Raw genomic sequence first — 271772 nt, forward strand, 5'->3', positions numbered from 1 at the left:
TGTTTACATTTTAACCTTTTCCCTACTATACACGTATATATACGTGTGGACGTTTCCTGACCCGGGAGACGACGGGCGTATATTTACGTGTGAGATTTTCCTGGCCAGGACAATGAAAGCCGTATATATACGTTTTACAGCTCTCCCCCTTTTAGGACGGTCGCCGGTTTACGTCGTCTTTGTCTCGGGACCCAACCCTGCGGGGTTTAGGATTTACCCTCGGAATCTGGGAGCAGGTACCCGGACCCCTCGTCTTTTATAACCCCTCTTAGCGGTAAGGGACAGCGGTCGTACAATTGTTTATCCAGTCAGTTTTCGAAATAAATATTTATAAATAGTTCACTTCTCATAAAAAATAAACTAAGAATTGAATTATTTGTCTTTTTAGCTGCGTTTACAATTTTTAAACGAAATTCTACGATAAATATTAACTTATATCTCGAGTTATGTATAAAAATCAACATGGAAATCGTTGCTGCATTAAATGCGTTAATATTGACCTTAGAACTTCCTTTAAAATTTGACAATGCTCAGAAAAAAATGAGGAATTCAATTCAAAGTCTGCCATTTACGTGCAAGCAACAATTATCCATTTGCTAAATACATATAAGCAATACATAAGTTGACCGCGAACCAATGCCGCAGGTATGGTCGTAAACCCGGAAAGGAGGGAGCACAACTACTCTCCAAGTACGAGATAATGTGGAATCCCAGCGTGGAGGGGACGAAAAAGGTTCAGCGAGACCCTTCTTAACAAATGTCCTCCAAAAATGCTCTGCATCACGAGAAAGAAGAGTCTCTTGGGGCTCAGTACAGCAGTCATGCTAAGACGAAAACTCCGCCGTCTCGAAAGGGTTAATGGTTTTACAATGCTTTTTAAGTTCAAGCAAAATCTGAATGCCTTTATCTGTGATGAATATGAAAACAGGACTTCAGTTAAATAAAGATAAAACGGTCAGCTAGGCAGTGATATTTATTTCTTGAAAAAGGCAAAAAACATGGGCAGGGAACAAATACTGAAATAAATTAATTACAAGATATCCAAAAATATATGTGATCCAATTCCATAGCTAATACTGAAGCCTTAAGCTGTCAGAGCTCGTACTCCCAGGTGAGAAACTCAAGATGAAAATTGAGTTCAAGATAATGGAGTCTTTCACCTGATTCATGGATGTGGATAACAGTTTTTAGCATTCACTTCACACTTTAACACACATAATAGGAAAGAGTGAGTTTTAGCTGGCCTGTTCTCCCTCCTTTTCTGTCTTCCTGTCATAAATTGGTAATCTGGTCCATATGAAACACCCTTCTCCTCGACTGTTGACAGTTGGATAAGGGGAATTTTTCGCTTTGAAATACTCTGATGGTGCATGCATGATGAACTCCATGCAATTTAATTTCCTAGGAATATCTTCTTCAGGACCTGATAGGAAAAAAGGGAAGAATTAGATATATGTGCTATAAGTATAATACTATATTTAGCCACGATGATACAGTGCCACTTCATGAAAACCAAACCGCTTCCTAATTAAGATGACAGTAACATTCTGAAATCACGATTAGATTTGAAAGTGTTTAAATTACGTGCATTCATGGTAAGAAATGCTCCAAAAAATTTCTTTATAAAAATTTTACCCATTAATATAGACTGGCATAGGGAAATTCCAGAATAATGTTTCTTAACTATACATATTTTTAGACATCATAAGTTCATAGCTAGCTATGTATGTATTAATAATCGCAAAATTATGAAGAATAATAAAGATGGAAAATGACAGCAAACTTAGATGTTACTGGCTTTAGAAGGAGTTAATCCATAATAAACATCAGAGTGCTTCAATTCCACATAAAAACTATTACATATTTGTGGTAAAATATCCTTTGCCAACTCATATTTTTTTTGGATGGTTGATTTCCTTATTATTTCCTGGACTGCACTGGAGGACATCACTCAGTAAAAGTAAAATTGATTGATAGCGTTTACTTTTTGATTTGCACCCGCAGGTATTACACCCTTCAAATGATTTTTCTTGAAAGTAAAAATGTCATATGTCACTCACAATTTCTCATGTCTGAGAGAATTATGCAAGCAACAACTAAAATACAATTTAAAAATCAATTTATTCACAAGAAAATCTTCCCCTTTCATGACATGTAGAATACTTTGCTTTCCATTTGTTTGAGAAATTAATTACTTTTCTTCAACTGCCCTTCTCTCAATATTATCAATGTTTATCCGTTGTTTTCCATTATGCCTCCTTTAGCCTCCTTGAAATACACCTGTATGCTTAGAAGATGGCGGAGCACATGTTTGAGGAGGAAGAAGTAACTTCAAAAGGAGAAAGACAGGGAAATGTTGCCATGAAATTCCTGCCCCTGAATGGAAAATCCAGAGGGAATATGCCAGGTATGTCTGTTAGATAACCTTGGTCTCCTTAAATTTTAGTTTAAGACATATAGAGCTGGTTTTGCAATTGGTGGTTTGAGGCGTTACTTCATGGAATTCATTCGAATTGAATGAAAATTAAACTATGCTTTCCCACATAAAATATTTATTAGATCACTACCATGGTTTCAACGCACAGTGTCATCCTCAGGCACGTGTCATGCCAGAGGATGACAAAGTGCGTTGAAACCATGGTAGTGATCTAATAAATATTTTATACAGAAAAGTTTAATTTTCATTCAAAATGGTTTTACAGGTAAGGTTGGCACCAAATTTCAATTCCAATCACCAACTAAAATAAGAGTCATTTCCATTGTGTAAAATTTCTCTTCATCAAACGTGGACCACCTATCTTGGACTCATGGTGCATGGTACATCCACAAAATGCCCCTGCTACAAGGCCATATACGCCTTAATATCCTTACTGTTCTTCACCCATAAATATTTCACCTCTTCAGATCACTATCATACATGAACCCAAATAAAAGATCAAGTAAAGAAGGTCAAAAGCAAGTGCATCCACTAAAGTGGTAAAGAAAAAAATAGTCCTTGCAAATATTTTTAAAGTTAATTGAGTTTGGAGAAAAATATGGGCTTGTTGGGACATAAAATGGCTGTTTTCTTAAGGTCTGTTCACTTTATCTTTGCGGGTGAGCTGGTGTGGCTTAACCGAGTTAGGGTGAGAGGAGGGAAAGTTTATCTACACGTGACTTTCCCTCTTCCAATCAGCAGACAGTAGGCGTGGCCTAGCACTTCGGAATTTCAGTCGCTCTCAGACCTCCGTCGCGTCAACTTCGTGAATCTGCTAGCTGTGTTGCCAAATCTCGCGCGTTCTCTTGGTGCTCTTCGAGTCTTCCATTTAAATCCAACTTATAACTTACTGTTCCTTATTTTTCCACATCAATCCCCTCTAAATAAGTAGCTATACATTGTATGCATTGTTTCGCCGCCGGGCCCAAAATATCTGTGCCTAGGGCGCCTGTGTACATTTGGCAACGTTAAGGTCGCTCCTGCTCTCTCTCTCTCGGTACTACCCCTTCCCCTTCAGCGAGGCCCCTCCCCCTTCAGCGAGGCCCTCCGATAGTGTCCGGGATCTCACGAAAGCTGACCCGCAGAGATAAAATGAACAGATAATAGTACCCACTGCCACTAGTTACTCAAACTGTTGTAAAGAAAGGTACTCTTTTACCAATACCGCAAACCAAGAATTATGTGAAAACTTGAAGCTTGTATGTGGTGGAAGGGCTACATACAGTAAAACCTCTTTACATCGTAATGGAGGGGACCAAAATTTGGGCAATTTGATGAGTGGAGGTTCACTATAGAGAGGTTTTAGTGCTTTGCACCAATTTTTCATATCCTTTGGAAATGAAAGGCACTGCTTTCTTTTAAACCATTATATTTATGCATTTTAATAAACATGCATGCATTAGTGAGCATATATTTATTATTTAATGACATCACATCATGAAGGGCTACATGCAGTAAAACCTCTTTACATCGTAATGGAGGGGACCAAAATTTGGGCAATTTGATGCGTGGAGGTTCACTATAGAGAGGTTTTAGTGCTTTGCACCAATTTTTCATATCCTTTGGAAATGAAAGGCACTGCTTTCTTTTAAACCATTATATTTATGCATTTTAATAAACATGCATGCATTAGTGAGCATATATTCATTATTTAATGACATCACAAAGTGAGCGCTATAGTGTGATTTTTACCTTGATTCGAGAGAAAACACTCTCAATCTGATCTGATCCCTCTTAATTCAACAGCCACTGAAAATGATTAGGATAGTTGGATATCTTTTTTCTTATTTACTGTTAGGTATACTCTCATACGGAACAAAATGGCCATAACTAATGGTTAACGTGAAAATTGCAGCATATTAAAGGTGTAAAAGAAAAAAATAAGCGTGAAACCTTTATCGCTGAAAATGTCATTCCATGTACGTAATCGCGGCTGCATTAATGGTCTCTAGTTGTCTTGGTACAATTTGCAGAGGTGGTTAGTGGCAGTCTCGGGGGTGTCTCCTTGGTATGATAAGTGGAGGTTTTACAACATAGAGGTTCACTATGAAGAGGTTTGCCCATAAATTTACATGTAAATCTGAGGGGACCCTAGGGGTGGTATGAAGTATGGAGGTTTATGATGTAAAGAGGTTCACTGCATAGAGATTTTACTGTATTATGACCAGTTTTGGCTGTTACACCATCATCAAATACAGAAAATATTTAAAATATATCTGTATTCGATAATGGTGTAACCGCGGAAACTGGTCATAGAAAATTTTTATAAATAATTTGTGGAAGTAACAAAGTATCAGTTGTTGATAACCAAGAATTATGATTCGCAATTAAAAAGAGAATGATAAAGCTCCACAACTAATATTGATTTATGGTAGTCCTGTGTTACTGTATTTTAACTCAGAGGCTTATTTTTATACGGAGAATGTGTATTGAAGAAAGTAGGTTACTTGACACGATTAAGGTTCTCAATCACACTTACCAGGGTTCCCACTCTAACTAAATTATAAAATTCACGTTTTTTTTTCCAGGTTTTCACGGTCTAAATATCGTCAAATTCACAGTCTGTTGATAAACCATTTTAGGCAGAAATATTGATGACGTAACAATCACCGCCCGCACGTTAACTAAAAATTTATCAACCGCGACAGGCGCCGTGAATTCAAACGTAGCAATGAAAGTGCTACTTTTCAAGACGTCACCTATCGATATCAAAATTTAGGTGAAGCTTAAGGTTGTGAGTGGCAAAATGGAGGGAGCAGTGAGGTAGGGAAGTAAAGAAGTGTCTGATTTTTCCCCAGGGTTAATGAACACTTTGTGTGCCGGTCTTCCAATCACAGGCTCAAGATCAATGTGTCGTCATGGCACAAGGCACCAATAATTGCACTTCGAATATACCTGTGGAGATAAACGCGTGGACAGTGTCTATATGTAGCTCGGCCTTGAAACATGATTGAAATATCTTTTTTTTTCTTTTGATCTGACAATTTTAGTTCTTTTTCTGTAAGTTTGAGAGATTTTTAAGGTTTTATGATGAAATTTTTTTTTTTTTTAATATATAATATATAATTTATTCCATTTACAACCAAATATTACATTTTAGAACATACTTAAATATTTTGGAATATATAGGTACCCCTTTTAGTAGTTTTGGGGCTACCATCTTAAACTTTTTACATAGGTTTGGTGCTAGCACACATGAGAAGTAAAATTTCTTTGTATTCAGTTATTTGTTCTATTGCCGATTGCATTCATTATTACAAAACGTATTTCAAATATTTGGACAAGGATAACTATTTTTCTTATTTTTCTTATATAAACGCATAATTACATACATAGAATATACAATATACCTTTTATTGTAAACTTTTTAACCCACCTTTCTTAGTAGAAACTCTACTTCCTCACACATCATAAGCCATTTTTTAACTGCGGATTTAAATCCCCATCTTTTTTCCGAGTTTGCTACATTACTCGGCAACATGCTAAACAATTTAGGCCCTAAGTAATTGTATGACTGTCGATAAATTTCGGTCGTCGGCCTAGGTATATGGAAGTTTCTATTCACGGCTATTTCCAGGTTTTTCTCAAGGTAGACGAAATTCACTGCTTATTAACTGTTTTAAGGCTTTCACGGTTGAGCGGGAACCCTGCTTACACTTGCATGTAGCCCGCCTCAACAAAGAATTTTATCGTACTGTAAAACTACATTTTTTTTCATTTCTGACACAATCTGATCCAAAACTGATTCAAACTATATGCAACACCCAGTTTCTGATGAGAATGACTTGAAGTGTAAAGTAGCAGTTGATAACAGTGACATAACATTTGAGAAAAATTAGGAGTCATCCAGCCATCAATGAGCGAGTCTGAAAAATTTTTAGACAATCCATATTCATCACCATCAAGGCGGTACCATTATCATAAAGGCAACCTTGTTGTTAAAGATCATCTTAAACTTCTTTAAGGATAATCTCTGTCCAGGGGACAAAACTGGACAGAGTTAATTTTTATCAATCAGAATCGTCAACAGCATTTCACTGGACTTTACTGAATATCTACCTGGTTATAAGTAAGGTCATTTTGATAACTTCTGCTTTTGTTGGCTGGCAATGAAGAGTTGTGACATTAAGTGCTCACTTCAAAATGGATAGTTATTAATTTGCTACAATCCAAACTCAGCTACATTTGAAACTGTTTAGCATTTTTTTTAAAGTGAAGATATCACCAAATTAATAACAAGAAGGCAACCCATAATGTGAAAATGACTCAAAATTCCCACCTTTCTTTCATGTAATTTGAAAAAAAAAATATTTTATCAGAATGGGGAACTTTTGGATAACAAGCATAAAATTTTGCAAAACACCATTGTAAACAGCCTCCTTTACTTTTCCTTCAAGTTTAAATTAAAATTTCAATAGCATCATCACTAGAGCCACCAAATTTTGTGAAAAGCAGTTGAACTATGGCTGTTGATAATGTTTCTTCGGGTGTGCCTCACATACTTAATGGGTTTGTTGCAGTAGCGGATATGTACAGGAAACACTCAAGGAGGGGGGCGAATAAAGTAATTTGAGCTACCTATACTTTTATCGTAATGAAAAATTATCTAGTCAAATGCAAAGTTTAAGAAAGTATGATTTAAACTGATCATACACTAACACAACACAATGCCATCTCATGATATGAAAAAGTTACAATTGTGGTTCTGCAATGTTCGGCAATGAGGGCGGCCCCACCAGGGGGGGGGGGCACATCCCCAATACGTATCCACCACTGGTTTGTTGCCCAACATTTTGTGGCCATTCCTGGTCAATTTTTCTGAGGGAATTCCAACAGAAAACCCAATATGGTAATGGCAACAAACTCAAAAAGTACACGATACACACCCAAAGAAGCATCATCAACAGCTGTAATGACCAGCAAAAACTTCAGCAAAGAAAAGTTATAAGTACAGCTTATTTTGACAATTTTAATGTTCATAGTTGCATTAAAATGTACCACATATACCTTCATAGAATGCATAACATTTCCATGTAGCCTATATCACAATGCATAGCCTGTATCTTTATGTTGCTTACCTAGGATGTATGTAGAAGGATCAAATCCCTTTTCTGGGTGTGGGCTTACCCTCGTAGGAAGGAGCCATGTTACCACTGCACTTTTCTCACAATACTGATCCTGGAGTAGTCCTCGAATTTGTGCATAATAAATATCACCATCCTCATCTCTCATTGACACAATATCTCCCACTTGAATGTAACTTCCCTGAAAAAGAACATCAATTAGGCGAAAGACATGATAATTTCATGCCAAGTAAGAGTAGTTATTTCAACCTTGTAGTGGACGATATGAATTTATCTCACGTATATTAAATTGCACCTTTATCTTTTTAAGTTATTAAATTCCCAAAAAGACGTTTTGCAGGAAGTTATACTTCCAAGTGAATAATTTATTTACTGTTCATTCGTGTGTGTCTATTAATTCAAAAACATCAACAAAAAAACGATAATTGAACGATACGCAAGAGACAGCCAAACAGCAACGATAAAACTAGAAACATTCGGGAATCTTCCCAGCCGTATTGGTTCTACTGAGAGGTTATTTCTGAGAAAAATACACATATTGCTAGTAAATACAAAAATAATGCTTAAATCAGGGATATTAGAACAGACTGGTTTGGCCGAAGGAATTCATGAATAATCAGGTCAATAAGCAGATACCATTGGAAATCAAGGTATGGACCACAAACCTCAATACTATGTCAGTGGTAGCTTTAAACAACAAAATTAGACAATATCATGATTAAGGTCACAATGAGGCTTGAAGAAAACTGTCTCAATCCGTGCATACCTTATAAAAAACGTAATCAGAAGTCACTGTTGTCACAACTGCAGACGGTGCTTTTGTTGTCTGCAACATAAAACGACCATATTTATTCATTAAAATTCCAGAATATTTCATTTCATAACAATGAAAATTCTTAATTTTTCTAAAAAAATTAATCCTTACGCTTTTCTTGAATATAATTCTTCTTCCTTTTCCTTTGGGAGGTTTCGGTAAGGCATATGGATTTAGCCTAGTCTTGTAGTTTCTGGTGGTTCTCGTGCTTTTCCTTGTGGCCAATTTCGGTCCAGTGCTCGGCTCCGGGGGAGCAGGAGGTTTAGGAACACTTACAAGGGCCTCCTTTTCTTTAACAGCATCGGCAATCATACACTCATTACAAACTTCACCATTTTCTGATTTTGACCATATCGATGTCGTCTTTGACTTGCATTTAACACATTCAGGTTCTTTATCGTCAGCCATGCCGGAGATATTTTAATAAAATCTAACACACAGTTAGAAAGTATAATTTCTCAGATGTAAATAGTACATTTCTAAACACACAAAATGATAAACACTGAACACTGCGCTCCACCTGTCATTTTCGTTATTCTTTTGTTTTCTCCGAATCGAAGGACTTGAACCAGTAGAATTGTAAATTTTGTATGTCAACCTTCTATGAAATATAATATTTACCAATGGATTTTATTAATTAGTAAAAAAATTTTGAAGCTGGCGAAGTAATTACTTGTGCCAAAATTGTGGTTTCCATTTGATTTATGTTGAGGGAAATTATTTTTTTCTTTTATCGCAATATCCGATAAAATATAATTTTATGTGATAAAATATCGTTCAAAACGTCTGAAATCAATTTAGAGCTGGAGTAGTTGTTTGTAAAACTTTATTAGGGAAGAAAATAAGTACTACAGCTCAAAATCAACCCTGGTTGTTGTTATTGACCTGCGCAGAGCAGAAGGGCATGGAGTCAGCTGTATGCCGCTTCACCTTTAGTTCAGGTAGTGTATCATAGGTAGCGTATGTGGGTCAGTGGGATTACGCCAAAATCTGACAGTGATATCAAAGTGAATGTCTTCTTATCGTTCTGCAGTGCACAGTGCAGAACGAAACCTGTGTAGGACATGACAACCAAGGAATTGTACACAAAGGTATGTACCAACTCTCTTTTTTTCTACTTCCCTTTTTATTGACGCCAGTTGTAGTTGCTGCTTGTGTTCAAGATTTTTTGTGTGCATAGTTGAGGTAAATACAGCCGTTCAGTTTCGTGTCTTCGTCCGAAAAATTGCTCGTACACAGCGGGAAATTTATATGCCGATGACTTCGGCCCATTATCCTAGCTGTCATTTAACCGTCGGGAGATGGGAATGGTTTCTGTGTTCATCCCTTTGCTGCTGTGACACCAAAAATTTCAGTCGCTGATCTCCGTCTCGCTGTCCCAACCTACAGTTCTACAAGAGGTAGACTCATTGTTATGTTACCTACAAGACATGCAATGCAATGGTCCGTGAAAATGTCCAGTGCGGAATTCTGGGGTTTGATTATTGGCCGGAATAATTAGCTTACACCTTCAGCGGTCCATGCCCCGGCTCGGAATTACCTTCATTTTTTCCGTAGCTCTCGATCAGCAAGCAGGAATATCATTTTACCTAGTCAATTGTGACCTGACTTTGTTTTCAATCGAGAATTGATTCGTGTTCTGTTACAAGATAGACATCAAAAGGTGAAGTTTCTGCTGTGATCATCGGCAAACGTCGAGCTATTTTTTTTCACCCGTGGTTTTTATCCGTCGAACTGCTCTCGTCGTTTATTTACACGCGTAAAGATAACAGAAAATGCTGGTGAAGAATTTGGATCGATCCATTGGTGCCTTCATTTCAGGAAAAATGTCTGTTCTCTGTTCATTTTTCGTGTTGGTCTACCTGTCCAGTGATCTTTTCCACCCTTGATTTCTATCCTTCGAACCGCACACATCGGTCAAGTACTAGCTGAAGGAACACTCAAGTTTTTTTTAAAGATTTTGGATCAAAGAATTGGTGTCTTTATTCGAGGGAAAACGTTCATTTCATGTGTTGTGTTCGCGTACACCTGCGCGAGATGCTCTATTTTGTTGTGGTGCATTTGTGATCGAGATATCGTGGTCGTCATAGCTGCAGACACAAGTCTGGGGATTTTATACATGCCTATTGATTTTTTAAACCGAGTGTGTGTCATTCTCTTGCGTGATGTTCCACGTATTATTTCGTCGTGGCCCGACGCGATGCTGTTTTTGTGATACCCCGATTGCAAGCGTAAGCATTTCCCAGTTCGCAAGATCTCGGTTTAAGCATCTAACGGTACTCCGGGAGGAAACAGTGATGGGAATTCTCAGCGTTCTCATGTACCGTGGGAATCTGAGGGAGGGAGAGACGTTTTATCATCATTAATTTCAGTAATTCAGCTTCCTTCTGAGCAAAAATATGCTTCGCGTAGGTCTGAAACGGTGGTAAGACGTAGGTGGCATCGCGAGACATGTGCGCATGCCTGTCTCCATGTAACAGACGTGAGTCATCTCCACAACACAAGTTTTTTTTTTGCCTGCCTCTGCCTTCCCTACTCTCGTTTAGCGTGTACCGTGGCGCAATCTACGTTCTTTTGGGGGAATTCAGGGGTGTTGATGTTTCCCTACCCCCTTTTGACCTGATGTGCGAAATTGATTCCGCGTCAAGGAGACCAACCAGCGTTCGAAAATGTCAAGTTTGGCGGTCGCCCCGGGCAACCGAAATTCGCTTGGGGCATCTTTTTTTCCCATCCCTGGAATTCATATCCCTGCTTATTTTGCACTGCGCACAGTGCTATTCTCGCGTGGGCGTTGCTGAAGTTTATTTGATCCGTCGTTGACCTAATTTCCGTTCGGATTGAATTTTCACTCATAAGGGCAGTGTGGTCGATGCGGTGGCTATAGTTTGCTCGGTACCCCGGTTTGAGTCTCTGACATGACCGACAATTTTATATGAGTCTCCTATTGTGTTAAGTGTTATAGGATTGTTGTAGGATTGACCCCGTTGTAGGTTGACGTTTTGTTTTCAACGATTTGCAACCCGCTCAATTGAATCATCCCATTCATAATATTCTTGAACATAGGCATACCATAATGTTTCACGAACGTGCCAAATCTAGGAATCATTGGAGCTGCGTGTTTCAATTTTGAGGATTTATTTATAACCGTCGCCATCATTAACCGTATCATCATCACTGGTCAACAATCCTAGGATTGGTTTGACGCAGCTCTCCACTAAGTTCTCCTATCAGCTAACCTTTTCACACCTACGTATTTCTTCTCTTTCACTTCCTTCTTTACTTGTTCCACTAAATACTATTGCAAATCCAGCGTAAATAATTAGATTTCTCGCATTTCCGTATCCTTGGTAACCCTTCCTTCCACTCCTAACGCAAGTAACGGCAGATGTTGAGTTCCTTCCGTCAAAGATTAATGTCGTGATCTTTTGCAATTTCGTGGAGCGTCTTGGGCCTGCATATTATGTTATATTCATCCTTGTTAGAATCTTGACAATGGCCATGAGAGCACCCATGCCCTACTGTCATTGTTCTTAGTCAGTTCTTTTATGGCTGTGTAATGTAAGTCTATGTACAGTGTGTATACTACATAATTTATGATAAAGAAAGGGTAAAAAACCTCACTCCTGAAAAACACCCAAGAGGATGCTCCAAGGGTAACAACGTTGATGAAGGATACGCCCCTGCCCAATAATCCTTCCTTCCCTATGAGGGTTCTTGCTCTTGAAATACATCCCTTGAGTATACATGTATTGGTAGTTTCCTGAAAGGATGCTGGGAAAATGGCCCTGAAACCGACGTACTACGTCGTTTGGTAGGAACGCTTTTGACCCCTAAATATTTATTGGTGCACTGACGTGAATTTAAGTTCAGTGTTTAATTTTACTATAGTTTGTGCAGTTCTCATCCTACGCAGTGTATGGATGATGATTCTGGTTTGACGCATTCTATCAGAGAAATTCTCATTCAAAGAAGTGACTAATAAAGGAATAATACGTTCTCTTCGATTTTTGTCCCAAGAAAGTATTAGAATTGGCACTGGTTTCTTTAATGTGGTTCACTGAGTATAAAATGATACCAACCCGATATCCCGATGCTAACTCAGTGTTTGGCAGAGTGTGAGGTGTCACAACAATTCAATTTGCTATGCGCTACGTTTCTTTTTTAATATTATGCGTTAGTAAACATGATTATGTATTTGGGACGAGCTGTCATCAAGTTTATAAAGATGCATCTGTAAATAATGTATCACACCGAGATAAACTTATTTGGAAATAAATTCCTAAGCGCTCAACTAATTACCCCTGTTGTATGACCAAAACATATCTTAAATATCGACGTAGCTCAGATTTGTATGATGAAGTGGTAGGTTCGCAAACGCGCAATCCAAAACAAATTATTTTCCTGGACGTTTTGAGAAAAAATGGTGTCATCTTAGACTGCATCCATGGAAATTAAAAAGGGTAATAAGACTCCACAATTTTTTTACAGTTCAATTTATATATGTAAATTAATTCTCTTATCAGCTATCTGAGCCGGACGCGGCGCGAATATTATGTAACTAATATGATTAGTGTTGAATTACGCTATTTTTTTGCTAATAAATGAAAATGAAGTACGGCAAAGTGCCTACATTTTGTTTGTAAGGTGATTCTTATGCTTAAAGAACTTTATATGAGGTTTTTGTCAAAACTACCTTGTAAAGTGTTGTAGTACAATCAACATGTCACTGTGCTCAGGCAAATACTGCCTTAGAGTCTGTCTACAAATACGGATTTTCAGATAGAATTGTCATAAATATAGCACGGAAATGCGTTTTATGGCCGTTATTCAAATAAATAATTATATGTAGAAATATTAAAGCAAATGCTTGTTTATTTATCGCACCAGCCTCTTTCAGGTTGAAATAATCAATGTCAACCATGTGATGGGACTCATGGACGTCAAACGCAGGAAAATGAGCCTAAAAACACAAGCCTATATAGCATAAGACTAATTGTAACTCACTTTTAATTTGTTCACGTTTACTGTGTCCCTTTTGTATACCGTCATGAGATTCCTCTTCTCACGTTACTCTTTCGCAGGATGTATATTTATTGTGTTCCTTACGTTTGGCTTATCACTATTTGATCACAAATTCTATTGGAATTCTTTGAAGTTTTTTGCTTTTCTATTTTAATCAGGAATTCAGGCAAAATTTCTCTTGAAAAAAATCGGCATTTTGTTTCGCACTTCATAGTTCAAAAGTTTTTAAATGAAATTCTGATCGGATAACTTTTAATTGGGGAAGAGTCTCAATACTTCATCTTCAGCGCCTCAACTTTCAATCCATTCGGAACTTATGGTTAAATTTCAAATTCCCTTCATTTTATCATCAAAATCCAGTCCGAGGTGAGCTGAAATTGTTTCGAGTGGGTATGAACTCGCTGCCCGGCGTGAAGGTTCGTGGATATTTTGGAAGGAAGGGGATGCACGCTCTCGACTTTACTGAAAAATCGATGGAAACGTCTGGTGATCATAAGTTATGCAACGCTGGATGCAAATCTTCCCGGCCCCCTTTCACCAGCGGTCAAGAGTTAATTAGGAGGATACATTTCTGGCCTGAAATTCGTCTGGGATGAAATTTCATGGTTACTTCGGTTTTTTTTACGAGGGTTTCCCAGAATGTGGTGTATTACTTCAACCCTCCTATTTTCGAGTTTTTCTTTGAGTTGGGTGAACTGTTAACAATAATAATAATGTTTTAAAAGAGGTGAGTGTGCAGGGCCGTATTTTACTATAGGCTGTATTTCCTCAGAACATAATTCCTTCTTGAAAGGGAAAGGATACCATGTAAAGTGCCGGCAATTATTATGCTGTTCTTACTTCACGACACTTTTTTCCAATTTTTTCCACTTTTTAAATTCTGAATACCGAAAAAATCGAATGCCTCCTGCTGCTTAGGAAAAATATGCGCATTTCAGAGAAATATTAACGTACTTGATACTCATCAACGTCTACCACGTGTCATATTTATTGTGATGGATGAATTAATTGAGCAGTCATTGGCAGGTATTTTTGTCGAATAATTGATATTTTACCATGGTGACCATAGCGTGTTGAAATATGAAGTGTTTTTTGAAAATATAACAGAACTATTTTAAGACTCGTAAGATTGACATTAACGTGACTGATCAAGCTTAAAGGGAATGGGATACTCTACAGGGATGAAATCACGTTGAAGTGACTTTAAACATGGTTCAGTAGGATATTGTAGTTTTCCTTTGTGATTAATGCCTAGGGGGAGGTGGCGGAAACCCTTTCCGAGGTGACGCTTGATCGCACATCCTCGTGGGAGAATGAAGGGGGGAGAAAATTGATCATTTCCGCGGAAAATAATTATATCTTGGCGATGCATTCTTGATTAACCTTTCCGCTGCGGTAGTAAGATCGCTAGTCTTCCTCTTAATGCCGGCAATGCTTGGATGAGTTGATACCGTATGAGGGGAAAAAGCAGGTCTTTCTATAGTTTTATGCCTTTATACCTTTTTGTCCCCTCCAGGCTCTCCAGATGGGGATTAATTATTATTATTAATTATAACAGATTCAACTAAATATATGTGCCATCAATTGATCTGAACTTATGTTTGAAATATGCTTCTCTACGGGAGTGAGGCATGGACATGGCCGCGGAGAAATCAAGGATTGATGCCTTCGAAATGTGGTGCTACAGAAGTGTGATGAGATTCAAATGGATCTAGCGAGTTAGTAATGAGAAAGTCCTAAGAAGAGAAGGAGAGAAGGGAAGCCTCATGAGAACCTTGGCAAGAATGGTAAATGAAGAGCAAACTTAGTGCATGTCCACAGTAATTTTATTTGGTACGACGCGTTTCAGCGACCTTACTTCGCTATCATCAGGTACAAAATGCCATATTTTCGTCAAGAAGTCACATATATATACAATCATGCAAATGGGAGGGGTATATTTATGAGTCGGCGGAAGTGGGAGAGGGTTTGGGGAGGGTAAAGGATGGGGGAAGGGGGTGGGGAGGTGGTTGGGATACGTAAGGATTTGGGGTTCGGTTGAAGGTTTTGAGAGGGGGGAGGGCTAACAACGGGGAATGACTCAGGAACTCAATGTCATTCAAAAGATTTTCCTTGCGTTTTCTCCTCCTGGTAATTTCCCATTGCTCGAGTGCGTCGAGCCGATTTCCTTTTCCTTCGAAGGCCAGTATTTTAGGTTGGAAACTGCATGAATGGTTCTCGTTGATAAGGTGAGTAGCTAGCTGGGATTTGGTGTATTTCTTATCAAAACATCTTTTGTGCTCTGCTGTCCTTACTTTGAAATTCCGACCAGTTTGTCCTACATATGTTGAATCACATGAGTCGCAGCTGATTGCATAGATGCCGGATCTTAAAAGAGGGTCCAATTTATCTAATGATTTGTCAAATAATTTTTTAAGCGTCACTAGGGAATAAAAACAGAATTTAAATCGAAGGAAAAGGACGTCGGCTCGACGCACTCGAGCAATGGGAAATTACCAGGAGGAGAAAACGCAAGGAAAATCTTTTGAATGACATTGAGTTCCTGAGTCATTCCCCGTTGTTAGCCCTCCCCCCTCTCAAAACCTTCAGCCGAACCCCAAATCCTTACGTATCCCAACCACCTCCCCACCCCCTTCCCCCATCCTTTACCCTCCCCAAACCCTCTCCCACTTCCGCCGACTCATAAATATACCCCTCCCATTTGCATGATTGTATATATATGTGACTTCTTGACGAAAATATGGCATTTTGTACCTGATGATAGCGAAGTAAGGTCGCTGAAACGCGTCGTACCAAATAAAATTACTGTGGACATGCACTAAGTTTGCTCTTCATTTACCATTGTATCATTATGTTCCACAACATCTCGCCGAACACCGTTGAATACATCTTGGCAAGAAGACGGAATAACCTTATGGGCCATACCTTGAGACACGATGGCCCGATGAAGACAATCGTCGAGGGACATGTGGATTGTTGATGGCAAGAACGGGAAAGGAGAACCTCGAATAAAATACATAGAACAGGTAAAGAAGGATGTGAAAGAGGAGAATTATGTAGGTGTGAAAAGATTAGCTGATGGGAGAATTGAGTGGAGAGCGGCGTCAAACCAATCTTAGGATTGTTGACCAGTGATGATGATGATATTTACTGTCGGAAGTGAGGCTAGGTTTTTGATGACACATATTTCTGTTGTGGTTTGTTATCATTTTCTGGTTGGATTAGCTTTTTAAAAGGAATTCTTTTATGGGAAGTACGGTCATACATATTTATATGGTGTGGGTGGTTATTTCATTGAATGATTGAAACATTATAATAACTCATAGGTGTGTAGTACTCTACCTATATGCTTATTTCCAGCAGTGACTTGTCGAAAGCGTTTGATGTGATGTTCTTTCAACTAAGCTATCACACGCTTTCAATTCGTAAATTCTTGTCCTGTTAAGGCTGCTTAGGCTCACCCTGGGTTATGGATTAGGCGGCTCCTTCTATTGTAACGCATTCTGCCCCCATGCAATGTCTGGCATTCCATCGACCTTACCACATTAATGCACGCTTCGCTGTATTGCGAGGTGCTGAAATAGCTGCATTTCTTGACTCCGCAAAATAACTTCGCCAATATTGTGTCACTTCTCAAGTCCATCTAGGAGTGAATGCCGTAAAGCGTGATAAATGTATTTCTGCATCGTAAATTTTCCTTCGCAATAGGTTTTTACTGAACAATACTTTGCGATCTCTCATTCATATCCTGTGAAAGTTCTGTGATAATTTAATGTTACCTCTTGATAGTCCCTATTTGGTTTACTTTTCTATCATATTGATAAATTTTGTCTGGTTTTTGAAGCTTTTGTGGGTACTGAACGGGTTAATAAGTGTTTTTGGGCTATATACTGTACTGTAGTCACCTGATCTGAATCCTATTGAAAAATTATGGAACAGCGTTGAAAAGAAAGTTGACGGCTCTAAAAAAACTTGTCATCATCAAAATATAACTTTTAGCAGGTGCAGTTATTATATATCGAATCCAGACAAGATTTTCAAATAATTTTTTGATTTCTCTGAGGCTTTGGTGGGGGGATACATCCCCTCATCCCCCCCCCCACCCATAGTTACGCCACTGAGAAGAATTAAGACTGTTTTGAAAAATAAGGGTTTTCCTACAAAGTACTGAAGAATTATAAGAACTTTTTTGTTGATTTGTTTGAGTTTTTCAACCAATTTTTTGAGTGGCTCTATTCTTTCGACCGAGCGATGAGTGTTCAGTTTTCTCTTTGTTGATTTCATTTGCAAAGGATGACTTCTATTTTCTGGGCCACGCTGTGTGCTCATTGATAGATTTGTAGTGAAATTTACAATGCACTCATCAGGTAGAAAGAAACACTTGCAAACGCATAAATTTCATCTTTCTAAAGAATACCTCGGTGGCTCTATTTTTTTACCACCACTATGCGTTCACGAATATTACAAAAGAGGATCCTCAAGTACGCCTCCAAATGTGTTGTCACCCACCGCGCATTTTAATGGGTTCACAAAATTAGTGATCTATGGAATTCATGACCTTTCAATGCTATTCCTCGCTATTACAAATATTATACTGAAAAATATTGGAAAAAAAAGTGGATCGCATTGCACTCATTGCTTTTTTGAAAACCGATGCAAGTGCGACCGAAATGACAGCATTAGTCAGCCCCCTATGGGATGGAATTGGGCCTCCTCTATGCAGTCCCCTTGGTTACGTTGAACCGGGCGTTTCCTAACCGATACCGATCGCTTTTTCAAGGGAAAAGGCTGGTAATAGAGTGTTTGCATGGGTGAGGAATAAGCATGAAAGCCTTTCCATTTAGTGCATACATGTTTGAAGTTCTCATATGTTTAATGAAAATTCCATGTGTTTTGTTATTAATTTATTATTTAAGTTTTAATAACCTTTGTTTTAGCATCGAAATTCTGGAGGGTAAAACGACCTGTAATTGGCTATTCGTTACGTGACGTCATCTCCCATATTATAGTTGCAAGCAGACGGGAGCATTGACGAATAACTTATATTTCACGTATTTTACGCGATATTTCTTCATTTTTCTGCAAGTAAATTTGCAAAATGGAACCTGGTTTCGTTAAGGCTTCTTCAAATAACCTCGCAGACGTTGACTCCTTCGTGATCGGTGTATACCTAGGGCCTATCTTCGTTTTTGTAAGGTCTGTAACTTCATTTTCTCCCGAGTTGGGAGAAAATAGACTCGTGAAGCGTTTCATCCAACAATTAAGTCTCTAACTCGATTGCATATAGACGATGAAGTAAAGAGTGAAGTGAGTTGTGAATGTAACATCTTCGAGGAATTTATTTCTTCCATGCTGGTTCAACCAACCGTATGCATTTCGATCAAAGGTATCTGACTATTGCGAAGGGGATGTTTCATATTTGGACTAGTTGTGCTTTAGGGATACATCGAACGCGTATTAATTTGCATTCGTTTGTTCGCTTCTAAGTTCTGTTTGATTTTATTACGTATTAAACCTATTGCCAATTCATTTTGAGATTTAGTCAGTGTTTACATTTCACGCATATTCGTTGCGCTTTTGTTCGTTATTGTTTTGGTCATATTTTGGTTACGGTAGGAGTGATAGTGAAATTCTAAGTTTTTTGATGTTACAATAACGGGTTTAGTAGGTAATTTGTTTCAGACTATTCATTTAATTGTCTTCGCAATGTTAACGTGAAATAACGTAAACTGATTCTAAGTTGTTAGTGATGTGTGGGAAGTGAGATGTGAAGAATCGTTACGAATTTCAAGGAGTGCAAATTCTTTTAGTGTGGTGTGCAGAGTGATTGGAAAACCGATAATTATGCTTTATTAGTGTTACATAATAGTGTTTTTTATTTATTGTGAGCCAAGTTCTTCATTGAAACAGTTGATTCGGCGTATACTGATTATAAGTATTAAAAAGACAGCTCGTGAAATGTGTGCGTGGTAGTGCTATTTGTGATATGATGAGCAATAAATAAGTACAAGTAAGGGTAATTTTGCATAGTTTTTTATTCATTAACACCTCTAGTAAACTATTTTTCCCTATGTTTCCGCACTTTTATGCTGTCAATATTTGAAAATTTAAATGTAGGGAGGCAGGTTGTTGTGTTTCCTCAACTATAACATTTTAGGAGTAAAAATGTGTTACTAATTGCTCGCATGTAGGTATTTGCAATGCATCAAATTTGTACCATTTATACATTTACCGTAACGTTATTTTCTTTACGATTCTTTACTGCATTGTAAATTCTTTAAATTTTCCTTTTCCACTCCAACATTGTTTATATCTGCTTTTCGAGTATAAATGCTTAAAATACTGACGTTACCAATTATGTTTTTCCATAGTCATCAAGCATACATAATGAAAGTAAGCATCCGAAGTGAAAAAATATGCAATGTATATCATCAATGAATACACGGCCGTTTGTATACAAGAATAACTGCATCTCAAACATACATATGCTTCAGTATTACGCATTAGTCTCTCCTTTCTGAATGGAATAATAAACTCTTTTGTGTGTACTAATGGCATCGACTTAAGATCCCTCCGGGCTGCCAATAACCATTTCCGTCGTAGTTCAGGCTTATCGGGAACATCCACAAAAATCTTGTTCGGTGTAGAAACACGGGTGCTCCCACGTATCGGAACAAAACAATATTCATTCCGGAATTTTGTCCCACAAGCCATTAATCTATCTTCGCTCATGGCTGCGAACTTAAAGAATTGTTGTACGAAATATACCAATAATTTATAGTAGGACAGATGGTTTATTCCGTCAGATTCACCTCAGTGTTCGTAAACAACAATAAACAAGGTTTCCATCAATCGCATATGATCGGAGGAACTGCAGTCAGTTGAGTATGGGGATTGACGTCACAAGCCGTCTGGCATGGCGGCGTAGTGTTTTAAGCGCAACATTGATTTTGGAATGTTTATTTGTTAATAACAAATTCGCCCATGGTCGTACGACTGTAGGAGTTGGAATTTTGCTTAATTAAACCAAACTGATATTTTTAACAGGCCTCACCAAAAACGTGCAAATACTCTATTGCGTATCGAAAATTTATTGATTACCAGGTATGAATAAATTAGCTCACAAAGTTTTGAACTAATAAAGTATGAGATCTTTCTAGAAAATAATAGGTGATTTTGGACGTGGCGGTGAACGGGCCGATATTACGATTCGCACGCCACATAGTCGAAACTAAATAGGAGTTAAAAGTGGCTCTTATTTTGTGGCATGTTGGGTAACGCTTCCCATGCTGTTTACTTGATTCGCCGTAGTCCTTGAGGTATTATCATCGTATACATCTGAACAGTAGTCCTCTTTTTCGTGCTTAAAGGGCCAAATTTTATAAGGTCTCCTTAAAATTTTGCGTCGGGTGTAAACGGAAGTTGACGAGTTCTTCCATCGAAGCCTACCAGTCTAATTTATCCCAAATCTCTTGTAACATATCTTAATGTTGCAAACATTTTCTGGCATTCTCAATGTTAAAGCAGCTTCATGTTGCGGCTAACCAGATATGAAGAAACTTGCCCGGATAATTTTAAACTGGTATTGTATTAGGTCTTTCCAAAAAATTGTGATTTTGGACGTATCGGTGAAAGGTCCCATATAATGACACGCACGCCATACATCCGACGCTAAATCGGAATTAAAAGTGGCTCGGGTATTGAGCGAAGTTGAGACCTACCCAAAATTGTAGCGGCGATGTATACGGCAATGTTTGCATTACTATTTTTAAATTGTGGTTTAATTGAAAACCATATCACTTCAGATGAGTTGGAGATTATTATGGGAAAGTAGGTCAAATGTATCGTTTTGGAGTGAAGTACGGCGAATGTAAAATAATAATGGAGATGAGGTTATAATTTTTACCCTGCACAAAATTAACAAGCGGCTGCATATTTATTTTCTTTAATTTTAATGGGTAAAAATGCTGTTTTTTTTATTTGCTTCGCTCGCTCTACGGTTTCGTGTACTCTTAGTGCCTTTTGCGAATGTTAATACACTTTACTTTTGAAAGTACTTACCTTTGTGGCAAACCTGAAAGAAAAAACGTTTCAGTTGTTTCGAACACGGAAGGAAAATATGAGGTTTCCCTGCCTTATTTCTTTATTTTTCAAGATAAATTGTTGTTTTTCCCCTCTTCAGGTTCACGTCTGTATTTTCGAGTATGTTCATAATGAGGTTTGAAAATATCACCGTGCTAAAATATAGCTTTCTTTATTGAGGACGCAATTCAAAGCTAGTACTTGATTTCAACTTGATGTAGCTTTTTCTTAGATTTTCGCGGGACCTCTTTTTAGAATCTTGGATTTTTTTCTGTTTCATGGACTATTTCTCATTTGAAAGGGCGACAGTTTGATCTATCTCGTTTTTCCTGACGAGAAATTCTGTGTTAAAATGCTGCCCTTTTGAAATAAGTAATCGCCCAAAAACAAAATTCAATATTTTTTTAAATTTTTGTCAACATTTTCCACGTAAGGTTCATTTGTTATGATAGGCTGAATCGGACTTTATGTTTTTGGTATTAGTCAATTTGAATTCTGTTCAATTGTCATTGTATTCGAGATGTTTGTCCATATGTTGCAAATTAATTTGGTATCTTATATAGCCCTCTATGGTAGGATTAATATGTTAATAAATAAACCGGTAACTGGTTGAATTGTTAACGTTTATCTTGGTCGTCAAGCTTTATTCGTACGTTTGAAATTCATTCTGAAGTTTCATTAGCCCGTGGAGTAAATGAGTGCAGTATTGAGATCTTCCTGAGTGAAGAATCGAGTATGGAGTGAAGATTGAGTGAAATATCTAAGAATTACGTTAACTTTGAATCTATCGTGGGGAACACATGTAAGAAATGTCTATGGCAGAGCCCTGAAGAATCTAGGATTTGTTAAGCGTATTGTGGGAAGATTTTCGGGTGCAAAAGTTAAAGGAAGGTGCTCTTTCGCACTCGGCCGGCCTCACCTTGAGTATGCTGCGAGTATGAATGAATGAGATTTGAAAAAAAAGATAATCGGTGTACCTCCAATCCCTGGGGACTACATAGAGGAGGCACAATTCCATACCATAGAAGGGTGATTTCTGTTGCCACTTCGGTCGCATATTAATCGGCGTTCAAAAATGTCCCCGACAATGAGTGCAATGCGATCCACTTTTTTCCAATATTTTGCAATATGGTCTTTGCAATTGCGAAGAATAGTATTAAAGACAGTGGCGGATACAGTTGGGGGGCGCGGGGGGGACGCGCCCCTTCCTTGCGGGTCCGCTCGTATTGCCAAGCATGGCAGAACCACAACTGTGACTTTTTCATATCATAAGATGGCATTGTCTTTTATATGCGTAAAATCACTTTAGTTAAATTTTCTTTTACTCTGCCTGTTACTTGATGATTTTTTATTACGATAAAAGTAAAGGCAACTCAAGATATCTGAATACTGCCAAGTCCCGGGTTCTTCAGCCGCGTCTGTCGTTTGTAGTTGAACTATAGTCAAGTATGAACGACAGACGCGGCTGGAGAACCCGGAACTATGCAGTATTCATGTACAACGCCGCGGAAACCTACGCACGAATTTAACTCAAGATATCTTTTGAGCCCCCCTTGAGTGTTTTCTATATCCGCTACTGATTAAAGAGTTATAAAATTGACAAATCAAATCAACGTGTCTATAAATTTCAGTTAACACTCCTTGTTATATCTTAATTCCCCGTGGAACTTTGATCGATTTTTCCGTCGGCGACGCAAGTGGCGACTTTTGTAAACTCATTTAAATGGACGGTGGGTGATAACACGTTTAGAGGCCGACTTGAGGATCCTCTTGTAATATTCGTGCACCAATCGATGGCTGGTATGGTAGCAATGCGGGATTCGATGCTCTTCCTCCGTTCAAGTCTCTCCTCCGTGGTGGCACCGTTGCGTTGATGCTTGCTGAGGTGGCTCGGCCGAAGATGAGTTGGACCTTTCTCCTCTCCGCACGTGACCCAAAGGGGCGGCGCCCCACTGCCTAACCGTTATCCACCCGCCTACCTTACACTTCCGCCCCCCCCCCCAAGACTATTAACCTCTCACGAATAAAAATGGTTCACTTTCTCCCACCTCAAAGATACGGACCTTTCTCACGGGAGTGATTTCGTACGTCGTTGCATCACGCATTTTTTCAGCGAGCCCACCCGACCGTGGGGCTACACACATGAGTACCCCAAAGGCTTAGCTCCGAAGTGGCCTCTTCACTCAACAAGGTGGTTAGAGTAGTCAATTAGTTTTTATGCAATCAATTTTAGTTTTATTATGCAATATAAATTAGGGAAGTGAATCGTGGACCAGGAAGTTGATTTACCGCGCCTTGTTTAAATCAGCAAAGAGATCCTTTTATTATTTAGCAATTTTATTGAAATAAATTTCTCTTAGCAATCAATTTTAGTGGTATTATATCAAATAAATTTGAGAAGTGAATCATGGTCCAGGAATTTGCTTTATCGTGCCTTGTTTAAATTTAAATTTGTTAAGAAATCCTATTATTTTGCAATTCATCATCATCATCATCATCACTGGTCAACAATCCTAGGATTGGTTTGACGCAGCTCTCCACTCAGTTCTCCTATCAGCTAATCTTTTCACTCCTACGTATTTCTTCTCTTTCACATCTCTCTTTACTTGTTCCATATATTTTGTTCGAGGTCTTCCTTTTCCATTCTTGCCTTCCGTCTGTCCTTCGACGATTGTCTTCATCAGGCCATCATGTCTCAAGATGTGGCCTATAAGGTTGTTCCGTCTTCTTATTAAGGTTTTCATGAGGCTTCTCTTCTCTCCTACCCTTCTTAGGACTTCCTCGTTACTAACTCTGTCGATCCATTTGATTTTCATCATTCTTCTGTAGCACCACATTTCAAAGGCCTCTATCCTTAAAAGAATAAATTTATCTAATTCCTACAAATTGTCAGTGGCTGTATCCCGTTATGATAACTTTCTCAAGAGTATTACTGTGTTTTCTGTGTTGTGCTTTCTTAGGATATTTTCAGTCGTGCTTGCGATTGGAAGCAAAACCAACTAAATTTTTAAAGTGCCTGCGAAAACAGCTGAAATCATACGCAGTACCCATTGTGAAGCGGAGGTCTACTGTAATTGTCAACGTGTTTTTACTCTCCAAACCTGGAGATAATATCGTATTTTACCACGTTTTACCTAACTCGCTTTCTTGTTTGTTTGTGTGTTTGTCCTTCCTTAATCCTATTCATGCAAACTGTTACAACTCAAATTTTCGACCACATCCTTATTAGCTAGGTCGCTGATATTTTCAGGATAGTTCATAACAGGATGAAAATACAATTTTCTTACACTTTTGCATCCACATACATGGAATAGTATATCCAGTAATATTCAGAAATTAAAATTAAATATTAAAAAATGGGGAACAGTTCCAAAAATGCCCACCAAAATCCAATGGGAGCGCTGCTATCATTACGAATGCTGCATCATGAAAATCACTACGAACGCTGCATCATGAAGTCTCATCAAAACACTGGAGATTATAATCCCTTTCAATAAGAGACCAGGGTCATATCTACGGGCCAGCAAGTATTAATTTTATAATTTTACATGCGCACCACGTTTTTCGTTTTTGGTGTCTGAATTGTTCTTCTAAAACTTAATGCAACTTTCTCATCGTACATATTTAAAATTTTCAATAATTTAAGGGGCCTTAGGCCATTATTTTATTTTTAAAAAAAGTTTTTTTTTTATAAAAAATAATATTTTTTAATTTGTAATATTATTTTAAACTATTGATGCGTCTCGAAAAAAGACAAAATATGACCATTCGAAAGGGAATGTTGCGCCCGTAGAGAAATTTTTAGATGGAAAAAGTTTCATGCGAAATGGAACGTGCTTACAAAGCGTTGTGCATCACGTCCAGCGTGCTGCTTTGTGGAGACGGCGATAATTCTCGGAGAACTGTCTTTTTTCCTCGCTTCCTGTAGCGCTGGCGTGGCACGCACATATCGAAACTTCGAAGAATAAAAGCACATATTTAGCGACTCATTGCGGAGACGTCTCGCCTTAGAGATAAGATAAATGATGGAACGGTTGTTTCGCATGTGCTGAGAGGGGGACCTCCTCTTTTTAAGTGGAGGTAAACATCGTCGAAAGACAGTTGACAGGTCGGATCACTCCTGATCGACAGGGCGTTCATTCTTTTTAAAATTAAACCGTTTTAAAGTATTTAGTAAATGAAAAATTAATTTCCAACAAATGCATTAATTTTACTTTTCCACCAGTTTAAATAAATTTTGTATTACATTGAGGTTGTTTCGGGAATAAGCAGTGGCGTAGCCAGGAATTTTGTTCGGGGGTATCCAAAACCGGGAGGGAGGAAATTTTTTAAAAACAGGGTACTAAGTAGAGGGTTTTAAACTAATTTTACTTATACTTTTCACTATCGAAAAAACTTCATTTTTCAATACATGGTTTTCTTTAGTGATGCAAAGTAAGTTTGCTTTTATATTTCGGGGGGGGGGGGGGTCCGAAACCCCCGGACCTCCCCCTTGCTATGCCACTGGGAAGAAGTAACCTGAAGGTAATGCAAACTGAATGGATATTAAAGTAAAATAAAGTAATTGTGGAAAATTGCCAGTAGCATTTAATTTTTTAACATGCTAGAATTCCTCCAGATTAAGCCTGGAGTACCTCTCTTTATTCCTTTGTCTTGGAATTCTCAGAGTACTTACATCTATGACAGCATTTGCTTGTATCTCAAATTTGAATGATTCGCCTCTGTGTTGTAATCAAGTTATTGATTTAATATTTTTGAAAAGTACGAGTAAATTAACAAAAGACCTACTCTGTTCATCATGAACATAAAAATGTGATGGCATAAGCTTTAATGGAATTAATAAAGCTTATACTATCACAACAACAACAACAAAAAAGCAAAATGGGACTGGTTGACAGGGAGTACATTTACGTGTATCTCACATATTTGAAGTTTACCTCACTGAGGAATTATTTTCTTATTTTAGATGTAGGCAAGTATTAACTAGAGTGTACTTAGAATATTTGAATGAGAAGTTAAGTTTTTAACATATTATTGACCAGGAAATAGACAGGTTGAGCGGCAGTAATGGGTTCTCATGACAGCTTTTTGTCTTACTTAGCATTATTCATCTACCAATACATGCTACCCTGCAAGACGCCTAAAAGGCGTGTTAGAACACCAGTCGTTTACGAACAAAAAGGAAATACTCTAACAAAATTACGCTTAGCATTTATTGAAGTCTTTTACATTACGAGGGAAAACGAAGTCCCATACTTATCCGTTCGGCAAAATATCTCCAGTAATTTATCTGTCAGACCTGGAAATGTAGTGGGGTTTTAGTATGATGTTCTCCGTGTTTTACTTAAAAATATCCATTCTCAATTCCTTGTGCAATTAAACCATTTCGCGTTGCCTCCGAGTCTCTAGCGGCTCCCAACCGAATTCTTTTAACATCATTTTTAACTCTTCCTGTACGCCCGTAGGGGATTTTCACTAATCGCGCCGCTTTCCTTTGTATTTTATTCTTGCCATACGTACAGTATTTGTCGGATAAAATTTGATTTTCCGCGCCTATTTACTGTGGGCGATGGTCAGTACACGTGCAGGAATGATATCACTCCAATATCTGTGCGGAGATCATAAATCTTTCGTTCTCCCACTTAAATTATATCCCTCAGTGGCTTGTCATAACGAGGAATCTGGAACAAATACGTTTTAGTGCGTTCTTGCTACTAGTGGTTGAGCTTCCCGTTGAATTTTAGTGGGAGTGTATGTCATAAAATCAGAATAAACGATTTGAGTGCTTTCATCAGGCTAAAACTCAGGTGTGGTTGATGTATTTTTCGGTGGGGTAAAGTCCGCGCCCGGCAGTCCAGCGGTCGCGGGTTTGAGCCTCGACTGGGAAGGCTGCCCATATATGTAAGCTTGGATTTATTCATTTATACTCATCCCACCGAATACAGCACACATAGGCCATTTTACATCGATGTGTTCAACAAATTTATCAATACTATTACTTATTCGTACACGCGTTACTGATAAATTTGTTGAACACATCGATGTAAAATGGCTATGTGTGCTGTATTCGGTGGCATGAGTTTAAATGAATAAATCCAAGCTTACATTTTTTTTCATGGTCTGTGTAAGGATTGATCTTTAAATTAAGTATTTCAACTGTTTTGTAAAATTTTTATTCTGTAATTTTGTCTGAGATCTTTATTCGGCGAAAAGCTTCTTTAAATAGGATCAAGGATTAGTCTCTCTTCTGGTTCCTCACAAGTGTAGGCGACTATTTTTGCGAACGAAATTGTCGAGAGAAAAAAGCCATGATGTAGTTGTAGTGACCTTTATTGATGTGTCACGTGAGTGAGTTTTGATATTTCCAGCGGTGGACTGGAAAATATGAAGAATTTCCATGGTAATAAGGCAATTTTCTCCGTTCAAAATACTTCAAAAGTCAACTTCTACAAGAATAATTCCCTGATATTTTATTTAATGTTACGGTTGTACGAACACGAGTTTAATCTCATTTGTATGATAAGATTGTATTCATAACAATTACAATAGCCAATAATTTTGTGAATTCGCGAAATTTTCGGGGTATTCTCAAATATTATACTTGGACTTTTGCTATCACCATGCATGCTTTTGCATGTACACCACCGAGGTGGACGCTGCGTATAAACAGAGCAACGGGGACCAATGATGATTATGTTACTTGCTTTGCACTCACAGCAATTACCGGCTGAAACTATAGTTCCTCTTGCTGTTATCCGTTTTTTCCGTATTGAGTAGTTAATTTTGTTAGTTGCTTTAAGATATCTATAATTAAAATAAATTATTATTAAATTAAAATTGCTGGATAATATCTTTTCATCGTTCATTAAATGTAGGTTATTTTAATTGAAAAATTAAGTTTTTAATAATATTTAATATTTTATGCAAAGGAACTTGTTAGATTCATATTCATTTTTAAAGGCCTGTTTACACGGTACATTAACACGTACGGGTTAATGTCTAAATGTATGAACGCGAGAATGAACGCCAAAATGCACTGTGTAACCATCCAACTTGTACGAATGCATGCACAGAAAATAGAACCTGTTCTAATTTGGTTCATGCATTCGTACATGTTCCGTTCCGGTCCACAAAAATCATTCACGCAAACGTACATTAACTCGTACGTGTTAATTCATCGTGTAAATAGGCCTTAAGGCTGTTTATGACAACTTAGATAAGGCTTCAGACTTCCATTCCATATTCTGTATCATGATGTGGAACTGACAAAATAACTACAGAAACTGAGTCCTGTGGATAAATGGAAGTATTTTACAAATTTACTAGATCTTATTTTCTAACCACCCTGGTATTTGCATTTTTAATTTCACTGAAACTCTTTCGTCGGGGGATTTTCGTTATGGCTCGTTAAATCAGTCTGAATTATTGTGTTTATATCGATTGTTGATTCATCATGTCTTTAATCACGGTGAATTTCAAAATGTGTCGATTCAGCTATCCAATAGCTTTTGAATATCATCCAATAGCTTGGAATACTGGGAAACTCATCCAATATCTTTCTCTCTAATCTGTACTGACTCACCTGCGTGGAGAATTATAGAAGAGATAAGATTCTAATCTCTCTACGTGGTCATTCGACGATTCTTATGTGCTATCGTATTACTCTGCGAATCTTTTCCCTAAACGTTTGCAGTTTAAAGTTCGGGTAGACTAAAATGGACACTTGAGGTCTAATGAGATACCTCGGCAGGAATTACAAGTGAACTCGGAAGCAAGGTAACTTGAAGTTTGACACTTATGGAAATGGATATAGAGTCGATAGAGTTGAAAATTCAAAGGAAATTTAAAGCTGAAATACTTAGTAAAATAACGGGTGTTTAAAAACGAAGAGCGGGGTTTTTAACGATTCATAATATTCATTACATTAAAATTACAACCATGAATGAAATGTCAAATGAAAGGGTAACTCAAGCAGTTTTTTAAGGTTGGCAACAATGCACACGTGCAGCCAATTTTTCAGCCGCCATTCGTTGCATTGATGGCGACTAGTGAAGAGAAAGCTTTTTGTGTTTTACAGTTTGCAAGGACGGAATATGTAGTTTATTGTGTAACCGGGTTTCCGTATTGAGTTTGTTGTGATACTCCAAGTAATAGTACCATCCGTGCTTCCATTACCAGCGGACCTATCCGAATTAAGACACAGAATTGAAGCAAAAATTACTCGAGAGAGTTTTCCTGAAGGTTAGTGCTTGCTTGATTACAATAAATCATTCTTCGCCTCCAAGATTTCATAATCTTATGTTAATTCATCCTTGTCCGTTATTCTTATGTTCGATAACAAACCCATTGTTTGTAGCTCGTCAACGTATTACGAAGAATCCGTTTCTCGGGGAAGTTCCGCGGTACAGTCATCACTTAGAAGATAATTTAGCGCGTCTGAGTCGAGGAAATGAGGCATATTTATCTAATTTGTCATCAAAGATAGGTTTTTGGCGGAAAACTCCTTGGCGGAGGGGTGTTAGCTTAACTGATGAGCACTAGCATTTGAGGATAACCAGCCATAACGGTCAACAGACCGCAACGCGCACGCTGTTTTTGTGTGGGAATGAATTCAAAACGCGTTATTAAACTCCCGAGAATGCATTGGTATGAGATTTAGCGGCTGTCATTCATTCAGCCTATTGCCAACCATAATCTCTCTGTTAAGTAAACAATAGGGCTTTTTTATCTGCTCCTTACATTCTTATTTTCAGCAAAAACCTATTTCAGGGTGTTTATGTTGCCTTTATCTATTAATCTTTGGAAGATTTTGAGTTAAGACAGTAAAGTTGATGGTTTGAGGCGTTACTTTATGGAATTTATTCATATTGAATGAAAATTAAACTATGTTTTTCCACGTACAATATTCATTAGATCACTACCATGGTTTCAACACCTGAGGATGACGCAGTGCGTAGAAACCATGGTAGTGATATAATGAATATTTTATGTTTAAAATCATAGTTTCATTTTTTTCAATTAAGACATTAATTTATCCTCTCTAGCTTAGAAATTGAAATTATCTTTTCTGGCTCAATCTCTTTTGTAAGGTTGCTACACAAACTAAATTTAAAATAAATAAAACAATTTGAGTGGACAACCACTGCTCGTCAGTTCTATTTACCTCCTGCGAAGAATTGTCATATCAAGATAAACAATATATTATATTTTTTGTGGCCAAAAATTGTCGCATTTCTTTTTTTGTTTCGAATCTTGTTTAAATTACTTCCTTTTGACAAATTAGCTTCCTTTCAATGGGCAAAGATTCCCAATCGGTGAAAACTCTGGTAGTGCTGTACTCATCGCCTGCATTGTGTGTTGGTAAATTACTCTCTGAGGAACGTATAAAACTCTGGTAGTGCTCCGTGGTAGGGAAACTCCGTTTCACCTCCTAGGAAATATCTGAGCGATAATTTTCTCCTTCGGGATACCGTATTTTTTTTCGTTGTTCAAGCTCTTCTTCAGTTCGATCCGGAATCTTTCGGAAATAATTGGGCTATAAAGATAAATCAGTATGATTTCAATGTTTAAATCTTTATTTTGTATAATTATCAAGTTAATGTTTTTTCTATCTTTTAATTAAAATATTCGTGTTCATCTATTATTTACCAAAGTAATAGTCTATTATCTACAAAATATAAAGAAATGAGGGCAATATAAAGGGTAGCGTCTTCCTTAAGAATCAGTTTGAAAATAGGAATTTTCTGTAAACTTTTATAATTTTTTCAGTATCATAATATATTCCACGAGTTCATCATCATCACTGGCCAACAATCCTAGGATTGGTTTGACCCAGCTCTCCACTCAATTCTCCTATCAGCTAATCTTTTCACACCTACGTATTTCTTCTCTTTCACGTCTTTCTTCACTTGTTCCATATATTTTGTTCGAGGTCTTCCTTTTCCGTTCTTGCCCTCCTTCTGTCCTTCGACGATTGTCTTCATCAGGCCATCATGTCTCAAAATGTGGCCTTAAAGGTTGTTCCGTCTTCTTGTTAAGGTTTTCATGAGGCTTCTCTTCTCTCCTACTCTTCTTAGGACTATCCTTCATAATTTTAGATCTTTAAGATTATCCACTGCATCTTTTTCATAACCTTAAATCCAGAGAAATGACGGTAAATGCGAAGACGATTTCGTAAAATTTCAATTTCTTAAAAAACGTACCGTTTATTATAAAAGGACTTTGGGGTTTTCTTGTTATAATCAAATGAGGACGAATTGCCAAATTTGGTCGAAACCGGTGACCTCAAGGGTCAATTTTGCCAATTTTCTGGTCGAATTTGGGTGGAATGAACCACATCTGTGTTGTTTTTTTTGTAATAGGTCACTAATTAAATGAAACAATCATGTTGTCGACTTCTCGCGCCATTTTTACATTTCGATACCTCCACTACGCAAACGCTCGAACACCGAATCAAATCCGGTCTTCTAGTGCTATTAGGGGTACTAGATGAGATGATTTGATACAGTGGGCGATTTTTGAGCGTTTGTCCAGAGGAGGTATCGATTTTCAAGGCTTGAGAATTTGTTAACATTAATACAGAGGGCTATTGCTATTTGAACACTTGAAGAAATTGAAATATTATAATTCTTGGGTGAAGTGTTCGTAAAGTTACAGTTATTAGTATTTGTATTTAAAAAATCTCAAGAAGTGAAGATGAATAAATTAAGTGGCAAAATATCATTAAGAGTATTGGTTTATTTTATTTGTAACCTTATCATTATCATCACAAGTCAACAATCCGGAGATTGGTTTGACGCAGATCTCCTGTCTTCTAACCTTTTCATATTCAAACATTTCTTCTCTTTTACGTTCTTAATAACCTGTCACGTGTAACTCATTTTGGACCATCAGGCCTGATGATGTGGCCTCTTACGTTGTCCCGTCATCTTCTTGGAGTTTTTGGAATACTTATTCCTCCCACTTTTCTTAGCATTTCCTCATTACTTTTTTCGGCCAGGCCGATTTGATATAAATTACTGTTTGGCAATACCTCGTTTCGAATGCTTCTATTAATTACTTCTCATATATGACCAGTGGGGTAGCCAGGAATTTCGTAGAGGGGGGGGGCGAGGGGTTCAAAGTCAGGGGATTAACTTTTGAAAAATGGGGTACAATGATGTAGAGGGTTTTAAACTAATTTTAACATTTTCCATAATAAAAAAAATCAACTTTATTTGTCAAAGAAATCTTTTGTAAATTCATGACTTTTCAATATTTTGTTTTTATATTTCGAGGGGAGGGGGGGGGCCGGACCTCCTCCCTGGCGACGCCAGTGTCTGTGACCCTTCTCCTAAAAAGAAACTATGGTATAGGGTTCCTGGGTAAATTATAATTTTATTTTTAATGTTCTTCACTTACGTATCATAGTTTATTTTGCGTCAGGTGCATTTTTTTTCCTTTTGAAACTCCCCAATTGCTGAAATCACTGATCCAAGAAATTGTCATAGCCGACGGAGACCAAATCTTCAAGTCCCACTTCACGATACCTGTTATCGCATGTCGATATCGACACTTTCAAGGCTCAGCACCTTCCACCCACACACCAGATAAACACTGCGTCGATAATAGTCAATTCAATCCTTTGTGACTCATTTGCCGCGTGGACACCATTCATTAAAAAAAAAGTTCTGAACCAGCTCGTAAATGTGTTACCGAAAAATATTTACCCGCAAACCTATTGTCCCGTTCTCAACAGCTTATCATGGCGTAACTTGTTACAATCCAAACTAATTTATGGCATATTCCTTCAATCACTGACTACAAGTACTATTTCGCACTCGTTCGGTGACACCTTGAATATACAGGATTCACATAGGATCCGTTACTGAAAGACTGAAATCCTTGAACTGAAAGAAATACAAAGTAAATATGGGCAAATCGTCAAAGACTTCTTCGAGCGTACAGAAATCGTAACGCAGTTGTTAAACGAATTAGGTTGGGTGCCGCTAGAGACTCGGAGGCTGCGCGCTAGGCTTAGATTGCTTGAGCAATTGAGAATAGATATCTTTGAGAGCGACGGAGAACTTCATATTAGAGCCCCACTATATTTCCAGGTCCTTCATCGGCGCGATCGCTGGAGCTGTCCCTCCAAAGGGATAGAAAAAAATGAGCGTGTGATTCAGGCTTAAGTAAGATTCAACAACTAAGGAAGTGAGCTCTAATTATAGCTTGAATCATTTTTTTAAATCCCTTTGCAGTGACAGTTACAGCGATCGCTCCAATGAAGACGGAAATAATGAGCGTTCCACGCGATCATTTTCTAAGATTGCTCGAGGTATTGAAATTCCATCCCTTTTTCCATCTATCGGCACGTCTCTTGCTCCGTCGCTAAAAACCATCGATGGTCACCGTCTTTCAGCCAATCAGAACGCAAGGTTGCTAACAGGGATTGTAAGTTGTAACACCACGCTTGGCTTTTAATTGAAGGGCAGTTATAAATGCGGAAAGTGACGCAAAAAGCGACGGAATAAGGGACGGTTGGAATGTTGATGGAGACTTTCGCGGAGTGGTGCAGCATGCGTAGCAAGGTTTTCGGGTTGACCTCCGCGTCTATTCATCCTCATGACGACGGTTTCGCCGGCGTTGCAGCTGGCGTCTTCATAAGACGTCTATATAGGACGGGCAAAAACCTGAATCAAACACTTCGAACCTGAAGACGCCAGATGCAACGACGGCGAAACTGTCGTCGTGAAGATGAATCGACGCGGAGGTCAACACGAAAACCTTGCTACGCAGGACGGTTGGAATTACTTCATAACATACATACTACTAAATTGATTCAGAAATTGACGGGTCGAGCTATCGCTCTTTTGGTCGCTGAAAAGCTATCGCTTGAGCTATAATTCGCAGGGACGGAAAAAATGATCTTGTGATTCAGGCTTAAACAACATCTTTTATTTCACATTATTTCACTGCGTTATGAACACATTTCGCCTTATGTTCATGTGTTTACTCCCCACGCGATGAGTTAAAAGACCTCTTGCGGTTGTTTCCTCGATTGCAATGCACGTGGATTGTTTCTTGGTTTTCTTTTCCCACGACCGGTCGCTGCCGGCGAACGCACGCTGACTCGTCGCTACTTTCTCGTATCGAGAGAAGATCGTTTCATACATCTTCGCCACTGGAGCTGTGCTTGATTTTATCATTCCATTCGTCGCCTTCGATGTTTTGAGATCAAGCGCATCTGAACTGGTGGAGACGATTGTTCGAGTTTGAACTCGAGAAAATCAACTGACTCTTACGCAGGTTTCGAAATTACTTTATATATGAGGAAATGCTATACGTCTTAAGATGGCGTTAGAAAATAATGTAGCAAAACTCTAATTTTGGAGTCATCAAGTATCATTCTTTCAATTTCCATCTTTTTCGGACGCCGGGATGAGTAATTCCCATATAAATGTGGAATATAACGTCAGGATTTGTATATAGTTTTTATTAAGACCAATTTTTGCTGTTTTTAAGTCAATGGAAGTTTATTTCATCAAGTATAGTTCGTTAAGCGAAATCACTCTTCCGCTTCAATCATCTCTTCCAATGACTGTGTATAATTTTCTTTTCCAATCAGGTATAAAATATACGTGTGCTGTGCAGCAAAAAACAAAGATCGTTACGATCTTTCTTTTGTCGAGTGACTTTTCAATGAACCGCAAAACTATTTTTTTGGAAAGAAATCTTACAAAGGTGTTGTTGAAAGATTTTTTCGTATGGGACAACTATATCACACGGAAATGAGCTTCCTCGATTAAGTTTGATTGTGTTTGGACAATCTAAATTAATAGATAATTTCTTCATCGGACTGCGAAGAAAATATGATTGAATCTCCCCAAAGATTCATCCCTTACAATTGAAAAATCATCGAGATATATAATTAGTTAATACTTTCAATAGCATCACTCTCTCCTACGTGGAAGATGAATTTCACCAATGAAATTTTGCCTTTATTTCCTTCATCTAATGTATTGTTATGGTATAATATGTTCCGACATATTGTCGTCATCGTTTGGTTATTAAAATTTATCTATATCTACGTCTAATCCCGCAAGCCTCCTAAATACAGGTGTTAGGGCATCAGACGTCAACAAATAAAAAATGAAATGAAGCTGTGCTCGTCAATTATTAAAGTCCTTCTATTGTTTGGGAGAAAAAAGAATTCTCATATACATCCATTCGGCAAAACATATATCCCAATTTATCGTTGCTGTATTCATGAAAATTATTATAAGAAAACTAGCTGGCCCGAAAGACGTTGTTTTGCCGTATAAATTATTTCCAGTGAATATTTTGGTAGTTAAATGAAAAATAACAGACTTGTTGTAATTGTGTGGGGATGCGGTATGTGACTCAAAGAAGAATGGAGCGCTGTGAACGATGACGACCTGTAAAAATAACAAAACACCAAACATTCATTTTTTTAATCCGTGGTACTGTAATTATCTTAATCAATTAATTTCAAATTACTAATCTTTACAAAATTATGACAGTTAAAAAAATAAGGGTTAGTGCAATGGCGTGTACAATATTTTTAGCGAGTCCATCTTTAGCCAAAACAAACAAACTGGATGGTTTAACCACGCGGGAGTATGCCACGTATAATTTGTTCGTGTGAAAAACGCAGTGGACCCAAATCTAAGCCGCAAACAAACACCGTTTGGTCTTGAGACTTATTGGCTGTCTTTGCGAATGCCAATCTAATTGGAAATTGAACACGTTTTAATTCAATTGGTACATCTGTCGGAATAATAGGGATTCGTGCTAGTAATGCTTCTTATCCTTAGAACTTTCCATTCAAAATTTTTGTTTCGATGACGTTTTTCATCAATTTTTTTAATTACTAGTCGCGTACCATTGCACATCCGTGGTGGGTTCAAATTACAAATCAAAATAATTAGAGATCCAACCTTGTTGCAAACGTTGCAATGACATGCATGGCAAATCTAATCAATTCAAAAACTCAGGTGTATAATTTAAAGCTTCGCTGGTATCGCAAACTGTATCGATAGAAGATTTGTCAAACTATTTAATACTGACGGTCGTTAAGGGGAAAGTAAGCCACCGTAAATCGCGTGGAAAACGAATATCGATAGCAAGAATAAAAATGTGCATTTTTTTTCTTTTCAATGGTATATGTTTTTACAAAATGTGACAATTATCACTAATTTAAATATGCATAAGAAGGTCTGCAGGCATTGATAACGAACTTTACATGTATTTCATATGGAAATGATCCAGGGCCTAATACAGGGCCTCATAGGTCCTACAGAATAATGAAAAATAGTTAACATCCTATTCTCAGACCCACTGAATATAAATACATAATTTCATAGGAATCGGTCCAGCCGTATCGAAGGAGTTTGTCTACAAAAAACACGAGACACGAGAACTGTATATATATAAGATAGTATTTCGGGATGCAAGTTACTCTTTCATTTTTTGTAAATGGGCAAGTTCGGTTTTCAGGCAGGAAATATTTATTATTCTTAGATGAAGCTTTTTGCATTTCATAGCTTCCGGTTTTCAGTAGCCATTGAGTCTTTTAGGTGCCTTTTGGATTTTGTTGTTTGACGCCTCGTTTCTTTTTACGTATCCGAGTACGAATGCCTTCAGTGGTCAGTAGATCTGTCAGGTCATTGGGGATGGTCGTGTGCCCGTGACAACTCAACGCTCAAAACCGCAAACATTCGCAACTCAAGAGTTGCTTGTCAGTCATCCTCTTTTATGTCAATCTGCCAAAAAACCGCATCCGTCTTGATTTCATTTCATCTATGTATATCTGCTCTTAAATTTCTAAATTCTTTGGTGATCCTCCCCCTCCAATTTGATTTGATGACTTTGGACTACCTCTGTCCATCTCATGATACAAGTCTTTTGTGTTTATCGTTTGATGAGTCAACGCTCGGACATTCGTACAATTCATGTTTGAGAATTACTCGTATTAGGAGTGGTATTACAAGTATTAGCAGTGGTAGAAAAACATCTACAGGACGCCTTAATAGGTATTAACCCTTTATAACCCAGAGCTGCTTAAGGGAGAAATCAAGTTTCGAGATTTTTCATTCTGAAAAGATTAAAATTTTGCACTCAATCATAATTTTCGAGGCAGATAAATATTTCGTCATCAAAATTTTCACCAAAAAATTATACGTAGTTTAGATATTTCCTAAATAGAGCTGAAAATGTATACGGTTTTTGATGTTGCTTTGAAGCAACATTGGGTTATGATGGGTTAATCGCTAAGCATGTGCCGACTTTTCACGGAAATGTGTTGATATGGAAACGTGTGCCTGGTTTCGTATGTTTGTTCTGTAAGAAGCAGGTTAGTATTTGAATGTTGAGCTGACCTGGGGTCTGATGTATTTATTCCAAATTGTACGTGTTAAGTAGTATTGTTTATTTACACGTCGTTGGAGGTTGGAGAATAAATAACTTCAATAAGATAAAATTTATCCTTATCTTTCTTTTTAAAAATTATGTAAAACCACTTTTTGCCTACTGGTGGAATTGTGGTCAGCATTCAAATCCCTAATGCCAATGCTGGCAAACTTTCGTAATATTTGACAAACACTACCTAATATTTATCTTTGTTGAGGCGAAAGTGTGCGTGAAGAGTTATCGGGATCGCCATCGCTCGGCGATCGAAACGTCGGCAGTAATGTAGTTCTTGACCCGGTGGCGATCCCGAAAACTCTTCACGCAGTCTATTCGCCGGGAAAGCACTAAATTTTTCTTCGAGGAGAAAGTTGTTTTTTCATCCAATTAGAAGTGGTTGCTAATTCCTTTACAATATTTCGTCATTTTATCTTCATAATTTTTCAATACCTTCTCATTTTTCTTAATAATGTGTCACTATTTACCTCGGTATGTCCAGTGAATACTTTGCCCTAATTATTTCCTAGTGTAACTTGATGTAATAATTGAGGATATTTAATGTAGTGGATTGCCGTTCGACTCGTTGTGACTTCTTTAACGTGGCACCTTCGCTTCAAAATTATGTGTCTGAAAAATAACGCGCTGAACCTAATGAGTAAATTTGAAATTGGAACTGAATATTTTTCAACTCTGGAATAAGAACTTGTATTGCGTAAAATTGGGTGTTATATTGTTACTGCATGTTCTAATTCCATTAGATTTCGTCAATATCCTGGAATTTAAGCCTATTTTACATTTTAATATTGACTGTGGACGTACAAATACTTATTTTGAATATCATTGTAATTATTTCGTGTGGCACACTTACAATACCATTTTTTGTTCGTTTTAATTTACATTTCTCTGGCGTTTTTTTGATAAAATGAAAATTTTTGATTGGGTTACTCGTTTCTATTGGGTTACTCGTTTTAAGGAATGCAATTTGACGTGACAATTTATCATGGATTTCCACAAAGGGAAGCCTGAAGTTTAACGTTTCATTGGAAATCAAGGTCGCGATCATAAATGCTTGGGGTGTAGAACCGAATGTCAGATTTGTAATGTGAGATTCTCAATCTGAATGTTGTTACCGACGGATTCTCCTCTCCCACCGCAGGAATCGTTGCGCGGAACAGCGAAAAATCTGCGAGCGAGGTTATCGACCCAATGTTATCCGAGCGGGTTGTTCTGACTTTTCGGTCGACTTTGTTTTATTTTTATTCTTACATTTCCATCCCTTCATCTATGTTACCATGGCCCAGCGCGCTTTCATTATTGTCCGAACCGGCAGGTTTTTTTACGTAATTTGCAGCGAAAAAATTCTCACATTCGCCCCTTGCGAAAAATAAGATCCTCTCAGGCGGTTGGGAAGTGGCAGAGAAACGGGAGCTCTCAGTAAATTGCCTGCGAAAATTTTGCGGCTCGTTCATGTTTTCTCTGCCTCACTCATTTTGCGTACATATTAACCTCCATTATGGGGCGCATTAATCCTGCGAACTCGGGCTTATTTCGCGACGAATTACTGGTTTAGTCCTAAACATTATCATTCTGAAATTTCCATAGCATGGAGCAGCGGTGTAACTATGGGGGTGGGGCGGGGGGGGGGGGGGGGTTGAGCGAAGTAGATACCCCCCTCGCAAAACCTCTGATAATTTTATAGTATACTAATGTTTTCCGTGTTGTGATGATTTCTCTTCGAATTACGAGTGAAACCCAGATTTTAAATGCCAAAATGATGTGAAATGTTTTTCAAGGCATGTCATTTTTCAAAACTTTTCCCGTTGCCTGGGGGAGGGTAGCCCCTCATCCCTCCCCCCAAAGCATATTCCTGGTTACGATACTGGTATGGTGTATTTTAAACTACCTTCAACGTGGTAGAAAAAATTTGAGGTGAGGCAGCTTCCAGATAAGGTACGAAGGAGACAGAAGGTATGGATGGAGCGAGTACTCAGCGGTAAGATGATGTTAAAGATAGTGATAGGTATTAGAGTATTGGGTAAACGAGCGAGAGGAAGGAAGAGAAGAAGATTTTTAGATGGAATAAAAGGAAGTAGGCCTTATTTTGAATTGATTAGGGAAGTTCATGAAGGGAGGGTGGACTGCCAGAATACTTCTTAAGTACTCCATAGAAACCGACCTTAATCTGTAGAATAATTTAATAATAACAATACGTCCGGAAAAGAGTTGGAAAGATATTTCTGGAAGAAAAAACTGCGTGAATCTAAAGGCCTAAAATCATATTTTTCGTAATATTTTTACTGTCATTTGCCGTAGAACCGTGATTGTAAGCTTTTCTTTTGCACAATATTTTCTTAAGATATTTAATTCAAATGAAATGAAAATAATGCCATTTTTATTTCACTATGCCCCAATTATGCCTTTAAAAATGTGTGCAAACCTTTGCGAAACATACATTTTTTAATCAGCCGAAAAATTTATCTCTTTCTGTGGTCACGTACCTTTTACTATTGCAAATATAAATTTTGTGGCAGCTCATAAATGAATTGCAACAAAATTCAGGAAGAGTTATGACGGAGGAGGCACACTACATATCTCTGAACATTTTTAGCCCCCCAGAATGACTGCCTTAAGATCAATCAGATTCTACCTAGCATTTCTGTAAACGAGTCTATAAAGCTCAAGTTTTATCAAATCTGTGCCGCAAAATTAGGATAGACTCTGATTCGGTTCACCACATTTAAATCTTTTAAGTCGTCAGCCTGATTCGTGGTATAATTATAAGCTAAATCTGGATGGAAGACTTCTAACTTGCCACGTCACCGCGTATCTCTAAGTTTTTTTTTTCGAGAGGAAATCCCTGTCGTTATCTGCGACCGCGAATGCCGACTGATAGCAGTCGGCCAACTTGCATCCGCCACATTAAATAGACTCAAGTAATCATCACTGTGACTGAAGGTACCTGCACAGCCCTCCTTTTTATCGGTTATCTGTTCCTCGGCCGATATTTTCCCCGTACATTCGATCATAGGTCATCTCGGCTGGTATTATTAAATCATTCGTTACATAAATCGGTCTGATTCGCGATGACCTGATCTATGGAAATGTCTCTTAGTTGTTTGTTTTCAGACGTCACCTCATGCCTTCTCAGCAGCCTTTCATCATGTTTTTGATCCGAGGATCGTTAGCGTGGATTTTAATATAGCTTCTTGAAACGGATTTTGTGAAGTACTTAATGGTTCTGTAACTATTGAAGCGCTTTAACCCTTAAGGGTGATTCTGGTTATGCGGGCACCTTTAAAGATAATAATTTAATCATATTTGTAAGTTTGGTATGGGTAAATAAACTTGAAATTTAGAATACATAAAACAACTTGAGTGAAAAACCACAAATTGTCAGTTCTATTTACCTCCTACGAAGTCTTGTCTTATCAAGATAATCGATGCAATATTTTCATTCGCTTTCTGACAAAAATGGTCGTATTTGTTTCTATTTCGTTTGGGATCTTGTTTAAATTACTCTATTTTGTCCCCTGTACTTCTTTTCATTGGGCAAAGAGTGACAATCGGTGCGAACACTGTTTATGCTGCGCCCAACGCTTGCATTGGTGTTCCTAAATTACTCTCTGAGGAACGTATAATCGTCCGTTTTTCCTCAGGAAATATCTGTGCGATAATTTTCTCCTAAATGGGTCTGGAAGTGAAGTCTACTCTCTTAAAGGCACTGGAAGATGCTGCTTCCTGCCATCTGACTCGCTTGTGGAACACGCGGTCTCCTTAATGAGACCGTTGTGGTTTACATAATCTATCTCCTCGTGTATTTTTCTCACCCTCCCTTTTCCACCGCTAATGCTCTTCAATAATCTCACGCGACGTATGCTGGACACTACCTTTGACCACTTTAACGACCTTTGCCCCGTAATCCCAACCAATTACCTCCACGCGGTGGCAGAAAGATATTCTCGCTCAAGAGTGCAATGACCTCTTGTAGACCGCTAAGTGTAATTCACCTGTGTAAGCGATGTATAAACAAAGCCATTATGTAATTAGCACTCCTTATGCTGGCCGTTGATATGAATTCTCTTCTCGAAGTGAGGGCTGCTTTCGCTTTTGCCGCGAAAATTCAGTTTGGGAATTTACGTTCACATTCAAAGGCATTGCGTAATTATTAACCCTTACGTGACTGTGCGGGGTAAATCAGTTACCCCAAATCATGTTAGTGTTGTATATTTTTTATTTTTTCCCTTTGATATTTTTTTTTGCATTTGAGCTCAAGCACTATGCCGTTATGTACTATGATTTTTTTCATTTAAATTCTTTTTGAAAACTGCAATTTTTATTGGTGGGGTAACTGAGTTACCGCGCATAGCTGTTGGGGGAAGAAAAAAAACTTGTTTGTTATATGAGTGCAGGGATAAAATTTGAGTGTAATAAATTTTATTATGTATTATAAATTCAATAACGCCAATATTCTACATGACAGCACCTTTTGTACTTGTTTTTTCATAGCATGTTAGTCAATGTACCGCTACAATAGCAAAATATGAAAGATTTCTTCCATTTAGCACAAAATCAATGTAAAAGCCTAAATGTAGCCGGCAATGTATTTTTAAATTATACAAAACAAGATATTATATCATTGAAAAAAGAGGCATGGTGTCGATTGTTTTCCTAATAAAACTTCATTATTTGTTAAATCATTTTTACATTGAAATATGGTAGGCTCAAATAGCTGGAAATAGCTCGTTTTAAACTTATTTTACTTGGTGAATTGGTGAACCTAACAATGTTTATTCTTTCATTTTCCATGATGGAAAGGTTTCACACAGTTTAGCCTGAAATCATCAGTTATAAGTCTGACTATTATTGTAATAGGGCTACTCATATGGGTGAGGGTAGAGCTCACCCTGAACTAAGCTACAGAGATGTGAATTTCAAACGTTCAGAGTAAGGGGGCAGTTCCTTTTCCTTGGCAACCTCGCATAGCACTATTTTATTTATGCTAGCTTCACGGATCAAGATTGAGATCTGTGGATGCAAGGAGACGTCTCGCGGTATAACGGTTCCCTTTTACTTTCTTTTCATCTCTCTCGCCTTGGGTAGGCTGGCACTGTTTACTCGCTGCGAATAAGGCATGCGGAACATATGAAGTGGGAGGATGTGACGTAACTTGCCTATTCTAAACCCTTTTTACAGTGGTAAATTTGTCTGGCTTTCAAACATTAAATATGGAGACAGGCTAAATAGATAGGGGTTTTAGGTATACAGAATAGGTGAATCGGGAAAAGGTAACGTAATTGGCTCATTTTAAACTTATTTTTATACGCTTTTTCTTAGCATTTTCCGTCAGTTTGTCAGTTTCATCGATTTAATTTTTTAATTATTTTTTAACCCACGTCCCATTGTCGGATTGGATTGGAATTTTGCAAAATTACCTGCTTCTGGTGACAATACAATATTCAACAATCAAAAATTTGACATGTTGTTTCATTGTTCTCTAATATTTTAAATAAATAAAATACAGTAACCGTTAAGACTGGCTTAGTTGATAAGAGGGCTTGGCTACCGAAATAATCCGTTCCAATTTCCATTGAAGTCTTCGAATGCACTAAAAAAAGTAGAATTGCGAACTTGCACGGGGGGAGGAGCTACCGTTTGTAAATCAATGAAAACACTCAGGGTAATGTCATTAGCGATGGGCGATTGTCAGAAGAATATCTGAGTGAGTTATTTGGAGTAAGGTATTTTATATCCTTGAAGGGGCTATACAATAGGGTTGAACGGGGTAAGAATGGTTAGATGTGAACAGATTATCATAACTGTCCAACAATAATAAGATTACTTTGACACATCTCTCCAATCAATTCTCTTATGAGGTAATCTTTTCACGCCTACGTATTTATTTATTTCATGTCCTTCTTTACCTGTTCTATAGAATGAGGAGTCCTGGCTTGGGTATTTTGTGCAGGCAATTCATATTCGACACCGAAAAAAGAATGGTATTAGGAGTGCGCAACAAATTCGCCCTATTTTTGCAATGAAAATACAACTTTATAGTGAAAAAATGGTTATAAATAAATCATTCAAGGTATTGACTATCGCTAACTACAACTTTTCCCCACCATTGTAGCAGAGCCCGAATACATTAAAAGTATAAGTGTACATCTTTTGAGATAAACCACGAATCAAGCCATTTTTTAATGTATTCATATGAGCGCAACTGCTGATCAACTAGACCATATGCCATCGAACGGAACAAGTAATGATTGGACGGCGCCATATCCGAGGAGGGTCGGCTATTACTTCCCATTTGAGCGTTTCTGGGTAGTTTTTAACGGGTTTTGCAAAGTGAGGTCGAGCGTTTTCATGAAGTAGAAACACCTTGTCGAATCATACATTTTTGGGATTCTGGGAACGCGTTCTATGGAGTAATCTGGGTAAATGCAATGTTATTTCTAAAAATAAATCGCGTTTTTGGGGGGCATACGGTGAAATAGTAGTATGGAATTATCTTTAAAATTCGCTTTTCAGTAGACGATATTTATTTTCACTTTTTCTTTTTTTAAGTTTTTCCAGCGCCATCATTAACCTCTTTAATTTCCTTTTAGGCACCGCATAATAGGTCAGCGTTAATTAACGTTGGAGCCTTTGAAAAAATTTCCCCGTGAATATTTGTGCCTCGTAGTCATCGAGTGTGAAAATTTGCGCAAAAGAAATTTTGTCAACAAACTACCGTTATCGAGTTGTGGTCGAGGTGATCTCATTTCCTGCCTTTAGAGCTGTATTTACAGTTCTTCTTAGACTTTATTTCTGTGCAGTTCGTGGCGGATTTTGATGTAATTGAGTGCAATTTAAGTTTACATACCTCTCCTCTAATTTTCCCAATTGGAAGTCCTTACATTGTTGCGAATGGTATATTTTGTGAATTAATATACGCTTTTTCATACAGTTATCTTGTACGATATACTGCACCTTGGTTGATAATTTTTCTATGGGATGCGATTGTGAAAATACAAATATGTCCTTATCGTTAAATTTATTCTACCAGTTGTTCTAGGTCTACAGGGAATGTTTCATGAATCGCCCCAGCCTGTTCGCATTATCTCATTAAACTCTTCCCACTTGAATTCTAGTTAAGGCTATACCTTGGGAGCGCAGTGACCCAGTGGTTAGGGCGCTGCACTTTTGACTCAAGGGTCCCGAGTTCGTATGCCGGGAAAGCCTTAGGCACCGTTAAATATAAATCCTCACTGATTATCATGCCTACCTACCTAGGTACCTAGGAAATGTAACGTTTAATCGCCGAGTGAGTGAATATGATACTAGAGAAATTTGAGGGGCGTTGTAGCATAGAGAGTTGTGAGTTCGTCTACATACTACCCCGCTACCCTCCTCAACAGGCGTATGGCGGGGGGTGTTAGCATACCAGCTGTTTACAAATAAAAAGGAAATGCTCTAACGGAGTTCCGCCTAGCTTTTATTAAAGTCCTTTATTTTTCGGGGAAAAATGAATTCCCATACCTATCCGTTCGGCAGAATATCTCTCTTAATTTATCGTTTCTTCGGACTAGAAAATCTAGTGGGGTTCTAATATGTTCAACAGATTCAGACGTAATGTGGCGGAAGTTCGACATATGTAAATAAAAGATGGTAGCACTTTTCCACAGTATTGTAATGCGTACGACGCGTTTCGGCTCACTGACCATCTGGTACAAGACACTGTCTTACATGTAAATATCATCTTAATACCTTTGAGTAAGGGATTGGGGAGGATTTGGCATGCTTGAAGAAGGGGTGGGAAACAGGCGAACAGAATGGTGACAGTGAGAAAGGATACAACTAAAGAGATGAGGGAAACCCAAGATGGAAGGAGGACTCTAGGCTTAACTGTAGAATAACGACACGTGGGAAGAACCACAGAAAACCGGGAAGGCCCGGGGAAGGGGGTGGAGCAGAGTAAAAAGGTAGACCGCATGTAGTTAGAAATGGAGAAGCGAGAGTAAGTAGCGAAGCAGGAAAGAGGCGGGGTAGAGGAGTCCCCAAAGGATAGCTGAGAAAGGAGTGAGAATTGGCAGGGATACCGGGAGTGGATTGCAGTCGAAAGAAAATGGTCAACACGATACGGAGAGAGGGTGGGCGGACGGAAAAACCCTGTGGAGGTTGGGGTCGGTTAAGGAGTTTATATGATATTGTCCATGTCGCTCTGAAAGATATCTTTTCTCAATCGCTCGAGTAATCTTAGCATAGCGTGAGGTCTACGAGTCTAAAGGTTTCGTGGGGTAATGAGAGATTTGAAGAGCATTTGGGGATGATTTTTCGTCAAAAATCTTCTCTAAAATTGAATGAAGGTGTCAGGAAGTTTTTACTACACTTGAAAACCCCGTGGCAATACTTAAATTGAAAACCTCTGGCATTTCAGATATAAATTTCTCTGGAGTTTTGGGATCTTCTTTGAAATCCTCTCTGATTCGACTGCTGCGAAACTTCAACAGTGCTGAAATTCTCTGCCTAGAATTTGAGAACTCAACATAGTATTGCTAGGATGCCCTGACCATGTGATCAGGATTCTTGGTTTCTCACCGACTCCGAAAATCTCTTCAGATTCTCTGGGAATCCTCTAACGAACCGCGTAGTTTTGCAATTAGTTCTCAAAGGCTGAAGCAAGCGAATGCTTGAACGACGATCACCTTGAATTATGGAAGGGGAAGCAAACCCACGAAACGGCGCTTGCGGTAATGAGTGGAGGGAAATAAAATACACCAGGACACGTTGGCCGGCTTTTTTTGGGGTTCTGGAAAGGCGTTTTTTTTGCGTAAGCTGGGTGAAGCTAATGGGATTTCTTTAAAAAAATACGTGTTTTTGGAGAACTTACTATGAAATAGGGCTATGGAATTGTTTTTAGCATTCGCTTTTTAGCATACTACCTTGTAACGTTTTAATTAATTTCTCTTAGTTTCACTTCACTTACAAATATTTTATTGCGCTTTAAATAATACAAACTCGGGAGCAAGGGAACACCCGTCCGCCATAACTATCACAATCCGACTCCCCCCTTTCTTTTTGCGTCCCTCCCTACCATTATTGCTTCCTCACTTCTATTGTTAATTTTAATTCATTTAAATAAACAACATGGCAGCTTGTTTACAACCTATATAATTCTCCCTTTTTCTTTTTACTTCTCCTTATAAAGCTACGTAAACCCTTTTAGACATCGCTCAAGATCATCTCGTATATACACACGTTGGTTCGGCACGTTGGTTGTCACGATGGTCCGACGTTTTTTCCTTGGAGGTCAATTAGTAGATAATACGGGTATTAGGACAATGCCATTGACTTGGGCACCCTTTAAAACCCAAGGATTGACACCTTTGTTGGTATGCTATTCTTTTTGCCACCCCTATGACCTTGACTGTGACCTTACTGGGTCAACAGTTGAATTTTCGTAAATAAAAGAGTTATTTTCGGTTTTATCGTGTCCGAAAACTATAGAATTGACATCTTGGTCAATAATATTCAGACTTTTTTCTATCTCGATTTTTTTACATTGAAACCCTATTAGGCAAATTCAAATTTTTGGTTTGGACCCACATTGCGAGGTCAAAAGGCCAAAATTGTAAAATGTAAAATTGTAAAATTACACTCAACAAAACTTAAGATCTGTCCCCATAAGCATGCCAATTTCATGAATGTTGCTCGATGCAAAGTTACTAAAATTAGAGGTCCAAAAAGACACACGACCTGTGGGACACGGAATGTGGATAATTGTGATGTCTGTAGGTATATCATAGTCGGCTTCGGTAGCAGCAAGGATAAATCCTCGCCTTCCTAACCGAAGGTGGCGGATTCGAGACCCGCCTGGATAGGTTGCTCCTATCCAGGGTATGGCTTTGTGTGACCGTTCGTTGTTAGTTTTTGTTGAAACTCCCGATGTTATAGGCCTCATTTTTCTGTTTTTGGTGGTAATTGAAATAATAAAATATATAATAGGTCGCCTATAATTAGAGGTTATGGGTTTTCATTGAGATTCACGCAACCTCTTCGATCTCTTAATAGAAACTCACATAAACTCTCGAAATTTACTCTTTTTCGTCAGGGTATTATTTTTTCAAGCTTTCGGGGTAGAGAGCTTCCAGAGAGGGTTCATGACCCCTGTGAACCTCCCCGTTCCTCCGCCTTTGATGAGATAGCGAGGCTGGAACTGAACTTGGTCATGGCTCGAGGTTTGATATTGCGCGGAACGCTGGCTGGTGACCGTAAATTTTGTCTCGCTAAGTCCCGCATTGCGTCCCAAGATTTTTCGCGCCCCTTGTCCCCCTGCGGTAAATAGGGGGCTCACGAAACCCTTTTTCACCCCCCCCCCCCCAAGTGAGTGGTGTCGTCTGCTGTAGATATCGAACGGCGCGGCACTAAATTCCTTCTTTTGTGTTTTATCTAATTTTATGATTAGGCACTCATATAATTATGCATCTGTTACATACTATTATTAAGCATTGGTCTGGTTTTAACGACGACGGTTTTAAATCAGACAACTGTATTTTATATTAATTTGTCTGATTTTTGAACGCATAGTTGTTTATAACCTTCATTTATATTTCTAAATATTTGTAAATTATTATTAAAGTAATTTATTTAATAATTACTACATTTTTCGCTTGAAGCCTTCTTGTTCTATTTACCAGTCCTTACCAATGCTTGGGTGAAATTCCGTGTCATAAAAAGTAGCTTATTTTTGTGGATTTTATATTACCAAGCCTTAATTATTACCTATTTATCCATAAGGAAAATAAAGTGGAATCCATTAATTATTTGTAGGTCTCGATCTAATCCTTAAACCTTAAAAATATGTTTTTATTTAAACTGCTTACGAAAATAATACTTCTCCATCTGAAATGAATTATTTGTCACTTAAATCAAATCCTCAAAATGTATTTGAATATATATGTAATTACGTTATAATGCTTATTTTTTTATTTGGAAATACTTATCAAAAGCTGCTGGTTGATGGTAAGGTCGGAGCAAAAACTTAGGTTGCCATTTACTGAAAAATTCTGGAATGACATAAGAATATATTGCATGGAATACAATGCATATAGGTACTACTTGATATAATATGAATACCATATAAAAATATCCTTCTAATATAAAAAATACTAGCTAATTCGTATTCAATATAAGCGCCTTTAAGCTATTTAACTAATCCTATGAACAAGCAGGTCATAAGTTGTGACCAATAACAGCGGAACAGGGGTCATGCGGTTTTGCCGTGGAGTTGGGGGTGGTTCAAGCGGTAAGAGGAACTCATCGTCTTATTACATCTGGAGAAAGCTGGTGGAAAGTGCACGTAGAAATCTCAGCGTCGAGAACGGAGAGCTCGTCTTTAGAACTTGATGCTACTGCGCACAAGACGTCGGAAGTATTGAAGCACTTTGCTGGAGTATCTGGTGCCAAGAATGAGTTCTGTGCCCTTTAAATTGAGAAATGGAGCATCCACTAACTTCTTTGTGATGTATTACGGAATGAGCTTCGCCCGAGGAGGGAAAATTTGTCGTTTGTAATAAGTTTTTTTTTCTCCCGCTGCACTAGAAACTCGATTATAATTTATTTTACTTCATCCTCAACAAAACCCGTTATGTATTAGGTGTTTTATAACTCTTTTTGAACGCTCTGTATTAATATAATCCCTGGCTTTCGCTCATTGTAATTGTAATAATGAAAATAATCATTCTTAATCTTTATGAAGACGCAGTGGGTCTTTTTTTTCGATGAAATATTGATTTGAAAACTATCACCATGATAATTTCCGGAGGTGGAGACTCACGTCAACATTTTCATTGATTAATATTATCATCATTATTTAAAAAATATATTGTTGCACGTCGACCATTCCATCGGGTGGTCACATGGATTGGTTTTACTCAAGTTTTCGTAAACAACGTTGCATTAGAAAAAATTTTACATGCTTAGGGAAACACATAGACTGATAATAAATTATTAACTTAAGCGTAAACATAGTAAACATACAAAATTGAAAAAAAGACCCCTTCAATTCATTTTTATTTCAACTTCTCATCAAGGTATATCGGTTACGCAGGAAGGGTTCAAAAACTTCCTTTGATAGACCGTTCCAATTCCCTTCCCCCGATGCAGGAAAGAATATTTCACAGCGTTAATGTGTTTTAGAATCTAAAAATTGGAAATTTTACCTCGCTGTTTCCTCGGACGTATTTCATTTATTTTTGAGAAACCCGGGTTAATGTTAACATATTACGACTCAAAAATCCATGAAAATTCAAAATGGTAGCGTACGTTTTTTGCTAGTAATACTTCGCAAAAAATACAAATTATAACTGGCCGAGAGAGAAAGAGGCGTCCACTTAAATGTTGTGGTGAGACAAAGTCCTGCGCATTGTTTAGTTCGATGTTTTTAAAGAGAGAAGCTGTCAATCGTAAGTCGTCTTAAGTATATAAGTAGCACTTATCGGTACGAACTGTTGCCAAGAATGAGTCCTGATAGACTTATTAATGCTTGGCTTAAAAATGTATTAATGAATTGCCAAGAGCTAGAAGGTGTCTGGTAGGGAATTGGCCTTCATCCAAGGATGAAAAATTTGCTCTTTGTGAAAATGCTGTTCTCTTAATGGATTGTGTGGCGGTAAACGTGGTGACCAGTAATAATATGATATTAGGCTTAATTCTGTGGGATGAGTGTAATGCTTTGGTACTGCCATCCCCTTCAAAATTTACTGGTTCTTAACTTTTGTCGGAAGAGATTTTCTAGTGGAATAAAGTTCCTTCTTCTTGTTGGTGTATCAAACATTTGGGGAATAAAAAATTAAATTTCACAAGCCTCGATGGCGGCGTGGTTGATTCCTCGCATGCCAAACCGGTGGTGCGGGTTCGAGACCCCCTGGGTGTGGGTGTTTTCAAGCACGTTGTCCAAATTTACATTAAAATGATCGTAATTGGGGGAACCTGCGATCATTACAGTCATTATTATTAGTATTATTATCTAGATATTCCTTTTCATGGTCGCCCATCAAGAGCATGAAGGTACTTGGCGATGTTTGGTCCATAATATCAATTTTACTTGTGGGCGCTACATTTTCAAAGATATAAGTATTATTTGAAATCATATAATTGTTAACTGAAATAACCCATGTTCTCCTAATGCTACTGTTTCTACGTTCACTGGTGAAAAACTTCGTGGCAACGCGTTAGGTTATTCACAGTTGTTTACTGTCGCTTCAATAGGGAATTGTAGGTTATTTGCTTTCATCTCGTGGCAATACCGAATATCCTGGGTTAAATTTTTATCTTTAAAAATATTTAATAGTAGATTTGAGTGATTTAACTTCTTAGGAACATTTTAATTACGTTCAACGAAAATTTATTTTAGCCAATAACGCTTTAAAATTCTAATTGGTATCTCGTTATTGATTAAAAATTTTAGAAAGTAGCTGTTATTGAGCCCAAGTACGTGTAATTAGAATTTGAACCACCCCTGTATACTGGTGTACTTCCTCTGAAACTATCCATCGCTCAATTGTATTTAATTCTAGTATGGGTGTTGTCTACGCGGTTATCGTACCCTTATCACTTAGTTCTCCATCTATCCTCTGGCATCTGGTGTAGGTAAATTCCGAAGCATCTCGTTTCAACCAACTCGCTCCGCCTGCTTCCATTCCAGATCGATACTGCCTTTTGCGTCCGTCACCGATTGATTTATTCGATTTGATTGCTTTTCGGCGAGCTGGCCCATAAAATCAGACTCTCTGAAAAGCGGGCCGTTACGGGTTTTCATCGAAAGCACTTCTTATGAACTCTTAATGTCGTCCATCCTGGTGCCAGTGCTACCTTATTACAATCTACACCTCACTACGTTTGAGACTTCCATACTTATAACCCTTATCAAAAGATTCCTCGGAAAAAAAACGAAGATACTGTAATTTGCATAAATATTTCAAAGTAGGCGCCATGAGAGACGAATCTGTCACTCAATTTAACAATAAATGATCATTTGTAAAACTAAATACTCCGAAAATACTAGAAGACAAAGTAAAAAATCTCAAGGGGCGCGTATACGCAGTAAGAACTTGCCTAGATGTCAATGAGTAAGAAGGTGCCCCGATGTCAATTCTAAAACGTGCCCCGTCGCCATGTTTGGATTCATTTTTTACGTGCAGCGAAAATTAATAACATATTTTCATACAAATACAGTTCCCAAATGAAGATAAAATTCTGCTACTGTTCATGTATTTTTTTATCCTTTACTATATATTATTGCTTCATAATAAGTTTTTAGTAAGTTCAGCACAAAATTTACTCACCTCATGACTGGTGGTGCGCCAGTAATAACTCGTTTCGGGAAAAGTACACTGCGCAAACGTCCCCCATGCGTAAACATGCCTCGGTGTACCGTACCCCCTGCGAATTGAACCATACTGATTGTTCGCGATCTTGTTATATTGTCCTAAATAGTGCTGGTTGTACGTATTTGTATTTTCCGTCGCTAGAATACAAATTCCCTACATTACTCCTAGATTACCCACCTAGTATAAATAACGTAAACGTAACAGAGTAATCTTTGCAACGTTAAAAGTTGATGTGGTGTCAGCCGTAAAACCAAAACGCAATATTTACCTATTCGATAAATGTAACTTCACTAAATTTGGCGAGATGCTTAATGACTCCTACAAAAAATTCGTTGTTACATCAAAGGACCAAAACACAGATGTAATATGGACACGTTTCTTAGAAATTCTGCGCCAAGGAATCAACAACATATTCCGCAAAAACTGAAATGTGATAATAAGGAACCTCGCTGGTACAACAACGATGTCAGAAGAGAACTTAGGAAACAGAGAAAACTATACAACTTGTACAGAAAGTCCATCACGTCTCGTAATAAATCGAAGGAACTTGAAGCTAAAGAAAGTTACGCTGCTCAACGCTCAATAACCAAGAAATCAATGCGAACTGCAATGCGAAAGTTTAAGAAAAAAGTACTTGGTGAATTACTCGAAGAAAATCCGAAATCCTTTTGGTCGTACGCGAAAGAGCTTCAGGGAAAACATTCAACCGTAGATTCGTTATTTGATAAAGATGGTAAACTTGTCACCGAAAATATTGACAAAGCTAACACTTTAAATGCCCACTTCGAAAGTGTATACACTACTGGCGATACTCAATTCAATTTAGACATCCCATATACTGAGGATTTGATGGAAGAAATATCTATAAAACGTGATGGGATAACTAAACAACTACAATCGATTAAGAATAGTAAATCTCCGGGTCCGGAGGGAATACCCGCGCGTGTCCTCAAAGAGTTAGCTCCACAGATCGCGCCTTACTTAGAGATCATATTCAAGAAGTCACTCTCCGAAGGGAAGTTACCGCCCGACTGGAAAATTGCAAGTGTTACACCCATTTTCAAAAAGGGAAACAGAAATGACCCAGGCAACTACCGTCCAATTTCCCTAACATCAATTATAGGCAAGATACTTGAACATATCGTTGTTAGTAATATCATGACTTTCTTGGACAGACGTAACTTCCTCCATGACTGTCAGCACGGATTCCGAAAAAATAGATCCTGCGAAACACAGCTCGCGCTCTTTCTTCACGACGTTATAAAATCTGGTGAATCGAAAAGACAAGTTGACGCACTATTTCTAGATTTTAAGAAAGCTTTCGACACTGTACCTCACAACAAACTTTTATACAAATTACAGTCATGCGGATTAAACGAAACAGTTGTAAACTGGATACGCGACTTCCTCAGAGATCGTAAACAAAAAGTAGTTCTTGACGGAATTAGCTCTGATGTTGTAAAAGTTACATCAGGTGTTCCACAAGGTAGCGTAATCGGCCCCCTGTTGTTCATTATATACATTAACGATCTGTGCTCCCGCATTAGCAGTAAAATACGTTTATTTGCTGACGACGCTGTCATCTATCGCGAAATTATTGATCATTCTGACTATGGAAATCTATCATCGGATTTAAACAACGTTCATTTGTGGAGTCAAGAGTGGGGACTCGAACTTAATCTGAGCAAATGCATGGCGGTACATTTTTTGCGGGATTCGTCCAACACTAACAATGTTTATGCAGTGGATGGCATTAACATAAAGGCAACAGACGAAGTGAAGTACCTGGGAGTTACGATAACCTCGAACCTCACGTGGGGAACTCATATAAAGAATATTTGCGGTATAGCCCTGAAGAAATTAGGATTCGTCAAGCGTATTGTGGGAAGATTTTCGGATGAGAAAGTAAAAGAAAGGTGCTATTTCGCTCTCGTCCGACCGCACCTTGAATATGCAGCGAGTGTATGGGATCCAGTGCAGAAAGACTTAATCCGCGAGCTGAATAAGATACAAAGGAAGGCTGCGCGTTTCGTCAAAAACCGCTACGGGCGTACAGACAGTGTTACCCAGATGTTAAGCGAATTAGGCTGGGAGCCGTTGGAGACTCGGAGGCTGCGCGCTAGGCTTAGATTGCTTGAACAATTAAGAATGGATATATTTAAGAGCGACACAGAGAACATAATCTTAGAGCCACACTATATTTCCAGGTCCGACAGAAGCGATAAATTAAGAGAGATTTTTAGCCGAACGGATAGATATAAGAATTCGTTTTTCCCCCGAACAATAAAGGACTTTAATAAACGCTTGTCCCAACCTCGTTAGAGCACTTCTTTTTTTTTTTTTTAATAGCTGTAAACGGCTGGTGTCCTAACACCCCCTGCCACACGCCTTTTAGGCGGCTTGCGGGGTATTATGTAGATGTAGATGTAGATGAAATATGACTTTCATTAATGCTTTCAATAACGTTCGTCTAATGCTACTAACTGACTAAATCAAAGTTGAAAATTAGGCTTTCCATGCCTTTTCTCCTGATACATAATTTAAAAATCAGAGGATTACTTGAGAACATAATTAATGGAATGGAACATAATTATTAGCTTATAAAACAATGACATTATATCAAGAATATGAATTTCGTTCGGAAAATAATCTTATGAGTCGAGCCATAATATAAGAACCGTTATACAAGTCGAACGCGTGCACCTAGTCATGCTATTTTTTTACAGATTATAGCATATAAATGCGTTTACTGAAGTTAGAAGAAGCATTTGAACTTTAAATTGCGCAGCTTATCCAAACAAATCCTGGAAAAAGCGCTAATGTATTGAATATTAAGCGGCATTATTTTTTCCTAGTATTTATGGACGAAGATTAACTAAGCGTTTGAAACTGGCCTCCGTAATATTCGGTGTGTATTAATTGCTCTAAACTCTGAATAAGTCTTGCGAATAAAATTGTGTTTGTTGCGACTGCCTCTTTATAGCGTTAGCGGTTGAAGTTTTGGAGGCTACAGCCGCAGCGGAATACACATTTCATCTCTGTATCCGTTGGAAATAGCTCCGATTCGATTGTTGTGATTATTCCCCCGAGGCAAGTCACGCTCGCGCGCTCAACCGAATTTTCTTTTCCTCGATTCAAAAGGCGCTATCGTATTGGCAATGTGTACATTTTATTGACCTCATTTTTACAATTTCGTGCGTGGATTTGATCTTTTTTTTTGCTTTGACATTACCGCTTGAATCGCGCGGCTCTGATTGTTGAATTCCGGCTTCCCCGTATTCTTAAAGCCATGCATCCTGACTAGTACGCAACAATGTAACTTGGCGTAACTAAGGAGTTGAAAACTCAAATGTGTTGGATTTTGGATGGTTTTTAAAATAATCAAGCCATACGTTTGTTGTACCTATTTGAATAATTTCTGTGAGATCACGCGCTTCTGATTATGTCTTGAGAGATTTTTCATCAAACAAATACCGCGAAAGTGACATAGAATAAAAGTATTACACCCTTGATCAAGATATTAATAACTTAATTCAAATCTTCACTTTTTTAGGAACCAACTCGCATTTCTTCATTTAGGTGTTACTATCAATCTTCTATATTATTTCTACTGTATTATTATTATTTCTACTACCTTTTTCTCAACTTATACGCAACTAAACTCTACAAATGAGGTACCAAAATGCACAGAATTTATCAGAGAACATGCGACGACATATTTTACTTCCTAAATATGACTATTGTTTCCTAAAATTGGTTTTTAAATAATTAAAAAAAACAAAAACAAAAAACCGGTAAATATTCCTGACGTTAACGGCGCACAAACTGATAAATTTGTTCATTTGCAACAATACCTCGCATTCTTTAAATAACTTTTATCAAAATGCTGCTGATTCCACATTTAAGTCTCCTGTTGATACGTAAGTATGAGTCATCATGTGCGTTTAACAGGGGATAGTGTAATTACTTCCAATGTTGTGTTTAAAGAGGTCCTCTGGCCTCAATTTGTACATGAACATTCCAATTAAATTTGTACATAAGACCCTGCCTTTTTTTCTACAATTTATAATTAGAAACGCGCCTATCCCTCTGTGGACACCTGCATTGAAAAGACTTGGGGAAGCCCGCTGGGAGCGGGCGCAGCACGCTCGTTTGGAAGTATTATGAAACTTGCCCATACCGGTGTTGATTTAAGTAAATGTTTGGTGTACCAAGATATTTTTCAAAATAGTCGTGAACGTGAAACAGTTTCATGCAATATGTGAAACTGTTTCTTTTTTAATGTTGTCCTCCCATCTGTTGTGTTCCTATCGACGACTAGAAAAAAACGTGCATTATTATATCACAGACTCAAGCATGATCTGAAGCTTCGGTATTTGGATACACGTGACTAGATCTTTTTCAGCGATTCATGCCTGTCGTCTTGAGCGTCAAATATTTTGCAGCGTTTTCGTGCTTTGTATTCATGCTCTATACCGCTTGGTATTTTGTGATCCCTGTGCATTTTGACCTTGCAGGAAACTAGCGTCATTTTTCATCAGCATTCGCTTCTCGCGTGTTATAATTAACTTTCGTGAAGTGTTCTCCTTTCAACCTCAGACGTGGATGGTTCTTTTGAATGCTGGGGCTTTAACGTGCAGTGTCGATTACTCGGAATTCGCTGGCGTGAACGCCTGGTGGATGGTCCCCATTGTCCCGTGAAAAAAGAATTCCGCCATTCTTCCCTTTCATTGTTTCCCTTGTCCCTTCGTCGTCCTTGTTTCTCCGTCATCTCGTCGTTCCTAAGATACAGTTTCGGGTTCGAGGTCACGATCTTCAGGCTTACATGGATTCATCAAATATCGCCTTTCTTAACGGATTAATTCCACAAACTTTTGCTTTTCCTTGACCCGTTATTCACTGCATCATCACTGATTACTTATCCCCCTCCTCTGTGATGTTATTTTCGGCTTGGTTTTTGGCTGGGGAAAAAGGCTAAAGCGTGAATATAGGTAAGATTGCACAGTAATATTGTTGATCTTCGCTCAAAGATTATGCATAGTTTTCATGCGAATTCCAATTCCTACGTTTTCCCGTGGAACATTTTTATATGGAGGTAAGTAACTCTAACGTATCCAGGTAAAAAATACAGGTTGTTTTAGGAGGAATCTAAAATACTTGAAGTGGTAGGGGAGGCAATATAAGCATTTTTTTCGTCCATAAACATTCGGTTGCAACTCCTTAGTTACTGAGGTATGGCAACGCAGTCATTTTTTGGACGCACTTAGCGTTTACCATGAAAACGGGGTTACCATGAAAACGGTTTTTCTTTGGTATCCAGTCTTGTCGACTTTTTATTGAATACTCTGGATTTAAAAGATCATATAATAACCAGGTAATCCGCTTTCCTCTACTGTGCTGCTCAAATAGTTGAATTGCTCTACCTGATCATGCTTTTCCTCTCCTTCATTTATCTTCAGTCTCATATAACTAGCTCGCGATTTTTTTTACAAAATCTCATACGATTTATCGTTATTTATTTTTTTCTAATTTTTAAACTATATCTTAAAATACGAACTTCCGATTTCTACACAAATCATAGGTTTATGGTTTTATCACAATTGGTTATCTAAAAAAGCCGCTCGAATTTCAATCGTTTTTCCTCCTTGCATCATATTACTCAAATGCCTGAAAAATTGAGGAATAATGTTGTTCTTAAATTTCATCACACTTTCACACACATTTCATATTAAAATACTTTTAAGGTTTCATTTGAAAACAAATATAGTTTTGAGATATAATGGTAATATGCGCTATATTTTTATATTTATTCCAGGGCATTGTGGCCACGGAATTACCAGTGAATTGGTGGCGAATAATTTTCTGTATTACCTTTTTATTATTTTGTTTTTCAACATTTATTGTATTTGTAGTATTTTTTTATATTTCAAGAACATTAGCATATTTACGGCTTAATAGCATAGCCTAATTACTAAAATTGCTTCATTCTAATCATGTATTTGTGTTCGTGCGAATTTTTTAGTATCAATCGAATTGTTCTCGCTATAATAATTTTTCCCGTTATGACTAAAATACTGAGGTAGCTGCATCAATTTCTTGCTCCACGGAGTTGTATCCATAGTTACTGCGCCTGTGGCCTCTTCGATACTTAACTAGCCTTTAACTAGCCTTCCCATTACAGTGAAAGAACAACTTGCATGTTATCCGCCCACAGTGGCACGACGGTTGTTAGAAATGCGATCTTAGCTGGCGCTAATTGATGTCCTTATTATTCAGAGCAGCCTGCGTGGGATCAGTGAAGTGGAAAACAAGGCAATAGGACCACGACTTGTGTTTTGTATATATCGCTCTAGGAGAGCATGGCGTCACGGATTCGATGTGACCTCAGAAACTAGTCGTCAATCATGCATGTGCCCTATTCAGTCCCGCTAAAATATCCATTTATGTTGCCAGATAGTTATTTTAATGTAAGTTCAAAACATTAACTTGCCAAAGACATACACATCTGTGTTTGGGTTTGAGTTGGATCGGGGCATGGTAATTATGTATAAATGACACTTTTTCGTCCTTCTAAATAGTATGAAATCCTAGTGAATGGACATCGAAACGTTGATAATTTAGAAGGACGAATATGTTGCATTTATACATAAATACAACTTATCCGTATATTACACAATGCCTCGACCTAACCCAAACCCAACCCACCTCGGCATAATCCGATACTCCTTTCATTGCGGCAAGTCCTCGGCCGTGCGAGCGAAAAATCACTTAGCGCGCGGTACATTTCTAAAAAGTAGTCCCCACTTGTGATACGTGATAGTGAGCTTATTTTACATCCGATCCTGAAAAGATTTGCACCACTGTGTTTGGCATTACATTACGAACATTTTGACTACCTACAAAATAGTAGTTTTGCCAGTTCTGTGCAAGAGGATAGATTTTTTTGTACTATCGATATTGAATATTTTTTTGCGTTGTTGTCAAAATATTTTTATAGTGAAGCCTCGCTATGATTTATTTAAAACCGAAAAAAATATATTTTTGTATCGCTGATATGGAATATTTTGTTAAAATGACATTCGTTTGCAGAGCAGATCGTGATATGTAATTTCTTTTCTTTGCTCTTTTAGGTTATCCTTGAGCAAAATAAACATTCGTTCATTCATTCAAAAATGTATGGTGTATGCAGTGAAATATGAATCCAAAAATCTGTGGACGGGATAATTCGTTGATATTTTCTTCCGAGTGAACATTTAATAATTTAATGGCCCTTAATGATTTGATGAAAATTTTATATGTATTAAATTCAATGCTCAAGAAGAAATATCAGGATTTTAATAACATATATTTTTTAGAATTTCAATTTATACGTATTTTCCATTTCCCGTGGGATCAATGACCATTCCACGAAAAATTGCCAGTGCAAATCCAGGCATGGATGGAAAATTTCAATTTATCGTGTGTACATTGTTGAGTCTGCATTCAGCCTTTCCATCAAACCCAACCGACGCGACGATCAGATCTGGCAGTACTTTCACAAAAGACTTTCCGCTCTCATATGAAACTGAAAACTGTGTTTTGTCCTTTATTTAAATTCATCCGAAGGCCGGGTGAATGTCGTTGTTCGTCCACCATCGTGTTGACTGACGCGCATTTCTCGTTCCGACTGCGGCCGCCTTTTCCGTGTCGTTCCTCCACTTAGCACAAGCATATGAGCGCTTGAGTCTCGCATATCATCACTGGACTGTCACCCCCAATCCTCTGAATGTATGTATGCCTCCTCAGACCTTGTGCTAACTTCTACATAGTGCTGGAGAGTGTGAAAGCTCACTCACATGGCACTACGTGCTTCAACCGTTGAAGACTGGTGTGGATAGTAGAGGCTAGAGCAGGGATCTTCAACCTTTTTTGATGCAAGGGCCAAAAAATCGATTTCACATCGTCCTGAGGGACACAATGCTCCACGTCACTTTACCACCACATCAATAAAATAAAAAAATGTATTATTTCAAAGTGCAGTTGTCTTTATTAGTTAAAAAGTGCTATCAATCGATGTGATTTTTGACATTTTTATTTTTCCACGAGAGCTCCAAAAGATATTCTATAAAGTGTGGCGCAATACAATATTTTCTGTAGCCTCTAGGACCCGCAAGAAATTAACCGGCGGGCCGCGGGTTGAAGGTCCTTGGGCTAGAGCATTGGGACCCAGTGGGGGGCAGCAGGGGGCAGCTGCCCCCCCCTGGAAACGAACATTTATTAAGTTCCAAAGTTCTGAAAAATTTTCTTTTGAAGAAAAATGATATTAGTATGAGACATGGAATAAAATCAAAAACTATTATTTTTTTCAGTCAAGTAATTTTAAAGACTAATAAAGCGCTGGCATAATTTTTTTATTACATTGGTTTCATTAACCTTTTCCATGCTAAAATCTTACAACTTGAACGACCACGGTTTGCTCTCTCTCCTTCCACCAAAGTTTTGATTCTTGGTTCGCCCTTAATAGGGACTACAGAAAGGAGGCCCCATTACATTCCATTGAAGGTTGATTTCTGTTGCCACTCCGTTCGTTTTTTTCGGTTTTAAATATCCTCTGTGCAGTGATGAGTTCACAGCGATTAGCTTTAATATTTTGCATTATAGTATTTGCAATTGCGAGGAATGCGAGAGAACCCGTGATATTCCGTTTTATTTTGTTTTTCTGCTGCGCGTTTCGTAATATGGCATTGTTTCCGTTAAGTTAGACCAAAGTGTAGTAATTTTAAACGAGAGCCGGTTGCGCCCGTTCGGTATGCAATGAAGATTGAAATAGCAAAATCCGAGATCACGTGATGTGAAGTGACGTCATGGCAGAATTAGCTGTGCCAGAACGTACTTTGCTTAACTTTCTTTAGAAGTGAAATATTACTCTGTGTATTTTTTATTTCAAGTCATTTATTACATTTATTTGCTAAATTTTTTTGTATTGGTCACGAATGCATAAATACAAATTTCGAGGCAGCAAAATTGATAAAAGTGTTATCTGACTATTATGTCTTATGTTAACCAGTGCCCGAACGGCGTTCCGGCACCATGACACCACTGGTGATGGGTGTTATTTGCTGGCCATAGCGATAGCATTTATTTTGATTTTGCGTATTTCCATTGAATTTAACGTTAATTCAGGATCTTGAAGTAATCAAACAATTCATCTTAATGATTGTTCACTAGTGATAATGATCAGCTGCGGTTCTTAGCATTCATATTTTCCTACTTACTAGCGCCTAACAAACAAAAAATAAATCTTTCATTATTAGGGATAGTTATTACTTTCGTCTCCATTAGTTGTAAAAAGTATTTGTTTTTTTATATTTTTCAAAATGGTAAACAAGTGATAATAATTATAATGTAAATAAAGTTTATATTATTCATAATTTATCCCCAAAAGATTGTGGAAGGCTAAATCAACATTAAACATAGAGGTCTAGAGAAGAAACAAAAAAGCTCAAATTGAAATTAGCTGTAATTTCCGAATAGGGAGGAATATATATCAGAATTCGAATCAAAACTTCTGATAATTATTCCGTCTCCTATCCTTTCCATTTCCCATATTTTCACTGTAGTTTGGGTTTCAATATTGACCTCTGCTTTTAGTCATTGCGCACCGATTTTGGGCGCTCCTCTACTCCGAGGTTTTGACGTCACCACACTGTTCCCTTGGGAGGAATTTTCGCGAATATCCAAAGTTGCGATTGCTGAATTCACGTCACGTATGCGTCTGTTCTCGCATGCCTGCAAATATGGAGATCGTATCGGCATGGACGGCCGTGGATTTTGGGTTTCCAGTCACGAGGTCATAACTAGGATTTTGGGGCATCCTCTGCAGTGTACGTATCCCTCAATCTACGTCATCAGTAGGGCGCGTTCAATACGATTTCACCGTTATTGCGTGAGTCACAAAGTTCGATTTATTAAACTGCAATGTGTCTGTCGGGAAAGGAATAATACTAATATCGTCGATAATCCGATCGGTTTACCGAAAAGAAAAACCTTTAAGGCCGCTTTACACGGTACACGGGATTGCGCAATCTGACGTACGTGCGAAGGCGCAATCAAAATTGCGTCGTGTAAAGCGGTGAGTTGCTGGAACACATGCGAGAATGCGTGGATGCGAGACGGCAAAATAGCCCCTGTTCTAATTTCGTTCATGCATTCGCGCAATTTCACGCCATTTTAGAAATTAATGCAGCTCTAACCTGCGCAATTCCGTGCCCCTTAGAAAGAGTATATTGGTGGATTTCAAGGGACCAATTAATTGGCGCATTTGATCAGTGTCGGCTAAATTTGATGAGATACTTTTAGCCGATAAAGGAGACGGATAGAGTACTATTCCGTGAAAATGAACGATTAATCTTTTTGTGTTGCGGGCACATGTAAATAGCTAAATTCAAATTCCAAGTAGCATCATAATTCACCATTACCGCTAGTGTACAATCCTTCGTGGTGATGAATTTTTTCATTACTTCTATACTTAATTTTCCTGTTTCAAATATATCATGGTCTGGTTTGTGGGATGCTTTCTTCGTCTAGGGAGTTCTATAAATAGTTTATTTCTAGCTTCTTCCATCTTTCGTTATTATGCTTACCTAAAGCGTTCATTGTAAACCTTAAGTAATAATAATGAAAAAGTTAATAAAGTTTGTATTATTCATAATTTACCCCCAAAAGATTGTGGCATGCTGAATTTCGTATGGGTAAGGCTTATTTCCGAAGAAATCAGGACTAAATTATGGAGAGAAAGAGGTGAGATAATTTTTATTATGGAACCATCACGCTAGGAATTATTTCCGCAAGTGCTTTTTACTGCAGTTATGTTAGTTCAGGTTTTCAACCTGGCTTACGGTTGCTAAAATTAGAGTAAAAATTTGGACATTTAATGCATCCATTTACCCAATCCTAAGGGTGCCCAGCCTGGTGCAATTTCTTTTAGTCAAAGATATCGTTAATGTAAAAAATCCATCCAAAATACTCAGGAAAAAGATTGACAACACTTCGGCTTAGAAAAAAATCCCTCTCCATGGTTAACGATAGCTGAAGAGTATAAGAAAGCAAATATCAATAAAATGCTTTCTTTTTGTCACCCAAAGCTTTTCGGATCAAAATCTCCGTAGTCTTTGTTAAAGAATGCCGATTTCCTGCGTACGTTTTTCACCGGAAACAACGTATTGCCTTGATGTCATAACTATTGATGTCTATTGATATATATTGATGGCTATTGATGTCATAACCGAAGTTTTTCGATCGTAAACATACGCAGGGAAATATAGGCCATCCTCTGATTGTACATTCTTCCCATACGCCTGAGAAAATAAGTTCCCAAGGGTTTAATCCAAAATTATTTTCTTGTAAGGCAATCACATTGCACTGCATATTCTTGATTATAGATCGGTCACCTTTAGAATTGGTTGTCTAGTTTTGAAGGGTGTATTTACTCGGAAGGTATAGGGAGGGTTTACGCTTGGCAAAGTTTTAATCCTAAAATTCTGTATTGCTTGTTATATTTTGGAATCAAAACTACGTTTTTTCCCACTTAATTAACTACATTATCCTAAATTTGGTTTAGTCAATGGCTACATTTATGATAAAAAATTCATTATGACATCCTAACGGTTTTCTCCCGCATGTTAAACGCTTATCTCCAAGACCTAAAGCACCAAACCTTGAATAAATAATTACGAAGCTTCCTCTAAAGCCTGGAAGTCTTGGTGATGTGAATTATTTGCTATTCTCGAAGAAAATCTTTTCAGAAGTATCCATTGGTGGGTTTGCGATTTGATTTCACTATTAAAGAGGACACTTGGAATTACTTTAGAAGTTCGCATCGACTCCTATTAGTTCTATTGTGTAGGACTGTATCACGTGTATTTTACTATTTATACCATTCCTTGTTGAGTAATGGCCGCCATACTTTTGGTAATCGCGGTAATGAGTTAATTATAAATGAAAAATGGTACCATAAATCGTAATATTTTCCCTAGTATTTGCAATTCAGAGCAAAAATATTTCTACTCATCAAGTCAGTATCTCCATCGGACTTATTATTTTATTTCAATTTATTTTTTTCTTTTTAGAATTTTTCACGGGGAAACAATCCGTCTAGCAGCGAACGAGGAAAATTATGATTATTTTCTGTTTTCCTACGCGAAATGAAACGATTTAATATTTCATTTCGCGTGGGAAATAATTAGACGAATACATCCATAAAAACGTATTACTTCTTGCAAGATTGGCAAATTTAAAATTTTAATCTCTCTATCTTTTTCTCCATTTAAATAAATTTTCTAAATTTAGCGTAGTTTAATCCTTAACATAAGAAAGTTTTAATAAGGTGTAACGTTTTAAGAATATCCACTACTAACCAAACAAATAATTTTAGTACAATTCAAAAACCAGCTCTATATTTTAAAACTTTGGAAAAAAAACAACATCAAAAAGCCACCATGATTATCACAATCCCATTTATATTTTGTACTACCACTCACTGAACCACCGCCATGTACTGCACCATTGTGGATCTTGAGTTCTTCGTATCCCTTTCCTCCCGTTCTCTTCTCCTCTCGTAGGCGCCTCCTTTTCTCTGCGTTCTCTTCTTCTCCCTGCCGATCTTGAATTCTGCCGTATCTCTTCCTCTGCTCTCTCAATACACCGCTACTTTAGTCTTTACCCCGATCTTTCTTTTTAACATGTCTGCCTCCTCCTTCTCTCCATACACGACTCCCTTTTTCCCTTCACAACAATCTCCCGGTCCCTCACTACCATTGTTAGTTTGAAATTACATACAAACAACATGGTGGCTTGTTTATGTTATGTTACAAAGGGAAGTCCAAGAAGGGAAGATATTCGGCCAGAATACTAGAGTGCTAAACTAGAGTAGAGTCTTCTACTAAAGTACTCCATGCAGATTGAAACGTATTTTAATCGATAAAATAACTAAATAATAATGTGATTTTGTTTTCGATTTTCTGGTGTAACAATCCGAGAATTAAGTTATGAGGTTATTCAGTCGCAGCCTTGAGAAATAACCATGATTTGGACCCAGCCTCTCACACAATAGTGAAATAGGTAATCGATAATTATTTCATTTTGGTGGAAACTTGAATTAACTCTATTTGCCCGGTGCTCGGCAGAGTTGTTTAGCACTGTTCATTAATGCCCGGTACATTGTTGTGTTAATATTGAATTATGAATAAATAATAATCATTCGTTATTCCTTCTCTCGGTTCATTTTTACCGCGGTTATTTTTTATATAATCTTGCAGCTATTCGGTAACGTCAAATTAATCCATGGCGTGCAGTGGTTGGCAGTCCCTCTGAGGCGTCACTCGTAATCCGTTTGCTGGGCTCGGATGAGTTAAAGCGATCGATTTCAGCTTGGCTCTGGCCACTTGACGCGCTTAATTGCCTATTAATCCTGGATCCAAGGAGTCATGCGATGATTTAACGCGAAAATCGTGCCATTTTTAGCAATTTTTTTCTCGTCTGGATCCAAACCGTAATGGCACGGCAATGCAGATCAATTCCGAAAGGTCACAGAAATTCGGGAATTGAGATTTTCAAAAACTTGGCTCGTAAGGTACAGAATCGGTAGCCTGGACCAATAATTTACTACGTCATTATGTTATAGGGGAGTCATTCACTAACACACTAAATCGCACTTGAGTAAAAAAAATCGGTATGTTGGAGGGAAATAATAGTGTTGACTTCTCTTAGACTTTTACATTAGGGTGGTCATAAAAAATCTGTGCGGTTTTTACCGCCCTTAAAGTTGCTAAGTGGCTTAAGAATGACATTATCAAAGTTTTAATTTAATGTGATAACGTTAACCCTTGCCTTATTTAGGTTAAAGAATGAAAAATAACGATATTAAGCCAAAAATCAAAGTTTATCCTCGATGTAATCATTAGTGTTAGACACTTAATTATGATGTCAATTTATTGCTAATTTTATTGTCTTCTAGTTTTTTAAAATTCTCATTTATAAAAAGAGTGATTTGCCTGCATTTAATGTGTATCAGGTAAGGATTTTGTCTGCGTTGCATGTCCTACTGGGTGACCAAGTGCTTGGACAAAGACAACTCGTAATCCGTTAACAACTGATTTTCAGAATTTTTTTCGTTAATTACTGATGGAAACGCTTTAATTTTTCATTTAACATTGGAGATTATTATTTACCTTTAAATCTTGCTATTTTCTCCTTGAATAGGATTTTTGTATTTAAGGCAATTAATTTCTTAAAATTTTAATGTTATGCTATGGTTTTTTTAGTTTAACGTTTATACGAATCAGAGAATGTATAATGAAGAGGCCGTTTAACAAATCTTCAGCCATAGCAAAGCCAAGTTTGAAGGTTTTTCAACTGTGGCTTGTAAGACTTATTTACTATACGGTGTTTTAGCTTACTTTAGATTTCGAAATCAACGCGTGAAGTAAGCCGTGACTACGCCAATTTCGCCATTCTTACACATGGCCACCCGTTTGGCGCGCGCCAGGGGCACTTAATTATATTATCAGTGGCGTAACTGTGGGGGGAGGACGGGGATATATCCCCCCCAAAGCCTTAGAGAAATAAAAAAATCTTTAAACTATTGTATGGTTTTGTTACATAATAACTGCATCTCCTTAAAGCTAATTTTTAATTGCCAAAATGATGTAAAATTAATTAATCATTTTTCAAAAAATTTCCCGGACCCCCCTGTGGGGCCTGTGGGGTCTCTCCCCCAGGACCCCTGTTCCCCCCTCCTTCCCCCCCAAAGCATATTCCTAGTTGCGCTACTGTATATTATAATATTACGTTCTCGCGGTTCTCTATGCATCATGGTCGAGGTTACGCCCGGTCGCCTTTATTTTTTTTCCAAAAATAATCCGTCGAGAGTCGCGCGATATCCTCTATTCTGTGGGGTAAGTGGTTTGGCAGGGTATCGGCGCACGGAAGATAGGACGTCGATGTTACCGTTGATATGGCCTGGGGAGGGTGTATATAGGGGTCGAACACGTGGTGTGAGGCTGTGAGGGGTTTTAAGGGCATGGGGAATAGGGATCCAGAGGGGGGGGATACCCCTAGCAGCTTTCTCCTGTCGGAAAATCGATGGTTGTGAATCCCTCGCGGCGTTGAGCAAGCAAGCGACGAACCCTGCCCCACACAATTTAGCCTGGCATCTTCCTTCAAGAAATGCAAGGGGAGGTGACTCTGTGTACGCCCTCAACGTGTTTGATGTGGGAAATGCTGGTTGGTAACGCCGTGGCTTCAGAATATGTGAAAAAACATTTTTTGTGATAATTTTAATATGTTTGTGGGAGAAAACTGGCTCACTCACTCACTGTTTCAACCAGATTTTATAAGTTGAGGGTAGAGCTCGCCCAAAAATAAACTAGGGTCTTGCGTATTTCAAGCACTGGGAATGTTCCTTCCAATAGTCTTAGACTTTCAGTAGGTTTCCTCGCATGGGGAGGAGTTTCGTTCAATTAACATGATTTGGACAGGCAATTGAAATTCGTGAAATAAAAATGAAAATTTTTCAGCATAGACCAGTTTCCCCTCAGCCAATCATGGAACACTTTCATTCGGCGCATTCACCAATCACATCCGGCTTGAACCCTGAGTAATTAGAGATGAGCTCAGTTGTTCGATAGCTGCATCAGACTGCCCTTAAGACGACGAGTCACGCGTCTTCGAAACGTTGGCGACGATGGAGTTTTTAACCCGAGCGGAAGCCCGAGAAAAAATCATTACTTTATATTCACTTGTTATGCCTGAAAGGAAAACCCAACCAACGTGTTGGGCATTTTTTTTTTTTTTAAAAGGTTTCATATATCTTTTTCGTGGCTGCATGTCTATAACTCTGCAGTGATTTTCCTCTGCTTGTCCACTATGTATCATTTATCCCTTTCATTCGCTCCTTTTATTCCCCTGCTGAGACCCTTTTTTTTTATTTTTTAAAAAAGGTGGAACGGTCGTGTTCTCAAAAGGATTCCGAAAGTTATTACCATCCTCTCCTGGAGCAAAGTGCTTTTTTTCTTCGGTTCTTCCCACGACGACCTAAGGGTTGCCTGACACTTCACTTGAGTGCGTTTTGGACTCGTTTTAAAGGCCGTTTAACACGAAGGATATCATTTTGCGACGACAGCGCTTGGGTGCCAGCAGGGAGAATTCCGATGAGAGATAATGCGTGCATTGATGCAACCAAGTATGCGAGTTATTCTAATGTAGTCTAAAGATGTTCATTTGAATGCACCTATTGAAGTAGCCATTAAACTAAAAAAATTCGCATGTGCTGTGAAAATATTGGTCTCCTGTCATAAAGGCGTCTATTAAGGTCATTAGGATAGACTTTTACCTCTAGTTTCAAAGAGCAATATCCTCATTTTAATCTACAGGTATTTAGAATGTTGTTAAATAAAAAATAATAGATAAGCAATCTCGCAATTATAAAGTAAGGTGAGACCTTACGAGCTGAAAAGTGTACGAAGAATTTAAATAATTTGATCATTATACTTTTACACTATACACTATCTTTCTACAGCTACAAAAGCCGAACTTAGCTCAATTACCATGTAACTAATGCGATTTGACGCCAATTTCAGAAATTATATGCTAATAAATCAAAATGCCGTTTTGTGTCCAGGATAAGTTTATTTTTCACATGTTTATTATGTTTTTACGAACATTGTATTAGTTTTTAGTGAAGACGACATGTATATTCTAGCATTTATCACCATTTTTCGTATCCTTAGATCAGTCACGGCCTATTTATAAATGTGGATTTTCAAATGCAATTTCCTGAAAATAGAACGGGAAAGCTTATAAATATGGCAGTGTTAGTCGAGAAGGTATGTAAAATTAGAAGACAACATTAGGGAGTTTTCTTGAAAATGGCATTTTTTTGTTTTGGGGGCCAACTTATTTAAGTGCTCAGAAGGCAAAATTTTAATGCCATAAATTATGCAAATTATTATTATTTAATCAAAACATTGTTCCTTTATTAACTTGTCGATGCAGTATAATGACCGAGGTACCTACAATTAATGAAATGTGTTGCTAATTTTTGGTAATGCTATTTATTTTTCATGTGTTTTTCGTCTTCGACATTAGTCTATTAAATTGTCTCCTGATTGATGGTCTATGGAGGTCCCTACCAATGCTTAATACGTATTCAAAGAGGGTAGTTTCCTTCATCAAAGAAAACGAAATGCAATGATTGCGATTCCTTACCCACCATTAGTTTATCCATAATATACAAATTATTTGGCTTTAGAAATCCCAGTTTAGACGAATGTCAATGGTTAATTTTAACATCATTTAAAAAAGGCCAGATTGGCGCCCACGTGACGTCACAGGGACCTAGTTTCTGTACGAGTAGATAGGAGTTTTACATCGTCTGAGATTACTAATGCATGCATGAGGCACAGAGCTCAGGGAAGCCTTTCTTAATAGTCACCTATTAAAATTGCCTAAGGTCGGAAAGTTTCCTTGCTTTGATAGGGTATTTATAATCCTTTTTTAAGCCAAGCGCTACCTGCTAGCAGGGTACTCTACGTTGCTGTCATTCTCGCCAGCAGGCAGCCTGCATCGTAGCGGCGTTTATAGCCTCGCACCAAGGTGGCCTCACACAGCAGCAGCCTGACACGGGCTTTTCCCAGCATCCATACTTAGCCGTCGCGTTTTCGCGCGCTTGAAAATTTTAACTTTTCTAATCGCGAAAAATTGATATTGTCATTTTAAAATCTAAAAGCGTGAAATACGTACTCCAGGAGTAATAATCTTTCGATTCAGGAAATAAAAAAATAATAGGAAACCACCCTATTGTCACGGTATCCGTTGCCACTCGTCAACACATAATGTGTTTCATTTGTCACACGTGTAGAAAATGCGATGTCAAATGTGAGATAGTGTTTGAAAAGAGTGTATTCTCAATCAGACGTTTGGCACCTTTCCACTTGTATTTATGCATAATGAGAATTACCTATGCATGTTTTTATGAGACTTTGTTGTCGATCTTCATTCCTTTCCAATGAATATCTTCGGCACTCCTCTTTAATTGATTTTATCACTTAGTAAACGTTTCCTACGATGTTTATTATGTTTTAATTTATCAGAGGTTAATCTTTTTATTATAATGTCACCCGATTTACATATCGATTAGTCTGCTAATGCCAACGATTTTATGCCTCCCGTGAGCCAATTTGTTCATCGAGATTTGTTTTTGCTTTATACTAATGGGAAGGATTTTTTTCTTTTCTGTAATTCTCATATTACGTACCATAGGAGACGTTCATGCGCCACATGTACTGGAAGTAATAATGTCTTTATCCCGGATAAATAGTTTTTGGCTAGCAACTCAATTATAAAAATAATTACCGCAGCTATTGAAATTTAACATCATTTAAGTGCAGTGAATTTTACTTGATTTACTGCGCGTAGATTTATTCGTAATGATTTGTCCTTTCGAATTCTAGGATCCCTCGTAGTCTATAACATCTATCACTCTTCAGTATACAGTCTAGAAACCCCTTCTGCATCATATTATATCCCATCGAACATTGTCTTCTTTTTGCCCACAATGTCTCTAATATCTGGCCCTATTGCCATGGAAACGTCGGCAATGCTTGATCAAATTAAGTGATTGAATTCTGGAGAAGACGTCCCCTGTATCGTCCGTCAGGAAAGCGTTAATTCTAACGCATTATTACTTATTTTCACATTTTCATAGGCGAGGGAATGGATGGAGATATGTCCGTGACAAATAATACATCGTCACGTGATCGTAAAATTAGTATTATCAATGAAAAATTTACGTCTTCCATGCTACCTTGAGGTTCGTTCGCGTAGTTACTTTTATCCTCTTCCTAAACAATTTATTGGTATTGTCAGTATTTGTCGTTTTGAATAACGGTTACAACTTGACGTAGTTATTTATTATATTCGCGTTTTATATCCCACGTTTATTTTTATGGGTATGCCAGCATGAATTGTTTTGAGTCACACTTTCCTGTTTATTTTGGTTTGTGCTACGCAATAATGTAAGGTTGTCATAACCTGCACGTCATGATAAATAAAAGACTTAAATGCTTTGTTAATTATTACATATGCATTTATCATTTCCTGTTATTTCAAGAGTTCGGTTGATTTGAATTCATTGCCCATCACTGTTGCTCAACAGGAAGGCCGGTTGACTGACTATGCATAATGCGTATTAAGCCCAGGAATGTTATCTTATATAAGTGAATTTCCAAGGAAGGACGCCATTCTCTAATTTTAGTGAAGTTGATGTCATACCTTTCACGCATGAATAATGACAGTCCATATTTCTATACAAAATGAGTTTCAGGAAGAATTGGTATATTCCTGCATGACCTTCTAGAGTACTTGACCTTGACATATTGTTTCACTTTGAGTGGAAGACTCAGTCAACTCTTATCCGAAACAAATGCGTTAGGTATTCTAATCATAGAAGTGAATTATGTAAGAGCCCCTTTCACAGGTTGCATTCTTGCTCTATAAAAAGTAAATTTGGTCGTAGAAAATTATTTAAAAAAGAAATTACCAGCGGAATACCTAAGGCGAAGAGGGTTTTTCGCTTAAAGAAAGATCAACTTACTGCAGGAAAGTTCATCATTTAAATAAGGAAACAGTTTATCAGAATCGACCGAGTTAGTCATGACCTAAGTCCTAAGTTGAGTAAGAGAGATGAGGAAAAACCTTAATAAGAGGACGGACTAGCGTTATAGACTGTTTCTTGAGACATGATGGCCTGATGAAGACAATCGTCGAGGGACAAATAGATTGCAAGAACGGAAAAGGAAGACCCCTAATGAAATAATGTTTTTCTTTGTTTCTTCTCTTCTTTTTTTCGTATTTACTGAACCTTTCTGACGTTTTTTTTTCTTTGTACCCCTGTCAAATGCTTTATACTGAATAGATGTGCTCTTGTAAAATATCTTATATATATCTTATAAATAAAATATCTGCCAAAAAGGCTCACGATAATAAATTAATTGAATTGAAAGCTGTATTTGACTTACTCTAAGTTGTTATAAGTTGTTTGCATCCTGTAAGCTACTTCTAACGCGCGTAGTCGTAGTTCCATTGATTTCTTCATTCAATCGAGCCACTTGTCATTGCCTATTTCACCTCTCTTCTTCGTAATCAATATCACCCGCAAGATCAATGCAGCTGCATTGACTGGAGAATTGATTGGATGTGATGAGATGGATCTGACCCATGAGTTAATAGTTGAGTAGAAATTCCTATCGAGATATGATTCTTGTCTTCGAAGACGCATATTCCCTGGTAGCAGTGGCGTAACCAGGAATATGTCTTGGGAGAGGATAGGATGGTCTGGGGTGGCGTGTCCCCCCCCCCCCCCTTCAGGCAAAATCTGGTAAAATTTTTGTATAATGACATGCCTGGAAATACATTTTACATATTTAAATAAAAGATGTTAGAATTTTTCCATAATATTGTGGAAAAGTAGAGAGAGCATAAAATATGGTAGCACTTTTCCACAATATTATGGAAAAATGCTACCATCTTTTATTTAAATATGTCACCACCATACTATGCATACTACCACCATAAAACGCCTGTGTCAGTTGAACCTTTTACATCATTTTGGCCCTAAAAATTGAACTTTAGGCAAGTTCAGTCATTGCATGTCAAGACTAGACAATATTAAATAATATATTTTTATTTCTCTGAGGCTATGGGGGATCTATCCCCTCTCCCCCTCCCCCCCCCCGCCATAGTTACGCCACTGCCTGGTAGGGTTAATACGTATTCATTCATCCATCAGCAGAATATCAAGCACGCTTTATCTATTCTCTGCCATTCCCTCGACCGTGTACGTTTGGAGCTGAAAAAGATTTTTTACTTCAGCTTGGAATTGAGTATGGCTTAATGGGACACATCGCGACGCGCGATCGGTCTTCTTTCGTGACGAATCACTCATTTAAAACTTAAGTTATTGTTAACATAATCCTAAGATTCAAGCGAGATAAAGTGGAAAATTTCCATATCGAATTATATATTTGCACTTTTCCACTATTATAAAATTTATTTCTAATTCGGTAGTATTTATTAGAAATAAATATTATGATCATGGAAAATTGCAGGTATATTTTTTCAATCAAGTTATTACATTGAATTCATCATTATTTATAGAGAAGACCTATATCAACAATGCGTATAAATTTTTGAATTCATCTCAGATATGAACGTTACAACTTATAAAATTTCCGTGATATAAAATTGTTTTATATAAGTTACAGTCAAATGTTGCCGAAGTTTTACCTTATGTACGCTGACAATGCCAAGATAATTTCTTAAGTCTTAAGTTAAGTTAATTAAACGTAAATTTTGAACGAGTTGTTAGTGGCGAGAAATATTAAATACGACCGGTCAAGGGGATATGGTACGTTCTCTTAAGTGAGAGTGGTAAATAGTTTCTCACCATATGTATATCATTCCCTGTAATTTCTCGAAGTCGGATGAAAATACTACTATTATGCTGCTTTTGAAGTGGTATGGGAAGATCCATTAATAACTGGTTATTTTAGTCCCGTGTAGCCTTGTGTGTTTAAGTGTATTTTGTCTAATGTGATAATTTTTAACGCCATTACTCTTTTTTTCAGGTAAGTGGCTGAGTGTTGCTCTCTTCCGTGGCCCCTAAGACACTGGCGTATACCCCAGCTATGTGGTACTTATAGTGATGACCCAGAATTAAGAACGTTGGCGTACACGTAAGGTAACTAGAGTTAATTACAATTAAACGTTATGAGTCCCTTGGAAAGAATCATTGAAGAAACATTTTTCAATTTATTTCAATTTTACATCAAGCATTTATTAAGTTTTCTGCTGTTGTGAATAAATGTTTGTCGGAGAGCTGATATATTTCCTGCACGAGCAAGTCTTGATATCGAAAGTGCTCATGAAATGTTCATTGACATCTGTATCTCGGTTCTGTGCCATGCAATTATTATTATCCGAAGTCATTTAAATAGATTTGTTCTAACGCATTTCTGTTGATTTTTGCTGAATGACCACGGAGGGTTAATTGTTGCCTGTTTTTTGTAAACGAGCAGAATTTCGTGTTAAGAGCGTCTAAAATGAGATGTATACAGAGAATACGACTTGAATGTATCCGTGGACCGTCGTGATGGAAAGAAAGGAAGGAATGGTAATTTGGAACCTCACTGCAGCCATTGTGATTAAAAGCTTCAATCATTGGTGATGTGAAATATCAAGACTGAAAAAAGTTGTAAATATTAGGTTAGAAGGAATCTATCGGAATAAATACCATTATTCATAAATACCAAGTTACTCACACGGCTACGCTAAAATAATGAGCTACGATCGAGGAATAACCCCTCAGGTCTAGCTGTTAGAATTAGAAGAAATGCTGATCACCAAAGATGAGATTTTTTCACGATTGTGGATATTTTGTGTGATTCATTTATGTTACGAGAAGTGAGTTGTGAAAATTTGAAAACACCTGAGCTGCGTTTGGAAAAGTTGGTGACAGACGGATAATGGATTCAGCGTCCACAAAAAAAACAATGAGAGAGGAAGAACCCCAAAACTTTGTCTGCAAACTACCCGTAAACTCTCTTACCGAGGCCTTTTTCAGTGGTGTCTTGGAGCCGGAATGCCGTTCCAGCACTGGTTAACAAAAGACGTAATAGTCAAATAACAGTTGTATCAATTTTGTTATCTCAAAATTTCTAATATATACCGATACCTCCACTGCATAAACGCTCAACAATCGCCCGCCGAATCAAATCCGCTCATCTAGTACTATAAGGGCTATCTAGATGAGCGAATTTATTCGGTGGGCGATTGTTGAGCGTTTATGCAGTGGAGATATCAATACGTTCAATTGTGTTAGGCTCAACTATGTGGAAATTAATACACGAAAATGAAAAGGAGACTTCGTTCATTTCCACACATTTATTTTGGTCGTCTCACCAACGCCGTCCTCCAACGGTTGTTTTCTCAATACAACCCCCACTTGGGGTTTCCAACCCAGTAACTTCCCCCCCTCCTGACACCCACTCCTTCCACTGTTTCCCTCAACCCCTTCAAGAGTATATATGTTTGCTTAACATTCGAAATTTTTGTTCTTGATAATGACCTCGTTGGTCGAAACATATCGTACCGCCAAAATAAATCTGTGGAAATGAACGAAGTCTCCTTTTCATTTTCGAGGTATCAGTACATTCGTAACCAAAACAATTTTTAAAAATAATTAATAACTAGTAAAAAAAAACAATGACAATGAGCAATAGTTCACTTCTAAAAAAGGTAAGGAAAATGCGTTCCGGCACTGCTAATTTTGCTATGACGTCACTGGCCTTTTCCAAGAATATTTGACTGGACTAGCTCTGTTTTATTCATTCTGATGTTTCGCCTCGCACAGTGTCGACGCGTCTCGATGAATATGAAGTTCCAATCGCGTACGTGTCCGCCCTCCAGTGTGTTGTGAGCGCCCTGTTACTATTTACCACGAATATTGCAATCATGGTGACTTAATAAATGAGGCAAAATTCCATCACAGAGAAGGCTGATTTCTGTTGACACTTCGGTCGCATTGTAATCGGTTTTCAAAAATGTCCGCGGCGCGGTGATGAGTGAAATGCGATCCACTTTTTTCCAACGTTTTGCAGCATAATGTTTGTTATTTCAGGGAATAGCATTGAAAAGGTAATAAGTTGATAGATCACATCATATTGTACCTATATACATTTCGGTTTACACCCATAATTATACCACATTTCCTCGTGAAACTCGGACCATTTTGTCCGCCGGCGACGCATATGGCGACTTTCGTAAACTTATTTAAATGCGCGGTGAGTGAAAACACACACGGAGCCATGTGAATATGGAGGCCAACGCATCGTTATGACATTGTTTTTGGCCTAAAATTTACGAACAAGCAATGACTTGTGAACCGAAAATCGCCGAGCCCATAAAAACACGTCTATCCTTAGCGGCTACCAAGGGCAAAGTAATCGATTAATACAGCTGAAAATTTTATCATACTATTACGGAAATTTATTAATTTTTATAATTATTTTCTTGAAAAAGTAATGATTTTTATTTTAGTTCCATGTCTTATGCTAATATCATTTTTTTCAAATGGAAAATTTGTTCATAACTTTTGTTTTGAACTAAATTTATTTTCGCTGCTAGGGGGGAGGGCATGCCCCCCGCTGAGTCTACCCATGATTGTACTCTTGGTTTTGGAAACGAGGAAGTACGCTGGTATTCTTTGGACTGCGAAAGGTGGGGAGGACAGGTCACTACACTGCACTCCGCCCCTCCCACCCCCTACCAGCCTTTCCCCCGCTTCTGGGGCACTGCTGAGGCTTCTCTCGCGGTGACTCAGGGATTTGAATGATTCCGTATTCGAGTAGTCGTGCGTCCGAGACAGCGGCGAGAGGAAGGGCGGGGGTCGATGGCATGGAACCCGGGAGACGTGTTTGCCACAAGCGTGCTCTCGCTAACCGCACCCCTTGTCCGCAAAATGAAAAATTTGCCACGAGTGAATGACGTCGTTTTTCGGTTGAGCGGTCGTATGAGATTCCTTTACGTTTCTCTACTTGTTTTCATTCCGTTTCTATCAATGAGTCATCTTTATCATTTTGCACGTATATCTTTAATTCACGAGACAGAAATTATAGATGGAGGGAGTACTTAGCGGTAGGGATGTGCGAGTAGTACTTTTTGATCTCGAGTCGAGTTGAAAACTACTTGCGAGTATCGTGTCGAGTCGAGCCGAGTGTGGTAATTTCTGGACCAGGAAATACAACATTTCCTGCTCCAACATATTCTCATTTTTCCACCCCTAGTGAATTTTCTATTATGAATGCTTAGCTTGATGTAAAAAGGAAAAGACCATTAGGAACTTTGATGGCATTCGTAATATAATGAGGAGATGAATGGAAATTTAACTGTCTTAAACAGTTTATAAGTGAAGTAAAATCTGATGCTTTCCCGGCATATATATAAAAAAAATGCTATCCACTCACCATTAGCCCTGAGGATGGAACCCGACTCGTGTTCCGAAACGTCGGCAGAATGGAGGAAGACCACCCGGCTGGAAGCCAGAATAGCCTTTATTGAGTTTATAAGTACTATTGAAATGAATTAATCCCGAGAAATATGTCGACAATTTAATAAATGGAGGTATCCAAGGTGAAAAAGATGAAAGGAAGGACCATAAGTAAAGGAATTTTCCCAATTGCAATAAAGTTTTTATACGTAAATGAATCTTGTAATACTTGAACCTTTCAAATTGTCATGCAGAAAAACCAATAATTGTACATGCTCAGACACTAGGGTTTGACGTCTCTATATTAAAGTATTACTGCCTGGAGAAAAGTGTATCGCTACACACTTCTGTGGCTGGACAAGTTCTTTCTTACCGAAATTGGAAGATTTGAGAACCTTGGGAATTTTTATTAAAAATTATGTCAACGATTTTTATGGATCTTAAATCTTTGTTAAATAATGCGCTTCCCATTGGAAGGTTTCTGAACCTACTGGCTTCGACAACTCTGTGACCGAAACTACTGGACTCGACATTAGTAATGCTACTCGAAGCACTCGAGTCGAGTACCAACTATTCGACTCGACTACAATTATCGAGTACTCGCATATTCCTGCTTAGCGGGGAGGGGATGTTGAAAATGGTAATAGAGGGTAGAATGTACGGCAAACGAGGGAGAGTAAGGAAAAGAGTAGGATTTTTAGATAGAATAAAAGGGAGTAGGTCTTATTGTGAATTGAAGAGGGAAGTTCATAAGGGAAGGAGAGGCTCCCAGATTGTTTCGTTAGCACTCAATCGAAACCTACCTTAATCGGCACAATATTTTTAATAATTAATATTATAATTTCTAACTCTTGCGTGTCTGAAATAGGAAAAAAAATCGGATTTACTAGGTGTGTTCGGAAAATAACGGGAACTAATTTTTTTTATTCCTCGCGAGTTTGGAGAGTCAAATGGTATTTTTTTATATAATTTTGGTATAAATGCCCATAAAGTATGATAACATTTTTAGTTGTATTCATTTTTTTACTTTATGTGTGGCAGCCGTTACGGTTAAACGTGTTTTTATGAGCTCAGCGATTATCGGCTGACTCATTGTTGCTTGTTGGCGCGGTTTTGCCCAGAAACAATACCGTAGCTATTCTCCAGCCTTCACATTCGCCAGACTTGGCTCCGTATGACTTGTTCCCATTCCCAAAAATAAAGAGATCCTTTAAGGTTCGTCGTTTACAAGCATCTACATACTGCTCCGAAAGCCGCCTCAATAAGTTTGTGGCGGGGGTGTTAGGACACCAGCCGTTTACACATAAAGAGGAAATGCTCTAACGAAATTACGCCTAGCGATTATTAAACTCTATTGTCGTGCGAGAGAAAAACGAATTCCCATGCCTATCCGTTCGGCAAAATATCTTTCTAAATTCAACGTTTCTCTCGGACCTGGACATGTAGTGGGGTTTTAATATGGTCAATAGTATTAAATAGGGATGGACGGATCCAGAATTTTTTTCGGATCCGAATTCGGATCGGATCCTTGATTTTCGGAGCCGGATCTTTCGGATCGGATATTTTCGGATCCAAATGCATTTTCAAATTCCTGACGATGAGATTCCCCCGATGATTTTTCAATCTCTTGGGAAGAGTGCCAGTCGTAATTTGCCTTTTTTATTTTCCATGGCTGAAATTCTGGTGCGAAACCTCCGCGAGAGCTTTCAAGCAAAACGGTTCGTGAGTAGGACAAGAATCGCATGCGACGGCGCATTCGAAGAGGGAATCGGAACTCTTTCCACCCTTATGGGGCTACTAATTGCATTCACTGAAGCTATTATTTAAAATTTCGGATCCAGATCCGATGTCTTCCGCGACTTTGGATCCGATTTATCCGATGAAGGGCAATATCCGCGGATATTTGATCCGAAGTATCCAATGCGGCTATCCCTCGTATTAAAGGGCCGTAGCTCTACAAGCATAGATAGCATTATAAGAAGTCGCTGAAAGAGCTAAAGGCCCATACCAATAGTGGATTTTGGGAAGTATTTAGAGGATTGAAAGAAGCGCTGGCTGGAAGTGCATATTATTTAATGGGGACTGTTTTGAAGGCAAGGACATTATTTTAGACTAATATCCGTTTTGAAGAATTTTAGTCCATTTTCCTCATAGGCTATCGCATCGAATTACTTTGCCTCAAACTTCATTTTCGTCCGAGATGATAATTCGGTAGAAAAATCGCGGGGGCGTATTTGCTGAAGTCGGCAACGAATGAGAAACATCGTAAAATGCTGAACTCAAATGAATACTGTAGGCGTTTCCTCCCTCGCCTACGCTATTTTCATTTCCTGCGTAGATAGTGAGCAAGTCTTTTAATGTGTTCCGCGACTGGTATGCCGAAGTGGCCATCGTCGTAATAATGAAGGTTGTTGTATTTTTTACACTTTTTTTCTTAGCTTGCTTCGTGTCATCCTGTTTCATAGTTGAAATCTTAAAAATGATTTTCAACACAGTTCCTGGATCGACTTGAAAATTTGCACATCTACGTGCTTCTGATGACAATATAATATTAATTTCAATCATGCATTCGAAATTTTGTTCCACTGTGCTCTAATTAATTAACTAAATGTCCTTATGGAGAAATAGTTTTAAAATTTCTCAACCGTTGGCGTAAGTTTCTTCTAGGAATTTTGACAATGAAAGCTGTCGGAGGAAACGAGATCAAGACCAGTCTATTTTGAAATTTGGTTTTTCAAATTTTAACTGTTTTATATTTCACAATCGTGTATTAGTAAAAATAATACGATTGTTTTGTGATTCAATATTTTTAGATTGTTTTGAGGTTAATTATTTGATGGATCATACATGATTCATGTTTGACCCCTAAATAGTAGATAATGAAAATAAAGTAAGAAGATTAAAAATTCGACAGACGTTGATGTAGTGAAAAAATGGGTATCATCGATAGGGAAGTAAGTGTTAAAAACTCTGAAGCACAGAGAATCAAATTTAATGAGCAGAGCGCAATCCTAAAACGTTACGAACTCTCTAATGTGTTTGGTGTTGAATTCTCTCGGCAGAAGCAATTTCTCTATGCAGCCTTGCCTGTAATGAACCTCTCGGGCGAAGTTGAGTCTCCTCGTTTATTTCTTTCTTTTTCCATTTGCCTCCTTTCACCATGGACTCTTGATTACCTCGCGCTGCAACACCGTCATTACGGGGCGTCCTATTATTCCGAATGTAAAGAAAAGATAACCACTGAAACGTGACGCGGCTGAAGTCTAAACAAATAATAATAATATTTATTCTTCCATACATATGAGGAGGTTGGAAGCCAAGGGGTAAAAGTGATTTTCTTTCTTAACAGAGTTAGGTACAGAAATTGTTAAAATAAATATACAAAAACTTGGTAACTAGGGGATACGAGTGATTCTCTGTTTAGTGCTAACATCAAGTGGAAAATAAAATTCACTTCTAAATAACTAGTTGATCTCGTTTGTTTTCTTTACCTAACTTCTGTTCCTAGCTTAGTTTAGAAAAAGAAATCACTTTTACCCCTTGGCTTCTCACCCGCTCATATGTAGATACAGGAAATCAATTCCATTCAAGGAAATAAGGTATCTTGTAATTATACCAACTTCAAAAATTTTTTATGCGGAAATGAATAATAAACAGAACCAAAAATACTTGTGACCTAAGGAGAAACATTGAAAGGAAATTTGTAAAAATAAATTCAAAACTGTAATGAATGTCGAATGAATTAAAACGTTGAATGCACAACACACATGAAGTTATATAAGCACGATATGTGTACACTGTACATTGTACAGGTGGAATCTATTTTTCGAGCTTAATTAAACGACAGCTTTGAGTGAGTATCAACAATAATTGCTTGATCTCACCCACGTTCAGATTGTTTCAGACAATTGTAATAGCAAATTTTCGTCCAAACTTAATTATTCAATCTCCTTAAAAATCCAAAGTATAAAGAAAATGTCGAAATCACTGGATACCGAAGAAAAACGGTTTTCATGGTAACTGGAAAGTTCATCCAAAAAAATGTTTGCGTTGCCATAGCATTGCATCTAAGGAGTTGCGACCCTATGTTTATCCTATGTTTATAGGCCGAAGGAATGCTTAAAATTGTCTCCCCAACCCCCCACGTGATGTATTGCAGATTCCTCCTTAACGCGCTGTATTTTAGAATTTTTATTACGTAATCGCCAATTTATTTTTACGATCAGGGTCAGGTTTGATGCTTTAGAATCTGAGATGATTCAATTCTTGGAGCCGGCTGGTGCTTCTTTTGTTTTCATATCGCTTTTTTTTTTTTTTCATTGATTGTCGACCGTGAAAAAGCGGGCGGCGCCGTAGCACTCACCTATATGCCCCTTGAGACTTTCCCTCGGCGCACCTCAGTTCGCTTGCTCTGGAGTTCCGATTCAACCGTTTCCCGGGGCGTTTTCTTCATTATTTTTCTGTCAGATAACAGAAAATGAGGAAAGTCTTTCTCTCTCTCTCTCTCTCTGAGGCGGGTTTCTTTCGCTCTCTGGCACGATAGTTATTCTTTGCCCTTTTATTCCTTCCAGCTGGAATTCCTGTTTCTTATCTTTTCCTTCACAACACAGTTGGGAATTTATTGTCTAAAATGTGGTTGCAGAAATTTCAGTGTACACTGAAGCGGTCAAAGATCATTCAAGAAGGATTGAAGTTGTACGTTCAAATGGCAATCAAGGATAGTGCGGGGAGCACTCATTAGAATTCTTCATTGATAGTAAAAAGGGTGTTCAGCATACGTAAATCGCTCCTGTACTATTTTTGAGTCAGCGGCTTATATTACCCATGAAACAATATATTTTTTTAAGTGAGCTTAACCGCGACCAAAAGCGACTTATAAAGTCCAATACGTAATTCTTTGAATGATATGATATTGTTTGAATGTAATATTTCCCAAAGATATTTGCGTTTATTGTTTAAAATAGTGTAATGAAAACGTTTTATTACTTCAAATTTATTTCTGATAGCGGTGAATTCTTCTCGGGTTTCCATCCGGGTGAGCTCCATCTCCATCGCTGCCGACGTTTCGATAGAATCCTTTTCTATCGTCATCAGGGCCGATGATGCCAGTAGGAAAGTGCCAGGTTTATATATCCTCGGTCGTTATGTTGGGTCGTTCTGATTGGCGGAGAAAGAGTGCGCTTTTCCCGCCACTTTCAAAATCGGGTTCCATGCCTTACTTAGGACGAGGGTTTCAACTTGATGACGATAGAAAAGGATTCTATCGAAACGTCGGCAGCGATGGAGATGGAGCTCACCCGGATGGTAACCCGAGAAGAATTCACCGCCATCATACGCCGGGAAAAAGTGAAATCTTACATTATTTCTGATACTTTTATTTTATACTTTAGTTTTTATTTTAATCTTCACGTTTTTTCGTGTTACCCAATGTAATGTGGTGGTATTACGGGCGGACGGAGATCCGACCAGGCTAGCAAAATTGGAGTGAAACTCCAGGGACAAGGGCCTTAGCGGAAGAAATACGTTGAGGAAACTCATAAAGAAAGTGTGAAAGGGTTCATATACCATTATATTTACACCTGGTCCTTAGCTCAGAGCAGGGTATTTGTGGTTCGTATACTTTCTGGAAGGAGAGCTTTTGTACTTTTAATCACGTAACTTCCCATTTTTTCGTAAACAATTACTAGAGGTTTGAATGCCATAATAATCGATTCAGTTACAATAATTTCTTATGTTCTATAGTTATCATAATGATTTACCTACGAGTGAATCTGGATATTTATTGAGCATTTTCAAATACTGACAATGAGTAGGAATTTTACTCAATGAAGATTTGGCAATAATTAGCCTCAGGGACACGAAAAGAAAACCACTGCCACTTCCCCCGCTTATTTACTCTCAATGAATGGATCTATCGATGAATATATGTGCTAAGTGAGATATGGTCATTATTTAGATTAAAAAAATTGTCGTTCTAAAGAATTAAGTATTGTCTTTTTCTTGAGTCAACCGTATCGATTTATTTTGATTGACTTTTCATGAAAAAACTCGAAGTTATTTTTTTATATTCTCTCGTTCATTTCTAGTAATCGACGAATGATTTATATTAATAGCATTTATTTGGGGTTTTCGACTATAGTTCGATATCACGTGGAAACTATGCCTATAATTATGGCCTCGTTGTCACCATCACAAAATTTTATGAATTCAGCCGGTTTTCGTCATTCTTTTGATTCATCAGGTATTCCATCTTTCTTTCCTAGATGTTTCGGTCGTGGTGCATTCTCGTGGAACAGCTATTTCACTCATTCGTCTCTCATATTTTCTTATCAAATATAAATTATTTACTTCTCCGGTTATGCTCATAGCCTTGAAAATATTCGAGGGAAAGCTGGCATTCAACAGCCGTAACTTGCTTTAATGTTTGAAAAAATATGTTGTCATATTGTGAAATTCTTCAACAATCTCTTTTACGAGCTACGAGTTGCAATCAAATACATATTCGCCTCAAAGGTGGTAAGAATAATGAAAAGTGTATTTCAAGGTTGCGTACTTTCTCCATACATATTTAATGTCTAAGCTAAGAAAGCGGTTAATTTTATTCTAGGAAAAGCTTGTCAGCAGACAAATAGAAGGAATCAGTATACTGGGTGTTTCAGGGGGAATCTGAAATACTTCAGGAGGTGGTAGGGGATACAATTTAAAGATGTTTTGTCCATGAACCACACTTTGAGCGTAATCAAACGAGGGCTTTGAGCGAGTATCAGCAATAAGATTGCGCAAGCTCATCCATTTTTAGATTGTTTCGGAAAATTATAATTCCATATTTTCGTCCAACCTTAATTAATTAGTGTCCTTATAAATCCAGATTATTCTTTAAAATTTAGTAAAGGCTGGATACCTAAGAAATAATGTTTTCATGATAAATGTAAAATGTTTCATCCAAAATAATGCTTACGTTGCCATGTATTAGAACTAAGGAGTTGCGATCTCATGTTTATGGACGAAAAATGCTTAAAAATGTCTCCCCTATCACCTCCTGAAGTATTGCAGATTCCTCCTGAAATACCATGTATATTTTCCCGCGTTCTAGTCTTGGTGGTTGAGAATTTACCATTGTGTTAACTAATAAGTGAAGGTATCAAAGTGCTACCACCAGATCGCGTTCCAATTTCGTAGGCTGATTGAAGATTAAATTTTAACTTTTGCTTTTGTCAGGCGTGCATTCGGCCTTAGTTTTTGAGATTTTATCAATAGGAAGTAATTGTGGAAAGCCTAGATTTATAGAATTGTAAAATAGTAGTTATTTCAAGAACCTAGTCCTTTCTAATCTAGGTTCAACATGTGTTACAGTTTTTTTCATTGATTCACTCTCCCAGTTAATCATTACACAGTTATATTTCCAAACAGTGCAGAAGACCATTACAGAAATAAAAAGTGACGTATTAGATATTGAGTGAATGGTTGAAATGGAAGATTTATGCGGCCCACGATGAGAAAATACTTCCATATAATAGCAAGATAACCCCATTCTCGTTTCCTCCACTACTAGGATCTAGGGAGAGCCCGGAAGGGCTTATGTTGCGATTATATTACGATATTGTGTGCATCGCGGGGTGCGTAAACCTAGGCGTTTTACTAGTATTTTATTACCAATCATATCTCGTAAGCTAATACCGATTGGACACTTGCGAAAAAACATATATGTCTTAAAATGCCATTTTCAATCAGATTACGAAGTTTGAACACGATCTGTTGGTGACACTGTGGTACTTTTCCTAGTTAGTAAATTAATTTTTATATTGATTGAAGGTATTATGTTGGGAATTCTATAATTAGACAGACATTTTCATCCTACTTGTTGTTCTAAGTGACCTTAGATCCTTCGCAGTCGCCTCCTTCAGGGACCTATAACCTAAACCTAATGTTGTCGAAAATCAATAGAGCTGACTCTGTAGGTTGATAGTCTTCTTAAGGATCTGTTCTAATCCTAGTAAGGTCTACTAAGGCTTTTTCTGCTTAGGCTTAACGTTAAAGAGTTCCTGGTATCGAGTTAAATCCAAATTAAAACGTTACCAAGCGTATAGACACAAGCGATGAAGCTTATATATTTAAGCTGGGGGAACGCTTCGTGATTATTTGTGATCTTTTAAGTTTTCAGATGTTCTATTCTCTCATTTTTAGGTGCTCACGTGTTGAATTTTTTTCCTCCCCAGATACAATAATCACTCGGTGCGTCCCTGGTGAATGAGCTTTCAGCGAACAAATCTTCGTATTATAGGTTATTATTAAAGTATTTCACCGTTTAAGTTAGGTTTCCATGGAGTAATTTAGAAGTATTCTGGAAGTTCTTTTTTGCAGTCTTTTTTAGCCCCCTCCTTTTATGCATTTCCTGTTGTCGTGGGTTGATTTTCAGACTGGATGGAAATGAAATAGTTGCTTCAGGCTTAGAAGAACATGTAGTCAAGGATTCACACACCAACTCTGATGTTATAAATCAACAAGCAACAACGCATTTGGTACCTCAGAGATATAAGCATTGAAATTGCACGCACTAATACAGCAACAGTTCCCTCTTAAATTCACAATAAGGCCTACTCTCTTTCATTGTATCTGAAAATCCTATTCTATTCCTACGTCTTCCTCGTTTACTCAACATTCTACCCTCTAACACTATTTTCAGCAACCCCTCCTCTCTAAGTACTCGCTTCATATAGTCTGTCTCCTTCGTATCTCATCTGGAAGCCGCCTCTCCTCACTCCACTTCACCGTCTCCATTCTCCCACAGAACCATATCTCGAACGCCTCCAGTCTTCGCTTTTCCTCCTTCTTATGTGTCCAAGTTTCCTCACCGTAAAGCGCTACACTCCAGATCAGACTCTTCACCAGTCTTTTCTTTAAACTCTTATATATCGATCCTCTCATAAGCTACTTCCTCTTTATGAAAGCCTCTTTTGTTAACGAAATGCTCTTCCTGATGTCCCTTCTGCTGTTAGCGTTTTCGTATAATGTGCTGCACAAATAGTATGTACCTATGCTCCACCTGCTCAAGTTTTTACGAGGCTAGAATATTTTATGTTGCCTATATTTTGTAGTCCTACTTGTTCGTTCTCATGAAGATGAAACTTTAAATAGATGAGAGAAATTTGATCGATATAGTGCTCTTGTCCAAGTGTCAAAAGCTACCCAATTGACTGTCTTTAGGAGGTGGTTATGGTCAATATCTGTTGCACGCCTTTATCAATCTCTCTCTCTAGTTACTGATTTACTTCGAATTTAATGCTTATGACTGTATATTTCAATGATGATGTGCTTGCAATATCAAACTATGAATAATGCTCCATGATTGCCCTTGAACAGTAAGAAATTAATTGGGCTCGAGGGTAGTTTCATTACTCAAAATATCATACATCGCAACCGTCAATTAGTTTCATTGTAAGTGATTGATCAACATGAGATAAATTTAAGTATTCTACTTAAAATTCGATAAAATACCCCATGGTGAATAACGTTGTTCCTTAGTTTAAAAAACTATTATTCAAACCGAAACTTCCGACCGAAAACCCTTTAGCACTTGTATCAAATTAGTTCTATTTTGAGAGTAACCTTATCTGTCTACAATTCGACTCTCATTAAAGTATCCAGAATTTCTGAGTCACTACTTTGGTGTTTTATGCCTTATAAATTAGTGTGCCCTATGTAAATAAACATTGACAACGTCGGTATATATCTTTAAAAAAATGTCTAGTTCTACGTATTTTTTATGAGCAGGCGCAAATATTGACGTCCTTACGGTCGAATCAAGAGATGGAAAAGTAAATCAATATCACAGGCTGCCTGCATATAAATAAATTAACAACTTTTAAAAGCTGTTCATTCGAGTATTGAAATCGTAAATGTTATAATCACTATCTCAGAGATGCTGATGATAATTAAAATTATTTCGAAAAAAAAATTTAGAAGTTGTAAACTACTTTCAGTGTGACAGTGGCTGGTAATTCAATTACTTCAACTTGATCATTGGCAATTTCTGCAAATGCCTTTCGTAGCCTCCATCCCTGCCGGAGCCCATTGAGTTCCTCTCTTATTGTTAGATGTAGATGTCATTCGCTCACAGTACTCTACGTGCGTGTCCATGGAGATAAGGGATTCAATTTTCACTTACGAACTCCGTCTCCCAAGTAGATTAAACCGAGCAGTTCTCTTGCTCTCGAATTTGACCTCATTGTGTTTCCACTCGACAGGGGTGTTTATAGCAGAGCAAGTGGATGCTTGATAATCTCAGAAAATTGCCTTGTGCTCTCATTGTCCATGCTCAAATGTACTGCCCAAGTAGCTGAGAAGTATACGAGTAAAATCCGAAGGTTCAAGCATAATGGACTGGAATATTTCCATATTGAAAAATTACTTGAAATTATCCAAGTTTATAAAATATGTTGCGACTTATGTTTCAATGTTAATACACGAAGATGATGTTGGTCGTGATACATTTTATAAACGTAGAAAATTGCTACTATTTATTTCAATATAGTATAATAATAGCTTAAGCTGTGCAGAATTCTGTGCAACATTTGTAGGTTATGAGGTTTACCTAAATGATTTTCTCTAACTCTCCTTTTTTTTTACTATATTGATTTACTAATTAGCCCACAGCATGAATCATTTACCATGTTATACAATGTAAAAGCAGTTACTCCTTGTAAGTCTTTGTTTTCTCTCCACTGTCGACTTCCGTTTCGATTCGTACAAATACCCATCCCGCTTTGGAGATCGAGGATCCAGTTTCAAAAATTTCCTGTGGTTACTTCTGAAAATAAAACATTTTTTCAGCCTGAGAATAAAATGGTCAAATCGATAATTACGAACCCACGGGGCTTATTCCGGGAGAAGTCGCGTGTGTTGTGGAAATTTGAGATATCTCAGAGTCGCCATCGGTGAAAATATTTTTGAGGTTATCAAGGGTATTTTTATTTCATCGTGTTCTTCTCCCATGAAGGAATGTAACTGATGATGGCCAAAAAAAAGTGGTAATCCCTTCTGCATACTTAGAGTGTCTGTTTAAAGACTGGATCTTACCGCGATACTTGCCTGTGCGTTGGAACAGTGTTCATTTATGGTAAGTTTGTCATTAGAGAGTGTTTGAAGAAATCGGGTTTTGAAGATGGTTTAAATGAAAGCAGAATTACTTGCAGTTAATGTCTTTTATTTTTCGAATTTGTCGCCTCACACAGTTTCTTTTTCATAATTAATAAATTTCATTATGTTGCCTGAAGTCGCTCGGCAGGAGAGAAACGTGGTGTTGGTATTAGCCTGCTCATAACGAAAGGCTCCCAGGGACGACGGCTTAGTCGCTGGTTAAAGAATTAGCCATGTTGAAGTTATGTTAAACTCCACCCTACCTCACCATTTCCTGTGGTACAAACGACCTTAGCCTGGTCCAAATACTATACTTTAACTCTGGACGTCATCATAGAGTCCTCGTTACCAATTAAAGAAGTGAGTGAAACCCTTGGAATCCAGAAGAGGATAATTATTCTTTTGAGAATCATTTTCATCGATCTTTGGTTAAAGAAAGTTTCGTGTTGACTTAATTTTAAACTGTAGCACAAGAAGAGACGTTATGTAACTTGGTCAACTTCATCTTCCGCCGTGATTTTGCAAATCAAAGAAGCCATCGTTCTGAATACCAAATGAGCTGTGGAGATCCGAGTGTAATCCTTCTCTCCTGTTAAGGAGTAGGCGTAGTTGGCCACTTAGTAAATGCTTCTTGAAGGAGCTAACCCGTACTGGTTTCTCTTCGGTGCTTGTTTCAGGGAGTGGCGTTACGTAATGAAATAAAGTTCATCTGTCGTTTTAATTTTACGTATTCAAACTCATGACGAAACGTGGTTGCCTGGTAAGCGATTGGCTATTTTTCACAGGGTACAGGGTTCAAATCCCCGGTTATGACTTTGACACACTCTAACTTCAAAGTGCGAAATGGTAGGGGGAAATAAACCTCTCCTTTGCTATACTGAATGTTATATTCGCCCTTCTGTGGGTTAGTGCCGGGTGAGGTCTACCCTCACCTACGCAAGGTATCCTTCGGAATTCATTGAGTAACTCATTTGAGTAGCGTTTGCTCATGATACAATTTTTTGATTTTCCTTTAAGTTTTTAATTGATCGCATAACGAGTTTCGCCTCGTTGAGGTATTTGAGGTAATGGATATAATATTAAAGCAATTGTGAGCAATTTGTTTGGCTGCTGATCTAAGAGCCCCAGATTCAAATCCCCGATGATGACTTTGAACACCCTCCAACCTCGAAGCGCGACATTTATAGGGGAAAAACCTCCCCCTCCGTACAATGAATGCATAATATTCGCCCCCTGTGGGTTACTCCGGGATGAGATCTACCCCAATCAATGAAAGCCATCCTTAGGAATCCTTGGAATCACGTGTTTGTGTATTCGTGATATCATTTTTTTAGTTTTCCACTAATTTTTTATTTGATTGCACGAGATTCGCCTCGTTGAGGTCTTTTTAGGTATGCACACAATATTTAAACAATTGAAGGTTTTCCGTTTGTATGTGGTGGAATCGCGAATAGGAACGCGGGCTAAGCTGCTTTCCACGAAGAATGAACCTACACGGGAATAATAAACGTTATATTGATAACGCGTATTATTAAACTCTGTCGCAATGTGCCGTTTTGTTGATACCTGATAATGGTGATGACAGATTGTGTGATAATAAAGGTAATTACTATGGCTGCCAAGCCTCCCGTTTTATCCAGGAGCTTCTGTGGTGCTAAAATAAACTTTTAGTTCAGTAATGGGATTAGCACTTGTCTTGCTATCCAATTAAACTTTCTAAGAAAATGAGTGCATTGTGTGTCTTTACTTGGATTCAGAATGATTTATAATTCGTTTCCAACTCTTAAAAAAAATGTTTATTTTTTTGATGACAAATATTCGGGTCCATATTCTCCCATTTATTTTTTCCTGATGAAGTTGGCAACCCTCATCATCATAAGTCAACAATCGAAAAGTTATTTTGGTTTAATTCGCAATTCTGCTCTCCGCTCTCCTATCTGGTAAACTTGTCATATTTACGTATTTCTTCTCTTTTAAATTCCTAATAACTTTTCCTGCGTTACTCATTAAGGGCCTTCCTTCGCAACTCTTCCCGTTCCCTTGTCTTGCTACGATTGTCTTCATTAGACCACAGTGTGGTCTAATGAAGACAATCGTAGGTCTCAGTAGATCACAGTGTGGCCAACTTAGTTGTCCCGTCTTCTCCTTAAGGTTTTTAGAATTCTTCTTTTTTTCTCCCACTCTTCTTAGAATTCTCCCATTACTTATTTCTCGTGCATTACAAGTAAATCCTATTTCTGGGATTAATTACTAATGTTCCTTGATTTTCGCAAGTAAAAATGTATGTAACTGCGCATTTTATTCATGATTTTTAGTGGCTTTATTTACGATTTATTCTTCTATTTTGGTTCGTCTTCAAATGTACCCTAGAACTGACAAATATCAAGTTCAATAAATAAATATTTTTCAGTTGATTTTTGCCTTAGATACAGCTGTTAAGGGTAGATATTTGCATGTTGAAGTGGCCATCATCTTGAATGGCAAATGAGCACTCAAGTGTTACCCTTCTCTCTAGTTGAGAAGTTGGCGCGCCGGGCACTTGAAGGGAAAGGCAGCTTCGGCGCGGCGTGGTTGACCCGGACGTCGAGAGATGGAGGGGCTAGTCGGAATCGGAAACAGCTGAGCGTCTAGGAGCGCGAATCTCGCAGAAACTCGCGCGGATGGCGCGTGAGCATGCGAGGTGGAGTGTTTGTGACGTAGAAAAGGGGTTTTGGGTGGGTTTGGAGGGGTGTAGAGAAGGGAGGTTGGGGTTTGTGACGTAGGGCTGGGACGTGGTGGGGGTAGAGGGTGGTTCGGAGGGGTATCGAACCGCGGAGATGGGACAGCGGCGCTCTGAAATGGGGACGCGAAAGACGGTAGGTCGCACTAAAGGGAAGCTGCCTGACAGAGGCGTGGTGAGGTGCGGGCCAATTTATAACGGAGAGGATTCTGCAAGGGTGCATCGCACTCTCTCCAACGGTCGTATTTTGCCCTTTTATGAGACGAATAACTCTATTTAACGCTAGAAGCGTCGGGACTGTCATTTTGACTGTTTCTGAACTTCAAATGGTCTCCTCCTCCTACACGATGGTTAGAAATTTTTGATATTTCGTGACTTTAATTGAATTTTCGTTCTCCGACCACACGCCCAAAATTTTTATTATCGGCTGCGTGAATTATGAAATAATTGCTCGTGTACGTAAAAGCGCCAGAAAGGTCATTTTGACCGGTATTATTAATTTTTTGCGAACTATTTGTGTCCTTTGAAATCGGATCTTTTTCTAGCATTATGAGTAGCAGACACGTTAGCAAATTGAATCCATAACTGATTTTCTTCATGTTTCTGTACAATTTCTTTTTTTTTAATGCAATGCAGTTATATCACATGATTATTGCTTCCTTCCCGGTCCTTCGCCCAAGCAATTTTCGGGATGATTAATCGCTAAATTTCAACAGAGAGGATTCTGCAAGGATACATCGCGCCCTCTCTACCGGTCGTGCTTTGCCCTTTTATGAGACGAATTTTTCTATTTAAAACTAACACGGGATCATCTTCAAACTGTCATAGTACATAGGGTAGACCTTGGTCAAAATTTTCCAAACGTAAAACTCAGTAGTTTAGGGATGGTCCTTCTCGTGAGCAATTTCCTGGATTAAATTTTATATTTCAGCACAGAGGATTCTGCAAGGATACATTGGTCTACGGTGGTATTTTATCTTGGTCATTTACAGGAGTCCATCCATAATTTACTGGAATGTGCTCCTCAACATCATTAGTCAACAATAGTAGATTGGTTTGACGCAGCTCTCCATTCCTCTCTCGTATCCACTATCCTTTTCATAGCAACGTATTTCTCCTCTTTGACATCCTTTCTAGGCTGTCCTACGTAACTCATTCGGGGCAGTCCTCACACTTCTTCCCTTCCATCTGTCCTTCTACGATTGTTTTAATTGGGCCATCATGCCTCATAATGTGGCCAACCTCTCCTCCCTAAGGTTTTGACAAGACTTCTGTTATTCCCCACTCTTCTTAGTACTTCCTCATTACTTGCTCGGTCGATCCATTATATCTTATTCATTCTTCGATAGCACAATATTTCGAATGCTTCCGCTCTTGACTTCTTTGCTGCTGCAAACATTTCAAGCCCTGCTTCCATAGAGAAACATGCTCCATTTGCAGCATATGATGAATCGTTTCCTTGCTTCAATGCTTCTATTTTCAGCTATAGGTAGATTCCTCTTATTGTAGGGAGCCCTCCTCACCCCTGCTATTCTACTCACTATTTCTTTCTTGCTTTGTCCATCGATAATAAGTCCCTAGATTAGAAAACTCTTATAAAGAAATATGTGAAACAATACTGAAATTCTCAAATTTTAGCCACAGGAAAATGTTGATCTGGGTCCATGGGGAAAATGCTCTATGTATTGAATCTAATGAATCGTTTCTTTAATTCAGTGCTTGTACTTTCAGCTTTAATTTGATTCTTCTTGTTGTAGAATGCCCTCTTCGCCTGTAATATTCTACTTACGATTTATTTCTTGCTTCTGTGCTGTATAATTAATTTTAAAATTTGAATTCTTGACTACAGTGCGCAGATTTAGCATCGGAAACGCCATGGGCGCAGGTTCAAAGAGAGGTTGACTTTTTAAAACGCCGTGCTTGTTTTGGTTGCGAAATTGTTGCCTTGGGAGAAATGTGAGTTCATTCCCGTGTCTTTTGTTTTTTTATGAAACGTTCCTTTCGTCGTCTGCGATGCCGTTTCCAGTCTCCTTTCTTCTCCCCGGAAAGTGTTCCAGTTTTTAGGAGTGCGTCCGGATGTACGATTATACGTTTAAAAATACGTTAAAAAGGGAAAAAGAGTTTCGGGTGTTACGAGCTCGGCCATATTGTTGAAATGTGTCCCTTACGCCTCGACTACTCCAAATAAACGTGATCTCGACACTTCCTACTCCGCTGCTAGCTCTGTAGGTACCCTCGTTCCTCATTGTCCGAACACAATCAGGGGTTGACGTTTCCGCTCGCTGTAATTTTCGCTCGCTACCGGAGTCGTTGGCCGTGGGGTCAACACATCGCGTGGCCCCTTATAGGTCGGGGGTTTGAGTCCCGGCTAGGATGATTTGCCACCTTCAAGAGCTTGGGTATTTGTTATTTTTCTCCTTTTTGAGCGCTTCTTCTTAACTTGCTTCGTCTGTTCATCTTTTTCATCGATGGTATCTAGTAACTGTTTTTAACCCACTTCTCATTTTCGGATCGGCTTGAAATTTTGTACACTTACCTTGCTTGTGATGGCAATACAATATTCAATAATCAGACTGATGAATTTTTTTCTATTGTTCTCAAATTAATTCACAAAATTTCTGCGTTGAAAAATAGTTTTAAAATTTCTCAATAGATGACGTAAGGTATATTTTTTTGGCAGAAAATACTTTAAAAACTCTGGTTTAATGAATTGCGTGATTCATTCGCCAAGAAGTAGGAAATAAAAATTAAATGAAAAGAGAATTTAAAAAAGGTTTTCTTCAAAAGCCTCATATCCTCGGAATGGTAGGGTGTAGCCATACAGCTACGGCGGGCAGAAATGGGTTAAATGAAACCTAGACTGTGGTACTGTCCTTCCGCTCCCCTATCGTTTGGTTCCTTTATCCGCAGTCTATTTTTCATTGCGACCATCACATCCATCGGTGCTTTTCCTTCTGCCCTCCTCCGCGTGGACCTCATAATCGGTCAGTAGCCTTTCGCTTGATTAACTCCATCCACTCCCCACCCCACCTATCTATTCGAAACGTTGGCTCTTCCCTATCCCTAGCAACATTTCAAGATCCTCATCACGTTAATCATGCGTAATTGCTTAAAGTCCTCGGTGATGATGAGATATCGATGGAACACGTGTCTTCCATCCGGTTGCGGTTTTAGCCTTAGAAGGAAAGGGTGCTTTGATCTTTATAGTTGCAAAATTAATTTAAGCCTTAAGAGGAAGTATCGCTCCATCTCTACTGGTCGTGTATTGTCATTTTTTTGCGACGAATTACTCGTTCAAAAATTAAATTATCGTCTTGGAATTTTCAGGGTACGTAGAGTTAGCTTAACAGTTTCCTGTACCTCTAATATTTGGTAAACAAAGTTAACATTTTAAGTTCCTTAATTGAAAGAAGTATGGGAACCATATTCAGTACTAATATACAGACGTAACCATGGAGAAGTCCTAACTAATCTGGGACTCGAACCCATGACATTTTCAGCTTTACTTCAGAGCATTCCCCGTGATACTTTCTATTTTTGGCAAATAGTTTTAATAAATACCCAATTTTTCATTTGACGAAAAATCACAGATGAAAATATCCCTGGATGGGACGTAATTTATTCGAAGTGATTTTGGTATTTCATACGGATTTTAGTATAGTTTATTGGCAGATGAATAATTTAGGAAACTCAGTTGCAGTTATACCATGACATTTATGGCACTGAATAGCCTGGAAAATTTACTCTGAAGGTGTTTTTCGAAAAAAGTCCTTCAAACGAGGTTCTATATAGCCATTTTGTACTATGCCTGGTTCTACTTAGGCGTTTAAAAAAATTAACGTTTTGATAGTAATATGTATCCTAGGAATGTTTATATCGCCATTATCAACACATTCCTTTAGTAATAAGCCTTCTCGAGTGGGAATTATCCAGGGAAGTTGAAATGTTCTTTGCTTTGCCAAGATAAGTTTTTATGTTACAAATCTTGGCAAAGTATCTTCATGCTTTGCATACCAAGTGAATGATTCAGGTACTTGATACGTTGTAAGGTTTGCATCATTGTGAGTAATTACATTTTAACTGTTACGTATGTTTTTTTTTACATTTTAGCTTTCGATCTCTGCCAATATCAGAGCAGAATAGTTGTCTCTCACATATGTTCGTTTATGTTTTACTCTGATACTAAATGGCTAGCTGTTCCAATATTCCATCGTCGAGTTTTCTTTCAACGTCATATAAGTGTGATAATTGTTGGGTTCAAGCGTTTCCCTTAATTAATAAGTGTTGTTATTAATAATTTTGTTGATTTGTTGCATTCTTACGCGAAATTTCATTTGAAAATATCTCATCTCCCTGGGCAATCATCAGTAGGAAGAAAATAAAGTGAAACCAAATGCTACTTAACAATGTGGAGTTAGGGACAATTTTAAACCATGAAATTGAAAACATTAACTTATTCGTTGGTATATTGAGTGAATTCAAGTTAAAGAAACTAAATGAGACTAATAATTTATTTAAATTTAATGAATTTTGTATAATTAATTAACAACTTTGTAATTAATTTCACGTTCTCTTTAAGTGCGGCACTTCATGAATATTGATTGTTTTCATTTAGTGCCAATGCGCAATTTTAAATTACAGATTACAATTTTTTTACCATCAATTTTAAATGGAAATAATGAAAGATAAAATTTGAAAATAGGAAGGTAATCAAGATTAGAGACGAGAATATTCAATTAGTAGCGATATCAATTATATCTATTCCATTTTAAGAGTGCCATAAGACTGTTTACCGTTTATTGCCGCAGTCAACCTCTCTACAAAGGACTTGTCGTTCGTTGCCGAGCTAACCGCTGTGACCTCATATGACCTCCATTGCACCCAACGCCCACTTTAGAAGTTCTCCTATTCCCATCCGTGGGTGGCCATTGGCTAGTTCCTAGTTCTACGTCGGGGCGATCAATTATAAGTTACTGGCTGAACTTCCCGTTCATTCTCAAAAGGATTTTAATGAGGTATTCAAACTAAGGTTGTATTCAATGCATTAAGTAAAAATCTTAGCTCGAATAACGTTGCTATTTCTTTATTTCTATCATTATATGTTTTTGTTTCGTTATGCCTTGTTATCAAAATAACCAAAATTACGTTGTGGTACATTAGCAAAGGAGGCGTTCATGAACAGGAAGGAGCTTCTAAGAGGATCGTTATGTAAGAGTTTAAAGAAAAGGTTAGTGAAGAGTTTGATTTGGAGTGTAGCTCTCTACGGTGCGGAAACGTGGACACTGAGGAAAGAAGACGATAGAAGATTGGAGGCATACGAGATGTGGGTATGGAGAAGAATGGAGAGGGTGAAATGGACGGGAGGAAAAGGAACGACGAAGTGCTGGATGTGGTTGGCGAGGAGAGGCAGCTTTTAGATGAGATACGGAGGAGGCAGAAGGTATGGATGGAGTTAGTGCTTAGTGGTGAGGGGATGCTGAAAATGGTGTTAGAGGGTAGAATGTTAGGGAAACGAGGGAGGGGAAGGAAAAGAATAGGACTTTTAGATAGATTGAAAGGGATTAGGCCTTACAGTGAATTAAAGAAGGCAGTGGTGGAAGGAAAGGGAGGCTTCCAGATCACTTCTTGCACACTCCATGGAAACCTACCTTAATCGGTAGAATACTATAATAATAATAATGCCTTGATATTTTTAGATCTCCTTTTTCTGAAGTAGGTTTTCGTTTACGGTATGAATTTATTGGCTGCCATCCAGTTGATGCATTAAATTGACTGTCCCTCTTTGCCCTTACTTTGATTCTTCTTTCATTTGATCCATAATAATTTTAAGACTTGATGTCTTAGCTCCCTATACCCGCCAAGGTCTCTTGACGCTGAAATATATCCTGCCCTAGCAATTTGACCCACTCAGTTATTTATGAGTTTGTACCTTCCATTAGATGTCTCATTCGTTGCCTCGTGAAGTAACTTGCAGCTAGAAACAAATATTTGTTGTTTTCTTAAAATTTTCATATTTTTCTCTTTTAGTTGTACCTCGTCGACTGAATTCCATAAAAATCTAATTTTCTATGTTATGTTTCGTGCAAATTGTATTGAAATTTCGTATTTTTTATTCAGGCTCTTTCAGCAAATTTTATTTTTTACAATCAACCAAAATTGATTCAATAATTAACGAAAACACAAAGGAAATAGAGTTTATTATAGTGTCTACTGATATAATCAGTGCTCAAACAAAGTAATTACGATGTATAATTAGAGGTGGCATATAAATGCATAATGTGGGAAACTCAAGTTAAATCGTGACTCGTCCGCAACGTGTTAATGTAGGAATTGGTGTTTTTTTTTGCGAAAAACTGATGTAAAGTTTTTCATCACCATCATAATTCAATAATCCTAAGATTGGTTTGACGTAGCTCTACAGTCATCTCTCCAATCCGCTAGCCTTTTCATAGCGACGTATTTCTTCTCTTTTACATCCTTTATAATACGGTCTTTTATACTTTATAACTCAACTGGTGTCATCCCTTTCCCTTCTTCCCTTCCACCTGCCCTTCTACGACTGTTTTCAAGTGGCTATCATGTCTTATATTACGGCCAACTAAGTTCTCCCGTTCTTCTCCTTAAGGTTTTTAGAAGACTTCTCTTTTCTCCAACTCTTCTGAGCAATTCCTTATTACTCATTCGTTAGAATAATATGATAATTGTGTTTAAAACATAATTTCGTCTCGCTACCTTGCACTTAGAGGATTTTATCAAGGAATTATCGAAGGCTTAAACGAGGATTTAAACCCAGGATCCTTTGATCCGCAGCCAAGCGCCAAACCCACAAGGCTACCACGCTCTCCATTTATTTACTAAGAATTCGATACTACTTATCGAATCATAATTAATACCAGGAAGAGTGGAAGTAGACAAGTACTTTAAGTGTGTTGAATTTCATGAAAATAGTTTTTTGTCTTCTTTTATATGATCATCCACTTGTACTTTATCCATTACTTTTGCCTCTTTTATCTTGATTGACGTCGCCTAAGATGCGAAAAATATTTGCAAATACTCAAGGGAAAAATGATTTGTTTTGAAGCGTACATTCGCGTCCGTGCCACTTAAATTTAGCCCGCCCAGCTCGTATTTGCAACTTGTCAGTGCATGAGAACAACTTTTACTTTTCTAGATCTCCAGCAACTGTGAATGAACTGCTTCACGAGCCATTGAGGTAGCCCACGTGTAAAGGTCGTTTATCCGGACGAATGACCTTGCACACGGGCTCATGTTCCTTGAGAAGCCGCCACAATGGCTGCGTGAGTCCATTTTAATGCAGAATGCTTCACTCAGGATTTTGCGGTTCAGGCAAAAATCAGGAAAATGCTGGAAATAGTTTCCGACACCTAGGATGTTGACATTGTTGATTTTTGGTCTTCTAAGAATTACTAGTATTTCCTGGTTTCACATAATCTACGGGATTCATCAGTGCTAAGGACAAACAGGCTGGTATTATGAATCCCATGTATTTATTAACTATGATGTGCAGTAAATAAGGATAATGATAATAGTGGAGTGCGTAGTTTATTTGCGAAATCAGGGCTTTGCGATCAAATCTTTCACTGAACAAGTTAGATAGTCACTCACATCCAAGCCCGGATGCATCTTGTGACTGGGTGAACTCCTAGGCGAAAGTCGAACCGAATCCAGTTAGGCAAGTGAGGGCGTTACCATACCGCCACCGTGATATCCGGCAGTACCAAACAAGTAGGAACAAAGGCATAGCCATAATGCCTGAGCAGTAAGATGGCTCTTAACACGAAGAATGCAAAGAAAAAGGTATTCGTAAGCATAGAGAGTAATGATTCGCTATTCGAATTATATTTCAAAATTAAGTATTAATGGATCTCAGTTTCCTGCGATTTTTGTCCGACCCGCTACCATTTAAAAATGCTTGATGGCAGTGGCGTAGATGGAAGATGCGTTCGGGGGATTCCAAAACCAGGGGGCATATTTTTTTTAGGAAAAGGGTAATAAGTAATGGGTTATAAACTAATTTAACACTTTTCATAATCGAAAAACTTGATTTGTTATAGAAATATTTTGTAAATTCCTGATTTTTCCATATTTTGTTTTCTTTTGTGAAAGAAAATAATTGTTTTAATATTTCGGGGAGGGGGGAGGTGTCCGGACCCCCCCCCCCCCCCGGCTACGCCACTGCTCGACGGTTTCAAATAAGTCAGTGCGGTTTGTTTGATTTTTTTTCAATAGATGTGCTGAAACGGATATTTATACGAGGCGAGTAACTTTGGTTAGTTGCAGATGTAAGCAGTGGCGTCGCAACTATTTTGAAATGGGTTTGGTATACCGTATATTTCGGGGCCCATCCGGGGTGTATGGAAAGCATCTTAGGGCAAAGGGGGGCTCGGGGACCTCCACCGGAATATTTTTGGATTTCTGGTGCTGAAAACGTGATTTTTAGTGCGCAATAACAGTAATTTTTGTATGAATATTTTTTAAAACAAAGTAAATGGCAGTGCTTTTAAAGGCTCAAGAGGGGGTTGTCACATGGAAACCCCCCCGTGGCTACACCACAAGATGTAAGTAGCTTAAGGCCAAAATAATTTTTGACTCATTATTCGCTCCCATCGGTACCAAAATGATTTGTCAAAGTAATTTCGCGCCCTGGTAATGTAAATCACAGCTCAATCGTACCAAGGACAATTCTGACGCCGTAGTCATGGCTGAAAATCATACTAATACGTGATTATCCTCTCCAGTAATATTTTGCGTCGATATGAGCGAATTTTGAGTGACAAGTAATAGCCCCGTATTTTTTTCCTCTTTCCTTGGTTCCTTCAATGGTGACTCACTCATACCCAATACGGGCTTTGGCCTTAGCTGTCCATCGCCAGTTTACTACACAGGAAAGTGACCATCCAACAAGTTCCTCATTCGTGAAGAAGATTATTCCCACCCGTTTCTAATCTTGTCACGTTAATAATTTTATATCCGTCACTCCTCTCCTTAAGGATACCTTTTAAGGTGAACTTTTCCTGTGACTGAGTTTGCGTGGGATGTTGATGTCTCCTGTTAGCCTCTTTCGAACTCTGGTGCGACATATTCTGTCCCGAGGTCGCAAGCCTAGATGCTTTCCAATAGATAGCAAGGCCAAAAGCGGTAGCTCGCGAAAAATCCTTTTGACCGCTGTCCCTCCTAATTCTGCGCGCTAATATGACGGCATTTCTTGGATGATTCTGTCGCTAGGCCAGTATAACTTGTCACCATGCCATTATAACGAAGAAATAAATGAACCCTGGAGACAAATATCGGCGTTAACCGTATCCTATTTTTTTTAATGCACACCATAAATTGGAAATAAATTTGACCTATGTAGACAAATATTTTACGCATGGGAGGGCTTGGCATTATAGCTGAGCTTTAAAGAGCTAGGCACTACTATTTAACTATACATTGCTCAATAATAGTGCTTGCGAATTTCTTTTTATTTGCATTCTTCATACCAAGAGCTACAACATAGAGTTATAATGCCTATGCTCCCTGTATTTCATGTTTTTCTTCGACAAGATGAAGTACAATTTCAGTAAACAGTGTGCATCGAAAAAAGATATCTTGTGGCCTTTATAAGTCCCTCATAATATTTTTTATTCGTTTTGATTTACGTCATATAAACGAATGATCAAATATATGAATATTAGACTTTGAAATTCTTCGTTTATTTTTACTTTAGCCGTTTAAATTTTTTTCACAAAGTGGTCTCTGTGAACAGGAGTGGAAAATATGTCGGCGTTAGGGAAACGGGCTCCTCCGTGTGTCATCGACGTATATTAAACGCTTGCACAGTTTTAGCACGGTAATAAACCTTGCGCGATAGGTTCTCTCTCATCGGTGACGGCTAGCAGCCAAAGTACGATCACAAGGACGAAGTAAAATTGAACCCTCTCCGCTCTGTCCGTTAAACTTATAGGCGGATAGCGGAGACGGCACCCTATCCGATTAACTACATGAGGTCATGAATAATTAAGGGGATGAAGACTTTGACATGACTGGGTTTCGAACCCCATCTCACCCTTCGTTATAACGTCACTTCAATCCGCTGAGTAAAAACTTTTCAATTTCTTTTTTTCACTTTTTTGGTAATGTGGATTTATGCCTCGTCATCACTAGAGGGGAGACACTTTTAAGAAGATGATCTATCTCTTCGCTTGGTCTATTATCGTGACGAATCATTTGTTTATTGCTTACCTTGTCATCTTGGAATTTTTTGCTTCCTCAGTTTTGCACTCTAGTGGTGGTAGAGGCAAGAGGGGGAGTGAGAGAAGTGCAAATTTCGTTCATTTTTGGTGGTGAGTTTTTTTTTACAATTTATGATTCAACTTTTATCTTTAGCATCTGTTGATTCACGATGCATTCCTACAATTTATATCTGCCGTTTTTTCGATGATATTTATTCTACTTAGATTGAATCCTAGAAATAGCAAAGAGGTCTTAGCTTTTATGATTTCTGACTTTCACTAGGTGTGGTCTAGTGGCTGCCACAATGACCTTGGTGCCATTAACAAATTCGCGATAACATTCCGCGATGTTCAAATACCTCATTATCATCGATTTTTTTTTACCCCAAATGACCCACAAAACTAGAGGCTTAGTGGCAGTTGGAATCATTGTAGTAGATATGAGAGCAGTTTTCTTATGGGAGTAGTTGCAAAATGCAATATCAAGATGCTATTTTTTTGGTTTCTCTTAGCCTTCCGTCCTTCTTAGGGGTTAGATGGAAGATGGGACTTTCTATTCCCAATCTCGCCCAATAAAGACGTTTATTATTATTTTCAAAACCGCTAATTAACTTTTCAGGTCTATAAAAAATATTTGAAAATTACCTATGCATCTCACGTGTGCTCAATTGAATTAATGTCATGTTACCCTTTTTTCTCCACGTCATCTACCTACATTATTTGTATCTTACTAATGAATTCATACGCATCAACGCGTAAACCTTGAATTATTCATCCAATATCCGACTAAATGACATAATCCAGTTCCAGACGATGTCAGAAATGCACCCAATTGTTTAGGCCTTAACATTGTAGAATTCCATTTTAAGTTAGGAAAAATAATAACTTTGCTCTCTACAACTTAACCTTTAATCGTCGTTAGACGATGAAAGTTTAAGTTGTAGAAAGCAAAGTTGTTGTTTTTCATAACTTTTGTTTTTATAAGTGGTCGATTTCCATGAATTTTTGTCATATCTCGTCTCGTTCACTCAAAACATTTGTAATTATCAGACAGTCTGCGTTGGTCGGAATTGGGTTTTATAGAGTATAGAGTATGGTTACTCGATCAGTCTTCGTAGTGAGTACAGCGATTGATTGGATAAATTTCACGATATTTGTTATTCCTGATTTACCCATGAAAGAGCGACATTTTTAATCTCCTCGAGGCCGGTTAAGTAATGTCTTGTTGAAGTTTTGCGTAGTATGAAAAGTGCAGTTAACGACTTATTCCATTTATGTCCACCAGTTAAACCAAACGTTACTATGAATTACCTTTATTTATACTTACTTCGAAAAACTCTCGGGTTAAAGTTACGCCTGTTTAATGCTCTGGTTTACTTTACCAAGACATCATAAAACCACCATTAGTGTCTTCAGAAGCTGTCATGTCGCTCAGGGCTCGAGGATTTAAAGGCTGTCGCTTGGGTCGTACAAAATGCGAAAATTTTTCCTGTATTTCCAGCTTTAGTCCCTGCTCGTTTCCATATTAATGAATTGCCAATATCGAAAAAGCGAAAATCTTTCCCAGGAGACATAATGCCTGCTAAGCCATCTTTAAGTCCCACCAGTAGTGGAAGGAATGATGTATGGCTTCGCACCAATTAAGCCTCGGGACTGGCAGCCGTACTTTCCTCCGACGGATAAGCACCCTTTACAGTAAAAAAATCGGTTCGTCTTATGTCGTATTTGATTAAAACTCAGTCTATCTAGACTCACAGATAAAAAAATTTAAATTTATTTTGTGGTATTTTTCTCGTGTTTTTATTTTTCATTGGTACGGCTGTTGAATTGACTTGTGAAGCTCTTCTTATTCTCATCGTCAGTAATTTTCAATTCAACTAAAAAAATAGAATTACGGATGAAATTAATCCTAGTCCAAGATATTCTTTTATAAATTTTTGCGAAATTTCAAATGTGTCCTCTTAAATGAAGCTCAGTTGGAGGTAGAGGATTACTTAAAAAAAATCATGGTGGGTATCATTTACTTCGAAACATTTTGCGCGAAAAATCGCTTTTCTTTCTTCCCAAATCTGTATCCAAATTCGAAACAGCTCGCCGGGATGGACAAGAATATGATCATTTCTTTTTTGAGACTTTGGGTGAAGTAAGAATTAGCGTAATGAAATATTGGAATTTTTGTGTGCTTTCTTTTAATTTTGACACTTCTGTCCATCAAAAAAAAAGACAACCATCTATAGCGTGTTTTCGTATGAGAGTAGTTCCAAAATGAGATATCAAGATTGTATTTTTTGGTTTCTCTTAGCCTTCCGTCATTTTCAAAACCACAAATCAACTTTTCAGGTCTATAAAAAGTATCTGAAACATATACATCTCACATGTGCTCTATTATTAATGTCAAGCTATCCTTTCTCTTCCTTATCATCTACCTACTTTATTTGTATCTCACAAATGAGTTCATACGTTCGACGCCTAAGCCTTAAATTGTTCGTCCACTATCCGACATTATGAACGACGAAGTGCTGGACAAGATGGGTGAGGAGAGGCAGACATGAGATGCGGATGAGACCGAACGTATGGATGGAGGGAGTACTGAGCGGGCGGAGGATATTGAAAATGGTGTGAGAGGGAAGAATTTTAGGTAAACGAAGGAGAGGAAGGAAAAGAATAGGATTTTTAGATAGAATGAAAGGGAGTATGAGTTATTGTGAATTGAAGAGGGAAGGCCGTGAAGGAAGGGAAGGAAACATTACTTCTTGAATACTCCATAGAAACCTAACTTATAGGTAGAATAATTTAATAATCCGGCACAATAGCCCCATTCTAAGTTGCTTAGAATCAGATTCGAAAATGGTTTATTATTACCTTTGGTTTTCCGAGCCACTGCGCAGATCACTACCTTATCCATGTTTCTTATTTCTCATGGGAGTTAATGTGAACTTCACCGCCGTTCACTCAACAAATTGATGTGCATAGTAGGACTATACGTTTCATTGTAACTAGCATTTTGTGACACTTTTTATAAGTATATTTTAAGAATGCGCTGGTTACGAAGTGTAATTCTTTGATAGGCCACCGGTATACTCTGATTTTGCTTCGGTATTATGATAGGAAATTGAGTTTTAAATGCCAAAGATCGTGGAAATATATTTCGATCCTTAATCTTCGATTTTCAACCCAAGCTCGATGTTTCACCTTCGATCTGGACTATTTCGTTTGATCTCAGCAGCATCACTCCGGCCTATGATAACGTCATCCTTCTATGTGATAGACTTCTCTCAAAGACTGGTAAAATGACAATGCACGCTCTCGATCATCAAGAAAGCATCTCAATCATTTGATCTTTGTTGGTAATTTTAGCGAAGCCGAATGCTTCCAAGTGGTGGTGAAAACTTAAATATACGTGCATTTGTAAATTTTTACTACTAATAATTCTCGCATGTATTCTAAGTAAATTTTTTAGCATTTTGTTCGACATCTTAAATGTGTATTTCGAGTGTTTTTCGAAGGTATGATTGACATTTTTTGTGCAAACTATTTTTTATGAAAACCATCTATTTTTTCCACTAATCGATCATTTGGTTCAAATGTCTTTTTTTTTAATGATTCGATATTTATATTTCGGTTAAAAGTCGATTTCTCGAAAAGTTGATTTAGACCAATATTTTTTCCATCACTACTTCGGTCGTATTTGCTACATTTTGTTAGAAATACATTTACGCATGAGATAACCATCGATTTTTTCGACCAATCGATCTTTTGGTTCAAATTTCGATTTTGTTGAAAAATCGAGCTTTTTATTTCCATTAAAATCGATAAGGTACGCATCGAAATACCCTGGAATTTATTTTTATTTACGTTCCTCCTTTGTTCAACGTGTCTTTGATCCTCTCCTGCTTCATTTCATCGGCGATCCGGGAGATCAAGCTGGTTGAACTTCAAGCTCGTTTCATTGCCAATTCGCTCGAGACCAGCGACCGTGCATATTAAGAGCACGTCTCTTTTATTCTCGAACGTCGAACGCAGTTGATCTGGCCTTTATAAATATCATTTAACAGCTTGAATGAACAGCGGTAGCAAATGATGAGAATAATATGGAAGTATATATGCCAAATGCTATTTTTGAGTATTTAATAAGAATTATTATCATTAAAGGATTCTACAGAATTAGGTATGTCTCCATGGAGTACTTAAGAAATATTCTGGGAGCCTCCCCATCTTTCATGTACATCCCTCTTCAATTCACAAAAGCATACTCTTTTTCGTTCTATTTAAAAATTCAAATATCTTCCTTCTTATGCCTCGTTTTACATTCTATCCTCTAACACTTTTTTCAACTTCCCCTCTCAGCTAAGTATTCGCTCTATCCACACCTTCTATCTCCTCCGTATATCTCTTAGCAGTTTCCTCCCCCCATCCACCATGTCTAGCACTTCGTCGATCCTCCTCCTCTCCGTCCAATACACCTCCATTCTTCTCCGCACTCATATCTCGAACGTCTGTAGTATTCTCTCGTCCGTGTTTCTGCACCGTAAAGCGTTACACTCCAGATCAGACTCTTTACTAACCATTTCTTTAAACTTAAATATGACGATCCTCTTTAGTAAGAATTAGTATCCAAATTTGGTTTTATGTAGTCAATTTTCTAAATTTTTGGTACTTCATTTAATAATAAGGTAAATTTCAAATATATGAAATCAAATACTTGCCTAACCCACGCTCTTTGCGCGGACGTCATTTATTACTATCCTTCTTATGACCGCCTATCATTGGTCAGTCCGAAGTAAGGGCATGAGAGAAATGATGTCTCAACAATCGCTTACGAGCGTGCGCCATTTTAACCTAATTCAAAGGGGATATTCGGGAAATTTGTTTTTCAGCGGTTTGATAATTTATTTTTGAGGGTCCTTCTGAAGATCGCTTAGTTTCCAAAAAAATATATGAAAATCACTCGTAACCCGTTCTGCTAGATTTTCAAAAGCGGTGATTAAAAATGCCTTTTTCCGGCCTCGGTGGCGGTTGGGTAAAGTCCTTGCCTGCCACACAAGAGGTCGCGGGTTCGAGTCCCGCCTGGGTAGGCTGCCCCAATCAGGTCATGGATGTTCTCATACGTTTAATTTTAAGTCAAAAACTCCGATGTAAAATACCAATGGTACTATTTCCGTAGTACAAGAATAAATAAATACCTTTTTCAAGCTCATGGCTACCTGAACAGGTGCCAGATTATAAACATCTCGGATAAATATGGACGTGAAAAAATCATCGCTGGTGAGGTAAGCTACAATTGTAACGGGTAGCATACTTTTCGGACAACTTTGAGACCCTGGTTGTATTTCTGTCCATGTCAAATCAGCCGAAAAGCGCGGCTTTAATACAGCTAAGTGTACAAAGAAGGTTTTGATTGAAGATTTTGTCTTCATAACCTCCGAAAATTTTGTTTCTGGATTCATCCTTTCCAGAAATTTTGTTATCTTCCTCCTCATTCTCGCTTAGCCATCCATCCGCATCATTACTTGACGTTTGTACCTTTCTTTACCTTTCAATACACTCCAACCCCAATTTCTTCTTTGTTTATCATTCCTCAGAGTCTTCTCTCTTCCAATCAAGTTCCGTTTCCATCGGAGATTCTCCCTAACACCCATATCTATATCGCCTGTTTTGTATTTTCTTTTTTTTAAGGTCATTGTCCACCCTGAAAGACAAAATCATGTATACAAAGCTCATTGCTAGTCTTTCATATTCATTCCCCCCAGAGATGCTCTTCGTTGACCTCTTCCTAACTACGAGCACCTTCATTTTGGCACTATTTCCCTTACATATTTAGAAAGGTTGTAGTTCACTTTTAGAGCTCCAAATCCATTCGGTTCATCTGCGTTAGGTATTGTATTTAACTTGAGAAAGATTTTATTTCTCTGCGTTAAAAATTAGCTTTGTGGTGTTTTGCGGATTCAAAAAGGTAGGTTTTAACTGGATTATGAATTTACTGATTAAGAAACACAAGAAACATATGTATATGACGGACTATGTTTTCGAAAAAAATTCAATCAAACTCAGCTAACAATATTATTCAGTCTCGACAAAAGCAGGAGCTCACTTATAAAGCTCCTTTATCATTTAGTTCATTTGCCTTACGTATTCTGTTTAACCCTTAAATTATATTGTTTCTCTGCATCAAAAATTATCTGTATGGTTGTTAGCTAATTCGAGAAAGTAGTTTTTACGGGGAATGTAAATTTTCTGACTTAGTTCAATTTTAACAACAAGAAACATGTATTTGACGAAGTAGTTATTCTGAAAGACTTAAATAAAATTCACGCGGCCAACAGTACTATTTATGTAACATTATTTTGACTGAGATACGATGTTCTTTAAATTCTTCTGTGAAGTCTATCGCAGAAGCACCCATCTCTTGTTTTTTTTTGTTTTCGTGGCTGGAATACTGATGTAAGCTCATCTTCCGAATAACCTTTTCCATCAAAGTCCTTGGAATGAACTGTCCGTGCTGCTTTCCGAGTTCTCCGTCACTGCTTCGTGAGTGAAAACAAGGGGGAAGTTCCTCCTTTTTGCTCGAGTTGCTCTCTCACACTCCCATTGCGAGTGTGTCTATGTCTCTGGAAAGTGAAGGCTTTTATACGGTCAGTTTATCCTGCTTATTAAAACTTCACAGTCGTTTACTCTGGGGAAATAAAATTTCTGTTATTCTTCCTACTCATTTTTAGTCTTCTCACACGGAATTGAAGTGAACGAAGCAATGGCAGGAACATGTCTCTTGAAAGATTAGCAGTATTGCATCACAGTTAAGTCTCAAGAAATATTAACCTCCGCTATGTATAGATAAGTTCCCCAGCTAAGTTCATCGGGCATGGATTTGTCAAAAGGAATCTTCTCAAGGAAACTACAGTTTTAGGAATGTTATGGCTTCGCCATTTCTTAAAAGTTGAAAATAGAAATAACTGAAGTCGGATTTGTGTGTATGTTTGCTTGTAGTAGTAGTAGTTTTGTGATTTAGGGTACGTCGACGGCTAGGTCATTTCGTACCGCTACTATATTATTTAAATCCGATATTTCAATGGAAATAGAATAAAAGATAGCCACTGTACATTTTGACTTCATAAAATGGGCGAGTTAACTTAAATTTTATTAAAAGTACTTATTTCCTCGAGGAACCGAAGGGTATTATTTAAGTTGGTAGGGTTTTTCCCTAGAAGGGATTCTAGGTGTCCCCCGACATTAATCCGTCTCCACGCGTCGCGGTACTCTCACATTTTGTGATGATATGTCGAATACTTAACGGATATCTACAATCATCGCATTGCGAAGGTTCCATATCTTCATGTTTTCTTGTAAATAAGTTTATTTGTTTTTCTGGACCTTTATTTACTAAAGGAATTGCTTCATGTAAATATTGATATTAAAATTATCCAATTTCCCATATATTTACGAAATTCTCTTATTTCACTAGATGATTCCTATCTCTGGGTTTCGCTTTATATCAGATCCTTTTTAGCGAGAAAATAAGAACGTAAAATTGTCGAATCATACTTAAATTGGTCCTCTAAGAGTCTCATGGATCCTACCTAACGGGCGATGTCGGAATACATATATATTTTGGGAGTTAGGATATCCTCAAACCTATCGTGGGAAACACATGTAAGAAATATTTGCGGCATAGCTCTGAAGAATTTAGGATTCGTCAAGCGTATTGTGGGAAAACTTTCGGATGAGAAAGGAAAAGAAAGGTGCTATTTCACGCTCGTCCGACCGCACCTTGAATATGCAGCGAGCGTATGGTATGGAATCCGATGCAGAAAGACTTAATCCGCAAACTGAACAAAATACAGAAGAAGGGTGCGCGGTTCGTCAAAAACTGCTGCGGGCGTGCAGACAGCGTCACCCAGATGTTAAGCGAATTAGGTTGGGAGCCGTTGGAGGCTAGGAGGCTGCGCGCTAGGCTTAGATTGCTTGAACAATTGAGAATTGATATCTTTAAGAGTGACACGGAGAACATAATATTAGAGCCGCACTATATTTCTAGGTCCGACAGAAGCGATAAATTAAGAGAGATATTTTGCCGAAGGGATAGATATGGGAATTCGTCTTTCCCCCGAACCTTAAAGGAACTTAATAAATGTTAGTCGTAATTTCCTTATAGCGCTTCCTTTTTATGTAGGAACGGCTGGTGTCCTTACACCCCCTACAACACGCCTTTTAGGTGGCTTCCGGGGTTTTATGTAGATGTAGATACATGCACATTTTGAGTAGATGAATAAAAATTGTTTTCTCAAAATGGCCTATTATGGCTTTAAGCCGAAGATATACCTACTTGAAAATTATCTCCTTGTGCCCATTTGTAGAAATGATCAATTACAATAGTATAATGATGCAAATCTTTATACGTTTCCCAATTTCAGACCTTTGAGTATTGTTTAACTCATGGATATTTTATCATGGCTAACGGTGAAATTGCAATTATTAATTCTATTACTTTGCTGAAGTTATTATATTTAAATTCTGATGATTAAGCGGGGACGACAAATCTCAACGTAATGTCAAAATTTGAGCTATAGATTTCATTTCCTCTTTGCTTTCCATGTATTTTTCTCGCTTCCACAATTTTATTTTTTTAGTAACTTCGAGTGATTTTTATCCTCTTCTATGAAAATGTGTACATAATTCCATGCCCAAAAACGGTCCTGTATTATAGGTAATGATTGTATTACAGCCGTAGGTAGTTTTAGCCGTATCTTTCCCCTCCCAAGCGTCTTATTCCATTTCACTGTCGCCTTCCGTGTGTCTAGTTTCTATTTTACTTTATTCTCTTCCCTCGCCCCCTTATTTCCCCTCTTCCTCCAACTCTATTCACCCTCTGTCACCCCTCCCTCCTGCCCCCCTCCCCCTCGACCTGTAACCCACCCCACTTCCACTTTCACGCCGTCTTACGCACCGTTCTTTTCCCTTCAACAACGCCCCATCCCAACTCGCATGGCGACTCGTTATATAACCCGTCATGTGATGTTCCTTTCTTGCCCTCTCGTGAATATCCACGAAGGGCTCGCCCTCTACCGTCTCCGTCATCGGCATTCCGAACGCGACGGGGAGTCGTGTGTCGAATCATTTAAATACCTCAATCGCGATTCATGCCGCCAATGTGAATTTAGATACTTATATAAATCTTGGAGATTATTTCGCCCGCTATCGTGGACAATAGCGTTCTATCTTTAGCGACGATAGGATTGTTATCCTCGCCTTTTTCCGTGTTTGGAACTGTTCTATGCAGTTTTTCTACATGTCCCTCAAGGAAGTGAGCTTGGACCGCATTTTTCTTGATTTCATTCACCCAATATCCACATCAAAAGAGATATTGAAAAAAGATGAATTGCTGACTTCGTAACGGAAGTGGCTGCGTAGTAGTTATTATTATATTTATCCTGGGAAATTTTTAAATTATGATGGCGTTCGATTACGATTTGTGCTGGAAATCTGAATTTTGAAGCAGTATAAATCGTGGAGACTGTTGTGTCTACTAACGTAGGCGTAGTGTTCTACCTTTAGTGAGACTGGGTTATCATACACACCTTGATCCATGTTAGAAACTGTTCTGTTTTGTTTTCTTATGTGTACCTCATGGGAGAGAGCTGGGTCATCGGTTTTTCCTAATTACACTTATTCAATATTCACATCTGATATGCAAGTTAAAATATGAAAATCGCTTTGGGAGGGCTACTGCGTATGTTTTTTTATATTAATTCCTTCTAATAATGAAAACGTGTCAATATGATTTATGCCACGACTGTGAACTTTGATACTAATGTAAAGCGTAGATTACTGTACTCGATATTGCACATGACGTATGATGTATGGTTACACGGCGGTTATCCACGCTATGCTCCATTTTTGAAGCCCTTGTATTCATTTTACTCAGTGTTAATCAAGGAAGTTACTTTGAACCATTTTTTTTCCATTTTTCATTCATCTGATTTTTCTTCATGAGTGTTAGAGAAATAAGAACTGTGTGAAACGGAAACGGGCCATCAGGATTGCTGTTGAGGATGTAGATTTAGATACCAATATAATCCGTAGATATTTTTTAAATCTCTATTATAAGTATTACTCGATATCTTTTGAGATTATATAGCTGGTAACCTAGTGTTACTTGGTGTTTGAATCCGTTGTATTCATATTTGCTGTAATCAACCCTGGCTACAGAAATTGTATGAAACTAAAACTAGAATGAGATAATATATTTTCAATGGTCTCACATTGTGACGATGCATGCATGCTTTCGTAATCTGTTATATTTTTCTTGCGCTTAAAATTCTGAATACTAGAGTCAGAAGTCATCCCTACCGTATAAGTTTAGATAAATTGTGTCCGATGTAGGTTTGTGCCAAGGTCGTGGGGAATTATGGGGAAAGTCACTTCACACCAGGCACCCTTGAAGTAGCTCGCAGAAATGCAATGCATGTGTCGTGTGGGGACTCCTGCTTCCGAATTTTTCGATCAGTATGCCGATGGTGATCGCGTCCGCGTGTCGAATATCTAAATCTATCGATATTCGTACGAAGGTCGTGAAAGTATGCGCAGGCCTTTGTGTCTCGTCCTCTATGTTTGTTGGAATAAGAAATGAGTTTATTTGGGAGTGGCTGTTTGTATGTTCTCCGCCAGTAGCTCAGTATAGAAAATTTGGCGGTCATTTTATCCCCTGCAGGGATTCCTGAGTTTCAAGGATTCCCGATTCGTCCATCTTAACCTAAATAACCGTAGCCAATCAGTCGATTTTCATTAACTCTTTATCCAAGAGTCATTTGCATAAACTCTATATTATATAAATCCAGCAAAGGATGAAGTTCGCCATGAAAATATATTTGACTTAGCCGGGATTCGATCCCGGAATTCCCGATTACCGGACCGATGTGTTAGCCAGTTACACCAAGCCATTTTCTCAGAGCGAACTTCTTTTATATTATATAAAGTTTAACTTCATGCTTTAAGTCTTTGCTTAACACGGAAAGCGGAAGATTGACTTTTTTTTGTTACGTTCATTTTTATTGGAACTCAGGTTGGAATATTTAGGATTCACGGGTAATATCGTCAATTCCTTATTTTTTATTTGTATGTATTCAATGTATATTTTTATAATTTATTCACACATTCATTAATTAATTGTCTAAATAAGTTCGGTGGTATATTTTTCCACGTAGAATTTTTGATGTACAAGCTTTTAATGGCCTATAAATTATGTTGTTTCAGATTTATGTTTTCGAAAATATCGATAATGTGGAAATATTTTTTGCTATCGTAGACTGAAATTGACTGAATATAATTGCTGACATTCACGAGTCAGAATCCCCTGACGGCTCAGTTAGTCTGAAATTATGTATTTATGGAATTACGTATCCACGAAAATGCTCATCTCAGGCAAAAAAATAAAACATGGATTACGCCACACCGCCTGTTTTGTGTATGTATTTATGCATCCATGTTTCCATTAAAATACTCATATATGGCATTGAAGTGGGGCACATCACACCACGAGTTTTACTTATGTTAGTTGAAAAGGAACAGTATTTCCTTTCGTGAGAAAATAAAGAGCCACATAAATTGTATTAAACATGTTATTTGAATTAATTGAGTTTTTTTACTTAAATTCAATCCATATTTACCATTTATTGATGAATTCACTTTCCCGTTTGTTTGTTTGGCCTTCCGGTCAAAAGCTTGCAAATTTAACCCACTTCCGAATTAGCTATCAACTCAAATAAAAACGTGTTTTTTATTAACTTTTTATTCTATTGTAAAGGTCTCAGAAAGAATTTGGATAAATACAAAGCGATTACGTCGAGAAGGAATAGGACTTAAAAGGTTTCAGCGGTAAAGACATTTCGAAGTGATCTTCAATGACCAAGCAGTCTTTCTGCCAAAGAATAGAATTTGTTATGGTTAGGTAACTTTCGTTGCACTGTTAAGACTTGGCTGGCAAAGAGTTAAATATAGATTTTGAAGTAATATGGAGCAGAAACTTCGGCTTTGAGCTAGTAAAATTGGAATAGGCCATGGGCGTTTGATGTGTTAGAGTGTCGGGAATCAATATGTGGAATACATAAATTTAGAGGAAAACGTGGAAGCGCTTGCCATTGCTTGCGAAAGCAGGGATTTGTAACAGGAGATGTGGAGAATATGGGAGGCTTGGCTGATCCTTTACGATCTAAAATGACTCAAACGTAGAACAATGTGACTGTTTGTCTCTTATTACTGCCTTCAGTATCATAAAGAATCTGTAATGATAGCGTGAAAGCTTAACTTTGAAAATTCTTAATTCATTGATAATTAATTTTACTCAAAAGTATTCATTGATAGTGTAACACGATATTGCTATCAATTGTCCTTTTATAAAAAACCATCTTGGTCTTATTTGAAATGAAAAGATTTTATATTTCATTTTACGTGATACCTTTAACGTGATGGTTTGTGTTGAGCTTATCTTTATAATATTTTCATGTATGTCGTATGTGATGAAATAGTTTTCGGTCATTCACTTAAATATCACGAATCTTTACAGCAACAAAATTCCCCTTTAGGTATGGTCATATTTGTGGATGTGATTGCAAATTCTGATTGAGATAACTTCACGAAACCAAATTAAAGTCGTCCAGTATTTGATGTAATGAATGATTTTTTTTAAGTTTACGAACAGTGGTGTTCAATTAGGCCCTAGTACCGTGAACATATTACGCGATTGTTTATTTTCGTTCTAATTATCTCATTTCATAACGGTTCTATTCACGTGCGGCAGTGTTTCCATTTGAGTTCTGATTACATGTAGAGTCACCTCCGTGTGATATAATGGTCTGGAAACGAGATGTCGTTGAATGATCTAATGTACAGAACTAATCTAATTACCGTTTTATCGTAATTTTCTCTCTAAAATTGGCTCATTACCAATTCTATGCTGTTGTCGACAGTATTTTTGTTGTCATTTCGAGTGATGGGTGATTACATCGTTCAAGCTCCGGTCGAAGACCCAAAGTACAGCTTCAATTTATATATGTACATGAAAGATGTGCTAGAAGCAGGAACGAGGCCGGGATGGGAGTTGAAGCCTTCAGCACCCCCCCTCCGAATTTTTTTCTCTTGCGGCGACTACCTGCGTTACATCTTCTGAGGAGGTTACCAGCCCAGGAGCAGTTATCCTCTGGCATTTCATTTTTTTGATATAGTCATATTTTTTTCGGCTCGTACAGCCATCCTGTGATACAAAGACCCTTGTCTTGCACCAGTTGATGGCTCTGTTATGTTCCTGGTCCTGTACCAGATGATGTTTCTGTGAGCCGTAACGCGTGGCACGCTTGAAAATAATTGTGGAAAAGTGCGATTACATTAAGAATTTCATTCGATTCTTTCATTTCTCATAATAATACTAATGTAAAGGTTTTAATAGTTCAACCGGTTCAGGTGTGATTTTATTGGCCACTCTCCACTCCTTACTATACAATTCCCCAAGCGCACCACCCAATGACGCATACCCTTCCCAACCTTCCCCTTCCACCCGTCACCCATCCGTTTTTATATAAATACAGCTCCGGAACCAAAAATCCTCATTGCACTTGATAATGACGTGAAGGTCGAAATGCGTCGTACTTTCAATAATAAACTTGTGGAAAAGTGCCATCTCTCTGTTCTTTCAATACTAATAGGATGTCATTCCAAAATATCTCGCCTGCCTCTGTTACTTTTACTCGGCATGATACATCGAAAGTTAAAATTAAAATGTAGTTTCACTTTTCCAGCAATTATTTTAACGAATAAAACGCATTTCGGCTCACGAAGATATCATCCGGTACAGGACCAAGACCATGCCAGAGCCGTCATCTGGTGGATGACCAAGTTCTTGTATCAAATTGTATTTCGGCTCATAGAGCACATTTGGTACTAGACCTCGTTCATCATTTGGTACAAGACCTTGTACTTGTACCAAATGATGGCTCTACTTATGAGCCAGCGAAATATATTAACGAAATTGTTACGTTCGTCCATGTTATCGCGAAGGAGGCTCGAACCAGCTCGCGTGGGGTTTTAGGCACTTTTACATGGATCACAAGTACGCACTGATTACCATTATACCATCCATAATTTTCTTTCTTCCACTATAGCCGAACATCCTTTTACACGCTATTTTTTAAATCTATTCGTCTGTTTCATCGATCTTGTAAATGATTTTTAACCCACTTCCCATTGTCGGATCTACTTGAAATTTTGCTGACTTGCTTGCTTCTTATGACAGTAATATATTCAATAATTAGGTATTTGAAAAATCGTTTCATTGTGATCTAAGTAATTAACTTAAGTTCAATTGAACAGTGGAAAAGAAGAAACTTTTTGCTTTCTCATGAAATATTTATTCACACACTGACGCGACCGTTGTTTCAACGTAAGACGTCATCATCAGGTGCTGATGATGACGTCTTAAGTTTAAACCGTGGTCGTGTAAATGTGTGAATAAGTATTTCATGAAAAACGCCCAAAGGTTATTCTTTTTCATTCTTCATAATGAATCGCTTTCACAAAGTTACGCCTCACACCATTAATTTTAAATTTCATTTGAAAAACAAAAGTTTTAAATTTTATCAATGGATGGCGTTAGAAATTTCTTTGACATCTCTGTTTTAATAGATTACGATTCACCGCTAAAAAGTAGAAATAAGATTTAAAAGACACGCTTTTTCCAAAAAATAGTAGGATGCACTAAAAGATAAAAATAAGCTTTTCTTTACTCGGAGAATAAATCGTGGGTGCTGATTAGATTTAGTTATTAATATCGCTTGCCAATATTTACTCTTTTACACTCATTTATAATTAACCGAACCAGTACCCACTATCTACTCTCCGATTGATGGAAAGCGTATATTTTACTTTTTGGTGCATTTTATACTGTTTATGGTAAAAGCGTGTTTTTTGCATATTTTTATTTTGTTTTTATTTATGGACTGAAGCATCCCTTCGCCCATCAGAATTTTATTCAGCCACCTACTTACCAGTCTTCTCCTTTTGCCTTCTTTAGTACCTAATGCCTTCATTCATTCCATAGTTTACAGGTATGCTCCTTATCGAGCAAACTACTTTTTTATTGATTCGCCAATTTTTATTAGGACACAACTTAAAGTTTCCACCATGCCGCGTTTTACTTTTGGGCATTAATTTTATGTTGAAAATCTTTTGGTAGCGCTTGATAAGTATAAATTATTTTCAATGGCTCTTTGTGTAGGGATTTTTACCGATAATTGATGATTTCAAGAAATACCTGTCAGTTCTCTTTGGGCAGGGAGGTCACAAGAAAAATTATATTCGCCACAACTGACCTGAATATCTTCATCCTCTCAGCAAATACTCGAAATACTACCCAAACAACTTTCCCTCTTATATTCCGTTTAGTAGGCTAGGGATATAAAAATAAGAAGCCTTTGGTATGTAATCGGTGTGAGTCATAGATTTAGACTTCTTGGATTGAGTAGACAAACTACGCAGCAGTATAAATTAGTGAAATATCAGATGACCAGATTTCATGATCCCTCGAATAAATCGCCGAAAACATTTGCGGACAGCAAGCCGACTCGTGGCTGGGGCCCAGGTTGACCAAACTTATTCAATAAATTCTTTACTGATTGCTTAGTCCCTTCATCCATTCTCTCTAATAACATTGATCACTTCCCCAAATCAATTCGTGACTATTGTCTATCTAACATTAACAGAGATCCCAGATAAGTATTTGAATATCTTTGTAAACTGTCTTCATCGTGCCAATGGGCCCGATGGTTTGAGTCCCAAAATAATAAGACGCCTTCTCCCTCTTTCTTTCTTCCATTGAGCCTCCTACTGAACCGTTGCTCTTCCCTCGGCACCTTTCATTCCATAAATTAATCTAAAAATTGGTGAGATTGCGCAATATTATTGTTGATACTCGCTGAAAGCTCTTCTTTAATCAAGTTCATATATTAATTATTGTTTTAGACATTTATAATCGTGCGTTTTCGTCCAGCCTAAATTATTTAACGTCCTTAAACATGCAGTGTGAGATAAAATGTCGAAAAGCTTGGAACGTAGGCTTTCGCAGCGAGATGCATTGTTGTCAACGGCTTTCGGGAGCAGCTGCATATTGTGCTTTGTCACGCGAGCTTTCGTTGCCATTGCAGGTCGCATCATCAGGCGATGAATGATCAGGCGGTTTCATCGCCTGATGATGCGACCACCTGATGATGAAACCGCCTGATCACTCATCGCCTGATGATGCGACCTGCAATAGCCGCGAAAGCTCGCGTGACCAAGCGCAATACGCTGCTGCTCCCGAAAGCCGTTGACAACAATGTCGAAAAAGCCACCTAAGAGAAGGCTGGATACCCAAGAAAAACCGTTCTCATGGTAACTGTAAAGTGCATCCAAAAAAATGCTTTCATTGCCATAGCTAGGTAACTAATAACTTGTGACTCCATGTTCCCATGCTTAAAAATGCTTTAAATTGTCTCCCCTACCACCTCCTGAAGTATTGAATATTCCTCCTGAAATACCCTATCTATTTGCGTCTGGTAAACTTGGATCTACTTTTGGAAACGATTTACTCGAACAGTTGCTTGCGGAAAGAAAATCTAAGTGTGCGAGATAGGAGTTCTATGAATCTCATGTTGAATGGAATCTCTGCGCGGAACCTAGCAAGGACGTGTTCTTCCCCTCCTGGTGTTATGTAACGCTCTAACACTTCAGTGAGCTCCGTTCCTATCCTCTCAACGGCTCACCTTCCAGGCGACTTAGTTAGCTGAGCACCTCACAAAACCCACCAAACAGATCCCTAACCTCCCATGCCTCACGAGGCCGGTTTATCCGGAGAAAAGACGCTCACCAAATGTATATTAACGAGCAGTGGAACTTCTACGTTAAATCCCTTTTTCAAATCCGTCGAATTAGACAATTTTTTTTTACGTTGATTCCTTCCATGTATGGTGTCAAGGAGCTCGGACCCTTCGTCACCCCCTCTCCGAAATTTCAGGGAATTGCGGTATTTCGTGAACCCGCTCCAAAGTAATCCTCTACTCAAATAAAAGGTCCATCTCCAACCTCCCTTCGTATTTAAGTACTTAGGTTTGGATATGATTTGATTCCCTAAGTGTAGCTCCTTAGGCCGAAGTTGATTTTATTTCCTTCTGATCGTGCATTCGTTAATTGTTCGCGTGCGGCGTTGGAAAGCTGTAGGGTTATGTAAAACAGCTTAATTTTCATTACGTGACTGAGGTGGGACGTGATTTTTAGGGCAAAGTGGACAATTTGTGCCTATCACTTGTGTCTGGTGTGCCGTAAATGATTAAGTCTGCGTTTTTATTTCCATAGAATAGCCCTCATCATTCAATTAGTCAATCAATCAATCATCAACACACGCAGGAAGTGAGAATTATCTTGTTCGATTCATCATGCATTATCGACGTTTATTCTACTAGTGAATGTTATGTTGACTTTCGATGTCGATGTTAGGCATCGTCTTCTATATTTTTAACAATTGGCATTTAGGTCGCAAGTTTTAAACTATCGAAAGAAAGTTGACTAGGTTGAAATATATCTAAGCTGATTGTTTCAATTAAAAATTAAATAGAATAACGAGGTTATTTTAAAATAACCTATTTCTATTGTGAAAGGAATTATATGTTACCAAATATCATTGATTTTGTAGACGGCTGATGATTATTAAAAGCCCTTGGCAAGTGATACTGATCAATGAAGATCGACGATCAAAAATCTGACAATTGACGACAATATGAAACCAATAATCGATATTAATCAGCGAATATTGGAAGTCGACGACAATCGACTACTATCGACAATCTACTGTTATTGTTACTGGTAACCATTATTGACCATCAACTATCAGTTACATGAGGCCCTCTAAATTATGCGACCATTGAATATTGGCGACAATTAACGATTAATGGCAATGAACAGAAAACGACGACCATTGAAGATCGGCGGCAGTTAACCACCGGTGACAATTGACGACAATTAAAACTATGGACACTACTGCCATCAACAACCTGCAACAATCAGCAACAACCGGAAAGTGACAGTTATCGTCGACTAGCATTTAAAATCGATGACCATCTATTTTACGGAGCACCTTATCGAAGTTGGAGTCCACTTATTAATTTATTTCCGAATTTCGTGTTCAAAATTGGATAAAATTGTAGTTCGTATATTCCACAGATTTTATTTTACACTGACCGCAGTTTTCTGAACCGTGATCGTGACTCCCAGCTGTCGATTATCCCTTCGTGAATGCTGAGATGACTTTCGATGTCGATGTTAGGCATCGTTTTCTATCTTTCCGGTAATCAATAAAATATAAAAATCCCCGAAATATAAAATCACAATTATCTGCTTTGATTCGTCGTAAAAGAAAACAAAATATTGAAAAACCATGAATTTACAAAAGATTTTTCTGAAAAATAAAGTTTTTCAATTATGAAAAGTGTTAAAATTATTACCTTATTTAATTTCCCCCGTATCCCCTTGGTTTTGGAATCACCCTCCGCTTTCCGAACGAAACTTCTGAATATGACACTGGTAGAAACTTTTAAATAATTTAAAGAAAGTTGACGAGGTCGGAAGATATCAAAACTGATCGTCCGCGCGGTCCTTGTTGGAAAAAATCTGTGTAATAAACGAAGTATTTATTAATTCAACTGATCATGACACTCAGCCGCTGAAATGGTGCATGAAAATGCTTAGATCTTAAATTGGCAGGTGTTGAATAAAATCTGTGGAATATACAAAACATTATTTGCTCCCGTATGAAAATTTTCCTCAGAGTGACGCCTAAAGGAGTTCCTTTCATTCGTGGGTCTCCTTTTTGACGAACCTGCTCCCATTAACCTTCTTCTTCCCCTTCCTACTCCAACCTGGGAGGCATTTGGTCTTTCTGGTCACCGCACGGTCATCCCCTCACGCTTTCTTAATCCCATCCCCCACCCCTCCACTATCAGAGGTGGGGGCGGGGCGAAGGGGATTGCTGGTTGGCGGCCAGTCCTCCCTCTTCAAGGCCTCCTTCAGTCCGGGGAGCGGGGCCTTCCGAAGCGCAGCATGCCAGTGCCCGGTCACCACCGTCGCCGAAGCCACACTCCGACAGCCCCTCGAAGCCCCCCGGGAGGTTCCGCCAGGAACCCACCTCCGACCCCGGTCTCCGGAAGGACGTGTTGTTGTTGTAGTGCAGTGTTGAACCCCGAGTGTCTCAGTCCCCAATACCGGCCGCTCCCCGGGGGATCGCCGGGTCTGATCCGGAGGTCGCACCCTCGCCTCATGGTACCTCCTAAAAGGTACCTCTGGCATGGCCGCCTCCCGGTCCCGCGGACTACCACAGACTCCGAGGGCTCGTGCCACGCCCGGCGGTCTGATATTAACCGGGGATTTGGGTCAGCTGCCGCCGCTAGACGTGTATCAGGCGGTTTGTGTCTCTTTTTGTTCTTCTGTTTTACTTCTATCCTACACTTACGCCATAAATAAGGAGCGAGGTGTCCAATTTGAGCGCCTGTGACGGAAGTTTCCTAGGTTCGCATCAAGGGTGAAGCTGTCGGATACCTTCCGACAAATATCTTAGAAATGGTCCAAGGAAAATCAACTGTCCCCCTTACCTTGAATGTGTGAAATCCTTACGTCCGTGGCTTAGTCTTTGGTGAGCTCTGCCCTCACGTATACAGCCGCCAGAAGTGTATCAGTCTCTTCGTGTGTTTGCTCCTTTGTTTCTACTTGTACGAAAGTTATTTCTACTTTATCCGACGTGAACGACTATACCACATCAAGAAAAATTAACTTGGTGACCCAGTGGGTAGAGCGCTACTGTTTGCAGGGTTCCACGTTCGAATCTCATGTAAAGCCTTCAGATACCCTCGAACAAACATCCTCAATATGCGAGGCGGCCGAGGGAAATGAACTGGCTCCCATACCTTCGATGTTTGGAGTTAATACCACCGTTGCCTCGCCCGGACTGAGCTCTTGCCTCGCATATCAAAACCAACTTTGGGTTGAGTTTCTGAGTAAGCTAGTCTCATAAGCTCGATGGTTTACGAGGAAACCTGGAGTAATTTCATTGACTTCAACTCCAAAATCTCTGTTCCACAGACTACGATAACTTTACTCGAACTTAGGGCACTTAATAAGAGCCTTAAATGTTTGGAACCATTGGCATAAAATTCACTAATTCATTCTTAACTGTGTGGTATTCCATTATAAGGTTTCTTGGTTAGATGTCTTCTACTTCTAGAAGTGGTATAAGTGCAACTAACCAAGAAACCTTAAAGTGGCATAGAAGTAATTGAAATTAATAGTTATGTTCTATTTGTTGTTGTATTGTAATAATTCTTAGATATTTACGTTAGGTGGTCTTTGTTGTTGTGACTGAAGTATTTTTCTAACCATCTTATGGATATATATATCGTTTGGTATGGCATAGCAGCAAATTATACTATTGCCCTCTCTATCCTCGTAGTGAAACTCTACCGATTTTTTTGGAGCTCTTTCTTTTTTTGAGAAATTCTACTTGATTTTACGTTCAACCTTAATTAAGTTGCTAGGGAGGTAAGCGAGGTTTCGTTATGATCTAGAATGGTCTCCTTGGTGTCACGTTGGAGCCGCGATATTAATTGTTACATTTTCTGATCATGTGATGTCGCATCGCTTGGAGGGAGTAAGCCAAATTACTCCGCTGCGCTGTCAATGCTGTCAGCTAGTAGAAAATTGAAAATTATTCGTGATTATTGCAAGGAGTACGTACTGTCAGCTCTTTGCCTTGGAAATTAGCTCTTGCTTGAAATGATTTCATGAATATTTCAAGGAATTGGGTTTCGACTTAGTCGTTTGAGGTGTATCAGGCGGTTATTGTGTCTCTTCTTCTGTTCTTTTTTCCTCTTATTCTTCGCCGATGGATTCTTGGAATTCGTATCTTGGTTGTGGTTATCGGAGTATTGAAAAGTAATGCATTAAACAGTGACTTCCTGCGTAGTAAGTGTCCACGCGCAGAAAGATGAACTCGTGGGGGAACATTTAGCTTTAGCCAGAAATAATTTTCCTTGAACGGAATTTGAACTCGGATCTCCCGATATTCCACCAAGTTTTTTAGCAGTGAAATTATCCCATTCGAGTGGAGTGATTTTTTTGCTGCGAAATTATTCCTTTACTGTATGTATTTGAATGTTTTTTTCTGATTATGATGCATTGTCGCTACTATTGTCGTATAAAGATAGGATTGGTATTTTTAAAGATCATATCAGCTGATGAAGTTTTTGAGAATATTGGCAAATAGAATAGGGAAAATATGAGAGAGTGTTGTAAGTAACGCTTTACATAAACATTTTTCCTTTCCTCAATCAAGCTTGAGAATTTTACTTTCTCTTTTAATCAGTTGCCGCCGTTCTACGTGTGTATGTTCTTCAGTTTTTAATAATGCTTTATCCTCAACTGGTGTCGTTCGTGGTGGATCTTTAGTAATTTCTTCTAAGTTTTATATCTGCTGTCGCTGAACGTCTCGCCTGGGATTTTTTTCGTATGATGATAATATTTACCCCAATTGATCTTTTCTCGTTCTGCATCCTACAGGGTATCCAAGGGAATTCGGTTGTTTTTCATGATTCATATTTTATTTTGGTGAAAAGTCTAACGAATTATCAACAAAAAACGACCTCTGTTGCGTTGCAGGGAAAATAACTGGCGTTGCTTCACGAATTATAATAAGCCTTAACAGTACCTTATTGCATTGTCCGAAATAATTTTCATAATGCTACGCATATTTAGCATTTTAACTTGTAAATATCCTTTGGATATTTTGTGATCACTTCTAGTATTTGGGATCAGTTTCCGCTTCTAGATGTGTACCTCACGCTTCGTGAATACGTAAATTAATCCAAGAAGAAATTATTCTCATGTTTATTGTCTTCTTAAATGAAGAAGGCCATGCGATCAATTCATAGTTGTTTTTACCCTGGCATACTGTAGTTATTGAGGGTAATTTTTCTGTTATCCTATAACTTCGGTGCTCCGTTGTTTGAAAATTGTAATTTTACGTTGACTGCACCTAAGCTGGTTGGTGTTTCCGGTGCTTTTAACGCAATAGCTTACAATATTCCTTGTCTGCATTGCTTACATGAAACGGAACAGGTGATTTTAATCAGCTGCCGCCGCTGTACATAACCTCGACGGATCGTGTTTTTTTTCCTCTTTTTTTTTCTTCTCCTGTGGCGTCGCCTTGGGGATCGGATCTTTGTTGTGGTGGCTGGAGTAATTTTATCGGTTAACTTCTGCCCTCGTTGCGCGTGTTGTCTGGAGATGAGGTTGATGGCAAAAGCCGGTGACCTGGTGAAGGTGTCAAAAGTATTTGCCTAGGGGAGAACGGGGTAATACCGCACGACCGGTCAATACCGTGCACCATAATTTTAGATCCACTAGAGTATGTAGTGAGCGCTGGGAAGTACTGCTTCATAGCGGAAGGAAAGTGAAACCGATAAGGACACTCAGGGAGATTCTGCCTTTACGCACGTGCATGTGACGAAAGTTTTTCTGTTTAGTCAACTTTTCTTATAGAAACTAGAAAACGTAAACTAATTAGAAAACGTAACGTAACTAGAAAAGTATTTTAGTTTTATGTTAGCTTACTTTTATTACAACTAAGATAGGGGGTGGCTACAGCGGGTAACATTTTCGTCCCTTTCACGTTAGAAGAAGTCATGTATCGTATATGAACAATTTGGCCTTTTTCTTAAAAAGGATCAAATTAATAGCACAGAAATACTTTTTACTTCATAAATAGATATTTTTCGTTTTAAAACGTTTCCAGATTCATTACAGATGGATATTTTGCGTGATTACACTTATAAATAAATATTCCTGACGCTGCTAACTTTTTAGTATTGTTTTATTCAACAGCGGAAGTGGTGTAACTGTAAACACTGCAGGTTTTTAGTTATATCAATGTATTCAATGCGCATTGTGTTTGCCTTTTGTCAGTTTTAATTTCATTAATACGGTACAACTTTTATTTTACTATCACGAAAACTGAATAGCTGTTATCTAGAATCCTACCACTTACAACTGCACCTCTCCGAAACGATCTGTGATGGAGTAAGTTAAATATCATGTCTTGAAAATCTCGGCAGGAATTTGCCACTGCTATGCTGATTGTCTTGGACCTTAGCATTACTTTACTATTATGAAACGCCATCAATGAGTCAATAGATGAAGAATTTCACCCCTTTTGCGTTGTGGTAGGTTGCGTCAGCTATAATCCCTCATTATTAACGTGCTTGTGAGATGGATTGCCAAGCAATTTTGCTTGCTTAGACGAGACTTTTATGTTGACACATTTAATTCTTGCTAGTTGTGCTTAGTGGCAGTCTAACTTATCACCGACAGTTTGGTATGGCAACCGAAACGGAGGTAATTATAATTTTATGTATTTGAATGATTGCTGGCATAAATTTGATGTAGGGATGTGTAATATGAAGTATGAAGTTGCAGCTAATGGTTGCTATCCATTATATATTTTAACAATCGTTGCGAGAGTCGCTGATTTGATTTTAAATTTGAGTTAGCTACCGTTAAATCAATCAGAATGAACTCTTTGTTCATGGGAGCATTATGGTATGTCATTGCTCCTTTTCTCTTTTTCCCTTGTTTATGGTTGTGATGCCAAGAGTATACGGATTACCGTGACAGCACCGTTTCATTGGAGGTTATCATTTTGAGATGGTGTTCTGCTTCTACAAACTTTGGCTTAAAATTGCCTTTCAAAAAACTGGATGGATACCTTTGTGAATCCTCGTAAAATCGTTGTCTTTCCAGTGGCGTAGTCAGCAATTTCGTTCGCGGGGGTTCCAAAACCAGGGGGGTTAATGTTTGGAAAACAGAGTACTAAGTAATAGGTTTTAAACTAATATTAGCACTTTTCATAATCGAAAAAACACCATTTGTTAAAGAAATATTTTGTAAATTCATGATTTTTTAATATTTTGCTTTCTTTTATGAAGGAAAATAATTGTGTTTTTATACTTCGGGGAGGTTTCGAACCCCTAAACCCCCCCTGGCTATACCACTGAGTCTTTCCTCTGAATCAAGTCACTTGAAGTAATCGTAGAAGACCATATACGCCTAAAATCTTATCCAGAAGTCAGCGGGAGGGTTATTAGGTTTAGCAATTTTATTTTCAGTTTTAATAATCTTAAGGGTAAATTTTGCCTATTTTTCTTAAATGTTCGCTTTGTGTCTACGCGTTCCGTATAGGCTCTTCTGTGCAGAATCGTGTGGACTGAATTTAGGTGCCCGCGAACTTAGAGGCTCCAATCTATTTCCATGTTTTCCCGCTCGTGTAGAATTAGGACGCTGAAAGTCTTCTTTTCCCCGCTAGTTTCGGTAATTTTCGCATTAAAGGGGATGGATACCTTTGAAAAAAGGCAGGTGGAAGCCTTTTTGTGATAGTTCCGAAAATAACGTCCACTGTTAAAGTGAGAAGATTTTCCCTTTGCCTCTGATCGAAGAGGAAGCGTCCAAGGTACACACATTTTGGCGATAACCTGCCGAGAAAGGCGCTGGGTACCCATGTCGCATTGCTCGATAAATTTCATGGAAAGCAGGTATTTATTGAGTCTACATATTTAGATGCTTATAATATTCAAAGCTGAAACCCATAAGCTTATCTACGTTGAATTCCGTGGTATCCACGCGTCATATTTTAGTAATAATAATATAACTATATTACATTCATACACAATTACAGGATACCGTTTATAAAAGCAGTAGAATATATTGGTACACCATATGAACCTGTTTTGGAGCTACTGTCCTACTGTAATCCAACAGAACTGGTGCTATCCATGTGCGATAAAATTTTTCTTTAGTTCAATTCAGTGATTATTTTTATTTCCTTATCGTTTGTGCATTCACTTTTAAGAATTCAGTTATTATACATTCATACAAAACTAACTCACACATGATAACTAAGTTGCATTCAGAAATACTCAGCAATTACATTTAAATAAAATGTCTTAAATCGAGAACATTTTTATTACCTTTCTTACTTAGTAAAAACTACACTTCCTCATTGCACATAAGCCATTTTTTTGACAAAGCTTGATTTTGAAATGTTTTCGATATTGTCAAAACACTACTGAAGCTAACCTTCATTAGTCAACAGCGCATGTCTTCTTACCTAAGGGTCCTGAGTTCGAATCTCGGGCGAAGGCTTGGGACACCCCCAAATGAAGTCTACGGAAAGCAAGGTTGCCCAGGGAGAGGAACTCCCACCCTTCTAACATGAATGGGTGATACTCACTCGCCTTTGGCTTAGTCTGGGTCAACCTCTACCCTCTACTATCCAAACAACCCTTCGGGTTGAATCACTGAGTGACTGAGAGGATAACTAATGAAGAAGATTTTCTTTCATACCTAATTATTTAACTGATGAAGTCTTCTCGGGAAATTAGCACGGTCAAGATGGACATTGCTATTGCTGCCAACGTTACGATGGCCTTCTCTGCCATCGTCATCGGCGCGAATGGTGGGCCTTGTTGGTGCCGGGTTTATAGACATTCGTTGAGGCGGTCAAGTCATCTGTGATTGGTCCGTTTTTTGCGCCTAGAAGAACACAATGTTTAGGGACGCGAGTTATAATCCAAGCAAATCATGGTATCCCATCATCAAACGGATAGGAAAGCTGAGAGGAAAAACGGCAGCCATAGCCATCTGGTCCCGGCTGATTTCGCGAGAAGACTTTATCAGCAATATTCGCCGGGAAAGCGCCAAATCCTTCATTACTAATATATCCCTTCCATCTACTGATTTTTTTATGAATTACAATTTCGGGAATTTTTGAATGACCCGAGTCATTGAGAGGTGGTCGGTCATTCATGTTGATGGTGAAGAACTGGTCATTCAATGCCACACAGCGTCTCGGACCTCGGTGTAGGACGCCTCCCTTTAGCTACTACCGTTACGCGTCGCTGGTGAAATCCAGACGAAAGTAAAAGTTTTATCTTCGCTTTCTTTAAACTGGTTAACGTATTACATGGCCAGTGTCTATCCCCGTCTGGCATGCCAAATCATCTTTCGAGTGCTCGAGGACGTTCGTTAGGTAACGTTCAAGCAATAAAAACTAAAGTATGTTTTTAATAATAATAATTTATCTATTTTTCAACATAAGGAAATTGGTACAAAAATATTTTAGTGAGAGTCTGGTGTTAAATATTGACTATCTGAAAATATGTGTAGTACTGCGATTCCAATTTTTATTTTTATTAATAAATGGGGAGAGTTGATTCAGGCTTTATCGGATGTTATTCTGTGTATTGTATATTAAAAAGTACTCGCAATTTCCCACAGTGTTAATGAAATGTTTATTCACACTGCCGATGGCTGAAAATTTTAATTCCAAAATTGTTTTTGTATCTTTGTTCATTAAATAAATGTTTAGAATTTATTCAGGCTTTATCTACTTTAATTCTAACGCATTTTAGATAAAAACTTACCTGCAATTTTCAACAAACCTTTTTATTCACACGACCGGACGAGAAAATGAATACACAGAATACCGGTATACATATGTTTGTGGAATATTGTCAGTAATTTTTAATTTACAAGAAAAAAACACAGTACTACACTTTAATAGGCCGTTACTTAGTCTTGCAAGTATCGGTAAAACTTGCAAAATGGTTCTTGAGAACTTCAGAAATCACCGTTTTCTCTGGCAATCTCAGTAATTCATGGTATTCATTATTGTATCGCTCTAAATGTTTTTCCTACTTCATGCACGTGGATAGGTTCAATACATTCACTTCATTATTAATCTTCATTGATATGCATGAATATTTTCTCAGAATCTCTTAATGTTTTCTGTTTTTATTAACGAGAGAATTGCTTGAAAGCATAACGATTGAAGACTCTCTAGATATTTTCTTCTTTGACAGAGAGCTTTTCATCATTGTACTGCGTTTCTCTGTAAATATATTTTGGGCTAACTGATAAGTTTCTTATATGATTGAAATTATTTAATTTTTAAGTAGGATGGCCAGTTGTACTCCTTGCGTTCGGAAATCGATTTTCCTTAAATTTCTGTTCGTAATTTACAAAAATACAGAATCTTATTTCCTTAATTTCGTTTTCATAATACACTCATTCGTGTTCAAAATGCACTAGAAAGCTGGGTCCTCTCTTTAAAACTTACTGTGGTGTTCACCAAACTCTTCTTTAATTTGTGCATCAGGGAAAGCCTTACTTTAGTACTATAATTTACCTTAAGTGAAAATTGTGGGAATTAACCCACCTCTGAGCAATGCACTCCACGGTGCCGATTTGAGAGTATTCCGCTGCACTAACGAAACTGACAAAATCTCTACTGTATCTCGTCGGAATAATGTTTCTGTCTTGCACTGAGGTGCTAAGTGTGTTTTTTTTCGTTTCGTAGTATTATTCCATCCGTGATTTTTCTTCTTTGGCCGCTGTCGATCTCCGCGCGTGGAGTTACGGTCAGTTAAACCGCATTTGAATCAGTCGCTCGCGTGAATCCCGAATCAGATAACGCTTCGTCATGACAGAAATTTCACGTTCGACTGCATCGTACTCTGGTTCTGATATCATCTGATTGAGATCGTCACAACTCTTTTACCTGCTTGACTATTACATGTATCGACAGGATTTCGGTGTTTGGGATCAACCTTAAGATTTTCTTCTGAATATATTTGAACTACTTTACAACTACTTTCGTATTGTTGGATTAACGTGGACCAAAAGATGGTCAAACCCATACTATAACTTTTAGGTGAAAAAGTAGTTCTGGTTAGCCCTATTTGATATGATGAATGGAAAGTTATTATGAGAAATTTATTCTTCAGTCACCAAAGTGTTGGGAAAATAGTAAAATATTATTCTACTAACCAGATACCACACACTCATTTATTCGCAATGACTTAACTTTACAACAATTTTTTAATCTCATATGTACTCCGTAGGGCACTTCACTGAGGTTTCTACTCTAAAATACTCATGAGGTGTTCGTTTGCTTATTTAGTTCCGTCTTTATTCCGTATATGTTGTGTTGATTAAGTAGACACCGGGCTCAAATGGGTGCATGTACGTGATTTAATAACAAAAGGAAATATATTTATTCGCTTTTAGCGGCATATTAAATATTCTTGAAAAACAGGGGATTATTTTTTCTATTTAGCACCATTTACCGGAGTTATTTCTTCTTTAAATATTTAATGATGTATTGCATTTATTCCTTTCTGAAAAAGAATGACAACAACGGCGTGCAGTGGATACCTGTAAAACCGATTTATTTTTTGGTTTCCCTGCTTCAGTTGTAATAACGGCTAACATTTCATCTCCTCTGCCGGCGATCTCTTCAGGACAAATAATCTCGCGTAAGTTGCGCGTCAATATATTCATGACTGTGGGGATGGATTTCAAATAATCTGGACGGTGTTTCTTCCTCTGATCTTTTGTCCAATACGAGGTGTGTTCAAAAAATATCGCGACTGTTGTGTTTTTTCAAAAATTATTTATTTATTCATGAATATCTATTTTGTCCCCTTCAAAGTAATCCCCATGAGATATTATACACTTGTGCCAACGGTTTTTCCAATCTTCGAAGCACTTCAAAAAATCATTTTTTTTATCTTGTTCAGCTCCTCCTTCGATGCCGTCTTTATCTCGTCAATCGTAGCGTAACGTCGTCCTTTCATGGGTCTCTTCAGTTTAGGGAACAAGAAAAAATCACAGGGGGCCAGATCTGGGGAATACGGTGGCTGCGGCATCATTAGTGTGTTGTTTTTGGCCAAAAAGTCGCGCACAAGCAACGATGTGTGAGCAGGGGCGTTATCGTGGTGCAAAAGCCAATTTTTCTTCTTCCACAAATCCGGGCGTTTCTGGCGGATTGCTTCGCGCAAATTGCGCATAACTCGCAGGTAATATTCCTTATTGACCGTTCTACCCTGTGGCAAGAACTCATAGATATTCATGAATAAATAAATAATTTTTGAAAAAACACAAAAGTCGCGATATTTTTTGAACACACCTCGTATCTCTGTTAAAACTGTTTGATTGATATAGCGGACGAATGATCATTAACACGTGACTTCTAGTTATTATCACAAGGACTCCACCCGTAAAAGTATTAATACTCTGACATTGGAATGTATATGTAATCGAAATATTGACATTGCTTCTTTCTGATAATTACTACGAGTGTGTATAGAGGAAAGTAAGTGTATTTAAAAAATCAGGATGTTACCAAGACAACATTTTTCGTGAGTGGTATTTATTTTCCTTTCCGGGGTACTCTGTCCACCCGGGTTAAAATTGTCGAAGATATTCTCCCTATTCAGTTTCATTCGAGAAGTGAACTTATATTCGCATACGTGAGTCCGGGAGAGGAAGACTGTGTTATACGCTTTCAAGAGTAATATTCACATGTGTGAGTTATAGGATGGAAGTGGTAGACATCAGCCAGTTCAAGGCCTCGTTCCTAGATGGCAGAAAGTGAAAAATCCACTTAAACACGTTCATAGCCTTGTGCTTTTAAGTGATGCCCGTGGTCAAAACCCGTTTTCAGGGAGTTGACGAGCTGTGAATCAGATGAATGTGAGCTATTTTCGTTAATTAGTACAGGAAATTAATATTACTTAAGGGGTTAATTTGAATTTTATGGCATCAATTAGTGGTGAAAGGCTACCTCCAAAAGGGTAAAAAGTTGGTTTGATTTTGATAGGGATAAGTGTCCAATGGTTATAATGGTGTTCATATTCTTAGTGGAGCAAGGATTCTCGTATTTTTAGGATATCAGTATCATGTTTCCACGAATCATCTCAATAATATGAGCAGAAGTTGTCAGATCTGAAGTTGTTACATGGCAGAATTGTGCAATAAACATTACTTGCTTATAAGTCCCAGTTTAATGTTATGATTTGATATTTTGCTTTCTTTCAGTATCATTTGTCCGTTTTATTCGTTCGCATTCATTACTGCTGTAGTTATCAGCTCATCAAATGGATTTGTCTTTGAGAGAAACGTATAATTACTTGTATTTCTTCAGCGATCAATGAAAAAGTGGCTCATTTATTAGCTACTTATATTTATCTCTTTGACAAATTTTGCTATTATTTATTAGTGGACGATGTTTACTCTCACTGTAAACATATATTTATATAATATATTAGCTTCTTACTCAAACTAAAACGTCGTTTATTTAGAAGGTATGTGACCAATAGTTCTTACGACATTTTTAAATCTATATTTCTTAACTTTATATTCATCGTATTAATCCTTCATTTTTCTCGATTTGGAAGTCTGAATTCACTCATTCGTGATGATTTCGGTCCTCTATGATGGCTGTTAATCTTTTCAGTAAATTTATTGTCTTTGAACTTACACTGATATTCAGATATTAATTTGAATACCACGCACTATATTATGATACGCTGAAAGAAAATTGATATGCAGTCATCGATTGCGGACTAAGATATCTAACTGTACTATGGTACAGATGTTTGTTTCCCTTGTGGGTGCTATTAATGTTCTGCTTATATTGGGACATTAGATTCGACCCCTTTAAATCGCCCGCACAGATTGCGAAACATCTGGGGTGCTTCTTAGCTAGCATGGAACGCGATTTAATTGGTGGTGCATCTGTGGCTTTGTCGAAACCCGGATGAGCTGAGTCGCTGCAGTGAATAAATCTCGAAGTCATTCAGTCTAGGATAAAGATTCTCATTATTTAAGCCTCTTCTGGGGTAGCTGTTGTGAAATACCGCTTTGGGAAGAAGTGTTGAAACAGACTGTGCTCCGTAAGAATACTTGGTATGAGACATGATATCACTTAGTGATGATCCGTATTTTATTAAATAAATGGAATTATCGGGTAACAATTAGTTTTTGGGTGATTTTCCCCTCAAATCAGCCCTATGTTTAATGCTGCCTTCATAATTACCATACCGCATTACTTTGTAAGGGTACAATATGTACAATGATAATCGTATACCGGCTTTTATATAATGGGGAACAGGCACAATTTTTTAAAAGTACTATAATATGAAGGTCCCTACCTCAAATGTACTCGCCGAAAATCTGGCCGATGAATAATGTTTTTTAGCTGAGTTATGAGTCTTTAAAAATTAATCTTCATCTGCTGCTTGAAAACACGACGTCATCAGAGCTGACGTCACGGTACGGTATCCACTGATGACAGACTGAGGAAGTGGATAGAAAATCGGTCTATGCAGGGGCTCAAACACAAATTTGGCGAAAATAATTGCTATTTTTACTTCGATACCTTGCGTTCAAGGCTCTACTCTCTTAGCGAAGTGAATGGTGTACCGTCCGATGACGTCAGAAAGCGATATTCGAGCACTTTTAATTAGCATTTAATGAAGTTTGTGGAATACTAGGAGAGTTTTGGCTTATATATTTGGACTCGTGAGAAAATTGTCTATTCAGAGAGACTTACTAGCATGACGAACAAATTGTATGCATGTTCACCATTCCTCTTGCCAATGATTTTAACCTACACTCTATTACGTGAGAATCATCATCATCATTAGTCAACAATCCTAAGATTGGTTTGACGCATCTCTCTATATCTCTCTCCTATCCGCTAACCTTTTCATTGTGACGTATTTCTTCATTTTTACATCCTTTGTAACCTGTCCTATATAACTCATTCGGGGCCGTCCCTTACCCTTCTTCCTTTCCACCTGTCCTTCTACGATTGTTTTCATTGGGCCATCATGTCTCATAATGTGGCCAAGTAAGTTGTCTCGTCTTCTGCTTAAGGTTTTTAGAAGACTTCTCTTTTCTCTCACTCTTCTTAGCACTATTCTTTCGTGAGGATAAATCTTTTATTTTCGAAGTAAAAAAGTTTAATTTTATTTTATAAATATAACTCACAACTTTTTTGACGTTTTAGTTGTGACTTCAAAATTTATCAAACAAAATTTTTTGGCTACCATAGCTGGGTTACTAAGGAATGCTGACTCCATGTTCTCCGCAAAACAAATTCTTTAACTCGCATCCCGGAATATCCTTAAAGCAAACCTTGAGTGTGGCTATGGAGAGGGTTTCTGAACATTTTGATTGCCTATTTAATATTCTATTGATGTTCTCACCGTTAATGTTTCTTCCTGCTTACGACAGACGGAAGTATTTCGAAATTCAGCCCTAGGAAGATGTCACACTGGCTCCATTGCCATTCCATTGATCACTTCCAGCTTCGATCGTATATATGTATATATATGCTTGGGCCTCCATGTCATATTTATTCCGCGACACGGTCTGTTAGGCGTGGTCTGTCATAAAGCGAGGCGACAGAATCCATCTCTGGAGAGAAGACAATTTTTCATGTTCCCCATCCATTCCTTTTAAGATGACGCAGTTTCTGAGTAAGGATAGCAAAAAGCCATGTCTGGGTTCTGGGCATGTGGCCAGATTAAAATCGATAATATTGCTGTAGAGGATACTTCAGTCGGCTTTATTATTATCTTCTTTATATTCTCTTATGTTATTTTTTATTGTCACCCACCGCGCATTTAAATGTATTTAATAAATTCACCACTCGCTTCGATGACGGTTACAGCGATGGGAATTTCGCTGAGAAATGAGCTGAATGTATTAATGTTAACCGAAATTTACTCTGTCGATGATGTTACCAATCAAATTATTAACTATTCCATGATATAATATTTGCATTTGTAAATATTATTCTCGATTTCGCTTGCTGGGGGGGCGATGGCCTACGGTTTTTTCTGGTCACTCTGTCAATCCTTACAATTTTTGTTGAGTCCTATGACGCAACGCCGAATCTCCCTCAGTTGTTGATATAATATTCACGAAATTGTGAATTTTCACGATTTCGCCTAAGTTAAAAGTGTTCCAATCGGTTTGAAAATTGGTTTCTCGACGTATCACGTGGTATAGAATCCAAAATTGACATTTTTGAAAATCGAATTTTTTCAGCCCCAAATTCCCCCAAAAAGTAGAATCATATAAGATTAGGCTGTTGGGAACACTGTAATAGATAGAAAATTTAGTGTTTCGACAATTTCCCACATTTGTAGACTATTTTGACTAAAATATAAGTTTATTATATACTATAAGTCTATTCTATGACTTTATGCCATATCTCTTCTCGTTCACACCAAACATTTGTATGACTGAGTCAGTTAGTGGTCAGAAGTGGGTTTTATAGGATATAGATGATATTATATATCAAATTATTAACTGTTCCATGCTATTCTTAGCTACTGTAATATTGTATAGAAAATATTAAGAGTAAGAGGATTGCCTTCTCCCTCCCAATCGTTGACCTTAATTAAACGAGAGCTTTAAGCGTGTCTCAACAATACTTTGATTGCGCGATCTCACCCATTTTTCGATTAATTTTTTCAGAAAATTATGATCGTGCATTTTCGTCCAACCTTAATTATTTAATGTCCTAAAAAATTCAGAGTGTCGAATAAAATGTCTTTAATACTAGATACCGAAGAAAAATGGTTTCATGGTGACTGCGTAGTGCATAAAAAATATTTGTGTTGCCATCGCTTAGTAAGTAAGGAGTTACGACCTCATGTTTATGGACAAAAAAAAATGCTTTAAATTGTCTCCCCTAACACCTCCTGAAGTATTGCAGATTCCTCATGAAAATCTCTGTATATTTACTCTGAGCTTGTACCTACAAGTGTTTTTTTTTTTTCTAAAAGACGCGAGAGGAATTTTTCATTTGTTTCAACACACATATACGCTGGAGTTCCTCGTGATAAAATTTGATTCCACATTCACGTCGTATCACGGAACATCCGCTGGAATAGCCACCCAACCTCTTGCATTTCTCCTTGAGTTTACGTAACGGGAATTATTTAAAAAATTGCGTAATGCCATTCTCTCTAACTGGTCGTGGATTATGCCTTTCGACTAAGTATGTATTTAGTTACGTGACGGATCGGATCATGCTGACATCTGGTGTCAACGTTGCCCTTTAATAGCATTGCTGTCGATAAGTTCACGTCAGGCGGAATCAATGTTGTATTTGTTCCTTTCGTAGACGATTTCTTACCTCATATAAATTAAGAATTAGGAGTGTTAATAGTACTAATTAGTCGCAGCCTAAGAAATTGAGATAGAAGAGTGTTTTAACCTCGTAATATACTTCCTTGGTGGCATTGTATGCGATAATCTAGTTGGGCATCAATCCAAATGCTTATTTCAATGACAGATAGTGGTTTTAATTAAGAAATACTCCTAATCGGCAATTTAAATAAAACATGCTTTTCCCAACGGTGACTTTGTAGCTCTTTCGATGCGGCTTGGCAATGTATCAGCTTGTATGAAGTGTGCCATTATGCTGTCGAAAGTAAATAGTTTCTCTTCTTTTTCTTTAACTGGAGATAACGTGCTGTTTTCTTTCATTTACTGCTAAGCGTACTATACCTCCGTAACATATACGTGCTGCGTGATGGAGTAAATGGGAAACTGTTTCATCGATATCTTCGGATCGGTTTTTCAGGGTTAGTTATCGACTGTTATAGAATTATTTTCGCCTGAGTACATTATTTGAAGGTTACGGCTGTAGCATTTTTTCCATGTTGTCAATTTTGATCTGAAGTTAAATTCAATTCAAAAAAGTCCATTAAATTGAATTTTCACGAAATAGGTGAATTGTCAGGATTGTAATTAAAGCTTTTTAATGAGTTAATAATACCCTACGATTGAGAACATACCCAGAAACTAAGCACCGCATTGTCTCGGTGCTTTTAAATATTATTCGAAATGTGTTGAGTATAAATTGTAGTCGATTCAAATAATGCGTGAGTGAAAAGCTGTACGTGAAAATTATGTTGGACAAATTATTTTTTCGTTATGATTGCGGAAGTTCGAAGGAAAAAATGGATAAACCATATTAACCCTACAAGAAAGAAAAAACCCTACGGTTAGAATCGTTCCTGTTTACGTGATCGATATGTAATCCTAATGTAAAGCGTAGTAATAAAAATGGGAAATTACTGTAGTCACTTCGATGAGAAAATTCAACATGATTTTTAAGTGCAAAGCAATCGCTTGAAATAGCTCTCATATCTGATAAATTTCATCAAGTGTGCGATGCGAGACTGTAGAAGATTTTAGGGACAAATTTTGAGAAGCTTAAATGTATTTGGTGATGTATTTTAGCGGATATTTATTGACATAAGAAAACGATTACATGACTTGGCGACTTCCTCGGTGATGTGAAATCATTCTCTGAAAGTTGTTTTGTTCTCTGCGTTCAACTCCTCGGTGAATTATAAAAGTGACATTCGTAATTTACCTACCATGAAATGAGTATTGATTGAGATTTTTTTAATAAAAACAGGTACCTACTATAGAGATTGGTACCTACTTGAACCTTAGTGAAAAATTCAAAGTTAATATCGAAGCCGGAGGCAAAGTAAAAATATCCGTGAATGTATGAATGTCTCACACGACTTAGTGTGATTTTTCACGCGCATTATTTTCTTCTCCTATTTCTCTGCTTCTTTCCAGCGGTGTTACGGATCAGCTGAGTATCATATGTTTCCACAGCCAAGGCCGTCTCCTTGTATGGCTTGACCTCTCAACACTCTGATGCAAATCAACTTTTTTGAGCTTCAGATACATACTTTCACAGATCGCCTGAGGCCTCTTTAATGAGAAGTTACGAGCACTTGTTTAAGATATACATATCACCATTATATTACTATTCGTATCTTTTTTCAATGCAGCCTTGGAGGTGTTGCTACAATGTATTGGAGGAACTTCCGCAAATACCTTATAAGACAATCGTCGCTTTTAATAATTGTGGTATGCCAATGATGTTAACTCGGGGAAATTTTTTATTTATTATTTATTTATATAGGTGTCATTTACGTCTCATTTTACCTCTCAAATATAATTTGATGTCTTTTAAATCTCTGATATTTAACGAATCGCCAAAAACCTTGCCCAGGGTGACGTGAATTCCACTGAGGAGGAATTCAAGCAAACATTCTCGTAAACAGACTAGTACTTAACCCCAACTGCGGATTTTATGAATCTTCGCTGTTTTTTCCTGATAATTAGAACGATATCATATTCCTCATGCTATTTCCAGCTCCAGTCGTACTCTATGCCTGGCTACAGCAGCCCGCTTCGGATAGAGTCTTTCAAATTCAACGAGCTCTATTAGCTTCGTCGTCAAAGTTCATCATTTCCCATTTGTGACAAAAGAAAGCGACCTTGCGTCTCTCCTACTTCAATCGAATGATTCTCTTAAAGTATGCTGATTTCTGGCGCCGCTGTTTGATTAATTTTTGACGTTGTACTCGTCAAAACATCCTTTCTTTCGAGATTACCGTTGGAAAAAAATCGCTCTACTTATGCTTTAAGATAAATGTCATTAAATTTTTAAAGTGAGGGTTTTTATTGTAAACTGTATGATTTACCTTTTTAGTAATTTTGATCTCCCTATCTTCCTTTTCCATATTTAGGCGTAAATTTTATGTAGTCAATAATCATCATAACTTAACAATTAGAAGATTTTTGTTGACGCAGTGCTTCCTCCTTTTCAACTGTCATAACATCCTTTGATGTTTGGTTATTTTCACACGCTATTTCTTAGCTTGCTTCGTCAATTAGTCTGTCTCATCAATGGAATCTTGTCATAGATATTTTGACTCTTATTTTCACTGTTGGATCGGCTTGAAATTTTGTACACTCCCTCGCTTCTGATGGCAATACATTATTCAATAATCAACCATTTGAAATTTGTTTCCATTGTACTCTATTTAATTAACTATATGTCCGTATGGAAAAATAGTTTTTAATCTTCTCAATAGATGGCTTTGTTATAAATTTTTCCTGAAATTTCTCTGGTTTAATTGATTGCGTGATTCACAACTAGAAAGTATAATATAAAAATAAACAAAAAGGGTCAAAAGAAAACACGCTGTTTCCAAAAATAGTATCATATGCACTAAAAAGTAACATCGTTTCATCAGTGGGAGAATAAAGCGTGGGTGCTGAATAGGTTTAGATATTAATATTCTAATCCAATCCTAACTCACCTATCACGCTCTTCTTCTCTCATTTATTATAAATTTAATCAGCACTCACGTCTTATTGCACGAGTGATGAAAAGCTTGTTTAACTTTTTAGTGCATTATTTACTTCTTTCGGAAAAATCTTGTTTTTCTTTCTTTTTTAATTTGTTTTCTTGATCGTTTATGTCGAGTCTGTTATATTATGCGGTTCTTAGATGATGTTATCCATGTTACCTTGAAAGGAATCTTTCGTTGCTGAAGCAATCTTAGCCTGGCACATGGGCGTACCCAGCGAGGGGCAGTGGGGGCAGCTGCCCCTCCCTAGAAGCAAAAATCGCAAGTCTTTAAGCAAAATCAGTACTGAATATAAAGGAAAGCATTCAACAAATTTTCTTTAAACCCACGAAAAATGATATGTATTAGTACAAGATATGTAACTAAAATAAAACAATTTTTTCAAGGAAAAAATCTCATAAACTAATGTCACAACTTAGTTTGCCCCCCACCCGTAGACCATAGCTTGCCCCCCCCCCCCCCCGTTATGATCCTAGGTACGCCCTTGGCCTGGCATGCACCCTCCGAGTTACTACCTGCTCCTAAACTAATTAATGTAAAAGCTGTATAAATTGTGCGCGTGCTAGTAGTTTAAAACAAGTCGTAAACAGCAGACGTCATATCAATCCGACTCCCTATTTGGGATCGCTGCAGATCCATTGAATCGGTCACCTGCGCTGCGCACATGAATAATGCGAAGTCATACGTATTTATTAATTGACTGCGTACCCGTTGTCGAAGGCCCTGAGGTAATATCATTGTTCCGCTGCTTCCGTATTGCACGTGTTTTCTCCGTACAAGACCGCTTTGGCCTACGGCGATGGTTTAGTGCTGCTGGAAGCCGGAAGATTGGGTTATGTAACGTAAAGGGAGTGGGCGCGCAAGTCATATTCCTTCCTGGATGGTCAGTAGTGCGTGCTCATTGTTACCGTTTTTGCCGCCGCGTTGCGTTGGCGCGTCGAGCGGCACTGCATTTAACGAGTTAAACCAACCGTGCGGCATTTAATTAAAGTAACGTCTTCGGTTTCGAGCTCATAGTGTACTTTAGGCACTAAAGACCGTGAAATATTAATCTTTTTTTTTTTTTGAAGGGGAGCCAGCCAAAATGTGTGAAATCCGTCATGGTGATGGAGAAAATGATAGTTGCTCTTATCGCATGTCTTTCGTTTACAGCAATTTTTTTCGTATTCGATGTTTCTCAAGGAATATTTATCTCAAATTTCGACTGATTGTGGCCGGAAAATTTTATCCCCTTCATAAACTGACTGTGCGATTTTTAAATTAACTTTTAGTTAAGACCCAAAATGTTAATGGAGCATATGGCAAGGTCATTTTTCCCCGATATAAAAATAACTCTTGGTAGAAAAACTGTTCTTTGACCGGTTAGTACTTAATCTAATTGATGTTTTTTATATTTTCCTTCTGATACGTCTTTATCGAAGTTGCGTGGAAATGTTAACAAATTTGTAGGACACTTAGCCAAGTTGATATTTCGTTTTGTGGAAATACCCTTCCGTTCAAAATATCTTCCATGAAATTTTAGCTTTCTTCAACTGATATCCATGTAAAACCGTTAAATCTTAAATTGTTTGAAAACCTAATTGTTGGTACGCGTTAAGGACCTTTGATTGCCCTTTATTTTTAAGCGTAGTAATTTGAAAGTTTTATTTTTCCTGGAAGTAGTTCTGAGATGTATTTGTGTACATATAATGTTGAAGCAGAGTGAAATGGTTTATTGAAGTCTAATTGCATAACCTTAGTGCCTGGCCCTCTTGACAGTTGACGATGATTGAATTTGTATTTGTGTATTAATTTGTGTATAATAGCCATTGGTTTTATACATCCTTATTTACTCCTATGTTTGCATACATTAAAATAAGTCGCCTTAGTTTTATTAAGGGATTTTTGCGTAAACGTAATTATTTGTATTGTTTTTTACGCTGGAAACCAATGTATTACGTTAAACATATTGTCATTTCGTCGTCGCGAGGGATTATTTCAGCAAGGGGTCAGCACATTTTGTAAGCTAGTTGGTCAAAATGACAATATTTACTTAATTATAATTGACATGTTTCAATACCTATCTCTTATGCTAGGAAGGGTGCTATGATAATCCATGTTTAGTCATGATGCTGTACAGATGTACACTGTGTAATAGACAAACTGCTGATTCCTTTTCTTGCCTTGATGATTTTGATCGCGTGGTCCCTAATTTACTACTAATTTGTAATTTACCACTGGTTTTTTTGATACGATGTGCCTTAAATGGAGGATTAAAAGAAGAACTTTCTCTGTCACTCAGTCGCTGAATTTCGAACCGTAAACCTCGGTGAAATTATCCATGAACAGAATTCTACTCTAATTACGGCTTTCAGAAATGAATTAATTTGTTGCCCCACGTAAAGGTTGTCGATAAACTTTTTTCACGTTTTAGAGTCTATCTCAGTTTAAATCCATTGATGAATCTTCCTCGTGAGGTCGTTTTTACCTGTAATTTAGCGTTTTAATTACGGTAACAGGCAAAAGAAACTGGCCTTTGAGCTTCGTGTTGATTTAGATAGGCTCCATGTATAGAATCTTTTAGTGAGAAATTTGACAGTGATTACTGGAAGAATTCGTGCGTAACTCTCGAGAATGGCGAAGGAAAAACCACCAATTTATTTTAAGATTTTAATCGAGGAACTTATTTTTATCTCAATCACCTTAACTCATGGAAAACGTAATATCTCATAGTGTAAGCGAGCAATGGTAACGTACACGAAGGAGCATTTATGCTTTCTTGTATTTTGGGTGATGATATTATCATAAACTGCTCACCGTATTTACTGGCACTTTTCCATTGGCTTTTTGAATGGGAAACATCTATTACAATAGGTCCGGGAAATCCCAATTTAGGCGTGGACCACAGCAAGTAAGTAATGATGGTTGCAGCACTCTTAGGATACTTTCATCATCTTAAGCTGTGATCATGTGTAGCCGTTCGTAATTAATTTTCAGTTTAAATTTCTGTAAGTATTCCACGAAATTTTAAATAAATTTTGCAGATGGAATGATTTATGACCGATTTTATTATCATAAAAAGGGAATATGGGACATCTCTGGATCAAGCGTTTTATTATTTGTGTGACATTATATTTTTTTATTTTACTGTGCTTTGATATTGTGTAAACGTGCCAATTTTTTTCGTGATATCTCGAGATATTTTCCTTGTAATTTAAGGCAATCGCAATCTAAGACAGTTTGGCCTCTCGTAATCCTAAGTATAACGGGATATCCGATTCAGTGCGATCTGATGCGATATCTTTGTGTAAACGATGCTTCGCTTCATTTACACAAAGTTACGTATCAAGTTACGCGGTGGAGTGATTTGCAATCGGAATATAGCCTAGGTCTGCGGCTCCCAATCGCTGGTCGGCGTGTGCACCACGAGGAGTTGGATAGGTAATTCGACCCCGCGACCTACTTCTCCTACCGATAAAATCTGTTGAACGCCATAGGCTTGGATCTCGGGGAGTATTCCGTGGCGGAAAAATCTTCTGGGATAGACGGGTACCTTAGATGACGCGACAGGTCGTCGCGATTTATTTTTATGATCCGGTATCGAAAGAACAAGGTGGTGAAGGACCGAGTCCGTCCATTGAGGCTGGTGAAGTATTTAAGGGAAAAGAAGGGGAGCGTTAATTTGGCATTAAGGCAACCGTAACGTTTGATATTTCATTACGGTTTTATAAACTAGCTTTGTTGTTTGTCATCTCATACGGGTCAAATCTTGCAACTCAATTTTAACCCACTTTCCGATTTGCTGTCAAGCTGAAATTTTCAGGATAACTAAGAACCAGATGACAATGATATATTCTACCTCTCATATTCTGATTTAATATGTATCTCGATTTTTATTCAGAATTTAAAATGAAATATGGAGATTATTTTTTTATACCCACCAATATCATATGGCGGCGCTGAGATTTTATTTAAAGGAACGAGAAAGAGCGAGAGTCATAGCAACAAATTTGTTTACATCAAAGTTCATTGGAAAATTGATCGAACAAAAATTTACTAAAAGAAGAAATAGATAAAACAAAATGAGGAGATGGACAAGCTAGGAAATTTATAATGTAATTTTTGAAAAGTCAAATTTTTCATGGCTTGTGTAAATATGAACGATTCCACGCTGAACATTTTGTTGTTGTAAGTAATCTCTTTAAACTTGATATTCTCTTTTATTTCGCAATTATAACTAAATTAAACTATCCTAGCGTATAAATTGTTAGTATACTTACAATTGTTAGTGAAATTATACTTGCTTATACCTACTCGCGATAAAAACGTTTTTATAAAGATTTATTTAATACGTTTTTATAAAAATTTATTTTTATTTGTTATTATATTTAATTATGAATGTTGGTGATGTTAGGGAGTTGTTGACGGGAGGAGGAGGAGGATTTTTGAGGAGAGAGATGAAAGGGAAGGTTGTTCGAAGTACCGAGGCAAATACAAACAGTATCTTGTAGGAAATAAAGACGATTTGGGACAAAAAAAAAAGTCTGACGTTAAGGAACACATCATTCCCGCTCGACTCGTCGTATTTTTCTTCCTCGTATTCGTCCTTCTTTCTTTACATATAATTCGTTTAAAACTTATTACATCATCGTAAAATTTTCAGAGTATACAAGTTTGACCCTAGTCAGAATTTACCATTACGTCAAATGTAAATGTTACCTCGAAGAAAATATTTTCATCTCCATCATAAGTCAAAAATCCTAAGATTGTTTTGACGTAGCTCTCCGATCCGCTAGCCTTTTCATAGTGACGTATTTCTTCTCTTTTACATGCCTTACAATATGTCCTGACCTGTCCTATGCAACTCATTCGAGGCCGTCCCTTGCCCTTCATCCCTTCCACTCGTCCTGCGATTTTTTTCATCAGGCCATTATGACTCACTCCTTGTCCTATTCTTGATTCTGCACAGTTAGGTTCACATTTTAACACAGCTAGTTGGTTTATATACAAACTGTATACAATTCTACGATCATTGTTGAGCACTCCAATTTCTCTCGGAATCCATATTTAAGATAAAAGTTAAGTTACGAAGGCTCTACTTTATATACATACGTATGTATACTAAGAAGGGTAGTACGTAGATTTATTTCATAGGGTCACATGACTGAAATATATGGTCCTCGTTCCCTAGCTTCATGCGATACTTCCCAGAGAATTTGCGGAGACTGATTTTTTATGGGCACTGGTATCCAAAGGCTATAATGTGAGATCCAAGGATAGCAAGTAACAATCAAAACAGTTTCGTTGCAATCTCTCTATAACCGGGGCTTCTTAAACTTCGATGAAATTCTTTCCGGGGCCATTTCCGGAGTCCAAAACGGTTTAATCGTCGAGCAACTCTGAAAGTTATTAACTTGTCCGCATGCTGTTTGTCACCATTATCCATAATTGGTCACGTTTCGACGATGAGTCATTCAGAAATAGCCTTCATAAATATCGAATGGGCAATAATCTCTAAGTCAAGGAATTGATCAGTTTGTAAACAATTCCTTGAGGACTTTTTTTTACAAATAAAGTTCTCTTAAAACGTCTTTACTTATCAACTCGTAAATTAGACATCATTATTTTCGTTGAAAAATAAAAATACCCCACGAGCAAAACAAAAAATTAAATATAACTGGTAACTTTGTGAAACCTTTCCATTATGGAAAATAAAAGAAGAAAACATTGTTAGGGTCACTGATAGTATTTTAATTGGGACGACCCAGGTTTCGTGACATGGTAGGATGTCTGAAGATGTTACTTGGCTCGAGTCGTGCCATTTTAAAATTTTCAGTAGACAGAAAATTGTTGTTTTTTTATTTTCCTTAAAAAATTAATTCAGATTTAAACAGACAAAAATTAATAAATTTTAGCCATAAATATGGAAATGACCATTCACCTATTTGAAAAGTTACAAGTAAATGCAAATGTGCCTTAATAACCGAGTTTAAGTGAGTTAATATGCTTTAGATTAAGTTAATAAATTTTAAATTAAGAGCAATCGCTTAATACTTCTGAAATACCCTAACGGGCAGTTTCATGTAGAAATCTAATATTTAATTTTTTTGCCAGTTGATTTTTGATTTGATTTATTTATTTATTGTTCATTAGTTTATTATTACAATTTTATTTCGTTTTTTTTGTCATTAAAGAGATGGTGTGATAGTGATGAGATAATAAGTCATCAGGGCTATATTCAGTAAGGAAATATATGTCAATGAAGCATGATAGTGAAGCATTGTTGTATTAACTGTTGTGAGGCTAATTAGCTTTGCATAGCTACGATTCACTCGTAGCTATGTAAAGAATCATTTCATCGGTACTAAATTTGTTTAATTGCTATCATTACGTATAATGTACTAATGCGTCGTTAATTTAACGAATTCACGTTTAGTATGAATTTTACCTTGCATCGCTATTGGCACTATCGTTGGTGATTATTTTCTAAAGTAGGTGTCTGCTAATGAACATAAATTTAGATCGTTGCGCTATACAATTAGTTTTCAGCCTGTAATTGTTTGGTGTAAAACACTACCGGAAAACGAATGCGTTTCTCAGCCTCATTAATCTCTTGCCACAATTTATTAGGCAGGGTGGAATAAATGTACTGACAGAAAAAAACGGATAAAAATTGAATATCACTCTTAAATTTTTTTAAAACAATTTTATGAGATACGGAACGCATCGGTATATTTTTTTAGTTTTGAGATCCGTTTTCTGACTGAGAACCCCCTTCTATCAACATGTCAACTCTCAAAGAATCTGAGGACATAATCAAGAAAATGGTGTGGTCACATGTATAAATTCTGCGTTTCATCTAAAATATTTGCATGTCACCATAGATTAGTTTGTAATAATACTTACTAGTATGAAAGATTATTTTCGGGCTGCGAGTCGCTTACTCAAACAGAAAACTCGTACATACACCATGTAAACGTTCAATTTATCGTTTTCATGGCCAATTATTATCGATATAATATCATTACTTTAGTTTTGCATGCATTTGCTATTTTTCAACTCACATTTCGAAAGAATATTACATTCGCTATTGGCTTGCTGTGAATTTACGGACACTCGTTCAATGCCATTGAAAAATATTTCTCTTAATTCGTGTCTGAATCCGATGGGTCCATAAATGGTGAAAATCTCACATGATTCGACGCCTATTAACTGCCAGCCCTTTTAGTCCGTAACGGCAACCTTAATCGGCATTAACGGAAGTGCTTGGATGTTGGCACGAAATCGTAATGGCCCTTCAAGGAATAAGTTGTGCCGACGACTGTAATGAACGAGGAAGTTCTAGCATTGGTGGGTGAAGAGAGGAAACTGCTGGAGGACATAAATGTAAGGAGACACAGGAAGCACCTTATGTGCGTCAAATTAAGTTAAGTTGTGGTTAACAAGGATTATGCAAGTGATAAAACATTTGCTGATTGGAGCATTGAGAGGAGGGATCGGTAGGAGATAAAGAAGGGTAAGTCAAGCCTATCTCCGGAAAAAGTTCCCCCGAACCGAGGATCGAACCACGGACCAATGGCATTCCGTAAATTTTCCATGGGAATTATAAAGCGTAGTAGTTTTCACTGTGGCCTGGCCGAATTTCAACACTATTCGTGCGGCAGAGTTGAAATGTACCACAATCTTCGGATTGCTGACTATTGATGATGATGGAGATTAACGGCTCGTGACGTAGCACATCCCGCCACGTGTCTATTGAGGCGGCTTCTGGGATAGTATGCAGATGTAATTGTCAAGACTGTCCCGCTTGGAGATGTGGTTTAATTGTCCGGTGGGGTGGACAGTGGTCGCCGCGGGCGGAAGTTGACTGACCGCCGACCACTTCGCGTGACTCGGAGGCGAGCTCCTTGAGGCTGTCGCGTGTTGAACTCCTTTGTTTACGTCGGGAAAAAAATCAATAAAACGCTCGCTGGGTCTCCCCGCTTTCGAATACAGTGACGGGGAGTGACACCCTGGCGAACTGTCCCCGGTAATGCCTATGTGACAATCCACTAAAAAGTATGAGTTGAGGCCACCTGTGAAAAATCACTTCTCTCTACTCTACTGTGTAAAGAGGTCATCGAAGTCCTGCCCCTTCTCATTTGTTATAACGGAAGTTTATATTCATGAATCGTGTATCGAAGAGGACCCCTAGCCGTCCTCTTCGGTAGACCCCAGTACCACTACAATAATGACTATGAATCTGGGCCTAAGCCAGCAGTACGTTTTCATCACCAAGGTAGCCAGAGCATTGTTGGCAATAGCCGTGAACACTCCTGCGACTATTGTTGCCGCTCCAAACGACGAGATATGATGTGTCCTGTTTCTATGACAGCAGGGAACAGGTAGAGATACCAAGGATCCATGATACATTTTTCGGTAATTACTTACATATAATTTCTGCGTTAGTGAAAAGGGAACCTCTTTCGTATCCTATTAATTGATACGGAAAATATGTGCCAACGTGGAAGAGAAAAATCAAAGGTCACAACATTAAAAAATTAAAACAATTTTTTATTCCGTGTATTAATGGCATTTTTACAGGGAAATTTTTACTGTGAATTTATGCAGGGAAGATTTTCATATTTTTTGCCTGCGACCAGGACTGAAATGGCTCAACCTCAACTCAGGTGGTGGATCTGATTGGCTGACTGCGACGTTAGCTTTTATTTTCATGCGGTTTATTTCGTCCGAAATTTTATTTCCTAAAAATGGAGTAGGTACTCGTGAAGGAAAAGTAACAGGTTTTTAAGAAAATCTATTAATTTTTATTTTATGTGGTATTTTTTCCATTTCTCGTAATAATGCTGAAGTTGGTTTTTCCGTGTTGGCCTCCGCTTTTGGTACTGCGAATCTTGATCGCTTTAGTACATATTTACTCTGATTACAGGTATACCATATCATTTGATGGATGGACCTTTTAAAATATTCCGTGCGCGCCATATTTTAAAGTAAATCTTCGTGACTGAAATTTTGGCAAAAATTTAACGATTTTTAAAATTTTATTAAAAAAAAAGCGATCTTATGAAATTTGATACTGGGACTGCGTTTTCGTCCTTCTTTCAAATAATCTCTCATTTTGTATACATTTTAAAGTATACTGTGGCAAGTAACCTGCCAAATTTGTGATGATTTCCAGCAATAAACATACTTTTTTCGCTATTGTTTATCTTTATCGGTATTGTGGAGAGACCCCAATCAAACCTTGTAATTTTGTGAAAAAATCACGAAGCAACATCGTAATAGAGCCAAAATATTTTTTTTAGCCTGGAAATCATTTGATAATTGAAACTATTTTATAAATTTTATTGCACCAAGGTAAAAATATTACGAGCGTTAGCGATATTTTTTACGAAGGTGTTGTTCCCGATTTTGGATATTATACTTATTTACGTCTTCAGTCACTCGACGTAGATGTAACGTCATGAGCGCGTACCTTGTTAAGAACGATAAGCTCCTAAAAACGACCGTAACGACGGCCTTGAGAAGTGTGTTGATGCGGAATCGGAATGGTTCAAAGCGGTAATCCCAAAACTTAAATGTGCGTGCATTTGTATTTTTTTTAATTACGACTTATGCAAGCATGTATTCCGAGCAGATTTTTTTCTGCCACACAAATGCGTATTTTTAGTATTTTTCGAATGCTTTTTGTACAAACATTTCATGAAAAACTGTCCATGTTTTTGATTAATCTATATTTTGGTTCATCTTTCGATTTTTGTTGAAAATTCGAGCTTTTCATTGCGATTAAAAATCGATTGCTCGAAAAATTGACTTCGACCGACGTTTTTCCACAACTAGGATAGACTTATTAAAGACTGTACTGCTTCGTTGAATGCCCTTTTTGATGGCTGAACCTTCTATGAATCGATGTGCCCCTATATACGACCATAATTGCGGCACTTGACATTTTTTCCCTTCGGCAGTGTGATGATACATATCTTTAAGGGCGTCCCATTGATCATTGGCGAAGAAATTTCCTCTGAGTGAAAGAAACTTTATTTTTCCGCGGACTGGGTGGAGCTTTAGTGTACGAAGCCACAAAAGTTTCGTGTGTGTAAGTCGGTGAAACTGGACACTAAAACCTCGCCCATCGAGGGGAAGTGCCATACCGTAGGATAGGCTGTGAGGGAATACTGATGCCTTAGCTCTAAAGATAGGTATTGGATAAAGCCTTTAATCCACTCCTTCATTTTCTGGAGAGGCAGTAACCTTAACTCGTTTTGGTGTCTTTTTGGCAGATTATGAGGCGGTTAAGCACACGTATATTGTTGTAGTAGAGTATGAGTTATAGAGTATGATTTATAGAGTATGATTTATAGAGTATGAGTTATAGAGTATGAGTTAGAGTATGAGGAGAGTATGAGTTATAGAGTATGAGTAGAGGGGAAAGTATGTCAGGGGGTGAGAATCCAAGGGGTGCAATTGATTTTTTTCTAAACAGAGTTTGGTACAGAAATTGGTAGAAAAAATATGCAAAAACTTGGTTGCCAAGGTTGGGAGTGAGTCTCTGTTTTGTGCTGACCTCGAGTAGAAAAATAAAATGCACTACTAAATTTCTATTTGATCTTGTTTGTTTTCTTTATCTAATTTCTGTACCAAATTCCGTGTAGAAGAAAAATCACTTGTGGCCCTTTGCTTCTCACCTCCTCATATATATTTTATCTCTGGGGAGGCCAAGTTCAATGTAAGGTTCAGTGAATTTATGCAAGGACACCCAATAATATTTTATGTGTAAAATAAATGTGAATTAACAAAAGGAATGAAATGGGTATTCAATAGGCTCTACTGATGGCCTAGGTATTTAGTCGGTACAAGGTGACGTATAAATAATAATATGAACCTTAAATCGAAGTAAATCTTAAAATCAAAAACAATATATTTTGTTACCTAGTAACTCAAATTAAAAAAATTAAAAAATTAAGAAGTCAGGGAATTGTCATGAACTACAACCTGACATGTAGGCTTGGAAAATGCCCGTTAGGACTGGTGTTTATAAGTTATTTTTCCAGGTAGTTTTAGTATAAAAATAAGAAGTACTACGATAGATTTCAGCGGCGGGTGGTAGACAGAGTAAATACTGGATATTTTCCTCATTTCAGGGGTGTAGGGGGATTCGGTTCCCCTGGTTTCCCCCCTCGTATACGCCTCAGTGTCAATGGGAAAATTTTTTTCTCTGCCTCGTTATTATCTGATCGATACACCTGGATTATAGTTGTTAATTATTGAATATTTTGTTAAGCTTGGGTGTATATGATGTAGTAGACGATTGGCGTAGCGGCGAAAGACAAGAAATGCGGGTTGCATACGTATTTTTTCTCAGGGGCTGATGTCATTTATGTGTGACTTTATTTTATTCCAAAAGTTAAGGGAAAGAGTCCTTTTGAAGAATAGGTACCTATGGTCTATCAAAAGCATTTTTCTGGCCAGTGGATTACCTAAACGTTGAAATAATGTTTCCTCATGCTTCATAACTCTTGACTGTGCAAATGCCCTCATGACATTATTTTATTTGGAACTAAATATACCTGGACAAATACACATTGTATTTCCTGGAAAAATTGCCCTCTAATAAATACCATTCCCAATGGGTATTTTCCTAGTCCATATGTCCTGTTGTAGTTCATGGCCATTACCTGACTTATTAAATTTTGTTACCTTGTATTATTTGGGAATTAGAAAAAAAAAATTTTCTTTTAAGATCACTTTGTCAGATGTTTAACAAATACTGCTTCGATGTAATATCAATTGTATTATTTAATTGTACACCTTATACAGAGAAAATACTGAGGCCATCACCCTTAACCCTGAGTAAATACCGAGGCTCTGGTGAATACCCTTGAGAGGATATCCTTCACATTGGATATTTACACAATCTACGTGAAGAATGCCCTCCAACCGCAACAAAATTAACATGAATTACTATGGTAAAAAATGAACCTGCATTAGATGTTGAGGCCATTGGCTACATTTGCCAGAAAATGATAGTGTTGATTATTTTGCCATCCAATTTGAGTTCTTAAATATATGGAATAATTTAATCTGATTATTCAGTTTTGTGCCACCTCAGAGGTTTAAATGAAACACATAAGTTTATAAAAAAAATTTATTTCCTTATATGGAGCAAAGGCCAGTAGAAAGCTCTTTGCTCAAAGTTATTTTATATTATGATCTTGTATTTTTATTTCCATGTCACACCATGCATTTGTTTAACTGATGTGGTGTGACTTTTAATAGAAAAAAATTGGGTGTTCATTTTGAGAGGGAGTGCAACTTTGGGGGATGCTGTCTGAGAGATATTATGGGGTAGATTTGAAACCACCCTTACCCCAGCTGCAGCCTTGGTTAGAGGTCGTCCGTTAACTATGTGAAGTGATTTTGGCCATTTTTGGACCCCTCCTCTCCCTTAGTGAGATATCGTGAGATTTGGCTTGACCCCCTCTACACTCTCTCTAACCTCACGTGAGATTGTTCAAGTTGCATATTCTCTGTGTAAAGATGACTAATCTATGCTTCATTGTGTTGGATTTATAAAAAACAATTTGGTTAATTTTTTATTTAAGATTAGTTAAGACTGGTATTTAAGATTACATACTAAGATCACATTTGTACACTGTTACTTACGGAAAATACAGTAATACCAGGACCTCCTCTTTATCCCTCCTAATCACCTCATGTAATGAATGTATCCCCCCTTATTGAGTATGCGAAAGTTAAATACCCTCTTGAAATGCTCTGTGTTATAATGAATTTTTCTTCTTTTTTCAGGGGGCTCGTGTATGGATTCCAAATTCCGATACAGTATGGGAGGGTGCAGAACTAGTGGAAGATTACGTTGGTGGAAATGCCATTCGTGTCACAACCAAGAATGGAAAGGTGGGTGCCAATTATGAATTTTCAGGGTGCCTAGTGACCTGGAAAATCAGGAATTATGCGTTCATTTCTAATCCCTGGAATTATTATTATGCGTGAATCATTAATGATTTTTTGCTCCAACCTTGAATTTCGAAATCTTTTATTTCAAATTAATTTCTCATGAAATTTTGCCAGTTCAAAACCCATTTTCCTAGCCTAAAATATGTTTGTCATAATTTTAAGTGCAGTAGCTTAGTAGAATTTTTACAGCTGCATAGGAACATGAAATGTCAGATAAGACAATAGAATTGAAATTTCTATCACCCTTGATTTAAAAACACAAAGAATAAAATGCCAGGTGGCGTCTAAAATTTCTATTATAAAGTGTAAGTCTATACATCAGGAGCATAAAATAATACCTAGAGATTATATTCTTTAAAACTATTGAAGTAATATTGGGTGTTTGAAAATTTGCAGTAATCAGGGGCGGATCCAGGATATTCTGGGAGGGGCACAAGGATGTGACAGGTCTTTCTCACATTTGAGATTAAAAACATAGTACAACAATTACTGTAGAAAATATTCTCTATGATATGAAAGTTATCAATATTAAATTAAATCATTGAGGTTCCATATTACACAAAATAAAACAAACGTAGTTGAACCATATTAAAAGTCTTTTCTATTTTTTAACCGGAAATAAAAAGAATAAAACTTTGTAAGTTTCACTTGTGTATTTAAATAGGCACGACCCAGGTTTTGTAACGAAGTTAAATCTTCAGGTGTAAAATGTAACGACGTATGTATGCAACCTGAAGATGTAACTACATTACGAAACCCAGGTTGTGCCTATTTAAATACACAAGCGAACCTTACTAACAAGGAGACATCGCCAAAGTGATGTTCGGGATCTGGATGCAGATGTTATTTTCTGAATCTATATAGGTGAGGTAGAGAAAGTGTCACGGCTTTCTTCCACATTGGACCGGGTTCGAGAGATATTCGCTTGTAAAGATTTGAGGTTAAAACAAATGGGGATAAATGGTAACAGTGATTTCAAAAATTAGAAGAGAGAAAAAGTATTGCCGACACTGGGACTCGAACCCAGAACACCCACAACAGATTGCAGGACTAGAGCCCTAGGCCGCGCCGCCACAGCCATAGTTAACAGAGAGCGATTACTCTAGGGATGTCATGCTGTGCGAAATCTTTACACGCGAATATCTCTCGAACCCGGGTCTATGTGGAAGAAAGCCGTGACACTTTTTCTACCTTACCTATATAGTTTCAGATAATAACATCCACATCCAGATCCTGAACATCACTTTGGCGATGTCTCCTTGTAAGAGTTATTCGTTTTATTTCCAATACGGAGAGGTTTCACAAAGTGAAGCCTGAATTTATCAGTTATATTTTTCAACCATCGGGGGAGGGGGAGGGGGGGCACATGGCCTCCCGTGAATTCACCTATGAGAGTTGCATAGGATTAACCTGGAATTTTGTACAATTTCCATCAAAAGCCAGGAATTATGTATGATTTTTTTCTGCTTTGGCTGGACACCCTGATTTCACATGCAATTTATTAACTCTACTGATGTGTCCTTTCATGACGCAAATGTGTATAATGGAGCCAGGTGTATCGATAAAGGTTGGTAGTTTTTGTGTAAAATATATTCACTTCTGTATTTTGCCACCCCAGTGAATTGGTTTAGCTGATACTGAGTAATAAATGTTCAAAGTGTTCTCCAAATTTATTTTTGAGGATTTAACATCTGAAGTCAATGCTAATACCATAAATAACCTAACAAAGCATGACTGAAAAAGTCTTATGTCAGTATTATCTGTTTCCATACTTATTGCCTATTATTTTCCAAAGAAATCCAAGTTAGAGCATATTCTGGAATTCTTTAATGGTTGATTTCTATTTTAAGTTTTGCCTATCATCTTTAAAGGTACATAGTTGTAGTATGGTGCCAGTACCTCTACAATTTATCTTCCTTATATAAGCTATTGAAAATAATTTGGGCAAGGGTTTTTTTATGAAAAGAAGCCTATTGTTATTGATAATGTGGAATTGTTTATTGGCTATTGGTTATCATGAAGTGACAGTTTTCAATCAATGATGCCTTTGCAAATTCAGTAAACACTGGTAGTAATTATCAGGAAGATATTTTTGATTTTTTTCATGGTCATGGTCATTTCAGGCTCATATGGTTCATCAAAACAGCCTTTATTTTATATCTTGTATTTCATATTGATTGCATTGTGCTTTCATAAATATTTGGTGAAGAAGTTTGGGCGGTAGCCCAATAAAATAAAATTTTATAGCAAGTATAAATGGAGGTAATCAATACATTTGCGATTGCATAAAAATATAAAAACAGCATAAATGCATCCTAAATTAGTGAGTAACCATATTAAGGCCTTCGGATGTTCAAATTATGTTATTATCACATTTGTATTAGTGATTTTATGATGATTTGGTTGTTATTGTACATACATGGGATGGCATCAGTGCCGGATTTAGAACCTTGGGGCTCAAAAGCAAGATAGGCAAAGAGAACCCCCCCCCCCCTTCCCAAACATATCTTTAATCCGCTCAGCTACACACCACACTCTGGCTTCCTGGAACTTGATATACAGGTGTACCGTCACTTCAAAAAACAGCACTGCACTGGCAACCCTCTATTTAAGCAAATATTATGCTTTGAAATATTTCCTACCCTCTCACCAATCCAAGTTGTGTTTCATGACATTTAAATGTTCACTTATCAATAAATTTTCTTTTTATTTCAAATTAAATTTCAATGTTTTTCTTGAGCCTGCGAGGCCCCAAAGCAGCTGCTGTCCTCAACCAGTGCTAAATGTGTCACTGGATGGCATGTAGTTTATGAAGAATAATTTAAAATTGAAACTTTTTTTTACCAATTTTAATGTTCAAGAATTCTTTGGAGTCTTTGAGTGTTTGTATATTTTTTTGCAGGTGGTAGAATTGGAGGTGAAAGGTGGGAATGTTGGCCTCCCCCCCCTTAGGAACCCAGACATTCTCATCGGAGAGAATGACCTCACATCTCTCTCATACCTCCATGAGCCGGCCGTGCTCTACAACCTCAAGGTCCGTTTCTGCAACCACAACTCCATCTACACCTACTGTGGTGAGTTGAAATTTGTTATCTCATCTCCAGTTTATTGCAGCTCCAATTTTCTATGTTTAAGTTCTGCTGGACTAGCCGTTATGGTGTCATTGATTTCTGGTAGAACTGCCTAAATTCATGTCTGGATGGAGTTCATTTCATAATTCATTCTGACTGAAAACTTATATTAACTTTTATAATAAATTATATGATCTCAACTTCCACTTAGCTCTTGAATGTCTTCAGTCACAACTTCTAATCGTTAAATTTTTTGTCTTTTCACTTACACTGTGGCAGGTTCTTTTTATCATCTTTTATCTATCACTTTAATTAAATTGGGGAAATACTTAAAAATTGAATTTTAAATTATTTTCATTCTACTTTAGTATGTAAAAAATATAATTGAATTTGAAATATAATTCCTGAGCAATCACTACCATAAATCATGCAAGTGGAAAAGTAAATTATGCTTTGGGGTTTATAGTTTGCACTGTCCCTATTTGAGGCCCGTCCTGGGATTACATATCTTTAAAAAGTTCATTTTAAACAGAATATTGTTTGAACACAATGACTTGAAGGAACTGACTGTAAATAATTTATTTTAATCCCTATAAGATATCTTTTGAAGAATGACAAAGATGACTGTTTGACTCAATGAATTATAAGATGTACATTATATCCAGGGTATTTCTTATTACTGTGTCCTCACAAGAGGTGTATTAATTGACGACATCTTCCACAATCATTATTGTGCTACAGATGAATAAAGATATTATTATTATTATTTGAGATGGAGAGGGAAAATTTAAGGTGTTGACACCTCCTTCTCTTGATATGGTGCATCTTTGCAATCTTTTCCATTCTTAGGAGTGAGTGAGTGATATGTTGAAGTATTCACTTATTTGTTTGTTTTCAGGTATTGTGCTTGTTGCCATCAATCCATATGAAGAACTTCCAATTTATGGAAATGATATCATATGGCTGTATCGGGGTCAGGCTATGGGTGAGCTTGATCCTCACATATTTGCAGTTGCGGAAGAAGCATACACCAAACTAGAGAGGTATGGCATTATATTTTGTTGATGCAATGATTTTTAATGTATTCAATAATTTAAATTATGCTAGAATCCTCCTTACTTTATTTTTTTATTGAAAATTGTACAATTTTAATAAGGAGAAAGTTTATGCTAGAGTGCCTTGTACTGAATTATATACTTACTTCAATGATTTTGTGGCACATTTTACCATGCTTATTGGACCTAAATCAATTATAAGATTGTACTGCCGATGGAAACAATATTTTGTAATTTTTTTAGTGTAAATAATGGGATTTAACTCGTATATTTTTACCATCCACCATATATGTGCTAAATTACTAAATCATTCATAATTTCAATAAGTGACATTCTTAATAAAAAGTGTTACAAATATCAGCATGGGTTGCAAAAATAAGCTTTTCTTTTCTCTTCCCATTTAATATAATTTACCACCTTTGAACATGATTCACAATCTTATCTAGTCAATTTATAAATATAATTGTTGAAAGGCTGGATCAAATATATGTATCCATAAGTAGGGAAATAAAACTTTCTCTTTCCATCCCAGTATACTATTTCACCATTCCCAAATGTACCAATTTTAATCGCTTATTTTTCCAAAGGGATTTCAAACCTTCTATCTAAAAATATTGTGGAATAATATTTCAGTTGTTTTATTACATATTTTTTTAGTCATTGGTCAGCACAAAAAAATGCTGGGGCTTTTGTGAATAATTTGTTTGTTAACTCCTATAAATTTAAATAAACATGTTTCACATTGTGGGTGTACTCTTCTTGGGATTCCCACCGGGTTAATTTATCCATATTAGCCAACGTTAGAGCAACATTCAGCAGCCCCGAGGATGATCCTCGAGTCAGAACTTGAAACGTTGGCTAATATAGATATAAATTAACCTGGTGAGAATGCCGAGAAAGAAGAGTTTACCCACATTATTTGCAGGGAAAGCATCAAATTATGTTTCACATTGCAAGTATTGAACATTGTCAATGGCTATTGGGGTTATTATAATAGTGGAAAAGGGAAATTATATTTTATTTTAATATGTCAGACTTCCACTATATCATGCCTGAATTGGTTGAATTTAGTGATTTGAAAGTATAAGGTGAACTAATTAATTGCATACAGAATATGATCCAAAGAAAAGAGTTGGTGAATGTGTATAAACTCCTAGCTGATGGTGAGAATCTTCACCTATATCCCTTGGGACAATTGATTTGCTTAGTGGTACTAAAAGGGCTAATTAATTTTTAAATTCATGCCCTTAACATTTTTCTCTTAACTTTCTTCTTCTGCCTTTCAAACTTTAGTAACTCTGCTAGCAAAGTAATAGAATACTCTTAATAATTATAATAAATTTTCTATGCGTGATTTACTGTTTTCAGGGAGTCTCAGAATCAGTCAATTATTGTTTCTGGTGAGTCTGGTGCTGGGAAAACTGTATCAGCCAAATATGCCATGCGGTACTTCGCAACTGTTGGTGGTTCATCGACCGAGACTCAGGTGGAGAAAAAGGTCTTGGCATCCAGTCCTATTATGGAGGTGAGTTACACCTTAAAATAAATTTTCAATCTTGCACTAAAATGCTCAAATCTCTCATTTTCTTCTATTGTTGGCACAGCCAGCTATTGATAGTAATAATAATATATTAATTTCACCGTTGGCATATATATGCATGGTTTCGTCAAAAGCATACAGATGGGACAAAGACATAAGTTACAATGTTTCAGGTACATATACAACGATATACCACATAATTCCTTAATTATTTAGTTTGAATTTCAATTTTAAAAGCAATGCACAATTTTAAAAGCAATACACAAAGATACACCATAATTATTTAACAAAAGTGTAATCATTTAAAAAGTCTTTTATATCATAATAACATTTATTAATTAGTAACTCTTTGACTCTCCTTTTGAACGCATCAGGAGATTCTTTCTGACTACAGGAAAATAATTACAGTGGAACCTTGTTAAAAGTACCGGCTATTGCAAGACCCCCACCATTACGAGAGATAGCCGGAGCACCATCAATTAACCTTATAATTAGCTTGTAAAAAATATCCATTTTTACGAGGCCCTTTTGGTGTTGGCACCATAACGAGAGTTTACATTGCCGGAAAACCTTCACCAAGAGTCCATAATTTCTGTAATTGCTGGTGATCTGTTAGAAATGAAGTTGACGTGGAGTGCTCAGTCTCAAATTTATGTGGTAAACCATCATTTGATAAATAAGTAGTTCAATTTTGTGAAAATACTGTGGCATTAACGTTGGCGAATGCTCGATCTTCTTTCGTTCCTTGGGCGGCAGAAAGCAGTCGACACGTTCGCCGCACCATTTCTGTTCTTATATAAGTGTTGACTATGGGTTTATTGGCTCTTATTTGCTCCACCTCTGGTGAAGCGACTATTTGCTATAGCTACAGTTTATTTGATCACCGTGGGGTCTCGTTTTATCGAGGTTGCACTTTGAATCGACTGCCTCTTAGATTGACGGTAATGATATCACGTTCCGTTGCTCTGATGTATCCGGTTTTTTTTATGGATTATGCAGCCTGTTGTTTACCTGGCATTATATAATAATCACTCATCTTTTATGCTGATGACACACATGGTTATCAAAATCTTTAAGTAGCCCATATTTTAACTCTCTTGTTAAAATATTGTTACTTCATATTATAAAATTTTATTGAGCATCTCTTCTGGAATTTGATCACACTGCAATGAATTTTTGGAATTCATCCCTCAGGCAATTGGAAATGTGAAGAGGACAAGGAATGATAACTGCCCAAGATTTATTTGATGTGCATGGTTATCAAAATTTTTAAGTGGCCCATATTTTAACTATCTCATTAAAGTATTGCCACTTATTATAAAATTTGTGGAGCAAATTTTCTGGTATTTCATCACACTGCAAATTTTTTTTTATATTTTTATCCCTCAGGCAATTGGAAATGCAAAGACAACAAGGAATGATAACAGCTCAAGATTTGGAAAATTTGTAGAAATCCACTTCAACGATAACCACCACATCACAGGGGCATCAATGAGGACTTATCTCTTGGAAAAGTCCCGAGTTGTGTTTCAAGCAGCTGGAGAGAGGAATTATCATATATTTTATCAACTATGTGCTGCACGAGAACTTCCACTCTTGCAAGACCTTCACTTGGGTAAGAACATAAAAACTGTAAACAAACACATTTTTCTCATGATGCAATTATTAATTGATCTTGATTATGAATTTTGATGATTCAATTAAATTGATTATGTATGCATTATTAAATCTAATGAGATGAAAGAACTCATGTTCATGAGGCCCTTTTGTATATGTATTTTGATGAAAATGAATTGGGAACAAATTTTGTATCCTGAATTGCATGCAGCTGGCTACAACATGTAAATTTTGATAGTAGTATAATCACTTAGGATAAACTATTGTGTAAATTCCTGTACGTACAAAGTCTAGTCATGTACATGTATAATATGATCTAGTTTACATAGTATATTAATAATGTGCAGCAATCAATATTATTTTAATTGGCACTAGATTTTTATGCCCACTTAAATTAATTTTATTACTGAAGTCTAGATTTCCCTATTCTGTTATTTTCTTTTTTCAAAAACAAGTACAAGGGCTAGCTTTTAGAAAAATATTTTCCTATGCTCCATCCCTTACATTAATCATTGGATGTTACACATTCCATTTGCTTGGTCTGACGATGGAATCAGACATAGATAAAAATTGTGCTTGTGGGGGTCCTAATGGATGAATAGGAAGTTGGTGTGTTTTGTGACGTATTAATTTTATGTACCAGTCATAAAATTGTCGATAAGAATGGCAAGGGCTATGGATGTCCACCTTAGTTTTTACTGTACAGCTAGTTTGTATTCATTCAGGAAATCCTCTGGAACTTGCTTTAAGCCAATCTTCATGTATTAATCAGCATGTTTCTCCACATTTCATCTTCCTCTGTATATAATCACTAATACCATAATCTTCTTTTTCTAATTAAACAGAGGTCCAAGACTTTTTTCACTATACAAATCAAGGTGAGAGTCCAAATATTGACGGAGTCGATGACTTGGAAGCATTTTCGGAGACCAGGTCAGCTCTGACATTGTTAGGATTTTCGGAAAGTGACCAGATGTCCATGTTTAGGGTCCTCGCTGCTGTCCTTCACCTGGGGAATGTGAATATCCTTGAGGGTGGAAATCCATCAGATGATAAAAAAGATGAAGGCAGAGAAGGAAGTCATATTTCTGTGAGTATTGCTGAATAATCACTTATTGGAGGATGTAGGTCCTCTGGAAACATTTTTTTTTTAATCCTTGCTTGTATGAATGGGCTATATCTAATTCCGTGCTTTCATTTTTTTTTAGCGGAAAGATAAGCACCTAAAATTATTTAGTCATTTGATGCAGATAGACCAAGCCGAAATGGGACACTGGTTGTGCCATAGAAAAATTGTTAGTACGAGAGAAGTTTTCACTAAACCCATGACTGCTGAACAGGTAAGTTCACAGAAAAGTTTATGTAGTCATTGTCTTGAAATTAATCAAGTAAGGGTTGGTTCTAATCTTTTTTAAGTTCCAAATCTAGTTCCATTCCTGTTGACAGTTCTTGGTTCTGGTTCTTAATATGTTGACTTCCATGGATTTTAGTTCATATTTTCCCTGATTCTGTTGGTGTTATTTTATCAGTTGAATATCATTGGTCCATGACAAGTAGAAATATCATTTCTTGTGAATTACACTCTGTTTTTAAGTACTGCATTCATAATGTCCACTTTGGCTACGATGTATGCCTAAAATATTATTCCCAGTCACTCACAGCATCAGATATTTACTAAAATTTAGTGCCAACCTCTATGAATATCATGGTGCATCAGTAACTTTCATTGGTGGTCACTATGACCAGCATGGCAGTCAACATGTTAATCAAATCTCTTTGCTTCAAAATCAAATCACTTTCATTGCTAAAATTTGTAAAGGCACCATGGTTAAATTTTGGTCTTCTTCCAGGCTCAAGCTGCCCGAGATGCCCTCGCAAAACATGTCTATGCATGCTTATTCAACTGGATTGTGGAAGTTGTCAACAAAGCATTAGAAAGTAGTATTAAGACGCACAAGTTTATTGGTGTGCTCGACATTTATGGTTTTGAGACCTTCGAAATAAATAGCTTTGAGCAATTTTGCATCAACTATGCCAATGAAAAACTACAGCAACAGTTTAACCAGGTATGTACATTTTTTAATCAAAAACATATTTGATAATTTGTTGTAACTACTCGAGATCAATCATAATAGATGATCAATCAAACAGATGATCAATCATAATAGAATTAAAAAAGATGGTGAGAGTGATGTGTTGTAAAAGTTACTATGCCCATTGTCGTCCTCTATTTAAAAGTTTAAAATTATTATCCGCCCCTTGCGTTTATATTTATCATTGTGTATTACTCGTGAAACAAAATAGTTGCAGATTTGAATTGAATAGTAAAATACACATGTATGGCACAAGGCAATGTAACAACCTACATGTTAAGCCAAATAATTTGTCTATGGCATCCAATGGTCTATGTGTGTGAAATTATACAATAACCTACCAGAACACATTAAAAAAGAAATGAGGATACCTGTTTTTAAAAAAATGGTCCATGAATATCTGGTTGATAAATGTTTTTATAGCATTAAAGAATACTTGGTGCCAAATTTGTAATACACACTTTCTTTTTGTAATTTATGTAAGATTTCTTGCATATTGACTTATCCTATGCATATACCAGTAGCCACTGTGTAATGTGTCTCTTCGATGAATAAATCTTATCTTATCTAATACCCTGCTTTTAAAGCAACTTGGAGGTATTTTTAAAACAAAATCAATAAATATAATTAATATTGAAAAAGTAATGATGAATTGAAAATTTTACCTCTTTTGTGGAAGCTAAGTAATGGTTCAGAGTTTAATTGTATTTTAATATTTCTTGCAGCATGTTTTTAAATTAGAACAGGAAGAGTACGTAAAAGAAGAAATTGATTGGAAATTTATTGACTTCTGTGATAATCAGCCATGCATTGATCTCATTGAAAGCAAACTTGGAATCCTGGATTTATTAGACGAGGAATGCCGAGTGAGTATTATGATCCTAACTTTAATCCAATATGTGCATATGTCAAATTGTCATTGTCATTGTCATGGATGTCATTAAAAATGGTAACTATTTATCATGAATATTCTTAGGGTTGTAAAAGTAGGAGGAGGAGAGGTAGAGTCAGTGGAGAAACAGGTGATTAGGGTGTTTTTTTGTTTCAATCTTGGCCGTATGAACAAAGCCAAAAATCACTCTAACCTATCCATACTCTGAAGGTGTTACAGTTAGTTTTTAATATATGTTTATAGGATATAAATTTTTGTGACTGGGCGAGTACCATTATGGCATTTTTCAAGATTCTTAAGTCGCGACCATAACTAAGGGGAGACTTAGGGGGTGTCGGCCCCACTAAAAAAATTTGTCTTATGACAACTATCTGCTTAGAAGACTTCTTGCCTTGGTGCACTCCATTTTTTGATACAGTTACATTTCATAATTTCTGCCAATAACAAATGAATGAATTTAACTTTAAGCACTATGTAAATGATACATATGTATAGCTGGTATATTAAAATGTATGGTTTTTCCCAATGTATGCAAATTGACAATGAAATACAAGTATTAGCAATCCTCATACCTTCAACTTCCCCCCTACCCCAATGTAGCCAATTGGTGGCTGCATGCCCAGTTGAAGTCTGAATTCGTGAAGCTAGTTGTGTATCTTTATAATTATTATCGCTTTACAGATGCCTAAAGGAACTGATCAATCATGGGCAGATAAATTGTTTGAACGATGTGCAAAGTGGAAGCACTTTGCAAAACCAAGGTTCAGCAATAGTGCATTTGTTATACGGCACTTTGCTGATGATGTACAGTACGAAAGTGGTGGTTTCCTGGAAAAGAATAGAGACACAGTTATTGAGGAGCAAATGGAAGTTCTGCGCACAGGACAGGTAGTTTGGATTATTTCTTAATCATACTAAATTACTGAAATTAAGTGATAAGTAGTGAAGTAAACAATTCTAACTGAAATGAAGTAGTTTTGTATTTAAATTATATTTGTACATAACATTTACTATACTAAGCAAAAGAGAAAAACCTAATATTGTTTCTTGAACAACTCTTTTCAACAATTTCAACTGCCTAAAAAATATGAAATTGTTTGAAGAGAATAGGCATATTTGTGCTCATGTTTGAAATAATATTTTATTATAAAATTTATTTCATAATGTTGCTACTTTACTCCGTTTAGAGAAAATTCCTTCTAAAAATGTGGATGATAAAGAAGTGTGCGGGATGGTATTCAGCCTATAAAATGAGAAGCAATATTGCTGCAGTTGTAATTTATAATTACTTTCTTCATTTAGAACAAATTTGTTTAATATAGTGCAGGTTTGATTGTAAATATCAAACGTTTCATAACTTTTAATTTTTAGAGCTGTGTTTAGAGTATTTGTCTATTGAGTAATGGAGGTGTTGTAAAAGCACATTGCTGCAAGCTATTGATGATTTGTAATTTTTATACATATTTTTGAGTGTGTGTTTTTATAAATTAATATTAAGTAAAACTCCTGTTGTTCATGTAGATGCCAATTATAAATTCCTAAACTATTATCTTTCTGACCAAGCTCAGTTACTGATCATTTTCTAGAATTTTTCAATTTTATTTGTGTAATTATTCTTGCAGAATAAACTACTGGCCAAATTATTTACCGAAGAAGCTCCAGAGAAAAAGAAGCTTATGGTTCCTGGTAAAAAATTGATTTCTGCCACTCCAAAGGTTGGAACTGTTACGAAACAGCACAAGCGCACTGTAAGTTGGATTACTACAGGGCTACAGTTTTTCTCATGATGGACTAAACCATGTAGTTCCTAGTTGTTTCTTGATTCCATTCCAGTGTATGCCTAAATCAATGTTTGATAATAGCAGCCCCTGCTTATGTCCAAAACACCTTGAATTATGATAGTAATAATATTTATTGGCCCTGTTGGTTTGTGTGCAAACATATGGCAAGTCAAACAAAATTATTAACACAGATTTAAGAAGTTAATTATGAAACGTATTTCGTTACCCTATTGGAAAAAATCATGGGAAAAAATTCAATTGAAATGTTCCATTGAAAAGTGACAAATTTCAATGGAACAGTTCAATTGAAAAATTTTCAATGGAACAGTTCAAATGAAAATTTTTACAATTGAAAAAAAAATCCATTGAAATTTGTCACTTTTCAATGGAACAGTTCAATTGAAAAAATTACAAATACATTAATGCATCCAATATGGTAAACTTATTATTAGGTAGAATATACTTAACATCTAAATTTCACGAATCCCGAATTCTGAATAAATAAAACATGTGAACAAAAATTAAAGTTGAAATATTTTTAGAAGCAGTGTCATGAAAACTTTAATTGGGCTTTTCCACATCTTACATCACTTCTCACAATCATGAATAGTTATCGAAAATCTGTATAGTTTTGCCATGATTATCAGAACAAGAACACAAGAATTTCACTTCACACAAACAAACCTGCGCGATACACACTATTCCGACAATACTAGTAGTTTTTTGTCGGCGACGTAACGCACGTACGCATAATTAAGTTATATAAATATGCTTACATTTTAAACACAAACGTTAGTATAACCAGTCGAAAAACTGGAGGCAAACGATACATTACTAAATGAACACACTACAGCACAACAATCACATCAAGACTTCCACTATATATCACGGAAGAAACACACGAATGACCTAAAACAACGCTGTGGGGATCAAGCACAGGTTAAATAACAACGATACTAAATAGTCTTTTCTCCACAAGCAAAAAATTAACCACAACTGACCACAACCCAGTCAACCATGTGCACGTAAACATATGAATAACGGTATAACGGTATTTTTGATTTCAATTGAGTATTTGAGATTTCAATGGAGTATTTGAGATTTCAATAGGATATTTGGGAATTCCATTGAAAATTTGAGAATCCAATGGAATACTTGAAAATTCAATTATATCTTTTCTTCGAATTCCATTGAATTTCCTAATATTCAATGGAATATTCGTATTTTCAGTTGTAAATTTGAAAATCCAATGGAATTTTTGGATATTCCATTGAAAACAAGGAAATTCCATTGAAAATTGGCATTTTCAATTGATTTCAATTGGAATTTTCAATGGAATCGGCTGATTTTTTCCAATAGGGTAAGCAATTAAATTAATACAAAAAAATCACTAAACAGCTAATGTACTCATAAAATAGCTAATAAGCATGGCTTAATTACAAAAGCTGTAACAATAATTTAAATACAATAATTGAGGGCAATGTTTCACTTATAATTGGTATTTATCTATTGAGTAATGGAGGTGTTGTAAAAGATATTTTTCACTCTAAAATTGAAGAATATTTAATTTATTATTTATAATTATTTATTATTATTCTTAATATCGGATGGCCAATTTATCATAAGTAAACGTTATTGTATGATATGGACTGTGATCTGTTAGCATTGTGCATATCAATTATCTCTGTCAAACATTTAAATGTTGAATTAATCCTTAGACTGCGGGAACGTTTTTTAACATTTTGTATGCTGACTCCAGGAAAAACATTTTTAAACATTTGACCGTAGTTTCCCTAAGCTTTTATTGCTACCTGGGTAGAGCCCAAGTGGACTTTCCCTCATGGCAGGGGTGCCTCTAGGCACTACCTATCATACTGCCCATTTGGTATTGTTTCCTTCCCATGTTAAAATGCCTATGACAAGTGCCCAAATGTAGGCCTATCCTTTGTGAAGAAAAAAAGAAGGGTTGCCCGGGATTATAAGTGTTCACTCCTTGCGAGACCCCATGGCTAGGCTAGGGGGAAAAATATTTCATGGTTCTCTCTCACACTGGCTGGCAGCTAAAATCACCTACTCCCACAGCCAAAGGGTTATTAATTTCTGGTGATACTATTTTTACATCGCTATCGGTGAGAAAATCAATGCCTACAGAAATTGATTGATATTTTGCATCCTATTTCAGGTGGGCTCTCAATTCAGAGACTCTTTGCAAATGCTAATGAGTACACTCAACGCTACCACACCTCATTATGTGCGCTGTATCAAACCAAATGATGAGAAGGGATCATTTGAATATAATCCAGTTCGAGCCGTCCAGCAGTTAAGGGCATGTGGTGTACTGGAAACAATTAGAATCAGTGCAGCTGGTTACCCATCTCGGTAAGGTTTATCCTTGTTTACTGATAGAGCAATTACCTTTTTCTTTTAAGCAGACAAGTTTCATGCTTGAAAATGTAATTTTAGGTGGACATACTTGGAGTTTTTCCAGCGTTATCGTGTACTGTGCAAGTCCAAAGATATAAAATACAACAACATGAAGGGAACTTGTGAAGTCATATTACACAACTTTATATCTGTAAGTATGTCATTCATTTCTGTTTGCGATGTAATTTTTTTATTACTAATAACTTATTGTTAGTGCATAACGATTTACAACCTACCCATCATAGAAAATGAAAAACAGTACTTATTAAGGTCCCTTTTTTACACATAGTTTTAAGCCCAACCTGGGTTTGATAACTTTTTTACAGCATCATTTTCCAACTTGACAAAGTAAATGAGTAAAGAAACTCAGGGCGTGACTGTTGGAATTTGTATAATTAACCTTAAAAGGTGTTTTTTATCATTTTTTAAATTTTATGTTGTGCATTATTTTTTTATCTCTTATTATTTCTCAGAATCTTTAGATTGTGATTCTATTTGAACCCCTTTGATTTTACTTCCGTAGGAAGAAGATAAATTTCAATTTGGGAAAACTAAGATATTTTTCCGAGCTGGGCAAGTGGCGTACTTGGAGAAGTTGCGTGCGGATAGGCTGAAGGAATGTTGTGTACTCATTCAGAAGAGAGTGAGGGGCTGGATTTGTAGGAAGAAGTACCGTACAAAGCAGGGAGCAACCCAAACCATCCAGCGATACGCTCGAGGTTTCATCGCCAGGAGGTAAATCCCATTTCATTTACGTCTTCACTTCATTGCTGCTTACTTCTTCTTAAGGCCACTATGCACGGTGAATGATCATGCTGAATGATCACGTGATCATTCACAGGATCATGCGAACAAAATAGAGCATGTTCTAATTTTCACTGAATGATCATGTGCATGACGGTTCATTTGCGAATTTTTCTGTTATATACACAGCGAATGATTTCATTCGCATAATCATTCAGTATGATTATTTGCGTGTTCATTCTCCGTGTATATCGGTCTTTATCCAAATTTTAGCTATGTAAATCTATGTCATTGTAGAAAGGTTTTGCCTGAGAAAATCATCTAACACATCTTTTTATTTACGCTGTGACCTTCTTATCAATTAGCTACAATATTTCTGCATATTTGTGAAAAAGTTATAAATAAAATTTTATGATCCAATTTCACAACATCTTAAAATAAACATTATTTGGTGATTTCGATTTAAAACATTTGTGACACTTGGGTGCTATAAAATTGACCCCTAAAATAAGCAAAAATATTGATGAGAGGTCATCTTTACTTTTATGGATTTTCAAAGTTAAATTGCATTTAATAAATGGACCAATTAGCAAAAATTGCATGATTAAGCCACAATAATTAATAAGATTAATATGGACCACTTGTGCTTCAGCTTGTTTACCTATATGAAATCTAAATAAAAATTAATGCCTATGCATGCTATTCAGTATTCTGAGGTAATGCAGAACTTAAGAGAGCATTTGTTAGTGTTTTATGGTTCTAGTATATATTGCAACAGCATGAAGTCTATGAGGTCAAAAATCCTTAGCATTCAGTATTAACTTATTTTTTCTGTCTTTTTCTGTGAGAATCCCTTGAATTTAGGAACAAAAATTAAAAATTGAATCTGAGATTTCCAAAGGATTTCTCCACATTGGGGCATACCTCCTCATAGTCCCTTCTAAAGGCAGTGATAATTTCTCCAGCCATCCTGCTGGTGTCCTCAGGACGGAAGTGGCCTGATAGACAGGGCCGGATTTACCCAAAGTTACACTATAGGCACCTCTCCATGGAGCACCCCTCCTCACTTGAGGCCCCTTCCTCCCCCCCTTCCCTGATTCTTAAGGACGTTTTACACGAGGCACGGAATTGCGCAGGTTAGAGCTGCATTAATTTCTAAAATGGCGTGGAATTGCGCGAATGCATGTACGAAATTAGAACGGGCTATTTTGCCATCTCACGTCCACGCATTCTCGCTTACGTTCTAGCAATTCACCGCTTTACACGACGCAATTTTGACTGCGCTTTCGTGCACACATTAGATTTTGCAAGTACGTGCCCTGTGTAAAACGGCCTTTATGATAAGGCACTCGCAAGAGGTAAGGTTCAGAAAAAAAGAATAAACAAATATATGGCTGACAGCATAAGTTTATGCTTGAATTTTTACGCAGGGATAACATAGACAATTCAATTAAATAAAAGCAGCTTGGAGTAAAACTAAAGGAAACAGTTTAACTTTTATGCGACTAAAACACTTTATGAATGCCCTTTCCAAAAATATTGTCTAGCCTTAATTCATACAACAAAAAAGAAGATTAACTTCAAAAATAAAAGCATTATGTACTGCTGATAATGAATGAACTGCCGCCCTTGAAGGCACACCTTGGGCTGCGATTTGGGCTGTGCGAGACTCTCGACCACCCGAGAGTCTCGGCGGTCGAGACGAGAATTTCATTTCTCGGCATTGTCGGGAACGGACTCTCGGCGCGGCAAGAGTCTCGCCTGGGTCGAGAGTCGAGAAGTCTCGCCCCTTTGAGATTTCTCGACACCTGTCGAGACTCCCGGCTCCCCGAAAAAATAACTTTGACTCTTTCTATTTTAGACATTGAAAATAATTAAAAAAAGATTTCATATTTTAAGACATCTTATATATTTCCAAAACTAAAAATAGTTGTAATATAAGATCGACATTGACAACTTAGGCATATTTTATTATTTAATTAACCAAAATTGACAGGTAACCATTAACCTTAGTTACCATAAATAAACATTGCAAAAAGATAGAGAAAATTCCTTAAAATTAGACTATGATCTCTTTTTTTTGTTAATTTACAAGTGAATGTTTATTTTTTATTATATTAATATGATAAGAAACATTGATGTAACCCTTTAACATGCCTATGTATCAAAATTATCTGCTCAATTTCATTTTAAGCCCTGATAATGGTTTGTAAATAAACGGAAACGTCAAAAAATTTTACATTTCAATTTAAAGACGTACACTCCAAGATTCAAATTTTATACTAAATATTGAGGTCAGGAAAAGGAAATAATTTTTTGTTCCAAATCCCTCGTTGGGAACTCCATTAGCAATGTGCATACTATTTAAAAAATTGCATGTGGTGGGTAAATCATTAAATAAAATATTTTTATAATGTGAATAAATCCATAAATACCTCAATCCATAAAAGTCGTAAAGGATACCTTAGTAAATGCTATCATCGACTGATTGCGGTATTCATCAGAAATTCTCGCCTTTCCTGGGAGTCTCGATGGGTGTTGAGAAATCTCGAAGGTGCGAGACTTCTCGAATCTCGTCAAGACTCTCGACCCAGGCGAGACTCTGGCCGCACCGAGAGTCTCGTCCCGACAATGCCGAGAAATGAAATTCTCATCTCGACCACCGAGACGAGACTCTCGCACAGCACTAGCTGCGATGCCCCTAGGCACGTGCCTATTTTGCCTTACGGTAAATCCAGCCCTGCTGATAGAAGATGCCTGTAGGAATGCTGGAGAGACTGTAGTTGCCTTTAAACAACATTATGAGGAGGAATGCCCAAAAGCCGATACCAATGAATGAATAAATTAACATTTATTTAAGTTCTGGGTTTCTCCGTAAGAGCAAATACAACAATTTTTGCTCAAACAATAAAAAAATTTATAACGTACAAATATAATTGACATCATAAAAACATAACCTGAATTTATTATATTTGAAGTTTTCAGTTTTAATATGTATCTCTAAGGTACTTATCTCTGTTGTATACAGCCCACCAAAAACTGGGTCCATATGTGAATTGGAGCAGAAATATACCTATATTTTTCTAACCATAGGCAGATCAAGGGGGAGGGGGTGCACGCCCCCCCCTAGACCCTTAAAAAATATGCTAGATTTTTAATATGGTCCCATTATCATTGCTTTCATTTTGTATTACAAGGTATCCTTTGTGCCTCCCCCCCCCAGAACAAAATCCTGGATACGGTCTTGCTTGTGCCCCCCGAGAAAGAAATCCTGGATCTGCCCCTGTTTCTACCCTACCTACAAGAACATTGTCTTTTTGGTGCCATTGTCATTTTTGCCAATGTGTAAATTAAAAAACAATCCTTCCTTCGTTCCTCTCTGATATCACTAATTTGTTTTCCTTATAATCACTTCCTTAGTCGAAAATTGTTGTTACTAACATTAGTAATATGTTTTTTTTCTTTTCTCTAGGCGAGTGTATCACATGCGACGTTTGCAAGCGGCTATCACTCTTCAGAAGCATATAAGAAGATGGATGTGCCAGGTTCGTTACAGAAGACTTCAGGCTCTTGCCCTTGGCCTTCAGTGCAGAGCACGAGGCCTGTTGGCTCGAAGAAAGTACCTGCAAATGAGGAGGAATGCTGCCGTGAGTAAAATTTTCATTTCTTCCAGAGTCTTACCTCCAGCATCCTTAACTTTTGGATTTGAAGATTTTTGCATTAACCCTACCGCCACTGCTGCTTGATCACTAGTGTTCCCCTTTAATTGGGAAATTTTTATGCAGAATGACCATCTTTTCTACCGAAAGCGGTGGAGCATAAGCAATATGCCTTAAGTTTCCACTATACCCTTTTCTCATGGTCCTGCTGTTTGGAGGTTTCCGACCTCTTCAAAGAAATCATGGAACTTTGAGACTTTTTGCGCTGATTTTCTCCATTGAGTATTAGCTAGAAATGCTGTGGGAAATAAGAAAAAATGTTGGAAGTCCTAAATGAAAACATGCATTATGAATTAATGATGAATTTAAAGATATATCATGATTTTTGAAGTGACATCTAGGTGATATGAAAGCATCTCACTTTACTTTCAGTTCACTCTATGATCTACTCTTTATCATTTTTAAAAGTCCAGATATCAATTGCAGCAATTTAATTTAGCTTGAAAAAAATTTAAAAGCTTGAAATAGGATCTTAAATTAGTTTATTTGAGCATATATTTTATCTCTTCTCATGTATGGTGGTCCTAGCAAAACTATGTATCACAATATTCTATGGAAAGAGGAACAATTCTTGTGGTTATATCCCATGTACCAACATTTTTGTGTGAACTTGTATTAGTTTTATTATTTCCTTATAATTTTTAAAACTTTTACTAGTATTATTACCATATGGTGTGGGTTTTCTTATTCCTTTCAACTGGACTGGAGAATGATTTATTTTTGCTACCTCAAAGTATGAGCAGCATATAGAAGTAATGAGATGGTTGATCTGACTAATCAAGTTTCAGAAAGTGGGCAAAACAGTTAGTAAAATACAGTAGATTCCGTTTAATGGGTCCACCGGTTACTTGGGGCAGCCGCTTAATTGGGGCAGATGTTGAAGGACAGAACCCAATAGAGGAATATCCCAGAGTGTTCTTTGCTTAATTGGGACAGCATGCCACTTTATTGGGCCATGAGTCGGTGACATAGACTCTATACTCGCGACGAAATTAAAGTTTATTGTTTTCAGAATACTATTTTTTTATATTTTCCTCCTTTGATTTACTCTTATTTTTCACAAATTTTTTTATCCTTGCCCTATTTTGAAAGCTCTTGTTGTTATACTATCCGCAAGAGGATAGGACTTTTCTTTAATAGGACCTAATAAAAGACATTCATTCAGCGTCGCCCGAGGCTGTGAAAAATATTTTTAAATAAATTGTTATAATTCATATATTACATTATAAACATTCTTTAGTCTTCTTTCTATCATTTCAACGTTTGTTTATGCCCATATACAGGATAGTTCGCCTAATTGGGGCAGCCGCTTAATTGGGGCAGCTGCTTAATTGGGGCAAAGAGCACAAGTCCCGATATGTCCCAATTAACCGGAATCTACTATATTGCTATGTTTTGCAATGGATAAATACTTCATATCAATTAAATCTTGTGTGATCTCTTTCAGGCCATAGTTATACAAAGGCACATTCGTGGTTGGCTGGCCCGTTGCTGGAAGGCTCGCACTCTGCGCAAGATTGTCGTGGTGCAGTGCAGAGTGAGATGCTTCCTGGCCAAACGTCGACTGAGGCATTTGAAGAAAGAGGCACGCTCTGTGGAGCACATCAAGAAGCTCAACAAGGGACTGGAAAACAAGATCATATCCATGCAACAAAGGATAGGAGAATTGGTAAGTTTCCATCTCAGCTGCCAAATTAAATACAGCAGATGTAGGCAGTAGTTATTTATTTTTCATATTTTAAATTATTATTGATTAAAGGAGATCTGTCCATTAAGAGGACCAATCATTATTGCTTGACTGATTGTATTTGGGTTTTTTTTCACTGTGCATAGTTAGTTGAAGGCTTTTGTTACCCTGGTGAAGACTTCTAAGAATTTTTCATTTGGATAAATCTTTATATATCAACAAAGTTTACCCTGACAACTCATCTATCATCATCGAGATGAGTGAAACTTTAGTGATACATTAAGATTCAACCCAGTGGAAATCCTGAGAAGAGTCGACTAAATGATTCACCTGGAAAGAGTTATATCATATTTTTTGTTATTATCATGATATTTTCAGGGTGTATATGTGCTGTGTAACTTTTTCAACATTTTCTTGTATCTCAAATATATAAAAATATTATATCTGCCTTAATTTTGTAAGTAAATATGTAGGTCAAAATTTCAACTTGAGATACATTTAAATGTTTTCAACTGCCAAATCCGTACCCCCTGTAAATTTCAACATGATAGCTAAAGTTTTGAAGAGGTGATAGGTTTTGAAGAGAGCTCATGAAAATAATTTTTTCATGTGAAAAATAGGGAGGTTTTAGCTGGCCTGTTTGAGTTTATTCATATGAAATGATATCTGCAAATAGTGCGTAGAAATTTTTTAGTGATGGGTCGATCCCAAAATTTTAGCGATTCCGATCCAGATTCAGGATCTGGCATTTCGATTTTGCATCTACCAATACCGAATCCCGTCAATTCTGATCCCATTACCACCATAGGAAATCGATGTGTGGCAGTGGATACATGTTTCAATTTGGTAATTCATAGGATCAATGTGAAATCGATTCCACTCTATTGACATTACAACACCAAGTCGTCCACTGCACAAATGCTCAGCAATCCCCCACCGAATCAAATCCGCTCTTCTACTACTAGTCTACTGCTACTAGGGCTACTAGATGAGCGGATTTGATTCGTTGGGCAATTGTTGAGCATTTGTGCAGAGGAGGTATCAAAGTAGAAGTTGGAGACAATTTTGTCCACTAGAAAATTTATGTATATTCAACATAACTATGGGATCATGGCATGGAAGAAATGTTCACTATGCTGATTCAAATGTGTTTCGTTTTTACAATTGCATGGTGTAAAAATTAAAATCACTGTTGGAAGCATGGTCATGTATAAATTTGTGTTTTGAAGTACCACTGGAATTGAAAAATCGATTTTTCACCTTGGTAAATACTCATTTTTGATTTGGATTCTTGGCATAGAATTGAGAAATTGAATTGAACCATCACAACAAGTTTTGATTTTATTTTCATTTAGGGATGGTCATATCGGATTCGTTGAACCCAAAGATCCACAGATATTACGGCTCATGGTGAAATTGGATCTAAATTCACTGAAAATAATCTTATCAGAATCTGGTTTTTTACATTTACGCCTTATTGGTAGATGCATCCAATTTTCATGCACCATAATAATGTGATGATGGAGCAAAATTTAGTTGGTTTTGCAAAAATTCAGGTTTCGCCACTTTTTCATATGAATTGATGACCTAATCCTTAGATCATAGCTTGGTATTTTAGCAAGCAATAGAAAATGCTTTTCTCTCTAAAATTATCCAATGACCTAGCAGTATATACCAAGGATCCTTTCATCCGTACCTTTGATATCAAGAATATTTTCACCGTTGAAATCTAATTTTCTAGTTCATGTTATCTGTGGTGCATTATTAATTTCAATGATGTGATGCATTCAAATGAGCTGAAATAAAGTAAAAATTTTGAAATTCTTGAAATATCTCTTTGGTGGTCTTAAGCTTTCATGTGGAATGGGAACTCTTTTTAAATTGAAATATCGGAACCGAATTAATTTTTTGAAAACACAAAATATGGAAAAACCTAATTTTATTCTAGCTGAAATCATTGTGCCAAAAAAATGACCTTTATCTTTTAAGATTTTCTCTTTGAGTATCCTCACATTTAATAGCTTTAATTCCATTTATTATTATATTTATTTCATTTTGTTTTGGTTGCATATATTTTAGTGTGGTCATTTAAATAATTACCCTAAAAATAAATCTCAAAAACCTCCATGAATACGTTTACACATTCTTTTGTAAAACTTAATTTCAACTCGAATTTCTCAATAAGCCACATTATGATCAATGGAGGCCCTTAATCATTGTGATTGTTATTGTAATGAAGTGAAAAATGCAGTGAAATGTCTCATTATCTGCTCATGCCTTATCTTTCTTAAACTTATCTTGTTGGCTGATAGCCTCACTATCTCTTTCCTCTTTCTAATTCTTCTCTCACTTTTACCGATTCAAATCCAATCAGACAAAAGAACGAGAGGCCCTTAAGAATGTACACAATGAGTTGAACGATGTTAGGCATCAACTGGAGCTGGTGAAAGCATCAGAAATGGAATGGAAAGGCAAGGCCGGACGGCTGGAGATCTTGGAGGCGGAGTTAGAGCAGTTGAAGCAAGCTTTAACTCAAGAAAGGGATGAAAAGATGGATATTCTACAGGTTGGTGCTGATTTTTGTACATATGAGAAAACTAAAATGAGAATTAAACATGGATGTTTCATATATTTTCCTATATTTTGTAGGTGAAATTGATGATCACTTCACAAATAATTTTATGACTCATGATTGAAAGTTTAACTGTGCAGTAGGTGTAATGATTAGCAGTATGGTCTAACATGTAATTAGAATTTGTGATTAAGATATATTGATAATATAATCTTTCATGAGTGTGGTGCATTATTAAATGATAAGCTTGAAAGGGTCAAAGGGTCATTATCATCTTGCTGCAAACGCAATTTAAGAACTGACACCTAGTCGAATGCGAAAGGCTGCACAGGTAGCTGTCATGTGTTTTAGAAAGTTATAATTAGCAAAGAATCAGATTTCTTATTGTGGAACTGATCCTTATTTAAAAAAAATAAATAACTTTATAACTAATGTTTGGAAAGGAAATTGCTTAGCTTTTCTACAAAACACACACTTTATTGCCGACTAGTTTCGGTTACACTGTACCATTATCAAGACTGGTGATACACATCAGAATTTGCCGGTATATATACTCTGTGGTCGGGTGATTGGAGGGGAAGGGGAGGGGGGAGAGGTAAGTGACGGGGAAGGTGAAGGAGGGAAGAGATAGTGAGAAAAACCAGAGGTAGTTACAAAGTAGAGCGTGGGTTGGCGTCACAAGGATTTTTTGGGGTGTAATAGTGGAATGTCTAGAAGGGGGGAGTGGAAAGGGAAAAGGTGGTCATTAGCAATGGGTTCTTTCCTCTTTACAATTTTTAAAATTTCCAACTGTTCTCTGATGTCCAGCTGTGTTCCTTTTTTGACTCGGTGAAGCAATTCCGGGGTAAAATCCGCTTGGTGGCCTTCCTCCCGAAGATGGGTAGCGAATTGAGACATCCCAGTGTTGTTGTAGTAATCGCACCGGTGTTCCTCCGCTCGTACGGTCAGACTTCTTCCTGTTTGTCCTATGTATTTGGAGTCACAATCACCACACCTTAATTGGTAGACCCCGCTCTTGAGGGCTGAATCAGTGGGGTCCTTGACTGAAGGTAGCATGCTCTTCAGGTTAGAATTATTGTAAAAGGCCGGTTTTATGTTGATTACTTTGAGTAATTTTTCCAATTTAATAGAAGGAAAAATTGGAAGAATTGGAAAAATTACTCAAAGTAATCAACATAAAACCGGCCTTTTACAATAATTCTAACCTGAAGAGCATGCTACCTTCAGTCAAGGACCCCACTGATTCAGCCCTCAAGAGCGGGGTCTACCAATTAAGGTGTGGTGATTGTGACTCCAAATACATAGGACAAACAGGAAGAAGTCTGACCGTACGAGCGGAGGAACACCGGCGCGATTACTACAACAACACTGGGATGTCTCAATTCGCTACCCATCTTCGGGAGGAAGGCCACCAAGCGGATTTTACCCCGGAATTGCTTCACCGAGTCAAAAAAGGAACACAGCTGGACATCAGAGAACAGTTGGAAATTTTAAAAATTGTAAAGAGGAAAGAACCCATTGCTAATGACCACCTTTTCCCTTTCCACTCCCCCCTTCTAGACATTCCACTATTACACCCCAAAAAATCCTTGTGACGCCAACCCACGCTCTACTTTGTAACTACCTCTGGTTTTTCTCACTATCTCTTCCCTCCTTCACCTTCCCCGTCACTTACCTCTCCCCCCTCCCCTTCCCCTCCAATCACCCGACCACAGAGTATATATACCGGCAAATTCTGATGTGTATCACTAGTCTTGATAATGGTACAGTGTAACCGAAACTAGTCGGCAATAAAGTGTGTGTTTTGTAGAAAAGCTAAGCAATTTCCTTTCCAAACATTAAATATGGAATTCTACAAAGTGAAGGCCTCAACAATTGAATTCAACTTTATAACTGTTAATCTCTGTGAAAAGGATTTTACTACTAAATAATGATAATAATAATCTTAGGTATCCTGAGACTATATTGTACCTGGTATGGGAGTCATCTGATTTACAGTATATTAAATGAATAGTTTGGAATGAAAACAATCTTGCTCATGTGACAATACAGGTACACGGGAAATATCTTAGGTACACAGGGGAAATAGGTAATTTGGACGTATCTTGTGTATATTCTTCAAAAGAGGAATACAAATTTGTGTTTAAAAGTTGTTCCACTCTAGATTTGAAACAATTAATGTATCATTTCTCCATTGGCAATTTGTAGTGCAAATGTAGACCCACAGTTTTTGGTCTCTGAGAGGCTGAATTTTGTGGGTATAATTGTGTTGTTGGGCATCATGATTCCTGGTGGAGTGATTATGAACATCAGAATTACTCAAGAACTCTTTTAAATTTGCTTTTATAAACCATACATATAGTGGATTGAAAACAGTAGCTTCAACATACTGTCTGAAATACTTAATGCTTGTTTTGATTTTGACAGGAGAAAGACCGGCTGGAGATGCTCAACAAGGAAGAAAAGGAGGAAAAGGATAAATTTATAGAAGAAATTGGTAAGCTGAAGGCTGAACTAGAGCAAATGGATGAAAAAATTGAGGCGGAGAAAATCAGTGCTGAAGGTAAGCAAGTAGTTTATATATTTTATTCCTTACTATTCTTCAGCCATTCTAACTTACTCTTCAATCTTGAAATTGTCTGGGTATTTATAGTAAACCCTTGTAAAAAAATATTTCCTGTATTTCAAAGAAAAGCTTAACTCTGAGGAAAAAAAATAGGTAAAACTGGCAAATTTTTTATAAATGTTCATTCTGTCCTCCTTAAAAATACCAAGATACAATTTTTAAAGATTTATGCATCACAATAAAAGATGCATTGAGTAGAAGTGATGCTTCGTATTATGGAAGTAAAAGAACTTTTATGTCAACTTTCATTGGTTGGAAAATATATGTGAGAGTGCATTATTATTTTTATAAAATTCCATAGTTATATTTCATTGAATTGATATGACATTTAGTAAAAAAACACTTGATTGAGCATACTATACGGTGCAGTGTTAGAACAGCTTGTTTGACTCTCTAATATTAATAGTTTTTTTTTTCTTCTTATCTTGACCTCGTTTAATTCATGGTAAAAGTAGTTCTCGGAGTACATATAGGTATATAAAAAATATATTTATATATAAGAGCAGAATACACAAAAAATGTTGACATAACTTAGCTTTGTACATATTTATTGATATTATGTTACTAAGTTATTACCAATCCTAGTTACCATTAATTTTGATTCTGATTTTACCATTAATAATAATGTTCCCAAGTAACATTGACCGTTGGGCCTCGGTTGGGGAACCGTAGTCACGGTTGGCTCATTGTGGGTGGATATGCCTACCAAATTCCACTGTTGGCCCAACGCAGATATTGTTCGTCGGCCCAACAAAACGGTTTATGCTGTTGGCCCAACGGAAATCCCCAACGATGGCCCTACGAAATGGATTATCATTGGGCCACTGTTGGGACATCATAACATTATAGTACGATTGCATAAGTTGCAGGATACGGTTCACATGGTTCCCTAGCAACCTAACAACCAAAACTTGTTTGGTTGTTAGGGATTGCTTTTATATGTTAATCATTCACTATGTCTTTGTGATAGCAGTTAAATAAAATAAGTCGAGTGCTTCTAACAAAAATAAGGCATTGACCTCATTTGGTAAGTCTTACAAAACTGGCATTCCTAAAATCATGTTACCTTAAACAGATAGTTTCGTGGAATTTTAAACTTTTCATCATTAATTTAGATAGATCGATATGTATATTTTTTCAGATTGTGGCATATCTAGTACAAGTGGAAGTTTTAATGAAAACAGTGTTTCAATGGACAAAGTGAGTGATTTAGTCCTCTCTGAAGAGAATGAGATTGAATTTGTAGGAGTAAACCTAAATAACAACTGCACAATTATTATTTTATGGAAAATACATCAACTATATTATACTCAATCAGTGTTTCTGTGATTCCTATTAATATCCCTAAATCTTGCACTTATTAATCCAATTAAGTAAAATGGACTAAACTTAACAATTTCGTTACCGAAGACCAGAGAATAGGAATTGTGAAGGCAATTGAATCAAATAACTCAGGGGTGTACATCTTGCAGTGTGACATGTTTGAAATTAAGGAGGATTTCTTTGAATTACCTCTTAGAAGTGGTACCATTGGTATATTTGTAGTAAAAAAATTACTACCTGGATGCAAATTGCACAGTCCACCCAGATTTTATCTAAGTGTGTTTTGTTGCCCTACAAAGAAGATGGACAGTTTTTGTGTGTGCCATATTGTAATATGGAAAGGTGCTGTTGAAATTTTCCTAATTTTGTCCTAATAAAAAGTGTCCTAATTTGTGAAAATAAAAGTTGGGGACCTTCTGAACTGATATTGATTTTTTGTTTTCCACTTTTAACCACTGTAACCTTACTTTGTCCTATAGCATTGATTGTTAATGTATTTAATTTCATTTTGATTTATCGGGAGTTAAAGGTAAAGATTCTATCTATGTACCGGTATCATATCAAGTGAGAAGGTAAATTAATTTAACTCTCATTCTATAAAAATGAGGAATGCCAGTAAAATATAGCTTTCGTTGGGAAACGGATGGCAGAATTGAAAAGGGCCAACGGTGTATCGTTGGAGAGGGGTTGGCCTATAGTTGGGAATACGAAGGCCCGACTGTAATGCTCTGTTGGCCCATCGTTGGGGAATCGTTGGTTGGGATACGGTTGGCGAGGTGGCCAAATCATACCATGGGCCAACCGCTGTGTCCCACCATCTGCCAACAGAGGGCCAACCAAAAATGTTACTTGGGTTATGTCTTGGGATCTTTCACAGAAGATGGCTATCAGTCAAGCCAAGAAATGAAGTCCAAAAGTTTTGAGTGGTTTATGTCAATAGGAGGAAAAAGGTTACAGGGTTAAGGACCGGCAATTTCACACAGTGCAATATTGAAAATACATAATATCACAAAGTACAGAAATATATTTTCATAAACCTTACATTTTTTATGTCCATTAAAACTCTGTTAGATTAAAACAATGGAATCCATATTAACATTGCATACCATTCAGTATACTTAGATGTTGTAAAAAAAGAAATATATACACAGCTCTTGCTAGTTTTTTACTGCTCTAATTTGTATTGCAAAAGTATAGGAAATAAGAAGTCAAGAATGCTCAAGTTTTCAATATTTTTTCGCATTCTTAGAACGTCTGAAAAAACGTCTTGAAGAGGAAGCTGCTTTCTTGAATCAAGAGCACGACCAGGATCGAAATGCTTACCAAAAGCTCTTGATGGAGTACCATGTTTTGGAGCAGCAGCGTGACAGTCTTGAAAGGGAACTGGTTATGAAAGGTGGAAGTAATCTGGCTGGTGAACACCATCGAAGTCTTTCCAATGCAAGCACGACCAGTGTTGTCAGTGCATCTTCCGAGCTTCCGGAGGATGTAAGGATATTTTTTCTGTATTTCTGTGCATGAAATCCTTTATTGTTTATTTATTTATGAAGTACCTGTTTCATTATCAGTATAGGCATGCATATTTTGATGAAGGTTATTGCTTATTTGCACATTAGTTGTTTGCTTTGATTGATTCATTAGACCTGATACAATGTGAGTTCTTATTTAAGGATTTTGGATATGGGTCAGTCCGTAGTGCAGCATCTTCGACGGCAACTAATAGTCATACCCGTGTTGATGCCATAGATTGGCAGCAGCAAGGGCGGAAATCAATTCCACAGCCAACTGCTCAGGTAATACATAACTTTCAACTGGTTTTTGTGGATAATTTGGTGGTGTCTATGATTCATCAATAACCCAATTTATATTTTGGTTATTATTTGGTGCCAGGGTGTCCACTAACTTGGAATACATGGAGAATTTTGGTCTTCTATGTAAACTCAGGGAATTTGGCAAATGCCTTGGAAAAATTGGTTTTTATGCATGCTCTGTCCAGCAAGAACTATACCAATGGGTTGTATTCCTCGCTATGCTCTCAAAGAGTGGATCAAAAAATAATTTTTACTATATTTTTTTCTCCAATTTTCCCAGGATTCTCTGACTCTTAACTCTCTTCAATGGAAGGTCCTCTTCCAATAACTGTCCATGAAAATAATTATATATCAGGAACAGTTACTTATTTGATATTCTTCTTTTATTAGCCTACTTGCGGCTCATATATGGAAACTATTTAGCAGAACTATTTGGTTGTTGGACCTGAGTACCCAGTAATTGTATTTTCTAGCTGTAATATTTCATGGTGTTAAATTCGTTGTCGTTGTTTTGAAAGTTTTAGATTGACATCTGTTAGAGGAGGTAGTAAAGGGTGTCCGTTATGTGTTGATATGTTTTGTAAAGATCATGATGACGTAATCATTCCTCTGCTGCTTTTTTCTTCATGGGTTGATATATGAGCTGAAGTTTTGTATAATGTATAGAAGGCTCTTCTAATTTGAGTAACTTGCATGTGTAGATAAGTTTCTATTATCTCAGAAGTTAAAACACGACATTAAAATGACTTGACAACTATTCCTGTGCTCAGTAATTTCAATCTTATGAGCAATATTTAGGCAACGAAAATGTATATGTTTCAGACCAGTTAATTCCCTGGAAAACTAAACAATTCCCCTGGAAATCTCGGGTATGATCTTTTTTAATTCCTGAACAGTGGACACCTTGGACATAATGAAGGCCTTCTTTTGCATTTAGGTGAACAGTTAACTGCTGTGCCTGGTGGCTTCTAATATTCTATCTTCATTTCAAAGTCACTTCAATTGGAAAATATTCTATGGAAGAGAATTGATCTATTGCAAACAAATGAATTTGCAGTACTCTTGAATCCTGAAAGCCTCAAAATACTAATTAATCTGTAATGCAACAATTGATTGCTTCATTTATCTTTATTTCTAATCATTTTCTCTTTCTTATAGAGTATCCCATTTTTGTTTTGTTGCATTATATTTATTCCGCACTTTCCTCATTTGAGCATAGGTCTCAATAAACACATGGCTATGGTGTTCATTTTAACTACCTATTGTTGTTTTCCAATGGCCATTTCTAATTTTTTATCTCAATTTTTTGTACTGAGAACTTCATTCTCATTCATGCTTGATTTTATGATTTTTTTACTGATTTAATATCTCATTTTACCTTTACATATTGTTTCCTCATTGTTGATTACTTTGATGATCATCTCTTCTCCATGATTTTTTCAATTTTTCATTTAAACAAAGACACTTGTGTTTAAAATGAGAAGGATGAGGGTTAAATGTTTAGGTACCCGTTGACTAGATAATGATAAACCAGCTTGCAAGTTTCTACAATGCGTAAAATTTGTTTTGTGGGGAGTTTTAGGCAATTTGAGCACTATAAGTGATGTTTTTGGGGAGATGACTTGGTTTTGCTGGCATTGTACACTTTCAGGTTGGTGATGTGATTTTGTAACTTTTCATAGATATATTTTATTCTTTAGTCTAGTGAGAACACATTGTATCAATATTTTGTTGTATTGTTGGATGAAGTTTATGAGTAGTCCAATGTGTAGCTTGTTAGATTCTCCGTTTTAATTGGGAGGTGAGATATTGATATTTTTGTGTGAAAATCTCTGACAATAACCTTCATTGACTAGTGCTCAATTGTTCCTATTATCTCCGTTAGTTTTCAGAAATAGTACACAAACATACCTATTTAACTGTAAGTAAACATATGCATGCTTTCTTAAATCTAACAGTACATTGGTAACATTCAGGTGATAGGAGGGGTAATATGATGTAGACTTTATTTTAATTGTCAATCAGAAGGAAAGTCATAAAGTTTTCATTTTAGCTGTGTATACCGTATAAGCTTGTGTAAGAGGCGCACACGTGTAAGAGGCGCACCCCTATTTTGAGCATCGAAATTATAAAGAAAAAAATTTTGCGACAATTTTTATCCTATCGTGCGGTGTGGCAGGCGTATGCCCGGAATTTCGACAGTTATCGAAATTTCCTCTTTCAGTACTATTTGAAAGAGGAAATTTTGATAACTGCGGCGGTAATAGCGGCATAAGAGGGAGTAGAAAGAGTTCCTATCCTCTCTTCGCATACGCCATCGCTCTACGTTGCTTGTCCTACTCACGAACAATTTTGTTTAAAAGCTCTCGCAGGAGTACTGCAATAGAATTGCATCCGTGAAAAATTTTAAGGCAAAACACGACAGGCACATAACATGAACCTTCCCAAGAGATTGGACAACAATCGGGGCAATCTCAGCCCCGTAGGATAATAACCACGTCGTAGATTTAAGGTCCCTTGCACACACACCGATTTTTGACGGCCGGTAAAATATCGGCCGTCCACATTCCAATAGCGAACAATCGGAGAGCATTGGAGCTTGCACACGTACCGACCACGCGCGGGCACCGGCAAAATGCCGGTTATCTGCCGGCCATTGTCACTGTGGATCGCCGGCGCCGGCTCAAAAACATAGATAGCAACTTATCGTTTGACCGGTAAAAATCCGGCGTGTGTGCAAGCATCGCTTCGCCGGTAAAATGTCGGCCGATATTCGTCGGCCGTCCAAAATCGGTGTGTGTGCAAGGGGCCTAACGGAACTACACTCGGCCCTCCATCAGCCAATGCCTCGGCCGTTTTTTTCCTTTCCGAGACTCCACGGGAAAATATCAAGTTAAAGGGGAACAATGGAAACGTGTTTCATCCCTACCCCATCTCACCAACTGACCCTTTTCGGTCTACCAGGTTCAATTCTCCGAGTTTCTGGAGGTCAAATTCTAGGTGAGTCACCTTCTGAGCTCGAAGATATCTCGAAATCTTTCAGCAATTGTATGACACGCACGAGGTTCTAAAAAGAATGGGACCTAACGCGACGTATATCTGACAATTTAAGTTTTTTAAGGTCTAATTGATTGACACAAAGATTTATAGTTAAAACAAGGCTACTTACATTCAACATAGTCCAAACAGCACAATTTCGGAAGAAACAAGCGTAGCATAAGCGCAATCAAACAAGACGAGACGGACTGGAAACTTCAGGCAACTCAAACTGCGTATACCACATTGGTGCACCGTCGCCCCTTCGCTTTGAAGGCAATGACGTCGCATGCAAGATCAGACGTGCTCTTCCCTTGCTCCTTCGCTCATAGCCTCGTAGCTTGAAATACGGAGGGGAGGAAGCGCGCTCCTTCCCCTCGACCTCTCCTTCAGCGCTCTTCACTTATAAGCATTTCCGATTTCTTCTATCCACCATTTAGTCCAACAATGAACACACTCGTTCGAATTTTTTAACCGCAGGTTTTGACACCAATATAATTTTCAGTTGCAAAAATCCTAATATTAGCGTCTGAAGATGAATTTTGAAATATCAGGTGCTCAGCGTAATGGAAATTGCTCGGCAAGACAATGTTGACTATTAACCAGGTATGTCCTTCAAAACTACGCGTTTCTATACGTTTGATAAGCGTTTACTGTATGCAGTATAAATGCCGCGGGATGCCCACTCGTGGCAGTGAATGTAGCGCGCACTCCGGAGCGAAAAACCCTGCGCGATCTTCCATGCTCACCTCTGGGGTACAGACGTGACGGCGCGATGCTTACAAGAAAAGCAAACAGGAGCATTTAAAAAATACGTCACTAAGGGAGAAACTCCCCTGCCTGCCGCTTGATTTTGACCCAGGGTTTCAGATGACTGACTCACGCTGAAAACCAAGGCTACTCAGTTCCCCTTGGACTTGCGACCGGGGAAGGGGAGGGGGGAAGATAAGAAGTTTGTGTAAGAGGCACACCCCCATTTTCGGCTGCAATGTCCGGGAGAAAAGTCGTGCCCCTTACACGCGCTTATACGGTAATATTTTTTTAACCCTGATATCTTCAAATAATTTTTTACTTCAAATATTTTTGAGACAGTGTCAGTCTGTGTTGAGTTTGTCTTAGAACTGTTCTCCTTTTACACTGTTGTGTGTGATTTTATAGTGTTTGGGTTAACTTTAATCTATATCCTGTTTCATTGTTTAGTGTAGTCTTTTTACTTCTCTTCTTTGCATCTTATAATGTCTTAGATGATCCTCCTGCATCCCATAATGTACAGTTTTTGGTGGATGCATATGGAAATAGATTTTCAGTGTTAGATTTTTTGGAAATAATTGGTGATTTTGTGGGAATAAGTAGTGAAATTTAATTTTAACCTATAAGCTACCATGTAAAAATTCCATGTTTTACTACTTTTAACAGAGGATCATGTGTATCTGAAGTTGAACAGATTTCCAAATTGTCCCTGCGGAAACCTGCTGGAAGCATTTATTCTTTTAAGATTTCACCCTTTGAAAAGATTAGTCCACATTCAGTGAAGAATATAATTTCTTAATTCTTGGAATGAAATGTAAATGATTTCAGAATCTTGTTTTTTATAAAAGCATGTTGGGGCTCAACTTATGGAAATTTAGTTGGCCTGATTTTTATCATCAAGGCCATTGCCAGGATTTTCTTTTGGGTTAAGGGATGTGGAATTCATTTGTATGGGGGTGTAGTTGAGGGGATAGAGTTTTTTTAGTCATTTTTGTCAAACTGGCAGCAAAGTTTGGCAAAACTGTTGAAAAGCATTATTTACTTAATCAGCTGTGGCAGCAAAAGGATTTTAATCAAAATCAGATGTTGTGATAAATTTTTATGTAATTACAGTAATGCTTGTCTCAGATTTTTATTCCCCCTAGGTGATAATTTTATTTTTTCAAATGTTAGAAAGCTGTTTCAATATTTACTTTTTTCCCAAAATTTTGAGTGGGGATCAGTGAAATGTTGGGGATAATTTTAAGCTGTCAGGGTTGGTGGCTGATGCACTTACACTAATAAAAGGTATCGGTTTTCTCAGCATGTCTTTTTTCATAAGCTTTTCAATAAATTTTATGATTAAAATTAATAATTCTGTGTTTTCTCAAATTGAATTAGTATTTAAAGTTATCACTGTGCTCTAAATGTCATTCTGCTTATGGATATCATCAGAAAATTTCTTTTCCATCATCTTCATCTGCAATATATTTTTTTATGCATCATCATAAATGATATTGATTGGTATGGTTTATATGTGCTTTCTTTTGGTAAAGGGAGATGGTAGCGAGACTTCAGTGGCACTAATCCTGAAGCTTCAGCAGAAGATCAAGGAGCTGGAAAGAGAGAAGGGAAGCCTGGAGAGGAGGCTGGAGGAAGCGGAGAGGGACTTTGAAGATGACGATGAGGACGGAAGGGGCTCAGGAGGAATTGACAATGGCTCCGAGAGGAAAGCAGTCTCCAGTCCAAGGAGATCGAATTTGGCTGCTACTAGAACTCGAGATAATCTTAGGGTAGGCCAAAACTTTTTAGTCTCCTTAGTATGGATCTCAATTATCAATGTCAATGAGTGCGTGATCAGGGGTCCTATTGAGCTGCTAGTCAGCGTGAGCCAAAATAAGACTTTCGTTAGACCAAGATAAGAAAGGCTTCAAAGGCTTTTGTTTCCAAAATCTGCCTGAATTTTATTCAGGATTTTGGAGTGTATAGCTTTGTGGCAGTAGTTTATATTATCTCATTAATAAAATTTTTTTGTGGTTAAGAAAAAAAGATTTACTGAGAGGAACGCATTCTCCAACCCACGGAGATTGAATTTGGCTGCTACTAGAACTCTAGATAATCTTAGGATAGGCCACACCTTTCAGTCTGCTCATTCTGAGTATGGTATGTAGTATACTCTCAATTATCAATGTCAATTGGGGCATGATCAGGAGAGGTGTCCTAGTAAGCTGACAATCAGGGTGGACCAAAATAAGACTTACATCTTCAAAGGCGTTTGTTTAAAAAAATATGCCTGAATTTTACTCAGGATTTTGGAGCATAGAGTTCTGGGGCCAAAGTTTATGTTATCTGACTAAGAAAAAGTTTTGCGATTTTGAAAAAAAATTGATACCTTTTCTCGCATTTATTTAAAAAGTATGATGAAAATTTTCTCAGAATTTTGGATGACACAGCTCTTGAAGCAGTGGTTTATCTGATTTGGAAAAAAATTAAGAATTGATGCAAGTCCAGAGAGGAAAGCAGTCTCTGGTCCACTGAGATCATATTTGGCTGCTATAAGAACAACGGATAGTCTTTAGTTAAACCAAAATTTTCACTTTACTCAGTATCTATTCTATTTGATGCAGTAGACTCGCAGTTTCCCATGTCAATGAGCACATGATGATTATATTTTTTGGGATCAATTTTTTTCCTGTGCAATGAAGTTGTGAACTAATAGGTATAAGGGTGTAAGATGTCAAATGTTTTCATGCAAGGGTGATATTATCTGCTGCTACCAGAGGCGTAAAGTTAAATATTTTTTGAAAATTCAGGCGGATTTTGGAAACAAATAGCTATGGAGACAAAGCGATTTGATTATAGCAATTTCAGTGGTAATCCACATTGACTATGACTTTCAGCATTCTATCAACAAAATTTGAAGTTTATTTAATTTAATTTTTGGTGTTATAATGCCTGCCACTTGACATCAAGCTGCATATCATGTAAAATGCCTTGCCTTAAGTTCACATTTTGCCTTTTTTAAGCCACATTCCGTATAAAATGATTGTTTTCCATTGTTATTCGGTAGGAAATTTCTAAAATTCCTTTGTTATAAAATAATCCCTATAATGATGCCCTATTGATTGTTATTTTTTTAATTCACATTAATTTTAAGATTAAAAAATGAATATTTGATTATTTTTTTCAATTAACACTTTCAGCCCGAAGGTAAAAATTTTAACTTTACCATAATCTGAAATTTTTTTCTCATTTAGTCTGAGAAGGGGTATCAAAAATGATGGACACAAGTCATTATAATAAAAAATATTTGCATTGTTTTAGAATCTTTTGCTGTCATCTATAGATGACGCTTGGATCCTGGGAGGTAAAAAGCTGCATGGCTCACTGTAATTTTACTTAAGTTGCTTGCGGCAGCTTTTTGAAGTCCATTTTTTTAAACAATTTCACACAATGCAGATTTTGTAAGATGGCATGAAACCCATCTTGTGTTATTCTCTAATGAAAAATATGTACATCAAATTTGCCGTCACTGTTCCAATAGTTCCTTATTCTGTTGGTTCTAAAGGTTACCCTTATGAAATATCAACCTCTAAAATACTTCATACTCTTCCCTGGTCAGTTCACTCCAATTAGTAGCCCTTATGAGGCTGAACACCTGCTTAGTTGAGGAGAACATTTTCCCCATTAGTGTTTCTGCATACACCTCCTTTGATCAGCAAAATTAAAATTTTGAATTTTCATCCAATCTTTGATTTTGAAATTTGAAATAATTTATGTTTTTAATCTTTCATTATGTACCAAATTTCGAATGTGAAGAGACCCCTCCATATATACCATCCATAGTAAAATCTCCTCTTTTTTTTATTTCTTCCTCCAGTTGCAAGAGTTGGAAATGGAAAATTCAAAACTAAGGGAGGCCTTGAATGCAATAAGGAAATCTGTGGCTGAGGGAGAAAAGGGAAGTGAAGGAGCTTCGGAATTAATGGGTGAGTAAATTAAAGTTATCAATATTTATAAGCTCGTTTGAGTAATACAGTTGTATCCATAGGATGCTTTGTTTGACAATTACTGCGGTAGCTCTAATTAATTCCTGAGAAATTTTTTATTGCTCTACGTAATCTCTGAAAATTATGTTAAGTTTTGGCAGTGTATTCTTATAGCAACTGAATCCTCATATATTCTTTGTATGCAACCTAGCATATGGGAATATCTGGCAGGGTAAGAACCAGCATGGCCAACTTAATTATTCTTTTAATATCTTATCCTGAATATATGTGTGGCTGTCTGAAATTAGGGTTTGTGAATGTTGACTGGTTTTTATTGCCATTCAAACATGGGTGAACAGTGAATATGGTTGGACTTGGAATATCTGGTTGATGTTTTAGACAGAGCTTTTTGGTGGGAGTGAAATGAGTGCATTGGCAAGGCCTAGAAACAATTTTTAGGGGGCTTTCAGCTTGTAGGGCTACACCTTAGACTGTGTATTCCCTACATTTTAGGGGGGTTTGAACCCCTTGACTCCACCCTGGTGATCTCTCTAGTCTTGATTTCAGGGGGTTAATTCATGCAAGAGACTATTTCCCCAAAACATTTCATAGCGGTTTGAACCTAGAGACTCCCCATAGTTTACTATGACTTAGTGAAAGGGTCGTGAAGGCTTTCTCTTTGTGAGGAAATTAGAATCACAGGTGGTCCAGAAACAAATTTGCAAAAAAACTGCTGTGAAACAAAATTGCAAATAAACTGCTGCTGAGGATAATGTTGTTGTAGGAACAAATGGGATATTTGTGGCATTTTTTCTGAAGAAATTTTAGCTATATTTCAAAACTTATTATTCTGAATAATTTTGGTCATTACTTTGGATGGTCTTAAGTCGGGGGAGTACCTGTGAACTTATCTGTGGATCAGTTAGGAAAAAATATGGCAGCAGAAGAAATTCACCACCAAAATGTATTAACCCGACCACGATTCAAACCCAGATAAGTTTAGTATAGCCTATTTTTTGTAATTTCTTTTTAGTCGAATATCATGACAGGATTAAAGTCTTCTGACTTTGTGGTGTTGCTCTGTAGTTGCCAGGTCTATGAGGCTTTCTTACCCTGTGTCCTCATGAGCATTGAAATTTGGGAAAAGGTATTGTACAATGCCTCGATGAAATCGCGATCTGCGATGAGTACGACGATGCCCCTGGGTTAGGATAGGTTCTGGAAGGATGAGGAGTGGATAAATGTTGCGCCATCATGGAGGTGATACAAAACCTAATTTGAAGCCAATTTTGGGAGATCATCATATGAAAGAATGATCCTGAGATTTTTTCTTAGGTTGAATAGGTTGAATTCCACAGTGTAATGACAAATGCCATTCGTAACTCTATCCATGTATGGAGTTTGTTAATGTTGAGTGTACATAATAAGGTTAAGTGAGGAGATTACTAAAGCTAGTGCCACTAGCGGAAAACATGCAAGGGAATCATACTAACAGATAGATAGATATGTGAATTGGACATGATATATAACTTAGCACTTTGTTCAAAATTCAAGTCCAATGACCACTATTTGTGTTTCTGGTAGTATGTGTTATGAATGGATCATTATGAAACCACTTAAATTACTGATGAGTGCATTGCAGGAACTTTGGAAAGGATATCCAGGATCCTGAGGAAACATGACGTAGTCACAATATTCAATTGTGTAACTAATATCCACATCATTGTGCCAGGGCCAAAAGACTGTATCCCACAAGAGCAATACAAAGGCGTTTATGAATTACCATGCTCCTGTAGAAAATCGTATGTGGGCGAAACATGCTGAGGAATGGCCACGAGGATCAAGGAGCATGCAAGAGACGCGAAACAAAAGCAATTTAACTTGTCAGCCATTGCAGAACATGCATGGAGTGAAGCAGATCGTAGGATTGATTTTGAAAGGACAAAAATATTGGTAAAGGAAAGCCACTTTTATCCAAGGCAGATTAGAAAAGCTTTGGAAATCCATAAAATAGAAAATTTTAACCAAGACTATGGCTACTCCCTCAGTAATACATAGATGAGAGTGCTAGCCAATCAGCACTCAGCAGAACAATGGAATGCAATATATAAAGCCGTGAAATAATGAGCTTCTCACCTTCGACCTGAAGATGAAAGCAGGATGGCTTTTGAAACTGTCGTCACTCGCTACACGAAACTCGGCTGGAAAACCTGGATAACTGCACTCATCATGAACATCGCTAAGGAAACCTTTGCAGGAATATCACTTCAATTACTGGTTTTGTGAATCTGATAGCAGAGCAGAATAATGGACGGGGGAATTTCATGTACTGGTCAACTGGTTATTCTCAGGCCTACCATTGAAGTGATTCTTGTTTATTCTGTTATGGCTGATGCTCATGATAAAACATTTTGTGTAGCTTTTTTTGTTTTCTCTTAATCTAGCCAGCTTTAAGCATGTCTTTGCTCATTACAAATTTATGCCAAAATTTGATTTAAAAAATTTATAATGGAATTTAGCTAGTTTTTTCATGAGATAATAATGCTAAGTGTTTCATGCATTTTTTTTAACCTTTTATGAAACCCTTCTACAGAAAATTAAGCTGAGCATCAGGCATAAGATGGAAACCCAGTCAAATTCACAAGCTCTAATCTGAACTATAGTTTCCTCATGTTTATGTGTCTCAGTTTTGTTCTAAACCACCACTGTTTCTCTTCTAAAGGAATGAAACCTTTTTTTCTAGTCCTTAGCATAATTTTTCATAGTTAGTACATACCTACATTTATCTTGATTTGAAAATGTTATGATTACCTTTCTTCCGTTTCACCTCTTGATTTGCATTGCAAGTTCTATTTGCCTTTATGCTAATGAAACAATGTGTAATTCATTTCTGATTCTTTTTTAGACCAATTTGTTGCCCTACAAGAGGAGTTGGAAAGGAGGAGAGAAGAATGTGTACAGTTGCGTGGTGTTCTTGCAAACCAAACTCAGGGTATCAAGAGTGTTGCAAATGCTAGCTATGGAAGTGATGTTGACATAATCAATGAAGATGGAGAATTAGTGATGGCCTTTGAAGCTCAAAAGAAGATAAACAGGTTGGTGTAAAGAGTTAATTTACTTCTAATGCATTGAAGTTAAAGTTTTTTAAATATACCAGACTCCTGATTATCCGGTGTATCCATGTTGCGGATTATCCGTGCATAATTTTTACTCTCGTTCAATATTTGATGCGATTGTTATAAAAAAATAAAACCACAAAATCACCGGAATTACTGCATTTTAATGCTAGGATACACCGGACTTATTATTTCGATTAGAATCCCCTTCGTAAAGCGGAAGCGATCGCGCGCTCGCTGCATTCACGGGAGCCCCGTGTTCCTGTTTTCAAAGACTTGCAGTGCACCACCATGCTCCTTGATCACAGATACACGCCCCGCAGCAGTTGCAACCTGGGCAACTTGTGCGAGACACGACTACGTGATGTGGCACCTGAAAGTGTAATTTACGACGTCGAGCAGTGGTTTTGAGGAATTGGTGCAAACCACTATTCTGTATCCATGATTACGCAGCCACAGATGCATGGTTTTTGAAGCCACATCTTATATGGAGCAGTAATAATATGAGTGCAACCATGTTATTGCCACTATAAAGATCATGGACTGGCAAAGAAAGCTCTCAACGAATCTGGCAAGCACTCTAAAATATCAGAATAATAGCATGAATAATAATATATTGTTTGTTTTACGTAAATTATGAACATTACAATACATTAAAGCGAAAGTTTGGTTTATCCATGTTTTCCAATTATTCGTGCCATCTCTCCCCATCATTAGCCCATATAATCGGGAGTGTGCTGTATTTGTGAAGACAGTATGATCAAGCCTGTTTTTTCTATGGCTGTGCTCTCAAAGCAAGTGTTATGGGGTTCATTCCAAAATAAATGACAAATTCTTTCATCACCCTTTTCATGAAGCTGAGATACTATTACCGTGGATGGTGCCAGAGTAACACGAGACTGTATCTCCCAAAAATTTCTGGGGGCTTTAAACTGCTTCACCCTGTGCACCTCCCTCTCCACTAGCCATGACCTTGATATATCTCAGATAGAGTACTGATGGTTAATGTTGTTATTACTATTGGAATGAACCTTGTGTGATTTTGTAAGTGCTTTTTTCAATGATAGCCAGTGTTCTCGTTATATATATTTATTTCTGTGGATATTTTTGTCACTGTTAAATTGTTTCACTTCCTATAAAATATTCTCCTATTCTCTGTTATAGGCAATTGGAGGATGAGTTACAAATTGAGAAGAGTCGACGAGAGATTCTCGGTGAGGAATTGAGGCAAGAGATTGATAGGTTGAGGGAAGATAACGATCGGCAGCAACGGCTCCTTGCTTTGAATCTTGGGAAAGGTCCTCACACACAGTCAGAGGCTATTCTGCAGCACGAAATCAAAAGACTTACTTCTGAAAATCTGGTAATAATTTGTTATTTATTGTTGCTCGAGGTAATTAGTGGTCAAGGTAGGTTCATATTGAAGCCAGGGGGGTTATTCTGGATCTCAGAATAAAAATGACTACATTTGAAGGGCTTTTGGAACTGATTTGTTCAAAGGTTAATTCATTGATTAAAGCAACAACGATGACATCATAGGAATAAATTCCTATGATGTCATCGTTGTTGCTTCTTAACAATGCTAGTTAACTTCCTAACAATGCTAGTTAAAGAAAAGAAAATTCTCAACAATGCTAGTATTTTGCTAAATGTGCGATGTCATTCAAATTTGAGGCCAAATTCCGAGATACAGATTAATCATCCTGAATGCAAGTCCAACAGATCATCTCAGCATGTCTCTGTTTACTGATTCCATCTCTTTCTTCAGCATGGTTTACACCTTATTTCTCTGCATCTATTCACTAACTCCTCGTAACCTCTTCCTCCTCCTCCATTTCCTTTTTAATCTCCAAATCTGTCATAAGTTCTGTTTTTGCATGTTTTGCATTGAGATATTTTTATCTTCTGTTGTTGTCAGTATCAGTAGATTTATTGCTGTTTTTTTAGGATACCAGCTTCGGTTCCTTGTGGCAAAATGAAAAATTATTTATTCTACTTTTAGGAAGGTGTTAAAATGATAACACTTGGCGACATTTAGTTAAGACATTTATTATGTTGTGCTTGCAAATATTATTCTCTGTTGCTTGTTCAATAAGTTAATTATGCTTTAATTGATTGTTATCAATTGGCATTGGATTATGAATATTATATGTTAACAGAAAACTATATATCTGCTTATCGTTATAAATATTACTGATAGTTTTGGCAGTAATATTAAGGTCCAATTATTTGCTGGACCAATAGCTCAAGGTTCATTTAAAATATACTTCATTAAAATAAATGTCCTTGATATTACAGCTATTTTTTTGCTGTATTATATCATTGACATTTAATTTAGGAGTCAATTCAATGAGATAAATTTGCATCATATTAACTCTTACTTTTGATTTTTCAGGACCTGCAAGAAAAATTGGATGCTATGACAGAGCAAGCTAGGAAATACAAGAAGAACCTCAAAGTGCTTGCGAAAAAACTCAGGGATACTGGAGGTAAATTTATTTTTGGCAAATTACAAGTGAATCTCACTGGTGAGCTGAGGTTTTCCCTGCCATTTTTCATGATATAATTAGCCTAAAACACGAAGCATTACTGGCCGCAAGAAGAGGTTGATTAACTCGTGCCATTAAGCACCGTTCGTGCCTGTGTGGGCATAGAAAAAAAACTCTACTTGGTGCCTGGCTTTCCCATTCTGGCAGTGAATGGTGACCATTGGGTGTATAAACCTGGTGACTAAAAGTTAAAACATTTGCTTTCTTTGGATACTGATTTAAATTATCAGTTGGGTTTTCATTATTAATCACGCCATCAATACAACTTTTCATGCAGTGTAATGGTTTGAGGCATCTAATTTTCCTGAACTTCAATAAAAGTCAGTTCAGTTCAACATTTTTTAATTTCTATATCTGTGTGACAGACTTCATGAAAATACTTTGAATTGTCTTTAAACATAATGAGTCATCTGTGTTGCAATTAGGCCTATGTACATTGTTGAACTGAACCAAACATTTTATTGGGGTTTACAAAAATAAGTGCTTCTATCAATGGAAATACGAATGAAATCATGCTTTCAAATCTGGCTTCAGTATTTATGTAATGAAGTAGGTATTACTTTTTGTCTTGGTGAAGGAAATTGATTTCTTATTCTTTTCAAACCCGATTTTGCATTTAAAGTAAACAGTTATTCCTCAAAATTCCCCTCTCAAGTGCCGCCTCAGAATGTATTCATAACGTTTTCATTCCTTCCTTTTAGAAGTTCAGAATATCTTTTGGGTCTTTATCCATGTTTTAGCTAAATTTGTTGGTGAATTCTATTCTCTCTCATCATTAGGAATAGACTTATTGACCATTCCGGAGGTTACAGCACCATCTGCTCCTAAAACCACAAATGGTGTTGTGCAGCCCAGTGCAACATTGGGTCCATCCATTCCTGTTGTGAGAAAGATGGAGAGAGAGTACATGGGAATGTTTGAATACCGGCAGCAGGATGAAGCCATCATCATGAGGCATCTAATCATTGGTAAGGACCCTAACATCTGTCCTTGTGGATGTGCAATGTATCATGTACAAATGATAGTACATTTCAATTTTTGTGCCTAGAAGCCTTAAAATCAAGGGCATCTTAGGGATGAACTTGCAAAACTGAAAGTTAATGACATAAAATCATAGACCTTGTACACTGATGAAGTTGTCAATGAACTATAGACAAAAACATAACTCCCAGCACTGCATTATATTTACGTGTGACTCAGGGGCAGACCTGGGCTCAGGGAATATGGAGTAACCCCTGGGAGAGAGGGGCGTTGTCCGGCATAAATGTTTTTAAATTACTCATTTTTTACGCATTTTCTGTACAGCCAATACAACTCAAAACATTCCTCGTCAGTAAGTAAAGAAAATAATTCCATTTTACAAAGGGAATTCTAATTGAAATAATAGGCCTGCTGTAGCCTAGCATTAAAATGCAGTAAATCTGGCGATTTTGAGTCAGATTTTATTTTTTTTATAAAAATCGCAAAAACATTGAACGAGAGTGAAAGTAATGCTTGGATAATCTGCAACATAGATAAGCCGCAGCCGGATAATAGGGAGTCTGGTGTACTACATGAATACAATATATTTTTAAAGTACTGAAGGTGTTTTTAAAATTCTTATCTATCACAGTAATGACGTAAGATTAACCTGAAATTTTTGCAAAATTTTCCCTGGAAAACCTGGGATTGTGCATCAATTTTTCTGCTTTGATTGGCTGAAAACCCTGTGCATTTCGTTTGAAATTTAGTGGGGCATAAGAAGACTTTCTGGATAACCAGTATTGATGACAGGGCACACTAGCTTCTTGTTGCTTGTCACTTAAGCACTATCTTTCCTTTTCTGATGCCAAATCATCATAATGCATTTTTAATGCTCGCATTTAAATTCTGTATGCATTCTGATGTGAAATATTTATTTTAATTTCAAGTGTGGCAAGTGGCGGAGCAAATATGTAAAAAGCTGTAGCGGTATATCATGAAGACTGATCCATAATATTTGCTGCCTTTTTTTTTCAGACCTGAAACCAAAATTAGCCCTTACATTGCTCCCTGGCCTACCTGCGTACATTATCTTCATGTGCATTCGGCATACTGACTTCATCAATGATGATGACAAAGTTTGTTCCCTCCTGACTACAATGATAAACAGTATTAAGAGAGTGATCAAGAAGCGTCACGATGACTTTGATACCACTGTTTTATGGCTGACTAATACATTGAGGCTTCTTCATAACTTGAAGCAATACAGTGGGGATAAAGTAAGTACCATTTTGAATCCGTGTTATATTTAAATAATCGCCCATCAAAAGAATGTGCACAATTAAAGAAAACCTTTTTGGGTATCTACTTTTGAAATATGTTACCCTTTATTCAAAGTAATTTTTATCAATACCACCAATATGTTTAGTTCTCTGTAATTATCATCAACTGAACAAATTTTTGTCTCTTTTAAAGGCCTTTCAAGCTCAGAATACACCAAAGCAGAATGAACAGTGCTTGAGGAATTTCGATCTCTCTGAATATCGGCAGGTCTTGAGTGACATTGCTGTCTGGATTTACCAGGTAAATATTTGTGGGAAATAACATTTTTAGGTGGTAATGGAAGGTAAACCTAATTAGGGTTATGCTGGATGATAAGGAACCTGCTCCTTACATCTTCTCGCCTATGGAATCTGTCCCTTACAGCACTCACAAAATGTATTTGATAATTCATCTATTACTGGTGATATGCATTTTTTTATTTATCTAAAATTTCTATTTGAAAAGATGATCATGAAATCACACCCCACAAAATTTTTAATTTAATTAGTATCTATAAGATCTTGAACGTCCTGCAGAGCAACCTCCCTTTTCTCCATCACTACAATTTTTGTGGACCTTAAATGTAACCACAGTTATATTTTAGTTCATTGCATTACTTTTTCTCATATAAATAGCGAGTTCCTCTCTTCATCTTTTCTAGCTGATATATTTAATAAACATTTTATGTATCTGATATATTTTATTGTGGCTTCTCCTTTTCCCTGGAATACATTTTAACACTTCCCCTAATGCATAAATTTCAATGGTTTACTCAGTGCTATTAGAATCCATAACATTAGTGAGCTTGACATCAGACTGTGACTATAGTTACCCCACAACCAGTGGCAGCTCGTGAGTCAAGTGCTGGGAGGGGCACACTCCTCCGGGGAGTCAAAATTTTTTAATATTTTGTGTAATTTAGTGAGTTTTTCTGGCAATCTAGAGACCACTAATACACAAAACAATCACTAACTTGATTAACTCAACTACAACTAGGCCTATTTACATTAAAACAATTTACACATAATAAGTCAACTGGTCACCAAAACAAGGTATTCTGCAACAGTGCAACACCAAGATTACATGGCCACTGGGTGGTGCGGTGATATCAACTCACTAGATACATCATTCTGCGCATGCTCGGACGGCATCCCAAGACTTCCATAATGCACAAGCTTAGATACGTCATAGCACCAGCAGCCCCCACCACTACCACTCTTCATATAACTGCATGGTGATGGATTGGTACGTCCTGGCCAGCGCCCCACGGCTACTAATGCGAACTTCTTGCGCTATTTTTGTGTGTTTTTCCTACATTTTCGATGTATGCGATTGAAAAATCACCTTGGTTAATAGATGTGTAATTACAATTGAATGGGTATTTAATTTTTTTTCCTTTTTCAAATCTTTGGGATCTTTGGGAGGGGTGGCGTCCGACAGTCCTTATGGGCAAGCCGCCACTGCCCACAGCTTGTTAGAGTTCAAAATATAAGGCTCAACCTCATCTGTGAATTACTTATCTGCAAACTTTTCTTTTTCTAGACTTCAATTTGTACTAGTTTTCAACCAGTTTCAATGCATCTAATGTCATTTTCAAGAGGTGAGGTTTAACAGTCAGGATACATATATGCATGTAGTTTTTGAACCGGAAGGGAGTCAGGGAAGTGGGTTAACTTAGGTTCCTTAGCTCCCTTAACCCTTTCCTGTGCCTACGAGAGTAAAACATTTTCCGTGCCACAAGTGGCATAAGAATATTTTAAACCTCTCTGTAAGGAGCTCTTTTTTGGGGAGGATTTGCCCTGGTATTCTCGTCCCTCCGATTCAGAACCCAACTCAGCGGGGTGCCCAGCAATTACCCCAGTCAATGGACTAGACCCTCTTACCCTATCTTAGCTCAAGTCCATGGCTATTCTACTAATTTACCAGTGTTTTTTAAACCAAATATTGCATTTGATTTTCAATACTTTACTCTTCTTTAAGAATAACTAACATTTTTTAAGCAGCGTGGGATTTTAAATGGATTTCTAGTATTGACAATAACAAAGTTAGTGAACACAATGTACTTAGATTGTAAAGCCAGAATTCGGTTATTAGTAACTCTAAAAATTCATTGAAAAGGTGCTTACGCACAGAACAGAGTGAATAATTCATTTCAAAGAATTTAAAAATTGGAGTATGCAACAATATTTCCTTGCAAAAACCATTTACAATATAGCCACTTTATAACGGATTCCTGCAGTGAGGGGTATCATAAATGAGTGGGAGGGTCGGGCTTAATTGCCGAGAAGTGGTCCTAAGGTCTCCCTAAGCTGGGTCTCAGGCAGGGCCTGAGTGCATCCAACCATTCCTTTCTCAGTGGTCTCTTCCCTTCCCCCTGCCAGTTATAGCTGACGTCCGGTCGTTTGTGTTGGAAAATCAGTGGCAGCTATACCCAATGTTAGGTCTTCTGTGAAAGAAAATGCTGATTGGGTCAACCCGATGTTTGATGTGAAAGGGTTAACCGATTTCTCCATTTTACAACGTTTGGCCCTTCCGTCTACTAAAACATGTTATCATCTCTTCCAAAATTCTACTTCCCCCTATCCCCACCAGTTCCCCACCTAAATACCGTACCCATATTTATACCCTAATGGTTTGTCCCACCTCACCTATTGAAAATGGTGCTTCACGCATTGGAACCATTTCAGGTCTAGTAAATATGAAAGTGTGGAAAACACAAAGTTACTGCACTATTCATTTCTATATTACTTTCCATAAAGTTTCAAATGATTGAATTACCTATTAATATGTTGATATTTACTTTGAGTTAATTAACATGTTTGGTTTCTTTTTCTAGGGCGTGATAAAATATGTAGAGGAAAGAGTTCAACAAATGGTTGTTCCAGCAATTCTTGAGCACGATGCCATACTTGGTCTCTCAGGGCAGAAGCCAGTGGGAATGCGTGGCCGGGCTGCATCTGTCAGTCGAGAGGGGTCTCTTGTAGATTCTGGGGGAAGGACATCTGTTCCTGGAACGCCTGGAGCAGAGCCTGGAGACTTGGCTGGAGGCAGCCAGAGGTCACTCAACGCCCTGCTGGAGGAACTCAGCCAGCTGCACAAAATGCTTCGATTGCATGGTGTCGATCCTCAGTTGATTGGACAGTTGTTCCGTCAAGTAAGTACAAAAATAATCAATTATTTTTGCCCCAGTAGCCTAATTCCCCAGCCAAATGAAAAACAGGTCTAACAAAAAAATCAGTCCAAAGCAGTAACTGTATCATCCTTGTCAACTATTCTGTTAAATCACAGAGTGGCTTATGGACACTGGGTCTTGGTGTTTTCAATAATAAACCCTGCGTTCTGTGGGTCGTGATGAGCATTACTTCCCAAAATGCTAATTTGAAATTGCTATCTCTCTTCAAATACTCATACTTCTATTTCTTCTTGTATGTACTAGGGTATCAATTACCTACTACAATTAATTACCCCATTCCACCTTGATTCTGCAGAAGAAACTCCCTTATTGGCAATTGAGAAGAATATCTAACAACTTTATTACCCCATTTCCTCTACTTCCACCCCTCTAAAATGGCAATAGCCTATTCTTTTCCTTGACTTGAAGGTGGAAGATAAGCTAGAATGGATTTTATCATGATTTTATCTACAATTTTACTATGCATTATCATTGTATTTTATGTGGCCAAATTTTACAGTTTCAAAAAATCCTGGTGAAAGTTGTTTTGAATAAGTTTCTGACTTATTTTTATGATTATGATTAGTGCAGGGTGTCCAGCAACTGGGTAAATTGGAAATTGTGCGTGAATTTTTAGTCCTTGTAATTATGCTTGAATTATTCATGAATTTTTGCTCCAACCTGGAATTTCAAAATCTTTTGCTTCAAATTCATTTCACATAATATTTTCCCAGTTCAACGCCCAATTTCTGGCCTAAAATGTGTTTGTCGTAATTTTAAATTCAGTATCTTAGTAGAATTTTTACAGCCACATCGAAACGTGGAATGTGAGACAAGACAACAGAATCGAAATATCTAGCACTCTTGACTCAATTGAGACTCAAAAAAACAAAGAATACAATGCCAGGTGACATCAGTATTTACTTATAAGGTTGAAGGAGCTTCTTGGCTTACACTGAATAAATTTTTATTTTTATTACATTGTGTGCTAACTATCCTATTCCTTGTCCTTTTACATACGAGTCCCAGTCAGGCTGCATTTATACCCTCTGATTTCTGGCTTTTTCCATCTACCGCAGCACCATTGTCCTCGTCCTTTTTCCATTATATGTTCCTATCCCTTTCTTTCCTTACCTCTGAATTTATATGTATGTTTGCGCTTAAGGTGCCGTGTGAATGAATGAAGTAGCAGAAATATATAATAATATTTAACCCTTTCGCTGCTGTTCAATCTCCGAAAACCTTCTCCTCACATGCGGTGGAAAGGTCAAAATGCATTTCATGGGCCCATGGAGCAGGTACTTTAATAATGGGCGTGGTACACTCTCCAAAGGGTCGCTAATCCGGGACCCTATCCTCGACGAGCTCACCTTTGCAGGACTGTCTCATCGACCCTACCAGCGGGGGCTTCCCTCCCGAAAAGTGACCGCTCTGACTGCAATTTGAAAATCAATCCGATCATCAAAAAATGATTGTTTGCATCGCACTCTTGCCAATGAAGCAATCAAGTATGTACATATGTCTTTGAACCATGTTTCTGCGATGAAAAATAACGATTTTGTTAACTTGGCTAAAAACGTGGCTGCGGAACACCGGATAATGGCCATTTTAGCAAAGTTAACAAAATCGTTATTTTTCATTGCAGAAACACGGTTCAAAGACGTACTTGATTGCTTGATTGGCAGGAATGCGATGAAAACAATAATTTTTTGATGATCGGATTGATCGATTGATTTTCAAATTGCAGTGAGAACGGTCACTTTTCAGGAGGGAGGCCCCCCTGCTGGTAAGGTCGATGAGACGGTCCTGCGTGGGTAAGCTAGTCGAGGAAACGGTCCCGGATTAGGGACCCTTCGAAGTGCTTTTGCGAAAGTGCATGGCAAGGAGGAAGAAAAAGTATGTACGTTCACAGCAGTCTGGAGTGCGAACGTACTAGGTACGTTCACAGCAGTGAAAGGGTTAAAAGTGTGGAAGTAATTTTGGCTGTTTTAAAATTCTTATCTATCACAGTAATCACGAAATATTAACCTGGAAAATTGTAAAATTTCACTGGAAAACCGGGAATAATTCATGAATTTTTCTGCCGTGATTGGCTGAACACCTTGTAGTGGGAGATCTCTTACAGACTCCAAATCATTCCCATATTAATCAGTGCAAAATCTTTGAGTTTACCCTGTATCTTTCTTTTTGTGTGTAAGATTTATCTCTAAAGTGACTAATTTTTATGTTTTTTTCTAGGTATTTTATTTCATCTGCGCTTCTGCATTGAATAATCTGATGATGAGGAAGGATCTTTGTCATTGGGCCAAAGGAATGCAGATTCGTTACAATCTTTCCCATCTTGAAGAATGGGCAAGAGAGCATCATATGCAGGTAGTGTTTTAATTTTGATTGGTATTTATTTGCATTGCTATTTGAAGTCGACTCTCCTTTATACTTTAATGTAAAGTTAATGTAAAAATATAGAGTTTACAATTACATTAGAATTTATTTACATTTATGCCGTAGAATGAAGTGAGTCTTTACTGCTCGTAATGGGCATGCATGATGATAGTAAATAATGAATACGTATCAGATTTTTTTTTCAAAATTATCCAATCATTCCTTTGAAAATCATTTTAATGGATTAGATGTGAGCATTTACTTTTCACACAATGTTTTAGGGGTTATTGATCCCATTAGCTTTGAATAAGCCCGAATTTTACAAAAAAAATTTTACAACTCCCTCATGAGGTTCTTTGTACCTGCATAAGTTCGATCATGGTCTACTACAGAGATAGCCTGCAACAGTTTGGAGCGTCATTCTTATATTTAGCATAATTTTTGTACTGAGTAAACTTGTGACTCTGTAAGTGTACACAACTGGCTATTCCACTGGAATTCCTGAAAGCATCACCATGTATTTGGTTATCTCAAAGTCTTACTTCATGGTAGGCTACGGCACTGCAAAAAATACTATTCTTAGTGGTGACTAGGAATTCTTTTTTTTTTAATATGTGCAACCCAATATAATTTCTATATTGTATTATGTGAATGATATTGAATCTAATGGGATATGTTTTTTCAGGAGGCACAGGTTACAGAAATGCTCCAGCCAATAATTCAAGCAGCACATCTCCTGCAAGCTAGAAAGACTGATGATGATGTACAAAGTGTTTGTGAGATGTGTGATAAGCTTTCATCATTCCAGGTATGGCACTCTGGTCTTTTGGGGTTCAAACTGAATTTCAAAATCTTTGTATTTAATAATTCTGGTGACAATTCATTATCCAACTTATCATTAAGTTAGTTCTACAATTTAACTATGTTTAAGGGCAAAAAAATTGACAATGCTTTGGTGAAAAAAATCACTATCAATAACCATTGATAATCAAGTCATACGGAGACAAAAATAATTGCCAGACTCCGCTAAGATCTGGTTTGTTTTAATAAGTTGTTTCAAAATGCTGTTCTGTGATATTATTCTTTATTTTGATTAATTAACCTGACGGTGTCATTTATTATTAGAAAATTTAGACTTATTGGGGGTGTAACCACCAAAATTTGAGGAATTTAATTTTCAATCTCTTCCGTTCCTACCAATTATTTTTTGTGCATTCCCCTCACTAAGGTCCTTGTCGCAGCTGATTTTGGTCGTATACTGTTGCTTATACTTATTTTTAAAAGCTGCCTCCTCTATCCAATCATTATATATTTATTTATTTTTTGGACATTTATCACATTCAGCCATGATACCAAGTCTTTTCCTAGGTCTTCCTCGCTAACAAACCCAGCCAGCAAAGCAGGAACCTAAGTACAGTCGGGATCTAGTAGAGATTTCTAGGTTTATCAGTTATATCAAAACCTTGCTCAAATTTTCACATCATTGCAAAATTAACTTGCTGTCTTTCCAAGTTAGCAAATGGTTTATGAATGTGTAATATGTATCATGTTTTTAATGGGAAAATTTTTGATCTGAGATTATTTTCTGAATAAGATGATAATTTAATTTTGGCTCATAGTTTCCATTATGACTGATCACTGTTTACCTTGTATGGATTGAGCTATCATTTAAAAAAATACTTAATAAGAAAGTACTCAAATTGTAAGTTATTTGTTATATAATTATGTGGTTATGGAATTTTCTGCTGATTTTTGAGATTAGGAAAAATTAATGTAATAGATTTCATTGCTATGTAGATTTATTTCTTAAGTGCTTGCTTCATAATTAATTTGAATATTATTCTTTTCAGATTGTGAAAATATTGAATGTGTACACAGCTGCAGATGACTTTGAAGAAAAAGTACCCCTTACATTTATTAGGAAAATTCAGCAGACATTAAATAGCCGACCATCTCAGTCACAGGTAATGAAAAATCCTTTTTGCGTAATGGAATTTATTTTAAGTTTTGAATTTCTGAAGTATGTTTGAGATTGTTTTAGCTGTTTTTTTAATGTTACCCAGCTACCTTTTTCACCCAGCTACCCATGTTCATACCTGAACATAGAGGGAGTGGAGAAACTGTGGAATTAACATCAAAATCTTGCTTATTTCAAGATGTAAATGCATTTGAATCAGTTAAATGCATTAAGTTATAATTCATCAAAGCCATTACTGGAAAAATTGTTTGAGTGGGTTCATTTGGAGAGGTTGTACAAAAGCAGTGGCACATCAAGGGGGGATTTTGGGGGATAAAACCCCCCTCAGAACTCAGAGAAATTTTTAAGTTTAATCCATTTTACTTAATGGATCAGTATTACTTATAGAATAGTGTTAGGATTAATCAAATATCTCGGTAAAACTAGTCATTTTGAACCATTAATCTTAAAATTTTCTGGAGGGCCCCTGCAACTCCCACTTACTTACCCTGACAGGTATGCAATACCCCACACCTCAAAGTAAATTCTTAGCTGTGCCCCTGTACTAAAGACTTTCCAAAAATTTTAATGAAGGGTTTAAGAGTTATTTATTAAGGAATTAAGAGTTGAAGATGCAGATAATCTTTGCTCATTAAATACTTAGAAGATATTTTCATAGTGGTCTATAATGAGAAATCAAGTTACTGAAAATTTCTATACTATGGTAGGGGCTAATTTTTTGAACCACAACCTTCAGAAATGATTATGAATTCTTCCATTGTTTGTTGGAAATTTTACCATATTACTTGTGATGTGCAGAGATTGTATTTGGGACCTTATCAAAGGGTAAATAGGAGGAAAGTGTAAAATATAGTGAAACATAAGAGGAGTGATAATTGATGGAACTTGAGAAAATTAAAGAGCAAATAACTGGAAAAATTTTGTCCAGGGAACACAAAACTAGGGTTCTATTGAAATATTCTTTCCCATTTTCCTCATTTATGGTCCCTCATCTCCTCCCATTGAGCACTGAGCAATTTCTAATTCTGTAATCTTTCCATCGAATTGGAGACACTTTTTGGCACTTGGGGGCCCTTTTTTATAATGTCACCATGCAAGGCAATTTTCTGGCTTGAGCAAGGGCTGTTAGTCATGGATTTGTGTCTGCAGCACTCATATCCCTGATAGAAATGCATAGATTTCATAAGGTTTCTGTAAGTTTCTGTTTTTAAATCACATAGGTTTTCTGATTTTAACGAAAGCCTCTATGGAAGTCTTTTGGGGAACAATTTACAATGCTAAGAGATTTTCTAGAGGACTCCTGGAAAATTCTAAAAGAATTTGACGAGGTTTTTGGAGCCAGTTAAAAACGGCCAATAATCACGTTCAATTACTATGGGCAACCTTACAAGTCAATCTTGAGTTCACTAATGCTATAGGATTTGTGGAGGTTTCAAAAAGTTGATCAGGATAGAATTGAAGGAGGGTTTTGGAATACCTCCGTAGAGACATGGGTTATAATCTGAGACAAAAAAGGAAATGCTCAGGTTTTCAACTGCCTGTTGTGTTGTTGACGTGCTCAGCAGTGAACATGTGCACTCTCTGAATGAAAGTCTCCACAGAGTAGTTCAATAGACATTGCGGGTTTATTAGGATTTCCCTCCATTTTGATACGTGTTTCTCATGGCAGTTGAACCAGTATTTTATCTGGTTTCCTCAGGGAAGAAGCACGGTATCATCTTACCTGATTGATACTGTAATAACGCTTGCTGATAGCTGGAAAAACAAAGGCGTAAAGCATGAATATACTTATAGAAAAAACCGATAAATGAGCTATGGTTCATGTTAACTATGATGGATGAGTAGACGCTTAATCCTAGTTCAGAAATACTAAGGGTTCTTACCATGGTTAAAATATATTACCTATTTTCTAATTTTTTCCCCATTTCTTAATCTTTTGAATATGAACATAGAATAGTATATACTCTTATCATAAATTTATATGTGAATATTGATTTTTAAACCTTTATTTCAGACCCTACTGATGGAGACTAAGTTCAGCTTCCCCGTAAGGTTTCCTTTCAACCCATCCAATATTCGGTTAGAAGACATTGAAATTCCTGAGTCACTGAATTTACCAATGCTGAAGAAAGTGTAATTTGGTGATTTTAAGTTGAGTTGATTTTGGTGGGTAATGAATCTACATACACTCACGGGAGTGTAAAGATGTGGATTCAATACTTCAGTTTCTTACCTAATGGACTATTTCTCGTTCGCAAGTTGTAATCTTTTGTAAAAGGTGAAGATATAATTTTTATTACTGATCTCAAACCAACAAGTGAATGGAAAGCAATGGTTTTCAGTCCTGAAAAAGTTGAGAATAAGATCTGCTGATCTTTCCAGACAATCAAAGCAAAGCAATTTGCTTTGGAAAATCCTAATATTGATCAACAAAACTGTCAATTTTACATTCCTTAAAGGAAGGATTCAAAAGAATTCTGCTATTGTTAATAATATATTGTTTGGTCTCATAATGAATGAGTATTATGTGTGTATATGTACATAGTTGATGCATTTCCTGTACAATATTGTTGCAAAACATCGAGAATAAAAAAATTTAGTGTCTGAAAATTATATCCACAGAAGATGTTTAAAAGAATTATGAGTTGGTATATAAGTGTAAATAATCACATTTTGTTATTTATGCATTTTGAAACCTATGATTTACCAGTTGTTATTGTTAATAATTTTAGTTTGCTATTGATTAAAATGCACAAAATCACCTTGTATTTTTTTACTCAGAAGTAACTCACATTTCAATCTAACTAGAAAGTGTATGTAGTATATGAAGATGAGGAAAGCAATTCGCCTGACCAAAAATAATGGGATAGCACAGTTGATAACATGAATTATTTTCTAAATTATTACTTGTACATATAAAAATATATTTTGTAATTGTCAGACATGATATATTTGAGATGAGAGAGATACATATATGATAAGATAGAATTGCCTAAGTTTGTGGGTCAAGTGATTTTGTAGTCTAGCATAAATGTCTAAATTAATGTGATGTCATTATTTGGCACATCTTTCGGAGGCAATTCTTCAAAAGTTATTGCTTGGATTATTTTTGATTCTAGCAATATGTAATGAGTCCGCTATTTTATTTTATTTTTATTTCGAAGTTGAAGGTATTCACCCTTATAAAATTAGCGCAAGGCCTTTGTTAAGATCTATGTTAGATCTTGGCTTCCTTAATTGATTTGACTGGGTAGCTTCATATGGGGATGTAATGGAAATGTTCATCTCCATTAGGGGTGATAGGGTATTTACCTTACCAATGGCCAGTGGGACAAGTAATTTTTTTATTGGATCGCAGATTACGAGATCCTTAAATTAATGTTTTTGAAAGTATTCATCATCAGTAATCAGGCCCAATAAGCTGAATAGGCTGAAGTTAAACTAAATAAAGCTATTGAATGTTTTTTAAGTGCTTACTGGGAAAATGTATGTCATAGTTCAATTGAATACTTGTTTGTTATTTTTTGCTACCGGCCACAACCCTGTTTCGCCCGTAAATGTATGAACTAAAATAATGCCTCAATAGAGATTGAATGGAAATGAATGATTGATGATTTCAATGATGTATTCTTTGTATAGAGTTGTTAATTTGATCTTATATTCGATGAAAAATATCTTAGCTTTAGTGATGCCTGTTCGAGATATGCTCATGTAGCATCAAATATCTCAGAGACATCTCATAAGGCATTATGATCTCATGAGTATGTCATGACAATTCTGAGACATATCTGAGCAGTCACTTGTACCTGGGAAAAATGAAGAGAATGGTAGGCAAATTGTGGCAAATGAAGGATATTTTTCCGGGCACAAATGTGACCATTCAGATAACTCTCTCTGTATTTTCATGATCATCATGTCTTGTGAGATGTCTTCGAGGTATTTTATGTAATGTGGTTGGTGAAATTTTAATGAAATTAAAGTGGTATCATTTCAAGCTAGTCATTTTAGTGGAGTAGGGGAAAGGATGTTCACTTTTTAAAGCTTTTTGCTGACAGTTAACAGATTTCATCATCAATTTCATAAATATTTAAATGGTCACCTCCAAAGACTTAAAAAATATACAAGCGGGTTATGTGATGGAACATATGTTGTCATTATACTAAAATTATTCCTTTCCTGTTAATAGAAGTCAAAAGTGGATTGCAAAATAGCATTTCTTTTTCCTTGATCTGATTGACGGGAAATATATACCCTCCGAAGATGAGGCAGAATGGGTCTTCAGATTTGGAGCATTGTATAGATTGTTGATAATTGAAACGTTGAATTCAATGTTATTGTGCCCAAAAAATCAATAATAAAGTAAGGTTATTGTTCAAAGAAATGTGGGCATTATTACTATTAACCTATTGATGGTTGTGTATAGTATTTTCTTTCCATGTTTAATAATAGGTGGCTGAAATTATTCCAACAGTAAAACATTGAGTGGATACTTCAGAGATATATTTTGAAAAATTCAAATGGAAAAGAAAATTGTAATGCCTCTAAAAGTGTTCTACATGAGTGTTCATGTCATAACAATTTGCAGAGTTTCTGAGCATATTTATTGCCACAAGTGTACTGGAGTTTTTTTCTTGATGTAGAAATCAGTTTGTATAAATTAAACAATGAGTGGGCAATAATGGAATCTTGAATTTTATTAGCATTAATATTCCTTAAATGAGATAGCCTGGACTGTGATTTTAAATGGCTGTTTGTGTACAATAAATTATAATAACTTATTAGGTTGAAATATGCAGTAGCGATAGAGCTCATCCCAGACTCCACCACAGGTATATGAATATTACACATTCAGGGTAGGGTCACTTCACTGAACAAGAATTTTATTTGGGGATGTGAGAAGGCTTCACCTGGGATATGAACCCAACCCTTTGACTAGCAGCCAAGTATTCTACCCACTAGGTTACTGTGCTCCTCATGGTGCATTTAAGATTCATATAACAATGGAAGGGACCTGAGACTAATCCAATATATAGGCCATGTACAACATTCCCTCATTCCCATTGAGCAGAACATTCCCTGCCCCCTCCTAGGTGCAAAAGTAATTGTAGTTCAAAGCGAAAGTTTTGAACAAATTTTCTTTAAATCCAAGAAAAGTGATATTAGTATAAAGCATGTAATTAAAATAAAAATATTTGATTTTTGAGGAAGCAATTTTAAAAACTAATAATGCGCTATTATAATTTGCTTGAAATTTTAGTTTCTTTTAACTTTCCTGTGTTGTAACTTGAACGACCATAGCTTGCCCCCCTCTAGTCTTGGTCCTGGGTATGCCCTTGTAATCAGACACTTCTGGAGAAAGCTATAACTTACTGGAATGGATAACTATGTTTATTCACATGATACTATAGGTTTGGTAGACATGGACCACAGCACAGAACAGGTCTCAGTGAAGGCAAATGATTTATCCTCCCTGGAAAATTTTTGTTAAACAAGCATTCATAGTTGACTTTGTGAAGGTGCACTTCTAGCTAGTCTGTGGTTATTTCCTATTTTGTAGAATTTAAGAGTGAGAGATCCACAGGCTTCTATCCATATGGAATTACCTACTGTTTTAGATGGAGCATAAAACATGCCTCGGGCGAAGTAGTACTGTTGGATAGTCCACTTTTACTTCCTTAAGTAATAGACCACATTAATGAGCACGACCCTCACTGCATATGTTAAGATGTCTAGAACTTCAGGAAGATGTGTTTAGGTACCACTTCATCTCATTCATTTTGTAATCCTTATGAGTTTTGCTTGTAATGGGACATATTATTGGGCACTGAACATTCCACCTGTAGCCATGTTCATAACAAGACGATGTTCAACCAAACATGGGTCTAGGCTAATGCTTGTAAGATTGAAGAATATCATCCAAATCTGATATAACTGACCAGAGAAATACATACTATTGCAGGTTAATGATCTGCATCTTTATTTATATATGATGTAAATGTTCTAGTACTCTATCCCTGAGGTAGGAAGGAGGAAACTCATCAAACTGGCTCCAAAATCACCACATCTATACGGCCTACCCAAGATCAAAAAAGTAGACAGCCCTCTTCACCTAATTGTAAGTTCAAGAGACCTAGCAACGCACAAATTGGCTTGTCACCTTTCGAGCCTTGTGAAACCCTTCTCTCATAAGATATTTATTTTCACAAAACACTAGGTGCATATTTTGCAGATTTGCAAGGAATAGTGTCGGACCTCCTGATGAGTTTTGATGTGGAAATACTGTTTACAAGCATTCCATCGGAGAAAGCGGTAAAGACTATGCTAGCATTAGTCGCTGAAGGATTACTGGAAGACATTCGGAAGATGATGAAGTTTTGTAAAAGACCTTAAATTTCCTATGGAATAGAAAGTTCTATGAACAGAAAAAAGGTACATCCTGCCATGGGATCCCCACACACTGTTTCCGGTTGTAGCCACCCTTTACATACTTGGAAAAGTTCAAAGAGCAGGTGCTGAATTCCAACAGAATTACATCAAAACTCTTCTTGAGGGAGGTGGATGATGCTTATGGTATTTTAGGTGTGAATGGATGATGTCATAGTTTTGTCATTGGGCAGTGTGAGAGAAGGAGCTAGACGAATTCCTGGAACATCTGAAAAATCAAGACGATTCAATCTGGTACTATTATTCTATTACTTGTATTCTTATTCCATTTCCATCATATCCATATATGATGGAAATTGAATAAGAAAATAGACCACCAATCTTGGACATCTTCATGAAAAGAAGAATGGCAGGGATATTGGGTCACGAGTTATGTAGGAAGAAGACACACTGAGCGATAATTAGAATCATCTTCACACCATCACCCACTGCAGAAACACACAGTAATCACAATGCTGTATAGCCGAACCCACTCCATTCTAGCCGAACCCACACAAAAATTCATTGAAAAAGTGAGAAACATCATCTGAGGGGAATAATGGAGAAGATGGCTATCATCAAGACATCATTTTGAAGGCCGAGAGAAAAACAGAAATGGCTATAGAAATGACCAGCAATCAAGCGACGGATGTGAGAACAAAACCAGCAGCATTTTCCCTGATACATTGGGACCATTGACATATTGGGAACATATCTCACGGGTTCTAAAAAAACACAACATAGCAATGAGATTTAACTGTACCACCAAAACCAGGCTCCTATTCGTACATGTGAAAGATTGAACTCCTATGCAGAAGAATAGTGGAGTTTATGAAGTGCAATGCAACCGTGGGGGTAGCTACATTGGGCAAACTTCCACATCACCGAAATGTGGCCTATTAGAGTATCAAAGCTGAGCCCACATGGACAGGCCCCATCACACAACATAAAATTTGAATAGGCTAAGCTAATACCTGAAGAATGAAGATATTTTCTGAAGATAATATGTTAGGCCTTAAATAAATCATTAAACCAGGAATTGTACCACAGGTCTTTAGGTCCAGTGGTACGAACATGAGTATGTATACATACTATACATATATGTATACATAGTATAGTTATGCTCGACAAGGGCGAAGCCAGAATTTTTTTCTGGGGAAGGGGCACCAGAGTCTGACAGGCAAATGGTCTTCTAATATTTGGGATTAAAAACTATGTGCAACAATTACTGCATGAAATGCACTCTTAATTTTAATAAAGTAGTTATTAATATGTAAATATTTATATTAAAATATAAAATTTATTGGAATTTGTATTAAAAATTTCATCTATTTTTTAAGCATCTGGGGGGGAGCTATTGCCCCCGTGCCCCCACTAAATTCCCCAGATGATGTTCGACACTGTACGGCAGATTGAGGGATGAGGAGGGGAAGACTGTTACCCCTGTAATTTTAGGAAAAATTGAAAACATGGCAATTTTTAAGGTGGCTCTCCAATGAAAGTTTTTATTTCACTAGCTTGCCACTTGCCTATACTTATCAGATCATAGGTGCATTATTGCTGAGGCATAATTACATACCACCAAGGCACCACGGAAAGTGATGAATTGCCTAAAACAGTGACCTTAATGCCACCTTTGTACGAGAGCAGGTGTCTCCAAATTTTACCACTCAAGGGCTAGTAATATAAACTAAAAACAATACCTGTGTTTGCATCATTTTAGTGGGCCCCGAAATTGCTGTTTGATTGGAAATTCGGCCTGTGCTGGATGAGAATACACCTGGCATAGGTCATAGCCAGTGGAGGATCTAGGGGCAAAAAGCCAGCTGAAATATTTGGGATGTTGATCCGATCAAGCACTTTTCATGCAGTGGAAGAGCCTTTTTTCAATGTTGAAAGGTTTTTTTAGGTTGTTGATTTAAATGCAAACATACCTTCTTTTGTTTCCACATATTATTTCTTCTAAATTGCATAAAAACTGAAAAGTAGTTCCCTCCTATCCAGTGGCACAGCGAGGGGGGGGTTTTGGGGGGATAACCCCCCCCCCCCCCCGAGCTTAGAGAAATTTTTAAGTTTAATCCATTTAACTTGATTGGATTGATATTCGTAATAGAATAGTGTAAGGATTATGAAATATCCCTCAGAAAACCGTAAAACTCACCATTTTGAACATTTTATCTTAAAATTCCGCAGTTTATTAATCTCGCACCTACCGCTTATCCTGGTGGATATTCCATACCCCCACACACGCCGGTATTAGTTGCACCTAAACCCCCCCCCCAGCCTTAATTCCTAGCTACGCCCCTGCTCCTATCTTTCCCTTGAGAAACCAGAATTTTTTCTCCGCATGGCCTGGATCAAAAAAGTATTAGCAGAAAGCGGCATATTGGCAGGGTATGATTCTTCGATGGTAACAACATTAAAACACTTTATTGTCATTCTTAAGAGTACAAACTTCCAAAGATTGATTCATTATCCTAAGCCTCTTTTAACAATGAATTCAACAAAACCTTAAATACCATTCAGTGAAGAAGCACTGAAAATACCAAACAAACAAAATGAGTTTGACCACACACAAAATTAATGCTTTTGAACAAGAAGGAAAGACTACTCTGTTACTTTACAGAGCTGAACTGCTTACCGGATTATGATTAGAAGGACAGAGACTGCGGTACAGTTAAATCGTCCGCTAGTTGAGTATGTAGGAAACATTCCTTTACAGTGTGTGATCAGGGTGAGAGTCCTGCGTATACATCCTCTTCTCCATTAGCTCCAATACATTGCTTCTTTAATCATTGGTCGCATTCAGCAGACTCAACAGTTGCGGAACCGGTGAGACAATTTCTGCTGAACGCCCTTGGTAGCTCACCGGTGTTATTGATCAGACGCCATTTTTTCCACCGGAGAAAATCACCGATCACTGGTTGGAACATGTTGAGAATCAATATGGCTGCGCCCAGTACTAGCACATCTTCTGGTGCTATAGTTGCAAAAATATATGCGTACGGAGGAATGACATATGAAATTCAGGATACTGAAGCAAAACAAGTAAAACTGGCTTCAGGTTTGTCATCGACTAAGTAAGCTATCATCCTGAAAACGAAGGACTATCCTTTCGTGATAGTTTTCATTCCGCGGCCTATTTCTTCTGAGGCGTACGGCTTAGGGATTTCTTCTTAAGAATCTCGTCTCGCGTTGAATTAAACGGAACAAATTGTTCACAGTATCATCGTCTCCTGCAATTAAAATCGCCAGCGCTTCTACAGGTATTGCATTACCGCCCATTTTGAATGTTTCTGCTATTTGGTCACGTGACTGATCACTGCTCAGCAACCGTTCAGCAGATCCCAACGACCGGTCGCTCACCGGTGAGGGATCTCCTGATCCCGGTGAGTATCTGCTGAACGCGACCATTGTCATTAATGGGGGGAGGTGGTCATCTAATTGCTTCCATTTGTTGGGTGCTTTTGCTAGGTATTTAGCTGTAGTATTAAAAATTGTTCCTGATATTTGGCAGATTTGAAACTGAAAACAAGTTACATGCAAAAAAAACTCACTTTTACTGCACAGTTCAGCTAAATATTTATCTACATATTTCCCTTGCAAGGCTTTTTATAAATTGATAACCCATTTCATCAAGGGCTTCAAATGATGGCCTATATATTGGCCATGTGAGATCATTGACCTAGGATCTGAAATAACATAATTTATGGTATGGAAGCAATACAAAAACAGTGAGATTAGTATATAATGTATATATTCTAGTACCTATAACATATGTCATTCAAGAACAAAGGTATGCATTCATGTCATGTTCTTCAAATAGCATAAAATGCTATGTACTTATAATGATAACCATGAAATAAGATGTATCTTCCAAAAGAAAAAAATATAAGAATGATATCACTGACCTGCTTTGAATATGTATTGTCGATGTTTTGGGTAAGTGGGAATTTTTAAGAAATTTCTTCTGCGGTATTTAGCTGTTTTTCCCAGGATTTTGCTGCACACAGTAGATGTTAATATCGGCTTTGTTCATCTCGGTAAACCAGTTATATCCCTCAAGCGTCGCTGAACATCATGAGATGTTGCTGCTGGCAGTACATTTTTCTTTTTGAAATTGTAAGTCAAATGTTTCCATTGTTGCATGACCCCCTCTTCAGTATTTCCAAATACTCACTTCGATGAAATACTACTTTAAATATTTTTTAACATAAAAATGTTGCTTCAGTCATCAATACAAAATTATATCGCGGTTACTGTTATTTACCACCAGTGAATATTGTTTATTCATAAAATAACAATTGAGTTCCAATAATTACTCTGCCATTAATTCAAGCCAAAAGCTCGGAATTAATGTGAAAGTTATAAAATATATACGATCAATTTACTTAGTTTTCATTTAATTGTTTTCTTTTGCGTAGATCAAGATTTTAACGTAAACTAAGTGATGAGATCCAGTATTGAAATTTAAAAGGAGCGCTTGAACTGACTTCACAGGGGCGAGTCTATACAACCTTTGCTAGGAGCTGTTCAGCTTGTTTTTATCAAGCGAGTCGGAAACGGCCATATTTCCCATATTCCAAAGGATAGCTGGAAGGAAAGGAAGGGTGGCGAAACCACGTCGGAATTATGAGTATTAGTGCCATTTTGGCATTAAATTGTTCTGAAAGTAGTAAAGGAGAAAATCTACAAGCAATGCCTTGTTTAAGTAGTTGTAGGTGAGTACAATCTTTTTGCATTTTTATTTTTTATGTTCGTGTTCATGGGAGGAACAGTCGAATGCAATGAACGCTGTAATGGCTGCCTGATGTGATTAACGAGTTTCTCCAAGGTTATTGTGTCTTTTGGATAGACTTATTGTATCGTATAATGAGCGAAAGGTTTACCATTTTATGTAATCCTCATTGATGTTTGAAGATGCCTAACCTCAATTGCTGCTGAGATGAACTGTGAACGAGTCTATCTCTCTGTTAGCCCAGCTGTTTTTTAACATTAGTTCCTTATTAACATAGTAGTATTCCTTATTTTGGTCTCGATTGATTCACATTAATCCGGGAGGTCCCTCGAAAATTAATTCTGGAAGTGTGCTGGTAAATCGTTGTCATTTGGAAATGGATTGATTTTTGCTCGAGTTATGTTTTGGGAAGGCATTTTTAAAGGTCTTCGTTTTGGTTGCTATTAGTCGTGCTAGTAGTGTTGAGATTCTTCCGAAGAGTGAAAAAGCCATATTTTTTGCCCTGCTATTTTTTCAGTTGGTGAGTTGTCACGCTAGGCATTTATATTCACCTTATCGTCCGTAATTAGGTCAGGCAGAGTTTTCATTTCAACTGTAAACTTGTGTACGAAATAGTGGGACGTTCTTTGCGTGGAATGTTTGATTCGCGACGTACCGTAGCGAATGAATTTTGAAATTCTTTATCATTATTTTAGCACAACTTTCTCTTTCACTTTTCATCTCACCCTTTTTTCAGCCATTTTTTAATCGCTTTTCAATGGTCTTTCGATTTGATCGTGTTATTTATGTACGATTGTTTCAAAATCCTCGTAGTAAAAAAGTCTTTTCACTTAAGACTAAATGATGACCGTCAAATGGTGAGGCTTGGTTTATTCTATCTTATCAAATCGTGTGTGCTAAAACCACGTAATTGGGAAAATTTGTGTTTGGACTAATGGCGAAGTTTTAATTTATGGTCAAGATGGAACTTAAGTAGTTGTAGTGATTTATTGCAGATTCCGTTTCGAATTGTTTAACCTGACAGGTTTATTTGTCTGGCTAACCGTATTGAGAATACAAATTCAGCTGAGGTGGTTTAAAGGTTCCGAAACGATTGATTACAATTCGGAGACGATTGTTGTGATAATGTGAGGTTTATATGCATATCATATTTTTATGAGATATTCTGTTTTAAGCGTTTGGTATTCTTCATTTTTCGTTTATTTGTTTCTTTTTTATCTATGTGATCTCATTTTTGCATCAGATCTTCATAATATCATTCATGCGGAATTATTTGTCGTTATGATAAAATCAATTTTCAAGATTAAAAATTAACTAAGTTATGAAATAGTTCGCTTCAAAAGTGATGATAGTTTTAGGATTAAGATGAATATAACAAGTTCGCCCGTATGCTGTTAGCAAAATGCCGTGTGTTGATCGTCAGATACTTGAAACTTTTATTTTTAATGCTGACTCAAATAATGATGACCTTATACTAACGGATACCTATACGTTTTATTTTACTGTTTTAATGATGGTGACAGATTATTCTTAAATATTTCTTATGTTCCACGTTGTTAATCAGGTAATAATTATATTAATGGTAGTTGTAATCCTAGGTTTCTCAAATTGAACCCATATTTTTCTGCTCTCATGCTTTGGAACTTCGGTCTACTTTTAATAATGGGAAGCATAATTATGACATATATTGCATTCACTACTCTCAACTTTAGTTTTTAATGGCTCTTCTTAATATTTATTGTGTAGCTAGTGACATTTTCTGTGGTACACCATGTTAATATTTAGCCTTTATATCTTCACATAGATGGTTCGTCTGTGAATCATTTCACTCTTATAATTAGATTTTAAAAATCTCCTTAGGAATGCATAATTTTTTTAAACAGCAGTGCTATTGGGTGAATTTTAATTTAGGTGCGAAATGTATTAAATTTTGATGACATCAATCAATAGAGATAAAAAAGCATCATTCTAGGGTCAACGTTACTGTTGACCAAGTTGTCCACTTACCATGTTTTATCAGTGCAAAAATCTTGGTTGCAATTCGATTTTTCGGCGTTTTTTTTTGAAGTTGAGAAAATGGAATTTTATTGTTTTGAATTTTTTATGGTCCTTATGATCCAAAAAGATTTGTTTTAAGGCTGTTAAATAATAAATAGGTTTTTAAATTTTTTTGTATTGTAAGCATTGGCTAGCATACTTGGATTTTGATACCAAATGCTACAATGACTTCTCATTCGAGTGACCGATGGGTGAGTTTTTCTGTTTTGAAGTGAACTAGTCTCCTCATTTTAAATTATATCGTATTATCACCTTTGATAATTATCAGGAATGATCGTTTATTTGAAGTTTTTATTGATAAGCTTCATTTTTTAGGATGACGATAGGTTTGAAGTAGTCAATACGTGGATGGGTGAAGAAAAATGCTTTGGGGTTTGAAGTTTTAATTTGATAATTGTTGGTAAAACTTATATTGGGATTCCGTCTGTGTTGAAAAACGTCAGCTGAAATGAAGTTTTTAACTTAGTGGGAATCCCAAGAGAAGTGGAAGTCCTCCCTCATAATTTGCTGGGAAAGCTTCACATCTTAATTCGGATTCATAGTTGTTTCCTTCATTGTTTATAGAATACATTTGAGGTCATGAATTTATAATGCTTTCAACAAAAAGAAGCAAGTGTACACTAGGCCGCAATGAACATTCATAGTCACTGCCCTCAAATTGTCAAAAATTTGCAGCAGGAGGTACTAGGAGTGGATTTGGGGAATTTGATTGAGCAGTTGTTTCATTTTTCCTTTTTTTTTATGTATTCCAATTACAAGTTATTTTATTTTTGTGGGTTTTACTCCCAAGTTTGGCCAACTGTGTATGCATGCGGTGCTGGCAGTGCTTTTGTATTTCCTTCAAGTCTTGAAATATTGAAAATGGCAGAGATTACTGTTGCAACAATTTCTGGCTCTCATACAATTGCTACAATTTTTTTCTCTGGGATATCTTTCTTCACTCTAAAGACTTCCGTCATTGTATTTACTCGAGAGTAAATCGATCATATTATATCATCATGAAGTTCTTAAAGAAAATAGTCATCTAAGGGTCGCTAGAATCTTTTGAGCATGAAAAACATTCCTTTTTTTCGTACCAAGCTGAAAAGAAAATGTTATTTTAAGGACTACTTTCTGATAAAATTGAGGAAATATAGAAATAAATTACCTCCGTTTCAGTACACTCAATAGAGTAGATACCGAAATGCCACAAGAACTATTATCTTGACTTTTTGCTAGGACAGTAAGTCTTGCATATTGCTCTATCCATTTAAAATTCTTTGTTCTGGTGTTCAAGTATAGTATTAGGGCAGATGTAGTTGAATTTTCTATTTTGAAGGAGGAGCACAATTATTCACTGAAAAATTGCCAGTGTTTTTTTTTTTATTACAATCTTAATCTTCCGATCTTTCACTTTTATGTGGTCCTTAGATTTAATTGTTGCAATTCCTCAGTATTAATAGCTGTCATATAAATAGTGATATAGTCGATATTTTTAATATTTTAGCATCACTTAGTCCACATTTTATTATTTAGCCTCATTGTGATATAATCTTATAACAATAAAGAAGGCAAGGACTTGGTCCTGCTGTCCTGTAGCAGTAGAGGTTAGTACTCCCCTGCTGATGCATATTATTATGGTATATGTTTTTTTCCTTTCCCGATGTATGAAACTGGTGAAATTTTTTAGGTCTTCACATAGATGAAGCTGTAGTTGTAGGAGATTTATTATGGAGAAGCTAAATTTTGCCCTTGTTCCCTGCATTGGTCTTTCATTATGATATAACCACTTTATAGAATCATTAGTGTTTGAATATTTGTTTTTAAATTTATATATAAGCATTTGCGAATTATAAGAATGTTAAAATGACTGGGATGAATTGATTTTAGTTGAACATCCAGAAATTTGATTCTATCCCTCCACTTTTGCCACTGTTGCCACTTTTTGGAGAATATTAGAGATGAACATGTTGTATTGTGCTGGCTTATACAGGATTCATTCTTTTTGCAAATCTAGGAAATTACTCAATCATCTTTAATTTTAAATCGTCTCTATGCTATCTCTTTTATTTCTTCTATCTTGTTACAATTTCACTTCCTATTCCTTATTTTGCTAAATTATTCAGTATAATATATGTGTATGTATTTATCACAACTTTATTTTTAACAATGTGACAAAAGTATTTGGCTCTAACTAGGCATAATTAATGGAGTCCTCAAGTCGTCAACAAGAATGGTCTTGCACTGATTTTATCGGTGGGGAAAACTTGTCTTTCTTTGTGAGGAGACTATTTATTTTTTAGGAAGTTAACTTATATTGGAATTGGCATTCTGTCTCATTTGATTATACTGTTTGTGTTTTTGTATTAAAAAGAAATTCCAAATTATTCTGCATTGCATAAATTTTGCTGCTCTTAATAATGCATTAAGCATGATGATTGCTTGAGTGAGTTTCAGAAGTTAATGCTTGTATTCAGCAGCCCTCAGTGGATCATATCTTTTGTAGCAATGGATTCATGATCAAATGATTGCTCTTTCATAATAGTGATTATATTATCACGTGTGCAGTGGGGGAGCATCTGTTTTGATTTATCTTTCACAATATGTCTGGCATGGTGAAGAATTCTCTATATCCCACATTTCTCTACGATGCACATTCAGTGGGACACAGTGAGCACATTGTCATGAGCTATGTTAAGTGAACTTTGGGAAATGATTTAGTGTTCAGATGCAAGGGCTGAATTTTTAAAAATAGTGGTGGCATGCTTTTATTAATCTTGATAACTAGACTTTCCTAAAAGTGGTTGCCAGAGAGAGAAACGTGAAATTTACTTTTATATATGACTAAGTTTAGTCATCACACATTGACATTAGGTGCGTCAATCAAAATTTTGACAGTTAAGGTCAAAACACACAAATTCCACAAGCATGCGTATGTCACAAATTCAAGGTCAGGGGGAGAGCAGTTCCTTATGCTGAGTTACTCCCTCAGCAAGGATTATGTCAGGGTTTCTTAAGGCTTCATTCATGTTTTAATCCAGGCATGTAGCCATGGAGGGCTTTGGGGTCTTCGGCCTCCCCTCCAAAAATTGTTTCCCTTTTGTTGACCACCCATGATACATTTACTTAGAAGACCAGTAGTCCAGGGGCATCTATCTGCTGAAACTCCATTTATCGATATAGTGGCATTTCATAATGCTTGCCAAGAACTAACTATTGATTTGATTTTCAGCACTTTGCATTACATGAACTATGTATTTAGTTTGCCAAGTATGGTTTTCCAAAGCATGGGAATTAACTACAAATCATTAATATAGGCAGCGTGCATACCTCCCACGTATGCCATTAAGCAAATTTCTGGCTTCATGCGTGCCATGACCCTTAAAGTAGCTGTCTGAAGCTGTATTTTGCTGCCTGGCCTAGGTCATGGTTCATTTTTTTTATTTTCTTAGGAAAGCATGTTGTAGAGTTAAACCCTATTCTGCTCAAGCACCTTAATCTGTATGTCATGGGGTGTTCTCTTCTGTGTATTTACTATTATATTATGTCTGCAGTAAATAATTTGGGGGGAAATAGTATTTATTTGGTGGGAAGGTTTGGTGATGATATTGATTTGCGGGGGTTATAATCATATTGATTTGATTTTTTCTCTCTTTCATAAATAATTTTTTGTCTTTTCCACCTCTCTCTGAGCTTATTTACTGATAGATTTACATATAGCTCAGTACAATGAATATTTTTTTTGCTTGGTCATCTTCCCATCACGTTGTCAAATATTAATGGGAATTGAATGAAGTATAAAAATGTATGTTTTCCCTGTTTAGCATACAGTTTAAGAATATTTCTCGGTCTTTGCGGTGGTAGATTCGTTTTAATGCTTCCAATATTGTGACTGGTGACTTGTCTTTTATTTTAAAGGCATAGTCTGTATTATCTTCTTAGATCACTAGTATGGGAACTACATAACGACCTTCCATTTAAAACTTGCATTTGAAGGATTAGCTGCATTCGGCAGTGATTGACCTGACTTGGAGAATGAAACATACAAGGGCGTTCCTAAGGAATTACTCGCTTTCGCTCGTTGTGGTGGCTCTGTCCCCCCATAAAAGTGCTGCAGCCTTTGCTGGTCTTCTGCTTTTAAAATGCCACGACTCAAAGTCATCCAAAGGATCGTTTTTTCTGTCATATCTAAGGTTAGATTGATTAAAAATAGATAGAAAATTTAGTGTTTCGACAATTTTTCTTAGGGTTTCAAACGTCTTTGGAGGGGATCGATTCTATGACTTTTTGTCGTATATCGACTCGTTCACCCCAAACATGCTTAAGTCAGTTGACGGAATTTGGTTTTATAGTATGTAGATATTTCCCTTCGCGGGATTTGAGTCGAAAATTAATCAAAAACCCCTCCTCGCTTCACTTATGATAGCAGGATATGGTTGGATCTGTGTAAATCGAGGAAAGATGAATCAAAATTGGAAGTCAATTACGTGTACTTGGACGTAAAAAACTGTCCGATGAAGAGAAATCAGATTTTTGAAAATTTCGTCATTTTAATGTTATTTTTTCATCTGTTGATTCGTATGTTATCGATTCGCGTTAAACGATTTATTCCAATGGTGCTGTATTACCCTGTACGCACGATTTTATCTCACAGCCCATACCCCAGATTTTAAGTACAGCCTGAATCCGTGTGCAATTAAAACAACAGACGATGTCCATGTTCATCATCTGTTCTGTTTATCCCTCGGGCCATGACCGTTTGTGGAATTCTGCGGAAAGTACCGTGATGGCGGACTTGCGTAAACATTAGTCATTTCGTATCTGCGGGTAACTGGAGTTTCTGCGAATTTCTCGTATTTCTCTGAACACTCCAGCGATTCCTCTGTTCGTTGAAAGGCTGGAGCAGTCGTGGTGACTGCTATGGAGACTGTTTGGTGTAACTTTCCCATTTCCACGTGAGTAATACTGTCTACCGTTGACGCAGTATTAGGAAGTTGGTTTATGTGACAGCATGCTGTTCTTGGGATCTGCAGGGTCATTTATTAATGCAATGCTGCTCTTGTGAAATTGTTTCATCGATCACTTCTAACGAACTCAGGGCCTTGAGCTTTGAGTGTGAAATGGAAAAAAATAACGTGGTGTAAAGCGTCATTGTGAGGGTTAAGGGTACCATTTGACTATCCCATAGAGGACGGCTAATGTTTTGGGTGAGGCTCTCCTTGGAAAATGCAACTCCCCACGGTAGGAACAAAGTGAGAACGTGGAATTATTCGACGACGTAACCCATTTGTGTCTATGTGCTTATTATTTTATTCTAGGAAGTGTCCTTTTCTTCTATCGAATGTTTTTATTTTGTTTGGTAAGAGAATAGGAATACGTGTCAGTTTGTCTAAATTGTAAGTCAAGTCGTCATACCTGAAGTAATATTTTCATGTAGCTCCTTAAAATTCTTGACGTACGATACATCAGAGGACCGCAGAACCTTGGTGTTTGCGAAAATAAACATGTACATGAAGTAAAATGCTGACGTGAACGGGCTTCGAATTATCTGACGCGTTCTATATTATTCCCGGACTATATTTGTAAAAGGACTTAATCTATTTAATCAGTCATGGGACAAGGAATAAAAAGCAGACGCGAAAATTTGATAAGGTTGCTCCTTTTTGTTTGATTAGAGAATTGAGAGGAGAAGTATTACAAAGAAAACTCAATTTATGGATGTGATTGTTTATGATGGCGAAAGGAAATAATTAACGCAATGAAAGTTTTATAAATTCTGTTCAGGTTTACCATCAATCGTGACCCAACTGACGTTCGCTCTTAAACCGAAGATTCAAAGCCAGTGAAGGTTGAGTGCGAATAAATAGATGGGGAGAACTTTGCATGTCGTTTCGCGAAAAGCCAGCTTGGAGCATCACGAGAGGGGTAAAAGGCACCGGTGTGTTTTTTCCTTGGCAGTGTCTAGCGGCCCGCGAGTTCGTTCAACCCGTCAACCCTTCCCCCAGTTCATTTTCCCCCCTCCGAAGAGGCGACCGGCTTTTTCGTGCAACTACGCAGCGGCGTTCTTGATGGAGTAGGTCGCTCGCAAATGCCCCACGTGACACTTTCAATTACCCCTTTGCATGGGGATCCGCCGAATCATCCGGTTTTCAGTCTGCTCGTTGCCGAATCGCGCAGCAGGGGCCCTCCAGCGGCCTTGCCCGCGGTCGAGTCGCCCTCGACCGCGTCGGTAGCGAGGCTTTTCCGTCGATTCGTGTGCAGTCATCCCCGGCAAGGTCGCCCGAATCTCCTGTTGCCAACGGCAAGCTGCCGCCCTGCGCGCGGTGCTGTTTGGGTTTTTAATTCACATGTACAGGGCTGCCGACTTAAAAAAAATATTGGGGGGCCTATACCGGGGACCTTGCCCTGGTAAATTTTATAAGTAGTTAATTTTAAGTTTTTTAAGCTTTTTAGAACAGTCATGTGATCAACATTAGAACCCTGATCACTCGAATCTCGATATCTGGACACTCCAGGGAAAATCGACAAGCCTAACACATTGTTTCATCACATCTGTAACGAATTTTTGGGGGGGGGCTCGGGCCCCCTCAGGCCCCATGAAGTTGGCGCCATTGCACATGTATATAGTTTGGAAATTAAACCATTGTAGATTCTAAGTAACATCAAAAATATATTTTTTCTGTTCTATTCAGGAAAGATTTAAACTAAGTAAGTGTTCTAATGTGCTGTGAAGTTTAATGGTGAAATATGCAGCTGCCACAATAATTATGATTGGGTAGAAAATTTCTCATTTTTAAAGGGAGAAGTATTGGAATTTGATTTCTCCCAGAAGCAGCTCTGGGTTAGGAAGGGTTAAATGAGGGAAGTTTCATGCCCGTAGAATGTCAGAGAATTAAAATTCCGTCATGGAATTCGACCTTATTGATAATAATATTGTCAATTAGTGTATATTCTACTCTTAGTTATGTTATATACAATGTTGCAAATAATCATAACTGTAAAGAATATTAACATGAAGCGAATGACAGATACAAGAAAAAAACAATGCATGTTTATTTCAACCCAAAATGCGTGTTATTTCTTCTCTTTATTGCACGGAATGTTGCAAATAATCATAACAATAAAGAATAAAAACATGGAGTGGCTGATGGTAGAAAACGTATAATGCCCATCTCTGTCAACCTAATGTAAGGGAAGTCTTGATTCTTATAAAATATCAGGAGACTTACCTGAGCGGATCAGGTATTTTATGCTGTCGTATTCTTTGATTATTTGGTAGATTCTGTTGTCATAAGTCCTGCTGGACTAATCTCTCCGCGGCATTCTGGGGCTACCTCTATCTTGAATTTGTGTTAGCAAAATTGTTTTCAAACACGATTGTGGTTTCAACTGCTATCTAGCACTAGTCGTGGGATAACACGTGCAGTAATATTAAGGCTAGAGACTATTTATTTGCCTAAGTTATTGTATTTTATCTGTTTTTCTTGCGTAGAATATTTTCCAAAATGTGTCCTATTTTTTCAGTTATCGACTGAATAAGCAATAATCATATATATTTTTCTTTATACCGCTATTTTGGAGATGTGCTGTAAAGCTGTATTCCTATTAAAATAATCATGGACTTAAAAATAGAGGTTCGGTTCTTTTACGTTGTATGTACTGCCACTGGGTTCATGCTGGGCGATATTGGTACGCATATGCTTAAGTCAAGATTCGCTTCGGCAGGGCGTAACTGTAAATATGGGCCGGTTTGCTACCTAATGTAGTAATAAAAATCCGCTGATTGCTCAAGATAGCGGGTTGGGCCTTCTTATATCTTATTTCAAGAAATCCAGGTCATTTTGCTGTTTAGTCCCCTTTAACGTTGTTTTTGTGTTCCTATCCAGGGAATGTTTCTCTGGGTGGGAGATAGTTAGGTACTTCTATAGGGGCATCGAGCTTGGGCCGGCAGAGTATTAACATTTTGAGTGTCTCGTTGGAAGACTGGTAGCATAACTAAGGATTATAATGAGATAGGTGCTTACTTAAGTGGCATTTATTAACGAGAAAACGTTTACCGCCTTGCGAACCCATTATTGTCGGCTGATTATGTTTTGTGGTAAGAGTAAGCTGAACTAAGTGCTTAATAATTTTAGGAAATAAACTCTGAATATGTATAACTCTATGGAAACATGCCCAAGGATGAAAGAATTGACCTGACTCCAAGGAATAACTGGATACCCCTTATTGAGGCTACATGTAGATTAAATCCTAGTTCACTTTTGAAAATAATTTTATTTTGCTGCTCGCTTACTATTATTTATCAATCACGTATTAATGTCATTACTTTTTTGCGGCTAATATGTTTGTATTGTGGAATCAGGAAAAGAAACAGTCCCTGGTATCGCAAAATCTACTACCATGTAAGCCTTATACCATGAATCCAAATATTTCACGCTGTGGTAGAATCGCAGCTACTGCTTTTGGGAGTAATTTTTAGTTTTTTACTTGGATGAAATGATTGTACAATTGGATACAAACACTTCTTCTGTTGTTGAAGTTTTTCTTTTTAGTGCACTCCTTAAGTGCCAAAAAGCAAATAACGATACGTAGAATGTAGGTAATTAGGTTTGTATATTTGAAATTAAAACTTATTAGGTGCGTGACCTTATTACGGTTTAACTGACATGTTTTCTGTTACATTCTTTAAATGTAGATATCGCGAAAAGATAATTCTGTGAATTTTGCACGAATAATAATCACTATTCTTATGATATGGCTAATCGTTTATCCGCTTATCAAAACGGATCCCTGAATCGGACTCGTGAATTTTCCACTTGGCTTACGGAAAATACAGCTCTTATAACCGTCTTTTCACGATCATTTGATGAGGTACGCTTAGATGATGAACATTCAATGAAATTTCGAGGACATGACGCATTTTCCCAGTGTTACGTATTTATGTTTTTGCAGCCAATTGTTAAGGAATCTTGAGGAGTCAGTAGAAATGGACGATTCATTCCACGGTGGTTTACGCGAAGTTTCCACCCTATACACTCCACTGAGGTGTTGCGTTGACTTCTCCTTAAGATCAGTGTCTCTAAAATGCGGTAAATTCAGTTTGGTGCAAAGGGAATTCAATGGAGGCATGATGTGGTCCCGTCTGGTATATGATCTTTTGATGTGCACAAGGTAAAGAAAACGTTTTTGACGTTAAGAAAGTTGAACCTCCTCCGTCAAATCTCGGTGACGTATGTCAGTATTGACCCCGAGAGTACTCATTAATGTGTGACATAGAAATTTATGAATAAATATTGTGAGAATCTAAAATATTGGAAGCTATGGAAAACAGTATGTGAAGGTCATCATTTATCCGCAATAACTTAAAGTATGATTCCGGTACAGGTATGACTTTCGAGCGACGGAATCAGAAGTATTTTGTTGGTAAATTTTTATGCGTGCGCTGATTTTTGTGGCATATAAATCTAATGAAATCATCGTAGGACCATTAAAATGCTGTTTGAATTGTTTCTTCCGTTTGGAAACATTTTCTGGTTCCTAATAATGGTGCTGTTTCGATTGCGTGCTGGAATGACTTAAAAGTCTGAGAGGGGAACATTCTCGTTTGATAAGAGTATTATGGCGTATGATCTGATAGCAGAGAATGTGCAATCTCTATCCGCTTGTGACTTCTCCGCTGTAGCTGTGCCTTGAAGTTACCACATCCGTCAGCGATCCTTCCTCCTCGATAATGAAGCTCGTGCCTTATCCTGGTAGTTAAAGCGTAGAAGTCCATTAATTTTTATTGTCTTCGTATATTTTTTATCGTTTTCTGTTACAATAAGTTTGTGTGAAGTTTTAATATAGTGGAGGAATTGAAAATTTTAGTCTCATCAAAAATAGTGTAATTTTTCACATGTGCTGATGCAAACTTGCTTGAAAACTTCAGCGATACCTAATCCTTTTGTTTATATCAGTCTTCGTGACAAATTATCAACATTGCTGGCAACGTAATTTTTTCCGGTCTAGTGATCGCAGTTAGTTTGTAGCCTGTTTATACTGTATTTTAATTTTGTAAAACCTATGCTATTGTTTCTATTTAATATTGCATCTGGCTAACTCAATAGCGAATCATATATGCTTATATTTAGTATGCTGTGCGTGAAGAATTCCTTTCCTTGCCATTATATGCAATTTACTATTTGGTTGTAGTCGTTGATTTATCACCCACATCATTTCATCTGGATAGTGCCATAATATATCGAAATTTTATTTTAATGTACAGAATCGTGTCCCATAGTGGTAATTCATATTTTATTCTTGGACTTGTATGGTTCAATTTCTTCTCTGCTCTCATTCACTCATTGTTTTATCATAAAAATGTCGATCTCATTGTGACCTTCACCCATATTTTGAATTCCCCGAATTGTTTTCCATTCGTCTACCTCTATGTAAGAAAATCTTAACTCCTGCTCGTCTGCTTTAGCTCTTCGGTCACGTTTTTCCAATAAGGCGCCTCTGTTTTACGTTCATCGTTCGTGTGTTTAAGGGTTACCGAAGTTTTGTGAAGATGGAAGCAGTCTATTAGACAGTCCAGTCAACAGTTGGTCGGAAGCAGTTAGTAAATATTATCAGATGCTACTATCCCCATTGGTAAACTTCTCTCGGGATTCCCACGTCATTCACCGGGATAGCATAAAAAAATTTCAAAATCTCAGTAGCTATCCTAGATCGTTCAATCACAAATTTATCAAGTGTTGGCTAACTTAAATTTGTTTACCCCGAAGCGATCCTCTTGGCATTCACATCTTATTATAGTGTCTTTCAAGGAACCGCAAAGGTAGGGATACTGTTAAACATACCCTAACTATAGCTAAGCATATATTTTTCCAGTTCGTTTTCTTAAAAAAACATAAATATGCATTTTACGACTCACTCCGATTCGACCCTAAGCTTGGTTTGGATCGGCGAGGGTAGAGTTCAGGCTAAGCCGCCGTGTGATGCTATACACCAAGGGTTTGGGAGTCACTTCCTCTCCTTGGGTCCCCTCGAAAAAAGGATGATTGGTGGGGATATCGTGAGGTTTCACCTGGGATTCAAACCCTTCACCCACAGACTCCGTTATCCAACAGCGTACCCACTGTGCCCTCCAAGCTCTCTTGAATTGTACGTGTAAAAAGTGATACAGGCATATTTCATCAGTTTAATTTCTTCAGTTTTAATCAACTTGAAATTAATGCTGCTCTCCGAAAGTCGTGTTAAATCGAGCATCTGTGATCCGTATCAAGGATTGAACCCGTGAACAGTGTAAAATAGGATGGAAAGATGGGCGATTCGTTAAAAACTGTTGCGAGCGGAGACCGTTACACTGCTTCTACGCTGTTTAGGCTGGGAGTCGCTAGATGGACAGATGCTACGTACTAGGCTTGAATTGCGTGAGTAATTGGGGAATGAAAGCTTTCAGGGTGACGTATGAGATTTCTTTTTCCTCCGAACAATGAAGAACTTGGATACATGCCAGGTGGGACTTATTAGTATTCAAATCACCCTATTACGCACCTCTTACGGGACTGCTGTCCTCTTATTACGGTGAGAAATTAATTTTCGCGCATATATCACATGATCGGAAGATCTCAAAAGTACGTTGAAGGCCCATAGTGCTATATCTAAGAGTTTTTTTTACGAATAGTGCCTGTAAATTTTCAATTCCATTTGCACTAGGTGATCAATAGACTATAGTTAGTTATGATTCAAGATATTATTCCAAGTCAAGTGCCTTGGAAATATTCGCCGCTTTACTTGGGTTTTGGCTATGAGGTAATATGCGCTTTTGTGATTATCGATACCGCTTTATAAATAGCTCTCATCTATTCTTCCCGCCAATAAATCAATCTTCCATCTCTTCCCCATAACTCAAACGCCCGTTTAGGTGGGTTAGTATGTAGATCAGCGGTACCCAACCTTTTATTCCTCCCGTACCCCTCTGTGTATATAACTAATATTGTATCAACAAACATGTAACGAGCACATTTTATTACATAATTTCACTACGAGTAGGTGACACTTTTAGTTTAAAACTGTGAAAATAGCAACTTTGTTCTAAATACCCCTTATAATATATAAATTTCCTGGTTGAGAGATATACAGTTGCAGGCGTCCGCCATTGCCGATTATTTACGGCATACTGGTTTGTCGCGTACCACCTGTTGGGAAGCGCTGATGTAGGTGAATATCGTGGAAAATAATGTCGCGGAATTCCTTTTCAAAATTTAGTCATAACTATTCGTTAAGACCGCAAGATAATCTCGTATATCATCAAGAACTCTCCCTCCGTTCAGAACTTAAATCCACGGGTCCGTTCTCCCGTGGCGCGCTCTTGGCTCGCGTCCTTGCTGAGTCCGCCGACACCCCTCCTCATCGGTCCATTCCCATGAAGGCCGGAGGGTGGATTTTGGCCGGAATGGAGCATTGCCGCCGGACGATTCATGCGGCGGGCGAAGCAGACGACCACTTCGGGTAAAATGGACCGTTCTACCTGTTCGTGCCGTACAGCAGGTGATCTCCATTTTGACTCTCGTGAAATGTGGAGCTCGAACCGCTTCGTCGAATTGATGGAAAATTGATTTCGATTAAAATTTAATTCCTTCCACTTTATTTTTTTCTGAATAACGTACTCCTATCTTAAATCTCTAATTATACTCTAACTCTAACCTTTATTTTTTTCTGTGGTTCTTTTTAAATTGAACGGTAGGTAATGAAATGATATTATGCAGTATGTAATCAACGTAGAACGGTTAAGCTGAAAGTGGTTATTATTTCATAATGTTCACGAATCTAACAATCTCTCTCTCTCTCTTCCCGCTGTCGCTAGTCGTATAAAATCATTTTATTCCTTCCAATGAATTATATATTATGAAATAAGTTCTTTACGTGAAGTATAGATATTTTAAGATTGTTATAGCACTATCCCGTTTGTCGTTGATTACTTGGGAACTCTAAGGAATACACGATTATGGGAATGGATGCTCAAGTGATTTCCATGATATCTCAGACGATAAAGAATTATCCGTTTCAGACACTTGCATTAATCAATGGTTTCTTATGCTCGCCTCGGTAAGAAACATAATGGATCCAGTCAGTAATAATTTTGTTAAATAGATCGAAAGCAGACTGGTAAATTATCCTGGACATCACCATCGCATTCCAATTGTATATTGTCATTTAAAGTATTCAGGGTATCATAAATAACAGAATTATGTGCTCTACCTACCCTTACTCATTTCAGCTTTTCGTACCGAGCCTAAACCAACTTTTCGTCTATATCGGAAATGTGCATAATTTGTACCCGTTAGTCTCATTTGAATTATTGGTTGTCGCAAGTGAGTTTCGCGAAAATACATTGCAACTTCAGTCGCTTGCAAAAGATTAAAATAAGTTAACCCATCAGGCGCTCCCAGGTCGTTGGCTTCTGTGGTACAGGCGCAATTCATCTAGATAGCTCCCTCGTGCCCGTTAGTTTCCTTGCCGCCTCTTGTGCAATGAGCCACTGACCTAGGCTGCCGCCTTAGCGACTCAGCCACCGTTGTGTATTTCGCCCTAGATATGCACCCATCGCAATGATTCAACACCACGTACGCTGTGCAATTAGTACTTCATTTACACACTGACACACGGTATCACCGTTATTGTGGTTTATTTTGTTAGATGTATTCAAGTTTTTGGGATACTCTGGTACAAGCACTGTTGCACACCCAATTAATTCACGACTACGCGGATACTGCGATGATTGATTTACCTGAAGAAGGATAAAATACTCTTAATTATATATTAGTCGCCATATCCTTCGATCCATTCAAATTCACGGTTTAAATAATATAACTTAAAATCTCCATACAATTCAATTGTACGCGGCATGATCTAAAAGGATCTTGCGAGTGAATAGTATCTAGTGCTAGTACTTATGTTTTATCACTCCTCCTGCATATGCCAGTTTCTCTATATTTTTCAAATCCTTTCTGTCGTCAAAAGATAGAAATCGCTCCGCCGTTTTTTTAATGCTTTTTGTGTTTTGTGCGTAGTATTCTTTAAAACTTCCTTTTATATTTCGGTTGTGTTTCGTGTGGTCGCTTACTGATGCGAGGAGCATTTTTATAATGTGAAGTTTCGTTCCCGCCTCGCCTAATCTATCGATTTCATTGGTTACGGAAAACTTGTGCCCCTCAATTCTATTAGCGCTATTCCGCTTGCACAATAGGGTAGTTTCCTTAATCAAAGAAAACGAAAGTCATTGATTGCGATTCGTTACCCAGCATTACTGTATTCATAATATACAAATTATTTTGTTTTAGAAATACCGGTTTAGACGAATGGCAATGGTCCATTTTTATCCTAATTTGAAAAGGGCCAGATTGGCGCCCATGCGATGACACTCCACGTGACGTCACAGGGACCTAGTTTCTATACGAGAAGATAGGAGTTATACGTCGTCTGAGGTTACCAATGCATGCATGAGGCGCAGAGCTCAGGGAAACATGTCGTAATAATCACTTATTAAAACTGGCTAAGGTCGGAAAGTTTTCTTCATTTGATAAGGTATTATTAATCCTTATTTAAGCCAAGCGCTACCAGCCAGCAGGGTACTCAGCTACCCGCTAGCAGCCTGCGTCATATCAGCGCTCAACTCGCCTCAAGGTCACCTCACAGGGCGGCAGCGGGAACCAGAAATACGACACACGGAGAGATTTCCCGGCATTCATACTTACGCGTCGCGTTTTCCCGCGCTAGAAAATTTTCACTTTTCATTTGATCGCGAAAAATAGATATCGTCATTTAAAAATCTAAAAGCGTGAAATACGTACTCCAAGAGTAATAATCTTTCGATTTAGGCAATAAAAAAATAATAGGAAACCACCCTATTTAACAGTTGGTTAGTCCTTAACCCTTACCCAGGTCGGAACCCAAATTTTCTTCTTCACGATGTAATGGGCTTAACCTTGCCTATCCTTTTCTAGTTTTGGGTCGTTAACCTGATTTCGATCCCGTCTTTAGGAGATTAAATTTTCAGCCGTTTCTCTCCGCTTAGATCGTTGGGATCGTATTTTTCTTTTTGGGGAACTTAACGTTCTTGAAGCCTGTTTATTAACTGGGGATTTATCTCAAGTTTGTAAGCCTTTAAAATTTAGACGTGGGTTGTGTTCGTAAATATGATTTTTTTTCAAATGCATCTTTTAAGCAGCCTTCCTGCTGGAATAGTCAATGAAAGCTTGACTTTGCTTACGTAAAGGCTGGTATCTTCGGCGCGTGCCTTGTTCTTTAATCAATATAAGGGCTTAAAACGAACTTCTCTATCCGCTTGAAGGATTGATTCTGCTGGGACTTGGCAATGTAGGAACATTCTTCATCTAGATAGGTACGAGTATTTTAGTTCTCGATTGGTGAATGAGGATAAATGTTTAGCGGGATTGAAATTATCTATTTTATTACAAAATTTAGGTTTGAATAAGTGTTCATAAAGCATGGTATAATCATGTTTTTTCCTCCAATCATTGGACACAGACTTAAACTCCGATGGGATTTGGGCTTTGCAAACTTCATCGGAAACTTAACGGTATTATTTTAAAACTTATAGAACTTCGCCTTGTTCCATTTGAGTAACAACGCACGCTCAAATTTGCAGAGGTCGAAATCTGGAAAACCATTTACCAATGAAACTAACCGAAGTTAGCTATTGTCACTTTATTACATATTTATTAATTAGCGGTAATTAAGTGGAAACTTGTCGCATCTATGAACCAACCTTAAAATTAGAAACTTGATTAATATTTTAATCGATAGATTCCAACCTTGAAATCTAAGGTGCCGGCGACAAACTCTTTCAAGTTGCTTTCTGAGATAAGCTTTGCAGGTAGCTGGTCAGCTTCTGAGTTGACTCGTAATGAGTAGTCACGTAACTAACGTTGCGTCGCTAGCCTCAAGGTCATCGGCTGCTTATGAAAAAAGATGCTGGACTAACTTCATTAACACGTTATGGGATAGGTGGGGCATGGAAGCAGTAAAGATTTGTGCTCGAGGAAAGTGTCAATAGCGGCCGTTTTCCATTGTAGTCTGTTCTTCGTTTACATCACGTGCCTTCTCGCTCATGCTCCATGGAGTGAATTTTAATGCTCAAGTTTTTTTAACCGAGATATCTTTCCTTATGACCGGAAGAGTAACACAATTAGTTGATTTCTCCTGCCTTATCATGTTCATTACCTCTGCTTCAATTTTTTAGCCGTTACTTTTTACACTTACGAATACAAATTAAAAGCGCGGAAGTACAAATATTTATCTCAATTACCCCCGAAGAAAGCACAACAAGGCCTTTACATCTGGAGTTTAGACAATAAATATTAGACTATCACACACACTCACCCATGTACTGGACAAGGGCAATCTACCCAAGGGGTTCACAACCTTCGGTATGGCAGGAGAGGGCTTATTCCCGCCGCTAACGAGGCCGGCATATCTAAGCCGTCCTGAAACTATCACGTCGTTGATGCGGAAGATGTCTGATTGTAGACGTAAGTAAATTTTCTCTTTTACTAGATGTCAGTTTTGGTTTATTCTCGAGTTTGAGTATTCTAGGATTATTAGTCACATTTTAGTAAAAAAAAACTGGACCCGCACGTTATATGCGCGTGATGTCAGCAGCTTATCTATGGAAGGCTTAATACTGTAGTTTTTTTCGCCGTGAATTGGCGACGCTAGGAATTGGCGACGAATCGAAAACGAATAAATGCGAGTTAGCTTTTCAGTCACAGTTGACAATAATAAAAAATATTGGTAACCGAGAAGTTTGGCTGGTATGGAGATGAGGGTCTTGGAAGAAGTTGAGTACGGTATTGAATTTGTTGGGCATATTTTACAGTCTCTTTGTTTCAATGTTTACCATGCGATGCATTATATGGTTCTCAGCCTTGAAGCAGGATGAAAATAAACCCTAGCGTTAAATATGTTCTAATGCAGTAGAAACTGAAAGGAGAGTGTAGTGAGGGCTAAGGTGAATGATTGATAGAATGAAGGCGAAAGTGAAGGATAGATATGCGAATTCCTTTTTTCCCCTAACCATAAAGGATTTTAATAAATTTCAGTTGCAATTTCGTTAGAGCATTTCCTTTTATGTGCAAATGGCTGGTGTCCTAACACCCTCTGCCGCACGCCTTTTAGGCAGCTTGCGGGGCAGTACGAAGATGTAGGTGAAGGTTGCTCCACCGGGTAATATTCTCCATTATGGCCGAAATTTCGGTCTGAATGCCCTGATGGAGTGCGTCAGGTCATTCAGCCCTGATGATGGAATATGACTCGTACCCCGTAGCGTCGGGAGCCATGGAGGAGATAACCCGGTGGAGCACCCGAGGAGTCATCACTACAAGCATAAGCCGGGAAAGCAATAAATCTTATTTGCAAGGAGAATGGTCTGAAGGGAATTAAATGTTCGTCATTGTGGGTGAAGAGAGGAAGTTTCGAGGTAAGATAAGAATGAAGCAGATTGGGCGTTGTAATTCTTAAGGCCGTGGTGAATGAATGCTTGCTAAACGGCAGAGGGGGAGGCAGGGAATATTTTAACGGTTTGAATCAATGGAGTTAGGTCGAACAAGGGTACGGAATTAAGAAAAGCTGAGAATGTGTTGGATAAACTTTACTCGGGTTTTCGCAATGGAAGGGAAAGGTGTAAGTGGTTAGAAAATGTAAGAGCGCCGACGTTTCGGGTTCCATCTCGACACCCATTCTCAAGGTTTCTGATTAAGTATTAAATATAAGATATAAAATATTATTTTACATGGGCAATTAACTCACAATCAGTACTTTACCCTGCGAAACAAGGAAACAAATTTTCTTTCCGAGAATCCGAATCTATTGTTTTGTTGCTTTATTAGTTGAAAATAATCCTAAAATCTTCTTTTTCTTCGACAAGGAAATAAGTAGAAGGTGGGAAAATATGTATTTAATTATTTAGTTCAAATTTTTCTTTCTATCTTGAGAAATTTCTAGGAAGTGTTGTAAAAATTAATGTTTTTTTCTCTCTTGACCTCTGTTTAATGTTGATTCAATGTCTTGGAGTATATGTATTGATGAATTTTAAATACAAATTTTGACAAGGTTTCGGTGCATTTATACACCTTCATCGAATGAATGAGTGCATAAATTTTGTACGTAAAATGCATAAAAGGTTTTAGCCATTTTTTTACAATAATAAATTAAAAAAGAAAAGAATCAAGTTGTAGATTACTTTTTAAAAAGTTACCAGAACTTAGACAAACAGTTTTTACCATTGTGAAGGTTTAAAACTATACCGAACGTTGGCAAATATTTGCATTTGAAATGCTTCAAGACCTATACTCAGAGACACTGAATCGACTCTAAAAAGTAATCGAAAATAGGAATCCGAACTACGTGAGAAAATTCATTCATATCGAGTGAAGGAGTAAAATGGAAATCGTGTCTGTAACCCGTGTTCTTTTATGTTTGCAGTTGGTGTAATTTGAGACTGTATAGCATCTTTTCTGTTTGCAGACGAGTTTGACGTCCTTGATAATGTTTTCTCTTTCACTCCCATTTCGACTGAATAATCTTTTTTCCTTAGAAAGTGAATTCTTGTCGATTAGCAGAAGGTTTCCCAGTGGAAAATTTTAACCTGTTCGGCGCATTTATTTGCTCCTCAAGGATGAATGACGTTTTTAATGTCTTGAGTTTTCTTGTTAGTAATGTTTGTGAATAATACTTGGGCGTTTGAGGTCATGGCTAAGAAATGTGCTGAGAACTTCACAATTCCTTAAAGCTTAATTGGTCAAGATTTTTACCGAGTAAACTGTGTGCTATTGCCGAAGTTTTTTACAATTTTTTATTTATTTAGCTATGAATTCGAAGTTAGGTTAAGTGTGCATTGCAGGCTGTCACTAGTAGCCTGTTTTTCATTTTATTCTTCGCTTACTCAGGATAAGTGAGGTCAAAAAAAGTGTAATCTCAAAATGAGTGAAATTGAGCAATCGTACTGATGTCCCTCGCTCAAACATCCCGTTTCATTAAGATCAAAGATAAATTTTTTCAGACAAATATAATCCCATATTTTTTTCCAACCTTAATTATTTAATCTCCTTCATAATCCTTCGTATTTAACAACGTGCTGAAAAGACTGGATAGCCAAGAAAAAATTTCATCAAAATGTTCAAAAAGTTCATACAAAAATGTTTCCGTTGCCATAGCTCAGTAACTACGGAGTTGCGACTCCAATAGGCCAAAAAGTGTTTAAAATTGTCTCCCCTACCACCTCCTTAAGTAAATATATCAGATTCTTCCTGCAAAACCCTGTATATTTAGGTCATATTTGTGGGCGAACGAACGAATTCTAAGTTCCGTAGAGTAAACACTAGGTAATATGGGCGTGCGAGGTTTCGTTTGTGCCTGTCAATGTTGAGGTTTGTGTTCTTTCCTGGAGGAGGCCATGTCAATGATCGTAATATCGTTTTGCGAGGCTGAGAAGGTTGTTCTTTCACATTCACGTATCCAGACTCGTGGGCTGCTTGGGCTTGTGCCAGAGGATGTGAAAATAGGGAATCTGAGAATTGGCAGAGGTGAGGGACCAAAAGTGTGGCGTGTTTTGGTGGATTCTGTTTTCGCCAGTTGTTTGTTTTTATCACGAATAGCATGCGCGAAGAGAGAGTCACTTAGTTTATTCATAAAAGTTAACGTGTGGAAAGAATTCCCTAGCTTTTCCAGGCATGGGCGATATATCGTGAATTATCACGATATTTTAATTGATAGGTTACCCGATATTTATTTGAAATTTTCCAGCAAATGATTGTCCGTTTTATCGGTTCCGATAGTCGTTGTCGCTATCGTCAATTATCGGTGTTAAAAATCATCGTTGTCTGGTAATGATTTTCAATATTCCATAGGCATAGCAGTCAGAGTTGTGGCGTGACAATCCGGAAGCTATACACCAAGAAATGGGTGTGGTCAAGCGATTAAACGCTATTTTTTCGTGTTTGGTGAAATTAAAGTTAAGATTTTTTATTTAAGCACAAGATCCCATTACACTTTTGTCTTGGGCTGAATACTACTGTAAGTGCTAGTTCCTCATCTTATTTGTATTGATACCACGGGAGCCGACGGATAAATCTTCCATTATAACTGGTGAGCTTAATTGTAAACATTTAATTAACATTAATGCACCTTAAAGCAGTTTTATTCAATTGCGTAAATTATGCGTACAATTTTGCTCCGTATATTGAGTGAATATTTAAGATATAGGACAAAGAAGAGACGAAATTAGGTATCATGTCCCCAGGTGCCGCCTCGTAGCAGAAAGTTTCATTTTGTTTGTACACGTTTGTTCTTTGAAATTTCCCTTACTTTATGGTCGTCATCTAGGGAAAAAAATCCTAGCTCCTTAGGGACGGTTCCCGAGAGTTACAATCGCCAAACTCTTCTGTCGTGCATAGAAAAATATCCGAAAGCCACGTCATTGTTTCGCGATAACATTCTTGCTTAAGGATAGGTTAGCCCAAAAGTGATAAATTTATTTGATCTATCTCGTATTTTATCCTCGCAATTATATTTTTTACGTTCGTATTTTGCGACTCCTGTCGCCGCTTAGCGGTACCGTTCACGAGCAAGTAGTGTTCTCCGTCCCGAATTATCTTTTGACTAACTCAGGAATTCTTCCAAGAACGTTGCGTGATGGCCGTCGAATACGACGAAATCTTTTAGTGCTTATCACGCGACGGAAGACGCCATGTTGCAATTTAAAAAAGCCAGCCGGCACGAGGAGACGGAAGCTTCGAAACAGAAGACAAGGGATAGAATGGCGTCAAATATTAGCGCCATCGGAAGGCGAACGGGATTCCAGTCACTGAATATATAAACTGACCTATTTGACTGGTTTAAAAGGACTCATCGCTTGAATCCGACGAGTCGTCGTCATCATCACTGGCCGACCCAATGACTATATAACTTGTTAAATATTGAGGTGTGACAGTCATGGGTTTGTTTTGTTTTGGCGTTGTTCAAGTTATAATTATAATTAGGGTTTGTTTAATTTTTATTAGTGAACTTTAAATTGGCAGTCTTGCTGTCGTCATTACTGGTCAACAATCCTGAAATTTGTTTGACGCTGCTCTCCGCTCTTACGTATCAGCTAATCTTCCACACTTATTTCTTCTCTTTCATATCCTTCTTTACTTGTTCAATATATTTTGTTCGATGTCTTCCTTTTCCGTTCTCGCCATTTACTTGTCCCTCGACGATTGTCTTCATCAGACTATTATGCCTAAGTAAATGGCCTATGAGGTTGTTTCGTCTTCTTGTCAAGGTTTTAAAGAGGCTTTTCTCCCCCATTCTTCTTGGGACTTCCTCAATGCTTACTCGGTCGACAACAAGTTGTACATTCTTTCTGTTGTCATATTGTGTCTTTGAAATTAAGCTTCAGTCTTGATATTGTCAGAATGTGTAGGGTAGACCTTTCTCAACACCAGCTTAGATTTTCAGATGTTACGTTCGTACTTGCGTATTGTTACCGTTGTTTTTTTACCTGATGATGATGTTATATGTCACAAACATGGTCGTATAAATAATTTGTATCACCTAGTCTTCGCATTTCAGTCCAATTTCAAGATGATGACGTAAGATTTTAGTTATGCGGTACGAAATAACACAGGTTGTGCAGGATTATTGCGGCCTTATAGTCTGGGAATATTTTTATCTATTTTGACACCCACGTGATCTTCGTCGTGCTCTTCGTTCTTGTATGGTCACTGCGATGTATTCCCGTAATGCTACTTTGGCATCCTGAGCTCTCCTTTTTAAGGATTTTTGTTTACTGTTTGTAAACATTGTCTTTATCAATGAAGCGCAACCTCCCCTCCGTGAGATAAGAGGTTACGTCTCGAAGCACAATACGCCCTCTAGAAGTTCCACCGGTGTCACGTCCCGCTAGGAATAATTCTCTGCGTTATCGTCAACAAGTTATAAAACACCGAAAGGATTTGGAAATGGATTATGAAATGCCTATTTCAGTTGTGAGGGATAGCCAGTAGTTTAAACATCTTAGATTGTTTGGTCAGTATTCCTCGAAACTGTAACCACACAGGCGTGATTATCATACAGACATTGGCCCTAGCCCTCTGGCGATATTTTATATCATTTCTATTGCGTTTAACGCGATTGAATTATGACAAAGCAAGTTTTTAAGTCTGCTATTTACGTTGGTCGTGATTTTTTTCCTTTAAGTAGTTTCTCGAACAGAGGAGCTCAAAGAAAAACTCGTTTTTGTAAAAGATGATTGCTATAATTTTACTTGATAAGTCAACTACATATTCATCCGCGTCGCTGGGGTAAACATTCCTAACCAGCATCAAAACTCGGAAAGGCCGTAGATTGTGGCAACTTGTCCTTAGTTCCCCACGTGGGTTACAGTGGAAAATGACATTTCTCGTTAACCTTATTTTTGTCCCAAACCCAGTTAGTAAGTTCTTTAACTTCAATCATTTCAGCTACGGAATTTATTCGAACATTTAGTCCCATCTGGGAGCTTGAGAATCATTTTTTTTACGGGGAAACTTAATGCTGTGAACTGCCTTGTTCTTGATACGCCCAACATAACTGGAACGTCCTGATAAAGCAAGGTCATTCAACCTAAACTGATTCGCCGCGTAAGAAGGCTTCCGGGAAGTGTGTGAATAATATAATCTTGACAGTTAACTCAGTACTATAGTATACTACAGTAACTATAGTATGTTTTTTGGTTTTTTAATGACGAAAAGACGCTCCATAAAGTCCATCTCGCATTCACTGATGTTTCCTAGTACTTCGTAATTGTTTCCTGATGCTCAATCCACTGTCTTCCTTTATATTTATTTTGATGGAGCCTGTATGCGATTACCCGATGTTGTGTTTCCATCCGCAGGAGATAATTTTTTTTGGCATTCATGACTTGGGTGAGATAAATTCTATTCTTCTCTCGCGAGTTACTGCGTGATACGTAAACAGTCGTAGATAATGGCTCACCGAGAACCAATTCGGGAATTTTGTCCACAATGTGTAGTGAGTGGGAGTAGTTTTAGAAATTCATTTTGGTGAGCTGATATGTAGAACTCAAATCCAGTGTTGATATAATAACAAGTCATGCATGCCTAGTTCGCGTGTTTCGCACTATTCCTAGAAAAAATGGTTGTAACTTAAAATGAATCACGGGGAAAACAGTGTAATTTTAGGTAAATTGCATCAGTTATCTGAACTTCAATTTCCTCCCCAAAAATATACTCCCATTTAAGTGTGGCGCGTATTTGTATATTTTACCATGGGCCGCAGGATTTCTTTGCAAAACATATTAGTTTTATTTTATGTAACTTTTATGCGATCGTGTAATTATTCCCTGGTTTTATTGTTAGTGTAATTCGAATTTAATAGAATTAGTTCGCCTGTTATATCATTTGATTTTCTTTCGCTTTTAACATTGTATCAGCTGTGAATGATTATACTATTTTTAGGACACACTCCTATAATGCCAACAAAGGGGTACAAATTTTAGTCCTTGGAATGTGCTTAATGCTGTAGCTGGTAATTTTTGTAGAGAGAGCACTTTAAAATATATATATATATTTCTTTTTTTCGTATTTGAATTTAAAATAATTTTATTTCAGTAGCCAAAAATTTCCTGGGATGTTAACATTTACACTCAAACAAGGCGAAAATGGTCATTCTCATTCTGTAATTGTGTTCGTAAGCTTATTAGGATGAAAGCTCTTGGGAAGTAGCTGGTCGTCAGACTTGTAACTTTAAATAATTATAATTATTAGTGTATGGAAGTTTTCTAGGATAAATTCTTCATAGGCCAGCACAGCGGAGCAGAGTTGTATTCTTCGGTTTGTGATCAAACCAACTTTTTTTTCGGCATTTGGTGAAAATGGTATTACGTTGTTTGCTAGACTTTGGAAGCTTCGTGGAGCTATCCAGAATGTTTACACGCGACACGTCTTCCAGTGTGATGCGCACTGAGCAAAGGTGACGAAATGGCGGCTCCACTTCGGAGATTGCCTTGTTGTGTAACTAGAGGGCATATTTTCATTTCCGTACAATCTCTTCGCTCGGCTTTGAGTCTTGTTTTCTCAGACCTCTCGGCCCTTTGATTGTTACGAAACACTATCAAAATAAATTCGTGAAGGGGGCTCGTGCGTTGTCAGCTAGAGATACATTCTCGGTCTAAAAATAACGGCGTTCCAGTCCGGCGTGAATACTCGACCACGCGATGCATATTAATCGTCATTGGGATACAGGATGCTGATTTAAAAAAAATACAATATCGTTGCCAGGGTCTACAAATGATCTTCGTGTGTTCAGACTTAACTGGGTAATCCTCGGTAAAAAATTTATTTTGATTGCTTGTTGTGAGACATTTTTCTATCAAATTAAATTTTTTCTTGTCGGCAATCTTTTTCTTATGGTGCTTACGATTTCTTTGTCAGAGTAAAATTTCTCATCTTCCGCATTCTTGATAGGTTTCAGTTAACTTGAAGCGTAACTGTCGTAACTTGTGTTGATATATCACATTGTAAGCGTTTTTCTTTAGATAGATGTCTTTTTCTTTAGAAGGAAAATCTCTAACCTTTAGCCGAAATGTTTAAATCGATTCCAGGTATTTGATTTATTTTTATTCCTTCTTATCTTGCACCTCGTTCTATTTCAGTTAACCTGAAGCATAACTGTCGTCACTTGTGTTGATTAGTCAAATCAGGAACGTTTTTATTTAGATGAAACCCACCGTGTGAAGAAAATTTCTTATTTTTTCTTCGAAATATTTAAATCGATACTAAGTATTTCGATTTAATTTGATTGGTTTCATTTTCTAATTCATTGGAACTAGTACTGTTACTGTTTGAACGTTTTTTAATGTCCTTCCGCTAGAGTTATTGCATCATTTCCTGTTTACCGCCTTCGTTTCGTGAAAGAGTTGTCCCTATTGATATTCTTTTGTCAATGAGTTTTGCCTTTCGCTCTGCTTTCTTAGTTATTTCGCATCGGCAGTTTAATGCTAGACCAACTTGATAGGTAGAGTACACTCCCCATATGGAATGTGTCCAGGTTTGAGGCGATCGTAATTTAATTGTGGCTAACTGGCTGAAAAAATACAGCCTTAGAAGTTGACTTTACGCTTGTATTCTGCTCCTCGGGCGGGATCGCTAAGTCTTTCTAAGAGAGGTAGGGGAGTGGATTTGGACGCCAGCCAATGAAAATAAAAGAAAGCATTTGGGAATAAAAAGGACCAATGGAAGTAGGTTACGGTAGATTAGTACCAGCCCCTCATTTGTGTTTCTATTGTAGCCATGCTCATCTGATGGAAAACTAGGTCCTATCTGGTTGGCAGTATAGCCGTCGCATTTTATCGCCATCGTAGGGTCTGGCTTGTGGGCGACGTGTATTGTGGTCTCTGCCTAATCTCCAACTTTCATTTAAACTTCCTTGCCCACCTCACCTCTTTGGACGGAAAATGGCAATAAATGGCCGCATGGAAATTTGCTTATTCCCCGTTTACACTGCGGATGTAGCGGCCACAGTCCGTACGATCGTAGCCTCATAACGTCGTGTAAACGCGCTGAGTTACCTTCGTAGGCCTTAGTACCTAACGCTGCCAATTTGCTTGCGGTAGTGCGCCGAGAAAAAAAAAGAGTAAGGAAATGAAGATCGATGCATGTACAATTTATTTCGTGCCATTACAATCTTGAAACGCTCATTGATATTTCGTGAACAAATATAGTTTATCAAAGGTCTATGGCAACGATTGAAGAAAGTATTGTGCTGCTAATGGATGGAGATAAGGGATAAGTTTTTTCTGATGTTCTACTTCACAAATGATGGTGGATGTACTACACAAAATCAGTATTATTTATTTCTTTATTTGCGGGTTCACCCATTAACTATATTATTACATTAAACTTTCCAGATCATGGAAAGTAACAAATAGATGTATAGAATAAACCAATTAAAATCGTTATATACAGGATCGCGGGATCAACTTTTCCACTTACAACTTTAAAAATTTCGATAAAGGCATGGTGAAATCAATACTTGTACCTAGTTTATTTATTCAAGCCTATCCTTGTTTAACAATAGGAGCAATATGTACTATCCGTAATCCGTGAATATTGTTAATTTTTTGACGTATTCTCTTGATGAATCCTAGATTCTATAAGTCTTTACAGACAGTTCGGTCTAGTTTGTTTTACTTCATTATTATGGAAAGCTAGGAGTTGAAGGCATAATTTGTTCTATGGTAATTAATAACAAGCGGTTGAGGATTTCTATAACTATGATTGGGTCCATTAAAATTTACTAATGGAAGGAGATAGGAACAATTTTTATAGGAACTAACAATTTTGTAGATAGATAAGGCATCGTTGGAAGATCGTCTGTCGTGTAAGGGTTTTAAATTTACAAGGGGTAGATGATATGAAGTCTTCTAATCATGAAGTGAGATTCCTAATTTGAAATTATTAAATTTGTATTATTTAAGTTTTGTGGTGTTGTTTTCTTCACAGTCTATCTGGACCTATAAATTTCGCCCGAGGGCCACGAATGAAACCTTACTGCCCCGTGCATAACTTAGAAGTCGAAAAAAAATTCCCTAATTACTGAGGAGTTTTCCGTCGCCTATTGATAATTACGAAGTGGCTTCCCAATAGCTTTCGTGTGTTTTAGATTAGTCCCTTAATAGAGTTTTTTTTATTTGGTGCATATGACCATTTGACATGGCAAAAAATGGCTTTTGGATAGAGGAGTCTTTAAGGGCAAATCGGTCGTGTGGCTCTATTAGAAATAATATCGTGTCCAAGTTGTTTTTTTGTGACATTGGTAGTTAGCATGTGCATAAATTTTACTGCTTTCACCTTCGTCCCATCTTTGGCTGATGGAGAACTTTTTCTTTCGAGTCTTTTTATTTTAACTTGCTTCCATGCCTTTTTTATTCTCTCCGTGAAACCAAGTCTCTTTAATGTCTGTGCGAGACCTTCGTCAAACTCGACAGCCGGTGTCGGTTGAGCGATCGTCCGTCTGCTAATTCGCCCCGAGCTACTCCCAAGCCATCTCTACCAATCACGCAACGGGGTCTTCTTGTTTGATATGTTTCAATGGCCTTCTGTGTCCACGTTAGACGGATCGAATTTGCCCCAAGGGTCAGACACGCCACATGTTGCATAATGCGTGAAGATGCTTCGTTTCGATATTTTATGGCGGAAAGACTTCACTAATTTTAACTTGATTTTTTGTAGAGCGCTGTGAGATGAGATTATCTAGAGATTAACCACACAGAAAAAATATCCTTCCATAAGGAACGTGCTCTTCGTCTTATCGGCAGATTTTTTTACTTTTAGCGTTTCTCCATATTTTTCGGAAACTTAACTAATTGAGCGGTGTAAACTGTTCCGCATAACATTTTTATAGAATGCAGCTTCACTTAGTAGCACCTTAGATAGCCAAGTACATTCATTACTTTTGTCTTTAGTTAAGACATTTTCTGCATATTTAACTACACAAGAAAGGTGTCGTCTCGATCAGTCTTTCGTTCATATCAATAATTCTTATTAGCTATTAACAGATTTCCACTCTCGCGGTAAGGAATGTTTTTCTCCATGAGTGAATCTAATTGTGAATACCAAGTATATATACTCAAGGCTTAGCATTTGACAATCGAACACCACCGTATCGTTGCAAAGTTTTTATTTAATTATCCGATTAGAAATGTATTCGGTTCTCATCGGAGCTATCAGGAAATGTATGAAGTCGCTACTGAACTACTACTATTAGTAGTTATGCAACTCCAATTAACGGAACCGCGAAATAGGGAATTTAAGTTTACTTCGTATATTCCCCGCTAATACTTCATACCTGACCTTTATATCGACAATACTTGTGTACTACCTTGATAATAACGTATTGTCGATAACACTGTCGAGATTTAGTGGTAGAGTGAGAGGTACAAAGTGAAATTTCATTTCCTATCTATAATGATAAGGTTTTGTGGGGAAGGGATGGTCCAGATACAACGGTCTTGTCAATTTATCAGAGTACGAGAGAAGTATGAAGGTAAGCTGTACTAATATTTTAGAAATGTTGCCCTGGGAATGTGCTATAATTGAGATTCAAAAGTTTGATTCATCTAGACGGTTCGTTGGGGACTTCTATCATCTGCTGTCTTCGAGGCAAGTCCTGTGGCAGACACAAAGTGGTGCTGATGACCTTACCGATTCGGATATAATCTATGCCTTGAATTGCGAATTGGAATACGTTCTGGCGGTCGCTCCACTAGTGTTTTCGTCTGGCTCTTCTCTTCCCTGTCCCATCCAAAACTCCCCCTATTATTCCCCCCCCCCTTCTCTGCTTAAATTGCTCATTCCGCTCCTGGCGAGGGAACCAACCTTCGTGTGAGACTTGGTGCGTGCGTCCGATCTTTTGCTTCCCCCACGGTCACCAATGCGTCTTTCAAGTGTCGCGCCAGCGCGCCGTCCACAGTCTTGGCGGCAGTCGCCATCTCAGCTCCCGCCAGAGCTTTCCGTGACGGTTTATCAGCGGTGTGGGCCTGCGGAGCCCACACGTTCAACATATTCGGTTCGCGAATTGTGATTTTTCATCTCCTCAAATTGTTTGACCTGTCTATCCAGCCTTCCCGAGTCTTTCGGCTGCACCAGTGTCCTGAAAGTCTGGAGTTTGGGGGATTTTTTGGGTGAGATAGTCCTGGGGGCTTTGCTGTGTGTTCAGCTAAACCTACACCTAGTTCATTACTAGCATTACATGTCGTTCATCGTCCCAATTTTCTCAAGTGTTTGACAAGAAGGTCTGCATCTTCGTTAAGTGCTAATTTATGTAAGTGTGATAGTAGTAGGGACGCTGTACTAATTTTTTTAGAAATGTTGTCCTGGGTTTCTGCTATTCAAGATTTTGTCAAGTTTGATGTGCGATTGATCTAGACGTCCTCGGTCAAGGTTATCCTGAGTTCTAGTCGTTTTTAGTACTTCAAAATAAACTTGTGCTTCTGTTGCTAAAACTATTTACGTATAACCTGTAAAATCGGTTGACTATTTTGGATTGACCATTCTCATGTAATATCGTCAATTTGCAATTCTCGCTAATTTGTGATCTTCCCGTAGCCGTGTGGGAATATTGGTTGAACATTTTCAAATTCAGCTATACTCTACCGACGTCAAGGCGAGGTATTATCCTCAAAATGCTAGAGGATTAGGCTACTGATTTTCTAAAAGTAATCAGACTTCAGTTATCGGAGTTATTTGTTTTTGTCATTTGGCGTTTTCCCCTGTAAGGAAAATGATCGCTTGGTTCGCTGGAAAGTTACAGACACAGGAAAGGCCATTGGGCTGAACGATGTAATTGGGCATTGATGTTGAGAGGCGGCATCAATGATTGTTTTCCGAGCCCAAGTGATGTTTGTGAAGAATGAGAATTTCTTTTAAGAATTGAACACTGATGCTTTCCCGTGATTCGTCAGCAGCCTTATGACCTAAATTTCCTTTGTTGTGGTGTGCGTACATGGATCGTGTACAGTATACAGATACGCTCGTTAAATAATGTAAATTATTATATAAGTTAGCAGATCCTAGCATTAAATAGGACCACTGGCTACTCACTTCTTACATTTCTACCTGTGGAAGCTGTTCATCGCATGGATTTAGGCTAGTATTTTCGGAGTGTGCAGCACACAGCGGCTCACGTGGCTTATGGCTTTACTTGTCAAAAACCTTTCACTCTAGTTACATGGAAATGGTACTAATATCGGCCCTGACGGTTGCCTAAAGTATCTATTTAAACATATACGGATAAAATTTTCCGTAATCTTCGTAGGTGATTTTAATTTTCAACAATGATGGAGGTCGTCGGTAATGGTAGAACACTTCATGAATTGATCAAGCGATTTACTACCTATTTATATTTATTTTTCCTAGGAACGAATTTACTAAGGACATGATCGAAATGAGCATATACATATTGTCCTTTCCATCAAGTTTTTCCTGGTCCGGTTGATTTTGTCCTCCCTTTCATGAGTCTTATGCCCGAATTACAAGATAATATTTTACGTCCCTCGGAATGATAACTCCAGCGATAGGTTTTAAGAAACCAAACGAGTGATCGCTCGACCCATCATTTTCTGAATCACACGGTCGTTCCCACCGGTCCTTATTCCATCGATTATCCCGTCGCTTTCCGTATTTAAAACTGTCATTCTATTGGAAGCCAAGCGTGGAGTTGTAATCTCTCTAATCGGCCGTACGTTGTATTTGGCTATGAAGCACGGTGGTTTCAGCGACGGAAAACGGATGCGCTTAGTGACAGAAAAATTGATGGGATTTCCATCCCTGGAGCCATCGCGGAAAATGATTGTGTGAAAGAATAATTTTTTCCGCCATCATTGGATCGATAGCTGGAGCTGTCCCTCGAAAGGTATGGAAAGATAATCCTGTGATTTAGGCTTTATTATAAGGGAAGGGATTGTGAATGCAATGCTGTGTGCACTGTAGATATAACGATTCCCCCCGCGTCGTTGGTCAAGGGCTTGTCGGCTGCGGACTTCTCACCTCTATTCAACGCTATCTTCCCGTCATATCCTGATCCCTGTCCTCCCCGAGTGGCGTTGATCTGTTCGAAGCATGCATGGAATACACTCATGAGGATAATGTGCGTCCTTGGCTGGCCGATAAGCAAATATCTCCGTTGCAGACGGTGACAGGGTGAAGCTATCCATTAACTCGCTGTGTGTATCTCACGGATTATCTGTGCGCTATCAGATTGAGTAGGGCGTCTGCTGTTTTGTCGACCGTTTCAGTCGTGCGACTGGCATGCATTTATTATTAGGGTCGAATCCAGAAACTATAATTAGATATGAATTAGATCAAAGCTTAATATTGTGAAAATGTGTATGGATGGAGAGGAATACTTTTTTAGTTAAGCAGATACTGCCCAAGACCTCTATGTTTATACTTGCCGTTTATGTTTACCTTCCGTAAACTTTAATATTTTGTAAAGGTCGTAAAATTACCTTCAAGTTACATTTCCCAAGTATGGTACGGTCTTTATCCTTGTTATTCCCTGGAAATGAAACGCAGAGAATTTTTATTGAAAAATCGAAAGCTATTTAGTAATTACATTACTATTACTACTGCACTGTTCTCATTCCAGACATGTTAGCAATTTGTGATGATGAATACTTAATCATGTATTATGAAAGTACATTATATGGAAGTAATGATTATAATATTTTATAATTTTAACAGCAAATTTTATAAGGAACAATTAGATACCTCGGTGGCGACGGGGATCAGTCCTCGCCAACCTAACCGAAGGTCGCGGGTTCGAGTCCCGCCTGGATAGGTTGCTCCTTCCAGGACATGGGTGTGTGAGATCGTCTGTTATGGATTGTTTAAACTCTTGATGTAAAAGGCCTCATTGTGCTGTTTTCGGGGGTAATTGAAATAAATAAAAGATACATTTTTTGATAAGGATTAAAGATATACTTTGACACGCATGCTACCGAGCGAAGTAACATTCCACATTTTTGTCTGCTTAGTCTTGTTTTATGGCTTAACGTTCAAATGTAAGGAATTTAAAACTTTTTTCATTGCGGAGTTTATATATTCTAGTCGTGTAAACAGACCTTGGTGATTGAATTTTTGGCACTAGTTGTATTCTGATTTTATTTTTTTTACCACGGTGGATTATTTATTCACTTTCTATTAATATTTTAAATTTCCACGAGATAAAGCCCGCAAGCCATATGTATTCCGCATGCTCTGGAAATGTGTGATGGCATAAGTTTTAAAGGAATAATCCGTCGCGAAATAAGGTCGGTCGAGCGCGAATGATCCTTCCTCTTCATTGGTTCTACAATGCGTGGTGCGCGGTGGAAGAACGGGTTAGTGGCGTAATTCGATCTTTGTTCATGTCTTGGATGGATGCGAGAGGCGTTGGTGGATGCATACTCCGCGCTTGCTTATCCCCTCTTGCGGTTGGCCTTGGGCGGCGTGGGTAGGTTGGGTGATTGGCCGGCAACACACACCCCTCCTACCCAGCATCCGCCCCTGTCCCGTATCGAACGGCCACCGTAACCGTCCATAGCACCGCGGGGGACTCCGTGCAAGGGGCAAGAATGGGCCCTGCCACTTGCTCTTTTTTATTCAATCAAAATTAATCGACCGGTTAAAGGTGCTTAATGTGGGAGGCGTAGTGCTCATTGGCGTTGATTGAAGTGATTGAAAAAATCTGCTTAGTAAATTTCGTATTGAGAGCGTGATTGCTCAGTGCTTGAGCGACTGAGTTACGAATCGGAGGGTACCTAGTTCAATCCCCGGTGAAACCTTTGGGCACCCAGAACGCACGAATATTCAAAGACTAGTAGCACAGGAGAAGGAACTGGACCACGTGCTCTGAAATCATTGTAAAAATGCCATTGAAATCCAAGCAAGGGAACTTCGGACGCAGAAAAATTCAACTAAGTTTGAAAGCTGTTTTCTGAGTATGGCATTATATGAATAGTTTTAACTTGATCTTTCAGCTTAAGATTAGAAAAGGTCCAGGTCATCTACTGCGATTTCATTGCAGTGACGTCATTTGTCAGTAATTACCCCTTTTGTTTAGTTCGGAATGAGCTTTATCTCTGTCTTTTTTGCAATTTGTGGCGACCGTAGCTCGAATGTCGTGTAACAAAGGTGATTTCACTTAAATCGCAGCATTCTTTTTTAAAGACTTGTTAATTAAAAAGTCTTGTTACTTACCTAATAATAATTATTATTATCATGTTTTACGGAAAAATAATGCAATTTATCAGTTATTATGTGAAACTGACGTATACTAGAATTTATAAATTTTGTTTCGTTTGGTCATTAAAGCACCGCGATTAATCTGTAGAAAGAAATGGAATTTGTATCATGGAGAGCCCATTTTTGGCCTCCTGTCGATGTGGTTTGTTGGGAAAGGCATATTCTTATTTTTTTCTCGCGAAAATGGAGAAATGATTACTTAGTTTCCCGCACCAACCTGCTTAACCAAAATCTCTTTTACAGGCTCGGAACCAATTTTCTTTTATCTCGTCGCTGCGATGGGAAGTTTTCCCCGACCTTTTGCCCCGTCTTAGACGCTCTTTGCACTCTACTTCCCCGCGTGCCATTTCTTCCGTTGCCTCTTCTGGGAGCGGAAGCGAATGAATTATGTATGTGGGGGAGTAATGGTACCTTTCCGTCTATGCTCTCCCAGAAGGGTTATCGCATCCCAGGTGGCAAAGGTGAAAGCAAGCACCTCGGTTTATCTTGGGACTCTTTCTAATTCAGACGTTTCTTCTCTCGGTTTGTCTTGGGACTCTTTCTAATTCAGACGTTTCATCGCTTCCGTTTGTGGTCGCTTCTCCTCTTCAACTTCCAAGACTTGAAATTTGCGTATCTAAGTATTAAGGCAAGCATAGAGATAGTTGCAAGGTGACTTCGGACGCAGAAGAATAAGATTATTTTTGGAAGCTGTTTTCGTAGTGTGGGATAGTATAAATGTTTACTTTTTAACTTACACTTTGAGCTGATGCTTATCATAAGTCCAATTCCTCAACTGCGATTCCATTCAGTGTTGTTATTTCTCGGTTAATTAGCTTAAATTATCTCCTTTATGACTAGGAACTCGGCCGTTATCGGTAGGAGTTCAGGCGGTCGTACTAGGTAGCTAATCGGAATGGATGATTGTACTTAACAGGCGACAGAACTGATATTATTTGCAGAAATAATCCATCCATTCATTCATTAATTTTGCTCACAATCATTACTGCTTAGTTCCAATAAAATATTTGACACGACGACCTGTAGCGATATCTTTAAAGTTGTGGTAGACCTGGAAACAGCATTGAAGTTATACAGTACTCCAGTTGCTGTTTTTTTCTTCCTCGCTTGTCTTATATAGTTCATGCAGCTGATTCGATTATGAGGATCGTGGTGAAACATGATGACTGTGATTTTTGAAAATGTAAATAGTGTAAAAAAATTGTTTTCATTATCCAATGTTAGCGTTTCTGTTAAAATCAGAAGCAAGTTCACTTTTTGAAGTAATCAGTGTTGACTTGACCCTTTCGGTCATAATGCCCATAGAAATGGACATGATTTTTTGGGGAGTTCTTACTCCCTCATACGTATATCTGTGCATAACAAAGAAACCACGAAAGTTACGGTATGAAAAATAGCGAAACTTTTTGTCATTTTTCACAAGGTTACATATAAATTAAAATGGCAAAAAAAGATTTATTCCAACAGGGAGAGAACATTTTGACTGATAAGGTTGACTTGCTATTTTCAAATTGAATGACTTTAAGATTAATGTCGGGAAATATATTTAGAACAAACTAAATAACTACCGAAACGGTGGTAGTAACAGTTTCCCACATGTTATCTCCGGCCCGAGCGTTTCTATTGATGAAGAGACTCCTCTAGGGTCTGTGCCACTTCAGCCTCATGCATTCGTGTGGGGCATCCCCCTGCGATGTATTTTTTTTTCTTCCTACAGTTATTTTAAGAAGTCGTCTCTTCACCGGAATTCTAGTACTGAATTTTCTCTAATTCAATGCCGTTCGTAGACGTGAAAGAGTCAATCGTCTATCCTGTATTTATTTTTTCTTTTGTTCTTTTTAAATGGAATGGTAGGTGATGAAACGATATTCTATAGTTTTGTAGTCAATGTAGTGTTGTGAAATAAAAGGTGATCATTATTTACTATTGTTCACGAACGAACCCTCTTTCAGCAAGAACAAAGAGAACACAGCTATCGCTACTCGGGTAAAATCATTTTATTACTTCCATTGCATCATGTTTCATGAAATATGAGTTCTTTGTGTACATTATAGAATTTTTAACATTAAGTTTCAAAATATTTATATTGTTCCCCTAAATAAATAATAGATAAACTTTTGAAAATGTGATGACGAGCCACACTCGTCCTTGCGCGATTTCGCATTAGAAGTTCATGACGAGCTTGACTCCCTAATTTCAGAGCAAGGGTTTAATTGTTGCCATTCGAATAAAAAGTATCGGTAAACGTGCCTCTCGTGTCTTCAAGGCCAAGGTCGCGACCGTCCTACCCTTCTGGTCGACAGCTGATTCGACCGAACGCCTGCCCGACCTCTCTTGGAAACGGAAGAGTCCGTCCTCTGCGGCCAGGCGGGGGTGGTCGGGCCGGCCCAAAGGGATGATTTCCCTTGTCCCTTAGGCGCATGCGCCGGTTGCTGGAAAAAGAGGGGGTGGAGTGGAATCACGTTGCCCCGTCATGTCCCGCGAAGTAGGGCGTTTGCGGAAGAGAAGAGTCGACTCGTGTTTTTATTTTTGTTTCCTCAGTCAAATTCTCCTCGTTGAGGGGTTGTTCAGGATCACGGCTGCATGAGGCCGTAAAGCGAAGCTGGCCTTGCAGAGGAACGTGGTGCCTTTATTTGCCGTCAACGGGCCGCGTATGCAATAGTCATGTTTTTTGCTATTATATTCATTCCTAAATTGGCGATGAAAGCGTGGTAGCCTAGTGGGTACGCTAAGCTATTACGCTATTAATGTTATATAACCCGCAATCAAAAGACAGAACTAGCTCCGTGGGCTTTGCAGTTCATTTGTCAGGGTAATTAGGGACCTGTGTGATCAATTGTCAATTTATCATTTGGAAAACTGGTTACCTATCTCCTTCGAAGTAAGCGTTGGCTAGCTTGAGAGTTGGCTCCTTATCGAAGTGTCTTGGGTTCACATCCCGGCTGAAGCCCTCGGAAAGCCTTTGATCTATTTCGGGTTGAGTGCTTCCCTCAGTTATTCCTATGAAGGTTGGGGATAAATCTCGGAGTTGTTGGATAAATTGGCATTATCGTTAATAATAAGGTTTTGGGGAAGAGATCGATATGAAGGTCATCAAGAGAATGATGGACGTAAAGATTTGGATATTTTAAGAGATCTGGATAATTCCTCGAATTGTATCGGTCATGGGTAAAGTGGGTTTATCCTTCCTCAGTATTTTCCAACATTTCGCTGTAAAGTAACTTGAATGAGCTTCAAATCATTGATGGCTTGCTGTGTTCTTAATGCAACTGAATTTACCGCAGGCTAGACTCCGCCTATCGCATTTTGGTTGGTTTTCAGGACGTCACGTGGCCTCCGCTCTCAACCCCCCCCCCACCCGAAAACCTGACTCTCGGTCGCAAAGATATTTGAAATGGTCTCTATTGTTATATAATCGGGAATCAAAAGATAGAACTAGCACCGTGGGTTCTGCATTGCGTTTATGTCAGGGTAATTAGGGAACCGTGTGATAATGTAAATTTATCTATTGGAAAACTGGTTACCTACTTCCATCGGAGTAAGTCTTGGTTAGCATAAGAGATAGTAAGCACTCCCAGAGTGTATTTTCGGCCACACTTCGCTCTGATTGCCGAAAGGAAAAGGAAGTTGATAAATTAACTTCTGTGCGTTTGGTCTTTTTTAATATCCCGGAAGTTTCTACCGAAAGTGATTAGCAACCACGAAAGTGATTACTAAATCGCTGTGGAATATATCACTTTTAAGCATTTATCGACTTGGGGTTTTATTAAAGCTTAGGTTTTTCCTATCATTTATGATATATTAATGTCCTTTCGGTAAAAGCCCCCAAGGTCTTATGTCTTTAGGCCAGAAGGCCAAAGCCTTACGGTTTTATGGAAGCTATGTTCAACTCTCGGAATAGACAATGTGCCGACTTGTTTTTCTAAATGTTAACTAAAGACTTAACGTAGCTTCTCGAAATTAAGTGACCTAATTCATTTATTTAAAGATACATTGCATCTAGGCCAATGGCCAGGTGGCAAGTAATTAGCAGCCAAAATGTAAAGTCTTAGCTATTAGGCAGCCAAAAAGAAACGATATGAAAAATTAGTCAGGGAGAAGCTTAATTTATCCGTAACTGAATGGTTCGTGGCCAATTCCGTGAGATTTCAATTACAACCGTTTACTTTATGTTTCTTACCTTCTCGATGGATGTTGGTGTCAGTAGTTGTGTTAAAGGTTTCAGTTACTAAAAGAATTATTTCAGTATAGTATCATTTTTATGCTATTCCATATTTCTATCTTCAATTTATTCATCGTTGGCTGTGTTGAATAACCAATAATAATACCTACCAATAATAAATTCCAAATTCCTATCGCTCAAAGTCGAATTGATTCTTAAATAAAGGTTGTATCTTGGACTTATCATCTTTTTTTCTTGTATTAACTAGAACCCTATAAAATGTTTCCTATTCATAGTTTTAACCTGCTATCCTTATATCCAACGGTAATTATTTCATTTTTTAGCCGTTTTTGGGACGTGGCAATTTTTTTTGGTGGGGACAACAATGCTGAAGGGTAGAAATTAGTATCAATTTGATAATGCAGTATATTTTTAGATCGTCTATCAGGGATTATGAATGTTTCTTCTGGTTGTATAATAGAGTCGTCGTGAACGTGCCTAGGTCGCGTTCTCGTGAATCTACTGTGGATAAGATGTCCACATGCGCAACCGTTATCACACGGCGTAATATGGTCGACGTAGCACTGTGCACGCACGTTTCCGAACAAGAGACGTGGCATGACTCGGGTCAGTCACGTTTTCCAGGCGTGCGAATCTTCGGCATCGTTACAGACATCTACCGGAGGTGTATGCCCCTTCTTCTCCCTGCCTCTATGCCCTCTTCTCGAGCCCCTTCTTATTCGTTTTTTTTCAGAAATTTCAATTTCGACAACTACTCAAAACAAGTACTGATCGCATATGTTGCTAAAAAAAAGTCTTGCTGTAATGGAAAGTCGCACAGAATGTGGACAATGTATTCCTTACGCTCCTTTCACACAGCACGGTTTCGCCCGTACGGGGGAAAACCGTACGGTTGTAAGTGGTTTAAAAGTAGTTTTCACACAGCACGGTCCCGTCGTACGGTGAGAGACTTATGTTGAGCATTGGCTTAGTCGGATGTACACCTGTCTGTGTGTACTGCTTAGCTAAAATGGATCGAGAACAAGCAATTTTTTTCATTAATTATTATCTATCGATGACATCAAAATCAGGTTTCGGCGCCAAACAAACTCCAAGCATTTTGCGTCGCATTTCTATATTTAAATACTTCAAGAATCTTGTCCCACAACACAGGCTTAGATTCTACCAAAGATATAAGCACCTGAGCGTCAATTTCATACATTTTTCCACAGTGAACTGAGCAGCGTGCACTCGCTAGCGAACCAACCGTACGACTGAAACCGGGCTGTGTGAAAGGGGCTGTTTACTCCAATGCGCCACTACGCAGTTCAACGGGGACGGCGACCGTATAGTCTTTTAAAGGAACGACTTAGATTGCAGAAAGGTTTCTCGGGTTTTCCACCGGTTGATGTCGTCCATGTCTCCCGACGTTTCGATCTGCGACTTGCTGATCATCCTCAGGGGATCTTCCGAAGATCCCCTGAGGATGATCAGCAAGTCGCAGATCGAAACGTCGGGAGACATGGACGACATCAACCGGTGGAAAACCCGAGAAACCTTTCTGCAACTGATACGCCGGGAAAATCTAAGATCATACATAACGACTTAGTTTCATTTTTATGTATAAAACGATATTTTTCTTAAATTACATCAGTCTTATCCTAATAAGTAAAATGTAGTATGATGACAAGCTAAACTTCTGTCTTTATCCTAAATATTCTGTTATGGCGAACTTAATCAGTTTTATTTTCACAACGGCGTTACAATAATTTTTTATGGGATTTTTTCTGTAGTTAGGTAATCGTCGTCATGAGATGATAATTGTTAATATAAATGCGGATTTTGTAACATAATTTCCAGAAAATGTTATGTGGAAATTCTAAGAAAGCCGATGCAGTACAATTAGAATTATTTCGTGAAAATGACGATTTTTCACCTGAATATCCTTTAGCTTGGATGAAACATCAGTCTCTCCCCGATCTTCAGTTTGATATGTTTTAAGTTCTTCTCTACGAGTTGGTTTTTATCGTCATCATCTCAGGTCTTTAACCCTGTTTGTTGTGATGAGGCTTTCAAATTCACTATTCTCTTTTCGTAGCCATTATTTTCATTTCGTTCATTTTTTTGCTCGTTTACTCACCTAAACTTAGACATTTGTGTCGTTCTTTTTGTAGAGTTTATTTTCTACTCCTCCTTTCGGTGAATCTTCGCACACCCTTGAGTCTTAAAATATATCAGATAAGGTTCTTTTCATTTTTCCTGGGTTCTTAAGAGCTCTCTCCTGCTCTACTTAGCACCTTTTGTTGGTAATATTATCGATCCGCTTAATCGAAATAATCGTTGGTAATATTATCGAAAATGATTCAACATTCAGGCAATTCGTGTTTATATATTTACGTTGAATCCTTCGTTCAGCATTCTCGTTGATAGTTTAATTTTTTTTTCGCTTTCCCTCATAGCAGATATTTATCGTTGACATCTTATTACCAAGGGAAGGAAATAAGTATGTAATTAACAGAGAACGCTAGGCGTAACTTGTTTTTCTCATCTGCGCGTCCACCTTTGCCATGAATAATAACGGCTGATCATATAATTATAATTTAAAAATGTAAGTACCTACGTGAAAATGGTACTATTACTACTTTCATTTGCCGTGAGTGGTGTGGTAATTAGAACTTGCGTGAGTGAAATTTTTTACTTATTGCGGAGCATGGTACCCGATATGAGACTAGATAATGTTAATGGGATGAAGAGTGCCTTGCGTGATAGTCAGTGGGAAAGGGGACTCGTGAAGCATTGCAAATATTCACTCCGGAACTCAACGGTGCATCGTGAATTTCCTTATCGGTTCGATCTCGATGTTTTGAATCGGATAGTAGTAATCAGCTGTGATGTCTTTGCGAAGCGAATAGTGCTCCTCAGTAATCATATAGAAAACTATTCGTTGGCGACCGCTTTGCTTCGTGTGCGAATCCCTCTGCTTCCATCGCTGTACACTCGGCAGCTTATCCTAAGATCAATTATTTTATAATTTCCATATGTAAGGTGACCTATTTCACATTTTATTTTGCAGTTTTTTTTTCAATATTTTTGGGTGTCAACGTTTTTTGAAGAGATTTTAGTAATACCTGGATATTATCCAAGCCAAAATTTTCCCGAACTAAACGTTTTGCAGCCTATTTTACTTAGAATTGCCAAATGTTTTTTGACGGGTATAAATATAAAAATAGAGATTGTCCGAGCACTGTTTTCACCATAGCAGTTCCACCTTGCTTGTCGTACTATTCATTGTTCGGAGTCAAATTCTTGCGAGCAAACATTTTAACTCACCGGAAACGACCGTGCGGTATCGTAAGTCTGCGTATGGCTTCAGGCTGGAGAATTTCTTTTTTCTTAATTTTTTCCCTACTTTTTGTATCAAGATAGAGGCTATTATGACTCAAGTCCCTTGGTATTAAGTCGTTAGGGGCATTCAATCCCAAGGATATTAGTCTCTTCTTAGTCATCAACAGACAGATTCGCTGCTGAAAACAAACTGTTTACGTCTCATATTCTATCTTCTACCTCCGCTCATGTTCTAATAATTATGTATTCTTCAAATATTCTTCATAAAACGTCTCTTTCGTCAGTTCCTCGCATTCTTCATTCCAGGTCATCAACCTTAGGGTTGGTTTGGCTCCTTTTATAGTTCTTCCGTGAGCATCTCTCTCCGTATTATCTTGTTTATTCTTGTTCATTATTTGCTTCTGCCTCGTCATTTCAAGTCCCCCTTAATTTTCTTTCCAGTAATGGCTTTATTAGGTGCTTTTGTCTGAAAATAAGTCCAGCTTTTCATTTATTCCGCCTCAACGTTTACCTTTTCTCAGAATTCCTCGAATTTTATGCCATCTACTACTTTCTCTTCATTTTCCGAGACATTCTCTCTATCTCTAACGTCCTATTATGATGTCACGTGTTTAATTATTCTAGCCTTTCGTGTCTGTTGCATTTATTGGGTTATGTAGTCAAGGATACCTCACGAATCTATTTATTGACCTTATTTCAAGAGTTATCGTCCCCAGACGTTATCACCAGGAATTTATTCAGATGGAATGCCTCTATCGCACCAATTAGTCTCCAAAAAATCCCATGCTTCAAAATGTTCATCACGAATTTGCTGCATTTTTTCACTACTGCTAGTAGACAACGATTAAGCCTGCAGCTAGAGTTAATTGGGTGAATTATCTATCACGATTCCTACTATTATCAGTAGTAATCAATATCATTTACACTTAAGGTGGGTGAATGATGCTTGTAACACTTTCCGGCATCCATTTCCATTTTATAACCGTCGTATTTGGCAAGATGTTTAATCGAGAAAAGTGGTATTCTGTTAAGATACTCCTCGTTTAATTTTATTGCCACCTTCCATAACTTAATGGCCTCATCGCCACTGTTGATGGTGATGTGCCAACGTTTAAAAGCTCTTCTTAAGGGTGTTTACCCTCTATCTTCTATAATGTTTTCATAACAATTCAGTTTCCATTCTTTCCCTGTTCCTGTGCAGTGCATTCATTCACAAGCGCTGTTGCGAGTCTCTTCTGGTTTCCTGGTTATGTAAAGTGTTTATGCACCCACCTTTCTTCGCCCTCTGTTCAATGCCTCAGGCGTGTAAGGCTTCGGTCTTAATAGTGTTAAGGGGCCGTTCTTCATTGATTTTTTTTTCATTTGATGCATCTGTACAGTTACGCCCTGACGTATGATTGTGCTGTGGTTTTCGGTCCCAACGTCATCCCGCACCCCTGACGTCAAGCGGTATATTAGTGTTTCTAGGGATGCAACAAATTGTATTTTTACAAGGTTTTTATAAAATTGCTTTGTTTTTTGCCGTCTTGTCCGGGTCAAATCTTGCAACTAAGATTTAACTCGCTTTCCCATTACCTATCGAGCTGAAAATTTTAGGATAGCTCAGAACCAGATGGAAAGTAATATTCTAGCAGTTTTGTTGTGATTAGAAGTTGTCTGGATTTTTATTCAGAATTTTAAATTAAATATGGTAAGTGTTTAAAGGAAGGAGAATGACAGAAAATCTTGACATCAAATTTGTTTGCATCAACGTTTATTGAAAAATCGTCGCGGAATTTTTTTAAATATTTCTTTATTTATTACTATTCTACTTATTTCAATGGCGAAAATACTTCGAAATTTCAATTTATTGCCCTTTTTTCGGATTATATTTCTCAGTTTTCATTTCCATCGATGAAATTCCGTTGCAGAATGAATTCACATCATCATCATCATTTTTCAATAATCATATTGGTTTGTAGCAGATCTTCACTCAATTCTTCTATTGCCTAATGTTTCCACTTACCGAAAGATCAGTCTGTCTTTCGATCTCCCTTACCTGGTCTTCCTTTCTGCTACGCTACGCTACGATGATAGTCTTCATCAGGCCATCATGCCTCGTGATGATGCTGTTCCGATTTCCCCATGTAAACATGGTTTTCAGAAGACCTCTCCATTCTTCTTCTAAGCTTGAATTTCCTCCTCCTCCCTCATAGCAACCGTTTGATCTTCATCATTCTTGGGTAGCAACACATATCGAATACTTCCGCACTTGGTTTTTCTGCTGCCGTCTCTTTCCTTGATTCGCTGCCAATTAGGAATATGCTCTAGGTGTAGGTTTCTGATCGACTGTTACCTTATTTCTGTGAAGCGGTTATTATATTTACTTTCTTGGAGAAGATGCCGCGCTACCTGATGTAAACGTAGATATTTCATTCATAGCTAAAATGCTAATATTGGTGTACTACAATACTTTCCCAAGCTATTTCCTTCAGTTCTAACTCTGCCTCTAGTACTTTCCTCTTGGCCTTCCTCGTGGGGACCAATTCTTCAATTTTTCCCTTCATTATATACATCACGAAGTTTCTGCCATATGACATGGTCTCTCCACCGGGTCCTTCTTTGGCGTATTGTGCTTCCCAGTTCCGTTTCGTCTTCTATTCTTCTGTGCACCACCACGTTTCTCATTATATACGACCATTATACCCTCAGCGCCCGTCGCCTGCACCATGCCCCGAAGACTGCTTGTCGTCCTTGGCCAGAATTACCAAAACTGTCCATGTTCCTGATTCGCAGAGCAAACGATGCGTTGAAATGATTCCGTGTAGCAAACATAGACAAGAAAATACAAACTCAAACTAAACACTGCTGGTCCGTATTTTACTCCTCTTAATAGGCTTCTTTAGTCGAGACAAATATTATGACTTAGCGACGCATCTACGGGTTATGTTATCGATGGAATGTTCTCAACCGTTGCGTGTTGGTGCTTCCGAAATGGCGTTATGAAGATGTGGGGATTGTATCTCGAGTTGGTTGGTTATAAGGTTCGGACAGAATGTTTGCCTTGGTGGACATGCGATATCGTTTGGACCTTGAAGCGGCTGCGATAGATATGCTTGTCTCGTGCTCCTCCGTTTTCACTCTCAACGCTGTTTTACTGGAATGGTGGACTTCCTTGTATGCATGCGAGTCGAGGTTCAGCGAGTTAAAATAAGTTCCGAAGAGATAAGTCGCAGTATCGGTTTCATTTTTTGCCGTTTACGAATGCTACCGCGTATAAGCCTTTCATATGAATGTTTACATACCGAATTATCAATGATTTTTAAGCTGTGATTAGAAGTCTATATTCCTTACATAAATTCTATTCTATACCCCGATTTACTTTGTTTAATAAATATACTTCTTCGTGATATGAAGGCCTTTACCTATAAATCCATTTTATTGAAAAACCTTGTCACGGAAAACTTCAGGTACATGTAATAGCCAGATTTAAATAAAATGATGCACAATCCCAGCTCTGGCGTATCTGCAGTATTAGTATTTGCATTTTTCATGGTGTTGATGGAGAAGGAGTATTTTATACTTCTGAGAAACAAATTGAGAGTGCTTTTAAAATTAGTGTGTGTACTTCTATTGACTTCTCATTTAGTCTGTGAAGTTCCAATGAAATACGAACCCGTAAATCAGTAATGGTGTTGTGTTTTGTCTCGTTTTTGGCTGATGCCTCAACTGTTAGTCGTGCTTCATAAATAATTCATCAATTACTGACCGCATGCCTACATACCTGATTTTAATATTTGCCCTGTCCAAACTTACGACGTAATTAGCCTTTTCCTTGCCTCATAGTCTCGCCTCTCTTTAGTCTCGCAATTGCACTAGAGGTAATTACCTATAATAAACACACTCCGTTGTTTGAAACAGTCATCTGACGTTAACGCTTAACGGAATTTTTGGTTTACCTCCGCATGGTTTACCTCCATGGTTTACCTCCATCTCTTCGTCGCGTCGCAACGTAAAGAATCAGCCGTTAACGATTACTAGGAAATTTAAAAATGTGAATGGTAACTAGCTTTATTCATATCCCAACCATCATTGGGATCTCGTCCGAGAAAATGTGATGGACGCTGAAGAAAACCTTGGTTGAAACAATTAGGTTAATGGGAAACGAATTTCAGAGAAGTTGTTACATTTCGCCGAAAACGCTACATCATTTGGATTCGCTTCGCATGGTATAGCATGGTTTACCTCCATGTTTTTCGTGGCATGCGGTTTGAGTGTAATTATCAGTGTTATATTTCTGATCGGATTTTTACTTATCTTTAAATTTTAAGAGGAAGGAAGTGCATCTGCGACGGCGAATTTCTGCATCATCGCTCGAAATCCCGTCTATCCCTCAGTCTCTCCTTAATACGTACTCCCTAATTTTTATTTTCTTTCTAACACTCGTCTATTTTAGCTCCACCGTGTTTAGTCGAAAAAAGTAATATTCTAATGCTGACATTCAGCTTTATTATTCAGGAATTCCTATTCATAATGCCTCTTAACATAAATCTCAGTAATTTTAAATATCATCTCCGAACTTGACCACTTGCATTATTGTTGCGGTGTTGACCATTGCCTAGCAACCAAAATTCTAACGATCTAACACTTTAGATAAAACAGACTTCTTGGCAAAAAAAGAGCTAAGCGTTGAACTCTATTATCGCGACCCCATTTCATGCCAACACCTAAGCAAACAAAATAATATAAATTGCGATGAAATCATTCGCCGACCCTGCGGATGCTTACTTTAAACTATTCATCCATTTCATACTGAGAGCCGGCGGAATAAGTACTACATAATTATGCAGTCACGTAGCGTCATAGAAATTTTACTATTTACTTCCAACAAAAGATTGCACCAACACACACATCATAAATAAATTTACGGTTTTAAGTTGCCTCTATTCACGGAATTAAAGGGTACTTTCAATTCACAGGTACTATACAGTGACAGAAATTACAGTATGTATATTAATCATGCAAAATTATTCATTTTTGTCGAGCCAATTATAAATGTTGATATTATTCGTACTCCAACTTAATCTGGTTCCCACATTGAAATGATCTGTCACTCAGAAGAATCAGATTGTCGAATGATTCCCTGCTTCACATTGTGCATTGCTCGTATTTCTTTTACCTACGTGATGGCGATTTTTTCCCGTAAATTAATTAGTGTGTAGTCACTTGATTGTTATGATAACAAATTCAAGTATTTGTAACTATTTTAAGTGGCAATACTTCAAGTTGGCCATGTTAGCAATTTAATTTTGTCCTTATATTTTTTTCTGTTATGTTTGTTATTTAATCATGATTGCAAGTCATTGCAACTCGTGGTTTTTAAATCAAGAAATCACATATTTTTATTCCTCAAGCTATTTACTATTGTATGTCTTATCAAACGTGCCATCGTGGAACGATAGTGTATTTTATTCTAAATTCCCTCGTGTGCGGTGTTTCTTATGCCCGTATCCGGAAGTAAATTAATTCTTTGGCTCTCGAAATAAATGTTGTTAGCGAGTCGCTGGACGTAAGGCAACGCCTCGTGCGTGTTCATTCGTTCCCGGCTTATGCAGCGTGTCAATGAAATCGGCGGTCGGAGCCTTGTCGGCTTTCTCTGGCGTCCGATCGATCGGATTCGAATGATGTTGCAATGTGTTTCCTATTCGAGTGCACATATCGATTGTGTGAGAAGCTGCGTGTGGCACTCGTCGCGAATGATCCTGTTAAGCTAGCTTCATTTCTTTCCCCCACGCGACTAACGGTGAACGAGTGCCAAGTTGCTAGGCCTTAATGGCCGAAGCCTTGCTCGCAACTTCGGAAGAAATATATTCAAGAGCGCGCTAGATGAATGCGCATTATCCATCAGGCGAGGCAAACACTGTAGCCCCAACTACTTTATTACTGTTGGAAAATACAATTTTGGCAGAAAACTCAATGTTTTCTTTGAGAATGATTAATCCTCGACTTGAAAACTACTACGTAGAAATAGCCAATTGGTGACGCGAAACAGAAAGTCAAAGAAAATGATGAAAATTGTAATATATCAGCGAATATGAAATAAAATGCATTTTACTACCTCTGGAGTCATTTGCTGCGGTCAATGACAACGGTACGCAGCACGTTAGCATAAATTGACTTGGAATTAATAATAGGCGAATTTTTATTCGCATGATTTTGGTTATCCAGTTCAGCTCTGTTTAAAAAAAAGAATAAGGTAGTTCAATCCTCCAAATTTTGGAATGCCAATATTTCTACCAGTTATATATTTTCGTCCTGATTTTTATTGATGTAGTGTAATATTTCATTAGCAGCGGTGTCTTGATTAGATTTCGTTGTATAGCCGTCTCTTGAACTTAACTAGTAGCCTAGAGACATTACCATGTGAAGCAAAGCGAGACTAAATTACTAGGTTGGCACTCGCTGCCGGGCTGCTTCTACATATCTTTCGTGATGATGTAGACATTGTTTTCTTATCAATTCGAATTTTTCCTTGGAAAGCTTTGAAGCGTCAAGATTTGTCTTTGCATTTGACGTCAGAAGCCTCGATTTTGCTCTGAAACTCAAGGACCAAACCCGCAGCGTTACCCAGATGTTAAGCAAATTAGGGTGGGAGCCGCTGGAGACTCGGAAGTTGCGAGCTAGGCTTGTATTGATTGAATAATTGAGAATAGATACCTTTAGGAGCGGCACGGAGAACATAATATTAGAGCCCCATAGTACTTCCAGGTCCGTCAGAAGCGGTAAATTAAGAGAGATATTTAGCCGAACGGGTAGATGGGAATTCGTATTTCCTCCGAACCGTAAAGAACTTCAATAAATACTAATCGTAGTTTCGCATTTCCTTTCTATGTATAAACGGCTGGTGTGCTAACACCCCCTGCCACACGCCTTTTAGGCGGCTCGCGGGGTAGTATGTTGACGTAGACCCTCAACGAAAGCTGTGGGATCAAGATCGCTAACGTCTACTGTACTTTAACGGCGTCTTTATTGCTTTAATACATATCATTATAATTATTTTTTAAATAGCATTAATATTCACGTACTATATTGCCACCTGATTCAAACTGAGAAGACTTGACGATTGATAAAGTCGTAAAGTAACTTCATTTTTAACTCATGAGGGCTTAGTTTTTTACCCAATATTCAATTGTAAAGAATCATTTCGCTGTCCGATACAATTATCTGTGGAAATTACATTAATATTGATAAGTGTTTTTAACAGCTAGTCAACATGCGAATCAAAATATCAGGGAGTAAGTTGCGTAAAAACAGTTTCTTTATTAATTTTTCATTTTACACAGGGCCAGTGCACTTGACAAACAAAAAGCATTTACCTTAATTACCAATATGCCTTGCCTTCGATGAGGCTAGTAATATGAGTTTCAAGAGAGCTTTCTATTCCCAAAGGACCAAATAGCTCATGGGAAATATAAAGAATAACGAATACTTCTCACGAACTCTACTGCTCCTAAAACTACTTGTGGGACAGCTATCAAATAGCGAAATAATAGAGTGAAAGAATGCTTTGTATCTTTAACTACAGGAAGCTAATTGTCCTTTGTGGGTATTGGTATCGTGTTTCCGGTAAAGAATATGTGATAAATTGAATCGTTGTGGTTAGTTTGCTGGTTTCTTAGTTTTTCCTACACCGATAATGGAGGATTCGTATTGTACTCTTTCATTATTTTTGCCGGCTCCTTGTGAAGATTTCTTATATCTATATCCTTCTCATCCAATGAGACTTGAAACCGCTGTCTCTCTAATTTACGTCCTTCATGAGCAGACGTCTGATTTCTCTCTGTCCTTCATCTTTTACCTTGAGTATTTCCCTCTCTAAAACTTCTACCCACACGTCTTCAATGGCGCAAGTGACGTAGGTTCTCTCTCCTCACCAAAATAACCGGCTACAATTAGTTGACTCTGACGAAGGTAGCTTGAAGGGAAAGAAATATTCTCTTGTGAAGCTTCCACAGCACGTAGTATTTGATTGTCTATTGACGTATATTAGATACTTTTATCTAGATTAACGTTCCACGCCTAATAAGCTTTGCGATGGCGAGTTAGTATGGGATCTCTCAATTCCTCTTAGTATTAAGTGCGAACCAATTAAATCCGTTGCAAACTGCATTGCTTTTAGATTGTATCTTAACTTATGATGTAGATATTCGGTTAATCTTTTTATGACCATTATTCTCCTTGATGAAAAGAGCGCCATCCTGAAAATGTTTTATTCAATATGATAAATATGCTCTGGAATTGCAAGATGACATTATTGACTATTCTAATGCTTATGCTAAAACGTATTTTTATTTTATTCACTCAACTTTAGCGTAATGTTTATTTTGGAGCTCGTAACAACTTCACCCTTTTCAATTGTCGTTTGTGTACTATTGACGTAGCTTTCATTCTTATTTCTGAAAATATCGCGTGCAATTGTCCCTGAGAAAATCCCAGTTAGTGGACCATTTTGGGTCGATGTTTTTGCGGCTACTAGCTATATTCTCCTAGATTTGTGCTGCCTAGATTTCTCTAAATTGATGTCGTGTGTATAATGATTTTTGTTATCGCCAATAAATTGTGTCCATTTTTAATTAATAGAAAGTAGTTACACAATCAGATAGCGTTTTTAACAATACTATAATGCGAATGTTTATTTTTTAGTGCGGGGACATTGATATGAAAATGCATTCTTTTGAGACTTAATTGCTCAGGAATATTGCCTATTTCGGCTTTTATTTTTCCTGTGTTTTATTATCCTGTCATAGTTTAAAAAAATAAGGAACATCTTCTAGCACTCCTACTGACGAGACAGAGTGAATAGGGAGAGGACAGAGTTTATAATTACCCAGCGTGTCGAAAAGCATTTTACATAGGTTTCTGTGACGCACAGTTTAGCCATTTCGTTCCGTGACTATTCGCGATACCATTACAGTGATCGATGGTGGTGGGATTTGCGTCAAGTCACGTGGTAAGAGCTTCTGAGTTGAATGTTGAAAATTTCGGTGATTTCCTGCGCGAAGCGTTAGGACTGTTTTACCGGCGTCAAATCGGAGCAACGTTGCAAGATAACGATGCCACTCTTTTCTCTTTCGGAATAATGCTGGGGCTCATGAGCGTCCGCAAACAACAAACAAAGGAAGTCCATTGCCGGTCTATTTATAAATGTCTTTGAAAGCAAACTGCGTCTGAAGATCGTGTACCCGATCCAGGAACACGTTACCGGTTGTCCATCGTCATCACCGCGAGGACTTCTTTTTCCATTCTTTCCCCGCGTACTCGGCTTTGAAAACCTAAATCGCCACAAGGTTGTCCTCAGTTCTTTCTTCAAGTAGTTCGTGTGGTAACAGTGTTTTTGGAGATATTTATTTGGAGTTCACTTTCGTTGGTAGTGTTACGTAAACTTAACGTATCGCGGGGTGATTATTTGTCGTGATGCAAAAAATTCTTTGACAACTTTCATTAAAACACTTCACCATCCCAATGCTATCATCAAACTCGTTCAAAATATCGTTTAGTACAATAATTTTTTTGATTGATGTTTGAGATATGATCAAAAACATCTCTTTATTTACGTGGTTAAATTTCATCGCCAAAAAATAATAAATAATATTCATAGTAGCCGCCAAATGTAGATTCGAGTGAATTTTTGTGAGACTACGATGGAAATTATTTAATAACCCAGTTGTAACTTTCTGCGATTGAAGGTTTATTAATGGGGTTGTATATAATTAACAATAATTTATTACTTCATTCACACGAAGCCTTAAGCGCAAACATACACATATTACACACCCATAATAATTAATACGGGCTCGCACCTAATTTTGAGAATAAAATGAGTTATAATCTAGCACGGAAGATCCTAGCATTCACAAAATATACGGAGGACACCCAAATATCAATAAAAAAGGTAAAGTGGAATACAAATAAAATATAATGAACTTAACCGTAAACATGTCAGACGGTATTATTTAATTGTCCATGTAGTCTCCTCCTTAAGACATCTGGTGAGCCATGTTGAATGCCCACAATTCTTTTTATAGTAGTGTATTATCTTAAAAATTATAGCGGTAGGATCCAATCTGAGGTAGTTTATTTTTTTCACCTCCATTCATGTTTTCAAGATATGGAAAAGTTCGAATGACGTTTTCAATCCTTATGCAGGCAAGTCCTTCAATAAGCTCTCCACTTCGTGGGTAAGGCTTCTCAGGAAGATTCCGAAGGAGGTCGAACCCCTCGTGATGGCTATATATGCGAGATATTCTCTGCGTCATTGTCCCGATGCACGTGGAAAGAATTTACCCATGTTTCCTTAACCCTCGCCCCGCCACTTGTGCAATGAAGCCTCGCTACGTGGGGTCCCTATCATCTTATCTAAGCGATTCGTTTATTGGGATAAAGAGCATATTCGAGTGCTCCTGTATGTGATTGCTATACGTGGTCTCTGTATCTTTTTTAAGCCAACACATTGTAAACTAATGTCTGTGAGGTCGTATTTTGGCTTTCTGTGGTCGTCAAGAAATTATGCACAGTTTACTGCGGCGATGGTATCCGTTCATTTCTTCTGGGTTACCGCCACATTCGCTAACTCTTTTATAGCAGTGCGCCTCAGTGACGATTATTCATAGTTTTGATAGCCATGTTTTAGATCATAATGGATGGGAGATGATCCTGGTTTTAATTACGGTACTCTTAGAAAGCTATCCATATACCATTAAAAAGTGTATTTTTTTTGTCCTCCAGCTTATGATAAACTTATCATTACATTAGGAAGAGATATTATACAGTGAATCAATGTCAATTAATGGCTTCGAGTTAATTAGCTTCATTCGCGTATAATATATTTAAATGGACTCTGGGTTTTTTTTTTGAAGATGACATAAATAGCACAGATGAGTTTCTTGATGGTAATTTTACACACTTCATATTTCAGGAACTGTTACGCTTTGCTATACGTTCACATTATCATTAGGTGGAAACTGTAGCGCGGCCAAATCTCTCTTTTTCCACCGGATGTTTTTGTCCTTTTCCGCGACGAATTACTCGTTTAATACTTAGGTAATCATGTTAAAATGTTTTGAGCATTAAGAGTAGACCTTATTCAACATTTTAAGGTCTCGCATAACAATTTTCAAATACGAGATCACAACGAAGTAAAATTTTCAATATTGAGATATTTGTAAGGGCCTGCTGTAAATTTCCGAAAATCTCTTGGGAGAGAATAAGTTTCAAACAAGTAGTGCTAGCCGAGGGAAGTGATGCGTTATCTTAAATGTAGCGGCGAAAGTTATGATATGCGGTTATATTAGTCAGATGTTTTTTTCCAGGGGGACGTCATTTATTTTTGACTTGTTGTTGTGAACTGTGTTAGAGGGTAGGATGTTGGATAAACGTCGGAGAGGAAGATAAGGAATATGATTTTTTGGTAAAATGAGTAGACCTTTTAAGTGAATTAAAGGTGGAAGGCCATGAAGGGAGGGGAGACTGACCATGTACTTCGTAAATACTCCATGCAAATCCACTTCAACGGTCGAATACTTAAATAGTAATAATAATAATAATCGCAGAAAGGTAGGATTTGAGGCTGCTTCTTAAGAAAACTATGGTCAATTTGAATTAGTGGTGGTCAGCCACTTGGTGACACAGCGTTAGTTTCGTTCCAATTGTTTCTTGCTCCAACCCAAGGAGATCGTAAATATCTGGAGGGGGCACCACCGGAATTGGGGTGCTTGGGTAGGACAAGCAACGCCCGCTTTGACCAAAACATTGACAATCCCATAAGGGTCAATGAGTAAGTACTATTTGGTGAAATTTTTGGTCATAACTCGTTAATGCATTAAAATAAGCTATGGAACGCACCATGAAACCTTTTTTTCTCACTTTATTGGTAGGCTTCGCGAATTTAAGACCCGAACATCTTTTCCCAGGGAAATATTATTATCAATCACCACGGTTACGTTCAAAACCAGATCAGCTGAATCTAAAATTTTACGAGGGTAAACTAGTGATTTACCTGATCTCTCCATTCTATTCGGGTTTTCACCGCGTTCGTTGTGTTTTAGTGACAATAGTTTCGCTGACATTGCAGTCAGCGTCTTCAGGTCGAAACTGTTGTCACTAAAACAACGAACGCGGTGAAAACCCGAATAGAATGGAGAGATCATCTAATCAACGCCGCGAAAATCTTCGAACCTACATTAGTGATTTACCTGCTCTTATACTGGTATTTAATTTTATTGTAGCGAACGGAAATCTAACAATTACAGTAATAAAGTATATTTTCAAGAATATCCCCACCAATAAAGTGGCTAATAGGACACAGATTTATGCTATAATATAAGTATCGCGAATGATGGAAAAGATCCGATGACAATCACCAGCGAAATACTAATGGTTATGGATCATTTTTCACTTAATGTAGTTCATTTTCAGAACAAAACTTTGCTACCTCAAAATATAAGTCGGAGACTAAGTCCGAAAATTGTCAAATTAAGATGAGGTAACTTTGACCACGCCAAAATCTTAGAAACAGTGCCTCCAGCAATTTACAACCTCCTTGCTCTAGCCGCAGTCACGTTGTGCCACGCGTTTCGAACGCGGTCGGCCAATTTCGTATTGACGGACGGGCGTATGTATTTAGCTCGGCTGCACCCAGGCAGCCTCCCGCGAGGTTGCATTCGAATGTGTTATGCATTGCTGCCACGTGTGGGAATTTCCCGATTAAGTTTGGTTGCTAGGTCGGCTACCTTGTTCCTTCAGCTCGGAAACCATTGACGATCGCGGGTGCTCTGTTACCATGGGTTTTTCTCGAATCCTCGCTCGGACTATACAACCCATTCGCGAAGAGATAGGGAAAGTGATTTCATTGCTTTGCCTGTTTGAACAGAACGCAGCGTTTTCTCTCGACCGGCCGTATTTTGTATTTATCCGTGACGAATTACTATTTCATTTATCGACTTCGTCCTCATGAAATTTTCGTGGTATATTTAGTGGGCCTTTGTCAAAATTAGCCTGTACCTCAAATGTAAATCTGGAAAAATACTGATGTAAAATTTTCAAATTTGAGAGGCAGGAAAATGCTGCCTAGGCTGTACTCAATGTTTCACGTAAATTCGTGGTGATTAAGTTTTAAACGATAAAATCTTACAATTTGTAAGAAAACATTGGTTGAGGGTGGGTCATACATCTTATTCAGATTTATGTATCATGAGTTCGTACTCTAAATTAATCAATTTTGCCGAGGCATTCATCAATTGATATTTTCCCCTCATAGAAGACGTCCATCAGATTATAAAACGAAATCAGGGTAAATAGAGTATGATATTCAAACGATTTTTGGGGCGTAGGAATGTGGATCCATAATTAATATAATACATAATAATCCTCATAATTTTAAGTTAGCACTTTTTCGACCAATTCGTACCCACCTTCGTGCCATTTTGATGTGAGCAACGTGATTTGATCATTACAGCATTAATTTGGTTGTAAATAGGAAAGTACTCCGGTGACGAGCCTGAGTTCGATTTTATCATGATTCTGGGTCAATATCGGTCTTGGTTATTATATCAGTATTTTTTTCCCAAGGCACGTGTGGATTTAGGCCATAGTTTTTGGCGGGAGAAGGATCAGGTCTTACTTTCCTCGGCGCCTTGGTGGTGTGCAATTCCTCTTTGCGATCATTCTTTTGCTTATAGGCCAGGGCTTATAGACTTTCTCCAGTAAATTTCAAACATCTCATTAAACTTAACAGAATAGAATAGCTTAGGATTATTCTGGTGATCGCAGATGGAAAAATACAAGTTTCATTTTATCTGTCTAAATTGATGATTTGTTTTGTCCTTTTACCACAGAAGTTCACTGTCCATTTGACATAACCTCCTTGCAGTGTTTTTAAATGAAAATCTTATCTCAAAAGATAGAGCACAGATTTCTTAGCACTTCCTTTTTCAACTTCATTTCAGTTTTGGTTGTGATATCATTGTTACTCCACTGGTGGAAGCAGTCGCATAAGTAGATATTTGAGTTATGTTCTTTATTAGTTTTCATTTTCATTAATGTATCTGTATACATCTTCGATTAGAATAGAGTTCGGAATTTTCGGAGTACTGTTTTATAGTTTTGTAGAAAATGCTCGAGATGTGTGCTCCTTACTTTCTGTGGTCCCTTTTTAATCAATCTCTTGGTTACCTTTAGTTGAAACTGGTTGCTTAAACTGCAAAAACTGGACTTGGTATACTTCTGGATAACAACCATTTCAGTATTTTCATTGTGTCAGCCAAAATTTTTTTAAAGGTGAATGCCTTGTGATATCATTAACTCTAGTGCATCGATATCTGTCGAAGTGATTTTTTACAAAACTTTTGTAAATGGGTAGAGTCACAACAGCTATTTTTAAGTAGCTAGCTCATTACTCATTTTGTATTCATGAAAAGAAAGCATGAAATGCAGATAGACTAACAACAAGTAAGTTTGAGCAAGAGGACTCAA

General features: G+C 37.5%; 2 protein-coding genes and 1 long non-coding RNA gene across 5 annotated transcripts; 1 reads left to right on the top strand and 2 right to left on the bottom strand.

The window, feature by feature from the left end:
* Positions 1 to 980: 980 nt before the first annotated feature.
* LOC124169563 (GATA zinc finger domain-containing protein 1) lies at positions 981 to 8900 on the bottom strand. The gene is made up of 4 exons (XM_046548203.1): positions 8486 to 8900; positions 8327 to 8386; positions 7555 to 7741; positions 981 to 1423 (listed from the first exon to the last, which is right to left on the bottom strand). The coding sequence occupies exons 1-4, from the start codon at positions 8780 to 8782 to the stop codon at positions 1236 to 1238; spliced, it is 732 nt and encodes a 243-aa protein (XP_046404159.1). The 5' UTR covers positions 8783 to 8900; the 3' UTR covers positions 981 to 1235.
* Positions 8901 to 9334: 434 nt separating this feature from the next.
* LOC124169801 (unconventional myosin-Va) lies at positions 9335 to 208412 on the top strand. Of its 3 annotated transcripts, none has more exons than XM_046548560.1 (34): positions 9335 to 9465; positions 151372 to 151479; positions 154442 to 154613; positions 155509 to 155653; positions 157034 to 157190; positions 158595 to 158820; positions 159668 to 159912; positions 160031 to 160162; positions 160673 to 160888; positions 161641 to 161781; positions 162489 to 162695; positions 163430 to 163555; positions 165771 to 165967; positions 166052 to 166163; positions 166536 to 166747; positions 170229 to 170403; positions 171923 to 172144; positions 174537 to 174728; positions 177162 to 177297; positions 179933 to 180171; positions 180354 to 180476; positions 185816 to 186052; positions 188140 to 188248; positions 191154 to 191343; positions 192529 to 192727; positions 193760 to 193853; positions 194693 to 194881; positions 195912 to 196153; positions 196350 to 196457; positions 199033 to 199350; positions 201607 to 201741; positions 202436 to 202558; positions 203601 to 203714; positions 205743 to 208412. In XM_046548560.1, exons 1-34 carry the CDS (start codon positions 9439 to 9441, stop codon positions 205863 to 205865), a joined length of 5691 nt encoding a protein of 1896 aa, XP_046404516.1. In that variant the 5' UTR covers positions 9335 to 9438; the 3' UTR covers positions 205866 to 208412. The 3 variants fall into 3 exon arrangements, with proteins under 3 accessions (XP_046404516.1, XP_046404518.1, XP_046404515.1); XM_046548559.1 differs by lacking the exon at positions 9335 to 9465 and adding an exon at positions 120528 to 120896; XM_046548562.1 differs by lacking the exons at positions 9335 to 9465; positions 180354 to 180476 and adding an exon at positions 120527 to 120896.
* Positions 208413 to 213628: 5216 nt separating this feature from the next.
* LOC124169751 lies at positions 213629 to 214426 on the bottom strand. Its single transcript, XR_006867226.1, has 2 exons — positions 214063 to 214426; positions 213629 to 213676 (listed from the first exon to the last, which is right to left on the bottom strand). It is a non-coding gene; the product is annotated as an uncharacterized LOC124169751 (long non-coding RNA).
* Positions 214427 to 271772: the final 57346 nt, after the last annotated feature.

Source organism: Ischnura elegans, chromosome 12 (assembly GCF_921293095.1).
Source record: "Ischnura elegans chromosome 12, ioIscEleg1.1, whole genome shotgun sequence".
In the NCBI taxonomy this organism is placed as follows: domain Eukaryota; kingdom Metazoa; phylum Arthropoda; class Insecta; order Odonata; family Coenagrionidae; genus Ischnura; species Ischnura elegans.

Coding starts and splice junctions, on each gene's coding strand:
- LOC124169801 (XM_046548559.1), top strand. CDS start 120,780: ATGGCCGCCTCCCGGTCCCGCGGACTACCACAGACTCCGAGGGCTCGT. Junction 161,782..162,488: donor TATTAGACGAGGAATGCCGA/GTGAGTATTATG, acceptor ATCGCTTTACAG/ATGCCTAAAGGAACTGATCA. Junction 165,968..166,051: donor GCAGCTGGTTACCCATCTCG/GTAAGGTTTATC, acceptor ATGTAATTTTAG/GTGGACATACTTGGAGTTTT.
- LOC124169563 (XM_046548203.1), bottom strand. CDS start 8,782: ATGGCTGACGATAAAGAACCTGAATGTGTTAAATGCAAGTCAAAGACG. Junction 8,387..8,485: donor GAATTATATTCAAGAAAAGC/GTAAGGATTAAT, acceptor TTTATGTTGCAG/ACAACAAAAGCACCGTCTGC. Junction 1,424..7,554: donor TCCTTCTACATACATCCTAG/GTAAGCAACATA, acceptor TTTTCCTATCAG/GTCCTGAAGAAGATATTCCT.